Below are 233,263 nucleotides of genomic sequence, written 5' to 3'. Positions count from 1 at the left end.
TTAGTATGTCCCTAAACTGATGATTCTCTGAGATGATGGTGAAATTCAGTTTTGCATTCCTGGTCTATAAATTCTCATTTCTGAACTAAGATTATTGTTAAAAATGTCAAACTCCGTTTTACAGGGCAAAACAGCACTGTTACAAAAGATCTTTCTATTTGTGTTTCAGAAGACAAAAGCTCAGTGTTTGCTAAGAGAATGACCACAGGTAGAAGAACATAAAAATGCTGGCTAGTCTGGCAATGTATGTGAAATACAAGCTTGGTGAACCAAACTTGCCACAGAAGTAGTTTCATTTATGCATTCATTCAACAAATGTTTGCTGAGTACCTGCTATGTAGGAGTGTCTGTTACAATGCAATGATGAGTAACAAGCTATAGTCCCTCCATTAGGGAGTTAGCAGGGAGGACAAGCCAGCAATTACAGGCAAGTGTGATGAGTAAAATGATGGGGAAGCCGAGTGTGCTATGAGAGCATCTGGCAGGGGCCTGAACCTACTTAATCCAGGGGATTGGAGGAAGAAACAGTTATGCTGTGACCTAGGAGTTCAGCACGCCTAGGCTGTAGAGACTGTCTGGGCACGGGGAATGTCAAGAGAGGTGAGAAATTGGGTCTGAAGAACTGAGAGCAATGGAGTCTTGCTGGGACACAGCAAGCTGAGGAGTGGTGACGAAAGATGACAGTGGAGGTAATCAAAGTGGTGCTCATTTTACACTAATGGAAATGAGATATCACTGAAAGTTCAAACCCCAAACGTGCAAAATTGGCAATCCAAGGAAAAACAGTTCATGAAACAATTAGCCTGACTTGAAAGTAAGCAGAAGGAAAATCCCTTAATTTATTCTTTCCCTGCCTGCTACAGAGACTAGCTTGAGTCTCGATTTAGTTTTAACCTATTTATAGAGGAAATATTATACACGAGAGGGTGAAATATAAAAATATTTGCTTTCTTATTTACAACGTGGGTGTTGCACACTCAGCCTCACTGCTGCACAACCACTACACAACCACCTTAGAAGGTGACATACAGGCCCTCCTCAGCCATGGCTGGCAGGCTTGGCTGCAGTCGGGCAGAGCCTGGGACTTGAGTCGGATGACTTGAGTTTGAAACCATTGTTCAGTGACACTTGACCTCTCTCGACCTGCAATGAGGATTTCTCCCGCATCCCTTGGATGCACATGGTAAATTGTGCAAAGTCACAGAATTGGGATGCTTTCCTCATTTTTGTTCAGTTCCAGAAGAATGTGAAAGCCTTTTCCACAGGGGAAATGGCCTTTCACTTCCGACATGGATTCCAAGGATGGCATTAGAAATCACAGTCTCCAGTGTTGTTTAATCACAAAACCCACAAAGTTGGAGACAGCTTTAAAGCAATGGGGTGGGGTATGGCAGGGAGCCAGAAGACTCCAGAACTCTACAATGGGAATGCCTCAGCAGCATACACCCATAGACACTTTCCCTCTAAATGGGCTGTTAACTCAGACAGCCGGAGTAAAGCAACGTTTGAGTTCCTTTGAAAAAAAGGAAGTGCATTAAGTCAAGACGTTAGTCTAAATTATGCTGACGGCTAACCCAATTTACAAGTCTGAACATGTGAATGGATACTCTAAGTAAATTCACTTGATGGGGCATTTTCTAATTTTAAAAATGTCATCTTTAAAAGGTTTCTACTCCAAATTTCCACAATCTCCAAAAATGTTAATGTATTATCAAAATGCCTTGAATATTTAAGATGATTTGTCTATTATAATACATTTAATTGTACTCAACATATGTTGATTCTGACAACAGAATTAGCTGTAACCACAAATGAATACCTTAATTTCTTAAACAGAGTGGTAGTAGAGTCAAAATTCTAACTTCTAAGAATGCCCCAATTTTTTATCATTAATATAATTTTACATCTTCAGGAATACTCACAGTTTTGTTTCTAACCTTTCCAAGCGGCAATAAAAAATGTGTTCTCTTAGCTACTTACTAATTGAGAAGACATTTCAAATAAGTCTGAACCATTTCCATATCACTGTTATCTCCATCATTCTCCTCATGAGCTGTGTAAATATCTAAAGACCTTCATGCTCTGTGGAAATTTGAAAGTTCTTCTGCCTAGAAGGCTGACTGTGAACTTGGGCCATCCAGCGAAGTTCTCTTTAGTATTACTCCAAATAACTCTCTTGAACTGTAGTTGGAAGAGTGAAGGTTGTTTAGGGACATAGTTTCTAAGCCTGGCTTTCTCTGCTTTGCTCTGTGTTATCTGGCTGAGCAGCCAAGGCTACATGGCACAAGAGTCATAAAAAGAGTGTCCTCTTGGGTCTCAAATTCCAATCAGTGTAATAATGATGGCAATAATCATTTTCGTCAAGCCAACTCAGACATGTTGTAAAGCTCAAGTAAGAAACCAGATTTGAAAATGAGCGCTTAGAAAAGTTTTAAGTACTTTCTAAAAGTATGGGTCATTATTAAACAACACTCTCCAATTAGAAAAGCAGCTTGCTCTTTTTTCCAAAAAGCTGAATCATATGTGTCTTGTTTATATTTTTTTACATAATAGAAGCTAAAATAATACTGAATATTTTTTAAAAAATATACTAAAGGCTTTCTAATGCATTGACTCTGTTGGCTCTGCCACTGTGGTTAAGGGGTTCCCATCAATAAGTAGAAGGTCAGGGCAACAATTAGAAGCAGACAGAACGGAGAGGAGAAGGTCTGATAGGCAGCCGATGGCATAAAAATGTCCTCGTACTTGTAAATACTGACAACGCGCTCTGAAGTCGGTGGTGAGTCTATATCATGTCGGGTGATAGAGCCTTTGAGAAGAAAGAAAGAAAAAGGAACCAGCAAGAGAAAAAAGGTACAGATTTAAAATGATACATGCAAACCACAGAAAAATGAGACAAATCTTCAAAGAGCTGCTATTTTTTTCAAATATATTTTTAATATTAATATATGGATCACTAACAACTCCTGACTGACTCCCTTGCACATGGAAGTCTATGGTATGTTAAGTGGTAGCCTGCCCAGGCCAGATCAGAGAGGATGTGCTGTGTGCCTACAAGTCTGCATGTCTGTCTGGCGGAGTGGAATGGAGCGGTACGAAAGGAGGATAATTAAGATACCAAACAAGTTTTTGGACGGAAAGCATTTTTTGAGCTGGTTAGAAGAGGAAAAGGGGAAAGGCTGTATGTAAAGGCTGCTTCATAAGCTAAAATTGATAGGAAGGGCCTGACCTTTTGATTAACCAACATGAAACTCGGGTGAGGGAGACATGCCTATGAGTTCAGAGCAAAGATCTCCTTGGAAAAAGGGCCTCAAAGGCAGGGTTTTGAAGGCACAATCTGTCAGGGAAGCTGTGCCATACTTGACATGCCCAGCCCCTACCCCAGTGTCCATGCTGGCTCTTGTTAACACAAACCAAACTCCTCAGGTTGGCAAGACTTTTTGTCTCAATAGGTCCTACTCACCTTTCTTCCCTAACCTCGCTCACCGGTCACCTTCGTGAATTCCCAGGCTTACCCATGTACCTCCAGTTCATGCCCTTCTTGAGAGACATCTAATCCCATATCCCCCTTTCAAGGCTCAGCTCACAGTCTATCCTCTTTGATAGACCTTAAGAGGATGGATAGGGTTTAATCACCAGAGAGGCATTAGAATAGTGTTCAGGAGACAGGAAAAGCACAAGCCTGTCTGTAAGGCAGGAATGCGTCCGTGCTGTTTGGAGATACTGAGAACAATGTCAGAATGCTGAGAGTGCTTATCAGGCAAAGTCACCAGTGTTGGGGAGGGCTTGGAATACTGGGTCATGATGCCATATGTGTAAGAAGATGACCTTCAGGGGTACAGCACTTGCCAGCAATGTCAAATACTTGTTTTCATTTAACCCTTAGAATAATGCTATGAATTCAATATCATTATTATCCTCATTTTAGATAAAAAGAAATTAGAACTCAGAATTTAGATAAAGGCTAGATACAGCTACCAAGGGGCAGAATCAACACTCATACTCAGCGTTTTAGATTCCAAACCCCATCATTTAAAATGAGTTCATTTCTCCAGCCTAAGACATAGTTTATTTCCCAGGGTACTAAGAGTAATCAAAAATATAATTGCAGATTCATTGTCAGTAACCTGGGAAATAAGCAAATGGAAAAGGGGTCACAAATCTGGAGGCATCCAGATGTTTTCCCAACTAGAAACAGGCAAAGAAAGGCATGAAATTTCCAATCAATCAATGGCAACAATTTGAAGGAAAGAAAAAGATCCTATTAGGCAATAGATGGGGAAAAAAAAAAAAAGTTAAAGTGTCAGTCACTCAGTCATATCCAATTCTTTATGACCCCGTGAACTATAGTCTACCAGGCTCCTCTGTCCATGGAATTTTCTAGGCAAGAATAGTGGGGTGGGTAGCCATTTCCTTCTCCAGAGGATCTTCCTGACCCAGGGATCGAACACGAGTCTCGAGTCTCCTGCATTGGCAGGTGGATTCTTTACCACAAGTGCCACCTGGGAATCCCCTGAGCAGATTCCTGAAGCTCTCTAAAATGAGGATGATAATTCCTACAATTCTGGAGGACATGGTGAGAAGTAAATGAGACCATTGTAAGAATTAGAGTCCATACACCATATACAGCAGACATACGCTCTGTTTCATCAAGCCATAGCTCATCATATATTATCTTGTATATCTCACTCTAACTATGCGTGTGTATAACCTGTCCCATTCTGTGTTCATGTGTATAGTAAATCCATTACTATATTCTGAAGGCAGGATCATGTCTCCTTTTTCTGTGTTATACAAAGTGCTCATTACTTTCTTGGAAATAATGACTCCCAGTCAATAATGACTAAAGCACAGCAGTGTCTGGTGTTTAGTCCAGATGCCAAAATGTAAGCTTACCCTGAATGGCTGGACCCCAAGCAAACAGGTAATACCAACTCAAATGCAGATCGACAATCGTTTCATCTCTGGGAACATTTACAGGCCGTTTAAATCTGCAGGTGACCCGATTGTTCTCAAAAACTCCTTCTTCATCTCTGGCAGGGTTTCTCTGAATCTCCTTTGCCCACTGGCCTACGTTATAGAAGTGCTGTATGCGGACCCTGCCATTGTCGTCGTGGACGCAGGCCATGACATCGTCACCACCCTAACACAAAAGATGATGGAGAAAAAAAAGTTAAAGGTGCATCTTAGGCAAACTCTTCAGCTAAAAAGAAATTTCACTCCAAAATGTACATTCCGTGACCTCTGTATTTGGAAGTCTCACCTCAAAAATTGTTTTAAATGCCATTAAAAAAAGCTTTAATCAAGTGACCAGAGTTTGCACCACCATATCTGACATTAAGTGTCTCCTCATGTGCCACTTAGGGAAGATTACATCACCAGCTCTCTAGTAGTCCTGCCGAAAACACAGACACTTAACCTAATCATAAGCAAACAAATCCAAATTGAAGGTCATTCTACAAAAAAAAAGTGGCCTGTAACCTTCAAAAGGGTCAATGTCATGAAAGACCAAAAAAGAAAAAGCTAAAAAACTGTTTCAAAATCAAGAAGATTAAAGATACTGTCATGTCAATACATGACAACTAATGGTGTTCCTAGACAGAAGCCTGCATCATGAAATAAAATTTTGTATAAAGCACAGCATTGGGGCAAAGGGCCACTTTTGATAGTGGACAGTGTATCTGATAATACTGTAGTATCTATGTTAAACTTCCTGAATTTAATAAATTATATAATGAAAAAGAATATCCTTGATCTTAGGAAATACCTGCTTAAATATTTAGGGTTAAAGGGTCATGATGCCTTCAATTTAACCTCTCAAGTTTGTAGAAAATAATAAAAATCGTAAGTAGTAGAAGCCAGAGTAGCAGCAGCAGTTGCAGCAGCAGAAAGAGAGAGAAAGCACGTACGGCAAACGTTACTGTTTGTGAAAAGGTTCTGGAACCAGATGGTGGTGGTTCCACACCGTGAGTGTAGTTGATGCCACTGAACTGTATGCTTTAAAATGGTTAAAATAGTAAGTTTTAGGTTGTATATGTTTTACCACAATAAAAAGTTACCATTTGGTGAAACATATATATAGGAGTTTATGAGACCACTCATTGGAAAAGCCCCTGATGCTGGGAAAGATTGAGGGCAGGAGGAGAAGGTGATGACAGAGGATGAGATGGTTGGATGGCATCACCAACTCAATGGACATGAGTTTGAGCAAATTCTGGGAGATAGTGAAGGACAGGGAAGCCTGGCGTGCTGCGGTCCATAGTCCCAAAGAGTCAGACACAACTTAGCAACTGAACAACAGGTGAAACATCTATATATACATATATATATGTATAGAGGAGTTTATGGTTCTATTGCCAGCATCTGTTGGATCATAGAGAAAGCAAGAGAATTCCAGAAAAACATCTATTTCTGCTTCCTTGACTATGCTAAAGTCTTTGTGTGGATCACAACAAACTGTGGAAAATTCTTCAAGAGATGGGAATACCAGACCACATTACCTGCCTCCTGAGAAATCTGTATGCAGGTCAAGAAACAGTAGTTAGAATCAGACATGGAAGAATGAACTGGTTCAAAATTGGGAAATGAGTATGTCAAGGCTGTATATTGTCACCCTTCTTATTTAACTTATATGCAGAATACATTATGCAAAATCCTGGGTTGGATAAAGCTCAAGCTGGAATCAAGATTTCCAGGAGAAATATCTATAACCTCAGATATGCAGATGACACCACCCTTATGGCAGAAAGTGAAGAGGAACTAAAAAGCTTCTTGATGAAGGTGAAAGAGGAGAGTGAAAAAGCTGGCTTAAAACTAAACTTTCAAAAAATGAAGATCATGGCATCCAGTCCCATCACCTCATGGCAAATAGATGGGGAAAAAATGGAAACAGTGACAGACTTTATTTTCCTGGGCTCTAAAATCACTGCAGACGGTGACTGCAGTCATGAAGTTAAAAGACGCTTACTCCTTGGAAGAAAAGCTATGACAAACCTAGACAGCAAATTAAAAAGCAGAGACATTAATTTGCCAACAAAGGTCCATCTAGTCAAAGCTATGGTTTTTCCAGTGGTCATGTACAGATGTGAGAGTTGGACCGTAAAGAAGGTTGAGCACTGAAGAACTGATGCTTTCAAACTGTGGTGCCAGAGAAGCCTCTTGAGAATCCCGTGGATAGCAAAGAGATCAAACCAGTCAATCCTAAAGGAAATCAGTCCTAAATATTCATTGGAAAGACTGCAGCTGAAGCTCCAGTCCTTTGGCCACCTGATGCAAAGAGCCAACTCATTGGAAAAGACTCTGATACTGGGAAAGATTGAGAGCAGAAGAAGGGGGCAACAGAGGCTGAGATGGTTGGACAGCATCACCAACACAATGGACATGAATTTGAGCAAACTCCAGGAGATAGCAAAGGGACAGGGAAGACTGGCATGCGGCAGTCCACAGGGTCGCAAAGAGTCAGACATGACTGAGTGACTGAACAACAACATCGGTCCTACTCCTGCAACTTGTCTGTAGGATTAATGTTAAACAACAACAACAACAACAACAACAACTAAAAAAGTTACAGATGTTTATCAGCTATAAGAAATGTACCCCTCTGTGGAGAATGCTGATAATGGAGGAGGCTCTGCGTGTGTGGGGACAGGGTATATGGAAATTTTCTGTACCCTCTTCAATTTTGCTGTGAACCTAAAACCTCTCTAAAGAATAAAATCTAATAAAGAAATCAGCAATCCATTATTTCCGAAAAAAGGTCAATGACTATTACAAAGAGGTTCCATTTTGCTTTTCCTATGGATCAGGTTTTGAAAAATTTTAAATCTATGCTTCTTAGAGTAATAGGAAGAGAAAAATAAACCTAGATTTTAAAGGCCTTTAGATAGCAAAACGTCAAACATGAAATTTCGATGCTTCTTACTCAACCTCCCTCTTCTGAGCCCCCTAATGGTAACAGCTGCACCATGGGTGCAAATCCATTCCTGGACAAGAAATGGTCAATTGCACTGCCAGCCAGCCTGCTGGATGGCACACAACCACCCTCTCTCCCATTGACCCTGAAGTAGGAGATAAGTGACGTAGACTAGTATCCATGAAGTCTTACCAGGTGACCCCATTGTATTGCCGCCTGGAATGAGAAGCTCATTCTTCTAGCGACCTCTCCAAAAACAAAGTTAATGGAGTTTTGATTGCTTAGCCTGATCCCCAAATCTCTTCTTATGACCCACCTATAACCCACGTCCAATCCACCGGCAAAAGCCTGTCAGTATTACCTTCAAAACATACCTGAAACCTGGGCCCTTCCCACCACTCCTGCGGCCCCCATCTCATTCTAAGAACCTCAAAACAGACCAGGTGAAGAGAAGCATCTTATCCAAAAAGCAGCCACACATGCAAAGGTTCAACGGCCTGAGAAAGTGTGGCTGTTTGGGAAGCACCTTGGCACAGTGCATGGCAAATGACGAGGCTCTGGAAGAAAGAGGGCAGAATGCGGCAGAGGCAGAGAGAAGCAGAGGTAAGCAATGGACAGCAACCTGGGCTCCTGCCTGTTCCTGTCCACAGTCCTTTCTGAGGGCCAGATGCATTCTTGACAAGGCATGATGTGGAATATTGAATCGTTGGACCCAATTCTTCACTCCCCTGTTGTTGTATTATATACCTACACCTTCACAAGGCCTCTTGGTTGGGAAGAATACTTCTCTGCCCTTTCATTCTGGGTTAGGCTGGGTGACTTAGTCTGGGCAACAGAATATTACCAGCAGATGTGATGTGAACACAGCTTTGAAATCAGCTTGGATGACTCTTGTGCTTCTGCCTCTGCCATGAAAAAAACATGCCTTGGGAGCCACTAGTTCCAGAATGATTAGACAATACCTGAATCCAAGCCATGGACTGGAGCCAAAAGCAACTGAGTCCCAGCCAATCCATACACATGTGAGCAACAAATCAATGCTGACTGTTATTAGCCATGTGCTTTGGTGGGGCTCTCTTGCAGCATGACTGTGGAATTAACTAATGAATACAGGTACCAGGAGATACCCTGCACTCTCATAACCAACCCTTCCTTCTCCGTTTAAAATAACTTGAATTATTTTTTTTAACTTGTAATCAGAGAGACATAACTAGTATAATGGCTATCATGCTGTGATCAATTTACTTGCTTGGATAAAGAAAATCAAATACCAGGAATTGGCTTCTGCCATTTAAAAGTGGCATGGGCGCTTAGGGAAACATAACCACGCTCATTCTCTAAAATCTAAAGCGGTACAACAGAAAGAAGAGAAAAATCACCTTCCACCACGATTTGTGTCTTACCATTTTCTTGTCTGAAGAGAATCCAACTGCTACCCAACCATCGGTGTCTGCACTCAGCTCGAATTCCACATCAGCCCCTATCATCCGGTAGCTAAGGAAGTAGTCGCAGGTCTCTGCATTACAGCCCGGCTTGCCGTATCTATAGGATAATCCAAAACAGGTGTTACTGCTTCCTCCTCTACGTCTTCAGAACACATTAAGAGAGCATCTCTGTGTCAGGCAGAATGCTAAGCAATATGAATCTTAGATCTCTGCTCCCTGGGATCTCAAAATCACAATTTCATCCAGGAGAGACTGCGAAGATGATCTGCTCCTCTTTATCTATGTACAAACGAGGTCCAGAGATGGAAGGGACTTCCAGAGTCAATCAAGCTGTGGCACGGGCCTCAAGTCCTAGCCACGGTTCTCTACATCTTATTAAGAGTTTCTCAAATATTCGCAATTACCAAATTATTTCTGACTCCTTTTGGAGAACAAAAAAATCCTGAGTTAATAATTTAAATAATTTAGATTGCCATTTCTTTTCATTTACAAATTTTCAATTAACAAAAATGGACAAACTGAATACAGATTAAACTACAAAACCAGGACCTTTTAAATTCATAGCATTCAGGGGATAAATGATGTCATTGGCTGAAACTGACTTCCTATTTACCCACCCCTGGTAAGTCTGATTGTACTCTGCAGGGTCTTTATTTTGAGCCTGTGTCTTACTACAAGTCATGACTCCATTCTCCTCTACTCTTATCTGTTTGAACTGCTCCAAAACCCTTATACATACAAGGCACCAAACAAATGCCTCATTTATTTATATTCACTGGATGCGAATGCATCATTTACTTAAAAAATTTGCCTTTGGAAAAAAAAAAAATTTTGCCTTTGCTCTATCGAGCTGCTTGGGGCTAATACAATTCAGACACTAAAGTAAGATGTTTATCCAGATAATCAGATTATACATTCGTTAATCCATTTAAGGAACATCACTGAAATGAAAACATGAATTTAAAATTTTCTTACAGAGAACTTGTGGATCCTTTGAGGATCAGCAAGCCCTAGTTTTAGGCATACTGCCTTTCAGAAATGACTGAAAACTGCAGCAATGGGTGGGATAACCTAAGCTCAGATAAAAGGTATAGGATGCAAGGCTGCTAAGTACTGATGGAGGAGGGAGACAGGGAACATGCAGCTTTGCAGGCAGATACCCTGAGCAGCTGGCAAGGGGTGTAAGCTCAGGACCACAGGAACCGGAGTGAAAAAGCTGAAACGGGTGAGCAAAGCTAAGTGAGTGGGCCAGAAAGCAAGTCTCCGTGAAGCCAGCAGAGCACTAAAACTCCTTTTCTTCTCAAAAGTATCCCCTAATCACCAGAATTATTCATTGCTGGCTATCTTCCTCAATAATAATAGTATTACTAGATTTTTAAAAATTCCTTAGCAATACTCTTGCAATCCAAAAACTCAAACCCCCTGTATTCAGTTTTTAGTCCTTGGACTTTGAGTCCCGAACCAAAACAAGACGAAACACAAATTCATTGCAATGGCCATCAAAATCTTTACTCAAGGACAATTTGTTTTTGGAAATAAAGGACTCAAAGAAAAGGAGGCTTTCCCAACAAAGCAGAGCTGTCTAGATGGAAGGTCACTATCTAGCTGCTTTCTAGCTCCAGTCTATCACATCTAGATAGAATACTATTAATAATCAGGTGCTAGATCTGAAATAACTAGCTGGACACTATAATCAGTGCGAATTGACTAGCTAGGATCGTATAGCTATCCACAGTTATAACTATTGTTTTAAAAAGGAAGTGGGTCTTAGACACATCTCTTGGGTTGGCCCAAATGTTCGTTTGGGTGGTTTTTCCATAAGATGTTATGGTAAACCCAAATGAATATTTGGGCCAACCCAATATTATTGCCTGTCCTGCCCACACCCGTACTGAATGAGCAAAGACAAATTCTGTGTCATGTAATTCTTCTTCATACAGCCAACTGATTAGACCCCCGAGTCAATGGCATACAGTCATAAATGAAGAACCAGAGAAGTAAGTTCTAGGGCCAAGGGGCGTGAGACAGCTCAAGGCCTTTAAGGCTGCAACCTGGGCTGGCCATTGGAAATAGGTTACATCCGTGCTGAAGTTACGAGGGGTGTGGGCTCCTGGTGAGAGTGAACTGCATGCAATTTAAATACTACCTTGAGAAGCAAATCAAAGTCTTAGCTTTAAAGTTCTCCAACTCACAGATCTACCAACCTAAAGCAGCCCTTAGTCTTTCCACAGTCATCCACTTTGATTTTGGCAAATGGATCCACAGGAGGAGCAGTAGGGAAAGGGTAACCTGGCCAGTGAGAATAAATAATGGTTAGAAAATCCAGGAACAGCATTTCCAATGAGAAAAGCTACTTTTTAGTAGGTTGACTATTCTCTATCGCATGAGTCTAGAAATAGTCAAAGCCTCAGAAAAGAGCTCAGTTGACGCCTAATCACCCTCTTCATGAGGGCAGGTATGGGGCACACATCTTTGAACCCAGCCTACATGTTAACTGAGAAAGGGCTTTCTCCTCATTTACAGGTAGAGTGCCTGGGGCACTGAAAGAGGACGTAATATCATAACCACTGGCTCACCAGTGTCCATTGGAAGCATGAAAATAGAGTTTTATTCCATACACTTGCTCTAAGAGAAAGAATGAACAATTCTCTATTCGATAGCAGAAGCTTTCCATTTATAGCTATATATTACAATAGGATCTCTCTGTTTCTGTGAACTTGTTTTTCATCAAGCTGTAGAGAACATTTTCATATCTCATATAAATTTGTTAATCACATCATTTCATGCATCTTTCTTGTAAGATGACTTAACATCATAATGCATTCAGTTCAGTTCAGTTCAGTTCAGTCGCTCAGTCACGTTGGACTCTTTGAGACCCCATGAATCGCAGCATGCCAGGCCTCTCTGTCCATCACCAACTCCCGGAGTTCACTCAGACTCACGTCCATCAAGTCAATGATGCCATCCAGCCATCTCATCCTCTGTTGTCCCCTTCTCCTCCTGCCCCTAATCCCTCCCAGCATCAAAGTCTTTTCCAATGAGTCTCCCTTCGTATGAGGTGGCCAAAGTACTGGAGTTTCAGCTTTAGCATCATTCTTTCCAAAGAAATCCCAGGGCTGATCTCCTTCAGAATGGACTAGTTGGATCTCCTTGCAGTCCAGGGTACTCTCAAGAGTCTTCTCCAATAATGCATTCAACCACACATCAAAGGAGAGCCTGCACTGCGCTTCCAGTTTGTGACCACAAGTATTTTTACTCTAGGCTGTTCACTCCATGTACACAGGAATTGCGTGTGATTCATCTGGTATTCTCTGCCCAGCACAGTGCTTGGCACTGGACATTGAATTGATTATGCAACGAATCAATTAAATCACCCATAGATATTAGGCAATGTAAATACACTTTAAAAATTATTGTATTAGTTTTTCTTTTCTCACTGTTCTGAAGTCCTTTGTGATTTGTAACGCTTTTTTAAATGAGGTTTTGTTTACTTTGTTTCATTAAATTATACTCAAAGACCAACAGGTCATACTTGCCTGGTTTATATCTGTACATTTTGTGTTCATCTCTACTACCCTAGATTTTTGTTTTTAATTGGAAGATAACTGCTTTACAATGTTGTGCTGGTTTCTGCTGTACAATGTGAATTAGCTAAAAGTATACATATATTCCCTCCCTCTTCAGTCTCCCTCCCACCCCTCCTCCACCTTACCCCTCTAGGCTGACTACCCTATATGTTGATCAAATGCTAAAGTACAACCCTACCTTCTCACCATCCTTAAGTACCTGGGCAAAATGCATTACTTTTTCTACTTTCATAATTATTTTATGCTAAGTCCTATGTCCACTTCAGTACTTTAGAGTGAGTTCTGCCTTGGATGAGTTTTTAATCTTGATATTTATTGAGTTCACTACTACAACTATGTCAAGCATCCTCCTATACATTCTTCCTTTTAGCTTTCACTACAATGCCATGGCCATTTTTTTTCTCAGGATATTTATCCAGGAATGCAACAACTACCTATGTTTGTTAAGATTCTAAAGGTGTCTGAAAGAGACAATCCCATGTAATGTTGTTTCTGACTAAGGTTCCCCATCTTCTTCCATTATACTTTCTAGCATCTAGAATAATTCATCAGCATACAGCAGGTTTCCAGCTCAATAAACGCCAGTCATTATTATTATTGGTTTATTATTACTGTTACATTTTAAAACTAACCATTGGGTAAGACCATCTCTAGAAGAATGGGTTTCTAAGCTCCAAGTAAGAGCAAGTTTTAGAACAAAGGTCACTTATAAATGTACTGAAGTGGTTTATTTAGTGTTGGCAAATGGCTCATTTGTTGGGGTTTTTCTAGCACTGATTCCCTTTTATCTTATATGCTTCTAAATCTTAGAATGAGAAATTCTGTTGTCAAATGCATTTCGGCACCATTTAATAATGTCACGTTGCGCTCATTTTGTAAGATGGTTTTAAAAGGTATTTATTTTTGGCTGCTGTGGGCCTTTGTTGCTGTGTGTGGGCTTTCTCTAGCTGCAGCAGACAGGGGCTGCTCTCCAGCCGCGGTGCGTGGACTTCTTGTGGTGGTGGCTTCTCTGGCTGCAAAGCACAGGCTCTGGAGCACGTGCGCTTCAGCAGCTGCAGCACGGTGGCTCAGCAGTTGTGGTGTGTGGGCTTAGCTGTTCTTCGGCATGTGGAATCTTCCCAGACCAGGGATACAGCCTGTGTCCCCTGCACTGGCAGGTGGATTCTGAGCCACTGGACCACCAGGGAAGTCCTGTATAATATATAACCAGGGAAGATGCTGCATAATAAAGAATTTGATGGGTTTTTGTTCCTGGTTCCTGGGTGGGAGGGAGAGACTCTAAATCTTTGGAATTTCCCAGTGGGTCTTTGTTATTCATGAGCCCCTTGGGATCACACCTGCATTTATGCTAGGAGAGAAAATGACTCAGGATGGAGGCTGGTCACTAGGAAGACCAAACACATGGGTACAGGTTTGGGGCTTGAGCCAGCCCCACCTGGGGCAGTGGGGAGGGGAGTGTAAAAGGGCTGGAGATTGAGTTCAATAATGTAGCTAATGATTAAATTAACCATGCCTAGGTGATGAAACCCCAACAGAAACTTTGGACACTGAAGCTGAATGCAGCTTCCTGGTTGGTGAATACACTGACGTGCCAGGTGGGTGACATGTCCTGATTCCATGGAGAAGAATATTTCCTTCTAGGACAGGACATGAAAACTGTATTTGTGGGCTCCCAGACTCTGACCTGTGTGCAGCTTCATTGGCTGTTCCTGAGTGGTCCTGAGTTCCTTGATACTAAAACTACAATTGTATGCACAGCCCATTTCTGAATCCTTTGAGATATTCTAGTGAATTACAGAACACAAGAGGGATTGTGGGTGGCCCTTGGATTGGTAGCCAGCTGGTCTGAAGTGAGGACAGTCTTGTTTCGGACCATGCCCTTTAACCTGTTGGGGTTATGAGTGCCAGAACTTAATTTCAAGACAACAGCTGGGTTTGGTATCAGAAGATAAGCAGAGAAATATTTTTTTTTTCCTGAAATTAAATGATCTCCCTATTTGGAATAAAGTAGGTTGGAACCACATGCCAATATTTAAGCTCCTATATCTCAGCTACAGCTCAACCTCTATAGTCAGCTCTAGGATGGGCTAGGACTCCGCAAACCACATTTCTCCTCTGCCAGCTCGCTAGGTTCTGCCAAAAGGAAACATTAGAGAGAGGCTCAGAGGCAGGAGGACCTGCCAAAACAAGACCATTTGTTCCTGTTTGACTGCTGTCCAGTCAGCAAGTCCTCAGCAACTCCACTTCATCCTTGCAGTGTCAATTGGTTTGAATTTCCAGCCTTTTTTTCTTTTCTAGCTGTTTTCTAGACTCCCAGAACCAGCCTCATCAAAGGAACCAGCATTAACTGGGCAGATAGCCCACTCTCAGAGGATGGGTGAACCTCTGGATTGAGGTCCCTTGTCTGAGCTCCCAGGTTCTCAAAACCTCAAGCCCTTTTCTCTGCTCCCTCAGCCCCAGGGCTGGCAGGTGCTTCCCACAGTGACTTTCTCTGAGCTCCCTTTATGCTTCTGTAGTCTCCCAACACCTTCTCAGACAGCTCTCTGGGCTGGTCATCTGGGCTGGTTTTCAAAAAGCTTAAAAAACTGGTTTCTGGCTTTCCTACTGAACCTTTGGGTAGAGACTAAATGTATTAATTAATACATTTGGGTAGAGACTAAATGTATTAATCCTTAACTACCAGTACAAATGTATTTGTAGAAACCACATCTTATTAGCAGTTGTCATCTTGACATCTAGAAAATGATATTGAATAGGATCTACTTTGCATGCATTGTACAATTTTATTGGAAAACTATTTTGATTGTAGAATTCTAAGTACCCTAGGTGCACAGATGAATGATACTTCTCTTAGTTTACGGAATACTCCATTGAATGGATATACCACCTGTTTTTAATCCATTCACAGGTTGACAGACAGTTGGGCTGTTTCTACTTTTTGGCTACTATGAATAATGCTGCCATGAGCATCTGTGCACAAGTTTTTGTACGAACATATGTTTTCAGTTCTCTTGGAGTAGGACTGCCATGTCATATGATAACTCTTATGTTTAACTTTTTGAGGAACTATCAAATTATTTTCCAAAGTAGCTGTACCATTTTACATTCTTACCAGCAATGTATTGTGGAAGTGTCCTTTTAAAAAATTTTTATAGTCAGCCTAGTAGATGTGAAGTGGTAGCTCGTTATGACTGTGATTTGCATTTCCTTAATGACGAACTCCGGGAGATGGTGATGGACAGGGAGGCCTGGCGTGCTGCGACTCATGGGGTCGCAAAGAGTCGGACACGACTGAGCGACTGAACTGAACTGAACTGAACTGAACTGAATGACGAATGATGTTGAGTATAATTTCATGTGCCTATTGGTTATTTGTGTATCTTCTTTGGAGAAAGGTCTATTTAGAGCCTTTCTCGATTTTAAATAGGGTTAGCTGCCTTTTTAATGTTGGGTTGCAATGTATTAACTTTTAAATCTCTGCTATGTCTAGGCTTAATGAGCTTCCCAGGTGGCTGGTGGTAAAGAATCCGCCGGCAATGCAGGAGATGCAGGTTAAATCCTTGGGTCAGGGAGATTCTCTGGAGAAGGAAATGCAACCAGCTCCAGTATTCTGGCCTGGGAAATCCCGTGGACAGAGGAGCCTGGCCGGCTATAGTCCACGGGGTCATAAACAGTCGGACACGATTTAGCGATTGAGCACACATCCACGGCTAGGGTTATTTCCCCTTTTTCTTCCATTCCTAACATGTTCTGTCTTCTCTTTTCCTCTTGATCAATTTTGTCAGTATCCTATTGTGATAGTTAATTTTGTGGGTCAACTTGGCTGGGCTAGGTGCCCAGATATACAGTCAAGCAATATTCTGGGTATTTCTGTAAGAGTGTTTTTGGATGAGACAAACATTTAACATTTTAAATCAGTGGACTCTGAGTAAAACAGATTGCCTTCCATAATGTGGGCAGGCTTCTCCCCCAGCTGGGGAGAACAAAAAGACTGACATTCCCCAAGAAGAGTGAATTCTGTGGCAGATGGCCTTCAGCCTTGAACTACAACATTGGCTCTCTCTTGGGGCTCCAGCCTGCCAGCCCGCCCTGCAGATTCTGGACTTGCCAACCTCCAAAATTGTGTGAGCCAAGTCCTTAAAACAAATTTCTCTCTAAATAAATAAGTTGAAAAAAAAAAGAAAGAATAAAAATTTCTCTGTCTTTCATCTACATACTCTCTCCCATCTACACACACACACACACACACACACACACACACACACACACGCACACATATACACCCTACCAGTTCTGTTTCTCTGGCTAACCCTTTCATTCGTATTTTCAAAAAATCATTTTTTACTTTTTTGATCCTCTTTACAACCCACTCCAGTATTCTTGCCTGGAGAATCCCATGGATAGAAGAGCCTGGTGGGCTACGGTCCATGGGATTGCAAAGGGTCAGACACAACTGAAGTGACTTAACACACATGTGCTGAATATTTGGTTTCTATTCCATTGAATACTGCACATGCTTATTATTTCTTTCCTCCGATTTTCTTTAGAGTTATTCTTTTTCTAGCCTCACAGTTTTTTTGGCATTTCTCCTGTTCCCATATCAACATTTAAGCCCAACTATCAGCTGCCTCCAGGGGTTTCCACCTGGACATTACACAGGCAAAGCGATTCCAGGTGCCCAGCACCTCCCAGATGGTCTTCCTCCTGTGTTTTCTGTCTTAGTGAAGAATCCCACCACCCTCCGCAGGCTCCCAACCCTGAAACCCTAGATTCCTCCACCTGGAACACCTTCTCCACCACCAATCCTTTCATTCCCACTCCTGACGCCCGAGCCAGCTTCTTGGCTATTGTGCCACCTCCGCTCTGACTTCCCTACTTCCCTTCTAATTCTTCCACTGCCTGCCAGGTTTCTAAAACAGCAATCGGATCTTGTCACAGTGCTGCTTGGAGACCTTTACTGGCCTCTCCCCACCCTCTCCTACCTCTCTGCGCTCCGTCATCTTCCTGAGAAATACGGGTCGGATACCCAGACCGGCCAGCGTCTCATTCTCCCCTTAGCTTTGTCCATACTCCCACTTTAAAAAGTATTATTGGTTTTACATTTTTTTATGTACTTATTTTTAATTTTGGCTGCCCTGGGTCTTTGTGGCAGTGCTCGGGATTTTCTCTACCTATGCCTCATGGGGGCCTTTGTAGTAGCACACCGGCATAGTTCCCAGGGATCGCAGCTGCATCCCTGGGGTTGGAAGGCAGATTCTTAACTACTGGACCACCACCGAAGTCCCTTATTACTGTGTTTTTATGTTTTTGTTTATTTATTCCTTTCCCTCCACTTTCCATTTTAGTGCTTCCCCCCACCCCACCTCTCTATCTAAAATTAAATTTGGGTTAAGACCAAATAATATTGGCTTGGGGCCAAAAATTTTTTTCTCTTTCACTTCCGTTCTTCTCACATGTGTCCTATAAACCCCTCCAATAACTATTCTGTTTTGCAGGATTAAAGCCATTTTTTTCCCCTCCCTTCAGCTATTCCTATCACACAAGAGGCACTTATTTTCTTGGTTCATTTTTCCAGGTTCTCAACATGCTTTTGTGGTTTCCATTCTTGTCGAACTCGCAGCCACTATCCAATCCTCTTTTGCAATCCCTTGAGCCTGTTTTGCCATACTCCACTGGGTGGTTAATGGCTTCTGGTTTGCTATTTATTGCTTCTAATTAACTCCTTGGATCATAGCTCTCAGGTATTAATTTAGTACTTAATTCCTTGTGAAGTTTTAACCAGAAATTATCTGTTCACATCTCCAAGAGTGGCTGCATCAGCCACTTTCTCTTTTTGGACTGTCTGAATCACTTCTGCTTAGCAGAGCCACACAGCGAAGTGAAAATGTCAAGGGGCTCTATAAAACGGAACATTCCACCCCTGTGGAGTCTGTTCAGCAAAGCTTTCATCGTAGCAATCCATCACTCAGGAACCTGCCGCTCCCAACGGACTACCCCATCACTTCCAAGCCCCTCTTCTCAAATTTACCCATGAAAATGCCCCATCCTATCTGTTCAACTGCATTTCCCAGAGCAGGTCAGCAACTTGTACCACCTTATCCATAAGGTCAATCAACAAACCCACCCAGTTCTCTGCTACTTTCTAGCTGTGTGACTTTAGCTACAATATTTAAATCTTCTGTAGGTCAGTTCCTTTAATTCTAAAGCGGGAATGGCAAGAGTGTCTAAGTCAGCGCCTTGCCCTAAAGATTAGAGTTAATATGGATATGGTATTTAGAGCAGGGACTGGCACACAGTAAGCACTTACTAAAAGCACAAATTAGTGTTACGATTGGGCTAGATTCATGGAGATAAATTAGGTTTAGACTATTTACCTTTAAATTATTTACCCTTTCTGTTATTTGTTTTCGTTTTATTTTTCTGCCCCCAAACAGTATATATACAATTTCTACTTTTTCACCGAACAAGGTGATGCTATCTTTGTTCAAACCGAAGTACAAATGAATAGATACTATAGATGTACCCATGTTGGAAGGCTGTCTTTTTAATCTTAGTATATATGCTTCCCTGGTGGCTCAGACAATAAAGAATTCACCTGCAGTGCAGGAGACCCAGGTTCAATCCCTGAGTTGGGAAGATCCCCTGGAGAAGGGCATAGCAACCCACTCCAGCATTTTTGCCTGGAGAATTCCATGGACAGAGGAGCCTGGTGGGCTACAATCCATGGGGTTGCAATAAGTCAGACATGACTGAGCGACTAACACTTTCACTTTCAATGCCCAATTTGATTTTCTTTTCAGAGAACACTCAGAACAGGAGGTTTGCCCATAATCATGCAGTAATCTGTTTTATATTCTATTGTTATACTGAATATATAGATTCTGGCTTGAGAATCTCAAGGGGAAAAGGTATGAATTATAGGATTCAAGCACCAAGAATCTATCCAAACTCAACCACAGAGAGTTCAAGGGTCATGGCAGGGTTAGATAGTGTGCTGTGGGAAAATACCTTGCCTAAGCAGAGAATGGGAGGAAAAATCAGGGAAGACTCCCTGAAAGAGGTGGCATTTGAGCTGGGACTGTAAGGAAGAGTAGTATGGGCTAAGACAGTAGGAGCCCCCAAGAATTCTGAAAACTAGCATCATTAAATCAAAACATAATTAAAGTTTAAAAAACAGACATTTCAGCAGGTGATTAGAAACATCAAACTGGCCAGTGTTCACTCTCTGGCCTGGGGGTCTTGCACAATCTGGACACTGGAGAAATGGTCTCTGAAGAAGGTAGGTAATGGTCACTGGGCTGTCCTATAGTTTCAGGAAATTCTCTATCCCATTATTCTAATTCCCTTTTTCTGATTTCACACTACCAGGCTGTTTTTTTGTTTTTTGTTTTTTAATTCAGTCTGTTGGCAATTTTCAACCTGAGAAGGGGGTACCCTGCAAAGAGAAAACAAGTAGCCCAATCACCAGAAAAAGAAAACCCCACTTGCACTGACAGAAAGAAAGAATCGTTTAAAGGTACTATTCCCACCTCTTCACTTGCCACTTCCTTCACCATCAACTAGGTTCCCTCCTTCCTTCTCCACTGAATTCATCCCAGGAGAACCTGCCCACTGCCTCTCATTTTCTGAATCTGTCGACTATTTTAAGTCTTCCCTGGGCCTCCCCGTGGCACAGGACACTTTCTGATGCCCTCTTTTCCTTCACCTTCTGGGTGGGACACCCTTCTGGGACATCCCCTGGTTCTGCTTCTCCCTCTCTGGCAGCACCCTTTTAAGGCAGTGTCACTGATGATTTCTAAGGATCTTGGGAAAGTCTCTACTCAGGACCCCATTACCCAGCCTAGGTCCAGGGTAATCTGGGAGAGGTGCTAACCCCTGAGAGGCTTACCCCACAAACATCCCCACTAGCATCCACCAGATGGTTGTAGGGTCAGCCTTTGAAGATAAGCAAAATGGTCAAAGAAAGGAGCAGAGTGGACAATGAAGGCTCAGTGCAAGGGAGACAGGGAGTGAGAGATGGCTGTAAAAGAAAGTTGAGTCAGAGAGAAAATTCCAGGTATAGGAAATGAAGCTTCATCCAGGGAAGAGGTTGGACCTATCACAGATTTTTGAGGGTTAGAGCCAGGCTTCCAGGAGCATATGCAGAATGGTCAAGGGTGGCAAGCAGACAAACTAGCAATCTGTACACCGATCCCAGGCCTTTTACCCCTGTCGGATCACCTCACCTAAGTGCCTCCCCCTTCTGTCTCACCAGAGTCTCTTAGACTTCCTGGTTCAACTCTGTAAAGCCTTAGGGCTGCAGCGTACCTGATGTCCACGTTCATAAAACTGCCTGGACTACAGAACTAACTCCATTCTCTCTGCATATACAAACTGACATAGAATCTGACCTTGTCCTCCATTAGAGAACACGTGCCCAGTGAAAACACAATTTCTCACATGCCACCTCTGAGTCACCTGGCCGTGTGCTAAGCAGACTATGAACAGTATCACTATGTATTAAATGCTTCCAGAAAGAGATGGCTTTTGTATTAATACTATGTAGTCTTTATTTTGGGGTTGCTTTGGGTTCTGTGGCTGCGCACAGGCTTTCTCCAGTTGAAGAGAGCAGGGCTTCTCTCTAGTTGTGGTGCGCGGGCTTCTTACTTCTTACTCTTGTGGAGCATGGGCTCTAGGGCACGTGGGCTCAGTAATTGCAGCTCATGGGTTCCAGGGTACAGGCTCAGTAGTGGTGGCGCATGGGCTTGGCAGCCCTGCCACGTATGGGACCAGGGATCAAACCCCTGTCCTCTGCACTGGCAGGTGGGTTCTTAACCACTGATGCACCAGGGAAGTCCTACACTACCTATTCTTTCTCAGAGCCATAGATTTTCTACTCCTGCTTGCTGTCCTCCTACCCTGCCCCTGCACTCTCCTTCTCCCAGGCCACATGGCCACCCAACTAGAAGACTCCACTTTCAAGCCTCCCATGCAGCTAAGTTATATGATTAGGTTCTTGCCAAAGGAATGTGAATAACAGGGATTTGTGCAACCAGCCTAAAAGGTAACTGCTTGTCCTGAACTGCCTCTCTTTCTCATTTCCTCCAGCTTGAAAGAAGACATGCAAACAACATGACTTCCACATGGATGAGAACAAAGCCTTAGGGCATGCAGGAACAACAAGGAAGGGACCTTGGTCTTTGAATGACATTGTGGAACAGAGCTGGCCTACCAGTCTAGAACAGTCAGATTCTTTCTTGTGAGAGAAAAATAAGCTATCTTATTTAAGCCACTATATGTTGGGGGTCCCTGTTTCAACAGGTAAGCATCTACCCGGCTAATCTATTTCCCCAAATCCATTTCTCCATAGAATACAGGAAGTCCAATTTTTGAACTAGTCATATTCCTTTCCAGCTAAAAGGCTACATTTCCCAGTCTCCTTTGCACCTATGTGTGAGCACATGACTAGGTTGTGGCTAATGAAGTGTAAGTGGAATTGTTTCATGGGATTTCTGAGTAATCTCTTTATAGTCAGTGACCTTCTTCTTCCCACTTCTTTCCCACTGTCTGGAAAGTGAATGTAATGGCTGGCAATCAAGCAGCCATTTTGGGCCATGAAGTTACACACTAAGAGTTGTGAAGAAGCAGAAGACCAGGATTAGTGTCTCAGATGACCAGTTCTAGACTGCCTGCTTCTGGATTTCTTTACATAAGAGAGAAATTTCTATCTTACTTGTGTTGTTAATGTGTGTTTGTTGTAAGTAGGTAAACTTAATCCCAAGTAACAGATGCACCCAGCATCCTATCAGCTGCTGGGACAGACAACATTTCAAACCCCAGCTTGATTCTTAGATATTCCTCTTAGCAGAGAAAAGGAAAATCACTTTCCGAACAGCAGAACTAAGAAGCCAGTTTCCATTCCTTCTGAAGAGAATCAGCTTGGCTTTTGCGCTCACTGAAATATTGCCTGTGCAAGGAGGTCTGCGCGACAAACCCCCAATTGCTGGACCCAGGAGACCCCAACGATGGTGGCTCACACTAGGGGTTCATGACACATGGGAAAACAGTACTGAAGGGGGTTGGAAGTGGGGAGGGAGGTGTGACCCAGCTCTCGGGGGGCTGGGCAGCGAGCAGGAACAGAACGCTTAAGTTGGAACAGTAGCCACGGCATATTTAGGTCAATACAGACATGCAGGAAACAAGGCAATCTCTCTTTAAGAGGCGTCTTGGGCTTCCCACCAGCTACTCTGATTTCACACAACTCTAGGCCAGATGACAATCTCCTCCCTTACCATCCGCTACCCCATCCCTGTCACAGATAGACGCTGAAACCTGGGGGATGGCGGAAGCGGGGGAGAGCGCGAGGGGGACGGGGTTGGGGGGGGGGGGGTTGACTCAGCCCCAGGTTAGCAGCCTGCAGGTTAGCAGGACTTGGCTGACCACCTCCCTCCCGGCCTCAGTCTCCCCACCTGTAAAGCCAGCAGCGGGTGGAAGGCGCTGACAGCTCTCCGGATCTCTTCTCCAGGCCGATAGGCAGGGTGAGCCTTGTGCTCCGCGGTCGGGCCTCGGCTGAGCCAGCGGAGCCTCCATTCACCTCCTAACCGATCCCACCCCCCCGCCCCGCCCCCACCTCCACCCTCACCCCTCCCCTGCCGCCTCCGTCCCCCATCCCGGGTCTCCGCTCCCGCAGCCCCTCATCCTCCCGCAGCCTCACCCTCCTCGGACAGGTAGCGCAGATCGTAGAACTCCCCGGCGAAGGTGCCGTAGGAGGAGTCGTGGCGCGGCACCGCCTCGTCGGCGCTCGAGTCCCCACGCGCACGGCCCCGGGGTCCCCGGCCCCCCGGGCCCGCGCCGTCGTCCGCCGGGCTGGCTGCACAGGCGCCCGGCCCGGCCAGCAGGAGCAACAGCAGCTGCGCCCAGGACCGGCGCGACCGCGCCATCGCTGCGCACCGATCCCGCAGCCAGGCCGCTCGGGCCGCAGCGGGGGCGCCGCGGGCGCGGGGCCGGGACTGCGTCGCCGCCAGCACGCGTCCGCCCCCAGCCTGCAGCCCGCGCAGCCGCGGAGCCGCCCGCACCCGCCGCCTCCCAGCCCAGGCTGCGCATCCTCGCTCGCGCCCGGAGCCTCGGCTTCTTCTAACGTCCTCACCTCGGCCGGACTGTCTCTGCCTCCGTCCTTTTCCCCATTTCTCCTCCCTCCCTCCATGAGTCTCTCACCGAACAGATCTGACCCTATTTCACTTTTGATATTACTCAAAAAGTGGTCCACGGACCTGCAGCATTAACATCCCCAAGTGCCAGGAACGTTAGCATCACTAATCTCTGGCCCCACGGCAGACATCTATATGAATCAGGATGCATTTTTCCAAGATTCCCGGGAGGCCCCAATGTACGTTCCCATTTAAGAAGTGCTCCCCTGAGGGTTCACCTTGGGGGCACACCTTGTCCGTGTCACTGCCTCCCCGACTTTGTTCCAGCACGTTTTGGCTTATATACAGCACTCGTTGTATCCATTATATCTTGGGATCAAGACTGGAAAAATTGAAATGGCAGCCCCCACTTTATAGACAGGTAAACCGAGGTCTTCGGAGCCAGAGGGGACCCAGAACCCAGCTCTTTGGGCTGGATTCACCGAGACTTTTGGAGTGTGTAGTCAGAGGCTGTCCTTGCCCTTGAGTAACATGCCCCCTTCAAAATCAGACAAGTGGTTTGCTGTTTCCCCACAGCACGCAGGCACAGGCCTTTGCTGGCCCAGACTGTGGGATTCGGACTTTCCCAAACCCTTTCCTGCTGCGTGTAATTCTCTTCCTATGGTTGTTTACTTTGCCATTCATTCATTCATTCACACCAAGCACGCACTTACCACTTGCCAGGTTCCTAATTCTTCCCTAATGATGGTTTTGGAATGATAACACATTCAAACTGCTGTTTTCCACTAGAAAACATGGACACAATTCTTTTTATGCTGGTGTTTCAGAGCCAGCATTCTAGCTTGCTTTTAAATTTTATTTCATAAACAAAGAAAATAATTATGGTGGCAGAAAAGTGTAGAGGTTTCTAATGTAGAACCAGAAATCAGGCTGTTTGTGGTGGTGATTAGCAACCTCCAGGATTCAATGGAGATTAGGTAAGATGGTGGAGGTGAGGATCAATACGGTTCAATACTATAAATGGCATGAATGAATATGCCGATGGTTATGCTCTACAAATAGTCAAAAGAAACTGGTGATTGCAAAGGTTTTTTTTTGGCACAGGGCAGATGGGAGACAGAATACTGCTGTGGAAATTGAGAAGTTTTTTATGTCCCAGAGGTCAAATGTTTGCTTTTAGGTATCACTTAATACTGATGGTGGGTTGTCCAGTTGGCATTTAAATCACCTGACAGGTGAATTTGGGTATAATTCATGGAAACCCTGGGCTTTACTAGGTCTCCCAATATTCTAGTTGTTGCAAGAAATAGATATTTATTGCTTGAAAAAGGTAATATGAACTATAGTGACTTTAGAAATCAAAACAAAGAGATTTGTTTTTTGCAAAGCTAGGCAAAACATAGCTTTGCAAAAGATAAAATTCTAAAATACAAAAATTCAATCAATTGAAAATCTGTTAAAGAGTTGTCCTTAAAAAAGTTTAACAAAACACCTTGTTCTTTAAAAAGTGAAATGTTTTCTTTTTTCATCTTCCTGTTTACCAGGAAAGATAAAGCCAGATTCAAAAGGCAAGCACTTGACTTCTGATTCTGATGTTGACTCACTGGCTTGGGAATCCAAGTTGTTACCTGTTTCTTTATTTTTATTCCATTCATTTAAATTAATATAATTAACAACGTTGGTGCTAGAAAGAAAGTATATTAAAATCAAGCCATTCTCTGGTAAACTGGCCTGATAAAATCATGTGGGGGTTTTATTTTTTTCTTTACAGAGAATGTTGGGCAGTAGTATTGGAGAAAGGTGTGCACCCACAGCCTAAAATGAGGCATGGAGGTGAACTGATGTCAATGGCCTAAAACCATGATCAAGAACCTGGGGTCCCTGGACTCAAAGGAGGCCTTAGATGGGCTTCAGAAATGGTGTGAAGATCCAATGAAAGTGCTGGAATAACATGTGACATGTGGACTTTTCTAGGGAGAACACCCACAATCCTCATGGGTTACTTCAAGTCTTCATGCCACTCCAGGGTCTTAGAACCTACCCTGGTTTCCCTATGGACTTGGCTTCTTTCTTTCATGAGGATATCTCCCAACCAGATAAATTGTCTTTGGGGATTTTCTTCCTTAAAATTTTTTAATTTTATGTGGACCATTAAAAAGAAAAATACCCTTTATTGAATTTGTTACAATACAGCTTCTGTTATGTGTTTTGTTTTTATGGCCACGAGGCATGTGGGATCCTAGCTGCCAGACCAGGGACTGAACCCCCACCCCCTGCATTGGAAGGTGATGTCATTACCACTGGACTGCTGGGGAAAAGTCCTGAACTTTTCTTACTTTTGTTTTCTCACAAGATGTGAGCCCTGGAGGGAGACATATTCTTACTCTCAGCATGTGTTCTCTACTTTGTTTCATCCCAGGTTTTTCATATCCTCTGCTCCCCAGCAACAGGAACCCACTGAGTGGCGAAGAAATATTGTGGTTCTCCCTTTTGTACACAATTTCCAAGGAAGAACTTTTCCTGAATGTTCTGAGACCACTACCTGAACAAGAGCTGGCTATTCAAACAGGAACTTAGAGATGAACCTGGGTTTAATTTCACTTTCATTTTTTTAGAAAAAAAAAAAAAAAACCCTTATTTTCTCTTCTCACCAAAGCCATTGCTCTAAAACAACTTTTTTTCTGTTATAAATTTCACAACCCTCCTCCGCCTGAAAATCTAGCGCTGCATCTTGGTACCTGACCAGTAACAACAGGTTTGCCCATGCTTCTGTCTGTCTAGTAATATGCATGATTTTTTTTCACTTTTGATTGTTTATGATATAAAAATAGTGATCTTGGAAATTCCTCAAAAAGTTCAACATAGAGCTGTGGTATGACCCAGCTACTCCAATCTCAGTTATATGCCCAAGAGTTTGAAGAGTGGGGCACAAATGTTCATATTATTCATAATAGCCAAAGAGTGAAAGCAAGCCAAATGTCTACCAGCTGATGAGTGGATAAATGTGGCATATCCATAAATGGAATATTATATAGCCATTAAAAAAGAAATGACACATGGATGAACCCTGAAAACACTATGTTAAGTGAAAGAAGCCAATCACAAAGAACCAGATACTATGTGATTCCATTTTTTAGAAATGTCCAGAATAGGCAAATCTATAGAAATCTGAAGACAGAAGGTAAATTAGCGACTGTTAGAAAATGGGTGGGGGAAGAACTGACAGTGACTACAGATATGGAGCCTTTTTTTTTTGGAATCATGGAAATGTCCTGGAATTAGTTGTGTTTATAACCAGTCCACCCTAAAGGAGATCAGTCCTCAGCGTTCATTGGAAGGACTGAAGTTGAAGCTGAAACTCCTATACTTTGGCCACCTGATGCAAAGAGCTGACTCATATGAAAAGACCTTGATGCTGGGAAAGATTGAGGGCAGGAGGAGAAGAGGATGACAGATGATGAGATGGTTGGATGGCATCACTGACTTTATGGACATGGGTTTGGGTGGACTCTGGGAGTTGGTGATGGACAGGGAGGCCTGGCATGCTGTGGTTCATGGGGTCGCAAAGAGTCATACACGACTGAGTGACTGAACTGACTGAACTGAATGAAAGATGAACTCCCCAGGTCGGTAGGTGCTTAACATGCTACTGGAGATCAGTGGAGAAATAACTCCAGAAAGAATGAAGGGATGGAGCCAAAGCAAAAACAATACCTAGTTGTGGATGTGACTGGTGATAGAAGCAAGGTCCGATGCTATAAAGAGCAATATTGCATAGGAACATGGAATGTTAGGTCCATGAATCAAGGCAAATTGGAAGTGGTCAAATAAGAGACGGCAAGGGTGAACGTCGACATTCTAGGAATCAGCAAACTAAAATGGACTGGAATGGGTGAATTTAACTCAGATGACCATTATATCTACTACTGCGGGCAGGAATCCCTCAGAAGAAATGGAGTAGCCATCATGGTCAACAAAAGACTCCGAAATGCAGTACTTGGATGCAATCTCAAAAACGACAGAATTATCTCTGTTCGTCTCCAAGGCAAACCATTCAATATCACAGTTATCCAAGTCTCTGCACCAACCAGTAACACTGAAGAAGCTGAAGCTGAATGGTTCTATGAAGACCTATAAGACTTTTAGAACTAACACCCAAAAAAGATGTCCTTTTCATTATAGGGGACTGGAATACAAAAGTAGGAGGTCAAGAAACACCTGGAGTAACAGGCAAATTTGGCCTTGGAATACAGAATGAAGCAGGGCAAAGGCTAATAGAGTTTTGCCAGGAGAATGCACTGGTCATAGCAAACACCCTCTTTCAACAACACAAGAGAAGACTCTATACATGGACATCACCAGATGGTCAACACCGAAATCAGACTGATTATATTCTTTGCAGCCAAAGATGGAGAAACTCTATACAGTCAGCAAAAACAAGACTAGGAGCTGACTGTGGCTCAGATCATGAACACCTTATTGCCAAATTCAGACTTAAATTGAAGAAAGTGGGGAAAACTACTAGACCATTCAGGTATGACCTAAATCAAATCCCTTATGATTATAAGGTGGAAGTGAGAAATAGATTTAAGGGACTAGATTTGATAGAGTGCCTGATGAACTATGGACAGAGGTTCATGACACTGTACAGGAGATGGGGATCAAGACCATCCCCAAGAAAAGAAATGCAAAAAAGCAAAATGGCTGTCTGAAGAGGCCTTTCAAATAGCTGTGAGAAGAAGAGAAGTGAAAAGCAAAGGAGTAAAGGAAAGATATACCCATTTGAATGCAGAGTTCCAAAGAATGGCAAAGAGAGATAAGAAAGCCTTCCTCAGTGATCAATGCAAAGAAATAGAGGAAAACAACAGAATGGGAAAGACTAGAGATCTCTTCAAGAAAATTAGAGATACCAAGGGAACATTTCATGCAAAGATGGGCACAATTAAGGACAGAAATGGTATGGACCTAACAGAGGCAGAAGCTATTAAGAAGAGGTGGCAAGAATACACAGAAGAACTGTACAAAAAAGATCTTCATGACCCAGATAATCACGATGGTGTGATCACTCACCTAGAGCCAGACATCCTGGAATGTGAAGTCAAGTGGGCCTTAGAAAGCATCACTACGAACAAAGCAAGTGGAGGTGATGGAATTCCAGTGGAGCTATTTCAAATCCTAAAAGATGATGCTGTGTAAGTGCTGCACTCAATATGTCAGCAAATTTGGAAAACTCAGCAGTGGCCACAGGACTGGAAAAGGCCAGTTTTCATTCCAATCCCAAAGAAAGGCAATGCCAAAGAATGCTCAAACTACCGCACAATTGCACTCATCTCACATGCTAGTAAAGTAATGCTCAAAATTCTCCAAGCCAGGCTTTAGCAATACAAGAAATGTGAACTTCCAGATGTTCAAGCTGGTTTTAGAAAAGGCAGAGGAACCAGAGATCAAATTGCCAACATCCACTGGATCATCAAAAAAGCAAGAGAGTTCCAGAAAAACATCTATATCTGTGTTATTGACTATGCCAAAGACTTTGACTGTGTGGATCACAATAAACTGTGGACAATTCTGAAAGAGATGGGACTACCAGACCACCTGACCTGCCTCTTGAGAAATCTGTATGCAGGTCAGGAAGCAACAGTTAGAACTGGTCCTAAATAGGTAAAGAAGCGTGTCAAGGCTGTATATTGTCACCCTGCTTATTTAACTTCTATGCAGAGTACATCGTGAGAAATGCTGGGCTGGAAGAAGCAGAAGCTGGAATCAAGATTGCCAGGAGAAATATCAATAACCTGAGATATGCAGATGACACCACCCTTATGGCAGAAAGTGAAGAGGAACTAAAAAGCCTCTTGATGAAAGTGAAAGAGGAGAGTGAAGAACCTGGCTTAAAACTCAACATTCAAAAAACTAAGATCATGGCCTCTGGTCCCATCACTTCTTGGCAAACAGATGGGGAAACAGTAGAAACAGTGGCTGATTTTATTTTGGGGGGCTCCAAAATCACTGCAGATGGTGATTGCAGCCATGAAATTAAAAGACGTTTACTCCTTGGAAGGAAAGTTATGACCAACCTAGACAGCATATTAAAAAGCTGAGACATTACTTTGTCAACAAAGGTCTGTTTAGGCAAGGCTATGGTTTTTCCAGTAGTCATGTATGGATGTGAAAGTTGAATTAGAAAGAAAGCTGAGCACTGAAGAACTGATGCTTTTGAACTGTGGTGTTGGAGAAGACTCTTGAGAGTCCCCTGGACTGCAAGGAGATCCAACCAGTCCATCCTAAAGGAGATCAGTCCTGGGTGTTCATTGGAAGGACTGATGTTGAAGCTGAAACTCCAATACTTTGGCCACCTGATACGAAGAGCTGACTCATTTGAAAAGACCCTGATGATGGGAAAGAGTGAGAGCAGGAGGAGAAGGAGATGACAGAGGATGAGATGGTTGGACGGCATCACCGACTCAATGGACATGAGTTTGAATAAACTCTGAGAGTTGGTGATGGACAGGGAGGCCTGGCGTGCTGCAGTTCATGGGGTTGAAAAGAGTCAGACACGACTGAGTGACTGAACTAAACTGATATGATATCATGAAGATGCCAAAAAAGATACAGATTATACTTTAAAATGGTTAACATGGTGAATTTCAAGTTTTTAAAAAGCTGTGATCTTTGAGATGGTGAAAGAAAGTTAATGGTGACGTCAGAATATTCTTGTGCTATTCTGGGAGTATAAATTTTGGGGTGAATTCAGGTGGGATCTTCCAAATTCTCTAGGACCTAGTTTTTAAATTCTTCAAACATAAGTTATCTACAATCCACAAACTCAGGGTTGCAGGATTCCCAGACCACTTGCATTAACTCCCCACCCCCCTGTCCACTGGGCTTCCCTGGTGGGTCAGACAGTAAAGAATCTGACTGCAATGCAGGAGACCCAAGTTTGATCCCTGGGTTGGGAAGATCCCCTGGAGAAGGGAATGGCTACCTACTCCAGTATTCTTGCCTGGAGATTTCCATGGACAGAGGAGCCTTGGAGGTCTACAGTGCATTGGGTCACAAAGAGTCAGACATGACTGACTGACTGACTGACTGACTGACTCAGTTCCCATAACAGAGTCACTTTGTTGGATGTATTCTTGTAGGACTCAGGTGAGCATGTGCTAAGACTTTATGTTAGGTTGGCTAACATAGAACAGGGAGAGAAGGAAACTTCTGGTAATTTCCTAGATAGACCATGGGAGGCTCTCCACAAGTTTACTGATGTTGATCTTGAAAGTGCAGAAGGAGGAATGATCTTGCCCCAGGTCACTTGCCCCAGGTCCACCAGGAGTCTATGGCCCACAATTTGGGACCCTTGCTCTGGAATGATTATGTCAGCAAGCTGATTTTTCTTCCTGGACATATGATGTATTGTGTGATTGTACGGTACTGTTATTTTGGGTTTAAGTATATATTTTTTAAAAAGGTGAAGTGACTATACCAATTCATTTTTATCATTATGTATCCACCCAACACAGTGTCATCTTCTCAGGTCCCAACTCCAAGCACCCAACATACATGTACATAGGCAAATAACAGGACAACTGCTGAAAGGATGGAATCCTCTTGATTTTACTGGTTAGAGTTGAGCTGCCAGAGGTACTGGGTTTTCATATACAGTAACAGCCAATTGTTCGTGATCAGACTTCAGTGACATTGACCTTCGGAAACATCTGTGACGCAGGGGGGCGTGGAGGAAAAAGCAGCAGGCTCAGAGCCTCCTGAGAACAATGGCCAAAAACCGCATGCACCCCCCCTCCTCAGACACAAAGCCAACCTGACGCGTATGTAACACTGCGTTTCCGGCTTCCTCAAGGAAACTTCAGTGTTGCCCTGGAGGTTTCCATCAGAGAGCAGGAGGTGACGAGCAGAAGACGCAGAAAGCAGGTTAGAAGAGGAGGGGTCGGCAGGACGCGACAACCCGAGACACAAACACTTCCCCCATATTGTACAGGAACACATTTTGTATCGTGTGTACAACATAAAGAACGGCGGAAGCTGTTTAAATACAGCCAGGCATCGGGTAGTATGGAAGGGGGTAAAAGTTCCCAGATACCACAGTGACCCCCGACAGCTTCACCAACAGAGCAGACAGCAGTGCAAACCATCAGTGAGAAGAGTGTTAGTCTGTGAAAGGCAAGCCAAGCCCTGCACGTTTGGACAGGCTCTTGATGACATCACGACACCACACCAAGGTACAAACGGGGCTGATGTTTGTAATGATGACTCATCAAGAAAAGGTTAAATACTCTCCAGTGAACTCTGTTTACTAAGGCAGGGAAGTGCGTAATGTATTTTAGAAAGATTTCCCTCAAAAAAATATTAAAATTTTAAAGATTCCTCACTTAAAAGGGTTAATCCTCTGTTATCTGAATATTTGCGTACATTACCTCATTTCACAACAATGCTAGTCAATGAGGCATTGCTTTTTTTTTAAATATATATCATTAGTATCAAATTATTGGCACCATTCAGATTTAAGGAGAGGGAGAGGAGAGCAAAGTATACAATACAACATAAAAATACAATTCTGATACAAATATATGAGATCAATCCCACTTAAATGGTCATAAGAAATGGATGGATATTTTACACACAAGGAAATACAGCTACTAAGTCATCACATGGAAAAGTGCTCAGCTTTGCTAGCAATTAATGAAATAAAACAACCTTTTAAGAACAACTATACGTACTTATTAAACTAGCAAAAATAAATAAAAATGGCAAAACCCAATACCGGCAGAACTATTGGTAAATAGAAATGCTTATACATTGCTGGTGGCATCAAAAATCGTAGAAGGGATTCAAGCATTCAGAGAGGAGGGGGGTTGAACTTGATGACCTTTAAGGTCCTTTCAACCAGGAGACTAGATCTTTCTAGAAAGCAATCTGACAATATGAAACAAGAGCTATAAAATACTTCATGCTCTTTGACCTTGTCATCTCTCTTTGGAGATACTCCCAAGGGAAGAATCCAAAGGAAGAAACATTTTATTTTTTACAAAGACATTCATAGCAGCACTATTTATGAGAATGAAAAATAGGATATAACTCAAATATCTAGTAATGGCAACAAGTGAGGTTAACCACATTACATGAATACAAAGAAAGTGTAAGTGGTGAGAGCAGGACCAGTGTTGCAAAGAGAAGATATGTGTTAGATGGAGGAAGTAATCAAAGATTATGTACACACTGATCATACTGATGGAAGACATGGGTGCCTGTGCATCGAGAAAGCGTGGGATACCATTTGGAGGGCTGGTTTGTGGTTAGGGGGTTCTTTTATTCCTGCAAAGTTGTTCAAGTGCATAAGAAAAATTTAAAAACACATTTCTTGAAACTATATAAAAAAGAGCAACGTTTCTTCTGCTCAAGTTTCTATCAGCAGGACATGAGTTGATCAGCTTTAGAGATCATTTTCCTTCATGGAACACCCAAATGAATCCTGCCATCAAATCCCTTTGTAAGGATTTTGAGACAATTTCAACTACTTCAGACAATTTAAGTTTTTACTTTGGGTTCAATAATAAATTCTGTGTATCCCCAATAATATCATAACCCCCAAATTCACAAGTTAAATTATATTTCTGATTAAGCTGCAATAACTTCAGTCCTGGTGATTGCAACTCTCCTTTTTTAGTTGACCTACTCGTGTCTGAATAAAAATGAATGTTAAAGACTTTATAAGATCTGCGCATTTACCAGTGTAAATGAAAAACCAGCAGTAAAGAATTATTCTCTCATTAAAAATGACTCTTTAACAAACAGTCAAAGCTTGGTGCAAGTGTCAGTCATACAAAATCACATGGTTGAGACTGAGCGCAAAGGATTCCATGCCGTATTAACCCCTGTGGGTATTAATATGTACACACAGGTGCTTCTGAAAAGGAATCCCGGTTTTCCCATCTTTCTTCTCCTAGGCTTACCAAATTTTGTCTCAACTACATTGAGTAGTAGGAAAACCTCTAATACTCAGGAGACAGCAAATAACTTTTCCAATAAAAGTCAAGCCAGAGGTTGGCTTTGACCAGCCATGGAGACCTGGGTGAACAGAGCACACGCTTGTATGCTGTGCTGCAGCGAGCACACGAAGCCCGAAGAAAGAAAACGGACAGAAGGCACCATGCCCTCCTCCAGGCAGCCAGGGGAGAGTTTCACAGTTCGGTCATCAGCAGTCTCTTCATCATTTTCTCTCTCTCCAGTTCCTGCCGGAGTGTCTCTGCACTGAGAAAGAGGAGGTGACAAAATGGTGAGATACACGCTCAAAAATGGTAAGAGCAGCCTCAGTTTAAATGCCATTTCCCAAGCCAGCTCTTGACTTGCTCTTTCAGGCTCCTTAAGGAACCCCTCCATTTGCCAGCCCTACAGTGACCTGAACTTGGCTGCCCATGGATTTCCCCCACCAGACTTCAGCTTCTGCAGGTACCGCTCCTCAGAGGACTGCCTGTTACATACACCAGTCCTCTCTGAACCCTCAGAGCTGAACGTAGGACCTGGCACATAGCACCCCCTCAGCAATGTGAAAGTCAAAGTGTTAGTCGCTCAGTTGTGTCCAACTCTTTGCGACCCCATGGACCGCGAGGCTCCTCTGTCCATGGAATTCCCTAGACGAGAATACTGGAGTGGGTAGCCATTCACTTCTCCAGGGGATCTTCAGTTTAATCTGAAATAGGATATAACTCAAATATCTAGTAACGGCAACAAGTGAGGTCAACCACATTACATGAATACAAAGAAACTGAAAGCGGTGAGAGCAGGATCAGTGTTGAAAAGAGAAGATCTGTGTTGGATGGAGGAAGTAATCAAAGATACTGTACACGCTGATCATACTGATGGAAGAAATGTGCGCCTGTGCATCGAGAAAGCGTGGGAAACCATTTGGAGGGCTAGTTTGTGGTTAGGGGTTATGTTTTGCTCACTCTACATCCTTAGCACCTAGAATAATACTGTCTAGCCTTTGATGCGGAGAAGGCAATGGCACCCCACTCCAGTGCGCTTGCCTGGAAAATCCCATGGACGGAGGAGCCTGGTGGGCTGCAGTCCATGGCATCGCTAAGAGTCGGGCACAACTGAGCAACTTCACTTTCACTTTTCACTTTCATGCATTGGAGAAGGAAATGGCAACCCACTCCAGTGTTCTTGCCTGGAGAATTCCAGGGATGGGGGAGCCGGGTGGGCTGCCGCTGTGGGGTCGCACAGAGTTGGACACAACTGAAGCGACTTAGCAGCAGCAGCCGCCTTTGATGATCTTTCAGTAAATACTTTGAGAATACATGAAGAAAAGCATGAATAAGAGAGTCGCAAACATTGCTGCAGATGTGACAACGAGCCTGAGCCTGGTTTCCCTGTCACCAGAGTTACCTGTTGGCACCTGCTGACCTGACACACCTGGTTGCTGGAGAAACAGGCTTCCGAATGGTGTAGATGGTCTGCACTGTGGACACGGTCTCTGTCAAGGGCCTCAGGGTCGCTGCAGGAATCAGCGGGGAAGACTGGCCAGGACAGCACTGTAATTTACTGTCTCTAAAGTCTGCCTGGAGGGGAAACAGAAAAGAGGACGTCAACCTCAATTTGGGTTTCATTTTCATATTGTCAGCTGTTTCCTCAGCCTTACTACACAGTCCCTGTCATTTTTTAATAATAGTTCATCAATAGCCACGTATTAAATCATTTTATTTAGTGCCAGCCACTATGCTAAGCACCTTACATGTATTACCTCTTCACAGTCTTTAAGGGGGAGGTCATGTTTCATCACGGTAGACACCACCATTTATTTATTTTTATTTTTTTTTTACTTTACAATACTGTATTGGTTTTGCCATACATTGATATGAATCCGCCATGGGTGTACATGAGTTCCCAATCCTGAACCCCCCTCCCACCATCCTCCCCATATCATCTCTCTGGGTCATCCCAGTGCACCAGCCCCAAGCATCCTGTATCCTGTATCGAACCTGGACTGGTGATTTGTTTCTTACATGATAGTATACATGTTTCAATGCCATTCTCCCAAATCATCCCACCCTCCCCCTCTCCCACAGAGTCCAAAAGTCTGTTCTACACATCTATGTCTCTTTTGCTGTCTTGCATACAGGGTCGTCATTGCCATCTTTCTAAATTCCATATATATGTGTTAGTATACTGTACTGGTGTTTTTCTTTCTGGCTTACTTCACTCTGTATCATCGGCTCCAGTTTCATCCACCTCATTAGAACTGATTCAAATGTATTCTTTTTAATGGCTGAATAATACTCCATTGTGTATATGTACCACAGCTTTCTTATCCATTCATCTGCTGATGGACATCTAGGTTGCTTCCATGTCCTGGCTATTATAAACCGTGCTGCGATGAACATTGGGGTACATGAGTCTCTTTCAATTCTGGTTTCCTCGGTGTGTATGCCTAGCAGTGGGATTGCTGGGTCGTAAGGCAGTTCTATTTGCAGTTTTTTTTAAGGAATCTCCACACTGTTCTCCATAGTGGCTGTACTAGTTTGTATTCCCACCAACAGTGTAAGAGGGTTCCCTTTTCTCCACACCCTCTCCAGCATTTATTGTTTGTAGACTTTTGGATCGCAGCCATTCTGATTGGTGGACACCATCATTTATAAGACGCACCATTTCTTGCACACGACACAGAGAAAAAGTAACTATTCAAACTCTGTCAGGCCCACTAGTGTAATATCTACTCTAATTTCAGAGATGTTAGAAGGTGGAAAAATGCACATCTTGGAACTGATTTTTATGGAAAAGGAAACTGAGGCTCAGAGACATTAAGCAATCTTCTCGAGGTCACACAGTAAGCACTAAGAATCAGTATTTAGAACCAAGATTCTAAACGGGGAGAATCTTTATCCTTGAGAGTCCTGAAAGACTACTGCTGAAAAATATAAGCCCCTGTTTGTTTTACAACTGCGTCCAGAGACAGAACTGAGCTGGCCTGGGCTGGAGCAATGCCAGGGAACTGGCCACAAGAACAGAGCGTCACAGAGTTGCTGGCGTGTGATGTTTGCCACGGGGGCTTTCACAAATGCTGGGATGTAGTGGTCACTTGTGTGGTTCCTTAGATAATGCTGGCTCATTTCTTTCCAGGGACATGGTAGGATTACACTTCCCCAGCCTACTTTTAAAACTGTTTTTTAATAAATATTTATTTATTTATTGGCTCTGCTTCCTGGCATGAGGGATTTTAGCTCTCTAGCAAGGGATCAAACCTGTGGCCCCTTTAGCGGAAGCACAGAGTCTTAACCACTGGACCCCTAGGAAAGTCCCCCTCAACCCCACCCTGAAGTTAGGCATGGCCAGTGCCTTGCTTTAGCCATGGACATGAGCCACCAGGTTTTATTTCCATTGGAAGAGTTAAGTGCTGGTGTGCGATTTGTCGCTTCTTTCCCCGCCTCCCCCCAGCCTCTGTGACCAGCAGTGTTCTAGAGGGCAGCTGCTCCATTAGCCAGGGTCCCAGAAACAAAGCAACACAGAGCAGAAGGCATAGCCCACCCATGGCGGTCATGCAGCATGAATAGGAAATTCAATTTGTCATTTTAAAGCATGGCTGAGTCCAACCTTCCTGATACAGGAGCTGGGGTAAGATGTTATTTTGTTGCTTCAATAAAGTGGGTGTAGGTTGGGCTTTTGATGCCAATTTTGACTCTTTCTGGAAAAAGAGGGAAATGTACTTACATACAAAGGCAATTGCAGGGAAGGTACCAGGGCATTAGCATGAATCAAGGCAGTGGCATCCAGCTTTACTAACAGTCATTATATTCCTCACTGCCATGCACACAAAATAGGAGAAAAAGAGCCAACCTCACTTAAGAATGACCTTGTGCTCTAAGTCACTTCAGTCATGTCCAACTCTTTGTGACCCTATGGACTGTAACCCACCAGCTCCTCTGTCCATGGGATTCTCCAAGCAAGAATACTGGAGAGGGTTGCCATTTCCTCCTCCAGGGGATCTTCCCAACCCAGGGACTGAATCCACGTTCTCTTAAGTCTTCTGCACTGGTAGGCGGGTTCTTTACCACTAGCACTACCTGAGCAGCCTAAGAATGACCTCAGGGAGCAGCGAAAATTACTATTATTAAATCTCAACCCTGAGTACTAGTCTTCTTAATATTTGCTGAACAAAGAAATGAATGAACCAACATTTGCTGGAACAAAGCAGGTAACATAGGGCCAGGCCAGGTCAAGAAGAAGATCATGGCACAGAAATCTGACCAGAGTCAGGCAGAGGTCCTCATCTTAGACAGACCGAGGCCCTTGGCTGACTATCAAGTAGACTCAACAGGCTCAAATACAAGGTAGGAACTGGCTTCGGAACCAACCAAGGAGTCTGGTTGTTGAATTCAGGCTCAAGGTCAATGCTGGATCAACTAGCAGAATAACTGTATGGAGTTCCCTGGAGCTGCTGAACTCCCCCTTGACTGTGGACAGGATAGGTCAGGGAGTCTCTGGAGAGGCCACCCCTATAGCAAGGTCAAATATCTTGACCTTGGTAGGGAGGAAAAGAGAATATGATGTACACGAGGAAGAAAATTAGGAAGCTGAAGCTTATGAATTTGGCTTCCATTACCATCGAGCTGTTGGTATTAATAACTTGCTAATTATAATCTCCAGTTTAGTCCTCTCTCCTGATACAGACTTCGATATCCAACTGCCAAAAAGCAAAAGGCAAAAGAAAAAGGCAAATGAGAAAAGGAAAGATATATACATCTGAATGCAGAGTTCCAAAGAATAGCAAGGAGATAAGAAAGCCTTCCTAAGTGATCAATGCAAATAAATAGAGGAAAACAATAGAATGGGAAAGACTAGTGATCTCTTCAAGAAAATTAGAGATACCAAGGGAACATTTCATGCAAAGTTGGGCACAATTAAGGACAGAAATGGTATGGACCTAACAGAAGCAGAAGCTATTAAGAAGAGGTGGCAAGAATACATGGAAGAACTGTACAAAAAAGATCTTCATGACCAAGATAATCACAATGGTGTAATCACTCATCTAGAGCTACACATCCTGGAATGTGAAGTCAAGTGGGCCTCAGGAAGCATAACTATGAACAAAACTAGTGGAAATGATGGAATTCCAGTTGAACTATTTCAAATTCTAAAAGATGATGCTGTGAAAGTGCTGCACTCAATATGCCAGCAAATTTGGAAAACTCAGCAGTGGCCGCAGGACTGGAAAAGGTCAGTTTTCATTCCAATCCCAAAGAAAGGCAATGCCAAAGAATGTTCAAACTATTGCACAATTGTACTCATCTCACACACTAGCAAAGTAATGCTCAAAATTCTCCAAGCTAGGCTTTAACAGTATGTGAACCAAGAACTTGCAGATGTTCAAGCTGATGTAGAAAAGGCAGAGGAACCAGCAATCAAATTGCCAACATCTGTTGGATCATAGAAAAGCAAGAAAATTTCAGAAAAAACATCTACTTCTGCTTCATTGACTATGCTAAAGTCTGTGTGGATCACAACAAACTACGGAAAATTCTGAAAGAGATGGGCATACCAGACCACCTTACCTGCCTCCTGAGAAATCTGTATGCAGGTCAAGAAGCAACAGTTAGAACTGGACATGGAACAATGGACTGGTTCCAAATGGGGAAAGGAGTATGTTAAGGCTGTATATTATCACCCTGCTTATTTAACTTATATGCAGAGTTCAGTTCAGTTCAGTTGCTCAGTCATATCCAACTCTTTGCAACCCCATGAACTGCAGCACGCCAGGCCTCCCTGTCCATCACCAACTCCTGGAGTCCACCCAAACCCATGTCCATCGAGTCGGTGATGCCATCCAGCCATCTCATCCTCTGTCATCCCCTTCTCCTCCTGCCCTCAATCCCAACCAGCATCAGGGTCTTTTCCATTGAGTCAGCTCATCTCATCAGGTGGCCAAAGTATTGGAATTTCAGCTTCAACATCAGTCCTTCCAAACACCCAGGACTGATCTCCTTTAGGATGGACTGGTGGGATCTCCTTGCAGTCCAAGGGACTCTCAAGAGTCTTCTCTAACACCACAGTTCAAAAGCATCAATTCTTCGGTGCTCAGCTTTCTTTATACCCCAACTCTCACATCCAATACATGACCACTGGAAAAACCATAGCCTTGATTAGATGGATCTTTGTTGACAAAGAAATGTCGCTGCTTTTTAATATGCTGTCTGGTTGGTGATAACTTTCCTTCCAAGGAGTAAGCGTCTTTTAATTTCATGGCTACAATCACCATCAGCAGTGATTCTGGAGCCCCCCAAATTAAAGTCAGCCACTGTTTCCATTGTTTTCCCATCTATTTGCCATGAAGTGATGGGGCTGGATGTCATGATCTTAGTTTCCTGAATGTTGAGATTTAAGCCAACTTTTTCACTCTCTTCTTTTACTTTCATCAAGAGGCTCTTTAGTTTTTCACTTTCTGCCATAAGGGTGGTATCATCTGCATATCTGAGGTTATTAATATTTCTCCCAACAATCTTGATTCCAGCTTGTGCTTCTTCCAGCCCAGCATTTCTCATGATGTACTCTGCAGAGAAGTTAAATAAGCAGGGTGACAATATACAGCCTTGATGCACTCCTTTTTCTATTTGGAACCAGTCTGTTGTTCCATGTCCAGTTCTAACTGTCGCTTCCTGACCTGCATACAGATTTCTCAAGAGGCAGGTCAGGTGGTCTGGTATTCCCATCTCTTTCAGAATTGTCCACAGTTTATTGTGATCCACACAGTCAAAGGCTTTGGCATAGTCAATAACGCAGATATAAATGTTTTTCTGGAACTCTCTTGCTTTTTCGATGATCCAGGGGATGTTGGCAATTTGATCTCTGGTTCCTCTGCCTTTTCTAAAACCAGATTGAACATCTGGAAGTCAATGGTTCTTGTATTGCTAAAGCCTGGCTTGGAGAATTTTGAGCATTACTTTACTAGCATGTGAGATGAGTGTAATTGTGTGGTAGTTTGAGCATTCTTTGGCATTGCCTTTCTTTGGGATTGGAATGAAAACTGACCTTTTCCAGTCCTGTGGCCACTGCTGAGTTTTCCAAATTTGCTGGCATATTGAGTGCAGCACTTTCACAGCATCACCTTTTAGAATTTGAAATAGCTCAACTGGAATTCCATCGCTTCCACTAGCTTTGTTCTTAGTAATTCTTCCTAAGGCCCACCTGACTTCACATACCAGGATGTCTGGCTCTAGGTGAGTGTGAGTGATCATACCTTCATGATTATCTGGGTTGTGAAGATTTTTTTTGTACAGTTCTTCTGTGTATTCTTGCCACCTCTTCTTAATAGCTTCTGCTTCTGTTAGGTCCATACCATTTCTGTCCTTTATTGAGCCCATCTTTACATGAAATGTTCCCTTGGTATCTCTAATTTTCTTGAAGAGATTTCTAGTCTTTCCCATTTTATTGTTTTCCTCTATTTCTTTGCCTTCATTGCTGAGGAAGGCTTTCTTATCTCTCCTTGCTATTCTTTGGAACTCTGCATTCAGATGGGTATATCTTTCCTTTTCTCATTTGCTTTCACTTCTCTTCTTTTCACAGCTATTTGTAAGGCCTCCTCAGACAGCCATTTTGCTTTTTTGCATTTCTTTTTCTTGGGGATAGTCTTATTCCCTGTCTCCTGTACAACGTCACAAACCTCTGTCTATAGTTCATCAGGCACTCTATCAGATCTAGTCCCTTAAATCTATTTCTCACTTCCACTGTATAGTCATAAGGGATTTGATTTAGGTCATATGATACAGTGTACATCATGTGAACTGCCGGGCTGGATGAAGCACAAGCTGGACTCAAGATTGCCAGGAAAAATATCAATAACCTCAGATATGCAGATGACACCGCCCTTATGGCAGAAAGTGAAGAGGAACCAAAGAGCCTCTTGATGAAAGTGAAAGAAGTGAATGAAAAACCTGCTTAAAACTAAACATTCAGAAAATGAAGATTATGGCATCCGGTCCCATCACTTCATGGCAAATAGATGGGGAAACAATGGAAATAGTGACAGACTTTATTTTCTTGGGCTCCAAAGTCACTGCAGATGGTGACTGCAGCCATGAAATTAAAAGATGCTTGCTCCTTGGAAGAAAAGCTATGACAAACTTAGATAGCATATTAAAAAACAGAGATATTACTTTGCCAACAAAGGTCCATCTAGTGAAAGCTATGGTTTTTCCAGTAGTCATGTACGGATTTGAGAGTTGGACCATAAAAGCTGAGCACCAAAGAATTGATGCTTTTGAACTGTGGTGTTGGAGAAGCCTCTAGAGAGACCCTTGGACAGCAGTGAGGTCAAACCAGTCAATACTAAAGGACATCAATTCTGAATATTCATTGGAAGGACTGATGCTAAAGCTGAAGCTCCAGTACTTTGGCCACCTGATGGGAAGAATTGACTCATTAGAAAAGACCCTAATGCTGGAAAATATTGAAGGCAGGAAGAGAAGGGGACGACAGAGGATGAGATGGTTGGATGGCCTCACCGACTCGATGGGCAAGAGTTTGAGTAAGCTCTGGGAGTTGGTGATGGACAGGGAAGCCTGGCGTATTGCAGTCCAGACACGACTGAGCGACTGAACTGAACTGATCCAGCTGCCCATTCCCTGTTTCCATCCAGGCATTTCCAACGCATTTCTAACACATCATGGCAAGAGGCAAATTCATTACCCTTCCTGGTTCAGTCTACCCTAAGATTTCCTTGTCTCAGTGAATGCATCCACTCTCTATCCACATTCTGCAAGTCAGAAATCTGAGAGCTATTTCTGGCCCTTTCTCTCACTCATCCAATCCAATTCCTCACCCGCCTCTTAAATATTTCCCTGATCTGTGCTCATCTATCCACCTCCACCATCAACAGCACTCTGGGTCAAGCTCTCTGCCTTCTTTCCCTTGAACTACTGTTTGAGGTTTCTAGAGGACTGCCCAGAGTCCACACTGCCTGAACCCAGCTCCTCTCACTGCCATCACAGGGATCATCGCCAAATGCAGCTGCCCTGTCCCTGGCCTGCTCAGAGTCCTTCAAAGGCTTCTCACTGACGGACTCCCCATCTGAGCTCAGCCAAGCATGGCTGCGCCCTGCAGGGTTTGTCCCTGCTTTCCTCCCCTTCCTCCTCTCATGCCCCACAGCCTTGCTCTCTGCCATCTAGGCCCACTGGCCTCGGTTCAGTCCCCTGGAGGTGGGATGCCCGCTCTGCCCCAGGACTGTGGCTCATGCTGCTCCCTCTGCCTGCTCTAGCTGCCTTCAAGCCACTCTTGCCCAGTTCTTCAAAGTCCCAGCATGGTTTCTGACATTGGCTTCCTGCTCCATCTCGGCCCCCGGCTTTTCAGGAAGGACTTCCCTGGGTGTCTCACAGCACTGCCAAGGCTGGGCAGCAAGCCAGAGTGCCCGCCATCGCCAGCAGAGGAAGTGGAGCTGGAGCCTCCAGCTAGGGAAGCTGTGCCCAGCCAAACTGCAGGGGCCAGATGAGTATCTGGCAGCAGCACTGAATGCCTGGCCCAGCCCCTGTGTCTCTGCCCTCTGTTCCTTAAAAGACAGGTGCTGGAAGCCGATCATGACCCTAGTGCAGACTGTTCTGCATGTGTGCATGCTAAGTTGCTGGAGTTGCATCCGCTCTGTGTGACCTCATGGACTGTAGCTCACCAGGCTCCTCTATCCGTGGATTCTCCAGCAAGAACACTGAAAACTGGGTCACCATGCCCTTCTCCAGGGGCTCTTCCTGACGCAGGGACAGAACTCACATCTCTTATGTCTCCTCCATTTGCGAGCTGGTTCTTTACCAGTAGCACCACATGGGAAGCCCCATGGATTGTTCTAGAAACCTGCTTTTGTCTCTGCACAGACTGTTGAACACCTTCCCAGGTCTGTTCATCCTCAGACCTGAATCAGCCACTGCTCACGCCCTCCTGTTCATATGGCTGAAGCCACCTCAGGTAGCTACAATCAGCCAGCCCCTGAGACTGCACTTCGAGCTACCCCTAGGGCACCACACAGCCCGCCCAGAAGATCCTCTAGACTGACCTTTGGAAGGAACCTCAGGGACCATGTGGTTCTAGGAATTGCAAACTCTGATCCCTGGGAGGAAGGGGGAGGGAGAGGAAAGAGGCATGCATGGGTGTTCAGTCATGCCCAACTCTTTGCAACTCCATGGACTGTAACCCCCCAGGATCCTCTGTCCATGGGATTCTCCAGGCAAGAATACTGGAGGGGGTTGCCATTTCCTTCTCCAGGGGATCTTCCCGACCCAGGGGATTGAACCTGCCTCTCCTGCATCAGGAGGCAGATTCTTTATCACTGAGCCACCAGGGAAGCCTCAGGAGAGAGAGGAGGGAGCCTAAACTCCCTACTTCTGCTCATCAGAGAGTAAGCTTCTGCACAAGCTCTTAATTAAAAGAAAAAAGTCGAGGAGCTGAAGAGAATCTTGAAAATCATCGAACTCTCTCACTTTGCAGATGAGGAAACTACAACATTTAAATGTTTAAAAACATTTCAGCAGTTTGCAGAGAGTTTAAATAAGCTGCTCAGCGACACAGAGAGCCATGGCAACAGGAAAGCCGGTTGTCATGACTACCTGCTCTTGTTATTACACCACCCTGCCTCTCCAGCATTGAGGAACAACTGTACCTGACATTCGTGGGATGGTCTGTGCATGGTCGAGTACTTTCAAGTTCTTGATCCCTTTTGACCCTTGCCTCAACCAGATATGAGGAGGAGGATGTTCTTATTACTATTTCCACTTTAAATAAAAGGAGACTGGTGCTCAGAGTGGCAAAATCTCAACTTAAAATCATAAGTCATACCATTATCAAGATGCAGATCCAACCCCAAAGCACTGAAAACAGAGTCTGATAAATGCATGTACATGTATGTTCATCGCAGTATTGTTCACAGTAGCCAAAAAGTGGGGAGAACCCAAAACCCATCCATGAATGGATACATTAACAAATCGTGGTATATAATGCAATGGAATATTATTCCTCCATAAGAAGAAATAAAATACTGATACATCCTACAGCATACATAGATGTGACAAACATGATGCTAAGTGACAGAAACTAGACATAGGTCACATAGTTTATGATTCCATTTTTGTGGAATATCCAAACTAGGCAAATCCAAAGAGACAAAATGCAAATTGGTGGCTGACAATGGCCAGAGTGAAGGGGAAAATGGGAATGACTACTTAATGGGCATGAGATTTCCTTTGGGGGTGATGAGAAGGTTTTAGAATTGGAGGCAGTAGTTGCATGACTCCAAATATACTAAACGCCACTAAACGGTCACTTCAAACATTGTTAATTTTATGTTACATGAAGCTCACCTCAATAAAATAAAGTAACTGGAAAATGCTGACCCTCAAACCCCAACTTCTCAGCCTCACAGAGTTCACAGTGATCAGAAGAGGCTGTTGGTGGGGCTTCCCTGGTGGTCCAGTGGTTAAAAACCCACCTTCCAATGCAGGGGATGCAGGTTTCATCCCGGGTCCAGAAACTAAGATCCCATATGCTTCGGGGCAACTAAACCTGTGCGCCACAACTAGAGAAAAGCCCATGAGCTAAAAAAAAAAAAAATCCTGCATGTCGCAACTAAGAAACAATGCAGCCAAAAATAAATAAATAAACATGAGCTGTTGGCATTGTCGGCTGGCAATCCACAGGAAAGCATGCCACCCAGGAACTATGTCTTGAAACACAGATCTGTTTTTCGGATCTACTTACGGTAAGCTGTGGCCCTGTGATGAAAGGATCAGGAAAAGGGGTCACTGTATCAGCCGGGAATGTTTTTATCTTCAAAAAAGAGACAGAGAAGAGTGTTACTTTCAGATTAGAAAACAAAGCTTTGAACTCTTTGGCAGCACACTTTTAAACTGAAGGATACAGGAGCACACACACCGAGCCTTCCTTGCTTGCTGAGGAAGTAAACCAAGGGCCCCTACGAGTGTTGCCTAGCGGCTGTATCTGAGCCTGGAGTTGTGCCATAGGGCCAGGCCTCTGCAAGGAAGACAGGCTGGAGTCCTGTGTTTGCAGGATACACTGCCTCACTCTGACCATAGCCAGGGAGTGTAATGAGGAGGCGAGGGAGACGTGGGGGCCTGCTGACGGCCCCTCTGCAGCTGTGCGGAATGGATTAGACGCCACTGATAGGGAACAGTCTATCAGAGTGGACAGAGTACCAGGAGGCCTGGACTAATCAGGCCAGGAGGGCTCGCTGTCCGTTCACTTTAGTTGTTGGGCTCCCTATAAACTCTGGGCAATAGAGGGAAACCTCAGGGGAACCCAGGTAAGCCTGGAAGACTCCTACCACCCTGGCCTTGGGGACAGAAGGCATGGTGATCACAAGTGCCCTGTGCTGGAGTCTGGAGAGGGTGGACATCCTACAGGATCAGGTTGTGCCAACTGGCCATCAAGAGCCTTTGTTTCCATTTCTTTCTCTTTGGTCATTTCATCTTTGGCCTCCTAGAGGCCTTTGGAGGGGAGGGGGCGAGGAGGGGTTATGTTTCTTTAAGCTGGCCTCAAAGACTGCCAGCAGGCCCAGGGTCCTGATGACTGGCACTAGCTTTGTCTGCAGCCTCGGGGTACAGAAACTGCCTGCTGGTGAACGCACATTGTTCCACTTCCACCAGAGGGCTGCAGCCAAGACACCAAGGCCACCACTTCCCATGTGCAGTCGCTTTAGTGTCTTTCAGGGTCTTGCCTACGGACAGTAGTTACTTGATGGCTTTGAGTCATTCTAACAGGGGGTAAGATAGGGATGCACAGGAACACATCAGATCAGACCCAAATCTGCTGAGGATTTCTGAGGGAGTTGAGTAGGTCTCAACTTAACCCATCCAGAAATGACAATGTCCTTGCGGTGGGCACTGAGATGTCTAATCCAAGCCCACTCACCCCTTCCCCAAACTCTCTTTTTAAACATCTCAAAATTCCCTTGGACTCAGGAGCCAGTTCACGTTCCTGGTAGTGACTACCTGCTGTGCAGCAAATAAAGGACTGGAGGAAGCCTTACTCCTTGCAGGGCTTAATGGTTCAACGCGGTATGCTGAGACCAACAGCAATGTGAAAGTAACACACAGAATAGACTCAGACCATCATGAAATAAAAGGGAAAAAGAGGATTATTATTGCTATTAAAGAAATGTGAGAGTTGGCAACGTCCAAGAGTTATCTTATACCTGCTCTAAAGAAGAAAAAGATATTCCAACAGTTACCCTCTGGGTTGCTGAGCTCGGACAAAGCACATACACTCTCCTGATGGTGCTGTCGTTGGTATCACCACGTTAGAATTGGGGACAAAGCCAAAGTTGCAATATTGAACCCAACAGGGTCTGGCCTGAAAAAATAAAGCCCCTGATGCACAAGTTATATGTGTTCCCTGGAACAGTGACAAACTGAAAACAAAGCACACGTCCTGCAGGAAAGAGTTTGTTAGGTAGATGATGGACCATTCACTTGATGGAATACATAGAACGTGGTACCAAGAGCAAGCTAGAAGCAATACAACATTAAGCAAAAAGAGGCAAATAGTAGGTGATGCTATGATTTAACTATGTAAAACTGTGAGTGAATATAAATAAATATTAGAAGGAAACATGCAAAAATGAAAAAAAAATGTTGTGCCAGGTTGGGATTACAGGAGATTCCTTTCAAGTCATTACGTAATTCTCATATCGTCATCTTGATAAACAGCAGGAAAAGACAAGTTAAAAGCTTTTGTTTGCAACAGAAATGCAACTACCAGTGTTCTCTCTGCGGAAAGCATCTATGCACATCATGGCTCTAGGAAAATGAACTCTTCACAGTTCTTGAGACCTACAGAGAAAGGGCTGGGACCACAGTCGTGAGTCCCAGTTTGACCAGGGCTGGTTGGACTCCAAACGCTGCGTCCATCCTGGAAAGACAGCCCCTGTGGCCCGGGCTCCTCCGGGGTCCGGTGCTCGTGCACACCCCTGGGGCTGCCGCCTGGTGCTCCTGCCCGCCTCACCTCTCCTGGCCAGGCCCCTCTCCCTGCCAGGGTACCTACCAGCCTCGTTTTGATTGGAGGGTGCATGCAAACTCCAGTGGTCTCTTCCTTCATGGGGAGAGAGAGTGGAGGAGAACAGCGAGAGTGGGCACAGTGGGGGGCGCTGGCGGGCTCTGCCTGCTCACGAGGAGAGGAGAGGAGAGGAGGGGAGGACGAGGTGGTGAGAGAGGGGGGGAGGAGATAAGGGAGGGGGAGGAGAGAAAGACAGCACAGTGCAAGATGGATTTGTCAACTCCAGTCTGCTCTCCAGCCAGCCTCACCCACAGCCTCCTTCCAGCCTCTGGCCACCTGACTTCTGATCCCTCCCGCTTCCCTCTTCTCTCCGCCTTCTCTCCTCCTCCCCGGCCCTCCTCAGTCTGCTCCACTGTCTGGGCAGAAGGACCCATCAAAACTCTCTTGCCAGGACTGGCAGGTGGGGGCCATCTCCTGCGCCAACCGCACAGGACCAGTATGCTGTTGAGGATGCTAAAGCATTGCCCAGGCCAAGTCAGAAAGAGCTCAGAGGAATCGATGAAGACGGCCGTGGGGGCAAAATGAGCAATGGCCACGCGCTTGAAAGCGTCGGCCTCCCATGCCCAGTGGCCTCCTGCTAAGTCACTTTAGCTGTGTTCGACTCTGTGCAACCCCATAAACGGCAGCCCACCAGGCTCCCCCGTCCCTGGGATTCTCCAGGCAAGAACACTGGAGTGGGTTGCCATTGTCTTCTCCAATGCATGAAAGTGCAAAGTGAAAGTGAAGTCGCTCAGTCATGTCCGACTCTTAGCAACCCCATGGACTGCAGCCTACCAGGCTCCTCCATCCATGGGATTTTCCAGGCAAGAGTACTGGAGTGGGGTGCCATTGCCTTCTCTATACTCTGCTAAATAAGGATCCACATTACAGTGGATAGGTGAGTAGAGAGCTCCAAGAAAGAGGTACATCAGTGAGGAGAAATACAGAGTTCAAGACTGCATCTGTCACGGCTCTTTATCTGTGCTCAGAAGACGTGCTGGCCATGATCCCCCTCCCACATCTATGGCCCCAGGCCTTGGCGTCTTGTCTAGGCACTCGGGGGAAGGGGAGCCTTGCTGCTTAGCTAGAAGGTACCAAGCATTGTGAGAAAACGCCATGTCACTTGGGATCCTGGGTTCCCCCGTTTTGTTGTTGTTGTTTAGTTGCTGAGTCGTGTCTGACTCTTTTTGCGACCCCACGGACTGTGGCCCGCCAGGCCCCTCTGTCCGTGGGATTTCCCAAGCAAGAGTCCTGGAGTGGGTTCCCAAGCAAGAGTCCTGGAGTGGGTTCCCATGTCCTGTTACCCAGCCCCAGCGCTAAACAGTGCCATGCACCCAGCAGAGATCCAACAGCTTGTACTAGTGAGGATGAGGACGGTGAGGAGAGAAAGCTCTGATGTTAGGAGAGTCACTGACAGGGTTAGTGTGAGTCTTAGGAAAGAACCATTCACTCCAGAGAACAAATACATGAGCATTTACTTAAGTCATTGCTATGATCCTGCCATGATGGATCAAGGACAGCCTCTGGGAAAGTTTCACTGAAAAATTATCAAGAACGTTGCAGCCTTCCTTTTCATCTCCAGATGGATCTAACGCCATCCATAGATAGTGCAGTCCTAGACAATCTCCAAGGGGCTTTTACAGCCATATTCCCAATGGCCTTCAACACAGCCTTGTTTTATTATTCAGATGTGGGAGAGGCAGAAATGACATTTGCAAAGCCTAAGTCCATGGGTCGAGACCCTCTCGGATATTGTTTCTAAGTCCATTTTTCAGAAACAGGGGCATCCACATTAGTCACCTGCAGTTAAGCTTTACCAGCCTACTTAAAATCTCCCCTTCTGGTCCTCAGGACAAATCCCATGCTCCACAGGACGCTATCTAAGGCACAAATCACCAGGAAACAGGGACATTCTGCCTTGAGGCCAAAATGTGTATTGGCCACCAGAGTCTGAAGTGAAGATTATAATGGATGACCTATTTGTCTAGCATCCGATTTAGTGGTAAAGAAATGTTGGTCAATTCCACAAGCATCTCTGACCTCTCTAAATGGAGATTTAGAACTCAGATTTTTAAATGCACCTGAGTAGATTTAAACAAAAGAACATCCTTGAGGTTCCCACACTTCTGACTCGTAATAAATGAATAGGAAATAAGATAACACGTGTAATAGGATACTACTCTGAAATACCATTTATATTTTCTCCTGGTATTTCTTTCCCTCCTAGGGTCTCTTCTACACTCACACAGCTAGGTTCTGAGTGGCTTCTGAGTTTCAAAATCTGACCTTTTGGGAGAATAGAAAGGTTTAGGTATAGATAAATGATGATTAAAATGTGTAAGCTTTCAAAAGAGATTGCCAGCTTGAGGATAGGTGAGAAAATTCACAGGGGAAGGGAGGAGGGGTAGACATGAGTGAGTGCTGAGCAAAGGGGCTCTGTGCCCCCTCATTTCCTAATGGAGGCTGGGGGACAAGGATGAAAGAGCAGAGGGGAGTGTCCTTTCTGATGCATTTTGAGTAGGCGCTGCCTGAGCCGCTGGTCCTATGCCAAGATGCTTCAAAGCCTTATTAAGAATGTTTGGATCCCCATGAAGACCTACTATATCCAAGTTTACCAGATGTGGGTAGGAATGGGATTGGTGGGCTTAATCGTTTATAAAATCAGGAGTGTTGATAAAAGAAGTAAAGCCTTGGAAGCTTCCAGTCCTACACCTGCTCATGGTTATCACTAACCAGCTTTCCTTGGACGAGATGTCTGTTTGACTGTGTTATGGGACATTGTGGTGACTTGCAGCAATGCCACTGCCCTCAGGCATGAATAAATGTACCTGTAAGACTCCTCCTCAAAAAATAAAATAAAAGAGCAGAGGGGACCTGCACCCTAGCAGGGAGGTCCACATCCCAGAAGCTCTGTGATCTCCATCATACAAAAGGGGTGTGAACAAAGCAGAGGGTGTCCCAGATGCACCAGCCAACAGGTGACTTCACAAACTAAAGAGACTTCCCTCACTTCCCCTGTGCCCTGATGAACGTGGACACAACCCCAGGGAGACTGGAAGAGGCACCCAATTTGACTTGAGATTAAGCTTTAGCCCTCCTGCTAGAATGAGGGTCAGAATAAAAACTAAGTTATTGAGACAAATGGAAAACCAACCCTTCTGATCCCCAACCCAGGGCCCGTTCTGGGCCCTACACAGCCTTCCTTTGGCTGAACCATCTCCTCCCTGACCCATGAACCCCTGATTGATGTTCCCTGACCCAGAGGGGACCTGGATCCTGACTGGCTCCGCAGTTGGGTGAGTGGGCCTGAAGTGTGGAGATCAGGGAGGGACAAGACCCCAAGAGAAAGCATCAGAGAGGCAGGAGGTGTGGGTGTTCATGGTCTTTGTTACCTAGGGAGGGAAGCTAGTGTGACTGACCTGGAGCAGATAGGATGATGCAGCCCAAGGTCAACACGACTCGTGTGTCCATATGCCCTCCCTCCGCCTCCCCTCACTCGACCAACACCCACACCCCCGTGCACAGCAGATGAGAATGCCAGATGGAGAGTGGGTGCTGTCTGTACTCACATGCCTTCTTCCCTTCCCATCCCCACGCCCCCATGCTTCCCTCCCAGGCAGAAACTCTTATCTGATCGCAAAGAGTCTGCGATGCAGATTCCAGGAATGGGCAGACAATAAAGCTGCAGAGGCTGCAGGACCTGGATGGCTAAACTGAGCCACACAACCAAACAGCCGGAGATTAGAGAAGAGAAGATTTGGGGAAATGAGGGGGGAAAGCTGGAAAGCATGTGTTTGTGGCAAGTTTGAGGCTGCAAGTCCTTAGGGCAGTGCACGGTACAAGAGAGTTAAGAAAGAAGCAAAAAGAGATTTGAGAACTGTTACTGGGAGGTGTTCATTTAATCTTCTTTCATTATTTTGAGAGATGCCAGTTAAAGACTGAATTTTTTTTTTTTTTTCACGGCTGTTTGGACCATACTTCATTCTATGCAGAGATTGGATCATAAGGGTCAAAAGTCATAAGGGTTAAACTAGCTCCAAAAGTGTCTTGGTTTAATGAAGTTCAGAAAATCTGTCCCGCTCCTCTCTCGCCAGCTCCCTGTCCTTCCAGCTCTAGTCCAAGGAGCCAGGGTAGTGATGTGGCTTTAGGAGGTTTGTCCAGTCTCAGACCCCAAGTCTAGTCTTTCCTTGGCTATCCTAGGAGATACAGAAGCCACGCCTCTCCATCACCCCAGCAACAGGGCAGAGAGGGCTCCAGTTCCTATTTCTGGGATGGTGGGAGGAACAGATGGAGGAAATGGAAGTAAGAGGACCAGACTAAGGTAGAAGCAGGCAGCGGGAGCCCCTCTTCCTCTCTAGGACCCTTTATCACTCTCAGAGATAGGACTCTGAACTGAAGTAAAACCAGAAATATCAGCCCTCCAGCACACCTAGTGTGTGTATGTGCTTTGTGAACATGTACCTGTGCCTCAAATTTGCACAAACAAGACAAAGATGCTTCATCTTGAGAACAGATACTCCCTGCCGACGCCAGCTGTGAAGTGAGTAGCTGTGTCTTGTCCCACGGCTGGGCAGTGCAGCACCTGGATCCTATTTCAGAGCTCTGTCAGAGCTGCCCAGAGACACAGGCAGAGTGTCCTGGGGACAGGGAGTAAGCTCCCTGTTGGAGGTTACCCTATCTTGGCAATCTGTCTAACAAGAAGGGCATGAATTACCAGCTCCATGTTCTTGAACATGGGAAGGAAGTAACTCTGCAGGTTCCTGAGCTGGGCATCACCCATGGTCAGCTCTCAGCTCATTATCCGAAGGAGCTGACTCAAAGCTCTCAGACAGTACCAGCTCACCAGATGAGATGCACAGTTGCAGAAATCACAAGTGATTTCCTTGTGCCAGCCAAGGCAGGAACAGTGATCATTCCTAAAGCCTGTGCAGCATTTGGCCTCATATGTCCCCTCTTGAAAGCTGCCCAGAAAACCTTCCCATCCAGGGCACCCTCATCCAACTAGCCTGTTCTGAATGACGTGCCACCTGGCTTCTCCCCAAGCATTCTGCACATGGCTCTCCTATGGATTCTGACCCTTTATCAACCAGAGCCCCTCCAGCCTCCAGCTGCCCTAACTGCTCCCAGAGCCTCGCACACAGCCAGACACACAGATCAGTTCTCGGGAGACAGTTTTTCACTTGGCTCATATTTTGACTCACAGGGCAAATTTGCCAACCATGATTTATGCTCCAGTACCCTTGGGTATCAGGCTAAGCCCAGCCAAAGTTATATTCAATCTTGCCTGTGTCATCTAGTGATATTAACAATATCTTATACACATTTATGTTGCTTTCTATGTGGGGCTCTCTCTTGTGTGATCCTCATCATACTTTAGGCAAGCAGGGCAAACAATGACATCCTTATTGGACAGAAGATGGGGCAGCAATTATCCAGTGGCCAGGATCTTAAGGTGAGGAGCAGAGACTGGAGCTAGCTCTGATCTGCATGACTCCTGGTCCAGTGCTCCCTCCCCCAAGTGGCTTTCCCTCCTGCAGGAATCCCATCCCTAAGGAGAGACCTGTCTGCAGAGGATATAGAATGGTAGGGAGGCACAAGGGGCCTGGAAAGCCAAGGTGAGGCCCTGAGCTGGTGCTTTAGGCCAGAGCATGTTGTTGGAAGAGACAGCAAGAGATGCCCCATGGCAGGCATGCGGGGCGCAGCCCAGGAAGCTGAGAACCCGAGCCTCAGGCGTGGAGGAGCCCTACGATGTTCAAGGATCAGCAGACAGGTGGGGTGCGGCTCCTGTTGCCACCCTCAGAGGAAAGGGGATACCAACCTCCCTTAGGGGCTCTGGGAGGTGGAGGGACTCCTGACGCCTGAACCCTGGAAGAAAGCTGACCCTGAGCCTCCAGGCTGTGAGCAGGACAAGAGGGAGAGCCTTCCCCTCGGTGATGCCCACCTCTGTCCATCTGTCCCACTGCCAAGACATGTCTATGGTCTGCGGCTTTTCTGGTTTTAGCAAAATGGAAAGTTTACCAGAGGAGTGGCTTCCGTGAAATCCATCAGGAGATCCCCCGGCTCCAAGGTAAAGGCACCTCCGCGGTTAGAGGGGCTCTACAGAGGCAGACAAAAACATCCCAGTTAGGGGTGGGAGGCAGGCGCACGAGAGAGGGGGTGTACGTATACATATAGCTGATTCACGTTGTTATACAGCAGAAATCAACACAACATTGTAAAGCAATGATCCTCCAATTAAAAAATAAAAACAATTGGAAAACAGAAATATCCCAGTGAGTGCTGGCTCTCGACTGACCATGGAATTTCATCAGAAAATACAGGTGTTCCCTACCTCTCTCCTCCCCTCACTTGCTAGCACTGAACTCATTATTACACCAACCCCTACTTCATGGTTCTCTTGCTCAGCAGGGTACAAAATATTGAGACCAAACCCCAGTTTTTCTGACATCTTCATGGGTAGAAACAGGTTATAGGGAGGGGGACTGTCTTTTTTGAAGCTGCAAACAATTTTTATTAAATGCTCTGAGTGCTCTTTGACTGGCCTTTGGGGGAAAAATACTTCAAAGAGTCCTTTGAATATATAAAGAGAAAGAAAAGACCCCATCTTGGATCCAGGGGGCCAAGACCTCAAGAAACTAAACTCATCTGCACAATAGTGAAGAAAAGCTTTCTGGTGGGAGGGTGGGATCTTTCATTTTTTGGAAAAATTTCTTCTGTCTTGCCCTGGAGTCTCAGCAGCATGGGGGCCTTGAAGCCCTATATGGGAAAAAATAAGTCTCAAATCTCATTAACTTGGTGCAAGCAGAGCCCTAAGGAGAGAGCTGGCCAGGAGAGGGAGCCCTGTGGCCTCTGACAGGATGCTGATTGCATCTCCAACCCAGTTCCCTTCTGTTTCGTAAATGTGTTCACGTGGTTTTACCTACGGCCTGGGGGACCGTAGAGAGGACCCTGTGTCCGCACTTGGGACAAAGCAGTGCTGGAACTTGGCATAGTGGAGGGGAACCCGACTTCAGTTCCCAGGAGGTGATCTACAGAAAAGCAGGGAGCTTCAGTCTGGGCCAGTCACAGGCTGAGGGGGTCCAGCCAGGATTCTGTTAAGGAACATGGAGATATTCCCAGAGACCCCCAGGAACGGAGACCCTGAAAGACTGCCCGAGGCATGCGGGATGTGCCTAGACTGTTGTTACTCTGATGTTACTGGGAATCGTGCTCCCTGGAGCCGCAGAAGCCTCGGGCATCCTGTTTGCACAAGCACTTTAATCTCCACTGGACTCATGGGTTGAGCAGGGTAGTAGATTTTACTCCCATTTTTGGGAAGAAGAAACTGAGGCTCAGAGAAACAAGGTCCATGAAGTGACTGCTCATTTAAAGCAGACATAGGTATTTGAAAGGAGCAACTGAGAATAGACTCTATGGCTCTGGTCTTGCCTTGGGGGGCCCCTGCCTCATGCACACAGCATTCCTCAGTGGGGTCCAGGGACCAAGCAACATTTGACCCAGCATTTGCTTGGAGAGCAAGACCAATCACTGAAGAGTGACTGCAACCAAGCATCACTCAAAGAAAACCAAGAGAAATGTCTTGTGTAAGACCTTTGTCAGCCCATTCACACCATTGGCAATTTCCTGAAATTTCAAGCCGACAGATAGAATATTAACCAATTTCAAACTATCAACACAGGCTATCTCCCATAAGGAACGAGATGGGGATACTTCTAGGTTTTTTCTTCTCCAGATTTTCCATTTTGGCGGGTAAAAAGCCATTTCTCACTCTCTGTCTTCACAGTGGAGTAATAGTGTTCGTAGGGATGATATTTTAAAACCAAAACTGCCCTCAGAAATCTCTTAAATTTCCCTTTAAGTACAGAACACATGCTTTTATATGATACTATTTGTCTCTCATACATGGTTATCTTTCAGGGACAGATTATATTAAAAAAAAAACACGTGGTTGTTACTGTTGTTTTAGGAGCACCCAGAGTTGACGACACAAAGCTCAAACGCACACAGATGCCACACACGGAATTTACGCAGACACTGCAGCAAGAAGAGCTCCTCCTCAGGGCCTCTCCCGTACCTTGGCCCCTGGGGACAGCTGGCCCTTGCCTTCTGAGCCCTGAGGCGAGCTGATCTTGTGGACTTTGGGGGACAGCAGTGGCACTGAGGCTTGTGTGGTGGTGGCGGTGGTGGCAGCTGCGGGTGCAGTTGTGGTCGCTCCCACTGCCTCAGCCAGGTCTGGAGGGAGGTCGTCTTCATCACTGCGGTTACTAAAAGCACATGAAGCTCTGCTCATTACAATAATAAACAGGCCGTGGGGAGTGGAGGTAGGTGGGGAGGGCTGGGACAGCTAGGCTGGGGGCTGGGGTTCTCCCCAGATGTCTACCAGATGTCCAGCTTACGGGAGCCAATATATCGACCTTTAGCCAAAGCAAACTTGGGCTGGATTTTCTGTCACTTGCCAAGGGATGAAAAACAAATTTTAATATAAAAATATAACATAATAATTATCATTTTATCCATTTGTAAGCATATAATTCAGTGGCTTAGATATTCACAATGTTGGATAGCAATTACTTTATTTATACCCTAGACTTTTCTATCATCCCAACAGCAACTCTGTACTCGTCAGACAATATCTCCCCATGGTCTCCTCCCTGTAGTCCCAGGTAATGTTTGTTCTGCCCTTGGGGCTCAGGGGCCACCCCCAAATATGCCACAGTAGCATATTGATTTTTTTATTAGGATAGAGTTTTTAATCTTAATAAAACTATATGGAGAAAAAACTTAATACATTTTTTACATAGCATTTTTTGAAGACCCTGAAGGAAAGATTGAATTACCACCATCACTGAAAATTTATTTCTGGAAATGTCCACAGGATTTTTTAATTAATCAGGTAAGAGATATTTTTACCATTAAATAAAATATGCATTCACTATGAGATATAATATCCTAGTTATGAAAATTTGCATTTTAGAAACAATTTAGGGTAATTTTGTCCTTTGGCATTTAGTCAGAAAGAGTAATGACTTTTGGCATTTAAATCAGAAATAAATATTTATCAATATAGTTTGTACTCCCTACCTTGTGTGTTCAGTGTTTCTTTTCAAAATAGCAGTTATGTGGGGATAAGAAAACTTACTGGTACCGAGGTACATAAATTTCAACGTGAGGATTTCAGTATGATGTCAAGGGTTTTGTAAGAGAAATATTTGCATTTTTGTGCTTCTTTTCCCCTTCAAAGAGTGCTTACAAGTACAGTCTGGAAAATGGGAAGTGGAAGAGCAATGGTCTTAGGATGCATGTGATAAAATGATTAGGGAGAGGACAAGGGAGTAAGCAGAAAATCGAAAATAAAGATTCCATGAGAGGTTGAAGAATGTTTATATATAGTTTGTACTGGCTTCCAAGAGAATATTGAGATTCTGCTGAGGGTCTCAAGTTTTCTTCTTCTCTTCATAATGTCAAATTATAACGTAAAGTATTGCAGAAAGTTGTTCCTTACTTTCTGACAGACTTTCTCCTTTCAGCTTGTTATGTGGTATAAAGCTCTGTCCATCTGTCATATTGATTATTTTGAATTAAGTTACTTAAGAAATGGCCACCAGCACTCTGACCCTCCTCTCTGTCTCCCTGAAAGCAGGATATAAATCTCTCACGTGAAAGGTGTACTCCCTATAGTAGGCAGAAAAAAAAGCGAAGTTGCTCAGTCGTGTCCGACTCCTTGCGACCCCATGGACTATAGCCTACTACGCTCCTTCGTCCATGGTATTTTCCAGGCAAGAGTACTGGAGTGCGTTGCCATTTCCTAGGCAGAAAGACCCCTTTATCACAGAGATAGGGAATTTAGGCCAAGAAGTCTATATAAACAAACCTTGCTACTTCTTTAAGTTACTTCCCCAAGTCCAAACTGTTTATATTCTTCACTAATTGAGCACCCGATACCTAAGTTTCTTTATCCTGTCAATTGCTTACAAATTTTTTATTTCTTTGTCTAAAAAGTACAAAAGCTGCCTGCTTTGGCCACTTCTTAGGTGCTATTTCTATGAGATATCCATGTGCATGAATTAAAACTTGTTTCCTGTTCTCCTAATAACCTGTCTTCTTATTTTATTATTAGTCTGGCCACAAGAACTCAGAAAGGGAAAAGGGGAAATTTTACACCTCTCCTCAACATGGTTTTCTGTCTGAATGAATGTGACTACTCTAGGTACCTCATATAAATGAAATTATATAGTAAATACTTCTCTGTATCTGGGTTATTTTTTTTTACTATAATGTTTTCAAGATCTATCCATGTTGTAGCATAAGTCAAAGTTTCATTCCTTTTTATGGTTGAATAATATTCCATTGTATAGATAGATTATATTTTGTTTATCCCTTCATCTGTTGATGGATACTTGGGTTGTTTCTGCCATTTAGCTATTGTTATGAACGTGGTGTGCAAACATCTGTTTGAATCTCTGCTTTCAACTCTTTTGGACTGGAATTCTACCTACGAGGGGAATTGGTGAGTTGTATAAGTAGTTCTATGTTTAACATTTTGAGAACCACCAAACCAAGGGATGTTATTCTGAGTAGCCTCCCATAGAAGGGTAAATATAAGAGCTGTAGAAACCTACTGTTTTGAATGAAAGACTCCTCTTATGGTCTAACAGGAACTGTCCCTTTGGTGATAAACTGGTTATAAAGGAGGAGTTGGGCACAATTGTCTTGGGGCCAAGTATTTCTGATTTTAGACCCTCTCTGATCAAACGGGATGACCCATGATGGAAAGGACACTGGACAGGAAGTCACCATGAGGGAGGAGAAGTCTGGGCTGGCATCCGGGGCTCATCTCCAGAGCCTGAATTTATGGGGAAGGCTTGACTTCTCACAAGGTATGCCAAGGCTGGAAGCCTTTCTGATCTGATCATCCTGGCAAAGAGAAGCACCATCAATAGTCCACTCTTGGCATGGACAGTATTTTCTCAAACTTACAGAAATTAGGACAGGTTCCCTATTGCCTTCTGCCAACCAGATTCCTGCCTGTGCAGGAAAGTGGTAAACCAGTGAGAACCAGTTGCCTGAACCCTGTACATTCCAAAGGAAACACTGGTCATTGACAAGCTCCTGAGAGAACCCCTGGACCCTTGGGATATCCTGCTGAATAAGTGGCTTAGCATACCTAAGGTCTTGGGCCATGCCAGATAGCTTATGTTATCAATGTGATGTATGATGAACACATGGTATCTAAAGTCAATTCATGAAACATTTTAGTAAGTTAAGTTTTACATATGGTATGATTCTTTTCTTTGAAATGATTCCTTTCTGTTTTAAAGAAAGGCATAGAAAAATGTCTAGAGTATTAGTCATAAAGGTGAACATTGGTTATTTTTGATGGTATAATTTTAGGGGATTAGTTTATTTTCCCTTTGGATTTTTTTGTCTTCCCTGAATAGTTTCAGATTTTTACACTATGTTTACTTTTACCTTTTTTAAAAAAGATTTTTTTAAAATGTCAATCATTTTTAAAGTCTTTTTTGAATTTGTTACAATATTGCTTCTATTTCATGTTTGGTTTTCTGGCTGCCAGGCATGAGAGATCTTAGCTTCCCTACTAGGGATCGAATCCACACCCCCTGCATAGAAAGGCAAAATCTAAACCACTGGAGAGCCAGGGAAGTCCCTACACTATATCTAAATGAATAGTAAAGTTCAATTTATGGGGGAAAACTAAGCAGATCATCATTTTCTAAACATACCAGCTGATCTCAATATAAAGATATACTTTTGCCTGCCTTAAACTCTTTGCAGAGTTTAATTCCTTCACTCTAAACACAGCAGTCACACTTTTCCTCCCTATGTCGTATTTCGAGAAAAGAACATAGCTGAGATTTTTGTTTATATCCTAGAAAGTGGCAGTTTGAAAACCTGTTCAGAGAACCTAAATATCATGATGCTTTGATGAAGTAGCCTAAAACCCAAACAAGCACATATAATTCTGCCCTAGAAACTAGGAATACTATAACCACTAAAAAAGGCACACACCTCCCCACATGTCAAAAATAATGATGCAGAATTATTTTTCAGGGAATGAGAAATCTTAATTTTTCCAATCTACATCCCTTAACCATGTGTTTATTAACTTCATCAATATCTGTGAGTGGAAGAGATGAGTAAAGTAGTGGTAACTAGTGTTGACAATATAAGAACTATTTATGGGATGAAAATGCAAAACTGGGAACATCCCATCTGTTAATTTTGCTATTTACTACTAATGGGGAAAACGGTGCCATTCTTTGATTTTCAAACCAGAACACTTTGGGGTATCTTATGAAATACACAAGAAATCAGAGGTTCAAAAAGGGTTTCCTTAAAAGAGGCAATTTGGTGAATTAGTTAAATTTTCTTTCCTTCCAGGCTATGTAATAGTCATTGTTTCCAACATGATTACATATCCTGAATGGGTGATAATAACATTTTTAATTTCGAAATGTAAAATGAAAGGCTAATCTTGCCAGCTTTATCCTCTGGGAAGCAGATTTTTCATTGGTTAATCTGTCCCCTAGAGATCATTAGGAATGTTAATCATCTGAAGCTTTCTCATGTTGACTTTCCTAGGAAATACAGCTGCTATACAGTCCAGAAGTTTCTACTAAGGCTAATGAGGTGGAATGCGTCTGTCCTGAAATAGCCCCGCTTCTCCTTTTTACAAGGTGCAAGCGGCAGGCCAGAGCTGATGGCTAGAGAACCGCAGCTGCAGTTTGCTCCTTGTCCTATACATTGTAGTCTTGGTACCTCCTACACTTGACCTTTTTAGAGGCTTCAGGTGCATAATAAGAAAGCAACAGGAACTAACTCATCCTTCAGCCAGGTCCCTTGCTAGGGCTTACCCACATTATCTTATGTTTACCCTCGCAAAATCTCTGTCCATTTTACAGATTACAGAGAGATTCAAAGAGTAATTTTCCCAAGAGTTTATGACAGTAAACAAGAAGCCTTTCTAACTCCAGAGCCCCATGCTTTGCACTGCACCCAAAGATCCCCTTGCACCTCTCTGACCAATTATATATCCAGACATGATACCTGGGACATAGCTGAGGTCAGGAAATGGGAACAACCATTGCTATTTTACTAATGTACCACCACATTTAACTGCAGCATTTACCTGCCCTCTTTGGATTAAAATTATTTACAATCTGTCTTTCCCTCTCATAAATTTAAGTCCTTGCATGGGAATTCTCAAAGTCACTTTGTTCTTCCCTCACAGTGCCTAGAATGTCCCTGTGCGCAAGGGAATTAGGAAACTTGTGGTAAGTTCAACAGAACTGGACAGGTCCTGCTGGTTCTGGCACACTTTGGAATACGGCTCCTCCTACAGAAATATGGCTCCTCCTACAGAAATATGGATCCTTCCACAGGAATATGGCTTCACCCACAGGAATATGGGCTTCTTCTACAGGAATGTGGTTCTTCCTACACAAATTTGTTGTTGTTCAGTTACTAAGTCATGTCTGACTCTTTGCAACTGTATGGACTATAGTATGCCAGGCTCCATAGGATTCTCCAGGCAAGGATACTGGAGTAGGTTGCCATTTCCCTCTCCAAGGCTCTTCTCAGACCAGGGATTGAACACGTCTCCTTCATTGGCAGGTGGATTCTTTACCACTGAGCCACCAGGAAATTCCTACAGGAATAGAGCTCTTCCTATTGTTCAGGGATCAGCTTTGGCTCTTTTGACAGACAGTGCCACCACTTCACTAAGATACAACCGAGCCAGCATTCGACATACTCCCCATGTTCCTCCTCTTCTATCTGTGTCCCTGAGGAAGCTCCTCCCCTTAAGTGTGGGCTGGATCTGGTGACTTGCTTCTAATGAAGAGTAGGGCAAAAGGGATGAAATGTCATGTCTGAGATTAGGTTATAAAAAGCTGTGATGTTGCCTTTCTAGAAGTCTTTCTGGCTCTTCTTGTGTATTTTCTCAGAGAAAGTGAAAGAGGTCTACATGTCTAGGAACTAAAGGCAACCTCCAGTCAAAAGCCAGCAAGGAATGATGTCCTCAGTCCAACAGTCCTCAAGGAACTGAGTTCTGCCCCACACTGTATGAGCGAGCATTCAGATGAGGCTGCAGCCCTTGCCAATATCTTGAGGGCAGCCTTAACAGGCACTCTGACCCAGAAGACTCAGCTAAGCCATGTCTGGACCCCAACCCACAGAAACTGTGAGAAAATAACTGCAGACTGTTTTAAGCCACTAAATCTTGTAGTAATTTGTTCTAAAGCAGTCAATAAAGAATGCCTACGGCACCCGTGACATGTTTTCACGGACAAAGATCCAGCGCCATTATGACTTACATCGGAAAATAGACTGTATTTTTGAGGTGGTCCTTTGGGAGGGGTGTGAAGGGCTAAGAAGCATTTACAACTGGACATTTGGCATCGCCTTTGTTGTTATAACTGAAAAACTTGCAGCATGGAACTCACAAACTGTACTGTCTTGTTAACTTCCGCACTCGGGGAGGCTTGATCTCCGGCTTTTCCATAGCTGGTTGTGTAGTTTCCACACGTATAGGAATAGGACTTCTAGAGACAGATCAGAAGAGCAGAACAACACCAACAAAGAGGTTTACGGTCTGGTTTTGACAGTAGGGACTGCTTTCTCAGTTAATTTATGCCTTACTAACACTGATAGTCAAGATAGCCATTTCTTTCCTCCTCTTCACTCTACCTATTACATATAATTATTTTAAAATGCCACAGAAAAGCCAAAATAAAAAAATGATAAAGAGGAAAATACAGCAAGCAGGAACTGAACATGATTGGGGTATCACATGAAATTTCTCTGCCCAAAACACTCCCTTCCCAATATTAGGTTTTTGTTCATAACCAGGTTTTGCCAGTGAAACGAGTAAAGGGAAACCTGTGGATAGCCTATTTTTACTTCCAAGTAAGTAATCTTGTATCTATGTGATTTTAAACATAACACAGAATACATTTTTTAAATAGATAAAGAATGATAGAGTAGTTCATATAAAAAATATATCATCAGGAGAACTTTAGGATTCACTCTAAAACATTTTAATTCTATGTCCAGATTAAAATGTTAAAAATTAAGTTTCATTTTTATATTAGAAAACAATGCAATTAACCAATGGGCTTACTCCTAACTGTGATTTTAAGGAAAAGTTTTGACACATTTTTATGACTGAGTGATTTCACTTAAAAAAACCCCCAGTAATTACTTTCTGGGACCAATGGACATCAAAACAAACTGAGATTCTCAGCAAGAGACTTCTAGTAAGTCAGTTAACACGTCTGGGCCTCCATCTTCCCTTCTGCTGAGTGCCTAATTTGGTGGTGATAGGTATGTGGCAATAAATGTTAAAGAAACATAAATGAGCAAACATGAAATAGAGTCAACGTATTCTAGGTTCATGACTTCCTCAAGCTGGCCCCCCCAGAGGCAACTGAATGCAGTCCCTGGAAGAACTCAGGGGAGCACATTACTCTGCTGGGGTGGAATGGGTGGTGTTTGGAAAGCTTCAAGGAGGGGTTTAGACTTAACCAGATGGAGGGAAGACTTCCAAGGTGGGAGACAGAGTGGAGACCCAGATCTGCTGATGGGTAAGGCAGAGCCAGCATCACTGATTCAATGGACATGAATCCAAGCAAGCACCGGGAGACAGTGAGGGACAGGGAAGCCCGGTGTGCTAGTCCACGGGGTTGCAAAGAGTCAGACACAACTTAGCAACTGAACAGCAACAAGGTAAAGTTCCAGGGGAAGATCAGGGGCTTGTGACTAGAGGGGAAACCAGGGGCCCCTGCATGAGGTGCCTCAAGCTGAGTTGTTCATATAAAGGCAAAGGCAGTCACTGAAGGTTTTGGGCAAGGGAGTGGCATGACTTGCAAGTGGTCAGACTTGCATTTTAGGAAGGCCGTTAGAGCAACAAAGGATGCTGGTGAGGACAGGCCAGACGGAGCATCTTAGAAAACTGTAGTAGTGGTTATCCAGGATGAGAAATGGTGAGGGCTGGGGGTAGGTTGGGAAGCGGGTCATGATAAGGAGGGGATGGACATGGGAGATAATACGAAAGTCAAATTGGCAGGACTTGGTGACCAATTAGATGAGGGCATGAACAGGAGAAAGTCAAGGACTCCCAGGCATCAGGTCTTAATAACAGGTAGGTAACAATGACTTTGGGGCTTCCCTGGTGGCTCATTGGTAACAAATCTGCCTGCTATGCAGGGGATGCAGGAGATATGGGTTCGATCCCTGGGTCAGGAAGATCCCCCAGAGGAGGGAATGGAAATCCACTCCAATATTCTTGCCTGGAGAATCCCATGGACTGAGGAGTCTGATGGCTACAGTCCATAGGGTTGCAAAGACTCGGACATGACTGAAGCCACTGTGCACACGTGCACACACACAATGACATTAACCAAGATAGGAAAACTGATGAAATGGGCAGCAGGGTAGGGTTGGAAGAGATGAATTAAGGCTTCAAAAAGTCCAAGAGACAGCTGGGTATTTGTCTCTGGAGTAAGACAAATTTATACCAAGAAAATGGACTAGGCATCATAAGATAACATAGAGAAATATTCATTTTTATTTTTAGCATCAAGTATAAGAATTTCCCAGGGTAGTGTTTCCTAGATTACATAAGGTGTTTTTTTGAAATTCTTGTTTCTGGCCCTTCCCCACTACAACACCCCTACCCTCACCAAAACGGCCCTACCTCCCACCAAAGGATCTGAAATGTCTGGAGGAGGATTGTAGTTTTTGGTTTTAACAAGATACTGATGTAGTGTTCCTTGGACACATTTTAGGAAACTTTATCCTAGGGAGACCCCACCAGTGTTAGCAGACTGCCAAGGTGTCCATGGGGCTGCCATGATCTATAGCTAGTTATTCACAGAGAGGTGAAGAGTATCTACTTTCTATGAGATTAGGAAAGAAAGGTTTTTCTCTGGGTTCGGGTTGGTGGTGGTCTGGAGGTTTTAAAGAACATCTGTGACTCTAGTACTTCCAGGGGCTCAGATAATGGACCAAGGGATGAGTACTGAACTGAGCTGAGACAGTGAGCAGAAGCCAGGTCACGAAGGGCTCCCTCTGCTCTGTTAAGGAGTCGGGACTCCACCCTGACTTTAAACAGGGAACTGACATGGTCAGGTCAACATGCCTGAGAAGCAACTCAAAGTGACTCGCTAATACAGCAGGTAGAAATATTAAAACAGAGTAAGTGGCATTTTTGAGACATAAAGGAAGTTGAGACAGTCTTTTTCTCGCTCTCTCTTCAGGCTCACATTCTCTCAGTTTTCTTTTTCTTCTCTGCTGCTGCGTTGTTTCAGTCGTGTCCGACTCTGTGTGACCCCATAGACGGCAGCCCACCAGGCTCCGCCATCCCTGGGATTCTCCAGGCAAGAACACTGGAGTGGGTTGCCATTTCCTTCTCCAATGTGTGAAAGTGAAAAGTGAAAATGAAGTCACTGAGTCGTGTCCAACTCTCAGCGACCCCATGGACTGCAGCCCACCAGGCTCCTCTGTCCATGGGATTTTCCAAGCAAAAGTACTGAAGTGGGGTGCCATTGCCTTCTACTTTATTATCAAATCCCCTCATGAGTAACGTTTTGAGAATAATGTTGATGGTACTATTGTTTCCCCATTCAAACAAGAAGCAACAGACCTTACATTAGCGTCCTGAAGAGTGGATTTCTTATTAATATTTACAAACGGTGATTCCTCTTTTCCAACCTGCTAAAGAAAACAGGCAGGTTAGTCAAAACTTAATATCTTGGCACGCAAAAATGTTCCCAAGTGTCCTACATTCAAAGGACTATAGAAATGTGAAGGCGTATCAAAGAGGTGGATCATCAGGTACTCAGTGAATAACCAGTTTTTTTTTTTCCGGTGTTTATTTAACAAAAAACTATTTTCTTGAGTCATTCCCCATCTGGGGATTAACACTTAATCATTCAAATACAATCAATGCTTGCATTCACACTCTTATCGAGTACCTGCTATGTGCCAGCTCAGGACTGAATGAGAAAAGGATGGTGTAGGAAAAGTCAAACCCACAGTTTAATTCCCTACCTCACATTTTTAGGTCAGGAATAATAAGCAGCTCCATGCTCACATAGCACTTAGAGCCTTCAAAAGAGTTTAGAATCTGTCCTTTCACATCAGTGAAACAAGCCTGGGAAGAGTCACATCATATGATTTTGAAAGAAGCCTCGTCCTCCTCCGTCTAGTGAGTCCCACAAAGAAGTGTGTGGATGGAAGGACACCCACTCAGCCAGCCAGGCCGGCTGAGCTCACACTGGAGATCAACAGGAGATTTAGCAGCCAGCGGCCCTCAGACCCTCCACGGGGTACAGAGCTGGCCCTTTCACTTCCCCAAATATTACTGGGCTTTGGCCAAAACGTTCCTTCAGGTTTTGCTCTAAGATGTTATGAAAAACCCAAATGAACTTTTTGGCCAACCCAATAACTACACTGGTTAATAACTCTTTATATTAAAAGTTCTGTTCACATAACAGGTGTGGTTCCTATGTCCTGGCTGGACCCGACTGACACAGCAGTCCCAGAGCACCTCTTGTACACGTCACTGACGAAACCTCACAACAGAAAATCAAAGGCTTGCAGGCACGCACCTGGGCACTCACTCGGGACGCGTTCTCCAGCTGGGCCTTCAAAATGTTACACTTCACGTGATCAGCCACAGGGGATGGCAAAAGTGGAGTCTGAAGAGTCTTCTCAGGAACTTTTTTCTCTTCGGCCTGAGATGAACCAAAATGCATGTAACAAATGGTAAACAAAGAACTAAAGAAACACAAACATTAATCCTCCCCAACAATCATCAGTGCAAATAACACAGAAACAAGTGTGTCACCAACTCCTTATGCTTGTACCAGTGCTTTCACTATTTGCCAAGGAGTCACAAGCACATCCTCTCCTTCTCATGTGAAGCAGGGAGAGGAAGAGGTAGGAAGCTCATGAGTCACAGGACTGGGAAGGTCCAAGAAGACTCTTTCAGATTCACGCAGCCAGAGCCCGTGGCAGAACCAGGACTCAAACTCTGAGTCACATACTGTGACATGTAGTGTGTGTGTGAGTGTGTGTGTGTGTGAGTGTGTGTGTGTTCAGTTGCTCAGTTGTGTCTGACTCTTTGTGATCCCTTGGTCTGTAGCCTATGAGGCTCCTCTATGCATGGGATTTCCCAGGCAAGAACACTGGAGTAGGTCGTCATTTTCTTCTCCAGGGGATCTTCTGTGACTTGTTAGTTCAAGGGTCGTTTGTATTTTTACAATAATCTTGCTGAAAACTGTGATTCTCAATAAGAAATCTGTATCTGTTGCCTCACTGTAGACTGTCTCAGATGTCAATAATCTAGTACCACCTTTTTTTTTTTTTGCCATTTTTTTAAGAAAGGCAATGCCAAAGAATATACCACACAATTGCATTCATCTCACATGCTAGCAAAGTAATGCTCAAAATTCTCCAAGCCAGGCGTCAGCAATACATGAACCGTGAACTTCCAGATGTTCAAGCTGGTTTTAGAAAAGGCAGAGGAATCAGAGATCAAATTGCTAACATCCCCTGGATCATCGAAAAAGCAAGACAGTTCCAGAAAAACATCTATTTCTGCTTTATTGACTATGCCAAAGCTTTTGACTGTGTGGATCACAATAAACTGTGGACAATTCTGAAAGGGATGGGAATACCAGACCATCTGACCTGCCTCTTGAGAAACCTATATGCAGGTCAGGAGGCAACAGTTGAAACTGGACAGGGAACAACAGACTGGTTCCAAATAGGAAAAGGAGTGCATCAAGGCTGTATATTGTCACCCTGCTTATTTAACTTCTATGCAGAGTACATCATGAGAAACGCTGGGCTGGAAGAAGCAGAAGCTGGAATCAAGATTGCCAGGAGAAATATCAATAACCTGAGATATGCAGATGACACCACCCTTATGGCAGAAAGTGAAGAGGAACTAAAAAGCCTCTTGATGAAAGTGAAAGAGGAGAGTGAAAAAGCTGGCTTAAAGCTCAACTTTCAGAAAACTAAGATCATGGCATCTGGTCCCATCACTTCATGGGAAATAGATGGGGAAACAGTGGAAACAGTGTCAGACTTTATTTTTTGGGGCTCCAAAATCACTGCAGATGGTGACTGCAGCCATGAAATTAAAAGATGCTTACTCCTTGGAAGGAAAGTTATGACCAACCTAGACAGCATATTGAAAAGCAGAGACATTACTTTGAGAACAAACGTCCGTCTAGTCAAGGCTATGGTTTTTCCAGTGGTCATGTATGGATGTGAGAGTTGGACTGTGAAGAAAGCTGAGTGCTGAAGAATTGATGCTTTTGAACTGTGGTGTTGGAGAAGACTCTTGAGAGTCCCTTGGACTGCAAGGAGATCCAACCAGTCTATCCTAAAGGAGATCAGTCCTGGGTGTTCATTGGGAGGACTGATGCTGAAGCTGAAGCTCCAATACTTTAGCCACCTCATGCGAAGAGTTGACTCATTGGAAAAGATTCTCATGCTGGGAAGGATTGGGGGCAGGAGGAGAAAGGGACAACAGAGGATGAGATGGTTGGATGGCATCACCGACTCGATGGACATGAGTTTGAGTGAACTCCAGGAGTTGGTGATGGACAGGGAGGCCTGGCGTGCTGCGATTCATGGGGTCGCAAAGAGTCAGACACGACTGAGCGACTGAACTGAACTAAACTGAACCACGAGGTTTTCACAGGTGTATGAAGAGTTAATTTTTAATTAGATTTGATTTTTTGGAATGATATGCTGGAATACAAGAATTGAACTGGTCCTAAAGCCCATTCGAGGTTTTTGACGATTGCTTAAGGGGATATAGCTATACTGACAGTAATGACCAAAGACCCACTTTGAAAAGAAAACAGAATGCTGCTAAAATAAGAAATCAGTGAGAATTTAGCATTGATTTCCCCCTTGAATTTAGCAATTCTGTACTGCTTTCTGGATAGAAAATTCAAGCTGGCTTGCTGCTGCTAAGTCACTTCAGTTGTATCCAACTCTGTGCGACCCCATAGATGGCAGCCCAACAGGCTCCCCCATCCCTGGGATTCTCCAGGCAAGAACACTGGAGTGGGTTGCCATTTCCTTCTCCAATGCGTGAAAGTGAAAAGTGAGACTGAAGTCACTCAGTCATGTCCGACTCTTTGAGACCCCATGGACTGCAGCCTACCAGGCTCCTCCGTCCATGGGATTTTCCAGGCAAGAGTACTGGAGTGGGGTGCCACTGCCTTCTCCATCAAGCTGGCTTATTCTTGCTCTATCTGACCAGGCAGGAGCTATTGTTCAGCTCTATGACTTGACTCAGGTGAAAACCAATATAAATTTTGGAAAACTTGAGTATCATCATTGCATTTATGTTTGCATAAAAGGCATCTCTATGAGGGGTAAACATCTGAATTACAGCAAGACTATAATTCCAGCCAGGAGGATGGCTCCAAGAATGTTGTGCTTTCTCTCTTTTGTGTAACCATATTTTGTATTTTACATTCAGTTTGAATTGTAAAAAGAGGTTGTATCATTCAATATGGAAATTCAGATTTCAAAACACACAGATGAATGATAATTGGGCTTTGATATAATTGTCATTGTAAATAGCCCTTCTGTTTAAGGATGTCATTCAGGGATAAAGAAGTGATCAGATGCAGTTTTCAACTACTGATACAAATTGTTTACATGTTTCAAATCTGATGAAATTCAAATGTCTGTGACAATTTTGGGTGCACCTTTGGAAATGGGCAATCAGAATGTCTTCTCACCATTAACATATCCAAACCTTAGAAGAATCAGAGGATTCTTGAGACTGAAAAAAACCTTAAAAGCCATCAGAACCATTGGTTCCCAGTTGTGGTATCATAATAATTTATGATGCCTGTTGCAAGGACTGTTTTTATTAATGATAAGGAATCATAGTGTGAAGTCATATACTTGCCTATGTGTTAGGACAAAGTCATGGTTATCTGGCATAACTCTCTTCTCCATGCTCATTGATCCATTTCTTCACGTGAAGGAGAAAAGAGGGGCATTATTGCTTGAGTGCATGGGAGTAGTGAAAGTTAGTCGTTCAGTCGTGTCCAACTCTTTTCAACCCCATGGACTGTAGCCCACCAGGCTCCTCTGTCCACGGAATTCTTCAGGCCAGAATACTGGAGTGGGTAGCCATTCCCTTCTCCTGGGGATCTTCCTGACCCAGGGATCAAACCAGGGTCTCCCACCTTGCAGGCAGATTCTTTACCATCTGAGCCACCAGGGAAGCCCCAACTGCATGGCAAGTGCTCAATAACTCACAGCTGCCTCAGCTACACCTTAACCCAGAGCAAGCCACGATTGTTAATGTCCCACCAAGATTCATAGCAACTACAAATTACATACAACTTGTGAGTTCTCTGCTACTGTATGCTATACTTTCCTGCAAAATATTTTTGACTTTACCAAGCTCCAGGTAAGCCCCTGTTAAAATGATTTATTGTGTGGAGTGCAGAAGAAAAGTTGAAACCTGGAGACTAAGAGAAAGAAGACCAATCCCAGGCACATAATCCATTAGGCTGACTCCAAACAGCTAGCACAAGCCTGCTCAATAAAGATGTATTGACTGGATGAATATAAGTGCCATCCTGCAGGAAGAATTATTTTTCCAACCGACTATCATTGAGGGTAGTACTGAAGAAAAAGTAGGTGAACAAGATCTTAAAGTTGGGGCTCAAGAGTGATCAGAGGGACCTGAGGCTTCCCTATTGTGGTGGGTGCAAGGGGATGGAGGGTCTTCTGAGAAACTGTGGAAGTCTAGTGTAGACTAGAGGGATGTCTAGGGTGGAGGAACAGCCCAGATAGGAAGTATAATGTTCCCATGTTCATCAACTTGGGTAAGGAATGGGAGCTTTCCAGGCCAGATCTTCCAAATAATTAATTAACAGTTTGTTATTGTTTAGTTGCTAAGTCATGTCCTACTCTTAGTGACCCCATGGACTGCAGCACATCAGGCTTTGTCCTCCACTATCTCCTAGAGTTTGCTCAAACTCATGTCTGAGTCAGAGATGCCATCCAAACATCTCATCCTGTCACCTCCTTCTCCTCCTGTCTTAAATCTTTTCCAGCACCAGGGTCTTTCCCAATGAGTTGACTCTTCGCAGCAGTGGCCAAAGCATTGGAGCTTCAGCATCAGTACTTCAGTGACTATTCAGGATTGATTTCCTTTAGGATTGACTAGTTTTATCTCTATGTAGTCCAAGGGACTCTCAAGAGTCTTCTCCAGCACCATAGTTCGAAAGCATCAATTCTTTGGTGCTCAGCCTTCTTTATGGTCCAACTCTCACATCCATACATGACTACTGGAAAAACCACAGCTTTGACTATATGGACCTTTGTCAGCAAAGTGATGTTGGTAATTAATAATTTAATGTATAATTAAATTAATATAACTATCAATTATAATTTTAAAATAATTTAATTAATAATTAAAGGGATATTGTTAATTAATCCCAAATTGTTACCTCCCTCTTACAAAGAGGCAAAGCTAGGCACTGGGGTTAGAAAAAACGATCCATGAGTAAAGAAGACTATTCCTATAAGGATTTTAAAAAGTGTAAGCAACAGCGGATCTCAACCAGGGGCAATTTTCCCCTTCAGGGGACATTTGGCAATGTCTGGAGACAATTTTGGTTGTCATGCCAGGATAGGGGGATGCTACTAGCACCTAGAGGGTAGAGGCCAGGGGTGCTGCAAAACATCCTGCAACGCACAGGACAGCCTCTCCTCCAACGTATCAGGCCGAAATAGCACTAGAACCTAAGGCGAGCAACCCTAGGGTAGAAACTGAAGACGCATGTGGGACTGCAAAGGGCACTGCACTGGGAGTCGGGTCCAAGGATTCAGCCGCTCTCTGACTTCAAGAATGCCAGGTCCCTTCCTCGGGTCTGAGATGTTGAAAAGGTTGAAGTAAATGATAGATTGAATCCAGCACTGGCTTTCTACAGGTCTAAGATATAACTTGGTTTGTATAAGGCTGCCCATTTGGATATAAGAACAGGTCTAGCCAAAAGGGAACTTGGTTTTCGCCCAGGCCCTTCCTCAAGACCTCCCTCCCTACTTTTTTATTTTTTGATTTTTTAAAAAATACTTAAGCCAGCCTTTTATCTTTTGGCTGCACCACGCAGCATGTGGGGTCTTAGTTCCCTGTCCAGGGATTGAACCCATGCCCCATGGAAGTGTGGAGCTCTAACCACTGGACAGCCAGGGAAGTGCCCCTCCCTCCCCACTCGAATCCTTCCCTTCCTTCCTTTAGCAAACAGTCACTGAATATCTATGAAGTGCCAGGTGCTGTCGGAGAGAGACAGAGGGTGCTATGGACTGAACTGTGTCCTCCCCAAATTTATATGTTGAAGTCCTAACAATCCTTGTGATGGGATCTGGGCACAGAGCCTTTGAGAAGTAGTACTTAGACTGAGATAAAATCACGTGGGTGGGACCCTCATGATGGGCTTAATGGCTTTATAAGAAGAGGAAGAAAGAGCCCTCTCTTCCGGTAGTGAGAAGGCAACTGGCTCCCAGCCAAGAAGAGAGCTCTCACCAGGGAACCAAATCATCCATACCTTGACCTTGGACTTCCCAAACTTCAGATCAATGAGAAATAAATGTCTGCTATTTAAGCCACCTGGTCTATGGCAATCTGTGATAGCAGCCCATGCAGACTAATACCAAGGAGTAAAACCGGAAAGAGGTAAATGTGGAAGCTTCCCTGGAGGAACTTCAGTTAGAAGGATGGAGAGGACCATGAACAGATCCTGGCTGAGGGGCTCAGCACCAGAGGCAGCCCCTACTGCTGTAATCCACCCCTAAAGAATATAAGTGAATTTCAGCTCCTAAGAGACGTGCCTGAGCAGAAATGTCCCGAGGGCTAGAGTAGAAATCCCTCCAAGACAAAGGCACATAGTTTAAGAGGCAGGCGGGGTCATAATGAGAGGTGTGAGTGAACCCCAGGTCCACGTGCATCACCCAGCTCTGGTCCTTGGCACCTTATTTATATTGATGTGCAGAGCAGGCCAGGGTCCAGCAGGCTTCACAGTTTCCAGTTCCAGCTTCTTTAGATGGGCAGCGGCTTCGCTGAAAAGGGCAGGTGTTCCCGGACTCAGTTCTGTAAAGTGAGAAAGGAAAGGTTGAAAGGGCAGAGGGATATAGGTGATGCAAGACACTTGCCAGAGACCAACCCTCAGAGCCTTGCTGCCTGGTTCCTCCTCTGGCAGCTTGAATCTCTCAGGATGTACTAGCAGGTGGGATGTGGGAACATTTTAAGGTCAAAGTTTCAAGGCCTAAGTCCCCCATATGTGAGCTGGGTGACCCGGGGAAGATTACCTCTCTGAGCCTCTGAACCATTTTCAAATGAAAACAAAATTACTTACCTTGCAGGGTTGCTGTGATTATTAAGTGAGGTAATTCATGTGCAAACGCTTTATGAATGGAAAAGCACTATGCACATTGGAAAGATTAGTGTTCAGGCTAACAGGCAGATGAATGTGCTCTTAAAAACCATGTTATATTTCTAAAATCAAATTCATTGTATGTTGGATTAGTTCACCACCACTCCTCCCACTAGCTTGTTTTTATCCGTGGGTACATTAAATATTCATTAAACATTTGGTATTCATTACATATTAAAGTTGGTGCCAGGCATTGACAGCAACTGGGATCTGGGAAGGTGGAATAAGGAGATGAATGAGACACAATTCTAGTCCATTTGGGAGACAGACACCTGTACAGATATTCCAAATACGAGTGACCAAAGGTTTATTTAATTGTATATGGGGGCTTCCCTGGTGGCTCAATTGGTAAAGAATCTGCCTGCAATGCGAGAGACCCGGGTTTGATTGCTAGGTTGGGAAGATGCCCTGGAGAAGGGAATGGCTACGCACTCCAGTATTCTGGCCTGGATAGTGAGGATAGGATCAATTTTTCAAAACCAAAGTGGACGATGAGTCACCATTTCTAGCTCAGCCAACCCAGAATTGCTATTCACAGTCTACAGGTGAAGGCTCAGTGGCTCATCCTTTTCACCAGCCACAGACTCATGAAATATCAGACCTGTAAGATGCCCTTGGCCATCATCTCAATACCCTCCACCCCATTCCATAGTTGAGAAAACCCTGGATCCAAGAGGAGACTTGGCTCAACCATGAGAACTAGAATGGAAGCCTCTTGATTCTCACCTCTATCTTGGCACTTGTTCAAACCACATGTGATAAAGAACAAGTTCTCCCCCCACCTCCTGTCACACACAAATTCTTTGGTAAAATATAATAAAAAGGATTTTCTAGAAAAAGGAAAGAACAGGCATACAAAATCCAAGCCCACATTTTTAATTAGTTTTAACAGATACAAAATCACCCTGTCATATTGCTAGAAACATTTCTTTTTTTCCCTTTTTTTAAAAGATTTTTTTGATGTGGACCATTTTTAAAGTCTGTATTGTATTTGTACAATATTGCTTCTGTTTTGTTTTGGTGTTTTGGTTGCGAGGCATGTGGGATTTCAGTTCCTTGACTGGGATCCAACCCACACCCCCTGCATTGGAAGGCTAAGTCTTAACCACTGAACTCCAAGGAGGTCCTAGAAACTTTTCTGATTCGTTTATTCCCCATTTCCGTGACTACTTTGGCAGTGAGCGCTAGATCTACTTGACACCTTGCTTTCAGAAGGCTAGAATGAGACAGAATGTGATAGAATGAGCTTTCCTTGGGTTGGGAATTAGGGACTCAGTCACCTCACTCCCCTCTCTCTCTGTTCCACAGCTTGAGCCAGTGCTGGATACAGCAGGAGCAGAGAACCAGCGTGGAATGAGGCAGAGACATCTGCTCCCTCATAACAAAACCAGAGTTGGCAGGTAAGCCATAATCCCTAAGTCACCTCTGCCTAATGTACAAGGCTCTTATCTGCTCTCACCCAGACCTGGTAACTCAGCGCAGATATTACCACCATTCCAAGCTGCATCGATGTCTTGAGCATCTTGGAAAGCCACCCACGCCCTGCAGCACCGCTCCCCCACCTCGCCCCCTATGCCCAACTTACTTGTAAGGGATTTACTGCTGGAGTTTGGGGACCTGGCAAGCCCCTCCTTGTTCTCCAGGGTCAGTGAGAGGCCATAGTTCGTGTGGTGCTGGTGCTGGTGGTGGTGATGGTGGTGCCTTCCCGAAGCCTTGGTGGTGAACGGAGTGCCCCCGTTCTCCTCGAGGCGGAAAGGCAGCCGGTCCGAGCTGCTGAGCCCTGGGGAAGGGAGCGGGTAGCTGTGGAGGGTGTCAAAGTCAGGATTTAGAAAAGCAGAGAGTCTCGATACCCTTGTCTGTTCTTTAAATGATGTTCTCCAAGCATTGACAACCAAGAGAAATAGGTGCAACAAGTAGTTCCGCAGTTATTGCAGAACAGGACCCAGTGGCAACAATGGCAACTCAAAGGAAAAGCAGAAGGTGGAAATTTGTATTTATCAGAGATGTTAACCCTTAAAAAAATTCTTAAGTTTGAAATAAATCTCAATTTTTAAAAAATGACATCATCTAAATGGGAAGTGTAAATCAAAGGCAATCATCAAATTAAAAATAATTAAACACCCTACAATAATAAGATTACCATACAAACTAGAAGTCTTGGAGTCACTTTCTCCTCCTCTCCATCAACTCCACCATGAAGAAAGCACCTGTTAAATGTTTCTGCTACAACTTCTAATTCCAATTGCCCCACTTGGTGTTATTGCCCTAAGGCTCTTGAGACAGATTCTCAAAGCTCTCCCAGCCTCTATTTCTTCTTTAGCCCATCTCCACAAAGCAGCAGTCAGAGAGCTGTTCTGATTACACTCTAGAGTGTGGCACTCCACCCTCCGGGAGCTTGAATATCTCTCTGTTGCTAGTGATTCTTAAGATGAAATCTGATGAAAGCTATGGATCTTCTCTGCAGAAAAAGGCACCCAGACACAACATTTCACACTCAATTTTAGGCTCTCTTTCACCCCTCCATGGACCAAGGCTCAGAGCTTGGTTTGCAGGAAAAAATCAAAATTCCTTTATGTATCACTCATGTCTGCCCCCTGCTCCCCAACCAGTGATCCCATCCCATTCTCCTTGCAGCTCATCTTTGGCTATATTCTTCTCTATACCCCCAAGTTCTTCCCGTCCTGGGGCCTTTCACCTCTTTCTGTTCCCTGGAGTCATTCCTCATCACCAAATTCAGCTAAAGCACCCCTTCCTCCAGGAAGACTTCCAGCCTTTAAGACCCAGATTAAAGGTCTCCTCACACCCCTAAGCAGAGCCAATCCCTTTTTGTGCTCATTCCCAAAGACAAGATTTTTGCTGTTTACTCCTCCACTCTGTCTTCAGGGAGCTCACACCCCAGGGTAGGAAACTGTCATTTAATCAGCTACAGTCACACAAGAATGAGCTGTGAAGGGAGTATACAGGGGAAGGCAGCTAGTTTTCCTGGGGCTGGTAAAGGTGGGCAAGGAATCATTGGGGAAGGGGAGTCCACTGGGGGAGATAGTCAAGTTTTGATGGACTTTCTTAAAACAGAATCCTTTTTTTTTTTTTTTCTAAACAGGAAACTACATTTCTTGTGTTTGTATGAGGTTGATAATTCCCCTCAGGGTGGACCTATCAGAGCTCTTCCTCTTTCCAGGGACTTGCTCTGGAACATGATCCAATCAGGGACAATCAGATTTTCCAGGAGGTTTAACACATGGAAACAGAAAGAAAGGGTCTTTCTTCCTTTTTAAGAGTCAAACAAGGCTTTACTGTGACTTTTGTGGGCCCTCAGCCCTTTGGCCTTCATCTCTTCTCTAGAAAAAAATTTTTAAATTACATTTTATGACTGCATTTATATTATTAAAACAAAACAAATATATTAATATCAGATATTAAACCATTTTCTTCAACCAATAATTTATTTTTTTCTTCTCACTTTAAAAGAAATGAAATCATTTCTGTGGGCCCCTAAAAGTGGGCCCACAAGTGCCTTGTGAACCCAAGGCACTGCATCTGCTGTGCCTCATAGATAAGTCAGGTTTGGCTATGAGGAAGATATAAGTTGAGGCTACTTATGATCATATTCCTTGGACACAAAGAAGTATCTGTGGGAAGTGGTCAATGCACAGAGGGACACGAGATGAGCAGAGGTTAAAGCTAGATGAAAAGAGGGGGGAAAAATAACCATTACTGGTAGCATTTGAATCCCCTGGTTCCAGCCATGCCTGAAGCTGGTCTACCACTGAACTTCTCAGTTATAAGTCCTATTTATTTATTTATGCTTGATGTAGTTGGATTTCTCCCATTTATAACCCACATGCTCTAAATCAGTGATGGTGTGTTGTTTTCTTATTGCTTTTTTGCTTATTTGTTTTGTGGAATGTCTTCTGAGTGCCAAGGTGGAAATGGCTATTAGGACCCTAAGGAACAGTATGAGCAAAGGAATGCCATTTGAAAAAGCAGAATGGCTAGAGCGGGAATGAGAAGTGGAAAAGGTTTAAGCAAAGGTGTGACATGATTGGAGTTCCATTTTAGAAAATTCACGTGGAGGGCTGTGTGGAGGACAGATACCCTGGAGACTATGATGGGCTAGACGAACTAGGAGGCTGGAAGAGAGGGGCGGCCCTCTGGGCTAGATCTGAAGAAGCGCAGGCGGGGTGTGCAGGCCAGGCACGTGGGGCACAGGGGGAAGAGGTTCAGAGGAGGACTCTGCTGGAGATACAGGATGCTTTTCAGAAGAAACTGCACTTCTTTTTTTTTGCACTTTTTCCCCGCATTTTTTTGCCCCTAAGTTGTTCCGTGAGCTAGTCTCTGGCCCACCCTGGCTGCCTCCTAGAGATTTTGCTCAGGACAGTTCAACAGGGAAATAAACGTGTGCATGTGTAAGAATGTGTGGGTGTGTCTTTGGGGTCACAGTCAGCCTCACCTCTCCAACCTGAAGCATAACCAATGCTATTCACCCTCCTCACGGAGGCAGCAATGGCAGCAGAAAAAAAGTGCACTGAGGTGTCACTGGAATTTCTAGCGTCTTGTCTTATTTCTGCCCAACCTTGCGCAGGAATCTTGGCTAGCTGTCCTGGGCCACAGTTTCCTCCTCTGTGACAAGAGGGGTCAGGTGATTTCTGGATGCATTTCTAGGCCAGAAAATCAGCCTTTACTCTTGCCCCCAACTCATTTATCCAGTACTTGCTCTGCCCCAGGCACTGGGTTACATAGTTTACATTGACCATCCCATTTTATACATGTAGAGGCTTTGCTTAGTTCATAATGGGTGCTTCATAAATATTTGATGAAAGGAAAGAAGGGGAGGCAGGAGGGAGAGAAGGAAAGAAGCAGGGAGAGAGGGAGGAAGGATGAGTGAAGCGGTGGAGCTGGGATGTGACAACAAGGGTATGAAGAGCAGAGCTCGTGGGCATTATTTTCCCATGTCTCAAGTACAGTGAAAATAATATCTGTCTCAAGGAGGCACAGAGGCTGGGAGCTCAGAACAGAGAAAATGCCCTCGGCTTGGGAGACTTCACAACTTGAGGCTCATCCTCCATCCACCCTGTTAGTAGCACACTGCTGCCCGCCTATTAAAGGTCCAAACGGTCGAGGCAGCAAAAAACAACCAGAGAAACACTCAAAGCCAGAGGGACAGGCTGGGGGCACTGGAAGGACTTGAGAAGGGGAGAACACAGAGACGTGGAGGGGTCAGAAAACTGTGAATGCTTCAGCCTGGGGGGCCAGGAAAATGGCATGCTGTTAACAGGAAAAAGGAGTTTGGGAGTGAGGACTACTTGGAGAAGAGAAACCATGATTTAATTTCAAATCGGTCACACTGAATGTGAGAATGAATCCCCAAGGAACAAGGTGCCCTACAGCAGAGATCTGGAGTACATTCAGGGCTGGAGGTTTGAGTAAGTTTTGAGTAAGAATTTCTGAGGAATGGTAAATAGATAAATAGATATCTCCCATGTTCACTCCAACCTACTCTCACTCTCCGCTTGGAACATATGATGAAAAAGGACACTGAAGCTGCGCCCCGCTCAGGAGGAGGGAGTGCTGTGATTGATTGGTGATGTCTGCCATGGACTGGAAACAAGACAGTCATATCATGTATCTTCTTGTCTTCCCAAGTTAAAAGCGTGTGTGTGTGTTTTATTTCTAAGAAACCCAGAGTGAAAGGTTAAACAGGGAAATCAATATATGTGCAGGGAGTGATAATGTGTATTTAATGTGACTTTCACTTTATAACAACTTCTGGGGAAGGCTGAGAAAGAGACAAATGGGAAGAGAAATAGATGAGGGTCAGAGAAGCAGCATGGGTCTCTCAGGGTCAGAGTTTCTAGAAGAGCAAAGATTCCTAAGCAGGAGTGGAATGAGTTGGGTGCTTTCTCAGCTCATTCACACTAAGGACCATCCGGGAGGCCCTAACTTACAGCATTGTGTGGGGTTGTGGGTCCTCTAAGGAAACCACTGGGGCTGGCCTCATGGACTGTCCCCTGCAGAACTCCAGCGGGTGATGGTCATGTAAGCTATGACGTAACGGCACCCACTGCACCTGCCTTGTCCACCGAACCTCAGAGAAGGCCACGCCCACCCAGCAGCACTCAGCAGCTCATGAGCCTCAGGGCCCAGTGGCTGAGATCCAGGAGATGAGGCCAGCTCCATGCTCACTGTCAACAGAGACTGGGGTTCACCAGGTTTCTGGCATTCTGGAAAGGAGGTCACAAGTCCTGGTTTTCAGAGGGGGATGGAAGAGGTGCACACTCCCATGAGCTGGCAGTTGAGAAGGGTCTGGTGTGGAAGAAGGGGGCTTCTATGTGCCTAGCACATGCTAGGCGCTCTAATGGTTAACTTTGACAGTTACCCTGCAAGGAAGCTGGTGTGGCCCCCTTTTACACTGGGGCTTAGTGAAGGGAAGTAACGTGCCCTGTTAGCAGATGTGAGTGAGAAGTTGTGTGTGCATGCGTGCTACTCACTTCAGCCGTGTCTGACTCTGTGCGACCCTATGGACTGTGGCCTGCCAGGCTCCTCTGTCCATGAGATTCTTCAGGCAAGAACACTAGAGTGGATTGCCATGCCCTCCTCCAGGGGATCTTACCACCCCTGGGGATCAAAACCTGGTCTCCCGCATCGCCTGCATTGCAGGCGGACTCTTTACCACAGTGCCTCCAGGGAAGCCCCTGCTGCTGCTGCTGCTGCTGCTGCTAAGTCACTTCAGTCGTGTCCAACTCTGTGCAACCCCATAGACAGCAGCCCACCAGGCTCCCCTGTCCCTGGGATTCTCCAGGCAAGAACACTGGAGTGGGTTGCCATTTCCTTCTCCAACGCGTGAAAGTGAAGTCGCTCAGTCATGTCCAACTCTTAGCAACCCCATGGACTGCAGCCTACCAGGCTCCTCCGTCCAAGGGATTTTCCAGGCAAGAGTACTGGAGTGGGGTGCCATTGCCTTCTCCGAGGGAAGCCCCTAACTGGATCTAATTTCTTCTCTTCCCTTCTCTCTGGAGAAGCCCCCTACTCTCATTCTACTTCCAACTGTAGAGAAAAGAGCATTCCTCCTGGGGGAGCCTGTGTCACATGGGATGTTCTTGACTGTATCCTGATGGACACAGCTCTGCAGATGCATGGTTTATGGCCCTGGCTGATCCTGTCAGAGCTTCCCCACTCCCTGACTCTGGGATCCCGGCAGACCAAACACATGGTACTCAATCAAAATGCATTGTGTACTGAAAAATGGGATAATTATTCAGAGATTTATAATATTGTAACATTATAATAATTATTATATTATTGTACCATTAGTACACTAATTATTATAATAATTATAGTATTTAGTAAAATAATGGTATAAATGTTCAAAGTAATCCTCCAGAATCCATCGCCAGAATTATGACCTGTGCAGGGCAAGGATGGGGGAGGGTCTTGAGCTGAAACTTACAGGGCTTCCTCTCAGAAATAAGGCTGGGAATTATCAAGCGCTCAGAGGACCCAATCACATACTCTATAGCTCAGTCAAGTTCTGGGTGATGTGGGCTTTTGCAAGCAGCTCTGAGGATCTAATCTTAGATAAAAAAGCATAGAACTGTAGCAACAGAACCACTCAGATATCATCCAGGTGTGCTGCACTGTGCTTAGTTGCTCAGTCATGTCTGACTCTTTGTGACTCCATGGACTGCAGCCTGCCAGGCTCCTCTGTCCATGGGGATTCTCCAAGCAAGAATATTGGAGTGGGTCACCATGCCTTCCTCCAGGGGATCTTCCCAAACCAGGGATCGAACCCAGGTCTCCAGCATTGCAGGCAGATTCTTTACCAACTGAGCCACCAGGGAAGCCCAGTTAGGTGGTTTAAGATTCTGGATGAATAGTGAAAGCACTAGAGGAAACCCCTTACATGGCTGGTGGGAACGCCAAATGACACGACTGCTTCGAAAATCAGTCTGGCAGATTCTCAGAGAGGTTAAACATTGAGTTACCATAGGACCCAGCAATTCCACTCCTAGTTATGTACCCGAGAAACGAAAATGTGTCCATGTAAAGGCTTGTACATAAACATTCATAGCAACACTAATCATAACAGCCAAAAGGTAGAGAATCCCAGGGATGGGGGAGCCTGGTGGGCTGCCGTCTATGGCGTCACACAGAGTTGGACACGACTGAAGCGACTTAGCAGCAGCAGCAGAAACAACCCAAATGTCTATCAACAGATGAACAGATAAATATTATGTGATATATCTATATAATAGAATATCATTCAGCCATAAAACAGAATGAAATATCAATCCATGCTATGGCATGTATGAACCTTGAAAACATGCTAAGTAACAGAAGCCAAACCCCAAAGGCCACATACTACATAATTCTGTTTATATGAAATGTCCAGAATAGGCAAATCCATACAGATAGAAAGTAGACTAGGCCTGGAGGGATGGGGGAAATAAGACGTGACTGCTAATGGGCATGGGGTCTCTTTTAGGAGAAATGAAAATGTTCTAAAATTAAATTGTAGTGACTGTACTGCTTTGTGAAAATGCTAAAACCACTGAATTGTACAATTTTTAAATTGGTGAATTGCATTGTATGTAATTTATATCTTAATAAAGCCGATTAAAAACATCAACCAAGGGATATTTTTTAAAAAATCAATGTACAATCCTTACCCTGGCTAATTACATCATAATCTATCTCTAAATCCAATGTGCAGCCAGGGATAACAAACAATGCCCTAGTCCAATCACCTCATTTCACATAAGGGGAAATGGGGGCCTCCTGGGGGGGGAGGGGTGAGGTGACCAGGTCACACAGTGGGTAACTGGCTGAGTCTGGGACACCATCCAGGACTCTGACCTCTCCACTAGCCAAGCATCCCAAGCGCTGCCCATCTGGTGCATCTTCCCATCTGCCTCGGCTTCTATTTAAGGCACCAAACGCACTCATCGGGAAAATCCCAAGACCTCCTCCGAACCTCACTGCCTGAGACATCTCTGTGCACACATCTTGTCTTCTCAATGATACGGCAGGAACAGAGATTGTCATCTCACATGTTTTCATGTCCTTTAGTGATGTTGAGAAATCCAGTTCTACATTTCAGAAAAAAAAGAGACCTCTCCCTCACAATAGCTACCTAAATCCTTCTTTAAACTGGCTCCTTCCCAGGCTGGGTTGGGCACCTCTCCCCAGCTTACTCTTATCTTACCCTCCCTGACTCCTCTTAGAGCCATTCTCTGCTCTCCTCTGCCCGGCTCTGTTTCCAAGGAAATGCATTTTCCAGTTTCCCTGCCCTCTGGTTTCTATGTAGGTTTGACCAATGGGAAGCACCGACAGAAACTGGAAGGTGGGGAAAGGAAATAAGCCAAGGTATTTTCTCCTTCACTTCTCTCTTCCTCAGAGGATGTTTTCAGCAGTAACTATCAGCCCCCTGGGGCTTCAGCTTCCACTAGACTGGCTTCCTGTGGCCCCAGCTCCAAGGCTTTGGAACACTGCCATCTCTCTTTGTCCCTTTGTCTCTCCAGCTCTAGGAGTAATAAACAGGTTCTACTATTGTTCATTTCTGAGTTGCCTCACTGGTCACTCAAGCCAGTTAGTTCTTCATCCCTGTGTAATCAACTCCCTGTATTAAATTCCCTCTGTAAGAAAAGTCTAGAGTGATTTCAGTTCTCCTGATTGCCCATGACTGATACACAATATCTTCTTGTTCAGTTGCTCAGTCCTGTCTGACTCTTTGTGACCCTGGACTGCAACACACCAGGCTTCCCAGACCATGCTCAAGGGAGGTCCCTTCCTTAAGCCTCAGTTCCTTTGTCTGTTTAATGGGGATAAAAGCAATGCCTGTCACTAGGTTATCAAGAGCGTCTAGTGAGGTGATGCCATTGGTCATTGAACTCAGTGTGGAAACTGCCCTGTGCTTTGCAGATGGTTTCCATAGACTGGTTTAACTTTGTTTTCTTCTAGCGGTTGGCACGGGCATTACAGAATAGCCGACTAAGATTTCAAGAGACAACCACCTTACAGGGGGTTTGTCGTTGTTCAGTCAGCTGTTCAGTCGTGTCCGACCCTTTGTGACCCACAGACTGCAGCACGCCAGGCTTCCCTGTCCTTCACCATCTCCCGGAGCTTGCTCAAACTCACGTCCATTGAGTCGGTGATGCCATCCAACCACCTCATCCTCTGTCATCCCCTTCTCCTGTCCAATCTTTTCCAGCACCAGGGTCTTTTCTAGTGAGTCGGCTCTTGGCATCAGGTGGCCAAAGTAGGGGAGCTTCAGATTCAACATCAGTTCTTCCTATGAATATTCAGGACTGATTTTCTTTAGGATTGACTGGTTGGATCTCCTTGCAATCCAAGGAACTCTCAAGAATCTTCTCCAACATCACAGTTCAAAAGCAACAGTTCTTCAGTGCTCAGACTTCTTTATGGTCCAACTCTCACATCCATACATGACTACTGGAAAAACCATAGCTATGACTATACAGACCTTTGTTGGCAAACTAATGTCTCTGCTTTTTAATCTTCTGTCTAGGTTTGTCATAGCTTTTCTTCCAAGGAGCAAGCGTCTTTTAATTTCATGGCTGCAGTCACCATCTGCAGTGACTTTGGAGCCCGAGAAAATAAAAAAGTCTGTAACTGTTTCCGTTGTTTTCCCCTTTATTTGCCATGAAGTGATGGGACCAGGTGGCATGATCTTAGGTTTCTGAATGCTGAGTTTTAAGCCAGTTTTTTTCACTCTCCTCTTTCACCTTCATCAAGAGGCTCTTTAGTTCCTCTTCACTTCTGCCATAAGGCAGATAAGACACAATATCTATCCGTGTCTGTTTCTAGATTCTTCGTATTTTTAATTGATCTATTTGTGTATTGCTAAACCAGCACCAGACTGTCTTTTTAAAATATATTTTTATAGTTTTATGTATTTTTGGCTGTGCTGGGTCTTTGTTGCTGTGTGGCTTTTCTCTAGCTGTGGCGAGTAGGGGCCCCTCTTCATTGCAGCGCATGGGTTTCTCATTGCAGGGGCCTCTCTTGCTGTGGAGCACAGGGGCTAAGTCACTCCACGCCATGTGGGATCTTCCCAGACCAGGGATCAAACTCGAGTCTCTTGCGCTGGCAGACAGATTCTTTACCACTGAGCCAACAGGGAGGCCCACCAAACTGTCTTAATTACTTTTGTTTTAACATGTGAGTCTTAAATATCTGACGGGACAAATCCTGTTTCCTTTCCCACATCACTTTTCTTTTTTTCTTGGCTATCCTCATGCATTCACTCTTCCAGATTACAATTCAAGTTACTACTAAAAAAAAAATCCCACTGGAATTATGATTTGAAGCATTAAATATAACGGATTAATTTGGGAGAATGAATTCACAAGGTATTTCTTAGCATTTATTCAGATCCTCTCAAATGTTCTTCAGTCAGAATTTAAACTTTTTCCATAACAGTATGGAACATATCTTACTAACTTCATTCCTAGCTATATATCAGTTCTGTCACAGTAGAAAATGGGATCCCATTATTACATCTCTTCTAATTTTTTTTTACTACTAGATATATAAAACTACTAACTTTAGGCTATTTCTGCCTCTGGTCACTTTGCTGGACTCATTAATTGGAATTCGCTTGTATTTTAGGGATAATCACATGACTTTTGTTTTTGCCTTTCCAGCATTTATTCTTTATTTATTAATTGGAGGATAATTATTTTCCAATACTGTGTTGGTTTCTGCCATACATTAACATGAATTAGCCACTGGTATACATATATCCCCACCCTATAAACCTCCCTCCCACCTCCCGTTTCCCACCCCATCCCACCCCAGCATTTATTTTTTATTTTGCTTTCCTGGCATATTGCATTGGTAAGGCCTCTTGAATGATACTGAATATTAGCAGCCATCTTTGTCTTATTCTAAAACGGGTAGATTATCTTGTTTCAATATTAAATGTTGATTTGTGACGTATTGTAAATTAGGTTAGAGACAGTACTTCTACTCATAGCCTACTAAGAATCTTGAAAGATTAGCATGACTTATCTGAGTGAATCCACTCTGTTCCTAAGTGAACACTACTTTAAGGTGCTTTAAAAAAAATCTGTTCTCAAACTCTCTTGGATTTTGCCATGAAACTTATCACTCCAGGTTTTAGAATTCAGTTCTCAAGAATCTGTATGACATTTCCCTGTCTATTCTTCTGGCATTTCCCCAAGACTCTATAGTTTTTCAAAGAGTACTGGTAGGTTCAGCAACGACATATTCATATTTTCTTCAAGGCCATTGTTTTTTTTTTTTTCCTGAACCTGAAGACTTTTAACTGTAAAGCTTTAACTTTAAAAAAGACTTTAGCTGTAAAGTAAAATATTTCCTGACTACTCTTGCTTATCTTCAACTTCAATTTCATCCTCTTTGCTCTTTTTACCTTCTGTAGCTTCCTTGTTGAAAGAGAAAAGCAAAACAGAAGTTAAGCAGCTCTTCTTCTGTCCTGTTAATTTCATATACCATCCTCAAGATGGCTCTGCTATTAAATAGTTCATTTTTTTTGCTCCAACCAAAGCGTGCATCTATAGAGGTCCTTTTAAAAAAGGTCTCATCCCTTTGTTTTTGATATGTTCTACCTTCTCCTGCCTTTGTCACCTGATGCGAAGAACTGACTCACTGGAAAAGACCCTGGTGCTGGGAAAGATTGAAAGCAGAAGGAGAAAGGGATGACAGAGGATGAGATGGTTGGATGGCATCACTGATTCAATGGATATGAGTTTGGGCAAACTCTGGGAATTGGTGATGGATAGGGAAGTCTGGCGTGCTGCAGTTTACGGGGTCAAAAAGAGTCGGACCTGACTGAGCGACTGAGCTGAACTGACTTTCTTTAAAATGCTCTTTTAAACTGTGGGTTCTGAATGCCTTCCTCTTTCAGATTACCTGATATTTTCAGTTTTAACATTTTCAGGATGTAAAAATATTCCCTCTTAGATCTACCCTTTGTTTGATATTTTTGAAATCTAATCTTCTACAGATTAGAATACACAGGGGATTAAACCCTGAATTCCACTCATTTCCTATTATTGATTCTAAGACACCAGGAACATTTTCTTCTGAGGGTCTTGTCACCCACACATTCCAACCCAGTCTTCCTCACTGACCCAGCATTAACAACACAACACCAGCAGTGTTTCTTCTACCTTCCAAACAACCAAATCATCAGCCAGAAAGGCCAAGGCCTCAACGGATGCTCTGCTTGCAACTGAATGCCAGTGTCTGGATGGCCAAGAAATCCCCCAAGGTGATATGCTAGCATGCAGTCTCCTGGGAGAGCACAATGAACATTCTCCGTCCAAGGTCCTCTGGTATCTCCTCTGGGCTGCTCAGTTCACCCTTAGGTGCTGCCTGTTCACCCTTGGGTGCTGCCTGTACTCAGTTACTCTTTTACCTATGCTGGCTCATGTCTCGACCTCATAGCAGGGTTCCCGGAGGCAGGAACAGCTTCTACGTAGTCTACACAGCAGCACAGCAGTTCTCTAAACACCTTCCAGAGGAGCCTGGTTGGGTCAAACTGGCACCTGTTTTACTTTTAGCCTAAGTGGGGACAACTCCATATTCCTAATCAGAACTAAAGCATTAGGGTGAAGTGAAAGTTGCTCAGTTGTATCTGACTCTTTTCAACCCCATGGACTATACAGTCCATGGAACTCTCCAGGCCAGAATACTGGAGTGGGTAGCCTTCCCCTTCTCCAGGGAATCTTCTCAACCCAGGGATTGAACTCAGGTCTCCTGCACTGTGGGTGGATTCCTTACCAGCTGAGCCACAAGGGAAGCCCAAGCACTGGGGAGATGCTGACAAATATCTCAGTAGAGCGTCCTGACTGATAGGGTTCAGAAGGTTGCAAGTAGGTTAAACCATTTGTTCTCTCGGTTGCTGGAGCAAGTGAACAGGACTGGGGGAGCCTAGAGCCTCAAGCAGCCTTATCTGCTTACTCCAGTGTGGTTACGTGTGCTGTGCTTAGTCACTCCGCTGTATCTGACTCTTTGTGACCCCATGGACTATAGCCTGCCAGGCTCCTCTGTTGATGGGGATTCTCCAGGCAAGAATACTGGAGTGGGTGCCACGCCCTCCCTTCTCCAGGGGATCTTCCCAACCCAGGGACTGAACTCAGGTCTCTGCACTGCAGGTGGATTCTTTACCATCTGGGTCACAAGGGAAGCCCAAGAACACTGGAGTGGGTAGCCTATCCTTTCTCCAGGGGATCTTCCTGTCCCAGGAATCGAACCAAGGTCTCCTGCATTGCAGGCGGATTCTTTACCAGCTGAGCTAGCAGGAAAGCAGCTCCCCCACCCTCCCTCCCCCGCCCCACCCAGTGTGCTATACAACAACACAGTTTCTATGGGTGCCAAGGACAAGAAAAGGCTGGCAAGCATCATTTCTGGTCCATAATTCAGTCCATTAGCCTGGAATCGTGGCTCTTGACCGGGACTCTCTTAGCAGAATCCACTCAAGTACCACGCCATCACAGCAGATGTATCAGCCAGAATCCTCCCTCCTGACTGTGCATTAATCATGCTCTCTAAATACCCTTGGGGGAGAGGCGGGGAAGCGCTCACCTTCTGATTGCCCTGCACTGTGCCATGTATTAATTTACTTAATCTTTCAACATTTAAATAAGGAACAATTATTACTATCCTTATTTTACAGATTAGGAAACAGGACCAGAGAGACTAATTAACTCTCCCAAAGAGACACAGCTAGTAAATGGCAGAGCTGGGATCTGAACCCAGACGACGACTGTAGAGCCCTGTGCTCTCCTCAGTGCTAGGAGACTGTGGATCCACGGGGATGATGAAAGCTGCAGTACTGTGACGTTAAAAGGATGCTAATTGGCACTTAGCTTTGGCTGTGCTGCCCTTTAGCTGTGACCTTAAGTAACTCATTTCACCTCTCTGAGCCCCAGATGCTGCATTTTTGGATTTATTAAGCATTTATATGTTAGGAACTCAATTTAATGAAATAATTTGACCTCTACCAAGTCTGGCTGAGAGATAGAAGGTGCATTTACCCATCACGGTTTCCAGGACACCTGTCACTTATTTCCATTTTAATTTAGCAGAAACTAAACAGAGTAGGCATTATACCAACACACTGCTGCAAGTTCTTATTGATTTAGTGCAAGCATACCATTTGGTGGTAAGAGTATAATTGAAAACCATACCTTTCTCGTAATGGGTTTCAGAAGGAAACTGTACCTACATCTTAGAAATGTGACACATTACAAATATTAGGTCTATTAATTAGGGATGATTTCCCACAGTAACTTAGTGGTTATATATTTTTTAAAGTGATCAGAGAGAAACAATGCCACTACCTCATTTTTCTCTTGTCTGAAAAGGTCAAAATTACTTTTTTTTTTTTTTTTTTGCATGGCTTAATCTTTTATATGAACTACTAAGTGGCAGGGAAAAATTTTCCCCAATTTGTAAATATTTCTTTCAAGACATTTTCCAGGCAATCAACTTGGAACTGTCTAATGAGTGTTAACACGGGTGATATCTGAGTCCATAGTAGAGTGAACGCTCTTGTTTTCAATAGCTGACTAAATGCATGTCTGCTCAATTGCTCGGTTGTGTCCAACTCTTTGTGACCCCATGGACTGCAGGCCGCCAGGCTCCTCTGTCCATGGGATTTCCCAGGCAAGAATAGTGGGGTGAGTTGCCATTTCCTCCGCCAAGGGATCCTCCCAACCCAGGGAGTGAACCCATGTCTTCTGCACTGCAGGTTCATTCTCTGCCACTGAGCCACCAAAGCAGCCCAGTTTATCAGATGCCTGGCGCCAAAGATGGTGTCTTTCTCAAAAGCAATTCCCAGTGCCTATACAGTACCTGGAGAAGGCAATGGCACCCCACTCCAACACTCTTGCCTGGAGAATCCCATGGATGGAGGAGCCTGGTAGGCTGCAGTCCACGAGGTCGCTAAGAGTCAGACACGACTGAGCGACTTCATTTTCACTTTGCACTTTCATGCACTGGAGAAGGAAATGGCAACCCACTCCAATATTCTTGCCTGGAGAATCCCAGGGACGGGGGAGCCTGGTGGGCTGCAGTCTATGGGGTCGCACAGAGTCGGACACAACTGAAGCGACTTAGCAGCAGCAGCATACAGTACCTGGCACAGGGAGGCAGCAGACTAAATATTTGTTGGATGAATGGTATAGTGCATTAAAACTGGACTCTCCCTAGGTAACTTATCAGGTGTCCATTCATAACAGCTCCCTTCACCCTAGTCACGAATTCCCCAGTTGTCACTAATGTTACATTATGATCTCAGCAACACTGCAGAGAAAAACATTACACATCTTAAGGAATGATGAGGTTTGTTTGGTGGTAACTGGGTCTCTGTCCCATGTAAGCTACAGCAGGATATGTTGTTTCCATGCGTCAGTCCGGAGTTTTCCTTTGGTGACGCTGCTCTCCATTGGTTTCAATGAATGACTGTAGGCAGGTAAGCAAGTCGAACATCCGCCAGAAAATCCATTTTATCCTGATGTCATGCTTGCTCAGTTTTACGAAGCCTTAATCTGATTGTTTGTGTGGGAGGCCGTGAGGAAGGGCTCTATAACTTTTGTGGGGAGATCTAGGACTTTAGCAGTTCCAGATGAATTTCAGGATCTGGGGCCAAAGAATAAATATTTCATGAGTTCACTTTTGCACAGAAGCTCATGACTAAGAGCATATTCAACCTCTTTCCTGCCTGAAGAAAAAAATACTGACATGATTATCGTTGTTTTCCTCTAGAGAGCTCACTTTTAATGAATCCAACAGCGCTTTCCCTCCTTGGTTTCTTACAGACTCTTTTTTTTTGCCTCTCTTGTCTGCATTTCAGGGCCTCCTCAGCCTTTAAAGAAGAGTCTTCTTTTTTCCCTCTTTCTTTCTTTAGGTCTGTATGTATGTGGTCAGTTGTTTGGTTGTGTCCAATTCTTTGTGGCCCCAGGCTCCTCTATCCATGGAATTTTCCAGGCAACTATATTGGAGTAGGGTGCCATTTCCTACTCCAGGGGATCTTCCCAACCTAGGGATAGAACCTGAGTCTCTTGCATCTCCTGCACTGGCAGGAGGATTCTTTACCACTATAGCCACCTGGGAAGCCCTTCTTCAGGCAGGGAACAGCATTAACAGACTTGCCCCCAGCCACTGCTTCAAATGCATCCCCAACAGCATTGCAAGAGAGCCCTCAAGGAACAGTTAAGACAAAATAATTGTTGCCATGAAAGCACAACTGCTGGGTATAAATTAATGTCTAAAGAGCCCGTCCTTGAACTTATGGTTGCTGGGAGGAAGGATGGGCTTCCAGAAGGGATAGTTAAGGATTTTGGGATGGACATGTACACATTACTATATTCAAAATGGATAACCAACAAGGACCTATAGTAAGCACATGCAACTGCTCAATGTTATGTGGCAGCCTGGACGGGAGGAGAGTTTGGGGAAGAACGGATTCATGTGTATGCATTAGTGCCTTTGCTGTTCACCTACCTGGAACTGTCACAATGCTATTAATTGGTTATACCCCAATATAAAATAAAGTTTTGTTGGTTTTTTTTTTTTTTTAGAAGAGTCTGTTCTTTATCAGCCTCTGCAGTCTGAAAGAGCTATGGCAGATTCAGGCATGAGCTGCAAGGGTTATTTTTCTATTCAGCAGACACCATCCAATACACCCAAATGAATGAAATTATTCATTCCAAAAAGAAGCTCAGGTTAGATGAACAAAATGCATACTCTGTTCAGGGTCGGTTTTAGACACTCTAATTGCACAAGACCTAGTGTAAGCAGGAGCTAAACACTGGGTACGAGGTTCTGAGGCAATACAGAAGGGGATTCATTTATTTTGTCATTTGTGCTTAAAAAAAAATCTCAAATGGTCTTCTCTCTGTCCTTCAATTCTTGGAGGTTAACCTCTGAAGCCATATACTGGGCCCGTTTTAAAGGCTTGCAAAATTGCCTTTAATATAGTCACAGCATCCCTACCCAGCCATGAATGCAGCTGGTGCAGTTGTCAGCATAGCAACACCTTTTTGCTTTTGAGGTCTCAGCTGTAGAAAGAGGATGTGTAAACCATTCACTATTCAGTAGGGGATGACATGAGCCTACGGGGATGTTCCTATAATTATTCTAGTTCTTTTAAGTGGATTGCCTAGGCTATAGCAGTTTTGGTATTTTAAATTCTGCAGTCTTCCCCCCAGTCAAAACAGTAGCAAGTCTTGGAATGTGGCTGTGATTTCAGATTGCATGGATTAGAATTTTAATTGTAATTAAATGTAAATCCATCCTTCCCTGATCAAATGCACCAGGGAAATTCACAATGTCTGAGTAGAAAGTTCTTAACTCCCAAACAGGAAAGGGAATGTAGATATCAGAAATCAATTCCTTTATCCTGGATATTTTTAGGCTGCCCCTCTTCCGTTTTCAAATCTCCGGGGCATGAGGTATCATGCTGATTGTTACTTGAACTTCTTGAAAAATGCTTTTACAGACTATCTGGTAAAGATCAACTCTTCTCAGCCTTCCCTGCCTTCACTATTAAGAAGGCTGAGATGATGGGTTTCAGTTCACCCATCTGATCTTTACTAAAGAGCAGGACCCCAGATTAAGGGCTCCAGATGTTTTCACAGTAAACAAAGAACAAATGGCATTCAAAACGAGGAAAAGCTACACAACTTAACCTCTACAGGAATGCAACTGAAATAGAAATTCTGATTTTTAGACTAATCAGACTAATAAGGTTTTAAAAAGTTAGCAAAAGCTAGGAGCATACTTCCTATGGGATCACAGAGGCCCTGTCAGATTGCTATTGTGAGTGCAGAGGGGAGAGGTATACTCAGATAGAACATCTCTGGAAGGAAATTTTATTAGGCAATATCCAAATTAAATGTGCACATTCCTTTTGGCCCAGCATCTCTACTTTAAGGAATTTATTCTTCAGATGGATTTGCTCAAGTATACAAAGCATACAAGTTGTCATTTCAGAGATTCAAGGCAGCCTAAATGTCCATCAATACTGATTAGCTAAATAAATATGTGCTTGTTTATATACAGAATAGCTCTAGATTGATAAGAAATGCTGACAGTAGTTGCCTCTGGGGAGAACTAGGGAATAAAATGGTGGAAAGGAAAAGTAACTTTTATGGATATTTTTGAATTTTTACCACTCTCTGTATTACTTACTAAAAAAAGTTGAAAAGCACAGCAGTTCCCTTTATTACTAACTTCCTACTTTGTCTCCAAATAGTTAAAAGCATCCTCTGTTTTGTGGAAGGTGAAATCCCAGGTTGGGACAGGTTGGAACTGAATGGAAACTCTGTTTCAATTCTCTCCACTTCTGAGTCCAAAATGTCCCAGCAGAAAGGATTCTCCACCAATTCCTTCTCACCAATTCTTCAGACCAAGTCTTGCAGACTGGAAAGCATTGCCCACATTTCCCCTGAACAGTTACTTTCCCATATTCTCAGGCAGAAATATCATTCTATTTCCTTTTATCCCCTCTCAAAAGATCCCCATGCTGTTTCTGCTCTTCGCTTGTTAAGAGTTTCAGAGCCATGTCTTTACCTATTGTGTGAACCTTCTTCCATCTGATCTTTCCTTTGGAACCAAGCACCCCTTTCTGTTGCTAAACTTAGACCATACATCTCAACCCATCAACCTAGGAGATACACCATTCCTTGAGCTAGACTTTCAATCTTCTTGTCCTACTTCTTATCCCATGGACGGCTAAGGCCTTCAATCTCAAACTGCTAAAAACTGCTACCAGCTAGCATCAAACATACCAGCTAGCATCAAACATACCAGCTAGCATCAAACTATGCGTCTTACACACATGCTGCTGCTGCTGCTGCTGCTGCTGCTAAGTCGCTTCAGTCGTGTCCAACTCTGTGCGACCCCAGAGATGGCAGCCCACCAGGCTCCCCCGTCCCTGGGATTCTCCAGGCAAGAACGCTGGAGTGGGTTGCCATTTCCTTCTCCAATGCATGAAAGTGAAAAGTGAAAGTGAAGTCGCTCAGCCGTGTCCGAGCTTAAGGAAATGCAAAACTATGCCAAGAGTTCAGATGAAGCAGCTGCTTATGATGCATCCGTCCATTTACTTTTGAATATTATGCCTCTTAAAAAAAAGTCAGCCTCTAATTAGTTAAAATTGAGACACTAAAACAAAGGCAAACAAAACTAAATAAGAAGCTGTGCTTACCTGCCCACCTCAGATTGTCCTGGAGTGGCCATTAAAAGGATGGTTCTTAGGCCTCGCCCCAACCACCTAGAGCCTCATCATCTCTATTTTTAACACACTGTTCAAGCAATTATTTGGCTTCCTAATTTTTTTTGGAGGGGGGCAGGGCTTTCTGCAGAATTGTTGAGAATTTCTTCTTTAGTGGAGTCTTAGCTGAATGTCAATTTCACCTCTATTTCACCTTTTATATACTCTTGGGATATCTTAAAATGCAATGCCTTTCTATAAAAGGACAATATGAAGGATCTTTGTGGTGATGGAAATGTTCTTCATCTTGACTGTATCAATGTCAATATCCAGGTATGATACTGCACTACAGTTTTGCAGGAGGTTACCACTGGAGGAAACTGGTAAAGGATAAATCGGATTGATATTATTTTTTACAACCGCATGTGAATATACAATCATCTCAAAAAGAAAAAAATTACTTCAAAAAATTAAAAATGTGCCACCTTTCATGTGCAAAGAAGGGACTCTCCTTCATTTAGCTGCAATTTGCTTTTCCTTTATCTCTGCCCTCCTTATACCTTGCCTAGGAATTTGTCGCCTCTGGTAGCAAAATGCTGCAAGCAGATCATCCTAGGCCTATTTAGGGTTATTTACCTGGTACTTTGGGAAGATTCAGTCAGACAGGGAATTGACTTACAGCCAAGTTTAGGAAATATTGATCAAAAGGGATCGATATGGCTGCTCAGGGAGCTCTCTGATGAGATCGGATCTTAAAAGACCAGTTAAAAGCTAGAGTCAACAGCAACAAGAAGGATCTATCATTAGTTGAGTTCAGACCAGGACCCAGGAGGCTCGAGTCACTGACCTGGAAGGATGGTGGGATATTAACAGGCAGGAAAAACAAAGGGCTCATGCACTGTCCTTTTTCCTTTATCTTTGTTGTTAAAGAGAACCACTTTCAGTGGAAGTGGTAGACCAAGAGATGAAACAGGCAAGCAGGTTTTGAACGCCAAGGTAATTACCTGTCATGATTTCAAGACTTTCCGTCCACATGAATTACATCAATCTGATGACACTGTCAATTCACTGTTACATCTTCTGAGAGATCACAGAAAAACAATGGATATTTACAAGGTCAGTAAGTAACCAAGTTTCAAAAAGGCAAAAAGCTAATCCCTTTAGTTTATGGAATACTGAGTATGGTTTTGCCGGCACATAATATTCCAGAAGAAATGACTAATTTGTGAGCTCTCAGGAAGGAAGAAGGGGATCATCTCAAATGAGTGATTCAATATGAAAATAACTCTCAATCTCTGCTTCTTTGAAAAGGGTGCTGTTGGTACATGAATGCCTCCATGGACAGGGTGACCAGGCTGCAAGAGGAAGGGTGGGGGAATGGACAAGGTATGGAGGAGGGTTATTAGCTCACTGGTGATGGTGATGAACAAGGTTACAGACAACTGGTGTGGAGGAGGGACAGACAGACCGAGACTACACTGCTGGTGGTGGGGGGTGACACCCTAGTAGTTCTGGATTTGAGTGTCGTGACTCTTCAGCATCATCTAATAAGTCTCCTGTAGATGTGGATCAACAGGGTCCCAAGTGGTGGAATAATTAGCAGTGAAAGGTCTTAAAGTACAGATGGGCAGACAGACTTTGGGGTCAGAATTGAGTGACCACCTCTCAGCTGTGTGACCAGGGGCAAGCTGCTTGGTTAGACCTAAGCCTGAGCTTCCCCATATGAGAAGAGAGTATCACAGAGCAGTCAGGAAGATCAAATGACGTGACATATGCAGAGTTTGACGCACACATCTGGCTACTGGCCCCTGAATGTTTCTGTGGATCAGTGTCCACCTACCAGGGTTTCCAATATCACATGGCTAGACTGTCCTCTGTCCCGCTCAACACTATAGCAATGCCTCCAATGAGAACACATAGGTACACTGAATAATATTCATGGGAGGCAGATGAATCCAGAAGATATGTGGTGGTCAAAGTCCTGTTCAAAAGACGATGCTCCCACCTGGGTACGGTTGTTCAGATCAGACCAGCTCAGAAGTGATATATTCCTGCCTGTCATCTGGTGAGATGTTTCCTTTAGAATGAATGTAACATAATTCATCTCCTGAACAGACATTCATTGAGCACGTGTTATTCATCAGGCATTGGGGAACAAAGGAGAGTGTGACCCAAAGCTTAGACCTAAGCAATGTACCACCTCCAAGATGAGATGAATGAGAGAGGCATAAAATAGTGAGTATATCATTGACGTACACAGAGCGGGGAGAAGTAGTAGAACAGAGCACAGCTCCTAGCTCAGCTGCAGAGGTGGGTGGGGGCAGTCAGAGTCCCTGGGAGAAGACAGCGATCACGAGCAGAGGCTTAAGGGATGAGCAGGAGTTGGGCAAAGAGGATGGGAGTGACAGCATCCTCAGCAGAAGGAACAGCATTTGCAAAGGCACAGATGGGAGTAACAGCAGGGTATGGGGAATGCCAGGAACTGCAAGCAGTTTGGTATTGTAGGAGTTTAAACAGGAGGGTGAGAAATGGGGGAAATACCCTAGCTGGAGCAATAGGACAGGAACAGATAGCGGGGGATTTCCAGAGAAGGCCTTGGACTTCGTCCTATGGGCGATGGAGAACCCTGGCAGATGTCAAGCCTTGCAAGGATGCAATCAGATGGCGTTTTAGAAAGATCACTCCAGTGGTTGTGAGGAGGATGAGTTTGTCAGGTGATAGGAGTCAGGGAGATCAGGAAAAGGGCACCTCTCAGCCGGAAAGAAGATGCTGCTACAGATCACTGCTGACAGAGAGGAAACGCAGATAGACAGATACTAAGAAGGCAAGCTGAACAGACCTGGGGTCTGCCTAGATACACAGGGCAAAAAGGAGAAGAGTTGTATATGACATAAATTCTTATCCTGGGTAGGAAGAAGAGAATCCAGGTGAAGTTACTTTTTTTTTTTTCCAGGAAAATAGGATGACTTTAATTTTAACATGTGATGTTTGACATGTACAAGGATATACAGGTTGAAACGTCAGTATAAAAACTCACAAGAGTTGTCTGCATTACAGAGAATAGCTTCAGGTCAACAGCACTTATAAAATCTTGACAAGATGAGAAGAGTGGGGAGACTGCTAAGTGAGAAAAGCAGCGGGCAGTGGAAGAACCCCTGGAAAACACCAGTCTTTCACAGGAAGACAGGCACAGAGGCTGTTACAAAGAAGACGAAGCACAAGAGCCAGAGTCAGAAATCCCAGAAATCAAGGGACTAGCTTCAAGAAGCTGTGAATGAGTAATTACCATTGTCAGATGCAGTAAAGAAAGATGTGCAAAGTTGAAGGATAAAAAGCGCACACTTCCTTTAACAATTAGGAGGCCATGTGTATGTATACTGGTTAGACTTCTTGGTTGCAGACAAGTGAATCCACTCAAGTTAGTTTAGGCAGAAAGGTATTTATTAGAGATTATTAGATAAGCATACACAATCTCCAGGAGGTCACAGACACAAGTGTGGAGATCTCTGCCAGGATGAGCAGCTGCCAAGGGAAACACCCACCCTAACCACAGGGTTGTTACAGTGGAGACCCCCTGGGACCAGGTCATAGAAACCTTCACCAGAGCTGCCCTGGATGAAGAAACACCTCGGCTACTGTGCCTACAAGTAGTGCCATTCTAGGATGAGCTTGCTCCACACCACCTAACTGAATGTTCATCTTCATACTTCCAAAGTCCCATCACCTACTTCATCCACAAATGATACCTCTGTGCAGTGTAAAATGAAGATGGTGTCCCAAAAAAAAAAAAAAAAGAAGAAGAAGAAGCAAGAATAGTCTTTATTCCTCGGAAACACAATTGGAAAACTGTATCCAAAAAATCAAAAGATTCAGAACTTGTATGCAGCTTTACAAACACTGAGGATCAAAATGTCTGCTACAAGGAAATACACCTGTAAACAAGGACCTCAGGGAGAGTTTATAGATGATCGACTTGATTAGGCAGCGCATGCAGTTGATTCTCTCCTTCTGGATAGACTTGTGGCAACCCCTCCAAAAAAGTTCAGATTTCAGCAATAAACTATCTCAAAGGATGGCAACACATCTTTTTTTTTTTTTTAAAGGCTTAAGAGGGCCAAATTACCATTGTGTGTGTGTGAAGTCACTCAGTCGTGTCCGACTCTTTCCAACCCCGTGGACTGTAGCCCGCCAGGCTCTTCTGTCCATGGGATACTCCAGGCAAGAATACTGGAGTGGGTTGCCATTTCCTTCTCCAGGGGATCTTCCCAACCCAGGGATCGAACCCGGGTCTCCTGCTTTGCAGGCAGATGCTTTATCCTCTGAGCCACCAGGGAAGCCTAAATTACCATTACATATATGAAAATGGCACAAGAATTGATTTCACAAAAATACTAAGGAAAGTATCTCGAGCCTACCTATCAAGAGGGGAAAAAATGTCTTACTTGGGAGCTCAAAATGGGGGAAAATAAATATTTTGGTACAAGTTCTATTCTAAAAGACAACATACTGATTTCTGGTTCTACAAAAAGACTGTAGCAACACCCTCCTGTCCTCTTGCTCAGATGCTTTGGCACAATGTCATTAAAATTCTATATGCTTTAATTTGAGCCATCAATGAGTCTCAGATGCATGTTGCCATATATATATATAAAGTTTATTTATTTTAGCTTCTGGCCATGCCTTGAGGCATGCAAGATCTTAGTTCCTCAACCAGGGATCAAACCCATGCCCCCTGCAATGGAAGTGTGGTGTCTTAACTGCTGGACTGCCAGGGAAGTTCCTGTAGATTGCTTCTTAAAATAAGGAAGTCTAGGATAAAAACCAACCCTCAAACTCTGAATATTCTGACAGTGTGTATTCCTAATTATGTCTTCTGAAATCATGCAAGTTAGCAGCACCAATCATTAAGACATTAAAAAATTATTCTTGTACTTGAGCAGTAACTTCTATAAAGACAAATGCTATGCGATTTATGATTAATAAAACTGCTAAAATTCAAAGTGGCTAAACTGCTTTAAGATAGGAAATTCAAAATCTCCCTGTATTTATATAACCTCTAACATGTTACGTACTTTACTTAGCTTCTGAAAGAGGTAATCCTCTGTTAGAGAAAGTCTGAATGTTATGTGCTCAGCCTAAACATATTAAATGTTGTTAAATCACAGAATTTTAGAGCTAGAGAAGACCTTTGCTCATTTAGTCCAACCTGCTCTTTTAGGGGAGGGAAAACAAGGCCAACAGAGGGAAAATGGTCTGTCCAAGATCACACAAGACGGAAGCTGGGCCCCAGTGATCCGAATCCCCACTGCGGCACTACATGATACTCTCTCTACAGAGCAATATTCCCAAGTTTTCCTGGGTTTATTTGGTCCCAATCATTAAATAACAAAGAAACATAAGGTACACAGCAATACAGTAAACACAGACTTATACTCCAATTTTAAAATCAGAATATCAAAACAATTCCTGAGCCTTTAACTACCTTCATTTTATTGAGAATGCAGTCCACAGTGAGTTATGACTACCTATCGTGGTTACGTGCAAATATTTACACGGACACTGAAAACACCATTCAGAACTATTCCTCGGAGATATTTCTATAAACACGTCCATGTGATGACAAGGCACTTTCCATGGGATGGAATGAAACTATGATGGTGAATGGAAGTAAGACGCTTCAGTCTCTCAAAGTGCAGTCATGACTTTATCTCGATACATCATACTTTGCTTTCCTCCTAAGTTCTTCTGGTTCTGGTCGTGGACATAATCGAAATGGCTGTCATCTCCACTGGCCGACGCTTTCCAATGCGGCCTGTCATCCTGAAAGGATGGCCTGTTTTGTTTGCAGAGGGAGCAGTTAGTGGGGGGATATGGAAGACAATCAGAGAATTGAGCGAAACAACACAAGCGCAAGGAAATGGGCAGGGGAAACCATGAAGTGCATGAATGCAGATGGCTTTCAGAAGAAACGAACACATTTTCTACTTTCAAGTGTTTTTTTAAATTCAGATGCTCTGGTCCTCTATCAACTTCCAAGTTGAGAACAGCGCTGCCTGTGGCTGGGCCATCATCCCTCCAAGGGTGTCTAAGGATCTAGTCAGTCTGGGAAAAGCTAGGTGATGGTGAAAAAGGTTCCTTTTCTACAGGAATTCTCAGAGCTGTTGCCATGGGAACATACACCGTGAATGCCTTATTCAGCCTTCTCTAAAAGTGCTGGACCAAATAATTCTCTTTTCATGGAGAGTCTGAGAAAATACCATATGCTGGGTCCCACCCCCAGAGATTCTGATGCTGGAGGTCTGGGGTGGGGCTGGGACTCTGCATGGTCAAGCTTCCAGGTGGCACAGATGGTGCTGGGCATCAGGGCCACCTGCGAGCTGCAAAGCCCAGCCTTCCTAGCATTCCCAGCGAAGACTGCCTCGCAAGGAAACCAACATGGTAAACAGGCGAAAATGAGTGTTATGTTTTGTAAGCATGAAGTTAAATTAAAAAGCATTTATATGAATCTCTTCCATGCCTCATGTCTGGAAAAGAAATGGTCTCTGCAATACAGAAAGTTTGAGAGGTATTAGTTCACTGGTCTAACTTGCTTTTCAATGTTCCATGGACATCAAGTGCTTATGATCAAACCGCACTGTCGTCCTACAGGATCCACAACAGACTGGGTAAGAAAGATCAAGCACTAACTGCTCTCCTTGGCCTTGTTCTGAATGGATGTATTCCCATCACTCCGTTCACCATACTCTCTCAAGGAGCCAGGCTCGCAATCTCACTAAGAAATAACTTTATACAAACTGAATTCGCCAACTATGTTTCTGAAAGAGCTTCACACATAAACACCCATTAAGACTGATCTAAAATTCAAATCTTAAAAGGAACGTTTGCTTTTACGAAGCTGGCATTAAAAAAAAAAATCCCAAACTTAATCATAAATGCAACAAAGCAGATGCCAGTTTACCTGGGAAGGACCACGGTCGGTTAGGACACAGGTGGGCAAACACGGCCCTCAGCCTAAACCCCACTGTCTGTTTTCATAAATAAGCTTTCCAGGAACACAGACAGGCCCATTCACGTCTGTATCCTTTGTGGCTGCTTTCAAGCGATTCAGTACAATAGCAGGGTTGAGTAGTTGTGATAGAGATCACAAAGCTGAAAATACTGACCATCTGGACCTTTACAGAAAAGTTTACTGACCCCAAGGTTTAGAAAAAAATTCACCATCACAGAAAGCAACCCTCTACTCCATCCTTGGTGGAAAAAAAAAAAAAATCATTTCAAAAAAGTCCAACAACAAAAATCCCTGAGCTTTAACCGTATTTTTAGTAGATGAATTCTCAGGACAGAAAAATGTTACTTAAACTCTAAGCAACATTTCAAACATAAAACCAAACCCCAAAGATCTGAGGTTAGACTGACTAAAACAAAACAAAACCAAAAAAATCCCCTCCCAGTTCATTTTATTTCATCAAGCATAAGCTTTAGTAAATCCAGACCCATTACTGGCTTCTTTTGCTTTGCAAATTACTCATCTCTTCCAGGACAAGACAACTCTTTTAACAGTGGTTTCCAATGCAGAATTTCAATTCACAACGGAGTAGGAAAGGAGAGCTTGGAAAAAGACAGTAGAAGTAGAAAAGGACAGCGCTGGGAGCTCAGGTACTTACCTTACGTTTGGAGAGTGGGGGTGCCACCGAGGTTGGCCGGGGTGGAGATTGGGATGATACTGGGGCTAGAAATAAAATACCAAACTGGATTACTCGTTGCCCTTTTGGTTTCAACGGTCTTCACTGGCTGTGGATGGAGAGGCCCTCACTGATGCCTGGCTAGGGGAGTGGAAGTTTCCCAGGCTATCAAGTTTCCCCCATGACAAAGGCTGGGGGACTGCCCTCTAAGAAGAAAGGTGGAAGGCATCTGCCTTGAAAGGGTGCCCCAGAGCACCCAGGGCCACGTAGCATTCGTCTCTCCCAAGGGAGCCGAAGGAAGGGGCCAGAGAAAGGGGAGAATGGGGGCAATTTATTCTTTAGAAACAATTTCTGCCATTGCTGAAAAGGACGACAACTGTGTGTAGTCACGCTGCAAACAGGACTGGACTTTTCCATCAGGTGATCCAAAAGTAAACATCTTCCGGAAACAAACAAAACCACAAACCATCTAGATCCTGATAAAACAGAGAGAGAGACGTAGTTTGCCTATTTTAACATGAAAAGAAAAAAAAAAAAAAAACGGACCCAGACAGGTGACTCACAAAAATGGCCAGGGGTCAAGACAAGGCAGGCTTGGGTGGGTGGCAGGCTGCCTGCAGCTCCACTTCTGGCCTGCAGGGGGCAGCAGCCATAGACACTGCCAGAAGTCCTGGGGCTTCTCAAGCCTAAACTTTCTACGGGGCAGATGAGGCTTTCCTGACATTGAAGTCACTACAGTCTGGCCACTATTACTCTTTTCATCATTTCTTCCCCTTCTTCTCCCTCCCTGATGCTTTTGTTAATAATAAGGAGTCCATTTTCTATTATGGAAAATTCTCAGCCATTCTGTTCGTTCAGGGTTTCTGGACCTGAGATGCCCTCCTGGCCTACTGTGTATTCAGCAGCCTCTCTCCTTCAAAGATGTCGGTCAGCAAGACTGCAGCCACCAAAGGACATCCTACGGGAAAGTGGAATCTGGAGGAAAATCTCAGTAGCAGAGTCTGAAAGCTGACCAGGGCTTTAGAATCTCCTGGAAACCATCTCTGCACATGTCTCTCTTTTAGGGGCTGCAGAAGACCAGTGAAGCGATAGATGACTCGCCCAAAGCTGCGCAGTTTCAGGCGATTCGATCACACAGCGAGGCTCCAAATGAGGCTCCACCAACTGGGTCTGCAACCAGAGAGACTAAGCTAGACTAGAAATGGATCTTCTAACACCTCGTCTTCAAACACAACCAGGTCAGATGCTGGAGAGAGGTGGTCACCTTATCCATAAAGCCCTGGAAGAAGGATATTCCAAAACCTTCCTTGTTCTCCTTCAGAAAATTATATACCCTCTAAAGCTGTCCACCTGAGGCAAAGGGCTGACTCAGTGGAAAAGACCCTGATGCTGGGAAAGACTGAAGGCAAGAGAAGGGGACGACAGAGGATGAGATGGTTTGATGGCATCACCGACTCAATGGACATGAGTCTGAGTAAGCTCCGGGAGTTGGTGATGGACAGGGAGGCCTGGCGTGCTGCACTCCATGCAGTCACAAAGAGTCGGACATGACTGAGCAACTGAACTGAACTGAATAGAAAGCTGTCAAGGAGCATTTTTTAAAGTTAATCCACATGGCTCTTAACCAGGGCACTTATGCCCCCCTGGGAACAACTGTAAGGAGGTATGTGCAGTTTTGCTTATCATAACGACTGGAGGGTTACCTGTAACTTGTTGGCAGAGAAGAGGGAAGCTCAACCTCCTGTAAGTCTAAGGACAGTCCCAAGCAGTGAAGAACTGTCCCTCCCCAAATGCCAAGAGCCCTCTCATTGAGAGCACAGCAATCCATCGTCTGCATTTGGCTCGGCTTGCTGAGCTCAGAGTAACAACAATGCTATGACACTGTCTTCTGGAAACCCTTCTCAGCACTAAGACGCTTATTGGGTCACTTCTCAGGATGTTCTCTGCCCACTCAATTTATTCCCAACACAGCACCTGTAAGGCTGGCAAGGGGAAAGGGCCAGTGTTTGCCAAAGATGTCAAGAGATGAATAACATCCAGGTAACGGTTTTCGTGGATTTGATCTCAATGAACAACTGCCTTGATGTTCACTCGGAGCAGAGAATGCAGAGAAAGAGCACACCTGTGAGGCTGCCAGGGCAGAGGCAGTACTAAGTTGGGAATGCTTTGCTTTGCTTATTTTTATCTTGTTCTCTCCTTTAAGCACTAGTGACCCATCAACAACATTCTAGCCACTCACACCTGAAAGTCCCTCAGGGGGGAAAAAAAAAAAATCTGTAACTAAAAAGAACCAAGAACTGACAGAAGGCAAGGAGATAGGGAAACCTGGCCTTTGCACTACCAGATACAAAGCACTTTTTACACTTATTCACAACAACTCGAAAGTCACATCCAGGTTCTGCACACAAGGAGTAAGATTTCATGTACAGAAGACAGTATCATAAAATTCTGAAACATCATTTGGCGGTCTCATGAAGATAAAGTACACTGGGATCTCAGTCCCATCTAAGGAATTAACTAACCTACAGGAATGAAAGATCCAGAAAGAGGCTGATTAGAATAAGGCTCCAAAGTGAACTCATCATGGAATATTTAATTACTTGTGACATTCAAAACCAGACTGGTGACAAGGCACAAAGACCCAGGAGAGGAGTGTCCCTTGGACATTCACACCCGCCCAGGACAAGAAAACTGGCCCCACGTTAGGGGGTCATCAGACATGGGTGCTGCCTCTCAGCCCATGACAACCCAGGAAGCCAGGAGCACACCATCAGCTCAGGGTCCTTGCCTGGTCACCTTCAAGGCCCTGATGCTTGCCAATACCAGATCCTGCCCACCCTAGAGTTTCAGATTCAACCAGCCCAGGGTGAGCCCCAAGCAGATGGTTTTAACGTGCAGCGGGGCTGCATGATTTCCAATGAAGGGGCTCAGAGAAGGCTCTTTGAAGGTGATGGTTTCCCAGCAGATGAGTGTGGGTAAAGGAACAGTGGGAAAAAATTATGGGGCAAAGATATGATTCTCTAAGACCTGAACCCATGCTATATCCTAAGGAGTAGAGACAATACATACAAAAGTTAAGTTGGACCCAGGCTGTAGAAGGCTGCAAGCAGCCAGTAAGAGCTACCCATGGGCCGCAGCTGATGGGCAGGCACGGGGTTCAGGCCACCAGCCATGGAAACCCACCTTTGCTCCTTCTGCAGGTAACAGGCCTAGCGCGGTACTTATAAAGCAGGTTCTAGAGACTACCACTCCATGAATGGTAATGGACCCACCACCAATAGAAAGTGGTGGAGAAAACTAGCTGTTTTTATCGGGGTGGGCGGGGGTGGGGGCTGTCCAATAGTCAAATGATTTGGGAAAACCCTAGATTAAAACAACAACAACAACATGTGTCTTCCTTGAAGGACTTCTTGGTACTTTTGACACCCCAAAGGGCCCTGGAAGATCCAAGAAGAGAATGAAGGACGAAGCGTTTCCCAAACGTGTGAACACATCCTTTCCTGGAGGCGCATCTCCAGGGACTCGTGTTCCCTAGGCCTAGAACGCCTGGACAACCGCCTCCTGAGAGGCCCCCAAAGGCTGTGTCTGACCACCCAGCAAGTTCGGACATATGTCCCTGATGCTTGCCAGTGGACAAGGTGAAGAAAAACAGGCAGCTCAGAAAACCAAGAGGAAGGAAGGGTTGGAGAAAACGTTCTTCTTTTACTGTTTTCTCAAAAAAAAAAAAAAGAAAAGAAAAAACACATATTGCTGTTATTTCTTCAAAACCTGGTTATGCATAATGACTGCTCAGTGTGGAAAATTTAGACACTTTAAGAAATATGACATGAAAACCTTTAAAAGCAATAGCTCACCTGGTAATTATGGACTTCAGGATTTGTTTTAGAGCTAAAAAAAGAAAAAGAAAAATTGTAATAGGCTGTAAAGCAGATTGATTACTGATTTATTTAACAGCTATAAACTAATTTAGGATGCTGGCTACTCTGTTAGCAACTTTTACAAATCCTATTTCTTTTTGGTTACCAGCAGTTTAACTGAGTATATAATTGGGGAAACTAAACAGCAGCTCTCATTAGTCACTTAAAGCTCAGAAATTTTAAAAAAGCTCACAAATAAAAATATCTAGGTAAGATTCCAGAATCCCACTTGTGATGTTATATTTTGGTGGTAAAAAAAGAGGTCCTTTCACAGTTGGGCAAATCAAGTAACTTTAGCTCCCGTTTCAGGTTGCCCTGGCATTGCTGGGTGGCCCATGGTATCAGGCAGCTCCAGTGATGCCCAGGGCTTTCTCCAGTTGACAGTGGAGTCACAGGTCCCTTCTGAGCGTCCACCACCATGGGCCCCACTCCTCTCAACAAGGCAGCCATGACACGGCCACCACTCTGGAAGGTTCGTTCCATACAAGGTTCTGTCCTGGGAACGTCACATCTTGTCATTTAATCCACACAGCAAGGCTATGAGGTGCACACATGCTACCACCTCATTTTATAGATTAAGGAATGGTTGCCTAACAGAGGAGTTAAAACACTTGCTGGCTAGTCCACGGCAGAGACATTTTTTGCATAATCTCTAAGCCTGTACCCTTTCTGCTAAGCCACCCTGGCTCTCTGAAAACCTGAGGAAAGCTTCCGGGTTCCTCATGCATGATCCTATGTTGACGGAATCTGAAGTCTAACCACTCTGGTCAGAAGTATGGACAGAGACAGCTGGTGCAGAGAAACCACAAACCAACGCAAGCACAGCCATCGGGCTATGCTGCTAGGGTGGTGTGTTCAAAATCAAGGTTTCTCCAGCAATGAGAAGGGAACCCATGATGGTTATGAGTCTTGCTTGAGGTCCGAATAGTCCTGGGCTCCAGTTTTCAGAGGGGGCAGTGCACAGCGCCAGGCTCTGGGCCAGATTCACCCCCCGCTGCCCTTCCCCAGGAGAGCTAAGTGTCTGCAAGATGCCGTACTCCTGCCATTACCTCGGTCCTCAGAGCACAACTGTATCCCCTGCTCCCACAGCACTCCTCCCCACCCCAGGATCCCACAGGCTGTGAAGAGCAATTGAACAGCTGCGAACAGTGGTTATTAGCTCATTTGTTCCTAAAGGGTATATTTACTGGGGTTGGTTTTTTTCCCTTGGTGAAGTTGTTGTGTTTTTTTAGCTTGTTGTAGTTCCCGGTATATATAATCTCTACTAGATGCTATGAGGAAAATGTAATTTTATTAGGGAAAAACAAACAAAACAATCATTTCCTGAGCGAGCAAAGGAAAGAAATATAAGTCATAAGCCCCTGAGAATGAAAAGCAAGATGCACACTACCCACCACAGGGATCCTGGAAACACGGCAAGCTTGTGGGCCTAAAACTAACCCACGTGGGATCCCTGAGCTCTCCTATTATTCTCGAGGTCCAAGCCTGGTGTGGAGCAGTTCAACAGGCCCCTCGGGGCCTTCGTGAGATGCTGGGAACTGAACCCAGACACAGGAGTCAGACACCTGACGCCAAGCCGAATGAACGGCCCTGCAGGCAGCGTGTGCACTCAGAGATGCACAGCTGAGTTTTCCAGCTGTGTTAACACGAGGGCCAGCTACGTTCTCCAGAACCTTGGGGTCCCTGAGGTGTCTTGAGGCTGCCTGGGGGTGGGGTGGGGTGATGAGCAGCAGGTGTCAGCCCTGCCCTCGGGTCTCAGCTCAGCAGCATCCAGAATAACGCCAACTGGTCTGTTCTCTGTCCTGGAAAACTTTCCACGGCAGGTTTCCCCTAGGGGGCCAAAGCCAGAGGCTGAAAAAGTTAGAAAAATACTTGATCGAGCCCAACCTCTTTATTTTTAGATGAGAAAAAGGAATGCCCAGAGCTGGTTAGTGTACCACTGGGGCTGGGCAAGAGGCCTCCCAACGTCTCATCACCAGCCCGCTCCTCCGCACGCTCCGCCAACTGTTCAGGGTGCACAGCGCCCCAGAGCTGTGCTGACCTTGAAGACCACCCTCTCCAGCAACCTGAGCTCTATGCCTGGGATGGCCAGACTACCTAAACAGGACCACCAGTGGCTGGAGCTTGGACCCAGGGGCTGAAACAATCAGTCTGGGTTCTCTAGCATAATAGCTGTCTACCAAGATCAAAACTCACATAAGAAAGCAATTGTTTCAGGGAGAGAAAGGTACATACCAGGTGGGACAGACCTGGGACCTAGATCCCCCTGGGAGCTTTAAAACCACAGATGCCCAGGTGCCCACCCCCAGAGACTGATTTGATTAGCCTGGGGTGTGGCCTGGCTGAGGCTGTCACAAGCTCAGCAGGTGATTTCAATGTATAGGAAAGATGTAGGCCACCTGTGTGTTGGGGACGGGGCGGCAAACCACGTCCCATGGGCCAAACCTGGCCCACTTACTTTTGTGAGTAAAATTTAATCGGAACACAGTCCCAGTCGTCCACTGACGTCCTGTCTGTGTTGCTTTCATGTTCTAAGGACAGAGCAGAGTGGTCCTGAGACAGACAGCAGAGCCCACAACATCTGAAATATTTACCACCTGGCACTTGACAGAAAAAGTTCGCTGACGCCTGTGCTAGAGTTTCAGTCTCATGACGAGTTCTCTTCCTGCAGGAATGTCACTAGGTGTCTGATAAAGGTCTTCCACGTGGTCTGGTATAAAACCCACATGTCACTGAGGGAACCCAGCTTTTCTCCGGGAGCTTCAGCTTGTCCATAGCATGGCCCCTCTTTCCCACCACCGCCTGCAAGGCCGTTAGCACACCCTGTCCCACACATGCCGATCAGGTTCGTCACCACTGTTACAATACCCAGAGCACAAAGCCACTCAAGCAAAGCAGCTGTGCTTTCCAAAGTAACAAACGATCTTGGAACGTTCTATTGTGTACTTGTTGAAAGCCAGGTGGGCCATATAGCCTGGCAGCAGAAAAAGGGGGTAGGGATGGGGACCATCAAGGGCCTCACTTCATGATTTAACTGTATTAAGGATAAACGTCACCACTGCAAATAAATACAATAATTCGACAGCAGAGCTGTCCCCAGACACTGAGGGCACTTACCAGAACTGAGCTGCTATCACTGGGTTACTTGCTTTAAAGGAAAAACAGAAAAATAAGACATTTTAGAGAGCTTGACCACTTTGGACCACTTTTTACCAAGGACTGGGGAAGAGACTTCCATGATCTCAGAGCAGTCCCCATCCCAGGAGGCAGACTCTTCATCCTGGTTACTTCTCCTTTCTGGAGGAAACACAAATCACCTTCTTGCTGGGCCCCACCCTCTGATTCGCTCTGAAAATGATCACTGAGCCAATTCTCAGGACCAGGAGCCCTAGGACGCAGAGATGAGACAGTCCCTGCTCTCAAGGAGCTCATGGTCTTCATACAGATAGAGACTGCATCGGGAGATACTACAAACTGAAACACAAGCATGAGCCTGTGCAGGGGAGCTCAGGGCAGACGCCTCCAACCCAGTCCGGGTGTGAGTTGTAGAGGATCATGGACAGAGGCGGATTTTGTGTATCTAGACTCCATTTTGTTTTGTGAAAACTGGAGCATGGAAGATCATTACATGTTTCCCAAAGAGGCCAGAACTCTGGCTGGAGAAAATGTCAGGAAAATAAAGGAGGAAAAGAGGTTGGAGACCAGGAAGGGAAGTGGAGGAGAAGCACAGAACCATGGAGTCGAGGCCCCTCCTGACCGCAGCAGCCACAGCCTTTGGGTCCGCACACCTCCAGGGGCTGGGGACTCACTCTCTAAAGACGGAGCACTATCTCTGGCCAGCCACATCAGAAAGTTCTTCCTTATACCGGGGTGTTTCTGGGCAACACTGAACCAGTTGGCTACAAGCACAGTGCTCGCCAGGGTGGTGAACACAGCTCTTAGGACAGAGCGTGCTCTCGTCTCTCCCCCACCCCATCACCCGTCACTCCCAGTTCCTGCAATCAATCACCCTTCACGGATCTGCCGTACCCTCCCTGGACACACCCCTACCCTCTCAACCTCTGGCCTTTCTTGAAAAGTGAGGCCACATTCCCTGGGCTCTGGGCATTTTCTCCCTGAGAAGCAGCCAAGAATGACTTTAGAGAGTTTCTGGTCACCAAACTGCTGCACCGTTGGTTTACAAAGGAAGGAAACAGCGGGGAAAGCAAGGTTAAAGATTCTAGAATAGGAAAGCATAGGTGCCAGGTCCCACAAAGGCCCACTAAGTCCTGAGTTATACAAGAAAAATATATGGACTGGCCACTACACTGATATCCAAGCAGGGAACAAGGGAGGGGTAGGGAGAGTGCAAAGGTCCTGCTATAAAAGAACAAGCCTCTTAGTGCTAAACTCAACATCCTAAATGACGGAGCAAGCAAGTATGGGCATGGGAGAACTAGGCTTTGGGACTGTAAACAATCCTGGACGGCTCATCTACTGACTGCACCTGTATTGGGTACTAGGGCCCATACACGTGTGCGGCCACAGTAGTAAACGACAGGCCAAGCTCAGGGAAGGGAGGAGTAGGGCCCACATCCCCGGGTCTGGCTAAATTCAAGGGCAGGGAATGTCTGGATTGACTGTGGGCCCTGAGTCCAGTATATCAGAGTTCTGGCTCTCCTCTTACAAAGTCAGAACTCTGGGTAGCACAAGTCTGATGTCCCCAGGTGAAATTGGAAGATGGAAGACAGGACTTCCCTGGTGGTCCAGCGGTTAAGAATCGGCCTGCCAATGCAGGGGACATGGGTTTGATCCCTGGTCTGGGAAGATTCCACGTGCTACAGTGCAACTAAGTCTGTGTGCCACAACTATTGAAGCCCACATGTCCCAGGGCCCCGCTTCACAAGAGCAACGAGAAGCCCACCCACCACAACTACAGAGTAGCCCCCACTTGCGGTAACTAGAGGAAGCGCGGGCACAGCGATGAAGGCCCAGCACCGCCAAATATAAATAAGTAAAAAAAATTTAAACTGAAAAAAACAACCATCAAAAAACCCAACAAAGGAAAAGATAAACTGGAATATGGAGGAGAGACAGGGATTGTTTTTCCCTCAGAGACACATCATCGACTTCCACAGGCAAGAAACAAGTTTACCTATGACATCTCTGAGGTCCCAGGTCCCAAAGAAGCAAAGGCACAAGAAAGGAAATATGGAAAAGGGAAAGAAGGAGATGAACGCACCCAGTGGGAAAGACTAAAGACAGACGGATGGTGAGAGTAGCTTGATTCCCACCAAGAGAATCCCACTGAGGTTTTGTTGAAAGATTCACAGTGACAGAGAATAAACAGTTCCTCCAAAAACTGCTTCAACAAACTCCCTGAGGCTTAACCAACTAAACCACGACAAAAAATTCCAAAACAGAATGCAAAATCACACCACCTTTGAACGTCGAATGTCTTCGGGATGGATAGCGTTTACTAGGCTTTCTCTCGAAGGTGCTGGTTCTTCGTAACCTGGCGCCGTGTGTCGCTTGATATTCCGTCCGCCCACTGGAAAGCAAACATTTCACAGCATGCTACCAAAATCAGAACGTCGGTACAGTATATGTATTTGGAAGTGAATTTTTATTTTCAAGAGCTCCAGTGTAAATTTCAACTTATCTCGAACTCGTTTGGTAAAGACACACACTAAATTTAGCTTTCTGTTGGGAAATAAAATCACCATTGCCAAATCCGGGCTGTATTCTCTTTCTTCCAAAGGACAAACCTACAATTTAGGGACCAGCCACTTGACCACACAAACCAAGGAGGTCCAAGTATCTGGAACATTTGAGTAAGAGAACACCAAATCACAAATAAAATAACCTCTCATAAAACATATTGGGTAGACGTTTAATTCTTTTAAAAGGCTGTTATCAATGACCACTTAAACTAAACCATGGCTTTCCTTGCTATGCCCAGGAGAACACTGCTGCTTTCAGCAAGGCTCTCAATCACCCTGATGCCCAGCTGCAGCTTCCAGGCGGCAATGCTGTCTTTTGTCTGATCTATCACTGCTTCATTCCAGCCATCCGTGGTTTACAATTTATCACCTGGAAGGAGGCACTTGCCACCTGCTCTAACTGCCTCCCAGGGGCAACCTCATCTCCAAACTCCCTTCCATTTCATGCCTCTCTTTAAAGAGCACAAGGGAACCTGGGCTAGGCCAAGCCCCACAGGAGTGTCCTCCCAGGATAAAAGCCTGTCTAGGCAACTTCTACAGTCCCCTGCTCATTTCAGTAAGAGCAGACTTCAGAACACCATGCAATGTCTCTGCCAGGCTTTGCGGTCATGACATCTCCGACCCTCCAGAGGACCCATGATTTGAGTCTTTCTCAGAAAGGACTTGGCCCCCCTACTCCCCTCTGCAGCATTAAAAAATACATTCAAACAAAGTAATTCTTATACAAGTGCACAGCCATTTCTGTGCACAGCCAAAGAATCTGAAATGAACAAATCCTCTGGCATTTTAAATAGAGTTCAAGGACATGCCATGTGTGGGAAGAGGTTATGAAACCATGTGAAGTTTCAGATCTTGTAACAGCAATTCCCAGATCTGTAAACACACCTCAGAAATCAACCCTGGGAGTGTATTTAAAATGGACATTCTCAGGTTTTATTCATACAGACAGATGTGTGCAGCCACAGACTCTAATTATGAAAGTCTTAGCTGGGGTCCTAAATCCTCATTTTTAACACACACCCAGGGAGTCCTTGTGCACTTTAAGAGACATGGTCTTAGAATCATGAGTAAAAACATATCAGAATAAATTCTTTCTCCAGAGTCTTTTCAAATACTCCTGAGCCTGTCTGGGTCATTCACACACACACACACACACGGTGACATCCGCTCTTATTCCTAACTGTCACCAAATACCTTGATGTTAGCATGTGACAGGCCATAGAGCAGTGGTTAAAATATAAGACAAAGGACCCTGACTACCTGGGGTTGAGGCTCAGCGCTAGCACTGACGGATGGTGGCCCTGGGTGGACTATCTGCACCCGGCACTAGTTCCCTTATTCACAAAGTGGGCATCATCTGAGGACCCATCTTATCAGGGCCACAGGGAGGATTCACCAGTTGGTACGTGAAAAGCTCCAGTGCTGGGTGGTTGATAGAGCTTTCTGAAATGATGTTCGTGTTCTACCTACAAGGGCACCGCCCAGTGTGGCAGCCACCCGCTTTCATTTGCACCGGGCTCCTGAAGCCTGGTTAGCGACACTAAGGAACCACATTTTAAAATGTATTTAACATTAATTAATCTAAATAGCCACCTGTAGCTCATGCCTACTGTATTAGACAGCATGGTTCCAGCTGAATGTCGGTGGTTAAGCATTTTGTGACTATTAGTCTCATTTTATCAAGCAGGATAGGGAGGCTGAAAGAGCTCAGATGTCAAGAAAGAAGCTGGAGTGTGAGGTCCAATGCAAGTCCCCGAATGCACATCCACGACTCCTTTTCCCCAGAACATCCCCGCCGCCCTCCTTCAGGGCTCATGATCGAGCTGTAAAAAATGGCGCCTACCTGAACCGGAAGCGAGAGCCCAGCCGGATGAGGTCCGACCTGTTGGACTTGCTGTTTCCCGGCGTCCGCAACCGGAAGAAGGCGTGATGCTCCACGGCGCACTTCCATAGGTGCTTGCAGGTCCGCGCGCTGTCCAGGCGGAACACGAACGTGTGCTCCTGCTCGCGGCCCTTGGAGGGGAAGTGTGGGTTTTGGTTACGCGGGTGCTGGTAACACCGATGCAGGGTCACTCCCAGCGAAGAGGAGGGACGGGGCAAGGCTTACCTGGTCGTCATCTTCCACCACCACCAGCGTCAATTTGCTCTTTTTAAAATCCATTTTGGTAATTTTCGGCCTGGCCAGAGAGAAAGCATTTTAAAAGCACAGTCTGCAGGAGCAACCATCTACACATTACACAGCCCTTTCCTTTCTACCGGTTACGCTTTGATTTGCTTAAAAAATCATTCATTCAGGTAAGCGTGATTATTCAGAAGCGCCACTTCCATTGTCAGACACCCACACACGCAAGAGTCTGTGTGCTTTAAAAACGAATCTGGGTGTTGCCAGTATCCCTCGATCATCATCCCTCACATAGAATTCCACCACAAAAGAGGAAAAAGACATTTTTAATATAGGACAAAACTAAATTACCAAAAGAATAAGCCTATTTTGTTAGCTCCTTCAAAGATTAATATGCCTGTCGGGGTCAGTCCAAGAGAATATTCACAGCCATCTCTTCCCTACAAACAAACGAAGGCACAGTCGGTAGAAGGTTCTATCAGGTGGTCACAGAGCAGAATGCAAAACAGTTCTTCACCGCGTTACTTTGTTTGCACATTGTTTACACATTTTTCCCATCACGGGGAACCCCAGTTACTTAAATGGCACAGTTCTTACCCTGACAACGTGCATGTCTACCCCATACATTTCCAGCCACTTCGCTTTATTCAGATAGGAGAGTTCCGCCTGGGCAGGGCTCTTTCCCCTTAGAGAAACCAACAAGACACGTGTGAACTGCCATGTGGACACCCACAGGAGTCTGCAGGGCATGGCCACTCGAAGGGTGCTTGGGGCAATTAAAGGGACGAGGGATGCCATCTACATTAACATGACACAACCTCCAAGGACAGACTGCGAACAAAAAGAGGACAGAGCAGGGCTTACAATATGAATGCTTGAGGAAGCACTTTTGTGTGTGTGTAGATGCGTGCACGTGTGTGCAAAGGAGAAAGGCTGAGTATACAGAGCTGACTGCTCAGAGCATCCTCCTGCAGGGCAGAGAGTGGGGTGGGACATATGGGGAGTGGGGTATGGCAAGATTCCATATCCACATTTTTCTACGTTGTTTCAGTGGGATACAAGACTGTGCTGATGTCACATGCCATTTTCAAGAGTCAGAATGGCTGTGGGACACCGTGAGACCATGGTAAGTTTCTGAGCCTAGGAGTGACTCGGCACAGGCATTGTTTGGGGAAGATGGGCGGGCAGTAGGAGAGGCAGCAGGCCTGTTCTCCAGGCATAAAAGTGCCAGGCTAGGGTGACTGAGGGGGAAAAGGGGACAAAGCAAAGGGTAAATGACAGGCCTGGATTTAGCTATGGTGACCACGTGTCCTGAAATGTAACTCTGTACAACACATGGTCTATGAGTGTCCCCGTAAGGGACCACAGGACACATTTCTGTAGGATTTGGCCTACAGAAGTTCAGGCCATGCGCACAGCCCCTGATATGCAGATGGGCTGGATCCAGGCAGCACCCCACTGGCTTGTTCAGGAGGCTGGGATAGTGACCCTGGTTATTCAATGAGCAAATCAGGACCAGGCCCTCCATTTCTGAGAGGACCCAGAATGTGGGTTGGTTTTTACTGTACAGCTCTAGAAAGAGAGACATCCTGTGAGCCTTTGGAAAATCAGGGCTGAAGCACAGGAGAGAAAGCACTGAAGAGCTGGAGCTGTTTCAGTCATCAGCAGAGCCGCTCCACCAGTAGATAAAGAGTCTGACCAACGTTTGTTAGTCAGTCAGTCGTGTCTGACTCTTTGTGACCCCACGGACTGTAGCCTGCCAGGTTCAGGCTCCTCTGTCCAATGGGATTCTTCAGGCAAGAATACTGGAGTAGGTTGCCATTCCTTTCTCCAGGGGATCGTCCCGAACCAGGGATTGAACCTGGCTCTCCTACATTGCAGGCAGATTCTTTACTGTCTGAGCTATGAGGGAAGCCCTCTGACCAAATGCATACACGTGACCAAATGCATACATTGGAATGCTGGATGGTAGCATCAAGGTACCTGCATTCTTTCCATCTCTGGAAGATATCAAATTCCATCGCTTCTGTCTGATTTGGAATGAACCGAAACTCAGACACAAGCTCTGGTGTGTGTTCTGGAAGCTCGCACTCCCCAAGCTCAGCTGTAGGTTTCATAAAAGGGAGAAAACACGAGACAGTGAATGCTTCTGGTTATTGCAGCAGCAAGTCCAAAGGCGCTCTGCCCGACTGTAAACAGCACAGGTACCCCCTCAGGTATAACTAAGGCCCTCCTTTCAGGAGGACTTAACTCCCACTCGGTCCCCACAGATACATTCAGAATCCCTTCCAATCACTCCATTGCGCTCCCCACTGGGCCATACACCATGATCTCGATTATGACTGTTTCTCTCCCGACTACTTCTCCTGCCCAGGGAGGCCCTGATTACATTACCCCCACCAAACTGTAGTGCCTAAATTTGCAATAAAAGGCAACTTCAGGGAATGGGGACCTGCCCAGGAACATCCATGTAACAAGGCTCTCGTTAAGGGTGGGTCTGAGCAGCACACAAGAGTCTGCAGTACTGGAGAGGACCAAGCAAGAATTCAGTACAGGCAGAACCGGGTGTTGGGGTAGGGGGACTATCAGGAGGGAGAGGGAAGGCGTGAGGAGGGAGGGAAGAGGGGGTGAGAGGGCTGCAGGAGCAACTGCGGCAACTCAGGCAGAAGCTGGAAAGGAGGCGGCTGTGCAGAAAGGAGCAACAGCCACGTGGGCGATCCCAAGCAAAAAGCCCAAAGCCGCCCCCACAGAATGCAGGGCCGGAGGACACAGGAGGCCCATGCCTCCTCGACCTGAATGAGAAAATCTCTCTCCACTCCCCCAACCCTCGCAGGACAGGAGGCAGAGCCCAGGGGGAAAAGGAATGCCCCAGAGGCCCCTCTGCTCCTTTTCTGCGATTGCCTCTAGTACCTGGCTAATACAAAGTGTGGTCCGCAGGCCAGCAGTGTGGCCATCACCTGGGAGCTTGCTCGCCATGCAGAATCTCAGGCCCCACTTGAGACCTGCAGGAGCAAACCCACCTTCCACCAGACGCCCAGGAGGGTGGGGCACACGTTACTTGGAAAAACATGGATCTACAACAGGGGTTTTCTAACAAATATGCGTCAGAATTGCCTGGAGGACTTGTTAAAACACACATGGCTGGCCCCCACGCCTAGAGGTTCTAAATCCATACGTCTGGAATAAGGCCTGAAAACCTGCATTTCTCTTTTTAAATTTATTTATTTTTAACTGGAGGATAATTGCTTTATAATGTTGTGTTGTAAACATTACAATTCATGTATTATAAACATGAATCAGCCATAGGTATACATATGTCCCCTCCTTCTTGAACCTCCCTCCCACCTCCCACCCCGAAAACCTGCATTTCTAACAAGCTCCCAGGTGATACTGATGGAGCTGATGCAGTATGTTCCCGGGGAACATACTTTGAGAACCACTGCTTAACACAGAATCCCACCAACAAGCCAGCACATGACCAAACACCCCGAATTGACAGCAACCTTTAATGTACCTGGCAGCCCTTTCCACTGGCTTCTGAGCCCCAATCCCAGTGCCCCCTTTCAGAAGAGAGACTCCTGTGGGCTTGCAGAAGAGGATGGAATGTCTCTGTCCACCCAGAGGAAGCAGTGATACCAAACTGGGAGGGCTGGTGTGAGGACCGCATGAGACAGCCTCTGACACTGGGCGGGGAACTCGGGGCTGTCTCCTCGCCTGACCACAGCCCCTCAAATATGCAGATCTCAGCTGGAAGGCAGCCCTAAGACCACCAGGGGTCTGGATCAGGGTATGCGGCTGCTGGGGACTCTGGGCACAGCCACAAGTGATGGTTCTGCTCTAGACACATTTGCCCAGAAAAGGGGAGGGCTGGGCTTCCAAGGCTGGGGGCTGCAACCGACCTCTGACCTAGATGTTACCCTGAAGCTGCGGACCCAGCAAGGTCAGAAGGGCCATCTGGAAAGACGTCTCCTTGATGTGAGCCACCCTGCAGCATGGGCCAAAGTGAGCCATGCGTTTACTGGTGTATCTGCACCAGACTTGATTAACTGTGCCTCTGACATCATCAAGCATAGGAGGGAGAAGCCAATGACAAGGTTCCCACGAGACTAGGTGAGGGGGCTAGTGTCCCCCCTTATCATCAGGGGGACTAAAGCAGGCTTGAGGGACACCCATCCTGAGGAAGCATGCTGCCTGCCTTCCAAGAACCTGCCAGCAAGAGCATACTTTGCTTAGCCATGGTGGGGGATGGTGGGTGTGGAAGAAACAGCTCAGAGGCAGGAGGGCTTGACTGCCACTTGACCGGTGTGACCTGGGTAAAGTCCCTTAACTGCCTGGGTCTCTAATGCCTTATCCACAAACCTGAAACTTACAAAGCAGGGACACACCACAAATGACTGTGTTTTCCCTCCTCCCTTTTCTTTGTACCTGAATTAATTTTCAAATCAACCGTAAAATTCGTTCTCAAAAGAGCAGAGCCTCCAAGCAGGGCCACTGAATCACAACAATGGAGGCACTGATTCAAGGACAACTGCGGCAAGACACGTGTTCATGGCTCCAGCATGAGAGGAAACACCTTTCCTCTCAGTTTTCAAATGCACAGAGGCTCTCGAGAAATTTCACAGTCCTTGGGGAGCTCTTCAAGTTCATTCTGTACTTACTGATCACCTACAATAAGCCAAGTCCCCATTCAAGAATAAGCACTAAAGGTGACTACAGAACTGAACTATCAGGGAGTGGGAGTAATCTGGTCATTAAAAACCATCTTTACGAGTATAAACATGATGAAATATATGTACTAAAATTACCAAGTAGAAAACCATACAAAAAAATTTGTATACGACTCTGATCAGAACTACATTTTCAAAACACATAAAAACTCTGCTTGTCTGTGAGTAGGATGGTGGGTTCCTTCCTTCCTTCTACTCGTCTGTTGTCCTGATAGTCTATAATAAGCCTCTACTGATTTTATAATTTGAAAAGACTTAGATTAAGTTTTAAAACTTGGTAAATACAAAAGTCGGAAGCCAAATCTTATTATGGTGTTCAAAAAGAATTAGTAATTATGAATGAATACATCATCATTCATTATCCCATAGCAGCCAGAGAGCATACTGGTGAAGAGTCCACAACATATGTCTATCTGATGTGCTAACCAAATTCCCTGTGTGCAGCTACACATTAGTATCCTCTTAATTAGTGCTGGAGACTTTAGTGAGTGTTTCTCGTGCATCTTAAACTAAAATCCACCAATGCATCATACGGATGGAATGGTCAACACTGAAAGTCAGGCAGGCAGCCCTCTTACCCACCAATTCCCACATGCTGATGGCTCCCCTGTCAGCGCTTCCAGCCTGACCTCTCTCGTGGAGACTGATCTGCACTGACTCAAGAAGCTACCAGAGGCCCCACTGGCACCTCTGAGCCAAGAGACTGCACAGATGTCCCGCCATGGAGCCCAACTCTTAGTCTAGCCATTCACTGTTAGCATCATCCATTCTCAGCAAAAGCCTAGCAGTCACTTCTGACTCCTCTTTCAACACTGAAGCCTAATGACTGGGTCCTTCTCCTTATATTATTGATGTGGTTTGGGCGGGGCGGCGGGGGGCGCGTGTGTTTAACCCCCAGCCTCGGTCAGTTTGATTTTATTACAGCTACATCTCACTACACCCCCAGCCCCAGTCTTGGTCTTGTTCCTGTCCCTTCTCCCCATCATAACCACTGTGGCCTTTCTAAAACACACATCTGATGGGGCCTGCCTCCTTCTTCAAAGGCGCCACTGCTGACAGCATGAAGCTGATGTGCTTTAACTGGGGTCAAAGTCATCCACTTCTCTAGATTTCTGAGCTTGGCCCTCTGTGTACCTCTCTGTGCCTAGGTTCCTCTGTTCATCTCCATCTACCCTTCCTCCCATGGGCCTGCCACTTCCGAGCCTCCTGCAGGTCTCTCTTGCCGAAGGCACCACACTCTGCTGTATATGTGCACACGAGTATATGATCCTGCCTTGTGGTCCTCAGAGGACTAGAAGCTACTTGAGGATGGAGACTGTATCATGTTCCTTTATATATCCAAAGCAGAGCCCTGTGCCTGCTACATAGTAGACCCTCATTTGCTGAAAGGAGAAGCAATACCTTTAAAATGCTAATTACCACTAAGGAGTAATGTACCTTGTAGGCAGAGAGCGGCTAATTCCACAGCTGTTTCATATGGGCATTTCAATCTTGAAAAAACAAAAGAAAAAAATTAATTCTAAATATGAACTTTAATATTCATAACTAGACAAAATGTCACTAAAACCATTTTTCAGTAGGTAGTGATATTTAGATAATGATTTTTGTTCTCTGTGGTTTCTATTTCTGCTGTCTACATTAAAAAATGCAAACAACCTGACTTACTCTCCCTGTTTCCCAAAGTCAGTTCTCCTCGTATGTTAAATTAACCCCGTCAAGGTTTAGTTTCAACTCTAAGCATAATGGGCAATTTTCCTGAATCTGGCAAGAATGGGGAAGTTTGGAAAAGAGAATGAAAAGCCCTGCCCTTTGCTTTACTAGTTTTAAACTTATTTTATCTTGATTTGACACATGCATCTTTTCAAGTTGCCTTAAGTCTTTCTTGAGACAAGGTCCTAGTGTTAGAAATAAACAGACAGACACTATATCTAAGATGGTCAGGACAGCCAGATACCCCCAAGCAATCAAATAACTGAGACAACTGCCACAGAGCTGTATTACTACAAATCCAGTGATCCCATTCATACTTAATACACAAATTTTTTTAGAAAAATAATAACGACATACATTGGTATAGCACTTCATAGTTTTCAAAGCCTTTTCACATACGTGTGTTATCCCGTTTGGTCAATGCATCAAGTGTGTCAGCCCCTACTATGCGTGTGGCCAGCGCTCCCCACCCTTCAGCTCAGAGATGAAGAGCTGAGTGTTCAAGTGTCCTGCCCACCACCGGCCAGCTGGCAAATTCAGTGCTGGGGCCAGAACACCAGTCTACTGTGAATAGAGTAATGTCAGGCTGAGGCACATGTCAACTGCAAAGTGCTGTACAAATCCAAGATGTAGCCATTAATATTTTTCCAGACTAAAGACAATCACCAGGTAAGAGGCTTTTAATATGGGAGCACAGTATGGTGAGAGAGAGATATACACACACACTTTGATACATACACAATCAAAGATCTGTATCACACCGCCAAGGCAAATGTATACACTGTACAATCTACATGTTCTAGAGTGTACATTCCACTAGGATTCTTGTAGCACATATTCTACAGAGAATTTGCAGATTCAGAAATCACATTTTAAATCTCCTTCAGGTCATATTCAAAATCAAAATGTATTCTTGTCACGAGCAGGTATTGCTTTTTAGATTCAGTGGGTCTTAGTCTTTCATGTAGCAAAAAACAGTCAATATGTCTGGTGAAAAATGACACAGCTGTAAAAGTTGTGACTGCTGAAATCGCATATCCTTAAAATACATACACTGCCTGTAAAATCAGTCACTTCAGTGCCAATGCTCGTCGTGCTCAACATTGTATAGCCAGAGGCCTAGGACTTAAAAACCATTTTTAAGAGAGGAAAAGGAAATGAGATGAGACATCTAAACCTCTTTCTAGTAGAATCAGAACGTAACCTCTTTACATAAATGCAGATGGTGATGAGCGAGACTTTCAGATGATCCAAATACTTGTAAGTGTATACATACTAATAAAGTATCTTGCTTGCAAATACAACAAAAGCCGTTATGAATGGAGCAATGATGTGACCGGGGAGAGAATGACTCCCAAATACACATCACTGAAGATATCAAATGCTCTTGGAAATGCTTCAAGCCATATAAAGTAAAAAAGTAAAGTGAAATCGCTCAGTCATGTCCGACTCTCGGCGACCCCATGGACTGTAGCCTTCCAGGCTCTGAGGAGCCTCTCAGTCCATGGAATTTTCCAGGCAAGAGTACTGGAATGGGTTGCCATTTCCTTCTCCAGGGGATCTTCACAACCCAGGGACTAAACCCAGGTCTCCCACACTGCAGGCAGATGCTTTACCGTCTGAGCCACCAGGGAAGCCTGGTGTTATCAAGCCATATAGGAGCTATTTAACATAAGATGTTGATGATAGTGATACAAGAATTAGACTCACTTCACAACGCCTGGTGTACTTTTTTTGAATGTTGAAAAAGGAACAAAGGTAAAGAGTTATTAAAAAAAAAACACACATACAGTGAATTATTTAGAAAATACACTATGATCTATCTTGAGTTAATGGTTAGGAAAAAAACATACTTACTTTCCTGAAAGAATGTCATGCCTGAGTTGTAAAACAAACAGGTACCTGATAAACATATACAAAAGTCAACAAAGGGTCACTGTTCCCCAGCCACTTCCAATCCCCAGCTTCCCATCACTGCTCCCACCCCCACGCAGTCCAGAAGTCTGCATTGTAACAAGGGAGTCCAGGTCAGATGAGAACCCGGGTGGAAGCATCTCCTCCTGTCCCAGGAAGGCATTCCAGAACCTAGCTAGGAAGGTGAATGCATGTAGGAAATTTGCAAGATACTCGGAGGATGGAACATGGAAAGCTGCATGGTCCAATGACGCCTCCTCAATGCCCGTGGGCCTCCAGGAGACAGACAGACAGACACACACACACGCAGAGCTCACACAATCCAACAGGTAGGGTGGAACCACTGCATCTGACCCTCAGCTAACCCTGCCAGCAGATTTCAGGAAGGATGCAGCTGATTGTATCAAAGAGTTTGCAGCTGACTGCAGTGAGCGACTGCTGGAGGCTTTTTTTCTGCTGAGCTTAACCGCAGACTCTGTCTTCAAAAAACACACGTGTGCACACACACAGACAGATACACACACACACAGGAAACAGAAATCCTGGAACTGGTCATGGAAAATGGGGAGGAAGGCAGCAAATAACACCAGAGGAGTTCACTGAAATAAGAGATTAAGTAAGCATCCTTTTTTACCAGGAGGATGTGGGCATCAGAACCACTTACAGTGCTTTGTAAAAACCAAAGCTGCCCACGCTCCGCTCCACACCTACAGAATGAGAATCTTACACGCAAGAGTGGTCCCCAGGAATGTGATTTGTTCAAAAGCGTCTTGGGTGTTTCTAATTCACAACCCCTGGTTAAGAATCACTGGCTTTGATGACAGCTAGAAGCAGCACACTTCATAAAGGACTCTGAAGAGGAGCCCTAGGATAATGTAATTTGTTTGAACTTTGAACACAATGAATACAGTCACTGTCTGTGGGATGGATATAGGATAATGTGGGTGACCCAGACATGTGGGTGGTGGTGAAGGTTCTAGTACATTCCAGAATGTTACTACTTCTGACAGGCACTCAACTACCATTAAACTGAGTACCCATATTAAGGAGGAAACAGTGCTGATGTGGCCAGAACTTCCAATTCCTATAGGAAATCTTAACTACAGAAGCCCATAGGCCCCTCCCATGGCAGGACATGGTGATAAAGTCAGTCATTAAAGTGCTACTTAGGTGGTCACCTCCAAGCCAGGGGCCAGAGCCATGGGCCGCCCATCACCACTGCTGTGCCTCACAGACAACGACAAGGGGAGTCTGGGGAATCAAAGGCAGCAGGGGACTGAGTCGAGAGTCTTACCGACAGCATGGTGGCTGAAGGGAAAGTCCACACACAAAATGTGTTTTAAGTCTCTTTTGCTTCAGCACTATCTCTGAAGTCTCAGAGGCAGACATAGGCAGGTATACCAAGGAAGAAATTCAATGGGGTGGAAAGTCACCATGAAGGCGTGCCAACAAATCTGATACTACAACAATCGAGGGAATATTTGGCAGCGCCCCTTAAAGAAATAAAATGGCAGTTTTGGATGCTGAAATGCTCTTCTAACATCTGCCTTCCCTTTTGGTATCTGAGATAAAAAAATCCAGTGCCAGAGGCCAACTAGCCAATTTACTCAAGGTCCATCAAGACAGAAATGAGACGAGAAGATACACTTCTAAATTCTGATTTACTAAGAAAAGGTTCAATCAGGCAGTTTTCAACAGAATACAGAGATAAGCACAGGCAAAGTGTTCATAACTTTTTCTCAGAACAGAAAGACAGCAGATGGAAGAGGCGGCAAGCCCACAGTCTAGAAGACCTGCTGATTATAACTAAGGCAAGTGCTATGGGGCGTGAGTGGTGGAAGGACCTTGCTTCGCATCTTGTCCTACCTTGTAAACTCTTCACGAAGGTTGTTCGGTTCTGAAGAATAATATTTAACTCGAAAGTGCAAAGCATAAGCAGGTCCAACTAAGCATTTGGAGATGGAAGGTTGAAGATGTTTTTCCCCAAGTTTTGAAGGTCACAGAATGGACAAAAGGAAAAACACATTAAATCTATTAACATATCCACCACACCACTGGAAAGTAACAACAGAACATACAAAGCAATCCCTGTTTGGAAAACTAAAATGGACTTTGGTGTTGACAAAAACAGTGTAGTTAGTAATCTCATTCTGGAAGAAAATCCTACTCATGGTAGATGACTTACTGAGAGCTAACATTTTACTTTCACCCCTGACTGCCAAGATACCCCAGTGACACTAACTTTTAACAAAATACTAAGTGGGCTATAGGAAAGTGACACATAAGCAGCCAAGTGTTCTGTAATCTAAAAATAACTACAGTAAAAATACTTTAAAAGTATTAAATTTTTTAAAAAATTACTCATACATAAACCACATTGAAGAAATGTGGTTACCACAACATAACATCAGAGAGCAGGACCAGATTGTCAAAGATCCCGCCAGCTCTCCCATTCTTTGAATCTACTTCATAACCCACAAGAAAATGAATGTCACAGTTATAAAGTCATGTTTCTGAACATCCTATTTTTCAGTCCTCATTGGGGGAAGTGTCTAATTTCAAAAGAGGGCATCGTGTGTTTTTTTAACATCTACTAAAAACTCCCATTCAAATTTCAGACTCTTAACATTTAGCCAGTCTTAGGAAATTAAAACATCCTTAGAACTGAATCCATTTGAAAATGCTCCCAAGTTCTAATGAAAATGTAATACTTCAAAACATTGGCAAAGGAGTTCACTCTCTGAAAAAGCAGTAAGGTAGTAGACTGAATTTTGCTTACTTACTTTTCATCTGCTTTTTTATAGGTTTGGAATGATCCAGCCAGTGCTAAAAGAAAGAAAGAAAAAATTTGTTTTAGGAACAGTTTCATCAATAAGATTTCATAGTTCCCTGGGGTTACCCTCCCCTATAAATCTTAGTAACTAAAATCAGGGCTGGGCCTCCCTTGTAGCTCAGCTGGTAGAGAATCCGCCTGCAATGGGGGAGACCTGGGTTTGATCCCTGGGTTGGGAAGATCCCCTGGAGAAGGGAAAGGTTACCCACTCCAGTAATCGGGCCTGGAGAATTCCATGGACAACATAGTTCCATGGAGTTGCAAAGACTCAGACACGACTGAGCGACTTTCACTCACAGAACCAGGGATTGGACCAGATTATGAGCTCTTAGGCTAGTTATTTGCATCCTGCTTGGTATAGTATAAAAATATCTGTGCTTCATGAAAAGATGTCAACATCATTAATTATTAGAAAAATGCTAATCAAAACTACAATGAGGTATTACCTCACATGGGTCAGAATGGCCATCATCAAAAAGTCTACAAATAATAAGTGGTGGAGAGAATGTGGGAAAAGGGAACCCTCTTACACTGTTGCTAGGAATGCCAACTGGAGCAGGCATTATGGAGAACAGTGTGGAGGTTTCTTCAAAAGCTAAAAATAGAACTACCATTTGATCCAGCAATTCTACTCTTGGATAAACATCCAAAAACCCAAAAACACACATTCAAAAAGATACATGCACCCCAGTGTTCACAGACAACCCAAGTGCCTATCAATAGATGACTGGTTTAAGGTGTGACGTATATACACAATAGACTATTACTCAGTCATAAAAAAGAATGAAATATTGCCATTTGCAGCAACATGGATGGACCTAGAGATGATCATAATAAGTCAGAGAAAAGACAAATATCATATGCAATCACTCACATGTGACATCTAAAAAATGACAAATGAATCTATATATAAAATAATGGAAACAGACTCACCAAAAAAAGGAAAAAAAAAAAAAACTTATGGTTACCAAAAGGGAAAGGGGAGAGGGATAAATTAGGAGTTTGGGATTAAACTACAGATACAAACTACTACACATAAACCAGATAAGCAACAAAGATTTACTGTTTAGCACAGGGAAATATATTCAATATCTCATAACAACCTATAATGGAAAATAACCTGATGAAAATTTATATATAACTGAGTCACTTTGCTGTACACATGAAACTAACACAATATTATAAATTAACTATTCAGTTCAGTTGCTCAGTTGTGTCTGACTCTTTGCGACCCCATGAATTGCAGCATGCCAGGCCTCCCTGTCCATCACCAACTCTCGGAGTTCACTCAAACTCACTTCAGTTAAAAAAAGAAAAAATATCTGTGCTTATGCACATCAAGTTCATTTTTCCTGGGAAGAGTTAGCTTTCCAAAGAGGTGCTGAAAATAACCTAAAACCCTTTACCTAATTGATCTATAAAGTCCCTTCAAGTCAATGGAGCCATCAGCAGCCTTTTCCTCCTGAATTTTCTCACGATAGAACTAAGTCTCTACTAACCTAGTAACGACCATAGGCCATGCTGCCAAAAGTCTCTGTTCATACACGGGCTTTTTGATTCAGTCCCCCTAAATTCAACAACCAAAATTCAAGACTCTTTAAATGACCCACACTGAAGATGGAAAGACAGGAAGGAATTTGCCTGAGATAATTCTGCTCTGGTCCATGAAGGTGTTTCAACTTCTTCTAGCTTTCACCAGAAACACCACTTCAGTCTTATCCACCCGAGGAAATTACAAAACCACTTCCCTCATATAGAAGTTCCTCTGTAACACCCAACTTGTTGGCGCTACAGTCTTGAGGAGCCTTGGGAGCTTGACTTCCATGAAAAACAACATTTAAGAACATGATACTGTGAGCCCCTCCAGGCAAACATACGCCTCAGAGGGCAAGGACCACATGCTTAATCATCTCTCGAGTTTCCTGTGCCACACACAGAGCTGGCCACCCAGCAGGCCTTATTGGATTCTTGAGAAATAAATAAATGTTCAACATAATTTTTTTAAATGGGGCAAAAAGGGACTTTCCTTTATGGAAACTCTGCGCGTGTGGAACACTACTGTTAGGACAGCAGCTGGAACAGCAGCACGGAGTGGGTTTCTCAATAGCTGCTCAGAATCAGAGGTCATTCTGCTGACCGTCAATATACTTTCAGAAGCAATCCAAACCCTGCTCATTCTAATAATGAAAACGGGAGGGAATGAGTGAGTACAGTGTACTCTACCCCTCACCAAAGAGCCCATTACGAGAATCTGTGGGAGGAGAGGCATAAGGCAACACAAAAGCAAATAAGAGATGAATTATAACACAATAAGCTGTGAGCAGTGCAATGGGAGACATTGGCTTTATCAGCCCTGCTCCCCAGCGAGGCAACTGAGTGATAAAGGCCCCAGATCCCCACAGCTGGATGTCTATCTCAAAGGCCTGTGCACAGGATGTTTCGTCTTATTGTTAATAGCTCTGAATGAGAAATGACCTAAATGCCCATCAACAAAGATGGATTAAAAAATGACTCCTCCATGTAGTAAAATACTATTCAGCCTTTAAAATTGATTTAGGCCTATTATATTGATGTGGCAAGAGATCCACAGCACAATGTGAGATGGAAAAAAAAAAAAAAAAAGCAGGTAGGACCCCTTTATAGAAAATTATTATTTCCTATCGACACATGTCCAGAAGAATTTATACAGGTTATTTCTGAACGTGGGACTGTGAATGACATCTACTTATTTTCTTTTTCACTTTTCTGCGTAGTTTCTTCCTTTTAATGAGAATATTATTTTCACAGCGGAGGGTGTGGTGGGGTGGGCCTGCCAGGTTGTCAAATTTTATTACTCATTCACCACTTGCCTATCGGGTGGTTTCTGATGATCAATTTGTCTCACTAGAGTGAGGTCTCATTGCTGCCCCTTAGCCAAGCTGAAGTCCTGGACCCTTAGACCCTGGGAAGAAGACATACAAGGACTTATAAATCAACATATTTGCTTTCCTGCCAAAGTAAGTATCATGCTAATGGCTTGACTAAACCTGTTCTTTGCCTCACTTTCAAATGAATTTATCCATACCAGGCAAGGAACGTTCTCCCCACAACCAACCTCTAATCTTATTAGCCCCGGAGGCTCAGAGCTTAAAGGAGCTTGTCCCATTTCTTTCCTTTCCCAAGTCTCCTTATCATATTTGGAATAGAATAAATTTCAGCCCACTGCTCCTCTCCCCTTACTGTCAAACTCTAATCTTAATCCAGGCCCCGCCTGTATCATTTCCTGAGCTGTGGTTTTCAACCCTGGCTGCACATTTCAGTCACAGATACCCAGGTTCCACCCAAGATCATTATACAGAATTCTAGATCATTAGTGTTTTCCAAAGGCTGCCAGTGTGCTCATTAAATATTTAATGCTGAAGTTTCCCTGCATCCTCTCCTACCCAAGAATATGTCCTAATAATGACCCTGGGGATCCTGAAATATCCACAACCCCTTCTGAAGACTGCTGTCTGAGGTTTGTAAAATCTTCAGCAATTTCAGAGTTTACGAGCCAGATGGCTATGGCCCGGTGTTAACTGACAGGCAGATCAAGGCTGGACGCTCCTCCTGGACAGCAAACGCCCTTCCCTCTGACCACACTGCTAAAGAAGTTCCCCTCATCCTCGTGCACTGGCCCCCATCCTTCCCAGCAAGTCACCAGCCATGGAGCCTTGCCCCGAGCAGGACATACCAGGATGGAGGTCTAGGGCTCACAAAGCTGGGAAAAAAAATCAGCAACAGCTCCATTTAAAAAGCTCCTTGACCCTGCAGCGTTCTGATCAGGTTTGCTCATCTGCATCAGAGGCAATAAGAAAGCCAGTCACAATCCTAAAACGAGATGATAAAACCTTTCTTGTGTCCTACCAGTTCAAACTGACCCAACTTCCTTCTTAGCTGCAGGGGCTGACCGGACCCTGATCACTCGTATTTAATCCCACGAGACCACCCTGGGACTTAAAGACCCCGGATACTCAGGCCCAGTGTGGCATTTAGCAAATGATATCCTGTACGTGGCTTGAAGCCCAATTTAACAGCAGCAGGACCTATCTCAGATATTCACCTGCATCTGGCTAAATATAGCCAGGCCGCCTGTCAGCAGGGACCAAGACAAATGGCTGCAGCCCTCTTATCAGACTGGTAAACCAGTCACCGGAAAGAGACAGGTACGTTTCTGAGTTCAAAGGGCAAGCTATTTAACTCAGACACTCTAATGGGTATTAGGTAGTTTCTGATCTGAATTTCCCATCCAAGTCCATCTGGCAAAACCCTTTCCATAAACTGAGATGTGAGATGATCTGGCAAAGCCCATCTGTTCTGACTGTACATCAGTTCCAGAGTTACGACATATATGAGACTGGCCGTAGAATTTAATTGTCTAAAACCTACACACAAGCACTTGAATCACAGGAGAGGCTCGGGCCTTGACAAGGGTCTAAAAACTCTGCCGGAACAACCCCTGGGCCATCACATATGAGTGATGGAACTCATAACTGGCTTTCTAGTACCTCTAGATTTTCTTGGCTCGTAAAAAGTGTCTAGTTTGCATTTAAATTAGAGCTGGAAGGAATATGAGATAATCATATCCAAAGGATATAAAGAGAAAGAAGAGAACGAACACTTTTGGAGCCTATTGTGTGTGATATTGTGATTCATAATAAGAAATGTATATTTGGTCTTCGTTGGTTTCTGGCACAGAGCCCCTAAAACCCTTGTAATTTCCTAAGTGGTAACAGCAATAAAAGTGTCTTAATATTCATAACAAACCCCTTTCAATGACACCTGAGTTTATGTGAATGAGGTTCTTTGGGAATGCACCTAGGGATGGGGCTGGTTGCTAGGGGAACCAAACATATGAGAGTAGGAACTTTCAGTCCCATCCCCCGATCTCCAGGAAGGGGAGAGGGGATGGAGGTTGAATCAATTACCAACGGGCAATGATTTAATCAACAGTGTCTGTGTGATGAAGCCTCCGTAAAAACTCAAAAAGACAAGGTTCAGAGGTCTTCAGGGTTGGTGAACATATGGAGATTTGGGAAGAGTGATGTGTTCAGAGGGTCACAGAGGCTCCACACCTTCCCACCCCCAATACCTTGCTCTGTGCATCTTTCATCTGGCTATTCCTGAGCTACATCCTTTTATGATAAACTGGTAACCTAGTAAGCTAAATGCTCTTCTGAGTTCTGCATTGGCTCTGGCAAAATTGATCATACCCAAGGAGGGGGTCTGGGAACCTCCCACTCACCTATAGCCAGTAGGTTAGAAGCATAGGTGATGACCTGGACTTGGGATTAGTATCTGAAGTGTGTGTTTGGGAGCCGGGGGTGGGGAAGGGAGGTGGAGAGTCTTGAAAGACTGAGTCCTTAACCTGTGGGATATCTGACACTATCTACCTGAAGCATTCATATATTGGTGGTATTGGGAAAAACACACATATAATGTAACATCCATTGCCTTCTCGGGCCTCGGAGTAGAGAAAGGTGGCTGTGGCAAGGGCAAGGAGTACCCTGCATCACGGCGCTAGTGAGACAGGATTCTAACTCAGCAAGTGTCAGCATGATGCTCTGGGCCTCCACACACACCCCAGTCTGACACTCCTTTTCTGCCTATGGGAGGGCTCTCGCCTCATCCTCAGTCTCATCCAGAAGGAAGTCCTGTCAACCTGCTGTGCACACCGGCCACTCCAGGCTTCCTTGGGGGTTCGTTTAGCTCAACTGCAGAGACCCCTTCCCTTCCCTGCCCTTCCCTCCCCAGATGGCTCAGTGGTGAAGAATCCACTCGCAATGCAGGAGATGTAGGAGGCGTGGGTTCGACTCCTGGATCAGGAGGATCCGCTGGAGAAGGAAATGGCAACCCATTCCAGTATCCTTGTCTGGAAAATCCCACGGACAGAGGAGCTTGGTGGGCTACAGTCCATGGGGTTGCAAAGAGTAGGACACGACTTAGTGACTACACAACAACAAAACAGAGACTTCCCTTGATCCACTGTTTCCCATTCAGTGCTGATATTTGCATGTGGGCAGGAAAACCCGGCTCTGCCAACATTCAGAAGCAGGCTGCTGGGAGGCCTGGGGCGTTTCTTGAGCTGTTTGACATGTCTTTGAGAAAGAGGCGGAAGACCAGAATTCAAGCCCCAGCCCTGGCACTTGCCTGGGGTGAGGCTGCGCACTCACCCTTTCACTTCCTTGTTAGTGCCCTGAGCTGTCTGCTGACACTGGCTAAAGAATCCACTCCCTGTCTCTGGAAACTAATGAACCATTCATATGCAAGAAAGGGTTTGTCCGCAAACATGGTGACATTCCAGGCACCCATCGGAGTGAAGCCACAACAGTCCCTCTGTGTGTCTTTCCAGCAGTCACCATGTCTGTGTGTCAACCTCCTTGGCAGCCGTGGGCCCCTAACTACCCATCTACCTGATTCCATGATGCAGAGACCGGAGAGAAAACCTCTCACAGGTCTTGAGACAAAGGCCAAAATCCCCTTTTCTGGATTCCTTGTGGCCAAATGGATCACCATAAGATGCTCTCTTTTCATGCTGGGATGGCCTTGGGAAAGGACTCAGGATGGCTACCCCTACCCAGTAGAACACCCGCCCCCCAAAGATGGGATGGAGGCTCCCGCTTAGTGGGGCAGTGGAGACCCCTGCCCCAAATGCCTGCCCCTCCTCTGCCTGGCAAAGTCCGCTTGTCCTCTGCGGCTGCAGCCCTCCCAGTGTTCGCCCTCCCCCTCTGACAGTGTGATCACCTCGTCAGTGACACTGAGGCTCCAGGCTCACAGATGAGAGGACTCGGCCCACAGTATTCCAGGGGACCACTTGTCTGTCTCCCCCCCAGACTGTGGCAGGCAGGGACATTGTCCAGCCTACCCATGTGCCACAGAGCTGGCCACTGAGTAAGCTCCAAGCCACAGTACACTGAATGGCTACTGACTAAATGTTTTCTTTGTCTGTGTGTGTTGCGGGGGGGTGTCTGGGGGTGGAGGGGTGTGACACTACCATGTGTCATGAAGTCAGTATAACCCAGTGGGTTGGCCACTGCAATGACAGACCACGTTCTGAATCTTGGCTCTATCCCCTACTTTAACCTTTGTGAGGTTCCGAGTAAGCCACAGCTTCATCATCTGTGAAATGGGTCTGCTTCACGGATCGATGATGAATAATTAAACACGAGTGCTATAAAGCCCTCAGTTTGATGCCAGTCTCAGGTCAGAGTGGGGACTCAGTAAACAGCACCTACCAGACCAGCCAGGAGAAAGCTGGGTGGGTGCAGGCCAGAGCCCGGGCTCTCAGAAGACAGCTTTGATTTGTAAAAATAGAGCCCATGCCCCTGCTTTGAGCTGTGCCCAGCGAGAGCTGCAGATGGATTCCTGGGTGGCTTTCCTGCTTTAATACAGAAAAAGGAAACAGGAGGCCCCAGCCCAACTGCTAAAAATAGGCGATGCCAATAGACTTTGACCTTGCTTCAGGGCTGGGCAGTGCACTATGGAAACCAGGCGCTCTTCACAGGGAGCTGGGGACGCAGAGAGTTGTGCCAAGAGCCCTGCCACTGCCAGCCCTCTGATATGAATATCAGGGGCTGGGTGGGGATGTCATTCTTGGCAGGAGCCTCTACCATGGTGCAGTAAGCCACTGGCCAAGTGGACCGTCCCCTTCCTGGCCCCCATCTATTACACCTGCCACCAACTGCTTCATCCTAGACCCTAGGAAAAAAATCAATGGCTCAGCAAACCTTTCCAAAAGGTCTCATCTAAATTGCTAAGGTCTCTCCTATAGGCAAGGCAGCCTTGAGGTTCCAGCTAAGCTCAGTGCATCACCTCTGGGAGCCTGATGACTTATGAGCCTGCCCACCTGGAAGAAGAGACCCACAACCAGGACGGGTTACAAAGCCCTTTCTCCTCCCTTAACTCAAAGAGTCCCTCAGTTTCCCTGTGAAATGGATGTTACTGCATCCACCCTGGTGCTAAGAAAACTCGGGCTCCAGAGTACCGTGTACTGAAAAGAGTGCCTAAACCTGAAATTGTAAAAACCTGGGTTCATGCATGAACTGTGCAACTCACTCAGTGACTTGCCAAGGTCTAAGAGCTTTGGTTTCCCCACCCAGAAGACGGGAGAAATTTGACCAGTGGCTCCTAAGGTCCCTTCTGAGGCTAAAGTTCTAGGTTGTATGCCTTGTTACCACGAGTCGCCAAGTCAAGAGGAGAAGGTCCTAAGTCTTAGGATCTAATTAGAAAGGTTTGCTCACATACACAAATAATGACCTTGAGGCCAAATGAGCAAACTGCCAGGGAGGGTGAAATAAACTTAGGTTTACACAGAGGAGGAAAAACACTTTGGGAGTTCAGGGCAGGCCGCATGAAGGGCTGTCATCAGAGCTGGTCTTGAAGGATGGCCAGAGTTAAACGGGATGAACTGAAAGTGAAAGTGAAGTTGCTCAGTCCTGTCCAACTCTTTGTGACCCCATGGCCTGTAGCCTACCAGGCTCCTCTGTCTATGGGATTTTCCAGGCAAGAGTACTGGAGTGGGGTGCCATTTCCTTCTCCAGGAGATCTTCCCCACCCAGGGATCGAACCTGGGTCTCCCGCATTGTAGACAGATGCTTTACCGTCTAAGCCACCAGGGAAGTCTCTTAAACAGGATGAGGAAGGGCATTCCAGGAGCGGCACCAGCATACGCAAAGTGACTAAACAACAACGCAACATCACCAGAGCCTAGCCTGCAATGAGCCCCAACTGGAAGGCAGACTGATGAGAAGAAGGGGGCTGGGAGCTCCCGCTGCTCCACATGGCTCGGAGCCTCAGAGTCAGGCAGATAACGGCCCTGCACCTGCTCTTGCGGGGCAGAGAAGCACGCCAGGTTCACAGAGCTGTAGGCTGGAAAGGCTTTAGCACCTTCAGAGTCTGGTGTATGGCCTGGGAAGGATGCCTGGATCCCGCTGTGAACATCCCTCCTGCCACACGGGGCCTGGGCACCAGCAGGCAGGAAAGCCTGGCAGCCAAGTGAGCAGAAGCTCACAGCAAAGACATTCATAATGGAGTCCCCTCTGTGGTTTTCGGAGAACCTGAGTGGCTGGGGAGTGGTCGCCTGGGGTTAAGGACATGCCACCAGGGCAACAGGTACTTGGCTCTCAAGGCAGAAAGATGGGTATTTTCTCCCTTCTGACTAGAGGAGATGTGAGGGATAGTACCCTGCCTCCCCTTTAGTCTCAGAATCACGGGATATTAAAACCAGAAGGGCTCTTGGAAGAACACATCCAACAAACCCATTTTACAGATGAGGAGACTGAGGGCAAGGGAGAGAAGGTGGCTTATCTAAAGCTCATCAGACCAGGAACAAGGTTTGGGCCTGAACTGAGCCCTGGGCCATAGACAATCTGAAGCCAAAAATACCATATACAAAAGGACAACAGGAAAAGCAGCTCTGGGAAGAGGACTGACAAGTGTCAGATGCTGGGGATGGCAAGGAGAACTCTAAATCCAGCACTGAGGAAGCAACCGGAAATGGAACTCTGATGTAGGTGTATAAATGCTGGAGAAACAGGCAAAGTCCCTTAAGAGAAATCAGTAAAAAGAATGGACAGAGAGAAAGAGACACTGAGGTGCAGGGAAGAAAACTCAAGGCATTCAGGCTAAATGAACTCGGTCTTCTCAGCTGGAGGTGAGGCCACCCGTGAGAATAGTCTCTGTGGGGACTGGACTAGAGGTCTGTGGTGCGGACTCAGAAGGGGAACCCTGGGGCACTTCAGGGTCCATTGGGGGCTCATGAGGCTCCAGGAACAGCTCAGGGCTTGGACTTCACTGAACCTGTGATCTGTGCTTGGGCCAGAAGGCATGGCCTGTGGCCTCTCCAGCAATACCTGGCAGTCCTGGAGAAGCAGCAGAGGAAGCAGATGGGCCTGCATGCGTGTTGAAGGGGGGTCAGGAGACAGTCATGGGGGCAGGAGAATCAAAGGGCAAATGGGGACACAAAGGACATGTCTGAGGCTTGACCGGGCGGGGAGGAAGATGAGGGCAGGAGGCTGTTGTTGAGGCCAAGGCCACATGCAGAGGAACTGGAAGGAGGGCAAGAAACAACAGAATCCTGGATCTTATCCTGGTCACAGGATGAGAAACAACAGAATCCTGGATCTTGGAGTGAATGGACAGTGATAGGACCCAAGGTGCGTCTGGGTGAGGTTTGCTCAAATGAAACTTCAGTGAGAGGAAACCAGGTCTGGAATATTTAGAGGTGTCAACAACTTGAGTTCTGAGTTTGCCCTGGGAGGAGGGAAATGGGCACTTGAGGCCTTGGATGGGAAGAGAGTGCTGAGGCCAGAGGGTGCAGCACTGGGTGGTCCAACCTCAAAGGAAGCAGAAGTACACAGTGGAGGGGACAAAGGATGGTGGGTTGCCCTTCCCTGAGCCATGGGGGCCAAAGGGAGAGTCTCCTGCTCACAGGAAGGAATCAGGACCACGATCTCAAAGAGGAAGCACGATGCTCATGGCAACAGTCAGGGGGGTAAGGGAGGGGGCTGCAGGCAGGCAGGAGGTCCTGAAGGTGGGGCAGAAGCTGGCAGTGTAGAGGGGGCAACCAGTGGGTGCAGCAGGACACATCTGCCCAGCAGGCACTATAACCCAGGCTGCACTGCATCACCACAGGCTGGGCACCACACCATCCCTCTCAGGCAGACCCAATTTCCAGGCATCAACTTTGGGTATCTCCTTACAACCATCATGCATAGCCCCAGGAAGTATTTAAAAAGTGTCTTTCAGATAGAAAGGCTTAGCTACACAGGAGAAGCTCCAGGTCTCAGTTCAAATATCTCCTACCAGAGCACTCGCCCTTTCATACTCTGTCTAAAATAGCACTGCCCCTTACTCTATCTCCTCACTCTGCTTCATTTTTCTTAACCCTTACTACCACCTGTCACATTACGCAGGTATTACACACATACACTGTATTATCCACTGCTTAGAACAGAGCCTAGTGCACAACAAGCACTCAATAAATATGTTTAGATTGCTGAATAAATTCTCTTTGAAACCCAAAGCTAGATTCTGCTGGGAATGGAAACTCTGAAGTCTTTCTTGCTTTTTAAAAGAATAAAGCTGACAGTATGACAGTCCTTGATTTCAAACTATACTACAAAGCTACAGTAATCAAAACAGTCTAGTACAGACACAAAGCTCAAAGGAACAGAGAACCCAGAAATGAACTCACATTTATATGATCAATTAATCAACAACAAAGGAGGCAAGAATCTAAAATGCAGCCAAGACAGCCTCTTCAATAAATGGTGTTGGAAGATGTGTATAGCTACAGATAGAAGAATCAAACAACTTCTATCTCATACTACACACAAAAATAAATTCAAAATGGATTAAAGATTTAAACATAAAACCTGAAATCATAAAACTTGCAGATGAAAACATAGGCAGTATGCTCTTTTGACAGTAATCTTAGTAGTATTTTTAAATACGTCTCCTTAGGCAAGGGAAACAAAAGCAAAAATAAATAAATGCAATTATACCAAACTAAAAAGTTTTTACACTGTGAAGATAACTATCAGCAAAATAAAAACGCCACCTACTGAATGGGAGAAGATCTTTGCAAGCGACATATCTGATAAGGAATTAATATCCAAAATACACGAAGATCTCCTACAACTCAACATGAAAGAATATCCACACGATCCTATTTAGAAATGGGTAGAAGATCTGAATAGACATTTTTCCAAAGAAGACACACAGATCTCCAACAGCCAACATGAAAAAATGATCAATATCACTATCAGGAAAATGCAAATCTAAACTACAGTGAGGTACCCATCACCTCACACCTGTCAGAATGTCTATTATCAAAGACACAACAGAAAACAAGCATCGGCAAGGATATGGAGATTAGGGAACCCTTGTGCACTGTTTGTTGGTGGGGATGTTAACTGATGCAGCCACTATGGAAAAGAATATGGAGAGCCCTCAAAAATTAAAAACAGAGCTACCGTACGGTCTAGCACTTCCACTCCTGGATATTTATCCAGAGAAAACAAACACACTAATGAGAAAAGATATATGTACTCTTACGCTCATCACACTGTTATAACAGCTAAGATATGGAAGGAACCCAAGTGCCCATCAATAGATGAATGGGTCAGGAAGATGCGGTACCTATACATACACATCAGAACACTACTCAGCCATAAAAAATAATGACATCTTGGCATTTGTGACAACAGGGATGGATCTAGAGGGTATTATGCTAAGTGAAATAAATCAGACAGTGAAAGACAAATACAGTTTATCACTTATGTGTGGAGTCTAAGAAACAAATGAACAAACATTACAAAATAGAAACAGAATTAGAGATACGGAGGACAAACAGGTGGTTGCCAGGAGGGAAGGAGGGAGGGAAAAAATAGGCAAAGGTGATTAAGAAGTACTAACATCCAACAGTTGCAAAATAAATGAGTCACGGGTCTGAAACGTACAGCAAGGAGAATATAGTCAGTAACTATATAATATTTTTGTATGGCAACAGGTTGTAAATAGGCTTATTGTGGCGATCATTTACAAAGGTACAGAAATATCGAATTACCATCTTGTGTAACAGGAACTAACGTAGTATTGTTGGTCAATTATAAAATAGATGAAGATATAAAAATAAACGAAAGAGCGGTTCTGAGCTGTGTTGAGTTCACTTACTCGGGCACCTCCACTCTGGACAGTTCTGTCTCAGGCAAAGTGAGGGAAGTCTTTGCTGACCAAACACAACCTCCTGGAGCCTGCAAGATGGCTCTCGAGCAATGCCAAGACCTGCTCGGACCACCCGGCCCCAGAGCCCACTAAGCCTGGCTGCGATTCAGCTGTGCTCACAGCACCTGCTCTCTGCACCTGGCAAGAGTCCACGAGGAGAGGGCGGCCCAGCCTCTTCTGCTAGTTAAAAATACACACAGCATCCCCAGAAGAATTCTTATAATGAGATTTCTTTCTACCTACTCTAGAGATGTGCCTACACTGCATCCTCATGCTTGGAAATATCTCCCTAGCACATCTCCACGTGCAACAACATACTGGACACCTCCAGGGTGGGGCGTCACGGATGCACCACCTCACATGGGCGCCAGCACCTCAATCCCAATGCTCTTTACCGCAACACTAACGCAGTTTTACTCCTGTCTTTCTCTACCAATTTCTAGTAACCGTGGACCTGTGATTAGCCAGTCCATCGTGTAAGGAATCAAAGGAATACTTACCGGAACCTGGGCAGAGTCAAGGAACTGGAGGCCAAAGTAATCTGTTTCCACCAGGTCTAAGTGGTACACAATCTGATCAAACAAATCCTGGCCTTTGGCATGTTTCTGGAAGATAATGGGTAGACGAAATCTTAGGACAGTTGATAAGAAACAAGATTAAAAAAAAAAAAACCCAAACAATAAAATCACTTTCCCCTCTCTACCATACACATATGTGTCAGAGTACATAAATTTATTTAAATGCAATTATTTTTTTATTATAATACAAACTCATGATTAAATCTAAAGCATACCTGATGACAAGAAAACCCCACCAAACTACTACTTTATAGGATGATCAGGGAACCAACACCTTATTATGATAAATGGTTAATAAATAGAAAAAAAAAAGTTAAGCATTGATCCTGCCTTTAGCTGCAGCACTAGGAAACCAAAGAGTTGCTGTTGTTTAGTTGCTAAGACATACCCCACTCTTTTGCGACCCCATGGACTGCAACCTACCAGGCGCCCCTGTCCATGGGATTTCCCAGCCAAGAATACTAGAGTGGGTTGCCATTTACTCTCCAGGGTTTTTCCCAACCCAGGAGTCAAACCCTCTTCTCCTGCATTGCAGGCAGATTCCTTACCACTGAGCCACCAGGAAAGACCAACCCAAGAGTAGATGACAGAATATACAAAAATTAACTAAAAATAAATCAAAGACCTAAATGTAAGAGTTAAAACTGTAAAACTCAGAATAAAACATACACACAAATCTTCATGACCATGGATTAGGCAAAAGTTTTTTAGCTAAGACATCTAAGGCACCAGCAACAGAAGAAAAAACAAATGGACATCATAAAAATGTAAAGCTTTTATGCTTCGAAGAACACAAAGACATCAAGAAAGTACAAAGACAACCCAGAATGGGAGAAAATCTTACAAATCATACTTCTGATAAGGGACTTCTCTAGAACATATAAAGGATTATTACAACTCAATAATAAAAAGACAAATAATTTAAACACAGGTCAAGGATATATAGAGATGAGGGCTTCCCGGGTGGCACAGTGGTAAAGAAGCCACCTGCAGTGCAAGAGATGGGGGTTTGACTCCTGGGTCGGGAAGATCCCCTGGAGAAGGAAATCGTGACCCACTCCAGTATTCTTGCCTGGGGAATCCCATGGACAGAGGAGCCTGGTGGGCTACAAAGGGGTCTCAAAGCATCAGACCTGACTGAGTGATAGCACACACACATACAGAGAGATAGAGAGACAGTTTACCTAAGGGAGATGAATAGCTGGCATGTCAAAAGATGCTCAACATCACTAGTCATCAGGGAAGTGCAAATCACAACCACAATTAGACACTTCATACCCACTCAGAGGACTATAACAAAAAAAGACAGATAACCAATGCTGGAGAAATTGGAACCCTCTTATATTGCTGATGGGAATGTCAAATTGTGTAGCTAATTTAGAAAAGAAGCCTGGCAATTTCTTAAACAGTTACACACAGAGTTACCATTCGACCCAGCAATTCCACTTCTAGGTAAATATCGAAGGAAAATTGAAAACATTATGCTCACACAGAAACTGGTACAAAAATGTTCACAGCAGCATTATTCATAATAGCCCCAAAGTGGAAGCAACCCGAATGTCTATCAATTGATGAATGGATAAACAAAATGTAGCATATCCATACAATGAAATACTATTTGGCCATAAAAAGGAATAAAGTTCTGATACATGCTACAACATTGATGGACTCTGAAAACATCATACTATGTGAAAGAACCTGGTTTTAAGTTACAAGCGACCACATATTATTTGAGATGTCCAGAACATTAAGTCTAGAGACAGAAATTAGATTGATAGTAACTGCTTAGGACTGACAGGTCTACGGGGTGACAACAAAGATGAACAGGGTTTGGGGGGGCGGTTAATGAAGTGTTCTAAAATTGACCATGGCCACAGATGTGCAACTCTATGAATAAACTAGAACCCATTAAATTTGTATGTTTCAGGTGAATGTATGGTATGTGAATCTCTATAAGTAAACTACTAAAAATAGCAGAGAGGCAGAGTTTTTCTTTAGAGTAGTATTCGAGAAATTAAATGAAGAAAGAATAACAAAACTGTGATATCACAATTTTGTAGCTTCTAATGAATGGCAGGCTCTGAGTATCGGATGCCAGTGGCTACTAACATTGCAATAGGAGACAGATAACCAGGTGAAAGACATCCTACCACCCAAGGTATAATCTAGCTCCCCACACCTCTCTTTCCACAGGGAAAAAAGAAATCTACCTTGCGACTGGTTAAACCACTAGATCCAACTGTAGGAAATGCAGAGGAACGTTCTAAACTACAAAGAACCACAAGTGGCAAGATCCAGCCTGTGGGAAATTCTAGAAACTCCTCAGGACGAACGACCCAGTTTTCTCAACAAACAGAATATAGGGAAGAGAAGAGACTGAGAGGAAACGTACAGATTAAAAGAGATTTAAAAGACATTTGTAAACAGGCAAGCTTAACTTGCAGTATCCAGGGATGCACACTTGGGTGAGCAATCTTGGAAAGACAGTAAAGAATTGATTACAATAAAGTCAGGGTAGGTGTTGCTCTTGGGGCTGGGCATGGGGCTGGGAGGAGGCACCATCTGTGGACTTCCAGCTGGCTGGCTGGGTTCCAGCTTTTGATGTGGTGATGGTACCAGGGTGTCTGTCTACTTTCCAGTAGTTCATTAAACTGTACCTTTTTACGCCTCTATTTGTGTTATATAAATAAACAACAATAACAAAAAGTTTAAAAAAAATAAAAACTTCATCAATGAATTACAGTCTCCTTCCTCTCCAAAAATACTCCTCTGAAAGCAGCAATTCAGTACAAGATTCCAGAAAGCTCGACATGCAGTGGCATTCTCTGTAAATGAATCTAGTGGAGAAATAAGGTGGGATTAGGGATGGGCAAAAAGGAGAAACAATCAAAATTCCAATCACAGAACACAGCACTGGGGCCCACCAGCACATCAGAATATTATTCGGCTGTTACAAAAGAGAGTTATGAGGATGAGACAGAACTATGGAAAATTCTTACAACAAACGTTCAATAAATAGAGCACAAGGGAACAGCAAACTGTGACTCCAGCTACATAAATCTAAGTCTGTACTGCACATGGACTGACTACTTGATAAAAACAGGAGAGTGGCAAAAATTACAACAGCTGCGTCAGCATGGAGACACGATAGATGCTTTATTTCCCAAGTTTTCTTTAATACTGATTTTTTGGCAGTTGTTGGGCAACAAATACAATGTTAAAAAAAAGAAAAGAAAAAAAAAAACACACCACAATCCTGGCACTCTTCCTCCTTGCCCATAACAGTCCATTCTCTGCAGGTATTTTTTCCAATTACTATCCAGTGCTACTGGCCCCATGCAACACCTATTAGCACGGTGCCAAGGCTTCATTAGTGGGTTTCCTAGCGGGAAAGAACTAGTCAGAGTAAAGCTTTAGCAGCAGGATGTGGCACAAACAGCTGGGCTGTGAGGAAGCAAGAGACCTCTCGTCCCGGATGCACCACCAACTGCAGCCTTTAAGCAATTCATAACCTCCCCAATCCACATGGCCGCCCTGGACTTCCCCCCATGGCTGCTAATCAGGCCTGCCTATGGTCCCCTGGATATATAGGGCCACCAAAGCTCAACTGACCCCATATCCAACCTGCTCCCCACCTGGGTCTCTTTTGGTTCAGGGCTTACCATCCAGGTATGTAATTTTAACACCCTCGGGGTCTGAACTCAAAAAAGCACAGTTCCACAAATGTAAAACGAGGGGAGTTAGCCGAAGTCTTTGTCTAGGCCATTCCAAATTTTATTTTTCTCATGTCTTTCTAAAATGGCTCTTAATTTAGAAGGAGCTCAAGGTGGTGGTTGGGAAAATAACCTTTCTAGGGGCAGTGGGTCCCTTCTGCCAATGTAAGATGGGCTCCTCTTACTGGTAGACCCTCACTCGGCTGGACGTGGAGGTGGCAGACAGAGTCTGGTGGGTAGGATGTACCATTTTTACTCACCTATAAACACTTCCCCCCACTCACCTCCCAACCAAGTACACTCTTGGGTCTCTTCTGCTGGAAGACGGAATTCCCAGTGGCCCTTACTGGGTCTAAAAAGAATCTGATGAAATTATGAGGGCTGGAACAAATAAAAAGGTCCTTGAAACAGAGGTCCCAGGGGGCTGAAGACAGGACGGTCAAGACCACAGCGCTTGAATCAACCATCTCTCACCCCTCCCAGCCCGCAGTATGTCCACTCTCAAAACTGAGAAGGTTCCAGATAATTCATCTGTACCACCAGCCAGGACACCTTACTGAGAGCAGCCCCTAGAAGCCCCACAAGCTGTCATCTTGGGCTTACTCGCCCAAACATATCCTTCTTCGGCAACATCTCCAACTCTGTTCTCCCCGCCCCCCCCCACCCCCGCAAAGGCAGTAAGTGCCCCTCCCTCGGGTTCCCACAAGCAGGCTCAGGCCTTTATTACAGGCATACTTAACACACTGCATCACGGCTACTCATGTTCCCATCTTACTCCTGCTTCAGACTCAGCACTCCCAAGGGCAGAGACCTGCTGAGTTCCTCTGGGTACCACCCCTTCTTCCCTCCATCTCCAAAGCACATGCCTGGCTGGCACCCAGCAGGTACTCCACAAATGTCTGCTGGCTGGCTGGATGGATGGACAGGCAAGATGGATGGATGGACGGATGGACGTACAAGATGGATGGATGAAAGGGGGATGTGTAGGGTCTAGGGCCAAGAAATGGATCTTCTGGAGGGGCCACACTAAAGCACAAAAAACAGACTGGTATTTCCCAAGCAGCAGACCTAAAAATGAGAATACAGTCATTAAAATCTTTTCAGATAGAGTTTCCATGAAGAAGCATCTAGGGAACGGTGCTGTGCTTCCAAGGCCATGTTTGATTTTGTGGTTGTTACATGAAGTGCTGTCAATTGAGTACACGAGATCAGTTAATGTGGCAAGACTAGAAGCTGATCCTGTTGCCTCATCGTTAACTAAGTCGCCCTCTCTGTGATGAATTAACTCACTCATTCAGCAAATGTTTATCAACTGCTCATCAAATGCCAGTCACTCTTCCAGGCAATGGGGTACACTAGGGTCACAAAGTCTGGAAGGAGCAGCTACAGGAAACTGGAGAAGAACAAATCCTTCTTGGAGAATGAAGTCAGCCTAAACAGCTAAAGACCCGAGCCCACAGGTCACAGTACCAAGTGGTACTCCGTGCCTTCCCAAGCTCAGTGTAAAACATACTCAGTGTAAAATCTTTCAAAGTTCAGAGCACCATCTTGAAATCCAGCTATAAGACACACAGGGAGAGTTGCCCCAAACACAGCAGGATCTAGAGAGCTCTACCCTTGAGTTCTTGCATCCACAGCACCTAGGTTTTCGGCCTCCCATCTCAACACATCACTTTTCACAAGGACCAGCAACTAGTGGTTTGGAGACAGTATAGCTCTCTATAGCAGCTCCTTCTGATCTGACAGGAGCTAAAAATAACCATGCATATGAAAACCATGTAAAATAAGAGTACTGGGTTGCCAGCTAAAGACAGGGTCAGGCAGGCAGCCAGCAGGGAAAGGTATGGACGTTGTGATACCTTCACTGGCCAGTCAGAGGTTCCGATTTAGTCTATCTGCTGGTTTCCAGCCAAGGTCTCGATAAGGAAGACTGCTGGACAGCTGATGTCTTAACTGTCCTGCAGACAAATGAACCAGCCTGACCTTCTCAGATAAGATGCAATGGGCAACATCTCACTGCAGCCTGACCCACGTGCAATGTAATAAGTCAACAGTGGTCCTGGAAGAACAAAGAAGACAGAAGGCCAGCCATCCAAATCTCATTAGTCTCCATAGCATTCAATGCTGCGCATCCCAGGTAGGTTTGAAAGGAGGAAATAAGCTGCGTGTGAGAGTGCCAGTCAAGCGTGCACATCCTAGGTGGTGGAAAGAATGCCATCTGGGCAGAGAAAGGCTTTCAGGAGCCTTGAAGGCACACGAGGCTCTCTCCCCTCCATCCACCAGCTCCACATCCATCAGAGGGCAAGTCCCTCTGCACCCATCTTTGGAAGGCTCTCTCCTTCCTCTCCATGATGGCTCAGGCCACATCACCTCATCTGTGGGCCACAGCAAGAGTCCCCCGAGTGGTCCCAGGTTATCATTCCATTTATCAATGATTGATCCTAAGTTTTATAACATATGGAAACTTGATAAACAGAAAGGGACAGAGGGTGGAGGTGGAGGAGAGGGTGGGAGGAGGGGTAGAGTCTTTCTTTAGCTCTAAGTATTAAGGTGCCCATCTGATGGTGGCCTCAAACCGGTTATAAATACACACAGTTGTACCACGGTGGAGGCATGCCCTGGGACTCTTAGAGGCCAAAATGTTGGGTTGGAAAACCAGTTCTATTTCTTTTCTAGCAATATGACTGTGACTTTAGGCACTCCCCATGCCAAGTCTCAGCTTCTCCATCTGAAAAATGGGTACTCTCCTCTACCCTGTCCACCCTGCTAAGTCACTGCATTAATAAAAAAGAAAGCAAACAAGCATCCGCTGTCAACTGCAGTGTCCCATACACACAAAGGAATTATTATCACTTTCATCCAAACCTTATTCCTCTCACATGTCCACAGGAATAACACAATGTGTTTTTTTGCCAAATGCTGAACATGTACCGACAAAGGTCCATCTAGTCAAAGCTATGGTTTTTCCAGTAGACATGTATGGATGTGAGAGTTGGACTATAAAGAAAGCTGAGCACCGAAGAATTGATGCTTTTGAACTGTGGTGTTGGAGAAGACTCTTGAGCGTCCCTTGGACTGCAAGGAGATCAAACCAGTCCATCCTAAAGGAGATCAGTCCTGAATATTCATTGGAAGGACTGATGCTGAAGCTGAAACTACAATACCTTGGCCACCTGATGCAAAGAGCTGACTCATTGGAAAAGCCCCTGATGCTGGGAAAGATTGAAGGCAGTAGGAGAAGGGGATGACAGAGGATGAGATGGTTGGATGGCATCACCGACTCAATGGACATGAGTTTGAGCAAGCTCCACGAGTTGGTGATGGACAGGGAAGTCTGACGTGCTGCAGTCCATGAGATCGCAGAGTCAGACACGACTGAGCTACTGAACTGAGAACAAATACATGATCTAGTAATCCCATTTAGAGGAAAACAGGCTAGCCTGGCTTTGGGATTTTGGGTAAACCCATGTTAGTTCTTGGAGATCAAATCCTTCCTTTCCAAGTTCTTAATCACCCCTTGTTTAAACAGCTCTCAGAACTCTAACTGTTCTCATTAGTGGTCTTCCCGGCCATTGGTTCCCAGAAGGTACCTGCCTCAAGGCATCTTTCAACTGTCTCTCAGGTCAGTTCAGTTCAGTCGCTCAGTCATGTCCGACTCTTTGCGACCCCATGAATTGCAGCACGCCAGGCCTCCCTGTCCATCACCAACTCCCGGAGTTCACTCAAACTCACATCCATTGAGTCAGTGATGCCATCCAGCCATCTCATCCTCTGTTGTCCCCTTCTCCTCCTGCCCCCAAGCCCTCCCAGCATCAGGGTCTTTTCCAATGAGTCAATTCTTCGCATGAGGTGGTCAAAGTATTGGAGTTTAAGCTTTAGCATCATTCCCTCCAAAGAACACCCAGGGCTGATCTTTAGGATGGACTGGTTGGATCTCCTTGCAGTCCAAGGGACGTTCAAGAGTCTTCTCCAACACCACAGTTCAAAAGAATCAATTCTTCGGTGCTCAGCTTTCTTCACAGTCCAACTCTCACATCCATACATGACTACTGGAAAAACCATAGCCTTGACTAGTGGACCTTTGTTGGCAAAGTAATGTCTCTGCTTTTTAATATGCTATCTAGGTTGGTCATAACTTTCCTTCCAAGGAGTAAGCTGTCTCTAGGAAGTGCTAATTTCATGGTTAGTTACTACTTCCTACCCTCACCCCCAAACTTGATAGCTTGCTACTTTTCTCTGAACCTTAGTAGGAAAGTAGCTCTCTAATACCTGCACGTGCACACAGAGGGGCCAGGGGTCTCTGTTCCTACTGCCATCCCTACTAAGTCATCACATAGAAATATACACTGTTTACACCAGGATGTCGTAAACACAAATATCTGAAATTACCAAATAAAGTTACCTTGAAATTTCATCCTGAGTGAGAAATAGCAGCTCAGCCCTCAGCAAGATCTGGTGACTCAAAACTGAAATCTATTGGTACAAAGACAATGCAGAGGATCCCTAATCTGCTGGATTGAAGGCCAAGCTGTCCAGCTTATAAATTCCACCTCACAGTTGAAGAAGGCTTCCATGTTTACCAAGGTTCCATGACCCCAGTTTGCAGAGAAAGCCTGAGACTCAGAGAGATCAACATGACCAAATTCCTATTACTCATAAGTGGCAGACCAAGAATCAGAACCCAGCCTTCTGGATTCCTAGGACAGAGATCCTTCCATCTCATCCCACTGCTTCCCCAGTCGGCTCATTCACCTGTTTGGCTCCAAACACATGCAATGTGTCCAGCCAGCAAAGAAATATTTCTGAAGCCCAATTCAACACACGGCTGCAGAAAGCGTGCTTCATGCGTGGTCTTGGCTACAGGTGGGAGACAGGGCCACCCGGTCAAACACGAGCAGACCTCCTGGTGGGAGGTAGGGGGCAATTCCCATTTTGTTTGGAGGAAGGGAAATTGGGGCAGAATGAAAAGTAGTTGATTCACTCACAGACTAACCCAGAAGCCAAGACACTTTGTGTGGGGGACACCAAGAGTCTGGGTGGCTCCTGGAAATTCAATTCTGGTAAAACAGAGTACATGTTTCTAATTTCCTGACCTGCCTGGCTAACCATCTCTTGGAAATCGGAGGAAGCAACCAATACCACGGCCCTTATTTTTGGTCAACAAGGAAGTGAGAACAGTCTTAGAGGAAAGTGTTTTGGTGTGCGCATCAGTGAAAGGGGACAGTGTGAGTGGGGTTCTCTTCCAACCAGGGGCACAGGGCTCTCCACGTGGGATATGAGCTTTGGGCGGGTAGAGGGTAGGCGTAAGGGTTCCCCCACAGAGCACCGCCACACTGGTTTCCAGGGATGGTGCGATCGATCTAAACACTGCGACTTCGTGCTGTCTTATTATCTATCGATCAGCCTCTGTTCCAGGCTGATAAGCCATCTTTGGGCCGAAAGTCAAAGCTCTCATTTGTTTCTGCTGTGAGAATTAAATGGCCCCAACAGCCATGATCCTATGAACCTTCTTGCAATCAGCGTGGAATGCCTAACACCTTCTGATGACCTCAGTTTCTGTCTCCCTATAGCTGCTTCCAACCGTGCCTACCACAGGTGACTCAGCACTCAGCTGAAGCACCTAAGTGCTGAATAAAGTCTGGACACTAACGCTACTTGATCCTGGCAGCCCTGAAAACTGGTTTCACCCAACACTTCAAATACTACACCTCCCCCTCTCAGTAACAAACCCTAAAACAGCACAGGTTGAATACTCTTTAATTTGGGGGTAACTACTATCAGGCCTCTTGAGAGTCCCTTGGACTGCAAGGAGATCCAACCAGTCCATCCTAAAGGAAATTAGTCCTGAATGTTCACTGGAAGGACTGATGTTGAAGCTGAAACTCGATACTTTGGCCACTTGATGCAAAGAGCTGACTCATTTGAAAAGACCCTGATGCTGGGAAATATTGAAGGTGAGAGGAGAAGGGGATGACAGAGGATGGTTGGATGGTATCACTGACTCAATGGACATGAGTTTGAATAAACTCCTGGAGTTGGTGATGGACAGGGAGGCCTGGAGTGCTGCAGTCCATGGGGTTGCAAAGAGTCGGACACAACTGAGTAATCGAACTGAACTATCAAGCCCAGGCTTCCCTGCTGGTTCGGTGGTAAAGAACCCACCTGCCAATGCAGGAGACAGGGTTCGATCCCTGGGTCATGAAGATCCCCTGGAGGAGTGCATGGCAACCCACTCCAGTGTTTTTGCCTGGAGAATCCCATAGACAGAGGAGCCTGGTGGGCTACAGTCTGTGGAGTCGCAGAGTCAGACATGACTTAGCAACTGAGCACGCACTGTCAAGCACATTTTAATATGTGATCCTGACCGACGGGGACAAAAATATCAGACAACCTCCTTAACACCAAGGTGCACTGGACAAATTACTCTTAGAATTCTGGATTGGGAGACTCTCCTCACCTTTATTAGTAAGCAACGTGAGTCATGAACCAGTCACAATGCCCTTGGCCCAACTGAGTCCACACGAAGCTCTGGAGAATGGGATCGGGGGCAGGAGACTGCCCTGAATGACCTCTCAGGCAGGTGCTTCCCAGCTTAGTGCCCTCCGTCTTGCATCAAAAGAGAAGCAAGTACATGGGGGACTTGAAAGGTCTCAGGTGGCAAGTACCTAGCATGCTAATTTTCACATTGATCTTTTTAAACTGTGGCACTTACAAACAGGGCTGTCAAGTCTTTCTCCTTTTCCCCTGCATCTGGAAGAGCCTGGTGCTGCCACAACCAAATAGAATTCGGTATTCGTGATATTTTGTCATTTCCAAGGTGAGTGACAGTTCTCTAGGGACACTTGCTCTGTGGGAAGAGCCGACTACCAGGTAAAAAATCCAACTACTCTAAGACTAGCACGCTGAAGAGGCCGTGAACATGTTCCTGTCAACTGTCCCAGCTGAGCCCAGCCTCCAACCATCCCCACCAAGGTGCCAGACATGTGAGCACAGCCATCATGAACCACCCTCACTAGCCAATCTTGCAACTAAGTTTCCTCCTGAGTGACCTGGTCCATGACATAAGGAGCAAAAGAAAATCTCAGCCTGGCCCCACCTCAATGGGTTCTTGACCAAGAGAACCCATGAACTATGATAAACAGTGATGCTTTAAACCACTGAGCCCTGGGGGAATTTGTTATGTAATAGATAATCAGAAAGAAAACCATGCAAATACAGATATAATGTGTGCATGGCATGTGTGTGTTCATAAAAGATTTAGTATACAAAAAAATTTTCCGTAACTTTAAAAACTGTTTCTTAGGAATCCTTACACTGATGTTAGCTCAGGTATCATCTGCTTGGAGACAAGGAATTAGAATGATAAATATATTGAGTCTTGGAAAAAAAGGGGGGTAAACAAACCTGAAAACTACTCTTTGAAGGTCCTAACTGTTTAGGAAAAAGATATTAAAATCAAGGGCTGGAATGACTGAAGCTGCCTTGCTCTACATGTACCAACAATGTATTAAGAACTCAATAAATTGCACCGTAGATGGGGGAGAGGACAGCTAGGGATTCAGAGAGACTTAAAAGACATTGTTTACCAAATGCAATGTGTTGTCTGTAGTTGGCTCCTGATTCAAACATGCCAACCACTGACCACAAAAAGGTTTTAGATGCTGGAGGAAAAGCGAACAAGGACTCGGCATCAGACAACACTGAAGACTCATTGTTCAAGTTTTGTTGAGTGTGATCACAGATGGTAGACATGTAGAAAGAGAGAGGGACACCCATTTAGGTATTAACAGGCTAAATGATACAAAGTTGTCTCGGAGTTGCTTGAAGATACTCCAGAGAAATAACAAAATATGGGTGCTGTATACAAGACAGTTTCATCATACTATTGTCTCAACTTGTATATTTGAAATTTTCCATAATAAAAACTTAATGAAAACTTCACAAACTGCAAAGAAGTTGAGAGTTTGAAGGTGTCTGGCCACGGTGACCAGGGACCCACACAGGCCCTACTAGGCATCCAAGTTACCAAATAAGAAGCAGAGACGGCTCAGAAATCAATACATTCAAGTTCCTCATTTTACAGATGGGGAAAAACGAGGCCAGACGTAGGTCATGTTGCCAGGCAGCCGGTGCAAAGCCAAGAATAGAACAGTAGTCTTCTGACCCCGAGACGAATACAATTTTCTTTCTCAGAACTGTCTTGAGACAAATGCATTATGTTACCTGAATAGCAAACAAAAAAACCCAGCCTAGCATTTCTGCTATGGAAAGGTTAGAGATCAAATAGGCAATACCAAAAATTTCAGTGTTAAAAGCTTGTTGGCTATAAAAAGTGCCTTGTTTGGGCAAATATTTTTGGCTTTATAAAATGGTGGATCAGAAAAAGGGGGTGGGGAGAAGAAAGAAACACAGGAGAAAGGAAAAGAAAATGAAACAAATTTGTGCCTGGCCAAACAGTAACATGCAATTAAAATGATGGATGCCTTCTTGCCAGAGGTTGAGTTTGAAACAAGCTGCTGGAAGAAGGGCAGCCCTGAAAATAAATTGCCAAATCACTTTTTGCAGCCAGATTGCAGATTCCCCATCCATGTGATTCTAAAAGCAAATAACTCCACATAAATAAATATGCAATGAATTCCCAGGAAACCCAGCCAAGAAACATGAACAGAAAGAACTAATTTTGGGTGGACGACTGCCCCCACCGATCCTGCAACCTAGGAACACGACTAAATTTGCAGAGTAAAGCAGGTCGGTGCTACCTCGCATCTTTGAATTACTGGGACCTGTCACGACCGCCCCCTTCTCTCCTTGGAGCCCTTTACAGCTCTGAAAGTTCTGGGTGTCGCAACACACCCCATGATGCAGTGGCTGACAGCATGGGCTCTGGGATCAGCGTGGCAGGGATCTGAGTCCCAGCCCTGGTCTTCAGCTTAGGCTGAGACTGGTGTCAGAAACATCTTACCTGGTAGGAATGTTTGAGGATGGCAAGAAATGAAATGATGAATTTAACTGGGCTTGGCCCCAGGGTTCACCCATAGGGCAGATCCGTGGAGGCAGGCTTCATTCTAAGTGGCCTATCAACTCGTGGAAGATGAGCTTTACAGAGGTGGAGTGACTGAGGAGTGTTAGAAGATGAACCATGTCCCCCCCAAATTCATATGTCGAAGCTTTAACCCTACAATGCTTCCCAACATGGCTGTAACTGGAGAAGAGGTAATTAAGTTAAAATGAGTTCATTAGCATGTGCCCTAGCCTATCTGACTGGTGTCCTTATAAGCGGGGCTCACACACAAACCAAGGCTGATACAGAAAAGACCACCCGAAGACAGGAGGAGATGGGGCAGCAAGAGAGTGGCCATCCACAAGGCAAGGGGACAGGCCTGACTCTGCCGGCACCCTGAGCTTGGACTTCCAGCCTCTGGAACTACGGAAAGATAAATTTCTATTGTTCAATCCACCGAGACCATGGTACTTTGCTTACGGCAGCCCAAGCCGAGTAGTACAGGCAGATTCAAGTTAGGACCAGTTTTCAATCTGGCTTGAGCAAGCTTCAGAAGATGGTGAGGGACAGGAAAGCCTGGCGTGCTGTAGTCCATGGGGTCACAAAGAGTGGAACTCAACTGAGCGACTGCCACTTTAACTCTTTTAGTGATCACACCAACTGCTGAGGCACAGAATTCCAGGGCTTAATTTACCCAGCTCTGTGTGTGTGGAAGATTTTAAAAACAGGTTAATGAGTGGAAAAGCACATAAAACTTTTAACCTTGTCTCTGGTGAGCATGACTGTTAGGGTCATAAAACTACAACTGAGGCACCATCATCCATGTCCCTGATGGAGGGATATAAAATAAAGCTGTCTTGTTACAGGTGGCCTTTGATTTTTCATTCTTCTCTCTCTCTCTCTTTTTCCTTTGGTGAGTCAGTATTCTTTAAAAAGTCTCCTGGAAGAAGGCAGAGAATGACACATTCAGAAGAAGAAAAGGAGGGTGTGATGCCTACGGGCACTCCCTGGGTCTGGATTTGCAGGGATGGCATTGTCAAGATTATTATGAGGTGAGTGGTCTGTGTTTACTGTGAGCTGTGGTGAGAAGACTCTTGGCTGCAAGTTCACCACACAGAAAGTGAGCCTCTCCTTAACCATGACCTAGGAAAAATGTTCCAATCACAGATGCATTTTTAAAAGCAAAAAATACTGAATATCAAACATGGTTTAAAAAAAAAAGTATGAAATAGTACTATGTAGTATTATGGAATGTTACTTTAAATATTACTTTAAAGTAGAAGATACAAATAGGAAATTATCTACAGAACTAAATGCTACTGCTGCTAAGTCATTTCAGTCGTGTCCGACTCTGTGCGACCCCATGGACTGCGGCCCACCAGGCTCCTCCGTCTATGGGATTTTCCAGGCAAGAGTGCTGGAATGGGGTGCCATCGCCTTCTCCGACAGAACTAAATACCTAGGCACAAATACAGAGGGATTCCCTGGTGGCTCGGTGGTAAAGAATCCACCTACAATGTAAGAGACTCGGGTTTGATCCCTGGGTCAGGCAGATCCCCTGGAGAAGGGCATGGCAATCCAATCCAGAATTCTTGCCTGGAGAATCCCATGGACAGAGGAGCCTGGTGGGCTACAGTCCATGGGGTCACAAAGAATCAGACAGGGCTCAGTGACTAAACACACACACACAAACACACATAAATACAGCAACTCTTCATCATCTCTTACTGCTGTGGATTGGTCATAGCTAACCCCAACATCTCCCAGTTCAACCAGAACTAATTCACCTAGAATGATTTCACACATAAGAGAAGACCTCAGTGACCCAGGACTTCAAATCTGCGTCAAAAGATTTTTTTCCAAGACTGTCTCTAAACCAGGCATTGAACCCCAACCCTTATACCTTCTCAGGGACCTAGGCAGTTACTGTAGGGGCAGGAGGAAAATCTGTGTGGGTCTATGCAGGCGCTAACCATTCCAGCAGGTTCCACCATTCCAGCTGGATGGTGCTCACAAGTGAATTGGGGGCAGTCACCACACAGATCTAGTCAACTGCTGCTCTATGAGAATTCAGACCGTGCTATCAGACTTTCCAGTTGCTCAAGAGAGCTACAAAATTGAAATTCCTTTATGTGAAATGTGGAAAATTTTTAAAGCCTTGTACAGACCTTTAGTCTACTTTTTAATTGGAGCATGACACACACAGACAAAACTGCACAGGTCACACGTGTACAACGCTAGGAATGATCAGAAATGAGCATGACTATGCAGCCACCGCCCAGGTCAAAAGACAGAACTGTTCCCAGCCCCTGGACATCCCGAGCAGGTCTTCCCAATACCCCTCTCTCCCTCCCTCCCACAGGAGCTGCAGACTGGCTGTGCCCATCCTGCAGTTCTAGATGCAAACGGAAGCACATGGCCTGTATTCCTCTACAGCCACGTGGGGCCCAAGCCCCTCCAGTCCACAGTCTTGATGGCTGAGCAAAGGCACACTGTAAGGTGGACCTTACAGCCCTGAGTGGAAGGGAAATGAGGCCCAAGTGAACGCGCCTTTGTGGATTCACTCACGGCTGAGAAGCACTCGCCAAGGGAGGAGTCCCAGATAAGAAGCCCCAAGTGTGGGTGGAGTGGGAAGGTCAAAGTCACAGAAGGGGAGGGTCTGTTCTCCCGAGTAAATGGACAGGGGACAAAAGGGCAGGGGAGATGGCAGGTGCCAGGGGGAGGAAGCCGAAGTTCACAGCCACCAACAAGGCAGAGGAGAACATGCCTGGAGACCCACAGCCGGGGCGACTGGGACCAACTCCCATGCCCACGAGACTGGCATTTTCCCCAGAGGACGCCAACTGGGCCAGATTTCTGGAAGGGGGAGGAATCAACAAAGATTACCTAGCATGCCCCCACTTTTAAAACCCTTTTTCAGGGTCATTATCAATACATGTGGGCTTCCCAGGTGGTGTTAGTGGTAAAGAACCTGCTTGCCAATGCCCAAGATGTAACAGAGGCAGGTTCAATCCCTGGGTAGGAAAGATCCCCTGAAGGAGGGTATGGCAACCCCCTCTGGTATTCTTGCCTGGAGAATTCCATGGGCAGAGGAGCCTGGCGGCCTGCAGTCCATTGGGTCGCAAAGAGTTGGACATGACTGAAGCGACTTCAGTATGCACGCACGCGTGAAAAAAAATAAACAAGAGTACAGTAAACACCTGTCACTCAGGTTTAGCAGGGATCAACATTCCGTGTCAACTGTACTCCTTCCTCCCCCTTCCCTCCATTAATTTTTTTCACACTTCTTTTGCACAGATGGTGGTGGTACATTTACTTACATCTAAATGTGCAAATCTGAGCCGCTCCATATTGACAGATGGAAACATCTGTGCAACCCACACCCCTGTACCATTCCGCACATTCTAATCTCCCCAGATCCTGGGCACCCCTCCTGGGTCAATTCCTGGCTGTCCCCACTCCCTAGGAAGCAACACCCATTCTGAACTGATTCTTCTCCAGATTAGTTTTGCCAGTTCTGGAGTGACAGAGAAATGGAATCATCCAGAGGTATTCTTGTACAAGGCTTATTTCACTCAGCATAACACCTATGAAGACAGAAAGACAGGTTTTAAAATTCCCTTTGGGCCATGCTGCATAGAGATGTCTTTATCACCTTTCTCATGCTATCTTATATGGATAAACTATAAAGCTCTGAGATAAACATTTGAGATAAAGATAACCTGCACTGGGATTCAGAGCTGTGATTTCCAATAAATTACTCAAATCCTGCTTTCTTGCCTGGGTCCCGTGTTCCAGATACTGGTTTCTGCACCTAAAATGTGTGACAACCACCACCCCAGAGCTCTGACCTATGGTGACCTCTGAGAAGCAAGACTGACCACTGTTTTTTTGCCCTGGCTCTTCCTTCTTAAGCAAGTAAACTGGGTACAAGTGGGTTTGTTGCTCAGTTGCTGAGTTGTGTCCGACTCTTTGCAACCCCAAGGAATGCAGCATACCAGACTTCCTTGTCCTTTACCATCTCTCAGAGTTTACTCAAACTCATGTCCCATCAAATCGGTGATGCCATCCAACCATTTCATCCTCTGTCGTCCCCTTCTCCTCCTGCCCTCAATCTTTCCCAGCATCAGGGTCTTTTCCAACGAGTCGGTGCTTTGCATCAGGTGGCCCAAGCATTGGCGCTTCAGTTTCGGCCTTTTCAGTGAATATTCAGGTAAAGCTGTAGTGTTCTCTGCAAACCCCAAAGACGCATCTTCCCACTAAATGGGCAGTTGCTTGAGGAAGGATGCAATCTTGACTCAGTCTTGTATCTACCTGGCCCCGGCATGGTTCTGTGCATAAAGCAGGCTCTCGATAAACACCCATGTTTCTTATTCTTCACTCTTCCTTGAAGATGTCAAGGCCACCCAGGGTTGGGAGGCAACAGAGCAGAGGGCAAGAGCTTGGGCCGCCCTCCTTTCCCCAGGGATTCCACGTCGGCAGGAGTCCTAACACCCGTGCTCGGGGACTGTGCGGGCTGACACAGCCCGGAGCCTGGCCAGGAACAACTTTCCACAAGTCTACAGTGGACACCATCTGGGTCTCTCTGTCTCAGCCTCCCAGTTGGCCCGGTGGATGTGAGCTGCGCTGAAAGCCTTACCACACTCCTTTCCAGGTGTCTGATCCCACTGGGCCGGCACACTGGCCTCGACTAAAATACAGCCAGGAGTGAATCCAGGCTTTATGGCACCTGGAAGTTTATACCATTTGGAGGTCCTCTTAAAGAAATAAAATGCAAAAATAAATAAATAAATACATTTGCAAACTTAAAAAATAAACCAAACCAAGGACCCAGGCAACATAGTATCAGGACCTCTCCGCATCACCATTCCACCTGTAGGCTATCAACCCTGCCAACCTTCCATGCACAAAACAGGGAGTGGGACGGGGATTGTCCTGGCTCAGCTTCCCATCAACCCTACTCCTAGATCCAGCCACCAAAGCCACTGGGTTCTATGTGCTTGAACGCCACTGCATCTGCCCCTCTGTCCACACCCAGCACCACGCTAGTTCGGACCCGAGATACAGCTAACAGCCTGATGACTGTCCACCTTCACCCATCCCTGAGCCAAACTCCAAGCATCCAGTGGTCCTAGCTCCCTTCTCATCACTCTGCTTCATCCTCTCCTGAGCTGCATTCTGCTTCCCAGACACGGCTCCCCTCACGGCCTCCTCAGTGAGGCTGGTCAGTCTTCCGTCCAGAGTCAAAATCACCCCACAGCCACATCCCCCGAAGCCCTCTTGGATGGAAATCGACCTCTCCCTCCAACAAACCCCTACAAGGCTTCAGCTGTCTGGCTCTGATCATATCTGCCCAGGTCATTTTGCCTGGTACTAAGGTGACCTGAGAAGCAAAATGGGGTGGCAGAGCTCCCAAAGGTCAAAAGAGCAAATGCAACTTGCTGGGCTCAGCCATCTCCTCTGCCAAATGGGGATGAGGGCGCTGCACTGCGGAGCGGTGTGGACCAGATGAGGATTAAGTGAGATGATGGCTGGGCACACACTTGAAGACCCAGTGTTCTCAGCACAATATCAGAACCTGGGACCAACCTTGGCTCTGTCATGAACCATAAATCCCCAGTAATAGGCCATCTCACACCACAGTCACTTCAGACCCTCCTCTACCAGGGACTAGCTGCTCCCCTGGCTGCAAAGATTTTGCCTTCCTTCCCATGGTGAGGTCCCAAGTTTTTCACCAAATATAACAGGAAGTAAAGTGTAATGATTAAGAACACATTTTACTCCACAATTTTTTTAAAAAAAGAGCATATGGAGTGTGATGGAATTTTTGTTGAAAGAAACCATTTTTTATCCATTATTAGCAAAAAGGTGGAGGGATACCACCAAAATGTAAATGAAGTGATGATGTATTATTGGAGGTATGATACGACTTTTATTTGGTATTTTTTAAATTGATAATTCCTAGAAATTCTAAAATAAACAGCATCAGTTCAGTTCAGTTGCTCAGTTGTGTCCGACTCTGCGACCCCCTGAATCGCAGCATGCCAGGCCTCCCTGTCCATCACCATCTCTATGAATTCATCCAAACTCATGTCCATCAAGTCAGTGATGCCATCCAGCCATCTCATCCTTTGTCATCCCCTTCTCCTCCTGCCCTCAATCCCTCCCAGCATCAGAGTCTTTTCCAATGAGTCAACTCTTTGCGTGAGGTGGCCAAAGTATTGAAGTTTCAGCTTCAGCATCAGTCCTTCCAATGAATATTCAGGACTGATTTCATTTAGGATGGACTGGTTGGATCTCTTTGCTGTCCAAGGGACTCTCAAGAGTCTTCTCCAATACCACAGTTCAAAAGCATCAATTCTTCAGCACTCAGCTTTCTTTATAGTCCAACTCTCACATCCATACATGACCACTGGAAAAACCATAGCCTTGACTAGACAGACAGCATGCTTTAAATTAAAGTACAGAGCTGGTATGACAGGATAATATTTTTTATAAAACCAGTATTTTCATTATTTTTCCCTTTTTTGCTTCCTAGTTAACCAACTAGGCTACTTTGTTCTCAATGCTTCAGGAAAGGTTTGTTATAATCAAACACAGAAAATTAAGATAAAAAAACAAAGATGCAGATGACAGACGCTGGAGCCACACTTGCCAGGCCCACCACGCTCTAGTGGCAAGGCCACAGGTGGGGCATTAAACCGTTCTGCACATGTTTCCTCATCGGTGCAGTAGGGCAGTGGCTACTTTATAAAGTTTTTGTGAGAATTAACTGAGGAAGTATACACGAAGTGCTCAGAACTATGTCTGGCACTGAGTAAGCTCCACTTTGGAAGAAAAGCTATGACCAATCTAGACAGCATAAAAGCAGAGACATTACTTTGCCAACAAAGGTCCATCTAGTCAAAGCTATGCTTTTTCCAGTAGTCAGGTATGGATGTGAGAGTTGGACTGTAAAGAAAGCTGAGTGCTGAAGAATTGGTGCTTTTGAACTGTGGTGTTGGACAAGACTCTTGAGAGTCCCTTGGACTGCAAGGAGATCAAACCAGTCAATCCTAAAGGAAATCAGTCCTGAATATTCATTGGAAGGACTGATGCTGAAGTTCCAATACTTTGGCCACCTGATGTGAAGAACTGACTCACTGGAAAAGATCGTGATGCTGGGAAAGATTGAAGGCAGGAGAAGGGGACAACAGAGGATGAGATGGATGGATGGCATCACCAACTTGATGGACATGAATTTTAGTAAGCTCTGGGAGTTGGTGATGAACAGGGAAGCCTGGCATGCTGCATCCCATGAGATCTCAAAGAGTTGAACATGACTGAGCAACTGAACTAAACACTCCACTTTTGTAAGAAATCTTTTAGCTTCAATCCCCTCTACCTTTCAGGAGTTCTTGATACTCATTCCTCAACATTTCTGTGATCCTGGGATATCAGCTGGCTTCTGATACTAGACATATAATCCTCTACTGGACTTCTGACACTAGTGAGAAATCCATAACAAAACTGACCACTCCAATGTGAAATGCCAGGTTGGATGTTACAAGCTGAAATCAAGATTGCCGGGAGAAACATCAAAAACTTCAGATATGTAGATGATACCACTCTAATGGCAGAAAGTGAAGAGGAACTAAAGAGCCTCTTGGTGAAGGTGAAAGAGGAGAATGAAAAAGCTGGCTTAAAACTCAACATTCAGAAAATGATCATGGCATCCGGTCCCATCACTTCATGGCAAATAGATGGAGAACAAGTGGAAACTGACAGATTTTATTTTCTTGGGCTTCAAAATCAGTGTGGACGCTGACTGTAGCCATGAAATAAAAAAGACACTTGTTCCTTGAAAGGAAACCTATGACAAATCTAGATAGTGTATTAAAAAGCACAGATATCACTTTGCCAACAAAGGTTCATATAGTCAAAACTATGGTTTTTCCAGTAGCCATGTAAGGATATGAGAGTTGCACCGCAAAGAAGGTTGAGTGCTGAAGAACTGATGCTTTCGAATTGTGGTGCTGGAGAAGACTCTTGAGAGTCCCTTGGACTGCAAGGAGATCAAACCAGTCAATCCTAAAGGAATTCAGTCCTGGATATTCATTGGAAGGACTGATGCTGAAGCTAAAGCTCCAATACTTTGGCCATCTAATGAGAAGAACTGACTCACTGGAAAAGATCCTGATCCTGGGAAAGACTGAAGGCAGGAGAAGGGGAAAACAGACGATGAGAAGGTTGGAAGGCATCACTGACTCGATGGACACGAGTTTGAGCAGTCTCCGGGAGTTGGTGATGAACAGGGAAGCCTGGCGTGCTGCAGTCCATGGCGTCACAAAGAGTTGGACATGACTTAATGACTGAACAACAGTGGCCACTCCAATTAAGCCAAGAACTCTGACTGCAGAATCCACCCCCCACAGCCAGTTCTGTCCTACCACCCTTAAGTTGCATCTCTGGAGGTTTCTGCTGCTGGAGCTTCATCATAGGTTGTTCTTTTACAGTAGATTAATTCTGTCTTGAATTCTGTTTTTCTCCTTCAAATTCAACTTCATAGGTTAAACTTATACATGTAATCTCTGAAGATCAAGGTCAAGAGCAGACAGAGCAGACAGTAGCAGGACAGCGAAGGCGCCAAAACCATTTATGTGCTGTGTACGCTCTCGCACGCTGCTTACCCTCTCTGTGCCTCGATCTCCTTACACTGTATAATGAGGATGTTAATAGGAACTATCTAACTCATAGGGTTGTGTGAAATCAGTGAGCTAAGCCATGTGAAGTGCTTACATCATAATGTACATGGTCAGTCTACTTTGAAAACATGCTATGTGCAAGTCAGACCCCAAAGGCCACACATTCTGTACGACTCCATTTATATGCAATATCGAGAGTTGGCAAATCCACAGAGACAGAAAACGGGTTAGTGGCTGCCAGAGCCTGGGAAGAGGGGAGAATGGAGGGTGAATGCTTCCTTAGGTTCAGGGGTCATGACAAGGCTCTGGAGCTAGACTGTGGTAATGGTTGCCTAACACTGTGAGTGAGTGTGATGGAATGGTTGAAACTTTATCTGTATTTCACCAAAATAAAAACTTTTGCAAAACAATAAGTCAATTTATTACTTATTTTTTGTAAGTAATATAAATAATTATAATTATTACTCAAATTACTACCTGAACCGCTACCATGACATGCGATGTACTAAGTCCCCCACACGGCAAAAGATGAGCGGGAATACTATAGAGTACAAGCAGGGCGGGGGTTATGGGACAAGCTTCACAGACACGGTGGCATCTGAAATGGGTCCTGAGAGACAACTGGACCCTTAGGAGATAAGAATCAGCCAAGAAGAAAGGGAAAGAACAGCAAAGGTACAAAGTGTGAGGGTGAGAACCATCAGGGTGGCAGCCTTGGGGAAGAACCAGGCAGACGGGAAAGCCAAGCCTGAAAAGGGTTTTACATCCGGCGCTCTCACGTACTGTGGGATGTTGGGCAGAAACCTTGCTGCTGAACTTTCTACAAAACTGGAATGCCCGCAGTTCTGCCACGGAGGTGCTACGAGGATTAAAGAAAGCCACAAAAGGCGAAAGCTTCATCTCAACCTAAAACACTACACAGACATAAGGGACGTGACTGTGCAGAGAACACGGCCCCTCAAACACAGCGGCACGCGGCATTCCACTGTTGACTGGGGCCCTCCTGGGGTAGAGGCTGCGGGTGGAGCAGGTTCCCTGGCAGAGCCAGGAGGTAAGCAGTGACAGCGTGAATGAAGGCTGGAACACAGTACATAACCCACCTGAGCGGCCAGACCATGTAGATGCCTGGGAGGGGAGTGGGGGGTGGTCCTTTAACCGTGACATCCTTAGCACACTGATCCTGGGCTACCAAGGCAACGTGAGGGGCCAGGAGATGTGCCCTGTGAATCAATTACAATTCCACTTCCCACCCCAAATGAGCTCCCTTGAAGCAGGGCCCACATTTTTTATCATTTCATATTCCTTGCATGGGGCCTTACACACACTAGTTGATCTCTCTCTGCTTTTGTATTTTGATCTCATGTTTTGCTGTGTGTGTGTGTTGTTTTTAAATTTTTTATTTTGTATTGGAGTATGGTTGAATTACAACATTGTATTAGTTTCAGGTGTACAGCAAAGTGATTTAATTATACACATACATATAGCTATTCATTTTCAGATTCTATTTCCCATACAGGTCATCACAGATATTGAGTAAAGTTCCCTGTGTTATACAGTAGGTTCTTGTTAATGATCTATTTTATATAAAGAACTGTGCATGTTAACCCCAACCTCCTGATTTATCCTCCCCCCACCTTTACTCATAAGTTTGTTTTCTAAGTTTATTATCTCATTCTGCTTTGTAAATAAGATCACCGGTATCATTTTTTACTGTCGTTTTTAACGAATACATGAAACAGATGGCATAAAGCAGAGCTCGTCAGTAAACAGAATGAACTTCAGCTCTTTCGAAAACTCATCTGTGTGGCAGTGCTCATCCTGTGAAGTGAGTTAATAAGATAAATGACACATAACAGTAATCCAAGTACACGCAATGCTTCTTTTCTTCTCTGAAGACGGCACATAATTTTTGCATTTTTCTTCGGAAGTCTTTTTAATGAAGAGGAGCTATCGCCATAGCTTTGAGAACAAAGCTAAACGCTTCTGGACTTCAAAGCAAAGTCAGTCAGCCCTATGTAGAATACGGAAGCATCCCGAATAAGTGCTTCTGACCTTGGACTGCCTGGCTCCCACTGAAACATCCCACATACAGATCCCCTCTTCTTAGCTCCCTCCCTCCAGTCCCCCTGGGATCTGCCACTCCAGCTTGTGTGCAGGGACAGGAGCTGGTCTCCAGCCAGCTGGGCCCCTCCCTGGACTCTGACCCTCACTGTCACTGCCACCCAATACAGACTGAAACTCACTGGGCAGGTGGCTTGGGCCTTGGGCCCCAACAAACAGGAGCCATCAAAGGACTGGAATGGGCTGCCAGGGAGTGCTGCGGGTTAATAACTAACCCTCAAGCACCTTTACAGTGTATTGGGCTTTCCTGGATGAAGCCCACAGCTGTTTCACAGGCAGATGCAGGGCGGGCAGCTTCTTCTGGGCCCTGGGGAGAACCACAGGTTAGTTTGGGAACAGGTAGGGGGACCTCAGAGAGGCAAAGAGGTCTACTGCTGTCACTGGGCCACTGAGAAGAGGAGCCGGGAGGTGCATGCAGGAAACTGCTCTTATTACATGCTAATTACTGCTCATTTGCCACAGGTGAGCAGCCTCTGGCTGTGGAGCAGCAGGCAGGCTCCAAGGCAAAGTCCTGCCACCCCAGAATGACGCTCTGGACCACGTGGCTTTCAAGTGTTTCTTTAGGAGTAAAATCGAGTGGTTCCCACTGCCCTGCCATCTGCTCCACCTGTTTTCTCTCTGCAGTGTTCAAGTTCATTGACTCTACTCCTAAAAATGTCTGCAGGCACCTCTGGCCAGGAGATGGAGAGAAAGGGCTCAAGGGGGTGGGAGCGGAGGGCAGTGGGGGATGGGCGGGAGGTGTTCCGGTAGAATGTAAAGGAACCCAAACAGGAGTAAGATACAGAAAAAGATAACCTCAAGGTCAAGTGTTGGTCACTCACTCGTGTCCGACTCTTTGCAACCCCATGGGCTGTAACCTACCAGGCTCCTCTGTCCAGGCAAGAATACTGAGGTGGGCTGCCATTCCCTTCTCCAGAGGATCTTCCCCACCCAGGGATTAAACACTGGTCTCCTGCATTGCAGGCAGATTCTTTACTGTCTAAGCCACCAGGGGAGACATTCAAAACTACGGTTATGGAGCTGATGAAGAACCGGAAGAAAAAGATACTCTTTTAATTAAATCTACCAGTGACTGGATTTCCCTGGTGGCTCGGATGGTAAAGCGTCTGTCTACAATGCGGGAGACCCAGGTTCGATCCCTGGGACGGGAGGATCCCCTGGAGAAGGAAATGGCAACCCCCTCCAGTACTCTTGCCTGGAGAATCCCATGGATGGAGGAGCCAGGCGGGCTACAGTCCATGGGGTCCCAAAAAGTTGGACACGACTGAGCAACTTCACTTTAATTACATCTACTGAACACTTCTCAAAGATGAGGAATCTGGAGCTTTTCAAAGAAGCAACATCCAATGAAAGATAGGATACCTAGGCTCATAGGCAGGGGCTGAACAGGAGCAGGAATCTTCCAAGTATTATCTCGAGCCTCAGTGCCTTTGCATATGCTGACTGGCCACCAGAAAAGCTGTTCTCCACTGTCCTCAGAACTCAAATCTTCTCTCTGAAATCTTCTGGTTGCCCATGTTTCCTCTCCCAGTCCTCCCACCTTAGCCCTTTCTTTAAGCTTATCTGAATTTCCCCTGGGCAAATTCATTTCACACCAGGTGTAATGAATTGTCTCCACTCAAGCTTCTCAAGGACAAGGAACTTGCCTCACTGTTCTCTGTGTGCTGAGTCAGATGCTTTAAGTGATGCTTGTACCAACTGTACCTCAGGGGAACCAAATGTTGAGGATGCCATCGAGGAAATCCACAGTGGGAAACTCTAAGACAGATGGCCCAACTCCTTCAACAAATGGGGAAGAAAAGGAGGGGAGAAGGGAAAACTCCAGATTAAGAGCTTTAGCTAAACTGTGGGGCAGAGAAAAAGGAGATAATGTTGGTCAAAGGACACAAACTTTCAGTCATAAAATAAAAAATTCTGGGATCTAAATGACAGCGTGATGATGCGATAGTTAATTATAATGTAGAGTATACCTGAAATCTGCCAAGATACACACACAAATGGTGACTAGAGAAGCGATGGATACGTTAATTACCTCGATGTGCAGTGACCATTTCACAAGGCAGACGTATATCAAATCAACATGCGTTACATCTCAAATAAACAGCATTTTTATTTGTCAATTATGCCTCAATAAAGCAAGGGAAAATAACATTTCAAAAAATTCTTAAAGAGGTTTAGATAGACTATCAACCAAACACACTCAAAGGACCTTGGTGTGACAACCAAATAAGAAAATTTGAACACTGACCATATATCTGAGGCTAAAAGACAACTATTAATTATTTTTAGGTGTTGTGATAATATTGTGAATAGTTTTTTAGAAAACACAGCCCTTATCTTTTAGATAACTGGGATTTTGTTTTGGAACTTTTTTAAAAAGAATCAGGAAGGAACAGATAAAAGAATACAAGTGAAAAGAGAGGGGCCACATTAATAAGTGATGAAGTTTAACAATGGGTACTTAAGTTATGTTCGTTATATGATGGGTACTTAGGGCTCTCTCTGCTTTTGACTGCACTTAAAATTTCAATTAATAAAAACTGGAAGGAAAGTAGGCAGAATTGAATGAAGACTACACATCCCGCAACTGCTCACCAGCAGCAACAGACTTCAGCTAATTCACAGCGAAATGGAAGACGGAACGTTCATTTCCACTTAGGGAGGAAAGGCAAGGGGGACTTACATGGACGTGTTCTCCCTTGTTCCACTGAGTTGAGCTCAGAAGAGGAAGTGGGTATGGGAGACAACCTCATCAAGGCCAGCAGAGCAAGGAGCCGAACACAATGAGAAAAATAGAACCCAACTAAAAAACAGGCAAATGGGAGAGGGGTTCAGGATTGGGAACTCATGTACACCCGTGGCTGATTCATGTCAATGTATGGCAAAACCAATATGGTATTGTAAAGCAAAATAAAGTAAAAATAAAAATTAAAAAAGCAAACAGGCAAACATCATAGAACACAGCATACCAGGAAGAAATGCATGTATGGTCCATAAACACAGGCAAAGATCCTCAACCTATCAACAACTGGGAAGAAGTGAAGACTACAGTGAGTTCCCACTAACTCCCGCAAGACTGGTAAAATAAAACAGAAAAGCTGCCCAACGCGCAGGGCTGAAGAATGGATTAGCAGACGCTTTTATGTACTGCAGGGACTCTGGAAAACAATTTCATATGATCTTAAAAGGCCCTGCCTGCCACCCTCCCAGCGACGGGTATATACCCAGGAGAGACGCTGGCTTGCAAACGTGCACCAGGAGACCAATTTCAGGAGGTTCAAAGCGCCATTTTTTCCCCTAATAGCTCCAAACTGAAAACATCCCAAATGTCCACCGACAAAGGATAAATATATTCGGGTATATTCATGCAGCACAGCAAGAAGTCCAGCCATCTCATCAATATGGATAAACTTCAGACAGAATATTGAGTGAAAAATCCATATACTATAAAGTTCACAAACATGCAGGATGAACAGTCTGTCTTTTAGGGAAACATACATATGAGGCAAACCCATCAAAAAAGGAATGAGATAAACTTCAGGGGTGGGGGAAGGGAAGGCAATTAGGGAGGAACGTGGGTGGGGGATTAACAGCACTGGTGAGGCTCTTTGTTCTTAAGCTGGGTGGTAGGTACACGGATGTTTGTTACATTAATTTTTTTAGTATTTATTTATTTACTTATTTGGCAGCACGGGTCTTAGTTGCGACACGTGGGATTGTCCATCTTCACTGCAGGACATGTGGGATCTAGTTTTCCAACCGGGGATGGAACCTGGGCCCCCTGCATTGGGAGTGTGGAGTCTTAGCCACTGGACCACCAGGGAAGTCCCTACTTTTCTTTAAAACCAGTCATATTACAAATACTCTTTTGATTCTGTATTTCATCATTAAAAGATTTAAAGACTGACTGGACAGAGGACTTGCCAACACTGAGCAACTCTGACAAAAGACCAGACAACCTGGGAGAAGGATTAGCCAAAAAAGGAAGAGTCCCAGGTAAGAGGAGCCAGGATGCCAAGAACAATACCCCGAGGGGTGGGTGGAGGACATCCAAGTCTCTGCCATCGGTGAACGGCAAGGCCATCGGTGAACGGCAGGGCAGAGTTAGGAAGGCCCAGACACGAAGAAAAGTCTGTAACTCGGATGAATGGGTCAACAAACTGTGGCGTGTCTGCACACCGGAATACCATTCAGCCTTTAAAAAGCTGACCCATGCTACCACTTGGATGGACCTTGAAGACATTATGCTAAGTGAAAGAAGCCAGACGCAAAGGACAAGGACGGTATGACTCCACTTACGAGAGGGAGCTGGGGGAGTCAGATTCACAGAGACAGAAAGCAGATTAGAGGCTGCCAGGGGCTACGGGGAAGGAGGAATGGGGAGTTCGAGCTTACTGGACATGGTTTTAGTTGGGGATGATGAAAATGTTCTGGAGATGAACAGCGGCGGTCTTGCATAACAATGTGCACATACTTTGAAGTGTACACCTAAAAATGGTTAAAATGGTCAATTTTATGCTACTTACGTATTATCACAGTTTTAAAAATCCATATTTCAAAGAAGGTGCAGCTGAGCAAGCAAGCTGGAAGGATAAAGGAGAGATGCTACCAAGCCTACCTCAAGCCCCTTGAACACACATAAGACATGACACAGATGACAACAGCGTTCAGGCATGAAGTGGGCATGGAAGAGACACCACAGAGCCAACGGAGGCTGACCCTGCAGGCACCCGAGGAACCAGGCGGTCCACATCCTCCTGGCAGGGCCAGCTTCCCTGGGCGAGTCTGCCCCTGGGACCGGGCTCAGTGCCGGGAAACAAAGACACTCCAGATGACCCCATGGATGGCACAGGTCCCTGGGGATGCCACCCTCCAGTTCACAACTTCTAGAAGGAAATGCTGGGCACTCAGCCAACTGGGACACTGGGGGAAAGAACCTACAAGACATGCTGAGAAATGGTAGACAGAACCCAAATGCCAGAGATGCTGTAAAGCAAAGAGGTTCAGCAAAGGCAGGGCAATTTACAGCATGAAATTCTAATCTGTCAAATTACAAAAGATGCTGACCTTCCCTCGGAGTTCTGGAGAGCACACCTTTCATGGGCTAGGGGTAGAGCACTAAAGAATGGGTCAGGAAACCCAGATTCAATTCTGGCTCCACCCTACTTACAGCGGAGTGGCCTGGAGACCTGCGTAAAGGGGATAATAACACCTTCCCAGATGGTAGCAATTAAGGGAAGTAACACAGATTCTGTGAGCCTGGGGGGTAGGCGAGCCAACAGGCAAGATACCAGGTGCTGTGACTGACAACCTTCAACCCCAAGAGACAGGTAGGAACAGGTATTATTATACACATACACAAACTTCTGTAAGTAATTCAGAATAAGCCGAAAAGAAGGCACCAAACTGGGTGAAAAGTATGTCTGGAAGGCTTGGATAAGAGGAAAAAAGGTTTTTTTTTTAATAAAAAAAGGATATAAAAGGCTGCACACCATGTTTATAAACAGGGATGCAAAAGTGCAAAGATTGAAGGGAGGGGTGAAACCAACCAGTCGCTATGCAGCAGGATGGGAATATATAAAATGTTTCTCTCTAGGATAATTTTAGTGTTGTTCTATTAAACACTCTTTTAAAATGTAGCCTATTTCCAAACTCAGCCTTGAAGAATTATGGGCCTCAAACCAGAAAGCGCTCTGGTTGAAACCACACTCACCCAGTATGACTTACAGGTGTGAATCCCATGCATGGGAACCCCAAGTGGCCTGGAAAGGGGGCCACCATTCTGAGGCTCAGGGTCCCCATCAATCCTGGGGCAGGCTCCACCCACCCCCACTCCGCCCAGACCCAGTCCTGGTCAGACGACCTTCCCCGACACAAACCTCTTCTAGCCCAAAGCTAGAGTCTGCCTTAATATGTGACACCGGTAGGGTTTTTTCAATCAGTCTCTTGGGCCCTGATTCTCCCCTCTCACAAATAAGGTATAAGAACAGTGACCACCGAAAGAGGTTTGGTGAGGATTCAACAGTCACTTAAGCACTTAGCACAGTATCAGCACACTGTGATCCCCTGACTCTTACCAGCTTGAGACCCTCCTCTGTGCTTCAGAGGTTGCTCACTCACTCCTTCAAGATTTGGGGGCTTAGCCGGCGCTCACAATCATCCCTACTCACAAGGAGCTGGAAGCCCAGCCAGTGGGGTTTCCTGGCTCCCATCCTCCCTGCATCTGCACCTGCTGCTTCATCCACTGCAATGCCTTCTGAGCAACTCTTAACAGCGGAACCTCCTAGGCAACCTTCCGGACAACTCAGTGTCACTCGGGGCATCGAACCTTCTCCAAATCCAGCCCACGGTTCCATCGCTCACCCCCTCGCCACCCCTCGTGGGGTTCCGAGTTATCTCCTGACACTGTCTCCCACCTTCTAGACTGGAACTCTCTCCCCAGTCCTGTACCCCTCCCAATGCTTCATGCAGGGTAAGTGCACAACCAGTCCTGGGTGACTGAAAACACTGTGGCCAAACAAAAGCATTGTGGGGAACAAAAATAAGCCAGAAATTAAAATCAAGTGGGACTAGTGAGATACATCCACTGTCGAGAGAAGCCGAAGAGGCTGCAGAATGAGATGAGAGACCCTAGGGCAGAGGAGGCAGCCCTGGGATTGCTATAGGATTACCCACCCACCTATGCCAGATCAGCCCCAGCTGGGAGCAGGGCCTAAGCTCCCTGGGCAGGTGAGAGCCTCCCCAAAACAGGTGTCCAGAACACAAGCCCTCAGATGCAAGGGGAGTCTGTGGCCACATCAATGGGACTGCTAAGCTACCAGAAAGCAGAGGTGATTGGTGGGGAAGGGCTCCAAGGATGAGGACCCCACTCCTTAGCCAGGCTTTAGGTAGCATACAGCTCAGATGGCCACAGGGAGCTCCCCACCCCAGCTAAGGATCCCAGGGGCTGTAAAGTAGTGGGGGCAGAAGGGTCTCATCCTAAAGAGCCCCAAACTTGGGGTCTAGATCCCTATTCAATTTGCTATAGAGGTGGGGAAAGAGATTTTACTGTTATCAACCCATGTAAATTCATCATTTTAAATAACATATTCAGAACTAAAAACAAAGAGAAAAGTACAGATGGACACACACACACACACACGACAGTTTTAAAAGTGGTTATCTCTGATGAGATTTTAGATGTTTTTAACTTCTCCTCCATCTCTATATTTTCTAATCTTTCTGCTGCCAACGTGTTCTCCTGTGAAATGCAAGTGGGGGAGGAAAACACATGCCAACCACCAAAAAAAAAAAAAAAAACCCCACCAACATGAATCAGCAGCTGACCCTGCCTGCAAGCAGCTGCCACGGGCCCGAGGAGGAAGCCCCAGTGCAAAGAACCAGATTCCTGCAGAAGAAACACTCTGGGCAGCATGGAGGAGGCTGGAGACAGGAGTCAGGCCATAGAGAAGGATGGGACACGGGTTTTGAGGACAAGTTGTGGGTGGAGGATTTCTGCAGTGATGGAGTGGAGTTTTTTCTAAGTCCCTACACAAGAATGTAGGAGAAAGGCTATCTCCCCGTATCACGGACCTGACCCCTACCACAATCTTTTGCTGTTTCAGAATTAAACAGACCTGCGCCTTCATCCACAACAGTGCACTAGGGACAGAACTCAATGAGACTATGCACGTGAAAGCTCTTAACCAGTTAATATTTGTTTTGTCCTGGACTTGCACAGGGTCATGTTCCTGGTGCTGGAGAGGCTTGCAGACACCCCCACCCTGCATATTAACGGCAAGTGAGGAACCAGAGTTAAGAGAGGGCACCTCTGTCCCATTTGGGATGGTCACCATCCACCTCTCCTGCCTTCTCCCCTTCCCCACCTGCCCTCCTTTGAAAACAAAGATATGTTTTAAAAATACATAAACCCATGACACACTTATCCGAGGGCCCCCATGGCCTCATTCATAGTCCAGGATGAGTTCGAGCGGGGTAAGCCCTGGAGGGCCGCCTTGAGCCATTACCAGCCCTCACAAGGAAGAAAAAGCAAGCCACCTGAAGTCTGGGAGAAGGCAGGGTGTTCATGGCATCAGGGACCTCAGGAGTGAGTGGAGATGAGGAGCTGCCTTCTCACGGGTCTTATGTGGTCCTCCATTTCTTCCCACACCTGAGAGTGAAGATACCCCTGTCCTCCAAGTTAGACCCCACTCCTCACTTCCCTCACACTCAATCAACAGCCCCACCTTGGGGAACACACCAGCACTCAGTCCCTTCTCCACCCCAGGCCCTCATCACCCCTCACCTGGATTACTGCAACAGCGGAACTGTCTCCAGAGCGGGAATGGTCTCCATTCCCTCTCCCAGCCCAGCCTGCACTCCGGGGTGGCAAAGACAGGCTCCCTACAGTGCAGGTGTGAGCCTGCCAACCCCCAGCTTGGAGGCTGCTGCTCTCATCCTCACTGTCTGAAGCCCCTTTTAATGCACAGTGCGGCTGCCCTCTGCTCTCTCAGTTCAGAGCCAGTGTTTTTCAAAGGGTGTGAAGGGGACCACTGTGTCGGAATCGCACGCCCAAGGTACCGATTCGAAGTCCAGCTTCCTAAACTAATCAGAAATTCTGGAGGTGAGCTCTGCACAGCTGAACTGGAGTCAAGAAAATCCCAGATGCACTCTTTGTGTACACTGAAGTTAGAAAATGCTTTTGCTGGAGTTTCCCGTTGTTTGTAAATGCCGAGAACATATCTGGCCCCCTGCCATGATGCTATGTTAGGACTCGGGCCAGCCACCTTACTGCTGATCCAACACATCTCCAAAGGCGAGACTGGTTCCCAAAGATGCACCTGACACCTCCTCACCGAGTGACCAAGGGAGTCACTTTATATCCCCAGGCCTCTGTGTCCCATACATACGATGGGTGGATATGTGTTGTCTAGGGTCCCTTACGATCTTCATGCTGTATCACGTATGTTCTGTTAGGTCTGAGGCTCCAGTCCTGAAATTCTAAGGACTGGCATTTTTCTTTCTACTTCGGAGTGTAAGTGGGGGGTGAAAAGTGAAAGTGTCAGTAGCTTAGTCCGACTCTTTGCAACCCCATGGACTATTGCCCACCACACTCCTCTGTCCATGGGATTCTCCAGGCAAGGACACCAGAGTGGGCTGCCCTTCACTCTTCCAGGAGATCTTCCTGACCCAGGGTTTGAACCTAGATCTCCTGCACTATAGATGGATTCATTACCATTTGAGCCACTGTGTGGGAGGGGGTGGGGCGGGTAGCATTCTTTTCTCATTCAAAGTGAAACTTTATATTATAAAGTATCACTCTTACTACACCCAGTTTCCAATTTACAATAAGGGAGAGCCAAGCAATTAGCCTTCCTGGCACGGCTTTTTTTTTTTTGCCAAGCCATGCAGCTTATGGGATCTTAGTTCCCTGACCAGGGATCAAACCCAGGCCCTTGGCAGTGAAAGCGCAGAGTTCTAACCACTGAACAACCAGGGATTCCCACCTTTTTTTTTTTTTTTATGTTCATTCTAGAAAATTTCCCAATCCCTTTTCACAGGCCAAAGAGGAGGCACAGAGATGTGTGTAAGATGACAGCCTACCAGCAACCCTTCAGCACCCTGCTGCTTCCTAAGGCCTTTTCATACCCTTTTAGATGTATAATCCTCCCATTTTAAAGACCAGAAAATCGAGGTTCAAGGATGGCACAGCCAGACTGCACAACTCAAACGTGCACCTTCCCACCCTGAAACTCTCCATGCTTGCCCTGTACCACCCAAGTCCACACTGAGCTCAGAGACGGTGAAAGCAACTGCGCCAAACCTCCCACTGGCCAACGGGGCATGCCCTGCAGGGCATGGGAGGGAGTGCTAACCAGCCAGCCACACCCCTTCCTGGCTCTCCACACAGAGCTGCTGGAAGCCTGCGCATGCAAGGGAGGAAGGAGACAGGGCTGAGCAACAGCCGCACGAGCAAAAGCGATGCCAGGGATTTAGTCAACAGAGAGCTAATATGAGTCAACAGCGGGTGCCGCTGCCAAACACACTAATGGGATCTTCAGCAGCATTAACAGAAGGGAAGAGTCTGGGGCAGGCCGAGGGAGTCCTGCCCTGCTCTGGCCAGACCACACCTGAGGGCTGGGCCTGGCAGGGCGGGGCCTCGGAGGGGGACGAACCTTCTGAGCCAGCACCCAGGTTTCTGAAGAGGAGCAGCTCTGGTGGGGCACTCTGGTCTGTATGGTGGGCCAACGCCTCCCCTGGGAGCTGGGTTGGCACAGAAAGCCCACTCCAGATTGCCCATTATAGATGGATTCTTTTTTTTCCCCAAAGATCCTGATGCACAGCAAAGGTTAAGAACACACAGGCGTGCGAGAGGATGAGACCCACCACCTGGGGAAGGGGGCTCCAGGCTCCATCAGGGAAGCATCACTCGAGAAGACAATTACAGCTGCTTCTTCCTTTGTTATATATAACAGCGGGGCCGTGGCATGGCCAAGAAGTGGCTGACTCCCTGAAACAACAGGGAGTCTAAAAATGCATAAGGGGCACTGGATTTGAGATCCTAGAGCCACAAGCATCAAAGTCTCCAGGAAGTCCTCCTGATTCATCCATCCCCCAGCACCCTATCTGGTGAGCCTGTGATCACTGTAAGATCACTTACAGTAAAAAGACACACTGCCACCTGTGTTTCTCAAGGGCTTCAAGGCCACGTCTCATTCACCTTTGGGTCCACAGCCCAGCGAAAAACCAAGGTGCCCCAGCACAATCCCACTGAGGGCCTTGTGTTTGAAGCACTTCTGGAACACAGGCCTCCTGACGAGGGCTAATAAAACGGCTTATGACAATGCCTAAGCATGGTTAGTATGCTGAGCAGAGAATGCATGACGCTACCAACACCAGAGAGTTTTAATTACAAAAGAGCCATAGTTAGCCTGGCAAGTGTGCTTTGTGCCTGAGCAAGTGACTGGAGACAGAAAATCCAGCTTAGGGAGATGGCGGTCAAAGGTAAATCCGGTATACCAGGCCGCAAAGCCATCCCAGGGCCCAAGAAGCGGTAAAAATTCAGGAATGCAGGGGACGAGAAGAATGACCAGTGGGACTAAATGCCAAAAAAGGACAGTATAAAAAGTGAGCTTGGTGAAATGGGGCTGAGAAGAAGCACAGATGCTACAGCTTCATGGAGGCCGGGCTGCTTGGAGCCCATGCTGTACTGGCACTGAGACTCTGAGGATGACTGTGGGAGACTGTGATGCAGATCTAACAGTGAATAAATCTTTCAGTCAATGAGCTGTGCTTCCTGGTGAATTCTTCTCCATCTTTCCTCCCCAAGCAAGGGCACAGATGACCAAAGCCAACATTTGCTCTGGACCTGCCTAAGGGCAGCACATATACATTATATGCATGTCTATATAAATAAAATTGGAAGTTCACTAAATAACATCTTAAGGCATCCCATTGGACGTCCCTGGTGAATACAGTGGATAAGAATCCGCCTGCCAATGCAAGGAACACAAGTTCGATTCCTGGTCTGGGAAGATCCCACATGCTGCAGAGCAGCTAAACCGCTATGCCACAACTACTGCAGCCTGTGTGCCTAGGGCCTGTGCTCCCCAACAAGAGAAGCCACCGAAGCTAGAAGCCTGCACACCGCCAGTGAAGAGTAGCCCCCTCCCCCTACGGCTCTCTCTGCAACTAGGTAAAAACCCAAGCAGCAGGGAAGACCCAATGTAACCGAAAAATAAATAAATAAATAAATTTTCTTTTACAAAAAGGAAACAAATCTGCCATTGTAAGAAAACCTAGTGAATTCTTCTGTCAAGTAGCCTTTAATTAAGCGAAGAAACCTTTAGGATGCAAAACCTGCCTCTGCCATGCTGGGCCAGGGCTCCGCCAGCTGAGGTAAGTCAGCCTTCGCATCCCAACCTGTTCATCTGGGTACCTGTTTGGGTCTATTCACCACGCATGCATTTTTACCGGGTTTGCATTTTTCATCTCAGAGACACCACTTAAGCCTGCCGCAGAAACCTGACAAACGCAATACATTTCATAAACGAACCATCTCAGGGGAACAGACAAGAAAATCATCAGCAGTGAGCGTTGTCAAAGTTCCCAACCAGAGCATTCCTTTCGCAGATCTGAGATGCAGAACGCGCCACATCCTCTCCACACACCAGCTGCCCGCTCCAGAAGCAACCCACTCACCTCTCCTCCACTCGGCTCGGCCCGCCCCTCTCCCCTTTTTCAAGCCTCCTCTCCCAGCAGAATAAAAAGCTGGAGAGCCCAGTCTTGGAAAAACAGTAACATTTTAATACTATTTTAAAGACAACTGCTCTGAGCACTGGAATGTTGGCTCCTTTTCCATGAATAAAAAGGCCCCCGAAGGGTATTATCGTAACAAAATGATATCCTATGGAGAGCACCAGGAACCACAAAAATAAAATCGCCATAAACTGAAACTGTCTCAAAATTAAACCTAACACAAGGAAACATTAAACCGCAGGCCAGGCAGGCTCTGATTTTCCCATCTAAAACCCTTACAGGTTCCCAGCCAGTTCTCTCCTGACGTCCAATTTCCCCAACCCGAGAAGGTCTGAATGCTTTCTTTAGAAGTCCGGGTATGTTATTCCGCCCGCCCCGCTTGAAACCCTCGGGACGATCTGTAACATTCATCTAAAGCTCAATCATTTCTGTGTCCTCAGTCACACCCAAAGAATCCCAAAGGCAACGTCTGCCGCAGCGCCGGGTGCACAGTAGGCGCCCCATTAATGTGCGGATTCGATCTGATCAGATCTGGCCCCTTGGGCTAGAAAGACCCGCTGGTGGCCGGACGCCCTGGCGGGGACAGCAGCGCCAGCCGAGCTCTCCGCTGCAGGGGGCGGGGTGCAACCACCTGTGGGCGGGTGGCCCGGGCTGAGGCCGCGGCGCAGCCGCCCTGGGGTGCCTCCGCGGCTCCCTGCACAGACCCCGGGGAAAGTCCGGCGCCCCAGGCCCGGGGGCACCCGGGGTCCGACTCCCAGCGGCCCAGAAGGGAGCTCTGCCGCTGCAAAGTTGACCCGATCAGCGAGAGTCGATTCTCGAGTTAGCTCCCAAGTCGCCCAACCCCCTGTGAGGCAGCGGGCCAGACGGGCTGTTTAGGATGGGATGAAGGGGTGGGGAGCGCCCAGATGGGGACTGGAAAGAGCAGAAATACTCCCCTGACTCCCTCCCAAACTTGGGGCACCTGCCGGCCAGGAGGCGAGCGGGCTTCTCCTCCCCTGCCTTCCCACCACGGCCTGGTGGCGAGTCTGTGGGGGCAAACGGGCTACCCCGGGGCAGCCCCGCCTTGTTTCGACATTCTCTAAACGACAGCCCAGCTCCAAGAAGGCCGCTGCAGGAACCTCAAAGACCTCAGGGGAACAACAGTCACCCGCGCCAGGGGGCGGGGACTTGGGACTTGAGGGGGCGCGGGCCAGGGATGGGGCCCCCCGGAAGAGAGCAGAATGGGGTGGCCAGAGAGGGAACCAGGACTAGGAGTGCGCGCAGAAGGGGGAGGGGATCCCAGAGAGGTACAAGGGGAGCGCCCCAGAGGGGAGCATCGGGGGAAGGGAACTGCCCCACGGGCCCCGGGGTGCCAGTGGCCCGGACCGGCTCCGTCACTCACCGGCAGGTCCACGCTCACTTCGGTACCGTCGAGCAGGAAGACGCGGCAGTAGAGGGTGGCCTTGGAGGCTCCGGCGGCAGAGATGTGCACGGCCGCGCCGCCCGTGAGTAGGGGCCCGCCGCCGGCCGGGAACACGCTGCCCCCGGGTGCGGCGGGCAGCGTGGAGACAGCGGCGGCCGGGCCCCCCCGCGGGCCCCCGTCGCGCTCGTCCCCCAGCCCGGCGGCCCCGCGCCCTGCCGTGCCCCGCGCGTAGCGCTGCATGGAGCGGCGGCCAAAGGTCCGGCGCAGAAACCGCAGCATCCTGGCTGGGGGCGTCCCCTGCCTCCGCCCCCTGCGCCGCTGCCGCTGCGCCGCCGCCCGGGAGTGCCCCGCGACGCCGTCAGTGCCAGCGCCCGCCCGCGCCTCCTCCCGCCGGCTGCGGCCCGGGGCTCGCTCCCGCCGAGGCCGAGGCCGCGCTCCGGGTGCCTGCGGGGCGCGCCGGCCGGGCCAGCGCCGACTGCGAGTGGCCGCGGGCGGGAGGGCGCGCTCGGGGCGGCCCGGCAGCCGTCCCGCCGCCGCCTCCGCCGCCACGCGCTCTGCCGGGCCGGCGGCCTGCGCTCGCGGCCGAGGAGCCGCTGCCGACGGCCGGCCGCGGGCGGCCCGGGGGCTGCGGGGGGCGCGGGGGCGGGCTGCCGGCTGCTCCCGCGCCGCGAGCCGGCCGAGGGCCAGCCGGAGCAGGGCGCCTGCGTGCTCCTGGCGCGCTCGCTCCCACTCGCCGCGCCCCGGACCGAGGAGGCCCCGCCGAGTACCCGCTCCCCAGGCGCCTTTTCCTGCGCCCGCAGCCCCCGCCTCCCACCTGGGAGGCTGCACCTCCAGCCGCCGCTGCCGCCGCCGCCGCCGCCGCCGCCGCCGCCGCCGGGACTGCAGCACGCCCTCCTCCCTCGGGGCTGCGCCGGGTATTTGCAAACCGAGTCTGTGCTGCCCCCTGCCGGCCCGAGCGCCCCCTGCTGCTGTAGGTGTGCTCACGTGTGTACACGTAGGTGAGCACACACGTGTTTCCGGCGCCTCGAGCCCTGAAGACGCCCGAGGGTCTCCCCTTGCCTAGTTTGTAAACCCAGGCTGCATGCCCTCAGGGGAGCTATGCCCGGGAGGCCGAGAGAAAAACGCAGGAAGCGAAGGCCCTGCTAGGCCCTCAGTTTCCCTTTCTGGAAAAGGATGGGGGTGGGGTGGACTAGGTAATCTACCAGGTCCCCACAACTTAAATTCTGTCAGTTTAAAATCTCAAAGCTGAAAGGGCCCTTTCTGCCATTCCAGTCCGATGGACACATTCCAGATAAGGAAATTGAGGCCAGGCTAGGAGAGGTGTACTTTTCCAATGGACTACGCAGAAAAACACCTTTCCTCAAGGAACTCGTGTCCAGTATGGAGAAATGTGCGTGTGTGCGTGCGTGTGTGTTCAGTCGCTCAGTCCTGTCTTTTTGCCATCCACAGAGGCCCGCATAAATAGCCACAACTTATAAGAGTGAAGGCTGAAGAAGTTACTGAGGAGCAGAGCAGAACTGACGCGTTAGGAGGTAGTCTATGAGGATACACGGAGAATATTGGAGGCAGAGGAAATGTTTATAAACTATGCTCCTCAGGTATACAATGCTCCCCAGGTTCAAGGACTGGTTCAAGGAGAAGTGGGTTGTCCAGTGTGGTTGAAGGAAGGTCAGGCCTCTTGAGAACAGCACTGCTTTTCTTCTGTGTGTGCCTGACACTGTGCTAAGCCCTTCTCATTCATCATCTCACTAAATCCTCAGGACAGCCTGGTTCCATAAATGGTTTTATCCCCATTGTACGGAGGAGGAAATTGAAGCTTAGAGAGCTTAAGAGACTTGCTCCAGATTTCATTTCAAATAGGGGCTCGTTTGCTGGGATTTAAAGCTGTTGCTCCTAACCACTGCCAGGCTGAGGCATGTGGCATGGTTTCTGAGAGACCTGGACAGAGGCAGTGGCCACAGCAAAGGGGAAAGAGAAAGAGAAGGATGAATTCAGGAGGTATTCCAAAATCGACATTTACTGAGGATTAGGCACTGTCTTAGGTGATTTCATGGATGGTATTTTCATTACCCTCATTCCAACCTTTCTAGATATTCTGTTTATCCCCCATTGACTTAGGTGGAGTTTGGGGCTTAGAGAAGTAACATCCTTGCCTGAGGTCTCAGAGCTCCTGAATGGCAGCAGCCAGTACCCTCCCCTGTGGCCTGATGTTTCTCTTATGACTCCACAGGGGTCTACCTGGTGACAGTGTATTCTGAGGGTGCACCTGCAATCAGCCTTCCAATGTCCACTCTGCTCCTCTCCCCCCAAGACTTAATAGAATACTGTCAGCAAACGTGTTCAAAGGGGACCCAGTCTGCTTACGGTTTACAAGGGTAGCCCGTTTCCTACTCTATAGCCCAGAAGTGCTCTGGGAGACTGAATAATGGTCCTCTGAAGATATTCACTTCTCAGTCCCCAGAACCTGCTCCTGAATATGTTCCTGCACATGGCAAAAGGGACTTCACAGGTATTCCTTATAAATTCAGGAATTTGAGGTAGGGAGGTTATCCTGGGTTATCTGGGTAGCACCAATATAATCACAAAGGCCCTTGTAAAAAGGAGACAGGAGAGTCGGGGACAAAGAAAGAGATGTGACCGTGGGAGCAGAAGTCAGCTCGATGTGTCCAGGAGTCAAGGAGTGGAGGCAGAGGCTGGAAGCTGGAAGAGGCACGGAACAATTATCCCATGTATTTTAGAAGGAACACAGCCTTGGTTTTTACTGCAGCCTGTAAAATCTGACTCTGACTTCTGACCTTCAGAACTGTAAGAGAATGCATTTGTGTTTTAAACCACTTAGGTGATGGTGATTTATTCCAGTGATAAGGAGACTCATACAAGTGCAGTCTTAAATCATGTTAGTTCGGTGCACTACATTTTTCCAAGCGTCTTGGCACTGTCATAGTGCCATCCCTCTCAAAGGAACTGTCATTCCGTTTCTACGTATCATCTGTCCTTCTCTCCCACTAAATGCTGAGCTCCATGAAGACAGGAGTTTTTTCTTATTCATCACGGTAACCCCACCCAGCACCTAGCCTGCTCCCTGACCAATAGTCAGCATTCAATAAATGCTTGTTGAATGAATGCAGGATCAGATTTCATTGTCATAGTAGCCAGTGGGGTGGGTATTGCCTTTGCCTTTTAGAAATAGAGAAAATGAAGGTTGGAGTCGAGTCCAGGCTCATACTCGCCTCTCCTGACTCCAGCTCCCAAGTGCTGCCGACAGTACCATGTCATTCAGAATCCCACGGGGACTCCAGATTGCATTCATTTTACCTGTACCGCCTCTGTCCTGGGCACTGTCAACTCACTGATAGAACTGATCTCATTCAGTCTTCATCACAATAGTGATTTTTTAAAAATATATATTTGCTTATTTGGCTGTGCTGAGTCTTAGCTGTAGCACTCAGGATCTTTAATTGTGGCACATGGGATCTAGCTCCCTGACCAGAGATTGAACTTGCTTCCCCTCTATTGGGAGTGCAGAGTCTTAGCCACTGGACCACCGGGGAAGTCCCCGCAGTAGTGATTTAAGCACTGTTTTCTCCACCACACAGAGGAGAAACAGAGTTTCAGGACTTTCTTTGATTAAATTTCACGTTGCTCAAGTTTCCTCCCCAGAATTTCCACATTTGAATAGTAAGGTTGCATTTTGTCTGTTCACAGTGTATTTCAGTGATCGCTCTTTCTTCATCTTGGCATTTTAGACCATAAAAATTCCTTCCGTCTTATCCAAGCCCTGTACCAGCCCTTCAGAAATTTTAATTGCCGTTTCTCGGACCTTCTCTGAGAAGGCCTACAATACTGTGGCCACCTGATGTGAAGAACTGACTCATTTGAAAAGACCCTGATGCTGGGGAAGATTGAAGGCAGGAGGAGAAGGGGACAACAGAGGATGAGAGGGTCAGATGGTATCACCGACTCAATGGACATGTTTAAGTAAACTCCAGAAGTTGGTGATGGACAGAGAGGCCGGGTCCATGGGGTCATAAAGAGTCGGACACGACTTAGTGACTGAACTGAAGACCTCTATGCTCAATGAAAATGGACCAGAAATGCACATGTTTCTAGGTTGCCAACACATTGCTCTTTTATGGGCCTTTTGGTCCTCAAACTATCAGTTAGTATTTTACCTGTGTTCCTGTCTAGAACCATCTTGAGCTGAAGTTCTCAAGAAAGAGTCTACATTTAAATTCCAGGTCCTTTCCTTGGCCGCAAGCAGTAGCTTGAGTTTCTCAGTGTCACGGCACTTTGGAAGCTGACCCGTAGAGTCACTTTACCTTCTCATCATCAAAGATCAGCCACCAGTTTTTTAAATTTTATTTTTATTGAGGTGCCATTGATTTATATGTTTATATAAATCAATATAAAGTTTATATAAAACATATAAGTTTCATGTGTGCAACACTGGTTTCTTTTTTAATTTTGTTTTCTTTTTGGCTACACTAAGTGGCGTATGGGATCTTATTTCCCTGACCAAGGATGGAACCTGTGCCCCCTGCTGTGGAAGCACAGAGTCTTAACCACTGGAGAGCGAGGAGAGTCTTTCAGGCACCACTTCTTTGTCCCCCTCCTCAGGTTCATGAGAACCTCCCAGCTTCCTTCCCATCCCTACTCCCAGAATTTTGCGTCATCAGCAAACCTTGGGGAGTTCCTTACATGGACCCTTCCTCCATAGCAGTTTTACGTGTTAATTAAACAGCCCTTAGCCCAGTCTCTAAGCAAGAAACTCCTCTCAGAAATGTGCCATTTATCTCTAGCCTTTGTTTCCTGGCTCATTTCCAGGCTCAATAAAATTATGCCCTCATTCCCTCAGACTCTTTTTCTTTTCCCATAGAACAAGATTACACTTGAATGTGTGCTCCTATTTATTCCCTTGTAATTTTTTTCCATAAACATTTACTGAGACGTTACTACGTCTCACAAAACCCTCCCCACTCTTCCAAGTGTTTGTAAATGTTGGCTTAGTCTTTCTGCTATGATTTCACAATAATAGCTATCATTAATTAAAGACTGTGTTGTGGGCAGCTGTGGTTTCTGCCAGCCTTGCATCCTTTTTCTTTCTCTGGGGACAACAACACAGAGAGAAACATAGCCAAGGCACATAGTTTTCTGGTGAAAGTTCAGTTTTAGACTACCTGGATCCAGCCATGCCTGAAGCTACTCCTTGGAATTTACAGTTTAAGAAGTGAATCAAAATAGAATGAACCAGGTCCCAGGTTCCTTGGCTTCACTTGTTCTCTTTCCTGAACATGAGGCATAAGCATTATTTTGAATAGGAACTCCCACTTTGTTCATTCTTTAAAGGACTCATCTCCAAGCAAATAATTAGCAAAGCAATGCTCATCACTGAATTTACAGAAATAAATGAAGAGTTAATAAATCATCTAAATTTTTAGGTTCAGAAGTGGCAGAGATGAAAGGACTTTTGGGTGACTACAACTTTATATTTTTATACAAATTTATATTTTTAGCCAATCCTTTTCCCCTGCTCTAAATCATATTTCTGACTTCCTTCTCAACATCTAATCCCTAGATCTGCATTCCAAACATCTATTGCCCAGCCCTGAGTCTAGACTCAAGAGATCAACATTTGGAGAGAAACAGGAGTGGTCTGGCTTCCCTGATGCCCACCCTAGCATGTGTATCCTATCTGAGGACCCGTTTCCTCCCTGAAGGATGTGCATCCCACTCTGGAGAGACCCACATGGCTCTGATGTAATAGCCCCAACATTCAGATGCTAGAGATGCCTACAGAGAATGGAAGGGGAGGGAATACTTTTATAGTGCCTGCCAGCCTTGTTGCCTCCCTGCCTTCATCTCAGATATAACCACTTATTATTTAACATTCCTGATGTGCTTCCCAGTCTCTTACCCTCTCTTAGCCAGCTGCTTACCTTTGATTCTTTTCTACCCAATGGTCTAAAATCAGTGCTGTCCAATAGAACTTTCTGCAATGATGGAAACATTCTATTAATATATCTACGCTGTCCAACATGGCAGCCCCTAGCAACATGTGACTATGGAGCACTTACAAGGAAGCTAGTGTGACTAAGGAACTAAATATTTAATTTTATTTCATTTTAATTTAAATGTAAACCTGATTTGTTGTTTTCGTTTAGTCACTAAGTCATGTCTGACTCTTGTGTGTGGACTGTAGCCCGCCAGGCTTCTCCATCCATGGGATTTCCCAGGCAAGAATACTGGAGTGGGTTGCCATTTCCTTCTCCAGGGGATCTCTCAACCCAGGGATGGAACCTGTGTCTCCTGCATTGGCAGGCAGATTCTTTACCACTGAGCCACATAAGAAGTCATTATATCCGACAGTGCAGAACTAGACATCACTCTACCGCATCACCCATCCATTCAGTTCAGTTCAGTTCAGTTGCTCAGTCGTGTCCGACTCTTTGCAGCCCCATGAATCACAGCATGCCAGGCCTCCCTGTCTATCACCAACTCCCGGAGTTCACTCAAATTCACATCCATCGAGTCAGTGATGCCATCCAGCCTTCTCATCCTCTGTCGTTCCCTTCTCTTCCTGCCCCCAATCCCTCCCAGCATTAGAGTCTTTTCCAATGAGTCAACTCTTTGCATAAGGTGGCCAAAGTATTGGAGTTTCAACTTTAGCGTCAGTCCTTCCAAAGAACACCCAGGACTGATCTCCTTTAGAATGGACTGATCAGAGGGCATCACCTATACCTGGGTTCATTTCTGTGGTCCCTGATCCACTCCTATTGGGTCCAAGTAGTGACCCTTTTTCTCATCCCAGGCTTCTGACATTAACCTTCCCAGGCCCAGTCAAGTCATGACTTGATCCTGTTTGCCATCGAATCAAAAACCCATCTTCTGCCAAGTTGGTCAAAACCAAGGTAACTTGTTCTTTGGGGGAAAGACCTTGGTAACTGAGCTGCTATGGTGGTAAAGATGTGCTTTTGAAATCCTTCCACAGCTCAGAGCACACAGTGAAAGCAGATTTCTAAAGTGAGGGTTCTATGACCCACTTGGCTTAACATCACACAACCAAGGTACAGGAACCACAGACACAAAAGGAACCCTCTCCATCACCTCCTTCTCTGTTGTAGATGTCAAGCCCTAGTTCAAGCCAAGGAAAGAGAATTTGAAGAAAGAGAAGGTAGTGGGGAGGGTCAGATGCATGCCAGTGAAGGTTTAAGAGGAGTGAGGTCTGTGAGGGGCCTCTGAACTGGACCAGCTGGGAGGAGCCATTGTCCTTTGTGGCCTTGAAGGCAGTCCAGCGGTGGAAGCAGAGAATGGAGTATATGCTGGATGCAGGGAGATGGAGATGGTAGATCCAGGCCACTCATCTTGAAGGCTTAGTATCAAAGGCAGGCAGTGAGGTATCAAAGGAAGAACGAGGACTGCTGGGTCCTCGGCTGATCCTTTCTCATCTGCTAAATGAGTTTCGTTTTGTTTTAATAATAATAGGACAAGATAGATCACAGGTGCAAAAAGAAAAGGCTTTATAAATTGCAAAATTCTGTGAAAATATAAGGCTCAAAAAAGGAGGGAATATGGCAGTTGCTAGAAAGGGCGAAGAGACAAAGAAAATTTGGGGGGGAATGGCTCTAATTTTAATATTGGGGAGATCATTACATATTAGGAGAAAAAAGGTGTGCTTCCCTGGTGGCACAGTGGATAAGAATCCACCTGCCAATGCAGGGGACACAGGTTCGATTCCTGGTCTGGAAGATTCCACATGCCTCGGGGCCACTAAGCCTGTGCACCGCGACTGCTGAGCCCATGAGCTGCAGCTACTGAAGCTCAAGTGCCTAGAGCCTGTGCTCTGCAACAAGAGAAGCCACCGCCGCGAGAAGCCCACGCCCCACGAGGAAGAGTAGCCCCTGTTCACCGCAATGAGGGAAAGACCCAGCACAGCCAAAATTGAAAAAAAAAAAAAAATTTAAAGGAAGAGGCATGTGGAGAGGGAAAGATTGAAGGGGTAAAGGAGTATCATTGAACAAGCCTATAGAGGATGTTTGCAGGGAAGAAATAAATGCATGTTTTTTTTAAGCTGGAGGGAAGGCTGATTAGAGAGAAGCTGGGTGGAGCTAAGAGTTGACAAATGTTTATCAGAGGCACCCTGCTTTTTATTCCCAAGGGAATAATAAAAAGAATAACACGTCTTTATGCTGTGCAGAGGTTTATGGCTTATTAAGTGCTGTCACAGACATGACCGCATTTAATGACCCTGCCAGACAATCCTGGCTGTGTGGTGTTCTTAGCCTCGGTTCACAGCTGGGGAACCCAGGGCTTGGAGAAGTGTGGGACTGAGGTTACGCAGCCACACACTGGGATGGGAGCCCCTGATCCCAGGGCTATTTGGCTGGCCTGCATCCTTCCCTCAGTGCCCTCTCTAACTGAAACCTGGCGCTTCCTGCCCTCACTGACTCACTGGGAGGGGCCCCTGTTCCTCTTTACTCCCTAGAGCCAGTTTCTGACCTTAAGACAACACCCTCTCTCTTCCCTTTGCCACCCTCTTCCCTAGCCTGTCCCTCCCTTTGGACTAAGCTGTTAGAATAAAGGCAGGGTTTGGAGCATATTAAAATGGCAGCCACTGCAGACCTGCCCTGCCACTCCCCACTCTGCCCCAGAGATTCCCAAGGGAAACAGGCACCCAGGGCAATGGCAGGAGGTTCAGGCTGTGCTTTGTTTTACTGGGCCTGCCCAGCACCCGGGGCTCTCTGATCAAGCTGGGATGGAGCCCAGGGCCCAGTCTGAAAGAGGGCCTCTCCCCAGCCCTCCTTTGTTTTGAGCCTGTTTCTCCCTTCTGGTTAGTAGCTGCCTGCAGAAGCAAAGGCAAGTTTATTAAGGTGTGGGTGAAGGGAAGAGAGTCACATTCTGTTTGACTTTTTGATGCTTGGTGACCCCACTATGCATAAGTAAATCTGACCCAAGCATCATCTTGGAATCTGACCAATCAGATTAATATTCCCTCTTCTTAAGGTGGAGAGCCGAGAAGATGTGGCCAGGAGACTTTCCTTGGAGGGGAGGTAGGGAGGGCCTTTCTCTGCCAATGCATCTAGGCTAGAAACTTCCAGCCCTCATTCTCCTTCATCCCCTGACGTCGGTACCCCTCAACCCCAACTCTTCCACTGCCATTACCTGACTCTCCCAGACCACTGCACAGCCTCCCCTGAAGGCTCTCCCTCTCGAGTCCACTACCTACTCAGCCCCTAGAGTGACTATTCTGCAATGGCAATGGGCTGAGTCATCTCCTTATTTCTGATCTTTCAATAAGCTAATGACAAGGGACGCTGGTGAAAATGACAGAGTTCCAGGCGCCTAGACGGAGGCCTGGGGCCATCTGTATTTCTTATCTGGACAAATTCCACATAGAAATCTTTAGCCAGCCTATATTTGCTGGAGAGGCGGAATGAATTTTCAGCTCCCTCCCCCACCCCCTTGGAGACCTTAAGGGACTCCTCATAATCTATAGGGAAAAGGCGTCCATCGGCCCTGCCTGCCCCCACAGCCCCTACTGTCCCTTCACCACCACCCCCATCATGAATTCTAAATTACTGCCGTTCTTCACATACCCTAAGATGACCTTCAATATTGCATATGTGAATCTGGGACTTCAATGGTGATCCAATGGTTAAGAATCCACCTTCCAGTACAGGGACACAGGTTTGGTCCCAGATCAGGAAACTAAGGTCCCACATGCCATGGGACAACGAAGCCTGCACACCACAACAAGAGAAGGCCATGTACCTGGAGACAGTGAAGACCCAGTGCAGCCAAAAAAATTTTTACATGTGAATCCTATGGCCCTCAAATATGTCTTCCCACCTGCAAACTCTTATTCAACCTTCAGAACCCGATCGGCCCCTCAGTAAAGCCCTTTCTGACCCTCTCTAAGAGATCTGGTGGATTCCCCTTTTCTCTGTCATGTTACAGTGCCATCTGCATCTCCCGCTGCCACATAAACTGGGCAGCCTCCCTGTGCTAAGGGCTAGCAGTCATTGGTAGTTACAGATAGATGACAGCTTGGATTAGAATGGAGAAAGTGGACAGAATTGAGAGGTAATCAGGAGGAACCCCAGTGTGATGTGGTGATGGGTGGGCTTCGGGGACCAAAGAAGCGAGTGTCAGAGGACTCGACTCCTAGGTTACAGGCTGGCGAGCCCCCTCTCCTCCAGATGGGGAGTGCTTCAAAGGTGAAAACATGTCTTGTTTATCTCTTCATTCCCTGCCCCGTGCTGGCCTGGTTGGGGGAGTTTCTTCAGACCCTGGCAGGCCTGAGCCTGCTAGGAAAGCAGTATCAGGGGGTCCAGCCAGGAGGTGAGGGAAAGACAGAGGCAGAGCACAGAGCCAGGCCTGAGGAAGGGGGAGGCTTCCAGGCAAGGGGTCCTGGGATGTGCTCAAGAACTTTCATTACAAGCTACCTTGGTCACTGGCTTTCTGTCCCAACCTGCTCTCCTCCCTTGATAAAAGGACCAATGCCCATGGGATATTGGAAAGTTTGGAGTTTGAAAACTAATTCTGAGACCTAATTCCACCTCTCTCCACCATCCCCTGGCCTTGGGAAGGTTGCTTCTTCTCTCTCTCCATCACTGCTCTGTCTTACTCACACACACACACACACACACACACACACACACACACACACACACACACACTGGCGGGCACACATAGATGTTCATTAAATGGCCATGGGCACCAACCAGGAGGGGTATCAGACAGTCCAGCCCAGAAGCGTTTATTGGAGGTGGTGTTTTAATCCTGACTGTGCCACTTACTTGCAGTGTGACCTTGGGCACTGAATTTGAGCCCTCCCGCCTTAGTTTCTCATCTGTTAACAGGACATAATAATAGTATCAACCTCACGGGTCTATTGTGCAGAATAAATGACACGGTATGTCAACTATGTCTGGGAAGCACCCAATAAATGTGAAGTATTATTGCTAGCATTTCTGGTCATGTAATTATTGATAATTTTGTGTCTTAAATAAATAGAAACTTCTGGGTCACAGCCTGGTTGGCCTGGCAGGGGGCCCAGGGCTGGAAAGGGGCCCGAAGTCTTGGGCATGGGAGTGGAAATGAAGTCAGGGACCCTGGGTCTTTGGCCTGGGGATTGGTAGCAGCCAGGGAGGGACTGGGAGGGGAGAGAGAAGAGAGAGAAAGGTGGGGGTACGGGGTGGAATTCGAGAAGAAATACAGCGAGAAAGAGAGAGTGAAAAAACACCACCACTGTGGCCAGGGAACCAGCTCTCAGTGAACAGAAACCCTGGAAACCGGTCTGGGCAGTCCTGGAGCCAGGTTGGGTCAGCTGGTGTGGCAGCCACAGGGAGCAGGGCTGGCTTTGGGTGATGCCCGAGGCTTTCTCATTTGACCAGGGAGGCATGTAAGGGGCTCTCCAGGCCTGGCCTGTGACAGTCCCTTCCGGGTCTGGGAGAGAGAGAAAGACTGCTTCCGAGAAAACTGGGGCACACACTGTACTACAAAAGAGCGTAACCCATAAAGCCTTGCAGAGCTGGATTCCAAATTCTGATCAACAAGGGTGCCGAGACCATTCAAGTAGGAAAGGACAGTGTTTTCAATAAATAGTGCTGGGAAAACTCAATATCTACATGCAAGAGAGAGAACTTGGACCCTTAACATTACACCGTATACCAAAATTAGCTCCAAATGGATCAAAGACCTAAACAGGAAAACCAAAACTGTAAAACTTTGACAGGATTTTGTTGGTGGTCCATTGGCTAAGAATCTGCCAACCAAGGCAGGGGACACGAGTTCGATCCCTGGTCCAGGAAGATCCTTCATGCCACGGGGCAGCTAAGCCCATGTGCCAGAACTACTGAGCCAAAGCTCTAAAGCCCGTGCTCCACAAGAGAGGCCAGTGCAATGGGAAGCCCAAGCACAGCACCTAGAGAGTAGCCCTTGCTCACCGCAACTAGAGAAAAGACTGTACAGCAACGAAGACCCTGCGTGGCCAAAACCAAATAAAACTTTTTTAAAAACTAGCTCTTACAAAGGTAATTGGTATATCAAGACCCACAAAATGTGGGCCCCTTCAGGGGTCTGGTGGTTGTTCAGTCACTAAGTCGTGTCTAACCCTTTGCGATCCCAGGGACTGCAGGCTTCCCTGTCCTTCACTATCTCCTGGAGTTTGCTCAAATTCATGTCCAGAGTTGGTGATGCTAGTTAACCATCTCAACATCTGCTGGCCTCTTCTCTTTTTGCCTTCAATCTTTCCCAGCATCAGAATCTTTTCCAATGAGTCAGCTCTTCGTATCAGCTGGCCAAAGTATTGGAACCTCAGCTTTTGCCGCAGTCCTTCCACTGAATATTCATTGGATTTCAGATTTCAGCTGCTTATTGCAAAATTCAGATTTAAATTGAAGAAAGGGAAAACCACTAGACCATTCAGGTATGATCTAAATCAAATCCCTTATGAGTATACAGTGGAGGTGATGAACAGATTCAGGGGCCTGGCTCATGTCACAGATCTAAACCCAAGCCAGCCTGCACCTATGGGTAACACCTCTTAGTTAAGGAAACCTCACATACACATCAAAATCTTCCAGCTCAGCTTTGTCTAGTTATGTTACCTGGAAAATAAGACCTGCTGGCCTCATTAGAAACTTCCTGACCTCTCAGCCAATCACATCCTGCTTCAGCACTGCCTCTGTTGACACTTTATAAAACTCACTCTTGCTCAAAATCTCTCAGGAAGGATGGCCCAGTGCAATAGGCATTATACTCCCTAATCTATTGATTATTTTTCTTTGAATAAAGGACAGCAAACTCACTACTAAATTGTATTATTTTTGTCATTTGACATCTCCTAGAAGAAAACAGAAAAATCTTCAGCAGTGCTTTCTTGGTTATGACACCAAAAGCACAAGACAAAAAGGAAAAAAAAAGATAAATTGGCATTCCTCAAAATGAAAAACTTTGGTGGATCAAAGGATGCTATCAAAAGAGTGAGAAGACACAACAAGAGAAACTTGAGCACCGCAACGAAGAGTAGCCCTGCTCACCAAAAGTAGAGAAAGCCCAAGTGCAGCAATGAAGACACAGCACAGCCAAAAATAAAGAAAGAAATACGTGGGGGAAAAGAAAAGACCCAGTGCAGACAAATGAATAAATAAAAAATATTTTTTAAAAAAAAACAGAAAGAGTAAAAAGACAACCCACAGATTGGGAGAAAATATTTACAAACTATGTGCCTGATAAGGAAGTAATATCCAGAATATATAGAGGGCAACTAAAATTCAATAAAACAACCCAATTCAAAAATAGGCAAAGGATTTGAAAAGACATTTCTAAAAGAAAGAAGGTAAACAGATGGCCAAATAAACACATGGCAAGATGCTCAACATCAGTAATCATTCAATCAGTTCAGTTCAGTTCAATCGCTCAGTTGTGTCCGACTCTTTGCAACCCCGTGGATTGCAGCACGCCAGGCTTTCCTGTTCATCACCAACTCCTGGAGCTTACTCAAACTCATGTCCATCGAGTCGGTGATCCCATCCAACCATCTTATCCTCTATCATGCCTTTCTCCTCCTGCCTTCAATCTTTCCCAGCATCAGGGTCTTTTAAAATGAGTTGGTTCTTTGCATCAGGTGGCCAAAGTAATGGAGTTTCAGCTTTAGCATCAGTCGTCCCTGAATATTCAGGACTGATTTCCTTTAGGATGGACTGGTTGTTGGATCTCCTTGCAGTCCAAGGGACGCTCAAGAGTCTTCTCCAACACCACAGTTGAAAAGCATCAATTCTTCAGCACTCAGCTTTCTTTATAGTCCAACTCTCACATCCATACATGACTACTGGAAAAACCATAGCTTTGACTAGACGAATCTTTGTTGGCAAAATATTGTCTCTGCTTTTCAATATGCCATCTAGGTTAGTCATAGCTTTTCTTCCAAGGAGCAAGTGTCTTTTAATTTCATGGCTTCAGTCACCATCTGCAATGATTTTGAAGCCCCCCAAAATAAAGTCTGACACTGTTTCCACTGTTTCCCCATCTATTTCCCATGACGTGATGGGACCAGATGCCATGATCTTCGTTTTCTGAAAGTTGAGTTTTAAGCCAACTTCTTCACTCTCCTCTTTCACTTTTATCAAGAGGCTCTTTAGTTCTCTTTCCCTTTCTGCTATAAGGATGGTGTCATCTGCATATCTAAGGCTATTAATATTTCTCCTGGCAATCTTGATTCCAGCTTGTGCTTCATCCAGCCTGGCATTTTGTATGATATACTCTGCATATAAGTTAAATGAGCAGGGTGACAATATACAGCCTTGATGTATTCTTTTCCCGATTTGGAACCAGTCTGTTGTTGCATGTCCACTTCTAACTGTTGCTTCTTGACCTGCACAAAGATTTTTCAGGAGGCAGGTCAGGTGGTCTGGTATTCCTATCTCTTTCAGAATTTTCCACAGTTTGTTGTGATCCACATAGTCAAAGGTTTGGCATAGTCAATAAAGCAGAAGTAGATGTTTTTCTGCAACTCTCGTGCTTTTTCAGTGACAATTTGATCTCTGGTTCCTCTACCTCCTCTAAATCTCTAAATTCGAACATTTGGAATTTCACAGTTCATGTACTGTTGAAGCCTGGCTTGGAGAATTTTGAGCATTACTTTGCTAGCGTGTGAGATGAGTACAATTGTGTGGTAGTTTGAACATTCTTGGTTTCCCTCATAGCTCAGTTGGTAAAGACTGCCTGCAATGCCAGAGACCCTGGTTCGATTCCTGGGTTGGGAAGATCCGCTGGAGAACAGAAAGGCTACCCACTCCAGTAATCTTGGGCTTCCCTTGTGGCTCAGCTGGTAAAGAATCTACCTGCAATGCAGGAGACCTGGGTTCGATTCCTGGGTTGGGAAGATCCCCTGGAGAAGAGAAAGGCTACCCACTCCAGTATTCTGGCCTGGAGAATTCCAGGGACTGTACAGTCCATGGGGCCACAAAGAGTCAGACACAATGGAGTGACTTTCACTTTCACTTGAACATTCTTTGGCCTTGCCTTTCTTTGGGATTGGAATAAAAATAGACCTTTTTGAGTCCTCTGGCCACTGCTGAGTTTTCCAAATTTGCTGGCATATGGAATGCAGCACTTTAACACATCTTTAAAGATCCATTAATATAACTGCAAAGAATATTCTGCAAAGTATATAATCAATCTGATTTCAGTATTGACCATTTGGTGATGTTCATATGTAGAGTCTTCTCTTGTGTTGTTGAATGAGGGTGTTTGCTATGACCAGTGCATTCTCTTGGCAAAACTCTGTCAACCTTTGACCTGCTTTGTTTTGTACTCCAAGGCCATATTTGCCTGTTATTCCAGGTACCTTTTTACTTCCTACTTTTGCATTCCAGTCCCCTATAATGAAAAGGATATCTTTTGGGAGTGTTAGTTCAAGAACGGAGAAGGCAATGGCACCCTACTGCAGTACTCTTGCCTTGAAAATCTCATGGATGGAGGAGCCTGGTGGGCTGCAGTCCGTGGGGTTGCGAAGAGTCGGATACGACTGAGAGACTTCACCTTCACTTTTCACTTTCCTGCATTGGAGAAGGAAATGGCAACCCACTCCAGTGTTCTTGCCTGGAGAATCCCAGGGACAGGGGAGCCTGGTGGGCTGCCGTCTATGGGGTTGCACAGAGTCGGACATGACTGAAGCGACTTAGCAGCAGCAGCAGCAGCAGAAATAGAAGGTCTTAAGAAAACGCAAATTAGAGCCACAATGAGATAAACACTACACACATATAGGATGGCTATAATAAAACAAGGCAAAACAGAAATGTTGTTGAGGCCATGGAAACTTTAGAAACTTTGTATATTGCTGGTAGGGAATGGAAAATGGAGCAGACATGGAAAATAGTTAAGCATATTATTATTTTATGTTCCAGCAATTCCACTAATTGGTCTATATACCCAAACCAATTGAAAAGAGAATTCAGATGACTGCTTGTATACTAATGTTACAGCAACATTATACACGTTAGCTAAAATGTGGAAACAAGCCAAATGTTCATCAACAGATGAATGAGTAAACAAAACATGGTATATCCCTACAAGAGAATAGGGACGTGTGTGCACATGCTAAGCCCTTTCAGTCGTGTCTGACTCTGCGACCTCATGGACTGTAGCCTGCCAGGCTCCTCTGTCCGTGGGATTCTCCAGGCAAGAATACTGGAGTGGGTTTCTATGCCCTCCTCCAGGGGATTTTCCCAACCCAGGGATTGACTCAGAATCTCTTAGGTCTCCATCATTGGCAGGTGGGTTCTTTACCACCCAGGAAGCCCAGAATAGGGACACTTTTTCATTAAAATGGTGAAAATGGTAAATTTTACGTTTTGTATGTTTTATCACTATTTTAAAAAACCTGTGCTCCATCACATACGAAGAGATTGCCCTGATCTTAGGCAAGTCAGTTAACTGCTTTGGCCTCAGTTTCCTTATTGATGTGTCAGTTCAGTTCAGTTGCTGAGTCGTGTCCAACTCTTTGCAACCCCACGAATCGCAGCACGCCAGGCCTCCCTGTCCATCACCAACTCCCGGAGTTCACCCAAACTCATGTCCAACCAGTCGGTGATGCCATCTAGCCATCTCATCCTCTGTCATCCCCTTCCCCTCCTGCCCTCAATCCCTCCCAGCATCAGAGTCTTTTCCAATGAGTCAACTCTTCACATGAGGTGGCCAAAGTATTGGAGTTTCAGTTTCAGCATCAGTCCTTCCAATGAACACCCAGGACTGATTTCCTTTAGAATAGACTGGCTGGATCTCCTTGCAGTCCGAGGGACTCTCAAGAGTCTTCTCCAACACCACAGTTCAAAAGCATCAATTCTTCAGCACTCAGTTTTCTTCACAGTCCAACTCTCACATCCATACATGACTACTGGAAAAACCACAGCCTTGACTAGATGGACCTTTGTTGCAAAGTAATGTCTCTGCTTTTGAATATGCTATCTAGGTTGCTCATAACTTTCCTTAGAAGGAGTAAGCGTCTTTTAATTTCATGGCTGCAGTCACCATCTGCAGTGATTTTGCAGCCCCAGAAAGTAAAGTCTGATACTGTTTCTACTGTTTCCCCATCTATTTCCCATGAAGTGATGGGACCAGATGCCATGATCTTTGTTTTCTGAATGTTGAGCTTTAAGCCAACTTTTTCACTCTTCTCTTTCACTTTCATCAGGAGCCTTTTTAGTTCCTCTTCACTTTCTCCCATAAGGGTGGTGTCATCAGCATATCTGAGGTTACTGATATTTCTCCCAGTAATCTTGATTCCAGCTTGTGCTTCTTCCAGCCCAGCATTTCTCATGATGTGCTCTGCATAGAAGTTAAATAAGCAGGGTGACAATATACAGCCTTGACGTACTCCTTTTCCTATTTGGAACCAGTCTGTTGTTCCATGTCCAGTTCTAACTGTTGCTTTCTGACCTGCATACAGATTTCTCAAGAGGCAGGTCAGGTGGTCTGATATTCCCATTGCTCTCAGAATTTTCCACAGTTTATTGTGATCCACTCAGTCAAAGGCTTTGGCATAGTCAATAAAGCAGAAAGAGATGTTTTTCTGGAACTCTCTTGCTTTTTCCATGATCCAGCAGATGTTGACAATTTGATCTCTGGTTTCTCTGCCTTTTGTAAATCCAGCTTGAACATCAGGAAGTTCACAGTTCACATATTGCTGAAGCCTGGCTTGGAAAATTTTGAGCGTTACTTTACTAGCATGTGAGATGAGTGCAACTGTGTGGTAGTCTGATCATTCTTTGGCAATGCCTTTCTTTGGGATTGGAATGAAAACTGACCTTTTCCAGTCCTGTGGCCACTGCTGAGTTTTCCAAATTTGCTGGCACATTGAGTGCAGCACTTTCACAGCATCATATTTCAGGATTTGATATAGCTCCACTGGAATTCCATCACCTCCACTGGCTTTGTTCGTAGTGATGCTTTCTAAGGCCCACTTGACTTCACATTCCAGGACGTCTGGCTCTAGGTGAGTGATCACACCATCATGATTATCTTGGTCGTGAAGATCTTTTTTGTACAGTTCTTCTGTGTATTCTTGCCATCTCTTCTTAATATCTTCTGCTTCTGTTAGACCATTTCTGTCCTTTATCGAGCCCATCTTTGCATGAAATGTTCCCTTGGTATCTCTAATTTTCTTGAAGAGATCTCTAATCTTTCCCATTCTGTTGTTTTCCTCTATTTCTTTGCACTGATCGCTGAGGAAGGCTTTCTTATCTCTTCTTGCTATTCATTGGAACTCTGCATTCAGATGCTTATATTTTTCCTTTTCTCCTTTGCTTTTCGTTTCTCTTCTTTTCACAGCTACTTGTAAAGCCTCCCCAGACAGCCATTTTGCTTTTTTGCATTTCTTTTCCATGGGGATGGTCTTGATCCCTGTCTCCTGTACAATGTCACAAACCTCTGTCCATAGTTCATCAGGCACTCTGTCTATCAGATCTAGGCCCTTAAATCTATTTCTCACTTCCACTGTATAATCATAAGAGATTTGATTTATGTCATACCTGAATGGTCTAGCGGTTTTCCCTACTTTCTTCAATTTAAGTCTGAATTTGGCAATAAGAAGTTCATGATCTGAGGCACAGTCAGCTCCCAGTCTTGTTTTTGCTGACTGTATAGAGCTTCTCCATCTTTGGCTGCAAAGAATATCATCAATCTTATTTCAGTGTTGACCATCTGGTGATCTCCATGTGTATTGATGTTTGCTACGTGCTAAATCACTTCAGTCATGTCAAACTCCATGCGACCCTATGGAATGTAGCCCACCAGGCGGAATAATAATTAAACAGGTTAAATGATATCAGATAATTGCTACACCTGGGGCATAGTATATGCTTAGATGTTCTCTTCCCTATTGCCACATCCAAATAAAACTAGTTTAAATTTTCCCTTTGATTATAAAATGAACACACACTCATTGTGAAAACATTCTTCTCAGACAATATCCAATAGAGAGAAGCGAGTTTCACAATCAAGTTAATTTACTAATAACTTTTTTGGCTGCAATGGGTCTTAGTCGTGGCATGCAAAATTTCCCGTGCATCATGTTGGATCTTTTGTTGCAGCGCATGGGCACATGTGCTCAGTAGTTTGGCAGCTGGGCTTAGTTGCTCCTTTCTTGGTTTCCCAACCAGGGTTCAAACCCTCACCCCCTGCACTGAAAGGCAGATTCTTAACCACTGGACCCCAGGGAAGTCACAGTAATAATTTTTGAAACGTTCAATGAAATTTACTAATAATATCTTGATTTTTTTTAGAAGTGTATTTGATTTAATTTCAACTAGTTGTACTAGTTTCCACTGTACAGCAAAGTGATTCAGTTTTACATATGTATACATTCTTTTTATATTCTTTTCCCTTATGGGTCATCACAGGATACTGAATATAATTTCCTGCACTATACCGTGCATGCATGCTTAGTCACTTCCGTCGTGTCCGACTCTGCAGCCCTATGGACAGTACCCTGCCAGGCTCCTCTGTCCATGGAGTTCTCTAGGCAAGAATACTGGAGTGGGTAGCCATGCCCTCCTCCTGGGGGTACTAGTTTGCATCTGTTAATCCCGAACTCCTAATCCATCCCTTGCCTGCCTCTCCTCCCTCGTCAACCACGTATCTCTTCTTTATGTCTGTGAGTCTGTTTTTGTTTCACAGATAAGTTCATTTGTGTCATATTTTAGATTCCACATATAAGTGAAATCATGCGATATTTGTCTTTCTCTTTATGACTTAACAGTCTCTAGGTCTAACCATGTTACCGCAAATGGCATTATTTCATAATAATAAGGCTAAGCGGTAGTCGGAAAATCCCATGGATGGAGGAGCCTGGAAGGCTGCAGTCCATGGGGTCGCTAAGAGTCGGACACGACTGAGTGACTTCACTTTCACTTTGCACTTTCATGCATTGGAGAAGGAAATGGCAACCCACTCCAGTGTTCTTGCCTGGAGAATCCCAGGGACGGGGGAGCCTGGTGGGCTGCCGTGTATGGGGTCACACAGAGTCGAACACGACTGAAGTGACTTAGCAGCAGTAGTCAATTATGCATACGTATCATATCTTTCTTTATCCATTCTTCTGTGAATGGAATATTTTCTTTTTAAGAGGGTTTATTAATTTTATTTTTTAAACTTAAAGTATAATTTATTTACAATATTATATTAGTTTCAGTTGTACAAAATAGTGATTCAATATTTTTATAGATTACACTCCAAGTAAAGTTTTATAAAATATTGGCTATATTTCCTGTGCTGTACAATATATCTGTATATCTTATTCATTTTATACATAACAATTGTACCTCTTAATCCCCTACCCTTACCTTGCCCCTCCTCCCTTTCCTCTCCCCAGTGTTAACCACAAGTTTGTTCTCGATATTTGTGAGTCTGTTTCTGTTATATTTATTTGTTTGTTTTATTTTTTAGATTCCACATATAATGATAAGTATTTGTCTTCCTCTGACTTACTCCACTAAACATTATACCTCCGGGTCCATCCATGTTGTTGCAAATGGCAAAATTTCATTCTTAGTTGCTTCCATGTTATGTTGTAAATGGGGCTTCTGTGAACATAAAGGTGCATTTATCTTCTTGAATTATAGTTTTGTCTGGATATATACTGAATAGTGGGATTGCTGGATCATATGGCAACCCTATTTCTAGTTTTTTGAGGAATCTCCATACTATTTTCACAGTGGCTGCATCAACCTACATTGCAACCTACAATGGAGGTTGTAGGAGGGTTCCCTTTTTCCCACACCTTGTCTAGCATTTGTTATAATAACTTTATTATTAAGTCAATGGCATTCTGCTGGTAAAACAAAAAATTATAATATAAACACATCTTAAAATAAAATATAAAGCATAACAGGAAAGTGCAGTCAACAACACAATAATCTATCAATATAACCACACCCTAAAATTTTAAACAAGCTCAGAATGGCATGTGCGACTGGACATTTTTGTTGTTGGAGACAAATTCTAGTGGTGGTAGGGGTTGGAGGAGACAAGAAGTCATCAATAAGATATATCTTTTTCTTTCAAACAGAAAATGGGATCCTTTTCCACATGGCATGGTGAAGTTTTTTTTCCACACCACAAAATATCTTCCTGACATCCTTACTGACTTTTAAAATATATTACTTAAAGTATTTCTTAAGATGAAGTGAAGTGAAAGTCTCTCAGCCATATCTGACTCTTTGTAACCCTGTGGACTGTAGCCTGTCAGGCTCCTCTGTCCTTGGAATTCTCCAGGCAAGAATGCCGAAGTGGGCAACCGTTCCCTTCTCCAGAGGATCTTCCCAACCCAGGGATTGAACCCAGGTCTCCTGCATTGCAGGCAGATTCTTTACTGTCTGAGCCACCAGGCAGCCCAAGAATACTGGAGTGGGTAGCCTATCCCTTCTCCAGGGGATCTTCCCAATCCAGGAATCAAACCAGGGTCTCCTGCATTGCAGGTGGATTCTTTACCAGCTGAACTACCAGGGAGGCCAATTTCTTAACATAGGTGTGTATTTTGCCAATTCCATGGGTACCTGATGTGGGTACACTGAGAGGTACTAGGATTTTTTTCAGCTTCTGTTCACACAGTGAGGGCGCCACCTCTCTGCAAGAGAGGGTCTGTCAAAGTATCCTCTGCAGGGCACTGTTCATCTGTAAGCTTCATCATACAAGAATTCTATGAGAGCCAATATAGATTTTGGTACGGTATCTCACCAGAGAAGGCAATGGCACCCCACTCCAGTACTCTTGCCTGGAAAATCCCATGGATGGAGGAGTCTGGTAGGCTGCAGTCCATGGGGTCGCTGAGGGTTAGGCACGACTGAACGACTTCACTTTCACTTTCATGCATTGGAGAAGGAAATGGCAACCCACTCCAGTGTTCTTGCCTGGAGAATCCCAGGGATGGGGCAGCCTGGTGGGCTGCCATCTATGGGGTTGCACAGAGTCGGACATGACTGAAGTGACTTAGCAGCAGGAGCAGCAGGGTATCTCACACAGGTCCAGAATTGGCTGATTTTGTTTAATCCGGTTGTCTTAATTATGACCACTGAATACCGTAGCCACGTAACCAGAGGATCACAGCTCCTTGAAACGCACCTGAGTCGGTCATTGTGTGCAGAACACTGCTGGACAACGCTCCAATAGACGTTTACCTGACACTGCCCTATTGGAGGGCGATATGGGGCAAGAATCACAAAGACAAGTGTCTCTTCGACTAGGAATCCCACTACTAGCAATCTCTCCTTAGGAAATGTTGAAAAGAAAACCTTACACTGAAGTGCTACCAATAAGACCAAAATACTGGCTGTATCCTATGTTAAAGTTGCAAATGGGAGGTGTAAGGTGAGAGAGGGGACTTCCCCGATGGCTCAGTGGGTAAAAAAATCTGCCTGCAGTGCAGGAGACTCGGGTTCGATCCCTGGGTTGGGAAATAACCTAGAGGAGGAAATGGCAACCCACTCCAGTATTCTTGCCTGGGAAATCCCATGGACAGAGGAGCCTGGTGGGCTACAGCCCGTGGGGTCGTAAGGTGAGGTAGAAGTGTTCTCTTGGAGGTGACTAAGTACATATGGAATGAAAAAAAAATGGTTATCAGTGTGTTTGAACTGCCTGAGGAATTTTAAAAACAGATTCCAAAGCTTTACTCCATTTGTGTGAAAACCAGCCTCTGCCTAAGCCACTAGGCTCCTGCCTCCACATCCCCCACCAGCCATTTCCAGTGTCCCAGTCTCTCTGCTTCCAGAGTCCAGAGAGAGGAACTCTGGTTGGAGGACATTCTTTTGTGCCAAGTCATAGGTTACTGGCCAACCTTGGCAATCAGCTGCTCTGGGGTTAATGCCCAGCCCAGATCCAACCGGCTGTAGATGGTTGAGCAGAATAGTGCAAAACACAGTCCCCAGGCCCAGCTGTTTCCCTCTCCTCAACAGGGCTTTTGCAGAGGACAGGTCACCTGGGTTGCAAGGGCAATCATGAAAATATGGATCTCTTGGGCGGGGGCGGGGGGGGGAGTAGATTATGCAATTCCCAATTTCCAGTTGACAAGAAATCAGGCTGAATCTTTGGCTTGGGTCAGAGTAGAGAATCTCAGTGAACAAGCCTGCCTTTCTGGGCCAAGTGCTCTGACAGAGAGGAAGAAATATTCCATAGCCATTTCATAAATGACCACTGAGACAATTAACAAGCATAACCTCCAGTAGCATGGACTCTGGCCTCCCACCAATTTCAGAAAGTGGCACTCACGTCAGGGTTTGAAAGTAGCACTTTTTCAAATTATTTTAGCAAATTAGCAGTTTGGTGTATCACACTCAGCTTCAGCAATCCTTGCCAACCTCATCCTGCTCAGAGAAAGCCATACTCAGTCCTTTCAAAGCAGATAATGCAATGTTGCTTCTTGCTGAAGTTTGGCCGGTGCATAGGGTTAACTGAGGAGAGGCCTCAGAGATGGAGCTGCCAGAGATGGATCCAAAAGAAGAAGCTGAATGTCCAGGGAAGCAAGACAAAAGATGAGACCCAGGGAAATTGAAGCTGCCCTCCCTCCTGTAGAAATTCAAGGTCAGTGAACTTCTTATTCTGCTGTCTAATACAAGAGCCACTGACCATGTGTAGCCATTAATTTAATTTCTTTCTTTCTTTTTTTGGCTGCACCATGTGACTTGTGGAATTCTAGTTCCCCACCCAGGGATTGAACCTGTGCCCTCAGCAGTGAAAGCATGGATTCCTATCCCCTGGACCTGCAGAGAATTCCCTTGGGTTAATTTCAATGAACTGCAATAGTAAATTCAGCTGCCTAGTGGCACTAGCCACATTCAAGGGCACAACAGCCACACAGGTCTAGAGGCTGTGGTATTCATGCAACGCCTGCAGAAAGTTCGGGTGGACAGAACTATAGAGAAAGCCGTCTTCCCGTCCCTCTACCCTCCTGCCAAATGTTGGTCACACTGCACCTGCCCTGTGGGGACAGACAGCACAAAACCAGTTTGGAATTCTCTTGATGGTTTAGCATGTGTGTCTGGAGAGCTACAGAGCCACAGCCATGTAATAAAGCTCTTCTGAGGACAGTTGTATCACTTTGCTAAGTCACCACTGGTAGGTTTCAAAGTTTTCTCTCACTTTGCAGAGAGTTAAGATTCCGTTAGGTCCTGTTTTTCCTTCTAGATTATTATTATTATTATTTTAGCAATGCAGCCAATAGTTGTCTTGTCTGGAGAATCCCATGAACAGAGGAGCCTGGGAGCCTACAGTCCATGTGGTCCCAGAGAGTTGGACACAACTGAAGCGACCTAGCATGCACACATGCACCCATAAGGGAGAGGACCCTTGAAAGGGATGACCAGTCCAGGGTTCCACAATGCCAGTAAGGTTTGGGGAAAACAGGAAACGTTGGGCTTCCCTGATAGCTCAGTTGGTAAAGAATCCACCTGCAATGCAGGAGACTCCAGTTCGATTCCTGGGTCGGGAAGAACCCCTGGAGAAGGCATAGGCTACCCACTCCAGTATTCTTGGGCTTGAAAGGTTAGAATTAAAGATAAACTAAACCTGGGGGTTTCCTGATGGCCCAGTGGTTAGGATTCCAGGCTTTCAGTACCATGGCTTGTGTTTAATCCCTGATCAAGGAACTGAGATCCTTCAAGCCTTATGGTCCAGCCAAAAGAAAATAAACCAAATTTCCCACTCCTTCCAGGCCGACTCCAGTACCATGCGTTCCTGGGAGGCCTTTCTGCGGGGTCTGCTTAACCTCCTTACCACGAGTGGCCATGACTATCAGGAAAAGCCTCGGAAGAGAGTTTCACTCAGCAGAGCTGAGCCTCCACCACCCTCAAGCACACCATTTGGAAGATTACAGGGACATGCCAGGGGGTGTCTGAGGCCCCCTTTTCTAGTCCCAGGTCTTGAGACACAGGCACAGCTGTTCCACGGCAGAGGGCATTGGACATTGACCTGGCAGATGCTTCAGGCCCCCCTGCTTAACATTTTCGATCAGGACGGCTCCCTCTTCTGTATTCTCAGCCGGCAAATTCCTGGCTTGCCTGAACTGCACAAAGTGCTGAGCAGAAACTGGCTGATTTGTCTGGAGCAATCTGGCCAGACCTGTTGCAAAACACAATGATAATATCTACCCAGGTTTTCCATCTGAAAGGTCTGACGTTTTTCCAAGAAAAGCCTTAGTAGATTAATTAGGATCTTTGCCTCTCAGGGATCTGGCAAGTAAACAGTGTTGCATTTGTATCAACAATAGGTGTAAAGAACTAGTGTTTATCATCGAAAGTTGCCAACCTGGGTTTAAAATGAGGGGTGATACAGAGTCAGAAGAAAGCAGGCGTGGAGGGTGAATGCATGATAGATACAGAGGTGAACTTTCTGCATCCTTAACCCCCAGGCTCTTCAGATACCATCTGGCAGAGCACAAATAGAAAGGTTTTCATTTATTACAGTAATTAACTTGTTGTTGTTTACTGTTTTAGGCTGCACTGGCTTTTTTGTTTGTTTGTTTCTTGTTTTCTTTTTTAAAATTTATTTATTTTTTAATTGAAGGATAATTGCACTGGCTCTTCATTGCAGCCTGTGGGCTCAGTAGTTGTGGCATGAAGGCTTAGTTGCCCAGTAGCATGCGGGGTCTTAGTTCTCCACTCAGGAATTGAACCCGAGTCCCTTGCATTGGAAGGCAGACTCTTGACCACTGGACCATCAGGGAAGTCCTGAAAGCTTTTTATACTTTGCCTCAATGTCAGCTCACATTTCTTGATCTTGAGGGAACATAATGCTATCCTGGATGACCAAACAGATCTTGTTGCTGGGAGTTACAGCCCTCTTTAGCGTTTGAATATGTTGAAAATACTTATACAGTTTGTTTTTGACATCTGAGGCTACAGGAACTTTTTCTAGGAGTGATTTTCAAGAATCTGTTTTCTAGAACTAAGTGGGACAAGATGAACTTCGCTGTGATTAAAAAATAAACTTTATTTGTTTCTAAAGAAATTTCTATTTCTGGTGATTAAAAATATACACGGATAGATAGATAATGAGAGATTAAAACATATACAGATGGATAATGAGAGATAGATTAAAAGCTCAACCAACATGAAGTCCAACCAATACACCGGTTAAACATTCTTTGACATGCAATAACCACAGTGAAAAAACTTTCTAAAGTTTATAGGAAATGAGAGTTTCCTGATGAGGAGGAAATCACATTAGAAGATCTTCAAGGGCATTTCTCTCTGTGATTCATGAAGCCACATGACACTCCAGTGTTCTGGCCTGGAGAATCCCAGGGACCGGGGAGCCTGGTGGGCTGCCGTCTATGGGGTAGCACAGAGTCGGACACGACTGAAGCGACTTAGCAGCAGCAGCAGCAGCAGCAGCAGCAGCAGCAGCAGCAGCAGAACATGGAAGCAACCTAGATGTCCATCGACAGAGGAATGGGTAAAGAAGTTGTGGTTCATATACACAAGGGAATACTCAGCTCAGTTCAGTTGCTCAGTCGTGTCCAACTCTGTGTGACCCCATGAATCGCAGCACGCCAGGCCTCCCTGTCCATCACCATCTCCCGGAGTTCACTCAGACTCACATCCATCAAGTCCGTGATGCCATCCAGCCATCTCATCCTCTGTCATCCCCTTCTCCTCCTGCCCCCAATTCCTCCCAGCATCAGAGTCTTTTCCAGTGAGTCGACTCTTCACATAAGGTGGCCAAAGTACTGGAGTTTCAGCTTTAGCATCATTCCTTCCAAAGAAATCCCAGGGCTGATCTCCTTTAGGATGGACTGGTTGGATCTCCTTGCAGTCCAAGGGACTCTCAAGAGTCTTCTCCAACACCACAGTTCAAACGCATCAATTCTTCGGTGCTCAGCTATAAAAAGGAATGCCTTTGAGTCAGTTCTGATGAGGTGGATGAACCTAGAACCTATTATGCAGAGTGAAGTAAGTCAGAAAGAGAAAGAGAAATATCATATTCTAAAGCATATATGTGGAATCTAGAAAAATGGTACTGAATAATTTATTCACAGGACAGCAGTGAAGAAACCGACACAGAGAATAGACTTATGGACATGGCGAGAGGGAGGACAGGGTGAGATGTACGGGGAGAGTAACACGGAAACTTACATTACCGTATGTAAAATAGATAGCAAACAGGAATTTGCTGTATGGCTCAGGAAACTCAAATCAGGCGCTCTGTGTCAACCTGGAGGTGTGGGATGGGGCGGGAGGTGGGAGGGGGATTCAGGAAGGAGGGGATATATGCATACCTATGGCTGATTCCTATTGAGGTTTGACAGAAAACAACAAAATTCTGTAAAACAATTATCCTTCAGTGAAAAAATAAATAAATAAATAAATAAAACACAGTACCAATTGCTGTTTAAAATGTGAACAATAAATGTACTTGAAGTATAAAGCAGACACACCACAGCAAGTTTGAGATACGTAGCAAAGTGAACCAGTTCGGCTGGTTCCAACAGAACTGGTTCCTGTCTGGCTTCCCTGAGTCCTGAACCGCCAAGCCCCAGTCAGTCAGCTCTCATTGCCCCGTCCCCTCTTCCCTGGCCCTTCAGGAAGCTCTGCTGCTTTTCTAGGTACCATTCCTGAACTCAGGCCAATGTAAGTCTGCAGACAACTCTCGGGGTGCCCTCCCTGCTTTCTGACCCAGGAATTTCTCTCCACAGGTCTCTCCAGCTCACCGGCCATCTGTAAGGCCTGGATTCCCCAGGCCCCGCCTGCCCTGAGGCCACCTCAGCCCAGAGCCACTTCAGAAGGATCCGCAGCCTTCCTGGTTGGCTGCAGCAGGAGAGCTCAGCTCTCAAACATGGATCAGCCTCTGGGTGGAAAGGCCTGAGGGCATGTTAGCCCCAGTAAGTCAACACAGCGTGAAGCTGCACCCTGGAACTGAAAAAGAGGAAGGTGGTGGCCCTGCCTAGGGAAGGATTCTCCTCTGAAACTGCATTTTTTTGAGTAACATTGATGTGCTGAAAGGTACAAGAGAATAACCTTACTGAGCACCTACTGTGCCCTCATGTAATTTTTTGCATTGAATCCTCACAATCTAAATGATAATAGTATTGTTTTGCATGAGGCCTGCAGGTAACGTTTGCAGGATAAGCGCACAGATGGAGGTCCACATACTGCATATCCTATGTGTCAACGCTTTAGAGTTAAAAGGCAAGCTGTGTGTGTAAACAGTGCTCAGTCTTGTGTCAAGTCTTTGAGGCGCCATGGCCCCGCCAGGCTCTGATGTCCATGGAATTTTCCAGGCAAGAATACTGGAGTGGGTGGCCAGCTCCTACTCCAGGGGCTCTCTTTGACCCAGGGAGCCAACCCGCATCTCTTATGTCTCCTGCATTGGCAGGCAGATTCTTTACCGCTGAGCCACCTGGACTTCCCTAAAAGCTGATGAATAAAGAATGTGCTACCCTCTGAAACTGACAAATAGCTTCATAATGACCTGGGAAGCCAAGCTGGAGTTTAGAATTCCGAGACTCATTAGAGTTCTGAGCTGAGAGGGTGGAAGGGCAGAGAGAAAGCCCTCTTCTCTTCTCCGGCCTGAGTCTGTCCTAAGCCACGAAGAGAACGTGCCTGTGAGGAAACCAGAAGTCTCTGCCCTGTCCACCTGCATCCCCATCACACCCTCCCCAACAGCAGACCTTGGTCTCCATCAGGCCTCAGATAGGCAGTGTAGCACATCCAGAGAATGGATCTGCGGATCAGCTCCCACAGACCCTGAAGTGGATTCAGGTCCATATGGACAGGGGATTTCAAGGGTCCCAGCCCTTATAACATGGCCTGGATGGGGAGCAAGGTTTTAGGGGGCTTTCGTCCCATGAATCCCTCACTCAGCAGGGAGAAGTACAGATGAAAAAACAGCACTGTAGACGATGGGGACCAGAGTAGAGGCCCCTCTTGCCTGGGCCTAAAGATTTTACTGACTTTATCTCCAGCAGAAATAAACAAGCAGAATACAGCTCGTCAGAGGGGCCAGTCCCTGGGAAGATAAACCCAGGTGGGGAGAAGCAAAGTCCTTAATCCAAGGGCAATAGAAGATTCCACCTTAATCCATGGGCGATGCAGGGCTGACCAGCAGCACTCCACACTCCCAAATCCACCCCTGAGTTCCTCTGTGAGAACTGAAGCCCTGAAAGGTTAAACATCACACGTCTGTCACGTAGTTAATTGGAGAAGAAAATGGCAACCCACTCCAGCATTCTTGCCTGGGAAATCCCATGGACAGAGGAGCCTGATGGGCTACAGTCCATGGGGTCTAAAAAGAGCTGGATATGACCGAGCACTGATAGTTCTTATTTATTATTGTTTACCAGATACTTTTAATAGAGAATGGCAGTCCATTCCAAGGAGCACTGGGCTGTGCTCAGTGAACTGTGGTGTTGGAGAAGACTCTTGAGAGTCCCTTGGACTGCAAGGAGATCCAACCTGTCTATTCTGAAGGAGATCAGCCCTGGGTGTTCTTTGGAAGGAATGATGCTAAAGCTGAAACTCCAGTACTTTGGCCACCTTATGTGAAGAGTCGACTCACTGGAAAAGACTTTGATGCTGGGAGGGATTGGGGGCAGGAGGAGAAGGGAATGACAGAGGATGAGATGGCTGGATGGCATCACCGACTCGATGGACGTGAGTTTGAGTGAACTCCGGGAGATGGTGATGGACAGGGAGGCCTGGCGTGCTGCAATTCATGGGGTCGCAAAGAGGGATAGGACTGAGTGACTGAACTGAACTGAATATTCATTGGGCTTCCCAGGTGGCTCAGTGGTAAAGAATCTGCCTGCTAAGCAGGAGGCTTAGGTTTGATCCCTAGGTTGGGAAGATCCCCTGGAGAAGGAAATGGCAATCCACTCTAGTATTCTTGCCTGGGAAATCCCATGGGCAGGGGAGCCTGGCGGGCTACAGTCCATAGGGCTGCAAAAGAGTCGGACACAATTTAGAGGACAACAACACATAGCTAATAAGTGATGGAGCTAGGATGGAAACTCATGTTGTTCTGATCCCAAGATCCTGCTATTTCTGGATGCTATGCTATTCCTTGAAAGACCAAAGGGGACTGGGGGCTGGGGTTGAAGAGAGAAGAGGGTACAGACAACAGGGGGCTGAATTTTGAGGCTCTAAGATTTGATGAATGTTGGCTTTGCTGCCTGTTGGGCTAACCAAAGTCTAGTCTAAAGAGGTCCTGAATGAAGGTATGCCACCCTGGTAAGCTCCCGACCCTGTGCCCCCACCCCATGGCCTCAGAAGCCTCTTCCACTGCACCTAAAATACAGAGTCCTTCCTTTGGGTGCTTATCTGATGTTCCCCCAGCTTCTCAACCTGCTAGCTTTGCATTTTTGCTTTGATGACCTTTCCTCCATTCTCCCAAGCCATCTGCCTGCTCAGTGAAAGAAGGTGACCTGGGGTGTGCCAGCAAACGAAGCTTTCTTCATATGCGGGTAACTCACTGAGCAGGTATGGTATTTTTTTCCTCATTAAATTTATCTATTAAAATTATAACTTGTTTACAGATCTCTAGTTGGCTTTGTCAGTGAAGGCCAGGATGCATTATAAGGCAAGATTTAAAGAAATAAAACACCTAAGTATAGACTGGAATTATGGCCATGAAATTTATATGTTCATCAATTCATTAAAGCCTTGGCCTTCTTTCATTACCCTTTTAAGGCTGCTGCCTCTCAACCTTGGCTACGCATTGGAGTCACCTGGGAGCTTCAGAACCACCGATGGATGGGTCCCATCCTCAGAGATTTTGATGTGCTTGTCCTGGGAGTGGCGATTTTGTAAAACTTTCTAGGTGATTTTATGCAGTTAAGATGGAAGAACCAAGGATTTAAGAGAAAGTTCTACCTTCACCGGTGTTGCTTTTAGCATGTGAAAACACAGGTCCTTGAACCTGACTAGATCCACCTTCCCCAAAGCTTACCACTTCTGCCCACTATGAAAATCCTTCCTAGGTCTTGCGAGCACTCTGGCGTACAGTCAAAATTCTTCCTGTGTTTATAGTTTCAAGGAAAGACGGTCTTAGTTTATCTTCTGCACAAATAAGCAAGTATGGTGAGGCAGGAGTGGCCAACCCCTCGAGAAGAGGGAGCTGGGGCAGGGGAGGGAGTTGGGGGTTGTTAGCTGGGGCATGGGAGGAGGTGGGGGCGGAGGAGAAAAGGCAAGATCCTTGGTTCAAGGGCAACAGACGGTGCCATCTTAACCCCTGGGAGTTGTAGAGTTGACACTGAAGTTGCCCACAGCCCCAGTCTCTTTTCCCTCTTTTCTCAGCTGCATTTGCCCAGCCATTCTTGACTGCAGGGGCTCTGGCAGTCTGTCCCTGTGTCAGAATCTTCTGCTTTCCATCCAGAAAGGTGGGAGGGGGTCATGGAAGAGGCGTGAAGGCTGGAGTGCTAGGTCCCTGCCCCCACCTCCTCCGAGTCAGTCCAGGAGGTCTGGTCACACTGCCTGCTACCCACACATTTGCTGGTGACCCTGGGCCCTGGTTAAGGGCAGTCACCACCATGACAGCGGCAGAGAACCTGTCCAGCGGGTTCCACGGTGAGGTCTGGCCTGCAACTCAGGGAGCTCCCTGGGTGCTGCTGTTCCCTGGGGCTGGGTGGGGCCTCCTCGCAGAGCCTGCTCACAGCGCCTTTCTTTACAGACTCAGCATAGCCTTTGCACTCACCCACTGGTCATCCACAGACCTAAAGATTCATGACCACACTTGTCATCAGTCAAAATACTGAGCTCTGCTCCTGACCCACGATGGGATGAGGCCTGAGAAGAAAATGCCCACATTGTTTCACCATGAGATCAGGCATAGCTTTCCCAGTGGTGAGGGGAAGCCCTCAAATGCCTTTAATGTTTTGGCCAGTCTTGGCAGGTTACTTTCATTCTTCACCAGGGCACACACACACACACACACACACACACACACACCCCACACGATTGTTTCTGAGAGGTCTCAAGCTCCCTCTAGTGTGTACAGTGTATTGGGTGTTACTTGAGTGTCAACATTTTGAAGGACCTAAGGACATAATTAGATGTTTGGCCTAAGACTTATGAATTAGGATAATCCTAGCAGTGACATTTATGATATCAACAAATATAAATAACCTAAATTGGAAAGTGGAAAACCCATCACACTACATTGTAGCATCAGTTCAGTTCAGTTCAGTCGCTCAGTCGTGTCCGACTCTTTGGGACCCTATGAATCGCAGCACGCCAGGCCTCCCTGTCCATCACCAACTCCCGGAGTTCACTCAGACTCATGTGCATTGAGTTGGTAATGCCATCCAGCCATCTCATCCTCTGTCGTCCCCTTCTCCTCCTGCCCTCAATCCCTCCCAGCATCAGAGTCTTTTCCAATGAGTCAACTCTTTGCATGAGGTGGCCAAAGTTCAGCTTTAGCATCATTCCTTCCAAAGAAATCCCAGGGCTGATCTCCTTCAGAATAGACTGGTTGGATCTCCTTGCAGTCCAAGGGAGTCTCAAGAGTCTTCTCCGACACCACAGTTCAAAAGCATCAATTCTTCGGCACTCAGCTGTCTTCACAGTCCAACTCTCACATCCATACATGACTACTGGAAAAACCACAGCCTTGACTAGACGGACCTTTGTTAGCAAAGTAATGTCTCTGCTTTTGAATATGCTATCTAGATTGGTCATAACTTTCCTTCCAAGGAGTAAGCGCCTTTTAATTTCATGGCTACAGTCACCACCTGCAGTGATTTTGGAGCCCCAAAAAATAAAGTCTGACACTGTTTCCACTGTTTCCCCATCTATTTCCCATGAAGTGATGGGACCAGATGCCATGATCTTCATTTTCTGAATGTTGAGCTTTAAGCCAACTTTTTCACTCTCCTCTTTCACTTTCATCAAGAGGCTTTTTAGTTCCTCTTCACTTTCTGCCATAAGGGTGGTGTCATCTGCATATCTGAGGTTACTGATATTTCTCCTGGCAATCTTGATTCCAGCTTGTGTTTCTTCCAGCTCAACGTTTCTCATGATGTACTCTGCATATAAATTAAATAAGCAGGGTGACAATATACAGCCTTTACGTACTCCTTTTCCTATTTGGAACCAGTCTGTTGTTCCATGTCCAGTTCTAACTGTTGCTTCCTGCCCTGCATATAGGTTTCTCAAGAGGCAGGTCAGGTGGTCTGGTATTCCCATCTCTTTCAGAATTTTCCACAGTCTATTGTGATCCACTTCAGTGGATGCTAAATCTGTACCTAAGGTCTGTCTCCTATAAACTTGTATCCATTGGTCCCATAGTGACTGGATCACTCCCTCCAGCTTCCTCATTGACCATCCTTCAGATGTTTAAAGGTAACAGGAACCCTCCCTACCCGCTAAAATGCTTCAAGCTACGCTTTTCTATTTCCTTTGACCATTTTGGTTTTTTCAGACACTTCATTCTCTTCCAAGCAAACAAGGAGCTGCCCTGTTCTTTAGATGACCCATCTCCACGGCCAGAACAGATCAGTTCTGGACCCAAACTGGCCCATTAGTTTTCTGCTCTGGCATTTCTCAAACTGAAACTGAGGCAAGTCAGATCCTCTCTGCTGGTGGGAGCTGAGGGATGTGAGGGATGGGCCATGTGTGGCAAAAAGACATCGAGAGAAAAAGAAGGGAGCCCTAGAGGCGTGGAGAGGTGGAGGGTGAGGGGCTGCTAGAAGACTTCAGGTATCTGGAAGCCCCGTGTGCCAGCCCTGTCATTCCAGTAGGCTGTCAATTCATCTTCCTTGGATTCTGGGAACTATAACCATCCTCTGTCTAACCCAGTGCATTTCTGAGACTTTCAAATAAAAGAATCACATTGATCACATCTAAGCATCTAGACCATGGACTTTGGAGTTCAAAAAGCCTCAGTTTGAGTCCTATATTAACCCTTTACTAGCTTTGTGACCTTCAGCAAATCTCATAACTAGTCTAAACCCATTTTCTTCACCTGAAACAAGGGAAGTGCCTTAGATACCTCATCCCTTGACAGTAAGGACTAAGAAAGGATGGTGTGTCTAAATCCAGTTCAGGGGACTTCCCTGGTAGTCCAGTAAAGAAGCTTCCTGCCAGTGCAGGTTGATGTGGGTTCAGTCCCTGGTCTGGGAAGATTCCATATACTGAGAGGCAACTAAACCAGTGCGCCACAACTACTGAGCCTGAGCTCTAGGGCCCACAAGCTGCAACTCCTGAAACCCGCGCGCTCTAGAGTCTGTGTCCTGCAACAAGAGAAGCCAGCCACAATGAGAAGCTCATGTACTGCCACTGGAGAGTGGCCCCTGCTCACCGCAAGCAGAGAGAGCCTGTGCAAAGCAACGAAGCCCCAGCGCAGTCATATATAAATAAACAAAAAATTTAAAGGTTGTGTACAATCCAGTTCAGTCCTTGATGCACAGTAGACCCATTCCATTGGCAATAGCAAAGCAAATTTTATTTTCATTATTACTGAGTTTGTGGTTAATTCAGACACTGAAGACAAACTGTCATAAAATCTGTTTTCCTACCCTGAACTTGCACTGACTTTTTGACTCTAATTGTGGGATTTTAAGAATTTCCCTGCTCAGTTTGCCCTTTGTTAACTCCGGGGAAATTATTTAACAGGAATGTGCAAATTTTGGCAAGGACAGATGCTCCTCTGTCCCCGAGGAGGCTTCTGACTTGTGTTGTTTTCAGAGTGTCATGACCAGAGCAACAGAAGCAGTCAACGTTTAAAGAAGTCTTTCTCCTCAGCTGTACATTCTTGGGCCCTTTCCCAGAAATGACTTTCCAGAATAATTGTCCTAGAAAGTTACACATGGGCAGACTGTGTGCTGGACTGCCATATATTGGAATGAATTCTTAGTTCCCATGATCCATCCACAGTGATGACAGTGATCCCGTGGCTTGGAGTTAGAAGACTCAAGGCTCAATTTCCAGCTTGGAAAGTTTCTAGATTCCTTGGGTTACTAGTAAGCATTCATTTGAATCTTTGAAACATCAGGTGGAGTGATTCATTCACTTGTAATTCATTCAACACACATTTAATGGGCAAATGTTATGTTCCAGGCCCTTTAGGGCTTGATGCTGGAGTCAGAAGATGAAAACCTGCTACTGACCTCAAACAGGTCACAGTCTAATGAAAGAGACCACTGAAGTATAGCTATAATTTAGCGAATATAATGATGTAATTAATGGTAGCTCCTGCATAACACCCCTCCCTGCTCTCCACATCTTAGTAGCTTATCATGAAAAAAAGTTTAGTTTTTTGCTCATGCAAAGTCCAGTGTAGGTTAGGAGACCCTCTTCCTTCTTATAATCACAGCGTAAGGGACACGTTGTTGTCACAGTGGGGTAAAGAAGATGGAGGAGGAACATTGGCTCTTAACTGCCTTGACCCATAAGTAAAGCACATCATTTCTGCTCATGGTCCTTTGGTCAGGATGGGTCACGTGGCCACCCTAAGTTAATTCCATGGGAGCCAGGAGATGTAGGGGAGTTCACAGGTACTTGGTGAGCACTGACTGTCTCTGTCTCCCTAGGAAATGCTATGACACCAGCAAGCAAGGGATCCAGTATTAATTAAGATTCTTTGGGTTCAGGTAACAAACCAGCTTGAGTTAGCAAAAACAAAAAAGAAAACTTATTACAAGGATTTTTGAGGTGTCTTCAAGAATCAAATGGCAGAAATAAAACTGAACATCCAGCAGGGATTAGAATCAGGAATTGCAAAAGCACTGAGATACGTCTCTTGACTTGGTACCACTGTGAGAAAATAAAAAGGAAGTGACTTGGTTTTTAATTTCATAGACAATCCAGTAGTGACAAGCAATCCAGGAGGTGTGTTTTGGGGGAGTTCAGGTATTCCTAATGAGGACCATTTAATCCACACTAAGAAGAGAGGGAGGAAGGGAGGATGAGCATTCAAAAGGAGATGATATCTGCCCCAAGCTTTTAAATATATATGTATTTGTGGTAAAACTGTCCTGAGTTTTAAATACTAAGAAGGAATTAGGTAAAGACAAAGTGCAAGATCACTCCAGGCAGCAGATGCTACGTGCTAAGAACTGGATATATAGAAAAGCTTGGAATAAATTGGGAAATAAGATTATTTTTTATGGATAGAGTTTAGGGTGAAGTGACAGACACTGTAAGGTGACTACCCAATACACAGTCTCTGTTCTTCTCCCTTGCTAATAGATTTTTGATTTTTTTTCTTTTCCGGTCATGCCACACAGCTTATGGAATCTTAGTTTCCCAACCAGGGATTGAACCTGGGCCATGACAGTGAACGCGCTGAGTCCTAACCACTGAACCACCAGGGAATTCCCAGGGCTATGAATTCTCTTGAGTTACTTTTTTGGCATGGTTTGATATATGGGTCAGGTTCCATTTTTTTTTCCCCAAGGTTGATATCCAGCTGTTTTAGTACTGTTGTTGTAAAGCCTATCTTTCCCCAGTTTTAAATATCTTGGCATCTTTATCAAAATCCTCTGACTATTAGAAAGAGTCTATTTCTGAAATCTCTATTTTGTTCCATTTTTTTTTAATTCCACTGATTTTTGTGTCCCCAAGCTTTCTCCAGTGCTGCTATGCGGGATGGTTGGCATTCACTTGTGTGCAGCCCAGAAGGGTGAGGGAGTTAAAGTCTTCTGGGGCAACCATCAAGTAGTGGGGGATGGAAGTCATTGGAGAAATCCTTCTCCAGCAGACAATTTCAAGAATTCTGTGTGCTCCTCAGGCACCCCTGGGAGAAGTGAGGCCCAGTGACCCCAACGGGGACCAGCATAATAACATACTCTTTAAATAGGCTTTTCTTCTTTCCCTATTTCATTTTCTTTTGTACCACAGTCTTCTGGGATCAACTCCCAGATAGACTATCTGACTCAAGTTCTTGTCTCAGTCTCCATTTTTGGAAGGAACCCAGGCTAAGTTTTGACTGTCAACCCCATTTTCTTCTCCTTTAGCTGGGAGCAATACTATCTGATACCGATTCATGTTGGGAGAAGACAGAGTAGAAGAAATAGGCTAGGATCAAATTTTTTAAGGCATTAAATATCATCTAAGAAATTCGGATTCTGTTCTGCAGGGAAGAAGAAAACTCAAAGACACTGAGTACAAGATTGACATGATCAGATGATTCAAGATCCTTTATTGACCCAAGACTTGATGATTCTCTGAATTTTTGTTTCTTTAAATTGCAAAAGCACCACTTCCTTGTCTATTTCATACAGGGACCAAATCACAAAGACCAACCTAGATGATGCACATTCCACAGGAGCTAAATAAAAGCAGGGTGTTACTATTTTTAATTCAATCTGAAGTAGGTCATATGTTAGCGTGGGAACTAAGCATTCTAGTACTTTTTCAAAAATCTCCTAATTTGTCAATTAGAATTTCCAACTGTGGTGAAAGTATATTTTCAGCATGTGACTTCATGGGCCAAGGAATCCAAACGCAATATTGGGTTGTATCTATAAGATAGCAGAATAATGAATTTAATTTAATTTAATAATGAATTTAATCTAATTTAATATATCTGTAATTTAATATATCTGTAAGGAACCATAGAGTCTAAACTAACAAGGGTCTTAAACAGATGAAAATGGGCCTTCTAAGACTGATGGGGAAATTGTGATGTCTCAGGTTTCCTTTATCTTTCTGCTCTGTCAACTCGATAATGTGATTTCCATCTTCAAACCAAGATGGTTGCTGCAACTTTCGACATCATGTCCACTTCCAGGGAGGAGGGAAAAAGTGGAAGGGAAGAAGGTGAGTCTTCAAGTCGAGTCAACGCCTCCTCTCCAAGAACTTCCTGGAAGTCTCATCCAGGTTTCTATTTATGTCTCACTGGCCACCCTTTAAGCACAAGGAGAGCTGGGAAATGTAGTCTTTTAGCTGTGTGTAAGTCAGCTCCCCCCCAAATCAGGATCCCATCAGTAAGGAAATAGAAGAGAATGGGTATTGGGTAGATGATTAGCCTACCCAATCTTGGCCAGACATGATGTCTTTCCCTTATTTGCTGTTGGCTGATTGGGCAAGTTGCTTTCTGAGATTCAATTTCTACCTCTGTACAATGGTGCTAAAAATTTGTGCTTTATAAAGATTTATATTTTACAAACTACTTTGAGGGTTCTGTGAGATAATCCAAATAGTATGCCTAGCATGATGCTTGGCACAGTGTAGGTGTTCAATGTATGCCTGTTGAATCAAACTCTAATAGTACCCTGTGCCAGGTGCTAGGCTTGACGTAAGAAACACCGCAGGACACATCTCTGCCCTCAAGGGACAATGTACTGTGTGTGTGTGTGTGTGTGTGTGTGTGTGTGTGAGATGTGTCACAAAGGTACTGTGCTACTCCACCCAGATCCCCTCTTCTTGCCCTGGTACCCATATCCCCAGATACTGGCAAGTGTGGCTATTGATGGCTCCCAGCCACACACCTCAGTGGGAACTTTCTTCAGCTGCACAGAACTGCCTGCCTCCAGGTTCTGCTCCCTCTTGGGGGTGGTCCATGACCACTGAGCGGCTAATACATGGTAAAAAGCCCAGCCCCTTTGCCTCAATTCTGGGACAATTCCGAAGGTCATCATGGCTCCAGAACTCTCCAAAGGATCACTCAAGACAGCTGCACCTGTGTTTCACCTCTCTTCCCCAATCCAGTCCTTCTTCCTTCATCTTCTTACCAGTGTCTCTCTCAAAAGCATCCCCCAGTCACCTTTCTGCTTGCAATCCTCCTTCTCAGAGACCATTACCAGGAAACCCAGTTAATGATACATGACCAGTTACTGCCTAGTCCAGTTCTCAGCTGTCTTCAGTCACAAGGGCTGGACCTAGAGTCATCAGGACAGCCGTTTTTTTCTCTTTCATCACTTCCCTGTATCTTCTCTGCATGACGGCTTCCGGAGAAGTCAGGCTTTCCTGACCACTGGTGGTCCTAATGCCATCTCAAAACTTCTTTTCAACTTCATCTCCCACTGCTAATCCCCTCATTCTCTGGGTATTTCTTCTGGGAATTGTATCAGTTCCTTCAAGAGAGCATTTGATTGGCCCAGCTCAGCTTTTCAAGTCAAGCCACCTCTTAGGCTTCCAACAAACCAAGAGACTGGCTGACTTTGTGTCAGGGATGCACCTCCAGTTCGATCAGCTGTGCTCATTGGCATAGGGGGTGGGGAAAGCTCAGGGCTTTAGGGCCTCCCTTTCAGCAGGGTTAGTGGGGGGATGGGTAGGCATTGTGAGTAAGGATAAGAAGGTGATATCAGTGCAAATGCAACCCCTAAAAACCCAGGTGAAAGGAAAGGACAAGAATCAGAACACTGTGTTAAGCAAGGAGGCAGGGCTGTTGGCCCTGTACTCTGGGCTAAGGAGATAATCAGCTCGATTTGGAATGAAGGGTTGAGGGAGGCAGAGGGGAGAGTGGGTATGTGCTGAATGAAGTCACGTGGATTAGCCCAGCCTGTTTTCAAAGGAGGTTGAACTCCAGATATTGGACCACAGGAAGAAAGCAGGGACCCAGGGGCCAAGAGCAGGAGAGAGAAGGAAGCAGCAAGCAGTCAGGTGTCCCTGGGACAGGTTTAGTTACCTTTTGTTCCCTCAGTACGTGTTGTACTCCATGGGGACTCCTCAGCTTGCCCGTGGGGCAGGTTCTCCCAGACCATGTGACCAGCCCTCCAAGTGTTTCCTTCCATCTCCTGTGCCCTGAATAACAGCATCTGGGTCTCAAAAGTCCCAACATCTGAGCCTCTTCCTGCTCTGCCTCAGGGAGGCGTGATACATCCTCACATCTGGGGATGCCCACAGTTGCATTCTTTGCGTTGACCCCTCCCCACCCCCAAACTGTAGAAGACAGGACAAGAGGCATTATCTGCTTTTTATGACACTGTCCAATTTGGTAACTGCTAGCCTCCCGTGGCCCCTTACATTTAATTACACTTAAATAAAAATGTTAAATTCTGTCCCTCAGTCACATTGCCCACATTTCATTGCTCAGTAGCCTTGTGGGTCTAGTGGCTACCATACTGGACAGTAGAGATGGAGAACAGTTCCATCATTCTAGAAAGTTCTATGAGATGGTGCTGCCTTAGAACATGAGCTTCCAAGGTGAGTCCATCTTCTTCTTTATGGTCACCCTGGTCCCTGTATCAGTGCTGAGCACAAAGCATATGTTTAATAAGCAGTCGTGGAATGAATGACTCAATGAACAGATCTCCACTTGGAAAGAAAAGGAGACTCAGATAAGTTTTACTTCCGTGGATGGTCCATTGGATATATGACAGAGCTGAGACTCCAACCCAGTTCCTCCACCTCCAAGCACAGGTCTCATTCAGCTCCTCCCTGATTTGCCACCAACTGGGGCTTCCCATCTATTTCCCATGAAGTGATGGGACCAGATGCCATGATCTTCGTTTTCTGAATGTTGAGCTTTAAGCCAATGTTTTTACTCTTCTCTTTCACTTTCAAGAGGCTTTTTAGTTCCTCTTCACTTTCTGCCATAAGGGTGGTGTCATCTGCATATCTGAGGTTATTGATATTTCTTTCGGCAATCTTGATTTCAGCTTGTGCTTCTTCCAGCCCAGTGTTTCTCATGATGTACTCTGCATATAAGTTAAATAAGCAGGGTGACAGTATACAGCCTGACGTACTCCCTTTCTTATTTGGAACCAGTCTGTTGTTCCATGTCCAGTTCTAACTGTTCCTTCCTGACCTTCTCAAGAGGCAGGTCAGATGGTCTGGTATTCCCATCTCTTTGAGAATTTTCCACAGTTTATTATGGTCCACACAGTCAAAGGCTTTGGCATAGTCAATAAAGCAGAAGTAGATGTTTTTCTGGAACCTCTTGCTTTTTCGATGATCCAGCAGATGTTGGCAATTTGATCTCCAGTTCCTCTGCCGTTTCTAAAACCAACTTGAACATCTGGAAGTTCATGGTTCACATACTGCTGAAGCCTGGCTTGGAGAATTTTGAGCATTACTTTACTAGCGTGTGAGATGAGTGTAATCTGGTCCCATCACTTCATGGGAAATAGATGGGGAAACAGCGGAAACAGTGTCAGACTTTATTTTTTTGGGCTCCAAAATCACTGCAGATGGTGATTGCAGCCATGAAATTAAAAGATGCTTACTCCTTGGAAGGAAAGTTATGACCAACCTAGACAGCATATTGAAAAGCAGAGACATTACTTCGCCAACAAAGGTCCATCTAGTCAAAGCTATGGTTTTTCCAGTAGTCATGTATGGATGTGAGAGTTGGACTGTGAAGAAAGCTGAGCACCGAAGAATTGATGCTTTTGAACTGTGGTGTTGGAGAAGACTCTTGAGAGTCCCTTGGACTGCAAGGAGATCCAACCAGTCTATTCTAAAGGAGATCAGTCCTGGGTGTTCATTAGAAGGAATGAAGCTAAAGCTGAAACTCCAGTACTTTGGCTACCTCATGCGAAGAGTTGACTCATTGGAAAAGACTCTGATGCTGGGAGGGATTGGGGGCAGGAGGAGAAGGGGATGACAGAGGGTGAGATGGTTGGATGGCATCACCGACTTGATGGACGTGAGTTTGAGTGAACTCTGGGAGTTGGTGATGGACAGAGAGGCCTGGCGTGCTGTGATTCATGGGGTTGCAAAGAGTCGGACACGACTGAGCAACTGAACTGACTGACTGACTGGGGCTTCCCAGGTGGCTTAGTGGTAAAGAATCCACCTGCCAACACAAGAGACACCGGAGACACAGGTAAGATCCCTGGGAAGAGTCTCTGGAGGAGGAAACAGCCACCTACTCCAGTATTCTTGCCTGGAAATTTCCACGGAGAGAGGAGCCTGGCGGGCTACAGTCCATGGGGTCCCAAAGAGTCAGACACAACTGAGCGCTCACTCTGACAGGAGGAAGTGGTCTGACGCTGTCACCTTAGCAACCTCCTGCAGCTGATTGGAAAATCACTGAATTTTCTCCCAGTTTATTGAGAAATAATTGATATTCATCACTGTATACACTTAAGGGATACAGCTTAATGGTTTGATTTACATATGTTGTGCAATGGACACCATGATAGGTTTCATTAACACCTGTCATTTCTTATAGATACAATAAGTGAAGAAAACAAAAGCAATTTTTCAACTGATAAATGTTACAATGGATGAAAGTTTAATGCCTCCACCTCTCCTTCCTTGTCCCCTCCCTTAAACTTTATCTTACTTTTAATTATATCAATAATTAATGTTTGTATCATTATGACAACATAAGCATTGTGCACTGCAGAACCTATTAGAAAGCTGTGATTACATGTTCTTTTTTTTATTGGAGTATATTAACCTACAATACTGTGTTAGTTCTAGGTGGACAGCATAATGATTCAAAATTTCTATACCTTATAACATGATCATTATGAAAAAACAAAAACACTTTAAAAATTATGGTTTCTTTTCTCCAAGGTAAGGAATAGAAAAGACAGAACATACAGAAGAGTAGAAAGACCGCTTATGCATTTTTGTAACATTAAAACCAGCTCAGTTAACATTTGGGGATGTTACCTCCAAATCTCTTTTCAATAAAGAGGTATTTGAGGTTTCCCACACTGTTCTGTCTTTTGCTTTGGAAAATTGATTTCCAAGAAGTTACTTAGGCCAAAACTTTCTGTTTCTTTCTTTCAGCCTTATCATGAAGATTTTAGGCCCCATTTCTCTCTTCAGATATCAGCACAATCCTGGAATCATGGATATTTCCCCCTCCACGAAGGAAGCGTGCTGCAACCATGCTAAGGGAGAGCTCAGTCATGTACTGCTCTTTGTGATCCTATGAACTGTATGTAGCCTGCCAGGCTCCTCTGGCCACGGGATTCTTCTGGCAAGAATATTGGAGTGGGTAGTCATTTCCTCCTCCAGGGGATCTTCCCAACACAAGGATCAAACTCATGTCTCCTGTGTCTCTAATAGTGACAGGTGGACTCTACCACTGAGCCACCCCGAAAGCCATGATAAGATAGTTCAGTTCAGTCCTTCAGTCATGTCCGACTCTTTGCGACCCTATGGATTATAGTACGCCAGGCTTCCCTGTCCATCATCAACTCCTGAAGCTTGCTCAAACTCACATCCATCGAGTTGGTGATGCCATACAACCATCTCATCCTCTGTTGTCCCCTTCTCCTCCCACCTTCAATCTTTCCCAGCATCAGGGTCTTTTCCAATGAGTCGTTTCTTTGCATCAGATGGCCAAAGTATTGGAGTTTCAGCTTCAGCATCAGTCCTCCCAGAGAATATTTCAGGACCAATTTCCTTTAGGATTGACTGGATCTCCTTGCAGTCAAGACTCCTTGAGAGACTCTCAAGGAGTCTTCTCCAACATCACCGTTCAAAAGCATCAATTCTCCAGCACTCAGCTTTCTTTATAGTCCAACTTTCATATCCATATATGACTACCGGAAAAACCATAGCTTGAACTAGATGGACTTTTGTTGGCAAAGTAATGTCTCTGCTTTTTAATATGTTGTTCTAGGTTGGTCAAAACTTTTCTTCCAAGGAGCAAGCAAATGGCTACAGTCACCACTTGCAGTGATTTTGGAACCCCCCCAAATAAAGTCTGTCACTGTTTCCATTGTTTCCCCATCTATTTGCCTTGAAGTGATGGGACAGAATGTCATGATCTTTGTCTTCTGAATGTTGAGTTTTAAGCAAATTTTTTCACTCTCCTCTTTCACTTTCACCAAGAGGCTCTTTAGTTCTTCTTCACTTTCTGCCACAAGAGTGGTGTCATCTGCGTATCTGAGGTTATTGATATTTCTCCTGGCAATCTTGGTTCCAGCTTGTGTTTCATCCAGCCCAGCATTTCGCATGATATATTCTGCATGTAAGTTAAATAAGCAGGATGACAGTACACAACCTTGACATACTCCTTTCCCTATTTGGAACCAGTCTGTTGTTCTATGCCCAGTTCTAACTGTTGCTTCTTGACCTGCATACAGATTTCTCAGGAAGGAGGTCAGGTGGTCTGGTATTCCCATCTCTTTGAGAATTTTCCACAGTTTGTTGTGATCCACACAATCAAAGGCTTTGGCATAGTCAGTAAAGCAGAAGTAGATGAGATAAGATACAGCCCAAGGCTAATAGGATGGCTTCTCTGGTGGCTCAGGTTGCAGAGTCTGCCCACTATGTGGGAGACCTGAGTTCAATCCCTGGGTGGGGAAGATCCCCTGGAGAAGGGCATGGCAACCTGCTCCAGGATTCTTGCCTGGAGAATCCCATGAACAGAGGAGTCTGGTGAGTGTCAGTCCTTGGGGGCGCAAAGAGTCAGACCTGGTTGAGCAGCGAACACTTTCACTTTGCAAGGCTAATAGGATATGAAAGCTGGTGGCTGGGGCTGGAGATTTCATATCTGCCTGTGAGGAGAGGACAGCCACTGGCTCTGTGCTCACAGGGAGGCGAAGATGAGTTGCCTGCTTTGAAAAAGAGAGATACCATCAAGGCTGCCTCATGAGCCAAGGTACGGTTGGGGTATGGGTTCCCATCACGTGTACAGTATGAGGATTCCAAGTGGATTCCAAGTGGACAAGTGAAAACTTGTCTTGAACTGCTAAAACTCTGGAGACCTCAGGTTCCATGAAGCCCTGGAATAGGGACACTTCCATAATTAGGGGTTCAGTTTGCTCACAGAAATCCCATGAGGATGGGCTTTCATGATGCATGTGAGGAAATAAGCCGCAAGCAGTCAGCAGCTGCAACTAGCGCAAGATTTTGCACACCAGGAACTAAAGTTAGTAGAAACGTTAAAACAAGCAGGATTAAAATTTTTGAAGAGAGAGACTTCCCTGGCTATCCAGTGGTTAAGATTTCGTGCTTTCAAAGCAAGGGATATGGGTTTGATCCCTGATGGGGGAACTAAGATCCCACATGTCATGCAGTGCAGCCAAGAAAATATTAAAAAAAAAGAAAGAAAGGAAAGAAGGAAGGGAAAGGAACAGCTACTTTAAACCTTAAAGCCAGAACAGAATAGCATGAGAAAAGAATCAGTTCAGTTCACAGGCTTAAAAATTATCTACATAGACATTCTAGGAAAGATAGAATAAAATTGAGATAAAGGGAGTCTGTGAATTCAGAGATGTGAGGGGGAAATGAAAATCTCCTTTGAAAGGATGTTTCTGTGAAAAACAGTTGTTAAACTTCCCCTGTGAACTAAACGTTGTTTCAGGGGTTTCAATGACAATATATTAACTCATTAGATGTGCACAAGCTCGTGAAATTGGTCCCACTCTGGGGAGGCAGAGAGTATGCTGATGGGCCCATGGACGGGCCATCCCCAGGGCAGTCAGAGAATAAAAATGAAATGTTACATATAAAATAAATCGCTTTACATGGATTATCTCATTTAGCTCTCATTTAACAATCTCATTAATCCTCACAACAATCCCTCCAGGCAGGAGTTATTATCACCTCCATTATGTGGCTGAGGACACTGAGCTTACAGCCATTTAAGACATTTCCCTGATGTTTACACAATCACCAAGCAATACAGCTGGGATTCAAACTGAGGCAAATTGAATCCACTGTCCAAGCTTCTAACAGAGACTGTGGCTGTTCGTTTTGATTCTAATTTTTTTGCATTATTTAATTTTGAATAGGCAATACAGTTCCTGACTCAAAATGTTCCAAAAGGTCTAGAACATCTCTCTAAAACATCTCTGTCCCATTGCTGTCCCCCAGTAGAGGCATCCAGTGTTCCTAGTTTCTTGTGTAACTTCAAGAGTTATTTTGTGACTATAGAAGCAAGTGTTTAGAGATATCACCACATACAAGTCTATCTACATAAGTGCATACTCATTCTACACAGTTGGAAGTTTCACCTATACCTTGTTCTAATCTTGCTGTTTTCATTTAACACCCTGTCTTGGAGTACATTCTGTATTAGTATAGAATAATAATAATACAATAATATCATAGAATATATACTATGATTAATATTAGAATATAATGACAAAATAACAAAGGGATTCCTCATTCTTGTTTATGACTGCAGAAGACTCTATAATACAGGTCTGTATTATAAAATTAACTATACCTCTATGTTGGATATTCAAGTTGCTTCCGACCTTCTGAATAACTGGATACACACAAGAAATCTGTTTCTAAAGGCTACACTGCTGGGTCAGAGTAACGTAAATTTGTGAAGTTATATAGTACTATAAAGCAATCTGTGACTAGTTACAAATCATGGGGACCTTTTAAACAATGATTGTTTGTCTTATGATGAAAAATACATAGTAATTATGAAAAAAAACTAGAATCACCCATAAATCATAAACCCAGAGATATTCACTGTTAACATTGGTATAATCTTCTGAGCCCTTTTCCCTGTGTGTGTACATACACATGTACATACGTTGGTGATTACACTATTTACTTGGATTTTATTTGAATTTTTTACACTGAACTTCCATATCCTAACCATTTATTATCTTCTTTAAATATTCTTTATAAATGACATTTTCAAGATTGCCTACTATTCCATGTAGGAACATAATTTACTTAACCTATATCCTTGGTATTGGACACTTCAGTTCAGTTCAGTTCATTTCAGTCGCTCAGTCGTGTCCGACTCTTTGCGGCCCCATGAATCACAGCACGCCAGGCCTCCCTGTCCATCACCAACTCCCAGAGTTCACTCAGACTCAAGTCCATCGAGTTAGTGATGCCATCCAGCCATCTCATCCTCTGTTGTCCCCTTTTCCTCCTGCCCCCAATCCCTCCCAGCATCAGAGTCTTTTCCAATGAGTTAACTCTTTGCATGAGGTGTCCAAAGAAGGTTTTAGCTTCAGCATCATTCCCTCCAAAGAAATCCCAGGGCTGATCTCCTTCAGAATGGACTGGTTGGATCTCCTTGGACACTTAGTTATTGCCAATTTTTTTCACATTTTAGAAAGCTCTGCAATGAATATTTCTGTATGTAAGTTATTATTTCCATCTTTGTCTGCTTTCCTAATCACTTTCTATTCTAATCACCAGAATTAAGAACTGAAAGGAGAAGTTTTTCAACTCTTTGTGACCCCACGGACTGTAGCCCACCAGGCTCCTCTGTCCATGGGATTCTCCAGGCAAGAATGCTGGAGTGGGTTGCCATGCTCTCCTCCAGGGGATCTTCCCCACCCAGGGATCAAACCACGTCTCTTACATCTCCTGCACTGGCAGGCAGGTTATTTACGACTGGCGCCACCTCGGAAGCCCAAATATATACTGTTAATATGCACTTAATATACCCTGTCCTCTTTTAGTTGTGCCAATTTATGCTCCAATGTCTTCATCTCACCACTTTCTGAAACACATGAAGTTTTATCCTATAATATAGGGAATTCAGCAAAAAGTGACATCTGTTGCTTTGTTCTTATGATTATATATGTAATGCTTATTTATTATCATAAACAAGAGGAAAAGAGCAAAACTTAAAACAACCCATAATCATAAAATTTTGGTCTAATCACTGTTAAAATGGTGTTGACTTTCTAGGCTTTTCTCTGTTCAAATATTTTTGGTGAAATTGTCATTAAATATGCTTCAAATCCACAACATTTATTTTTGCCAATTTGAAGCTAAAAACGGGATTTCTTATTTGAATTTGTCATATTTGTGGCAAATATTTTTCTCAGTTTCTTGGTGGCCTTTTTATTGTGTTTATTGCATTCTGAATTTTTGTGATCAGATCTAGAAATCTTTTTCTTTCATCTCCCCTGTGAGTGTGTGTTCAGTCGCTTCAGTCGTGTCTGACTCTTTGAGACCCTATGGACTGCAGCCTGCCAGGCTCCTCTGTCCATGGGGATTCTCCAGGCAAGACCACTGAAGTGGGTTGCCATGCCCTCCTCCAGGGGATCTTCCGGACTCAGGGACTGAACCTGCATCTCCTGTGTCTTCTGCATTGCAGGTGGATTCTTTACTGTGGAGCCCCTGGGGAAGACCTTCACCTCCCCTAGCCCTTTCAAAACTATTTTGCCAAAGGGATAAGAGTGATAGGGCGTAAAGTAACGTAGAAGAGAAATAGTGTTAGGGAGCACAGTGTCCTAGATGCGATCAGCCATGTAAAGGGTGCTGGCCTGCATCCATTCAACAGGCATTATTTGTACCCATTTATCACTGCATGTGCCCCTTAAGGGCACACAGATGAATCATGCATGATTCTCTCCCACAGGGAGATAAGATGAGCATGACCAGTGACTCAAGACAGGCAATGTATCCCAACCATTCTAGAGGAGGAAACATGGCTCCAGTTCAGGAAAGGGCAGGCAAAGAAGGCTTCCTGGGGGAGAGGGTATTTGAGCTAGACCTGGATGACTGGGAAAGCATGCAGCATATGGATAAGAGGACGGGAGGAGATGGAGCTGCAGGAATTGCTAAGGGTAGAAGGCGTCATTTCCTGCCAGGAAGGGAGCAAAAAGACACTGTTAGGGGTACGAGGCAAAAACAAAACAAAACAAAACCCTCCTTAGAGTAATGGGCAAATACAGGCTGTCTCCCACTCACAAAGAAAGAGTTGTATTAGAACAGACCATCTTCTTATGAAGGTTTGAAATTCCAAATTGACTTGTCCATTTAATCCACATCATACTTGCAAGATTAACCAGCAGAATAACGTTTGACGGTGACGTCAGTCAAAGCGGAAACATATTGAAAGATCTTTTTTGAAGATAGGTCCTTGAAGTAATATAGTTTTTTTTTTCATTTTAAAATTATTATTATTATTATTTTTTGCCACCTTGTGGGATCTAGTTGCCCCCACCAGGGACGGGATCATGGCCCTGGGCAGTGAAAGCGCGGGTCCCAAACACTGGACCTCCAGGGAAGTCTCTGAGATAATGCAGCTTTAACTAGGATAAGATGAGGCAGGAGTTTGTGACTTTGGTGACTTCAGAGGAGGCCTCTGAGCACTCTCCAGGTATTTATGCAATGAGGCCAGTGCGTCGATTGCTTTGGCCAGTGATGGGTTCAAATTGGCCAGGACGTGGCCACATTGTTAGTTATTCATGCTTACTCAGAATAACTCCTTCCTTTTCTGAAGAGCTGCTTCAATCTCCCACTCCTGAATCCAGCTGAGTTCTATAGGGATGGGGCTGTGACTTCCTGGCCAACCCCAGGGTCCCAGAGCTTGGTCCAAGGGATGAACTCTTAACCTGACCTGAACCAGTAAGAATGGCCCCCTGAGCAGTGCTGAATGGGCATAGAGAGAATCCTGTCTTTCCCTTTTGGCTTTGGAGCTCTGAGGATCAGCATCCTCCAAGCCATTTGAAGGCATCAAGATAATGAAGGCCAAGAGAAGCTGAAGCAAAAGGATTCAAGAAAATCCAATCCTTCCACTAGCTGTCCTGCTTTCTGAAGTCCTCCTTCCGTACTGATACTGCCCCAGTGTCCTGCCTAGGAGTACTCCTTTTTGGTTGAAGCTAATTTGAATTGGGTTCCTGCCACTTGCAATCAGAAGAATCCTGTCTGACACAAAGAGGAATAAAAGTCTGATTCTTACATCTAATTTCACGGCCAAGTTTAATGTTTTTCACTTCTTCAGTATATGTGCACCAGCAGCAATATTCCAGCCTTTAAAAAAAATTCTACAGTAAATTTTAGAGTAATGCATGTACATTACAGGGCTTCCCTGGTGGCTCAGCTGGTAAAAAATCCACCTGCAATGGAGGAGACCTGGGTTTGATCCCTAGGTTGGGAAGATCCCCTGGAGAGGGGAACAGCTACCCACTCCAGTATTCTGACCTGGAAAATTCCATGGACTGTATAGTTCATTTGGTGGCAGAGAGATGAACACGACTGAGCGACCTTCACTTTCATGTTCATTACAGAGACTTAGGCTATACCAATAAGCAAAAAGAAAAGGAGATTCACCTACTACCCTGTCCCTAGAGACAGTCACTCTTAGCACATTGGGGTTCCTGCTCCCTCACTTTTGACTGTCATCTGTGGATCTATTTATCTTTGACCTATTTTTATCTCTTTGATCTCTTTGATCTTGTATCTATCTCTTTGATCCGTCACCTACCTGTCATCTATCTATTCATTATGTGTCACAGATGGTTTAATTTTCTGCATAATAACTCACTCTTCACCACAACCCTTTGACATAGGTATTATTACTTCCAGTATAACAGGTGAGGAAACTGAAGCTTAGAAATGCACGGAAATGTTAGAGAACACAGGCTCAGAGCCGTTAGCTATCTAACCCAAGGACTTAAAACTGGCAAACGGCGAGGAGCTGGGATTTGAATCTAGGTGGTTTTGCTCTTAAATCTATATTCTTGGCTACCACACTATACTGACTGTGTTTAAAGTTAAAATCACACAGTAATACTCTTCTGTATCCTGTGTCCCTTATCAAAATATCCTGGATTCTTTCTGTGTATGCTATCTACTGTGACTTTCAGAGATGCTCAGCATCCTGTAACAAAAATGCACCAAACTCTGTTGGAACAGACTCAGACTGATGCGCCCTGAGATTGCTTCCAAATTTTCACTATTACAAAAATATCTCAAAGCAAGAACATATTTTAAAACTGTCTTGATAACATAAGACAAGACCCTTAAATTATTCCCTTAGGTCAGATTCCCAGAAGTGAAGTTACTGGGTTGGTGGGTCTGCAGATGGTTTTATGGTTTTGACATCTGCAGCCACCTACTCCTCAGAACAGCTTAGGCTCCCCTGCCTGGGAGCTGTGACACTGTTTTTTAGTTTAGTTGGTTTCTTTTTTAACAGTTAAAGAAATAGGACTAAATTCACATAAGATAAAATTCACCATTTCAAAGTGTACACTTCCATATTTTTTCATTTATTCACAACATTGTACAATCACTGTGCTTCTGGCACATCCGACTCCTTGTGACCTCATGGACTGTAGCCCGCCGGGCTCCTCAGTCCATGGGGATTCTCCAGGCAAGAATACTGCAGTGGGTTGCCATGCCCTCCTCCAGGGGATCTTCCTTACTAGGGATCAAAGCTGTGTCTCCTGCATCTCCTTGCATTGGCAGGCAGCTTCTTTTATCACTAGCTCCCCCTAAGAAGCCCCATCACCACTCTCTAATTTCAGTACATTTTCATCATCTCCCCAAAGAAACTCTATACTCATTAGCAGTCACTGCCCCTTCTACTTTCTCCCAGCCCCTGGCAACTTCTGATTTACTTTCTGTCTCTATGTATTTGCTTTTTCTGAATAACATACATAAATACAATCATACAGTATGTGACTTTTTAAAAAATGAATTATTTATTTGGCTGCACTGAGTCTTAGTTGCAGCACATGAGATCTTTGTTATCGAGCACGAGATCTTCACCACGGCATGCAGCATCCCCAAGTAGCTGTTGAACACTGGCCCCCTACATTGGGAGCACAGGGTCTTTACTGCTGGACCACCAGGGAAGTCCCCAGTATGTGACCCTTTATGTCTGGCTTCATTCACTTAGCATGTTTTCAAGGTTCATCCATGTTGTAGCATGAATCAGAGCTTCTTTCTTGTTTATAGCCAAATAATATTCCATTGCATGGCTAGACCCACAAATTGCTTATCCATCCAACAGCTGATGGACATTTGGGTGGTTTCCACTTTTCATCCTTTAAGAAGGTCATGAACTGTTATGAACTTTTTTTAGTTATTGATGTTATGAAGGAGAGAGAGGAGGGTTTTTATGTAGGCAGAAAGAAGATGATAAAAGGATTTGTGGGGGAAGGCTCACCAATTTATTTAAGTAGTGAAATATAGAAATACAGGAGTTTGGACATGGTGGCATCTGCAGGGAAGAGATCACCTCTTTCTGAGCTTTTTGACAATGCCTACACAAGGCAAAAATAGAATTCATACAAGCTTTTTGTTGTTGAGGACGATCTGGATGTAATACAAGAAACGAAGGACTGCTGAAGGACAATAACTTTAAACAATGTTTTTAGAACATTTCTAGGTATTTCCCAGTTGTTTTTGTTTCAGGTTTCTGAGTTTTTATGGTTGGTTTACAAATAGCATGCATAACTTTTCTTCAGAAACTTGACTTACTGGTCTTGATTACTATCAAGCCTGTTCTCATTTACACACCTCTGCCTCTGCCAGGTAGGTCTCTCACTGCAACCCAAACTGTGTACCTGATGTCAGTGAAATCTAAGAGCTAAGTTCCTGGCCGGAGCCTTGAAGGTCACTCTGACCTCATACTCTGGATAGAGTCCAGGCAGCTATCTTCATGCCAAGAGGTTGCTGTTGTTCAGTTGCAGAGTCTTGTCTGACTCTTTGCAGCCCCATGGACTGCAGCATGCCAGGGTTTCCTGTCTTTCACCCTCTCCCGGAGCTTGCTCAAACTCATGTCCATTGAGTCAGTGATGCCATCCAACCATCTCATCTTGTTGCCCCCCTTCTCCTCCTGCCCTCAATCTTTCCCAGCATCAGGGTCTTTTCCAGTGAGTCACCAGGTAGTTCCGTTGTATTTCCCTCAGCTCCCCTGGATGTGTTGTATATATTTTAAAATATTTAATCTAATTTTTCTTCTTTTTCTTGTACTCTTTTATAGGATATGCTGATAGCTGTCATATACAATTTAGACCACAGAGTATAGGAAATTGAGATAGAACATTACCCAGGAGAAGAGGAATCGCTGTTGCTGTAATTGATGTCTGTTCTGCTTGACATCTTTGTGGGAGGGGTGAGAAGATTTTCAGTTACATAAGGGATGGTTATTCCATGTCAGGCAGGTGCACTGTTATGTTTGAGGAGTTTGGGTATTAGATGGCAAAAGGGAGTGGATTATAGTGGGCCTCTGGCTTTGGTTACCCAGCTTATAAATTTGGAAACCCTTCTACCATAGCAGGCAGATATCACTTCCCATATCTCCCATTACACACCCTGAAAATGCCACACGTTTGCTTTCCAGCCTCCCTTGCAGCTAGGCCTGGGCTCATAAGCTAGACTCTGCCAATGAGAAGCGCCTGCCCCAGGACTCAGAGAGGACAGGCTGCAGGGACCATGAGGGTTCATTTTGTGAGGGGGGCAGCTGCAGGGTCAGCTCCATCCAGTATCCAAAGTGAGATGGGCTTCAGTGGTGTCGGTAGTTCCTGCCATGTACCGTACTTAGGGACAGTGGCAATGGCATCCACAGGGACCAATTTTGAGATCTGATCTTCACATTGACACTGGCCACACCACTTTATTTAGAGTACCACTCACCACCTTTCCTGCGCATGCACGCGCATGTGTGTGTGTGTGTGTGTGTGTGTGTGTGTGTGTGTGTGTAGCAGGAAGAGGCCAGGGGAGAGATATTTCCTCCCTGTATTCATAAGTGTCTGTTTGGCACCAAGCTTCTTTGGTGGCTCAGACGGTAAGGCATCTGCCTACAATGCAGGAGACCTGGGTTCAATCCCTGGGTTGGGAAGATCTCCTAGAGAAGGAAATGGCAACCCACTTCAGTACTCTTGCCTGGAAAATCCCTTGGACGGAGGAACCTGGTAGGCTACAGTCCATGGGGTCACAAAGAGTCGGACATGACTGAGCAACTTCACTCACTTTCACTTTGGCATTAAACAATGAGTTGCAAGTTAAAGCCTCTGAGGCATGAGGCTTATTTTCAGAAAATGTTCAATCAGAATCTCAGGCTTGGCACCAGGTAGCCAATGAGCAGGTTCTGAAAGACAACAAAGATGGTAGATTCATTTCCCAAAATACAAGTGAGAAGTGGATGGAGTTCTGGGTGGGGCAGGGTGTTTCAGCCTAGGCCAGGAATCCATCAAGCACTGAAAGGTTTTCTGTGGGGCTCCAGGGCAGGACAGATGACCCAATGGTTCCCCTGGTCAATGTGAGAAGGCATGATGGGAACTGTCACTAGGTACAACTCTGGGGATGTGATTTGTATCGTCACTGATGGAGGAACAGAGATGCCAGAAATGTGCAGCTACCCAGCAGCCACCTGGCTGAGGGATGGGATATATGACTCTGGAAGTACGCTGGGGTGGGTACCACTGATGGGAGCTGAAGGAGGGTATCCCCACCTCCTGCCCCACTCCATTACCCCACCCTTCCAGGAAGGAGAAAGAGGGCTGTTCCCTTGGGCTGGAGTGGGTCAGGGTAATGGTGACCACCACTAAAGAAAATCATGAACACCTGTGCCGAGAACACCGACCCGCCGAGGCCGACCTCCAGACTGAGGTTGGGGACCTCTCTTAGTCCCAGTGTGCTGTGCCCTCGACCTGTCTTGTCTGTGGGACTCTAGAGGGGAGTGAGGTCTCTGAGTGTTCAGGCAGACAGAGGAGGGGTGGGGAAAGAAATTCAGAGAGAACTTGAACCTCTGATTACATGATCAAATAAGAATTCGCTGCTATGGGCTGACTTACGTCCTCCAAATTCCTATGTTGAAGCTTAACCCCCAGGTGATGGTATTTGCAGATGGGGCCTTCAGGAGATATTTAGGTTGAGATGAGGTCATGAGGGGCCCCTGTGATGGGAATAGTGCCCTTATAAAAAGAAGGGGCACCAGGGCTCCCCCTCCAACACATGAGGACACGGCAGGAAGGTGGCTGTCTGCAAGCCAGGAAGAGAACTCTTACCATAATAAATCTGCTGGCACCTTGATCTTGGACTTCTCAAGATCCAGAGCCATGAGAAATAAATGTCTGCTGTTTAAGCCTCCTGGTCAGGGTATTTCGTTACCTCAGTCCAAGGAGGCAAAGACAACTCCACATTCACCCCAAAATGGGCTACTTTAATAATTGGATTTTATTACAGAAATCATTTGAATGGATTAAAATTCAAATAAGAATGGCATATAAGACATTTACTGTGGCTGTTTATAAAGTGCTCAAGACCCAGAAATGTCTACATCAATTTTAAGAATAAACTTTCATGTTCAGACATAGCTGTGTGAAACTCAGATTGGTTACACATGTCCCTAATGTTAGATCTCAGACCCAAAGAACAATCTGTTATCTTCTTCACACCTAGTTCTGGTTTGCAGCATCCATACCCAGCCAGGTGCCCAGCTTTGAATTTGGCCCCCTCCTTGGCCCCTCCCTTGGTACACCTGTTATTAAGCCATACTCCTTCCTCTTAAATATGTCTAAACTATGACCACCTACTGCCTTCATTGCCACCATCCGTCCTCCCCAGATCTCGGCCACTGCATCCCAACAGGTCTTCTTCTCTGGCTCTTCCTGTTTTGGACGATGTTGGAAGCCCTGGGGCAGCCTAAGGAGAAATTCTGGAGCCTGCCTCAACCACGAGAGGAATCCAGAGGTTTTGGGACTAACCAGCAAAGGATACAGGGTGGCCACAGAAGAAGAATGACCTGTATAATTTGGGGTTTCGGAATGGGTGCCAATCTGGGGTTTCTAGAAAAGAGGTTAAGTTTGTGATTAGTCTATTCTTAGCCAAATGTTTCATGTATGTAATGTATGGGTGCTGATCATGTTAGGAGCTGTCAGTGTTGTTTTTCAAGATGTTGGGTCAGTTTTACTTAAATGACATAATTGCATTTGTTGCTGTATGTTGGGTCTTAGGACTATTAGCTCCTCATAAGCCAGCCCTTCACTAGATCTGAAGTCAAGGAATCTGCAGGAGAGGCTGATATTTTTTCCCTAATAATCATTTTCCCTTCTTCAATAATATAACTCCTGAATTTCAGCCAGACTGAGTGCCATCCACAGTAAAGACTACATGTCTTAACCCCTTTGCAGCTAAGTGTACCCACATGATGAAGTTCTGGCCAACTGTGTGTTATTCTCAGTAGCCTATGGAACATTCAGGAATTATCTTTAAAGAGAAAGGGCATTCTTTCCCCCTCTATTTTCCTCTTTTCTTCTGGCTGGAATGTGGGTGTGATGGCTGGATCTAGAGCAGCCATTTTGGATTACGAGGTGAAAGTGTATGTTGAGGATTGGCGGAGCATAGGTCCCAATGACCGTGGAGCCACTGTGCTAGCTCTGGACTCCTATGTTTATGTGAGAAATAAATTTCCACTTTGTTCCAACTTTGCTTCTACTTTGCTACTTTGGATAGGATGCGGCAAATAACATCTAAAACATAGCACTAGCTTAGTGGAATTAGGAGGAAGTGGATGGCAAGAATAGATACTATCTTTTATATAATGGTTAAACATTTAATGAAATTGGATGGACCACATGCTGAATGAGGATACGGCCATAGAGGAAATGGTGGGAGAGTGCCAAAGGGTGAATGCTGTTCCTTGTTGCTTTTCACAAAGTCGTATAAAATTGGGAAGAACAAGGGCTAGAGCCAGCCAGACTGCAGCAGAGATGGAAGACAATCCTGCTTTACTAAGGGAGGCACTGGCTGGAGCCTGTGCTCAAAACTGATTAAGGTCTTGAAGTACAGACAACGCCAATTGCCTTTGGCCAAACTGCAGCTATTAAAAACAGTGGCCTTGAAGTGGGAGACTGGCGGCAGCAAGCCACTGTCAAGACTTCTTTGCCAGAAAACACAAACCAGTAGCTCCAAAGATCAGGTGTTACCCTCCTCCCTCAAACGTCTTGGTCAGGAGGCCCTTGGTCGCTATCTTTAAGCTGAGATGAGGCACAGGAAGAACAGAGAACATTGGGCTAGACCAGATCTTTGGCTGTGGGTACTTGGTGGAATTCTATTGGCAGAAAAACTATAACCCTTGGTTCTCCCCAAACTACCCCAAAAGTAAGGAGGGCTACAAAAGCTCTGCAGTCCCACCTTGGATATGGCCATGAAGGTCAGTGGCAAGGAGGCCCTCCTGGAGAGTGGGACTGCGATGGCAGGTGGCTATCCAAAGGACTTGCTGGCCTGCCAGAAGCATCTTCACTATTCCTGCAGTGGGAGTGGCTAACCACCTGCAGTAGGGTTTCCTGTTTATTGAGTTTTCAATGGCTGTTTGCCTGTTTCTACTTCACTCCTGTTTATGGGATGCATTGGGAGGAGATAACTTGAGTTCATAGGTCATCAGACCACAAAAGCTGACGGAGAAGACCACAAATCATCCAAACAAGATTTTCATTGTAGGTCCATGCCATATCTGGAAGGGGTTTACCTTAGGGGAGAGGAGGCATGGGCTCCACATGAGCTAAGAAAAGGTGACACCAAAGGGCTGAGCTATGGCAGAGATCACTAATTGTCCCTCAAGCCCATCCTTTCCTTGTTCCTCAGAAATAGAACTCCTGAATTTCAACTAGGCACACAGCATCTGGGAATAAAAACTACCCTTCCCAGACTTCTGTGTGGTAGGTATTTCCCTGTACGTTCAGATCAGTGAAATGTACAACATCCACATGACATACGCTAAGGAACAAGTCTTGCTTTTCTCCTCCCCTCTCCTCCAATCTGTCCGCTGGAATGTGAACGTGGCTGGAGCCGCCATCATGGACCTCAGTGTAGATGGCTGCATACTGGGGAGGGCCGAGCAACAAGTCAGAAGGAAGCTGGGACCCTAGGGATCATGGACCCACCTGGCAGTTCTGCACAGTAGTGGGCAAGAGATTTCTCATTTGTGTAAACTACTGTTGTCATGACAGCTGAACTTGATTCTGATCTAGAACCTGCCACACAGGTCAAGGCTGCCCGTGGTCACGCTTCTGACCAGAGGGAAGGTAGAGACGGGCACAGAGCAATCTCCTCCAAGTGGGTTAACATTTACTTTAAAAAAACAAAGCAAACAAAATGAGAAAACACCTCCAGAAAATCAAGACATCAGAATAAAAGTATCAACACACAGTAACAGTGTTGCATAGCTTGAATGTTTTTATATTGATCAAATTGTATTTCAGCAGAGTCACTGTAAGAACAGGCCAGAATGAAAAACATTCCAAATTTACAGACAAAATATTGCTAATCAATTAAGATACTTTTCAAAACGACACGACTTAACACAAATCTCTTGGTTGTTCCAGATGGAACGTGAGTTATCAGAGATGCTGGACAGCCAGACTATCAGACCCCCCACCCCTGCTTGGCTCCTCAGACTAAGGTCAGACTCTTTGCCAAGAGCTGAGGGACCAGCTCTTGGAGACAAGTTCTAGAAATGTGACACATCTCCCTCTAGTAGCTTACTGGAGGCTTGGGCTTAGGATTAATCTCGATTCTCTGGAACACAGACTCCCAGAATGGTAGCCTTGAGGGCTCATCTAGTCCAGCCCAACCTCCCTTTCACTGATGAGGAAAGTGAGGGCCAAGGGCGACGTGTCTTGTCAAAGTCTAGTCTGGACCCACATCCTGCCTCTAACTGCCTCTCCCCATTGACACTGCCTCTTTGATGCCTCTAGTTCTATGATAACTTCTATGAGAAACAAAAAAACGTCAACCAGCAACTGCAGCAACAGCCTCTATGCTCGTCTCAAAGCAAAGTGAAAAATGAAATTACTGTGGTAGGAACTGAAGACCAGCCCAAGTTTGTTCTCTAACCCTCCTGCCCCAACCA

The 233,263-nt window shown here is 45.4% G+C and overlaps 2 protein-coding genes and 1 non-coding gene across 19 annotated transcripts; 1 reads left to right on the top strand and 2 right to left on the bottom strand.

Annotated features, from left to right (window-relative positions):
- Positions 1-2,567: 2,567 nt before the first annotated feature.
- Positions 2,568-24,045, bottom strand: FRRS1L (ferric chelate reductase 1 like). Its single transcript, XM_069575501.1, is given in 6 exon segments — positions 2,568-2,809; positions 4,897-5,143; positions 9,316-9,454; positions 11,562-11,646; positions 23,638-23,926; positions 23,928-24,045. Coding segments are annotated over 6 exon segments (1,032 nt in total). The 5' UTR covers positions 24,027-24,045; the 3' UTR covers positions 2,568-2,636.
- A 7,609-nt stretch (positions 24,046-31,654) lies between these two features.
- Positions 31,655-175,839, bottom strand: EPB41L4B (erythrocyte membrane protein band 4.1 like 4B). 17 transcript variants are annotated; one of them, XM_069575484.1, is made up of 26 exons: positions 174,887-175,449; positions 137,672-137,776; positions 124,378-124,420; positions 123,461-123,539; positions 121,538-121,582; positions 119,408-119,460; positions 115,227-115,347; positions 113,841-113,928; positions 113,595-113,683; positions 113,229-113,298; positions 112,965-113,134; positions 110,840-110,949; positions 108,537-108,567; positions 105,357-105,390; positions 101,485-101,549; positions 75,188-75,402; positions 73,141-73,259; positions 66,727-66,852; positions 65,760-65,830; positions 62,560-62,658; positions 56,172-56,361; positions 54,116-54,193; positions 48,107-48,223; positions 45,806-45,874; positions 35,468-35,640; positions 31,655-34,330 (listed from the first exon to the last, which is right to left on the bottom strand). In XM_069575484.1, exons 1-26 carry the CDS (start codon positions 175,184-175,186, stop codon positions 34,261-34,263), a joined length of 2,730 nt encoding a protein of 909 aa, XP_069431585.1. In that variant the 5' UTR covers positions 175,187-175,449; the 3' UTR covers positions 31,655-34,260. The 17 variants fall into 17 exon arrangements, with proteins under 17 accessions (XP_069431585.1, XP_069431586.1, XP_069431587.1 ...); XM_069575485.1 differs by having other exon boundaries at positions 35,486-35,640; positions 174,887-175,380; XM_069575486.1 differs by having other exon boundaries at positions 35,495-35,640; positions 174,887-175,380.
- Positions 175,840-204,670: 28,831 nt separating this feature from the next.
- Positions 204,671-204,741, top strand: TRNAS-GCU (transfer RNA serine (anticodon GCU)). The gene has a single exon. It is a non-coding gene; the product is annotated as a tRNA-Ser (tRNA).
- The last annotated feature ends 28,522 nt before the right edge of the window (positions 204,742-233,263 follow it).

This window comes from Ovis canadensis, chromosome 2, assembly GCF_042477335.2.
Source record: "Ovis canadensis isolate MfBH-ARS-UI-01 breed Bighorn chromosome 2, ARS-UI_OviCan_v2, whole genome shotgun sequence".
In the NCBI taxonomy this organism is placed as follows: domain Eukaryota; kingdom Metazoa; phylum Chordata; class Mammalia; order Artiodactyla; family Bovidae; genus Ovis; species Ovis canadensis.
The sequence above is the reverse complement of the archived record's forward strand: the minus strand, read 5'-3'. Positions and strand labels throughout refer to the sequence as shown.

What these genes read in the sequence shown, in the direction of transcription:
- EPB41L4B (XM_069575484.1), bottom strand. Translation starts at nt 175,186, where the DNA reads ATGCTGCGGTTTCTGCGCCGGACCTTTGGCCGCCGCTCCATGCAGCGC. An exon ending in CTTCGTGAAGAGTTTACAAG is followed by an intron (nt 121,583 to 123,460) that starts GTAGGACAAGAT and finishes TATGTTTATCAG; the next exon opens with GTACCTGTTTGTTTTACAAC. An exon ending in GGCTCTCGCTTCCGGTTCAG is followed by an intron (nt 110,950 to 112,964) that starts GTAGGCGCCATT and finishes TTTGCTTTCCAG; the next exon opens with TGGGCGGACGGAATATCAAG.